The following is a 288,358-nucleotide window of genomic DNA, read 5'->3' as shown; positions in this document are numbered from 1 at the left end:
GCATTTCCAGTCTGTATCAAAATAACTTACGTAACAACCTGTCTCAGGTGGTGTGTTTCCTCTTTTTGATGAAAATAAGTCCCCATTCTATTGAGCTGCACACCAGGTTTCTTATTTATCACAACTTACGTATGATCTGCCTTACATTTCTTGCTTCTTTGGTGCCTCGGTCTGAAATGTGCCATCAGCAACATTTCCAGGATTATCTAAAAATATTACTTGATGACTTCTTCCTTTTCTATTCTCACAATGACTAGCCAAAAAAAGAAGACTCATGTTTGACTAAAAGCAGCAATAAAGGCTGACCAAAATTTTGCATGGAGGTCGTAAATCACTATCTTCGGCAGTCCTGTGATTAATTTGAGCCATCTCATTCTATATTGAAGACGCAATGGGTTTGCACCAGGCAGAGTTAAAGGGCTTCAAAATCCTATTGATTTAAAAATGTTGAAACCTATTTTGAACTGAAATCATCAGAGCAATCATCAGTACAATTCTACACATGCCCCCACAAATATAAGCCCCACTGAATTCAATGGCCATGACCTTCAGGAAAGGAGACTGAGGGTTACAACCCTTCAATGCATTTAAGAAAAAAAAACACAGAATAAAACAAAAGCAAAAAAAATGTGGCACTTTAAAGACTAACTACTAAAATATAGTGCATATATAACTACTTAAACATAATGTAGATTAACTACTAAAGCCCCAGGGCACCCTCAGAAGAAGGAAATGGTAAACCTTTTCTATGTATTCTCTACCTAAGGTAAAGGTAAAGGTTGCCCTTGACATTTAGTCCAGTCGTGTCCGACTCGAGGGCGCGGTGCTCATCCCCATTTCCAAGCCACAGAGCCAGCATTTGTCCAAAGACAGTTTCCGTTGTCACGTGGCCAGCGCGACCAGACACGAACACCATTACCTTCCCACCGAGGTGGTACCTATTTATTAACTTGCACTTTACATGTTTTCGAACTGCTAGGTTGGCAGGAGCTGGGACAAGCGACGGGAGCTCACTCCGTTGCATGGATTCGATCTTACGACTGCTTGGGTCACCCTAAGTTGAAATTGACTTGATGGCACACACACATACACAACTCAAATAGAGCGTGTGTGTGTTTAGTCGTTCAGTCGTGTCCGACTCTTCGTGACCCCATGGACCAGAGCACGCCAGGCCCTCCTATCTTCCACTGCCTCCCGTAGTTGTGTGAAATTCATGTTGGTTGCTTCGCAGACACTGTCCAGCCATCTCATCCTCTGTCGTCCCCTTCTCCTCTTGCCATCACACCTTCCTAACATCAAGGTTTTTTCCAAGGACTCTTTTCTTCTCATGAGATGGCCAAAGTACTGGAGCCTCAGCTTCAGGATCTGTCCTTCAAGTGAGCATTCAGGGTTGATTTCCTTTAGAACTGATAGGTTTGTTCTCCTTGCAGTCCAGGGGATTCTCAAGAGCCTCCTCCAGCACCACAATTCAAAGGCATCAATTCTTCGGCGGTCTGCTTTCTTTATGGTCCAGCTCTCACTTCCATACATCACGACAGGAAAAACCATAGCTTTGACTATTCGGACTTTTGTTGGCAAGGTGATGTCTCTGCTTTTCAAGATGCTGTCAAGATTTGTCATCGCTTTCCTCCCAAGAAGAAGGCGCCTTTTAATTTCAGGGCTGCTGTCTCCATCTGAAGTAATCATGGAGCCCAGGAAGATAAAATTAGACACTGCCTCCATATCTTCCCCTTCTATTTCCCAGGAGGTGATGGGACCAGTGGCCATGATCTTAGTTTTTTTGATGTTGAGTTTCAGACCGTTTTTTGCACTCTCCTCTTTCACTCTCATTACAAGGTTCTTTAATTCCTCCTCACTTTCTGCCATCAGAGTGGTATCATCTGCATATCGGAGGTTGTTGATATTTCTTCCGGCAATCTTAATTCCGGCTTGGGTTTCTTCCAGTCCAGCCTTCCGCATGATGTATTCTGCATATAAGTTAAATAAGCTGGGGGACAATATACAGCCTTGCCGTACTCCTTTCCCAATTTTGAACCACTCAGTTGTTCCATGACCAGTTCTAACTGTTGCTTCCTGTCCCACATATAGGTTTCTCAGGAGACAGATAAAGTGGTCAGGCACTCCCATTTCTTTAAGAACTTGCCATAGTTTGCTGTGGTCCACACAGTCAAAGGCTTTCGCATAGTCAATGAAGCAGAAGTAGATATTTTTCTGGAACTCTCTGGCTTTCTCCATAATCCAGCGCAAGTTAGCAATTTGGTCTCGAGTTCCTCTGCCTCTTCGGAATCCAGCTTGTACTTCTGGGAGTTCTCGGTCCATTTTTTGTTTTATGTTTTATTTTATGTTTCTTGTTGAAATGCTTGCACAGACGAACATGGCTGCCCCTTCAAAAACCTTTCCAGTGCTTAACTCCGGCTAGCTTGTGTTCTCCCTTGTCCAACCTCAACCTATTTCTTGTGTTATGTGAACACAAGAATCACGTACACCAAACCAGACGCTGGAAAATGTATTTTTTTCTCAACCAAACAAAACACATGTCACCGGCTCTCACAGACTATGGATGGGGTGCCTTGGAGTTTTGGGCGGCTGTTTTTGCTTTGCTTTGCTTTGCTTTGCTTTGCTTTGCTTGTTTGTTTGTTTGTTTGTTTGTTTGTTTGTTTGTTTGTTTGTTTGTTTGTTTTGAGGGGAAAGTACATTTTCCAGGGTCTGGTTTGGTGTACACGATTCTTCCGTGGTTTGGGATGAAAAATGATTAATGACGTCAACTAGAGCCAGTGACATTGCTAGCTGGCAGATTTTGGGAATCTTCACACACATCCACACCCAGAAGTAACTTCTCCAACCTTTATATTAGACAGAAGGCATCTCACAAGCTATGCTAGGGGAATAAATAAGAGAAATCCAGAGACAGAAAAGCATGGGGATGGTATTGTAGTGATCCTGTTGTCCGGACATGGTATGATCCTTGAAGGAACACGGGAACAATACATATAGGTACTCTGAAAGACAGCGAATGTCTTCCTCTTTTCTGTTTCTATTTTTCAAGCACCTGTAAGTCCTTCCTAGTACATTCTAGTCTCTAGCAGAAACCAAAGGAACATTCAAGTGGGCGTTTTTCAACATCTTCTTGACATGTTTTTCATAAGCTACTCAGGGATCTGCACGAGGAATGTCTCCCTGATGAGGCAGAAGTTGTCTGCACACCTGGTGAAAACTCATTTTTAAAACAGGTCACGCTGCCTGAGATATTTTGGAGGCGTGTAACTAACTGTCAGAGGAGAAGAGGGGAGAGATGCATCGAGTTACACCATTGTGAGAATCCCAGCTTCGGGGATTAAAAAAGAAAAGGCCGGTGCAGTTTTTCAAACGAGATGAAAGCTGCCTTTGCATGCCACATCCTGCTGCTTGATAACTTGACAGATTTGGAAAGTAAGGATGACTCTGATTTGAAATTATGAAGCAAGTGGGTGGTAACCTATGGCCCTCCAGGTGTTGTTACCATAAAACAACATTGCACTCATGGGGCAATATATAAATCAAATTAAATCATCAATCAATAAACCACATTTCCCATCATTCCTAGCCAGCACAGCCTATGCAGAGGAATGATGGGAGTTGTAGCCCAACACCATTTGAAACAGATTATATGTAACCGTTTTCCTTCTGTGAGGTTTACAGTTAACAGAATTCTCCCATTCCCATTGTCAGGAGCTATGGCACTTTGTGGCAGAATCCTTCCTTCCTTGTTTATCTGATCATCCTATCTCTCTATAGGTGTCATTCACACTCACATGCACGCCTACAGTTCTAGAATTCAATACGGGAGACAGCCGTGGAAGGGGACGAAAAGGAGAGCAGTGGCAGAGGCTTCAAGAGAAACATCAGATTTTTTTTGTAGAAAGAACTGACAAAGCTAATGGTTGTTCTGGGAGACACCTCTGAAAATAAGAGGACCAAAAGGTGATGGGATAATTTGAGAAACAATAATTATTTCTTTATGGCCCCTCCTGCCTCCTCTCTCCCTGGTGGTACCCAGGGTCTTCTGTAGCACAACTTGGAAAAGTTACTTTTTTGGTCCTCCTGTGGGTCCTCAACGTGGCAGTAGCTGGGAGGATTCAAGGGGTAGCAATCCAAAAAAGTAATTTTTCCAAGCTCGATCTGTATGAATAAATCTGTGAATGGGCATGTGTGTCTCCTACCACCGATGGAGTTTTGACAGTCTCGTTATTTCCATAGTGGCTGGATAGCTCAGTGGTTTAGGTATCTGGTTTTGGTTCCACAGAACATAGGCATCCTTCAGTCTTGAGAGACTATGGTAACATGCTCTGTATGGAGGACTTGGAGAGTGTCCTCTCCAGAGCATGAAGCCTGGGTAAAGTAATATGGAGGATAGGCTGTTACCCAAGCAGCAAATCCCCCCTCTCCACGTTGCTGAAATGGTCCAATGGAATGGCAAGAGCCAATACAACTGGTTCCAGCAACGTCGCAGGAGTTGGCAGAATGACACAAACTGCCTTCGAGACTCCAGCTCCGGATTTTGCCTCTACGTTAACTCCTGAAGCCTTTTCCATCAGTGGATCTAGCCACAAGGCAGTGGAGGTTTGAAATCGGAGTTTTCCTTCTCCTAGATGGGCTGCCTTCCAGGGCTGACGAGCCCCACCTACCCGGCCTGCTCTTTAATAGTGCGGAAGTATGATCCGACCCTTAAAACTTTCCTGCCTCCCAAGTGTACCCAAATCTAATTGGCTTTCCTATTTACCATATTAAGGTCAGAGATAGAATCAGAGAATTTGAAAATTTCGCGCACCATTAGGCGCGCGGTCCTGGGACACACTCATTTAAAGCAGAAAGCCCCACCTCCTAGGCCATGCAGTGTGGGAGACCAAAAGAAAGCCCAGAAAAAAAACTCCTCAGCAAAATGTCCATGCAAACATACATGGTTCACAGTGGATCCCAGAAGATCCACCCGGTGTGGCCTTGGGCAAGCTGCACAGCCTCAGGGTGTCCGCAGACAAAGGGAATGGCAAACCACTTCTGAAACCCTGGAAAAGAAGTCCATAAGTTGGAACTGACTTGATAGTACAGGGTTATTATTTGATTTTATTTCCATAATATGTTGTTTGTACAGATTTAAAATATCTTGTTTTCCTGCTGTATTTCGTATTTCCACATTGTTTTGCCATTGTTCTGTATTACTGTTGTAAGGCTGCCTGAGGCTGATTAAGGCAAGGCAGGGTGTGTTTTTTTAAAAAAAAACTTACCAGTATTTGCCGGCGTATAAGACGACCCTCCAACATTTCCACTCAAAATATTGTTATATACTCGCCATATAAGACTACCCCGTCTTTCTCACACCCTCCACACACCAAATAAAAGGTGCTATTCATTGTCACCATTTTACGGCCGCAGCGCGACCGCAGCGCCTCCGACCCACCCCTGCATCTCCCTGTGACCGGCACTAGTGCACATGTGTGAGCTCTGCGCAGACAAGGGGCGGGGCAAGGTGCCGCTGCTTCCCACCGAGCAGAACAGGCCGGTCACGTCGAAAAGGCTGGCACCCGTCTCGCTGCTGATGCTCACCGCGGCCGTGCTGGATATCGCGCGATACTGGACGATATGTAGAATGAGGTGGGCAGGCATCGGGAGGCTACCATGGGCAGCTATGTCTATCCCAACTGAAGTGCACCTGGCGTATAAGACGACCCGCCCACTTGGAGGCATGTTTTTCAGGGCAAAGAAGTAGTCTTATACACCAGCAAATACAGTAAATAAATGGAGCCATTTCCAAGTAGTAACAGGAATGTTAACATTCCCTGAGTGTGGATCCTTATTTATGCAAAACTGGCATCAACCATTCCCAGAAGCCACACTCAGAGGAAATGTAAGATGGGGATTTGAAAGTTTTTTCTCCCCCAGACGGCAAGTCCAGGGATCCCTCAGTCACCATGCTAGCTATGGGATCCTGGGACTGTTCTAATCTGCGCCTTACATTTTCAGAACAAACCTTCCCCACCAAAAAAAAAAAAAATCCAGTCAGAAGAAAAGAAAGGAAGATTGACCCCAAAGCAGAGCAATATAAATTAAGCATGCTGACTTCCTACTGGCTGAACAACACAGGAAAAACTAGAGAAAGTAGAATGGAATTTGCTGGAAAGGGTCTAGCAGGCTGGCGGGTTGGAAGTCTGAACAAGAACACTCTACACTGCAACATTTTGTTACAGGTACCACTTGTTTCCTTTAGTTCCATAGTGGTATACACCAATCTTATTCAACCAAGCATCCTTCGGACCTGCTTGACTACAATTCACATCAAGCTTAGCTCACAGGATTGGATTAGGCATCCTTCAGTCTCGAGAGACTATGGTAAAGTGCTCTGAATAGAAGACTTGGAACAGCGTCTAGTGTGGCTGAGAAGGCCAATTCAAGAGTGACCATCCCTTCCACACTGAAGACAAATAGAATCTGTCCCCTGTCCCGCTCCCTCATTTGGCTGGTTTCGGGACTGCCTCTTGGCCTTGGCCTGCTGGACAAGGGTCTCTTCAAATTGGGAGAGGCCGTGATGCAACGCCTGCCTCCAGGCTGAATGCTCAGATGTCAGGGTTTCCCCATCTGTTGAGGTCCATTCCTAAGGCCTTCAGATCCCATTTGCAGATATCCTTGTATCGCAGCTGTGGTCTCCCTCTGCGGCAATTTCCCTGCACTAATTCTCCATACAGGAGATCTTTTGGAATCCGACCATCAGCCATTCTCACGACATGCCCAAGCCCACACAATCATCTATTCTGCTGGTTACGGATAATGGGATTTGCAGTCCGGCACCCAATTGGGAAATGTTGCTATACCGATTTTTTGTTTGCACAGTTATCGTGATGCAATTCTTACTACTAAAGGACCAATCAAGTGTTTCAGTGGGTTAAAACCACATGGTTAACTTGCCTCGTAAACTGGCTGTTAGTAAAACTTGTCAGAGTATAGAAATTTTATAAGCCTGAACCTGTATATGTGTTTCATTAACGAGCTGCCATTGTGCACAGATGTGAGAGTGCTGAATCACTCTGGACATGATGTAATGACTTGAAACCAGGAGAAGACCAGGTGCAAAGCATGAAGTCATCTGTTTTCTGATTGGACAAAATATGCCATGTATATGTATATAAGTAGATTGTGTCTTTGTGTCTTTCTCTTCCTCCACTATCACTTGCTGCCACGCATGCTGTCCGTTTGTATAAAGAGTTCCTGCTGTGCTGTTAAGATACCTGCCTGTATATAACTGTAAATACGTGTAAATACAACTGTCTTGCAACAAAGAATTTGTAAGTGTCTTCAATAACTCTGCGTATTTCTACTGTTGCCAAAACCCTAACAAAACTGCACTGTCAGCCCAAAAAAGTATCACAGCTTCTATTTTCTTTAGATTTTGTGTGTGAAAATAATCTATACATAAAATCATCCTATACTAACAGTATATGTCTGATTTGTGCTAGAAAACAATCACCCACCAGGAAAAGCTAAAGAATTCCATTCTCGGTTCACAGTCACACTGTTGGTGTTCCAGTTTCAAAATGCAAGGATGGTTACAAAAAAAGCAAGAGAGAACATCCCCAGGATGTATTTTGAAAGGCGCCAAGAGATGTGTCATTCTTTCGAGGCTGGGTTTATCTGCGTTTTAGAAAAACCTACAGAGATTAGATTTTGGCTAATACTGCATAAGATGATTACAGCTGTTTGAAGCGCATTAATTCCTGCTCAAAATAAAAATGATGTCTTAAAGGGATGGTTTCACAGAAATGCACACACGCGCGCCCGCTCCTCCTTCCCCACCAGAGCAACCTAAGCTGAAACACCAGGCATTATTCTTAATGATAAATGGGCACAAGCCAAGAGGCAGCTGGGAAGTGGATGGACAGCGAGGCAGTCTGTAGCCCATATTATGCCAGACCGTACACCCTCCGAGACAGCTGGCGTGGCAGAAGGGCTTAGCATCTGCTCTGCAAATCAGGAAATCCTCCGTCTGACTCTCACCCCCAAATCCATTTGGGCATTACTGACGCCCATGTTGTGAATCTGCACGGAGGGAAGCCCCTAGCTGTGCTCCCTCCATCATCATTTGGTTTTCCTAAGCCATGAGTCTGTAGGAAGGGCATCTCCTGCTTTAAACACAAATAAAACCTCTAGATTTTTCCTTGTGTGTAGAGCAGTGGAAGCTGCGGACCAGCTTCTCATTCTTATCTACACTTTAAAGGAGCTATCTAACATGCTCAACCAGTTTAGGAATTAGGTCAGCTCTTTGAATACCTCATGTAGATTCGCCTCTCCCATGACTTTGGAGTCAACAGCCTCCACCAGTAGAAAGCCTATACATGGGCAGGAACCCTTCTCTTCGGTCTGGTTCATGAAAAAAGAAGACTTCTTCGGCTTTTATCACTTCCTGTTACTGAATTTTGTGGCACAAGAAAATAAAACACATTCACAAAGAAGATCCTTCTTTTCCCTGAGACATTAGTTTTCTACATGCAAGGAGGCATCTAGGGAGGCCTGTATGTCTGCCTGCACATAAAGTTATTGGCATACCACATGCATCTACCTCTTTCTCCCCAATCATCTACCATTAATCTTAAGCAAAATTATAAGAAATTAATCATAATAAAATCTGATTTCTTCAGTGTACCAGACATTCACTGTGAAACAGATCTAGGTTGGAGTGAGATGTTTTATTGAAAAACTGCTGGGCAAATGCAAATTTCCAACTTCTCATGGCATCTATCATGCATCATAGCAAAAGGTCTGCAGATGAACCATCAACCAATAACAGCCTTGCGAGCCTCTGAGCTGTTCATTTCAATTACTCATACATTTCTGCAAGCGAGACCTCATTCATCTTTATTGTACTTACAGCCATCCCAGTAATGAACTCTGATTCCTGGACAGGAGAAACGTAAAAGTTGACACAGCTTAGAAGCCAACGTACTGAAATAAAAGATCTTAGTTGCACAAGAATCCTGGGATCGCACACCATTGAGTGAATAGCATTCCTATGCCTCTGTGTGCATGCAGTTGATGCAAGAAGGATGGGACACTCCAAGCCCTTCTCTTTCACCAATACAAAAAGCTAAGCAGACTGCTAAAGAAGAGTCCCTCTCTGCCCACCTTACTGACACGTAACAGACACTTTGGGAACCTCTTCACCAGCCATGCTGGTGGAAGTCTGCTGGGCCAATAAGTTTTGCACACTTACTTACAACCTTAGAATAAATCGGCTTGCCCTGGAGCAATGGCACAGTCTTCCTTTAGAGGTGTGCAGATTAGAGTATTTGGACTGCGACTCCCAGAATTCTAGGCTGCCTAGGGGATTCTGGGAGTTGCAGTCCAAAAACACTAATCTGCACACTTCTAGTTACCTGGCTCCTTATTATAGGAGCCTCGTGGCATTGTGGGTAAAGTGCAGTCCTGACATCAAGATTCAGCTCACAACCTGTGTTCGATCCCAACAGGCTCAGGTAGCTGACTCAAGGATGACCCGGCCATCCATCCTTCCAAGGTCAGTATATTGAGCATCGAGCTTGCTGGGGGCAGGGACAACGTGTAAACCTGCATAATTAAACTGCACACTGCTCAGGGAGTGCATTAAGTGTTTTGGGCAACATATAAGCAGCACACTTTATACAGATAGGCCATTTCTCCCAACTAGTCAAGACCAAGCCATTTAAGGTCGCTTGAAAGAAGAACTTAAAGTCCAGCAAATTTAGGAAGTGACTTCTGTTGCCTTGTTCCTTTTTTCTTATGTTGTTTCTCAGAAACAGCAGAAGTTCCTTTTGGAGACTCCAACTAACGTTCCTCATCTCTGTTTTTTTGCTATTCTACTGTATTTGGTTTCAGAAAATGCTTGGCAGAGCGCTAGGCCATTCTTATCCTCTAATAATTATTTATTAGAGATGGGCACAAACCTCCATTCGGAGATTCGTGCGGGTTCATACGCAGGGTACCACAGATGCTGCGTGTTCCCTTCTCCCACCTCCCTGGCTGGATCCCCCACACACCAGTGTCTCAGAGCCACTCAGACAAAAAGGCAGGACAGGCAAACCCATGTTCCTGCTGGGTACTGGTAGAACAGCTGAAGAGGAGGAGGAGAGGAGGGTGCTCCGGCTGATGACTGGGGAGGCACTATTGGAAAACTCAACAGTGGCCAGAGGATTGGAAAAGATCAGTCTACATCCCAATCCCAAAGAAAGGCAGTGCCAAAGAATGCTCCAACTACCGTACAATTGCACTCATTTCACACACTAGCAAGGTTATGCTCAAAATCCTACAAGGTAGGCTTCAGCAGCATGTAGACCGAGAACTCCCAGAAGTACATGCTGGATTTCGAAGGGGCAGAAGAACTAGAGACCAAATTGCTAACATGTGCTGGATTATGAAGAAAGCCAAAGAGTTCCAGAAAAACATCTCCTCCTCATTCATTGAGTACACAAAACCCTTTGACCGTCTGGACGACAGCAAACTATTGCAAGTCCTTAAAGAAATGGGAGTGCCTGACCACTTTATCTACCTCCTGAGAAACCTATATGTGGGAGAGGAAGCAACAGTTAGAACTGGATATGGAACAACTGATTGGTTCAAAATTGGGAAAGGAGTATGACAAGGCTGTATATTGTCCCCCAGCTTATTTAACTTATATGCAGAATACATCATGCGGAAGGCTGGAATGGAGGAATCCCAAATTGGAATTAAGATTGCCGGAAGAAATATCAACAACCTCCAATATGCAGATGATACCACTCTGATGGCAGAAAGTGAGGAGGAATTAAAGGACCTTGTAATGAGGGTGAAAGAGGAGAGTGCAAAAAACAGTCTGAAACTCAACATAAAAAAAACTAAGATCATGGCCACTGGTCCCATCACCTCCTGGGAAATAGAAGGGGAAGATATGGACACAGTGACAGATTTTATTTTCTTGGGCTCCATGATCACTGCAGATGGAGACAGCAGCCACGAAATTAAAAGATTCCTGCTTCTTGGGAGGAAAGCGATGACAAACCTTGACAGCATCTTAAAAAGCAGAGACATCACCTTGCCAATAAAAGTCCAAATAGTCAAAGCTATGGTTTTTCCTATAGTGATGTATGGAAGTGAGAGCTGGACCATAAAGTAAGCAGACCGCCAAAGAATTGATGCCGTTGAATTGTGGTGCTGGAGGAGGCTCTTGAGAATCCCCTGGACTGCAAGGAGAACAAACCTATCAATTCTAAAGGAAATCAACCCTGAGTGCTCACTGGAAGGACAGATCCTGAAGCTGAGGCTCCAGTATTTTGGCCGTCTCATGAGAAGAGAAGACTCCTTGGAAAAGACCTCGATGTTAGGAAAGTGTGACGGCAAGAGGAGAACGGGACGACAGAGGATGAGATGGCTGGACAGTGTGTGCGAAGCAACCAACATGAATTTGACACAACTACGGGAGGCAGTGGAAGATAGGAGGGCCTGGCGTGCTCTGGTCCATGGGGTCACGAAGAGTCGGACACGACTAAACAACTAAACGAACGAACGAACGAAACCGCCATGTCCTTGCATATCAGAAAAATTAATATTTAAATTAGAGACTGTCATATTCTCGGAAGCCAATTGAAAGATGATGCTGATCGGTCTTTGAACTATAATTTAGCAAGATAGGAGGATTTACAAATATTCTACTCTGACAAAATTTGTAGAAGTTGCTGGGTGATTTTTATGCAAGTAAGGATATCTGCTATGAATTGTATGGAAAACTTTAAGAAAACAGACTGTTTTCCATCCACTGATCACTACTTCTGTACCTTTGACAGTACAGTAGCTTAATCTGTAAATACTTTTTGCTACGGCATTATTATTTGTACTGCATGTATAGCACATATAAAGTAACAGTGGCATAATAAAAGCTAAATTGCATATACCAAGAAAAAATACTACTAAATATTGCCATATGCGTCTGTCTAATCACAATTTAGATAAAAAAAATTACCATGTTCTCATGTTTTCCAAAAGGAACAGTTCTGCTAGATACTACCACCAAAAATATAATTTCACAAATTAATTTTTAAAGTTTTTTTTAGTCTGTTAAACTCTGTGTCTTTTCAATTCTACCATTTTTCTAGAGAGTTGTCAGCCATTCATCAAGTAAATGGTAGTGTGCACTTCTCCATATATGAGCCACTAAAATTCTTCCTATAGTTACTAAGTTCCAAATTTACTCTCTTTGATCCGAAATGAACTCGTCCAAATAAACTAATAAGATTAGTAAGGGATATAAGGGTATGGGCGACTGTCACACTAGTGAGATCGTATTACCTACGTCACTCCAAAAAGTCTTAATTCGTGGGCTGGCAGATAAGAAGGTTGATAGCGTTAGACTCCATGCTGATAAAAACAACACCATAATAATTTCGCTACTGGCTGAGCAAATAATTTCAGGAGGAAAATTACCTTTGAGGACACCCAAGCAATCAGACACACCAATATGATTTCTGGTGGGGCTCTCACGCTACATGGGCATACATGCCACACAATACATGAGGAATTGTTCCAACACTGATGCTTTGAAACTTGTGGAAAACCACTTCCTGCCACTTTCAATGGAAAAGTTATTTTTCTCTACTACAACTCAGAAAATCTCCAGCTGGCATGGCGGCAACAAAGGGGTTCTGGACATTGGAATAAAAAAAGACTTTTTCAAGTTCTGCCTATAGTTCATGGACCCTTCATGTGGATCATCAATGATGCTGGACAATACTACTTCCATCCCACAGGTCTTTGGGGGACCTATCTGCTTATGGGGAACAGCTCAACCTAAACAGTTTACTCATCAGCACCAACACATCTTGCAAAAGATAAGGCAAGCCCAGGTGCCAACTCTACCCTTATGACTATTTGGGCAATACTGTTACTATAGGAGCTAATCTTCAGATTGTTTGCAATGGTCCATTGCACTAGACACAGGACTAATCAGCCAGAAACAATGCAGAAGAACCAACAGACCCAAATGTGATCTGAGAAATGACAATATCCCTAAGGTAGTGAGAGAATGTTCTTAGGGCTATCCATCACTGATCCAAAGAGAGCCATTCTTGAAGAATGGAACATACAAGACAGATTGCAAAAATGGAACCACTGAATCCAGAGCTTCTTGATCTTCTGGGACAAAAAGTATCCGAGCTTTTGAATTGTTTGTCAGACTACAGCCAGTATCTTGCTCAATATGCAAAGATGGAGCATTAATTGTTGAAGCTGATAATGGAATTCCTTCGGGAGATGGTGAGCACTCCAATGTTGGAGGTGTTCAAGAGACAATTGGACAACCACCTGTCAAACCTGCTTTGAGTTGGATTCCTGCCTTGAGCCGGGGGGGTTGGACTCGATGGCCTTATAGGCCCCTCCCAACTCAATTATTCCAAGATTCCATGATTCTATGAGGTGTTGGTCATGTGCCCCTCACACATAATTAATGATGAACACCAGACACATGCCCTTGTTGGATCATTTCCTCAGTTCCACATCTGTAAATCCAATGTAGGATAATGCCCATATACAGTGGTGCCTCGCTTAGCAATGTTAATTGGTTCAAAAAAAAAACACATCGCTACAGGAAAACATCGCTAAGCGAAACACCATTTCCCATAGGAATGCATTGAAAACCAGATAATCTGTTCCAATGGGAACGGATTACCGTCCTTAAGCGAAAATCGCCATAGGAAACATCGCTAAGCGAAACACGGTTCCCCCATTGGAATGCATTGAATAGGTTTGACAGGTCCGTTTTTGCTATTTTTAAAGTGTCTTAAAATGTTCAAAAACTGTTTAAGATGCTTGGAATCGTTACTGCACCCTGTAAAACCTTTGCAAACTTAATTTGGCTTTGTTCTGAGTCTTCGTTAATTTTTGGTGAATTTTTTCACCACCCCCCCATTGAAATGCATTGAACTGTCATCGCTATATGAGGCATGGTCCCGAACATCGCTTAGTGAAATTCCTCCATTGGAAACATCGCTAAATGGAGTGCAAGATCGCTCCTAAAACCTCATCGCTAAGCGAATACATTGTTAAACAAAGCAATCGCTAACCGAGGCACCACTGTATATGTCAACCAGTTCATTGGGACAGGGATTCCTGTGTTCCTATTCAACTACTGTTTTGTTAGCAACCATTATAAAGGCCTTTATCACTGTGTGTAATTTTTGCATTACAATTATCCCTAAACCTACTGTTTAACGTTTCACCTAAGCATGCATATATCCATCTGTCAATCTGACTTAATGCCTCACCTCCGTGATGACTTCGGCAATATCCGCAAATATTTACTGTATGCCCTCATATATTTTCTCTGCTTTAAGGTGCCATTAGATTCATTAGTTCTTTTGTCTGCTGTTTATTATTTTGTCATCATGGCTATTGTGCACATATTTTATTGCCAGGGTTTAACTTTTCTTGTGTTTTTTCAACCGAATGCAAACTTTGTGAGGAGTCAGGACTTTTAAAAGGGCTGTACATAAACATTTGTATACGATCTACTACTCTATGGCAATCTAATTTGGATCAGTGCATACAATCTTGATGTAGAGACATTACAAGTCACCTTTCTGCATCCCATTTTGGATGTTCCCAACTGTGTAGGATACATAGCTATGTATCTGGAATCTGTAGTAGGCTGAATGGAAACTAGAGCATGGATCCAGACTATAACATTCTGGCTACATCGTCACTTTTTTAGCCAAGCACCCTGGCTATGTGCATTTTATGTTAATGAATTCCCATACTACTGTTCACTTTTGGTCCGGTGTAAAATTAGATCCATTGGCATTCTTCTTGACTCCAGTCTAATGCTTGTATGACAACAAGCATTTAGAGTACAGTATTGTCCCAGAGACTATATGGTACTCAGAGACAAACAGGACCTGCTCGCCTCTTGCAGATTGTGTGTTGCCAATATGTGGGTCATCTGCAACTTATTTAACAACACTTAGAACATCCTAAGCTTGTAGAGCATTTATGCTTGCTAGATTCAATGTTCCACCCACGACATTTTGGGAATTCCCTATCAAGAGAGATACTGCCCATGCATGGCTGGGGCTCAGGAAGTTTTGTCTCATGTCCTTCTACACTGTAAGTTCTATGAACAAATATATGGGATGGTTTAATTTGTTCCCATGTGCAAAGATTCCAAGGCTATCCAGATAAGTGGATAACATGTATTGTTTATCAGATGGAAATCCTTATGTTACTGCTCAAGTTGCTAACTTTTTCCTTGATGTAATAATAAGAAGGGCCTACTTACTGGAAAATGCTTAGTAAGGAAGAAACAATTATTTTCTGTGTTCTTTGCATTCTGTGTAGGTCGGCTAATATGCATCTAAAGAGGTTGTATGACTGTAATAAGCTTATTATATAGCAAACAATATATAAATAAACATTTATATAGAAAGTGAGAAAGTCCAAAAATCAATAAGCATGGGAAATGTGTGATGTTTTAATGTTGGCTTCTCTAAGCCAGGGCTCTCCAGATGTGTTGGCTTATGGCTGGCCGACTGTAGGCTGAGGGGGCCTGTGATCTGACACATCTGGAGTTACCAGGTCACAGAAGGCCATTTTAATACATAAAGATGCATGACACAGCCTACTAAAGGTGGTCCTAAGCAGATGTCAAACTCAGGATCATTTTTGAAAAATGAATTACGCAATGAAACCCGATTACGGATTATGCAACAGCATCATCTCATAATGATGAGTATGTGACGGACAGTCATTTTTTTGGATATCAGCTGATAGCAAGCCATCAACAGAGCAAAGCAATTTTCTAATGAGAGATTATGTACCTTTTACCATTCCAAAACCTCCTTAATAAAAATTTTTAAAAAGCACTCTGGGAATGAAGAAAAAATCATCCCAATAAAACTGCAGCGGGAATCAATGTGCTGTTATGTATGAAATGACTCTCCCACCCTCAAAGATACAGTTCAAGTTTGTTTATAGCAAAACAACAGGTGAAATCACCGTATATTGTTTTTAAAGAAGAAATATGATTATACATTTTCAATCTCCAAAGTGTCATTACAACAAGCAGTTCCTAATTGACCCTAGTGCAGAACCACACAGATGTACAGTATATCCTGAGTTAACGCAAATTTCTCTATATGGCACCTTGGCATTTAAATCGCTGTTGACATACACACACTGTTGTTGTTCCCCTCAGAGAGAAGATTGAGGTGCTTCAACGGACCCAGTGTAGCCTCTGCAATAAAGACTACATACCCCAGAATCCTCAGCAGGAAATGGACCCTTTACACATGATTTCCACCACAGAGAAACACCCCGATTCACACCAGTTATTCCAGAGCTTGGGGGGGGGGATTTTTTTAAAAAGACTACAACTTCCAGAATCATTAGGCAGCATTGCTACTGCCCCAAATAATTTGCTCAAGCTATGTTTGATTCTGTGAGTTTTCTCACCCATTCACTGTCTGGGAAACAGCACTCCCTCAAGTCTACAACAGCATCTATAACGTGTACCCATTCATTTCCCAAATTCAGTTATTTGACCTTAATGGAGGGTTGTTGTTGTTCCCCCCTCAGGGGCTTCATTTTTCAAAAATTCAAAGGGTTTTCAGGGCAAGCAAGAATGCTAGTTTACATCCATGCAGAGAATACCTTTTCCTATCTATGTAGAGGCCACATTGGATGATACAGTATCTCCCTCAGCCACCGTCACTACAGACCATTCGTTCAGCCTTCTTCTGGGAGAGGCAAGACAAGACACGGGAGACCAATGATAAGATGTCCCACCATGATAACAACTTGATAGACAACAGCAGTGGGGCACAACGCTGGATCAGGACTGAAAACAAACAGGGGAAATGACTCTCTCCCTTTTGCTGTTTTATAAGAAACATGTGCCCAAACATTTTCACCAACAAAAAAATTACCCCGTTAAGGAAATGGATGGCAACCTTTAACGAAGGAAAGAGCTGTTGATGAGGCACTTTCACAAGAAAAATAGCAAATCTTGGAATTACAGCCACCCCAGTTAGGACAGTTAGTAAATCAAATTTGGAACAATAATATTTAGCATGTTCATAAACATTCCCACTGGGGGTGCTGATCAGAGATGACGACGAAGCACTTTGTCACACTTCGTACGAAGCTGTCAGCGGGCCATTACAGGTGCCGTGCTCACCCACCTCCCATCCATTCACTGGCTGGCTGCCCCACTCACTATTCTTTGCGTGCTGCTGGGGCCCTTCTCCCCCAGTTGAGCTTTCAATCTGGGCAGGAGCTTGGCTGGCCTGTCCCTGCCTCCTCCAGCAGCCAACCATTCTGATAAGGAGGCAGGACAGATTCTCCCTGCACAACCAATGAGTGGTCGGCTGCCGAGGGGGCAGGGAAGGGCCATCTGAAGTCCTGCCCAGATTGGAGCACCGCTGGAGAAGAAGGACCCCAGTGGCATGCAAAGAATGGTGAGCGGGGGCAGCTGGCTGGTGGGGGTGGAAGATAGGCCAGCACAGCATCTGCGCATACGAAGCGCTTCATGCCCATCCCTAGTGTTGATTGAGCTTTCACAAAATCAGTCCATGAGCACAATCTAGGAATCATATGTTTTAGCATCCCAGTCATAGTAGCTATGAACAAACAGCATTTGCCAGACTTACATACCTAGGAGTGCCTGGAACAAGCTGCTTTTAAAGATGCCCATCACTTTCTTGATGGCCCTTTTCAGCTGTTGCTCCTCTGGCTTTTTTAGCTTCTTGCAGTAATCTTCCAGGAGTGCTAAAGCTCGGTCTGTATCTAAAAGAAACAGCATTATTTAAAGAAAATTGTTTATCATTTTGAAAAGTAGAGACACACAACAGGGAGGGCCACAGCACTGTAAACAGAGCAGGAGACATTAAAAAAGCAAAAAAGCTAGTACTATAACTAGGTTATCTAAAAGCAGACCTTGGAAATTGTATGTTAAAATTAACACATTAATGGTAAATTCATTGCTTTTGCATTAAATGAGGTCAAGCAAGATGATGCATTTAAAGAGTAATGTATTCGAAATGATTCCTTAAGCTCCTAACTTTACTTTCAAAATGATAGCGAGAATCCGGGGAAATATTTATGCCTGCAAAAGGGCACTGGCATAATTTAGAGAGTCAAACAGCCACTAATTAACAAATTCCCATTGAATTCCTAGTAGTTCACCAGTTGCCTTCCTGGGCCCATAAATAGGAATTGTGGTTGGGGATTTGTTAGGTAGCCACTGTTTGCTGCTGCTAGATAGGTTAATTCCTTTACACAGGCATAAATATTTATTTGGTTTTATAAGATTTGATACATGCCTCCTGCTTAATGCATGCATCATTATTTTAAATTTCACGTGCCATTCCCAAGTTGTGCCTAAGGAAAAGGATGATAGTGCAGGCCTGCAGCTGTTAAGACTTGCTGCTTTAATTGGATTCTTTCCCTCTTTCCTCTTCTTTTCTCCTCTGCTTTCCTCATCTCTCCTTCCTTTTGTGTTGTGTCTTTTCTGTTCTATGCCTGTTCATGATCTCACAGAAGACGTGCCGGAGCTGCTTTTGACTGAAGAAAAGTTTTTTTAAAATGTGTCACACAAATAATAAAGCATGTGAGTTGCTTGCAGAAATCCCTAACTTAAATCACCAGATAGAAAGATTTAGGAAACAAGGTTGAGAAAGAGTCGTAGCTAAGATTCCAGAAATCCATAACCCTAATAATAAGCCAATCGCCCAAAGGAGAGTAAGGTCTGTTTTACAGATACATGATTCCCCGACTAGATTATCACCTTTACTTAGCTTCATCTCTTATTCATTCAAATTCCAGCCTTTTTATTAGTCGGTTGAAAGTGGCTCGAGTAAGGTCTTTACAAAAGCAGCAGAAATGTGATCTAGCAATCTGTGTAATTATCAGCAGCATAAGACTGGGAAACAACACAGGCACATTTAAAACTATATACATTTAAATTTAAAGGCACTCTTTTATTGCCACATTTCGGTCTGGAAGTTGGAAGCATTAGTCCCAAAAGCATTTGCTGTCTTGTTTTTGAGGTGGGAAGAGAATTCTTAACAGATGGCCAAGACGGAAGAAGTTGACAAGAATTCCTCACCTCTCTGGGACAATTTCCAAAGGCCACTCACTGCAAGCGGCTGTCATCGCTCCACAGCATGACAAAGCAAATCTACTAGATTCCGCCAGGATTTTCCTTCACCCTTGCCCTGATCTCTGGACAGAAGGGCAGTGTTTTTCCAGTCCCATTTTAAACTGCATGCACCGTTTGCATTTTTCCCCCCCTTTAAAGCAATTTGATCCCCCCCCCCTTTCAGGCTTCTCCTTCATGACGGACTAGTAGCCAATGACTGGAATGTTGCCAGTGATTTCTAAAAGCCAGGATTTCAATGCCAAGTTGCGAAGCTGCAAAGTTGCAAACTGAAGAGAGATGAGCTATGGGTTCATCACCAAAGATCAGTCTGGAATTGAATCAATGGACTGAAGTCTTTTCGATAGACATGGCTATTTTAAGACAGCGGGCATTCAATAAATAAAGACTCCAAGGCACAATTAATGGCATAACTTGCATTAGCCATGTCACTAGACTAGCTGCATGAGATTTCACAGACCTGAATTATTATTATTATTATTTATTTAATTTATACCCCGCCTATCTGGTCGGTGAGGACCACTCTAGGCGGCTAACAACAAATTCTGAATTCTCTCCAGTATCATCAAACCCAACCTTATGTTCCATGGAGGGACACCCCCACAACTCCATATTTACTCTGCTTTAAATGAATGTATACCACCCACTTTAAGCACTTTTAAGATCTATATTATTTTTTAAAAAATTAAAAACCTGGAATTGTTGGTGGTGTGTGTTTTTTTGGTTTTGGTTTTTTTTACCTCTGAAGCATTAGCCCATAGTCCCAAATATTAAAATCTTTGACCTCACTAGAGTTTGGAAATAACATGTTACAAGTAACACCGTTACCTTCAAGAGGTTTGAATTCGGGAGAAAGTTGCCAAGGTGATTCGCTTTTAAAGAGAACACAACAACTAGTAACATTGCAAACATTTTACGTAAAAAGGCAATGTTTACCTGCCGTTCTGAACATGGCAGGGGCATTTTTATTTATTATTTTTTATTTCACTTATATGCCGCCCACACTACCCAAAGGTCTCTGGGCCGCTTACAACAATTAAAATACAATAAAAAAGATAAAACAATTAAAATACAATTAAAATATAAAATATTTTGAAAGTTGTGTTGTTGTGTTTTTTTTTTTGACATTTCTGTATTGTACAATTATTGTATTTCCATTGGTGATTAAAGGTCAATCCAGTATGAACTTCATAGTAACCATAACCATGTGTTGTCAAGCTAATTCTGATGACAATTTTTCAGGGTTTTCCAGAGAGTGGTTGACCATTCCCTTCCTCTGGGGTACCCTTGGACAGTGAGGCTCGCCCAGGATCATACAGGCTGGCTGTTCTCCCAGGAAGAACTATGCAGAACTATGTCAAGACACCTCTACAGTTGGAGATAACAACGTCAGCAGGTGGAGTGGGAAGCTTTATGGCACCTAGGCAAAAGATTTCCCGCATGTCCTCTATACGGTGGCTAGAATTTTAAAGTCTTGCCTCTGTAATTCTAGATTCGACATGCTAACAGGCAGGCGGCTTCAGTCAAAGCTGTCCATATTTTGGTGGCAATGGTCTTAAGACTGGACGCAAATTTGATCTCGAATTCTCAACCCCTGTTGGAGGACGGGGAAGTTAGGAGATCAAACAGGCTCTCAGCAGCAGTAAATGACCATCCAAGCTCATTTAAAACAATGATATGTTTTATTGCAAAGTCTGGCTTTCCATCCTATTTTTAACAATTTGATTGGATCCTGACTTTGACGTGCTTCGTCGTGCTTGTGTCATGCCAACTGAAATGACTCTGTTCCAAGCATAACAATCTCTAGATTCTACTCCTTACATTTAAATGTACAGGAACACTTCAGTATCCACGGGGGGATTGGTTCCAAGCCCCCTCCCTGCAGAAAAATGTGGCGGTATTGAACACTACACATTGCGTAGTCCCTGACTCCCTCTAGTGACCAGTTCTGGTAAATATTTCTGGGCAGTGGGTAAGTGAATCAGTGGATAGTGATTGGAAGGGCCTACTGTATAGGCTTTTTCCCCAGCCATCACTGCTGCTAGGGCTTAAGTAGACATAAGGACAGCCAGAATCAGAATGGCTATGTGTTTTATTTTACAGAGGAGAATACTCTGCTTGACATCCAGTCCAAACCAAGCATAAGGATTAAAGGATTAAGAGGCAGCAGAGAGCCCTTGGAGTTGCCCATCTACAGTCAACAGTTGGACAACAGACATTATGGTGAGAGGTACTGCATTGCTGCTGATATTATTTCCCACTTTTTTTACAACTTTTTACACACTGTACATTAGCACATGCAAATCTGCAGTCTCTTTTCTTTTTGGTGATGCATTCCCCTTTTGAGAAGAGTGGATTCCCTAAGCCATGATGGGAGATGATGCTGAAGGGTCAGAGCTTGAAAGACCTCTGGCTACTCCAGAAGGGGCCCAGCACAGAGCTGAGCAGATCGGAAGCAGAGCCAGAGCAGAAACTAATAAATTATTATGAGGGTCAAATTGTATATTACAGGTAAGTCCATCTTTAGAAGCTAAAATGCACTAATGTTCCAGAGACACTGTTCAAATGACTGAGCAACTGCACTACCAAAGATGCTTCGATCCAGAAAGATCAGTCACAACAAAGGTAGCTGCTTTGTGAACTGTGGGAGGTGTGAAAAACTCCCACTGTGACACCCCCAGATCTTCCAGCAATTCTCGGACCCTTTTTCTAATGACAGGTTATCTGTAAAGTTTTGCTTTATCCTGGAGTTTCCATTAGTTATTAAACTCAAATACTGATTACTAAACAGGATACTTATCGCACTGATCAGACCAGAACATGAGAAGAGGCCAGCTAGATCAAATCAAAGTGCTACGTAGTTAAATTCTACAATATAACTCAGTATTAGATGAAGAAATACTTCCCTTCCATTTGTCAGCATTTAGTTTCAGTGAATGAGCTCACTGGTTTCTAGAAATGGATGATGTCCATATTAGGCCCAACCAACACAGAGAGAAATGTGTCTCGTCACATTTTGATTATTCTTAATACAGTGGTGCCTCGCTAGACAATGATAATCCATTCCACTGAAATCGCTGTTTAGCAAAATCATTGTCTAGCGAAAAGCATTTCTCCATTGGAATGCATTGAAACCTCTGCTTCACAGAAGGCCCCGTGAGGGAATCACACTCCCAACCTCTGGCTCTTCAGTCAGAGACCTAAGCCACTGAGCTATCCGGCCAGCTGTGATGATGTAGAGGTCCATCTTAATAGAACGTGATGAGTCTGACTTCATAGGGCAGAGGATCCGCGCTAGGTTCTACTCTGAACCTTGCCAGAGCTCTCCAAATCGCTAACCCTATTCCTAGAATATGTCCCCCCTCCAGTTTCCTTACCTACCATGTTTTGAAGACAATACAGTAGCTCTGTTAAAGGCAGAAGACTCAGCCACACTGTTCTCTCTTTTTTTTCCCCTGGTTGATGACCCTGTTCGTCCAAGACTCACATTTCTTTTTCGGTGTTCGGGCTTTTGAGAATCCTACCCTATCATTTGGAGAGAATGGAGAAGCAGCTCATGTCCCCAGTTATTTTTAGGGCACAGCTGGCTACAAATCCAGCTATTCTTAGGACTCAGACCTCTTTGTCCAAGTGCGGAATGGGCTTCTCTGCTCTTCCGTCTAATTTAAAAGCAACCACGTCGATGGGCTGCTAGAGAGTGAAGCCCAAGCTGTAAAAAAAATAGTACATATGTATCATGTTTAAAGACCAGAAAATCTTGAAACTAAGAAGCAGAGGATGTAACAAGTGGGGGGACTAGATCAAATCAAGCCTGAAAATGTTGAAGCTGAGGCTGTCCTCCTTTGGGCACATCATGAGAAGACAGGATTCTCTGGAAAAGACAATAAGCCTGGGAGAGGTAGAAGACAGCAGGAAAAGAGGAAGGCCAAATACAAGATGGATTAACTTCCTAAAGGAAGCCACTGGCTTGAGTTTAACATTGATGAGCAGGGCAGCAGGGGTAAAAAAATCATTTAAATAAACATGTTGTGTTTTGGTCAATATCTCCCATGAGCCCCAAACAGCATGGGCAGAAGCAAGAGCTTTTAAGAGGCACATCCAAAATACCAAAAGATGAAATGTTCCTGGAGTCCACCCTGCAGGGGTATACAGAGCCATGGGTTTTATTCTGATGTTCCTCTAACCCTTTCCACCCACCTTCATAGAATCAGAGAATAATTGAGTTCCAAGGCCATTGGGTCCAACCCCCTGCTCAAGGTTGTCTTCCTAATTTTCCTAAAATGTTTATGAGTCCCATGGATTGAACACATGCACATACATATTACACATACATGTGCACAGGTTCCCACGTCTTGTTTAATTCTCCCTTCCTAGAACCAATCTAGGCCTGCCAATTTCTTTAAACAAACAAGAACAATGGCTGTGTTGTTGAGCCCTTAACAGCAGTACAAAACGAAGAACTTCAAGATGCAAAACTTTCCTGCTCTGCCTTATGGCCAGTCTCCCTGCTCCATGATAGAGCAAGAAGGTTCACTCCCTATGATGCTGCTTGTCTAGATGCTGTTGGAGCAGGGTTTCAGAAGTAGCAAAGAAGATGGCACATCTCAGCCAAGGAAAGGCAAAGAAGCCTAACAGCCTAATGGAGCCCGCACAAACTGTAACTCAGAACACGCCACGGCATTAGATCGTTTTAATCAGATTATTTAAAATTCAAGCTAATGAGGTGGAAATGCTGTCTGGGTTTTTGTGCAGATTAAGCGGCGATCCGGCTTAAACAGAAAGAAACGCGATGCATTATCAATATGAGTTTATTCATGTGTTGGGGTTTGCACACTTTTAATCATCCCTCTGCGATCTCACATTGAATTATCTGAATACACCAGTGTTTCAGTATCCTTAACAGGGGGAACATTTTGCTTTTCACACATGGACTTTTCCAAATTCAGTTCCCATCCTGTCCCACTGCGAGAAGCAGCAGGCACTGAGAAAGAGTTGGACCATCTGCTCTCAGACAAGGGCACAGAAGGCTGAACGGTACAGATTCCTGATCCGATGTGACAACGAGATGGAGTGTTTGATTTTCAAGGCAATTGCCACACCAGAGTTTGCAAACACCTAGATAGCTTCTGACTGGAGCAGAATAGAACCCTTTTCAAGTGTTTAATTCATGGATAAGCTCACCATGCTAAGAGGTGAGGTCTTGTTCCCTTCACTGCTTATATACATAAGGAAATAGATACAGCAGATAAGATTCCTGCTTGGATGTCAGCTCTCCATGTGAGCAAGAGACTTGATTTTCCTGACTTCTCCTGAAACCCAGTTTTTGCACCTGCAAAGATCCTGTACACAACCCTGAGCAGGACAACTCCTCAGCAGGACACGTTGCTTTAAGCATGTAGAACCGTAGAATCATGAACTTGGAAGGGGCCTATGAGGCCATCGAGACCAACCCCCAACTTCATCCCACCCTCCCCCTTTCATATTGTGTCTTCTTCGATAACAAAGAGCAACACAGGTATTACACATTGGTCAGTTGAGCTGCCCATCAATCAGCCTTGGATTTCTCTGAACTCAAATCTACTGTTCCAGATTTTCAACCTCCAAAGGATCAAAGGAAAATGTGGGACTTCAGAGAACTCCTGATCTGATTTGATTATTGCTTTGGGCATTCTCAATTCTCACAGGATTTGTTCAAAAATAGACCAAAAAAAACAAACATTTTCTGAATAAATTACAGATCCAAAGCACATCTCCAATATGTCATTTTAAAAAAACAACAATATTTTAAAACCGGGAAAGGCAATCTCAATCCCAAATTGGAATTTTTCTTCATTACTAGGTTTAGAGTGCTATTCAAGAAGGAGAACCTCTAAATATCATAAAATCTGTGAGCTCCTGAGAAAAAGCTTTTGTATATAAACATCTGCCTTATCGTATCAGTGGGCTATTTAACATATGCCATCATCCTGGATTGCAAAGCTGTAGACTGGTTTAGTGCTAGAAAAGAGATGGGGTCATCTACGAGGTGGTATCCCACCAAGATGATTAACCAACCAGAAATACCGAGGCGTCTTTAAATCTAGCAATGAAAGTCCTTTGTTCAGGCTCTGAGTGCACAGAACAAAAGGATTTGTGGCTAAGACCCATTGCAGCGAGTCTTCTTAGGAATCACTGTATTAATGCACCTAAAAGAATTAAATTTATTTTTCATTCATTTTGAGCTGATAACCGTAAAAATACTTGAATCTGATTTTTGTATTGCTGGGGCTACGTGCCATCAAACTCACTTAAGGTGACTCTATTAATTATTTCTTTTAAAATCCTATCATTTATAGTCCTGTTCATGTCTTATAGACTTAAGTTCCATGGCCAAGGGGTTCTCAAGTTATTCAAGAATAGATTACCACTGCCTTCTGCACAGTACTAACAAGAGTTAGACTGTCACTACCACCATCTATGAAATATCTTCTGCCATTGTCGCCGTCTACTACAGCTTTTGCCCGGTAGCTGCCCTTCAAGAGTTTCTCCAGCTCCATCATCAATGTTGGAACTATTGATCCTCTTTCTGCTGATGCAGCTGTTAGTTCCTGAGGAGACTGGATGCATTTTAGTCTGGTCTCTCAGCTTTGACCTTGGGTGACTCTGATAGAACTCCAGACTCGGCACAGAGTCCAGACTCCTGAAAGAATTGTGCTCTCCTTTCCTGACACACTCAGATACCCTTACTGCAGTAAGGTGTGCATCCAAGAAGGGGGATTTTGGCATAAGGACCAAAAAGTTAAAGCCCACGACCCTGATAGCTTGCGAGACACAGATGAGAAGGAATTGCATGCAAGCGGATGAACAATTTAGCAGAGTTGGGTAACAGTTTAAGTGTTTTAATTTTAATTGAAATGTAATCATATAATAAGCATAATTCTATTTTAATACTTGTAACCTACTGTATTTTCTGTTGGCGTTATTTCAACATTGTACAGTGGTGCATCGCAAGACGATTGCCTCGCGGGATGATTAATTCACAAGATGATTAGTTTTTTCGATCGCTGTTGCGCTTCTCAAGACGATGGTTTCCTATGGAAATAGATTTCAGTGCATTCCAATGGGAAACCGTGTTTCACAAGATGATGTTATCTATGGACGATTTTCGCAAAACAACTATTTTCCCATTGGAATGCATTAGATTTCAATGCATTCCAATGGGCAACTGCGTTTCGCAAGATGATGTTTTCACAAGACAGCGATTTTCACGGAACGAATTAACATCATCTTGCGAGGCACCACTGTATGCTGTTTCTGGTGGGTTTGCCTGGGAGGTATCCTTTCTGGGCTGGTATGACTATCAATTAATCCAGTAGTAACCAATTGTTCCTTCCCTGCCTCTGATTATCACACCTCTCTGCTTAAGAGTTTCCACCACCCCCTCTCTTTTAGTCTGCAGTTAGAATGTACTCTGCAGGAATCTGCTTCAAGCAGACTGTGAGTCTATTGAGGTCTGTTGTTGTAAGCAATTATTTTTGTACCGTATGCTGTTTTTGAGCTGTTCAACTGTGAGTAAATGGAACCTTTTATTCTTTCTTTTACCAATGCTTCCGAGTGAGTTATTGAGATGGTAAGTGCCAGTTGATTGGACAAGAAGGGGTTGTCTATTCTGGGGACACTTGAAGCTATTTCTGCTCTGTAAGTCCTGCATTTCTGCTGCACAGCTGGAGTTTAACCAAAATTCAAACTCTGCAATTCTTGTGAAGCCTTAGCTCTGATTCAGTATTTTTTTTGGGGGGGGGGAAATATCCTGGTGGATGAAGGTTAAGATACCATGGATGGCCACACCTTGTTCCTCCATGCTCTGGACTTCCTCTAGCATATTCTGAAATATTCTGTAGTCCACCAACATCCAAGAAGAGAGATGTACAGCCTCTGGACCTTCCTCCCATCAATATTTCATGGTCCGCTAGAGCACATGTTCAGTACTGGTGTTCCCAGTGCTGATGAAATTATTAAAATCTCCTTTAGATATATTGTGGAAAAGATACTTTTTTTAACCAAAAATCTATCTCCTAGCTGGCATGCAAACTGGAAGTTACCAAAAAAGCTTGATTTAAGGCTGCTTTTTCATACACACCTACTCGAGGATAAGTCTCTTTTTTTAATCAACAGATACGCTTCCAAGTACTGTAAAACTACACAGGGCCGTGCTACAAATTGTACACCCAGTTGTTTATGCTATCTACTTTGTAATCTCTCGCTGTCTCTCCAACAAAGGAGTTATTTTCATGTTGGATGAATTGTGTTGTTTTGAGCCACAGGCTCAGTCTAGTCTAAGTGAGATCACTGCTCTCTTAAGCAGCATCATTGTCATTAAGGGGACTTCCCCCGCCCCAGCCATCCAGTTATCCAACTAACCAAACTATAAGCCCCAGATTTTAGTGCAATTGTTTATCATCATGATCCCAATGGGAATTATACAACAATGGTAGATGCCACTGCCTCCGAGAGGCTCAGCCTTTCATGTGGCTTATGAAAAAAATCAAGAAATCATCAATAATGCTCAACTTCTGTAACATGAGCTTGTTAAATCTGCAAGAAGATACAAAAACCCATTATCAAGCAAGGGATAATGACCATGAAAATACATATAATGGAGCCCAAATGCATCATCTTTCAAAACGCCTTTGGACCACCTGATGGTTGCCCAGCTGGTATCCTTGTAAATATCTGCTTTGCAAGACCAGAAAAGGACAAAAGCAGACAAATCTAGGCAGCATTTGATTGCCCATAAAGCAAAATAAACTTCAACACATCTTCAGCCAGAGGAACTGTAAATTCAAAGTATTTTTTTCTATCCCAAACACACACTGCCCTTCCTTTTCTTGTTACAACAGAAACTACAGTTGTTTACCTGACTTGTCAACCTACTGGCATTAAAACCATAATTTTCTGGAGCATCCTGTTATTGAATATAAGCATACACTCATCACATATTTGTCTTTTTCTTTTAAAATTACTTTACGGGGCAGATGCCAAATTACAGAAGCTGTCCCACTTTCTCCTACACATTAAGTTTACATTATATAATTTAAAACAACATTTCTCATTAATTTAAAGTCCACATAAGGAGCAGGCTTGCCTTACTAAACTCTATTGACTTTGAATCAGAAAAGTTGCGGATTGAAACCAAAACTATTATCAGGGAAGAAGGCAAAAAGACAATTCTTGTAGTAAAAGGAAAAGAAAAAAAAACTGGGATAAATTATGGATGTTCAAGATGTTGCAATGAAACCTTTTATTTTATACGGAGCAAGTAATATCTGATGTTCGAGCTGAATTCCAAAACGGAGGAGGCACTTGAAATCATATTGCACGTATCTGCTGGCTACTGGAGCACACAAAAGAATTTCAGACCAATCCATGCCTTATGGATTATAGCAAAACCCTTGACTGTGCAGATCATGAGAAACTAGGGGGGGGGGGTGTTCTGAAAGAAATGGGTGTGCTTCAGCACTTCATGTGTGATCTCAGAGGGCAACAGATCGTATTTACGAATTATTCGGAACTTGAAGCAATTGCCCAACAAAAGCTATGCCATTTGGATTACACCAACAGAACTAGGCAAGAAGATTTTGGCCCTCGTGTTTCCCCAAAGCTTCCCTACCCCCACCTCCCACCCTGCCAGCTTTGCTCTAGGTATTATAGTCTTCAGCTAGGAAAACAAAACACAACTTCCTAATTCGTGTTCTCATACCATTTCCTGATATACATCTGGGGTGGGGAGAAGATTTAGATTTAGTTTGGCTTGTGAGGGTTAATGCAGTCACAAGAGTGAGCAGCTCACCTTACACGGGCTTTAGCTAGATCCTGACCACAGCAGCACAGTCCTTAAGAGGCCCACTCACCCACCCCATTTCAAGATACAGCTAGATTTCGCCAGTAGAAGTTCTGTTGTGGGCAGATCTCAGCCCCCCTCCAATGATCTTGAACCTCAGATGCCTTAATAGGCAGCCTTGCCCCATTTGTGCACCTTTTTCACTTGAATCACATGAAGTTATGGGTTGAGATGGATGACGAGCTCTATTCTGGAAGAACACGGTAACCTACAAAAAGTAACGGGGGGGGAACCAACCCAGTTTTCCTGCCCTTTCTTGACGTAATTCTGAGCCCTCAAGCATAGGCCTGATCTTATAGGTCTTGCAACGCTTTAGAGGGGCATTCATTTTTGGAACCTTAATATATCTGCAGTAGGTACACTTTGTGACGTTGGAGGGGGGGAAGGGAATGTTTTTAATATCCTGGATGATGGAACCTGATCCAGATGGTCGCACAGAAACCTCGAGGAATCGCCAAGAATATTATAGTTTACAAGGTAGGGTATTTAAAAGCTATGATGAACTATTTGCAGTTGGTTGGTCAGCTCAGTGGTTTTGGTACCTGGCTGAGGAGTCAGAGGTAAATTCCCCATTATACCTCCAGATACAAAAGGCAGCCTATGTGGCCTTGAGCAAGCTGCACCGTTCCAGGATGTACCAGAAGAAGGGAAGGGTAAATTCTGAAAAAGGTTGTCATCAGTCAGAATTTATTTGACGGCACATCATTATTATTATTATATTATCTATTTGCTACTTTATGCCCCACTTTTCTTCCCTTAAAATGGGACGGATGGCTAACCCTTTCCTCCCCATTTTATCCTCATGCAAACTGTGCTGAGTTGGGCTAAGAGTAGAGATGGGCACAGCCTGGCTTCCCTGCCCTGCCTCCTCTGGATACTACCTCTGAGTGGGCGCCCACCAGAGGAGGCAGAGCTTTGAATCGCGAAACACCTGTTTGGCCACTAAACGAACTGGCACGAACTGCCGAACTGGAGGTTCATGCCCATTTCTATCAGAGAGTATGACTTGCTGAAGGACAGGCAGTGAGATTCACAGTCAAGTGGAAATCAGAACCCAGGCTTTCCCCAGCCCTGGCTCTTAATGTTGTTGTTCTCACACTTGGAGGCTTCTATGTTGGGCCTAAAGTTCCTGAGAGTTCCTCTGACCCTTCAGTTGTGCCCTAAAGAGAATAAGAAGCCAGTGCAAATATCAGCATAATTTGTTCACAGTGCCCTCTTCCTGCCTCTTCCCCCACTTTATTTCTTTGAAGATCCGAACTGAATTTAAAATTTCCGGGAAAAGATATTTCAGCTCAAAAAGCCTCTTGTGTCATTTATGAGGACATTGGGGAAACTCTCCTATATTTTGAAGGACTGCCACATCCCAAACATTTTTAATTTTACAAAAATCTGGCCACTAGAGGACAACTCGCATGAGTGGGTGTAACCCTCCAAGGTTGAGGCATTGGTGTACACAGCCCCCATGGAGACCTCAGGAGATCACCCATCCTTGTATTAGATTATTACGGATAACAGTTATTTGCATCTCAAAACAAAGAATCATCATCATCAAGTCAATTCTGACACATGGCAACCCATTTCAGGTTTTTCTAGGTAGAAGAGTATTTAGAGGTAGTCTACCATTCCCGGCAGATCTTTTCCCTGGAGGCACAGTGAGTAATCGAACTCCTAGCCCCTGGCTCCATAGCCAAATACTTAACTCACTCAGCCATCTAGTCAGTTATAGACATATTAAGAACAGACACATTAAAACTCACAAGAGAGTCAAAACCTTACATGAGAGATGGAAACTGGCTTGTTTTGATATATACTAGAGATGGGGATATTTGTATTCGTATATGAATACCAATATCGCTGCACAGGTGGAAATAACGAGGGTCTGGCACATTGGGGCTGGACTGTCCGCTCACGATTTCACCACTAAGGCTTCCTATCACACTGTTCTCCACAATGGATTGGCCACTCTCCAACCTAGCAGAGAGGCTTGTCATCCCGCCTCCTGGCAGGAGTGGGCAATCAATTGCGGACGATAGGAAGGTCCAACAAGCTCGTGTCACTGGCGAAATTGTGAGTGGACAGTCCAGCCCCATGGGGCCAGGCCCTCGTTATTTCCACCTGTGCAGGGATATTCGCATACGAATACCCCCATTTCTAATATATACTAATGCCTTAGATACCAGATTCCCAATGCTTTTCAAAGTTACACTAATACTTCTTCAGGAAAAGCATATTCGGTGGCCAAAATCCTATTGTGCAACTACAAACATGCGACTTGAGATGGCAGGTACAGCAGCTGCCCTAGTGCCAAAGCACAAGTACAAACCTTGAAGCCCTCCCATCGGCACATTGCATGACTGGCCACAGTGAAGACACACGACTACCTGCACAATTCCCACATGTACACATTTTTAATTCTCACAAAATTAGGCAGCTAATTGCTCTCTCATGTTAAACTATTTGTCAGTGTTGTCAAGTCAGACAAATCTGCATGAGGACCCAAAGGTTCAGTGCTTGCACAAGCAAGAAGAAGTGTGTGTGACGGCCTCAGATCAGAGCTCCATCTGTGCCCTGCTATTCCTGCTGAGTTCTTGCTCAAACTGGCTGCCTAGTTCAGTTTGGTTCACTTCTCAGTTCATGTCAGCAGCTCCACATGTTGTTCCCTTCTAAATTTGGGCCAAACTCTCCTCTAATGAGTGAGTGGGAAAGGCTTTGCCCCCACATCATGACAGAACTGATATATTACAAAGCATAGCTAAAGCCTAGCATAAACACTGTTTCTGGCACCAATGTTAGAAATGTTAGCCTTGTAAGAATACTTATCCTGTGGTTTAATTCCAAGTAAAACAAGTCACAGACAACAGACACAGCACCAGTGTGTTCAAGCTCTACTGGACACATTTTCCCAAGCAGCCACAGAGCAATGATCAAAAGTACTAACTACTCTGCAGAGTGGACAAGGTCAATACCACCAGCAGGAAAAGCACAGCATATCCAGAAACAAAGGTGATCTGCTTTTGTGAGACACCTCCTCAGATCTTAGCTGCAACAACACAATATATCCATTGTTGCATCTCTAAACAGCAGTAAAAATGATCCATGGTTGCTTCCCTTTTTATGGGCCATATATAAATAATGACATGGAATGTGTGAAACAATCATATATGCCCAGGCTGGGAATGCCAGTCCACCAACTTAAGCCTGTCTTATCTGAGACATGGAAGGTCTCAAGAGTCTCTGAAAGGGATCGTTCCCAAACCTGATTCGTACAGTCTTGTAACTAGAGAGTCCAGGTATCAGACTTGGCCGAGAACTTCTACGTGCAACCTTGATATCTACTGCTGAGCCCTCCACCCTTTTCTCCAGTTCTGCTGTTCACTTGTAATGTCTGTGAGTTGCCATTTGGAAAGCCTAGCTATGAGCAGTGAAAAAGAGACAAAGGGTCTGCAGAATTTATCACAGCCACTATTAAGTGTTTCCTTCCCTCCTCCCTTTCTTTATTAGTATTTCCAAAACAAAATATTTCAGGTACAATGTAATTATTATTACATTGCAATATAATTATTAAGCAGAGTTTTAAAAAGGCCAAAACCTCAAGAGAGCATTGTTTCACATAAAAGACAGATTACCCAAATACTGTAATGTCACACCCTCAGGCATAGTTGGGAAATCTCTTGTCCTCCAGATGTTCTAGCATGGCAACTCCTATCCTCCTCCTCTGTTAGGTTGGCTGTGGCTCCTGAGAGCTGCAGCCCAACAATACTGGAAGGAACATAGGTTCCCCATTCCTGTTCTAATGTAACAACAACAAAATAACTCCTGTTCAAATAGGAACAGGCTAGATTCCCTACAGATGCTGTGAAAGGAGGCAGGGCTTAGGTTTAGGCTCAGAACCTAACATCAGTAGGCTATTGTTTCACTCTCTGACATCCAAGGGAAAGGCAGCCATTCATTCTTGGAAGTAAACTGTCAAGCACTGAGAATATTATCATGGGCTAGAGAGAAACTGCTCTCTGTGGCAAGAGTTGCTCTAAGAGAGGTAGGAGGACTTGTCTCATGCGCAGAACAAAAATGCATGACATGACAGGCACCCCATCAGATCCTTCCAATAGCCAAGTCATTCTTCCATAGGAAGACTTGGCCATGGACACAGTATCTGTAATAATAATATTATTAATAATAATAATAACCATAACATTGTATGCATACTTTTGTGAAGTGGAGCTGGTTCCAAAAAATACTGGTAACTTAGAGCAATACAAGCTGCGAATGCTTTTATAATACTATATAAAATGCGAAACATCATTTAAATCACATTGCTTTTATCAGCAGTTTTATTCAACATATGACTTGGGAAAGAGATCCTGAGTCGTCATCTTTCATTTTGTTTATCTACCAGATGACAGCTACTAGATAACAGAAATATGACTGTCCTTTTTAGAAGTACCCCTTTAAAATAATGGTAATATTTTGGAAAGGTTTTACTATCTCAGTATAAACTATTGGCTTTGACAATTACACATTGATTATTTTGTAAATTATGCTGCATACTTTGAAACCATTTCATAAACCCTAAATGTATAATAAATTACTGCAAAGAATTCTTGATTTTGTGAGGGTTTTTTAAAAAAATGTTTGCTGGGATTCTTAGAACTCTCCTTCCTATTCATCAGGTCCTGGCGCTACAAAAGCCAGCAAGGTTTTTAATAACCCCAAATCTGCATTAAAAATGTGTCCTAAGAGACTCTCAAACAATTTTGATTGATGGTGGAAAAAAGTCTGCTTGCATACAAATAAAAATGCATGAAATGCTTTTCTTTCACCTCTCAACAGAAAAAGAAACAACAATTTCATTCTCCCATTCAAATGCCTTTAATGGAAATTTGCCATGTATGTGAAATCCAGTTTATTTTAAAAACAAGACAAAAAAAATGAGATAGGAAGCTTCATAGCCCACCTTTCTTCTTGACCGGCATTCTCGTTGTTAATTCTGGCACTGGACACAAGCTCTTATTTACCGGTATCAACAGAGTCCCGCTGGGATTGTCTTGTGAGGTCAGAAATTTGCCATCCGCTTCAAAATGCTTACATAGTTCAGTTCAGAAAGAGTGCTCTATATTTTCATTTTCCACGTTGGCACTCACAGCTTTCCCCAGTTTAAAACTTCCAATACCACCCGTAAAACAGCAAGAGGGAGGGGGAAAGGTTAGAGTTTGCCAGAAGAGTTGTCAAAATCTGCAAAATACTTCCCGATCTATAAAAATATACAAGAGAAAACACCTGTCAGCCTACAAAAATGTATAAGAATCCCTTGTGACAGGAAAGGTTTTGTCTGTTATAGAAGTTAAGTGAATGTAGAAATATAATTAAGGCACAGTCCCAAGTGTTGGCAGTTCTAATAATCCAGTTCAACACACTCCAGCCCCACTGAAGCTGAACATCAGTTCTCAAATAATCCAAGCAAAACTTCTGAGGAAGACAAATCCAGTTCAAAGGGACTTTTTGTTGCAATCTCAGGTGACTTTTATCAGTTAGATTCAGCACAGGATGCTCACGGTGGTCTTCAGCGCATCTGAAGAAAAATGTTCCAGGTTTCACTCAGTTACTCAAACAGTAATCACTTTCATTTTTATTTTCTCCACCCAGCGTTCTAGCCTTTAATGTCTCTCTGATCCTCACTTGCATTAAGCCCAAGAGGATTGAAAGCAATCCCTTGACAAGGAATTATTAAAGTGACAGTGCTATTCACAGGGCAGACTGTTGTGCATTGGAATCACTTGACTTTTCCGCCGTTCACTCTCTGTTCAGGAGCAGCTATGTAATGAGAACGAGGCAAAGTTCAGAGAAAGATTCCCCAAACGTTTTTCAGAGAGGCTGGAATATTAATGAAACACAAAGAAAGCCATGAAGTCAATCCACAGTTTCCACACTCATTCGTGCAGCTGGTCGGCCTCAACATAACCTCATATTTGCCCCCTTTTTTCCTCCTGGGAAAAGAAAACAATACAATGACATAGTTTTCTTTCCTTTTCATAGCAGTGGAAATAAAAGAACAAGTGCAAATTTAGTCTCCAAATGTTTTGCTTTAGGCACATGATGTGAAGTCTCTGTACAAGTAACTCATAACCCTGAATTGCAAATATCTTTTTTAGTGGCCAATTGACCAGATGGGTGGGATATAAATACAATAAATAAAATTTTAAAGAGTAAAAACTGTTTAGGAGTTTTATTGCTCTCCTTGAACTGTTTGCAAACAGTCATATTTTCCTGTTCCAGACAAATGCATGTTTCTTTATAAAATCAAAGTATTATAATACATTGATAGTTTTATAGTTATTTCACAAAGGAAAGGGAGATTACTTTAGGACAGGGAACTGGTAACATTCCGGCTAATGAGGTACTGGGATTCTCATCAGTCCTAGGCAGCACTGCCAATAGTGAAGGATGATGGAGGTGTGTGCAATTTGATAACATTTGGAGAGCCCCAAGTTGCCGGCCTTCAGCTTCGTACAGAGGGACTGCAGGAAAAATATTTTTGTAAAGAACAAAGTATTGTGAGTGAAGAAGACAAGTGCAGACTGCACCTTTAAACGGCTCTGCTAAGCAAGGTAAGGAATGTGCTAAAGAGCAGCAGAGAGCCCTTGAAATACATATTCTGAGGAAACAGTGGTTAAGTCGAAGCACGAAGTCAGTGGGAAGGCCAGACCAAAATCCAGCACACAAGAATGGGAAAGTTTGGTGGAAGGGTTAGGAACAATGACTGGACTGCATGCATAAATACAAGAAATCTGATTTATGAAATGACTGATTGAGAGGGAGTGTCTTAAGGGAGTATAGTGGTCTCCAGAGGAGAAATTCTGGGTATAATTGAAAGGCTGTGCCATGGACTGGAATAGCTCTCCATCTTAACATTTGAGAAATGGGAAAACTTGAATGATAAAGGAGTTGAGAAAGCTGTCCAGTCAAACGGCAGGCAATTAAATTGGCTACAGGAAGCAGAGGAAGTACAGAACAAAGATGTACAAGGAGAAAACACACACATATACTGGGAGGCTGAATGAAGGATAGATTAGTCAAGATATTAGTAGATGGCATTCCAAAACACAAGGGGAGAGGGATGTGAAGAATAGAGCAGAGATGGATATGAAGGGTAGGAGAAGAGCTGCATCAATAGAAGGTTCACGGGACTAGCTAAACCTACAGGCTACTAGATATGGGATAACATTGGAACTCAAGTATAATACAGGAGGCTGATGGGCTCCTAGGCCATGTAAGGGAGGTGCTAGGGGTTAAACAAAAAACGGGCACCCCGTTTAACGACGAATCCGCATAGTGATGTTCCCCATACGCCCCATTTTCGCGCAGCTGATCGGTGGGGCTTCGGGATGATGGGAGAAAGCGCTTTCCCCCATCATCCCAAAGCCCCGCTGATCAGCTGGGCAAAAATGCCGGCAGGGGCTGTGGGAGGACCGCGGGGGAGCCCTCCCCCACGGTCCTCCCAAAGGCCCCATTTTCCCCCAGCTGATCAGCGGGGGCTTTGGAAGGACCGCGGGGGAGCCCTCCCCCACGTTCCTCCCAAAGGCCCCATTTTCCCCCAGCTGATCGGCGGGGGCTTTGGAAGGAACGTGGGGGAGGGCTCCCCCGCGGTCCTTCCAAAGCCCCCGCTGATCATCCCGAAGCCGGCATTTTTCCCAGCTGATCGGCGGGGCTTCGAGATGATGGGGGAAAGCCCTTCCCCCCATGATCCCGAAGCCCCGCCGATCAGCTGGGCGAAAATGCCGGCTGGGGCTTTGGGAGGACCGCGGGGGAGCCCTCCCCGCGGTCCTCCCAAAGCCCCAGCCGGCATTTTCGCCCAGCTGATCGGTGGGGCTTCGGGGTGATGGGGGGGAGCGCTCCCCCGCAGTCCTCCCAAAGGCCCCATTTTCACACAGCTGATCGGCGGTTCCAAAATGGCCGCCCGCTGTGTTGCCTCACTTTACAGGCACCGAAAATGGCCGCCCCTATGGAGGATTTTTGCATAAGGTGAGTTTTTAAGCCCATAGGAACTCATTAAACATCTTCTAATGCATTCCTATGGGCTTTTTTATTTCGCATAGAGACGAATCCGGATAGCGACGATTTTTCCGGAACGGCTTATCGTCGCTATGCGGGGCACCACTGTACTGTAAGAATTGTGTGTGTATATAAACAAGATCAAGATAAGTGCAGCACAGCAACTGCCAGCGATTGCCATGCTTGTATTCTTCAATCCTGTTCCCTGCTACATTCTCTTCCTTTCTTGGCAAAAAGTATCGTCTGGAAGGAGAAGGTGTAGCAACAAGTTGTGGGGGGGGGGGGAGGCAAGAATAAAGCACAGGTCCAAGAAAGATGACTGGCTCTATCTCTCTCTTTGCTAGGAAGAGTTTTTGAGGCTGACCAAGTGGACCGGTTAGAGAAGCTGGGGAGAAACCAAAGTCTTACAGAAAGGCATGAGGGTGGAGATCCATAACCAGGCAGGATTTCCAGACCGGAGGAGAAAACACCACTGAAGTGTAGGGGAGGGACGGGGGGGGGGGGGGACTGATGGTAGGCAAGGGGGAAACAAGAGAAGAAAAGAGATGGGTGAAAGGTCCATGGGGGTGGGAGGGAGAGGGGCAGGAAGGTCCACTTGATGCCCTAGCAATGGAGGGGGTGTGGGGAAAAATTCCCACAAAGGGGGGGCATCAATGGGGCAGACAGAAGAAGAGAGAGACCCAGTTTAAGATTAAGCTATACAACCCAATGGGGAATTTTCTGAAGCCAGAGTGAAAGGAAAACAGGCAGGGATGGAGGGAGGAACCAGCAGAGATGTGGGTGGGAAAGGCTAGCAGAAAAAGGACAGTAAACTGTACTTTCAATCTTTGGCTACCTATAAGCCCTGGGCTGTAGAGCCGGCTTGGGGACCGACAAAAGGAAGGGGTCCACCCCACCCATTAAAAAAAAAATTTAAAAGGGGGGGGGGAAGAGAGGCTCTCGAAGAGATGCGGGGCCCTGAGCGAGAGGCGAGCAGGCGCATAAATAAGGAAACCAAATAAATAAAGCAAGCAAGCCAATATAAAGCCATTCTGCTGCGAGGAGGTGCTCGTAGGGGGGTGGTGGTGTTGCCTAAAAGGCGATATATTTTGAGGTGACGGTCTCGGATGGGGGCCGCAGCGGGAAAGGGCCGGGCCGGCTGGCAAGAGATAGACGCGTGTCAGGGTCCGGCGTTCACACGAGCTGTGAGGGGCAGTTAAGCGGGGAGGGGAGGGGAAGAGGGGGTGAGGGTTCGACTCGACCCGTTCCCGAGCGGAGGGGCAGCAAGAGCCGAAAGCCTGGGTGGGGGGGAGAGAGAAGAGCTGAGGGGGGGGAGGCTACGGCCGACCCTGCCGAAATCCCGCCTGAGCCGCTTCCCACAGACCTCCTCCTCCGCCTCAGTCCGTCCCAGGGTCGGGAGTCGAGAGAGACGATTTACCCCGCGGGCTGTTGCGCCCCCATTGAGGGCCCGCCGCTGTCCGTGAGGGGGGCGAATCCGCTGGAGGGAGGGAGGGAACCAAGGCAGTCAAGTCAGCCCCCGAGACGGCCTGCTTCTTCCCGCCGCCGCCGCCGCCGCCTCAGCTCCTCCATCCCCGCGGAGGGGGCCGTCGCTCTCGCCTCCGCCCTCTGCCCCGCCCCGCCCCGCCTCCCCTTAGCAACGCTTGGCAACCACCGCGGCCCATCCCGTTTTCCCGATGACGGACGGTTCGGGCGGACCGGAAGTGCGGCGAGGAAGAGGCGCGCCCGCCCCGCCCCCTCCCTGCTCGGAGGGAGCCAACCAGCCACGCGCGTGCTGCGAGCGAGCGAGCGGAAAGGGCCAATCAGGAGCCGCGGTTCGGGGGGGCTCGTGCGCTGTCCGGCGAAGCAAAAATGGCGGGCCTGTAATCCTGGAGGAAGGTTGGGCGTCGGCGTGTGAAGGGAGAGACCGGGTCTCTTGGCGGGAAAGACGGCGGGTCTCTTGAGGGGAAGCGTCTTCGTAAGGGAGAGGCTGGGCCGAAATCGCAGGGGAAGGATAACCACCCGGTGAGCCTTCGTCGAAAGTGTGGAGGGGGAAAGGAGGGGACTCGGGGAGCGCCGGGATCGCGGGCTTTCAAGGTTATCGTTGAGCCGAGAAAATAAATGGCCAGGGAGGGAAATCTCGGGAAGGGAGGGGGTTTCCTCAAGGGAATGCTGCAATGGATTCTCTTTTTGAAATTTTTTAATTAAAGAAAAATAACTATTTTTCTTTTAAGTATTTTTTCTATTTCTATTTTTAAGTATTTTAAAAAGAAAAATAAGTATTTTCCTTTTTTGCTGTAATGTATTACTAGTATATGTTGTTTGAGGAGATGGACTTGATCCATGAAAGCGCCCATTATGTGTGTGTGTGTGTGTAATAGTTAATCTTTAAGGTGCCACCGCGTTTTTGTCTTTTCTGTTTGTTCACTTTTATTTCTATTAATTTTTTGGTTTTCATGTCGAGGCTTGCACAGACGAGCAAAGCTACAAGATACTCCCGTCTACAAAGGGCGCCTTCTGGCAGAGAAGCAAGGGAACCAGATTTCAGAAACTGACAACCACATCCATAGAAAGTGCCCTTGTGGAAGGAGTAGCCATGTTTTAAGTCTGAGGCTTAGAGCTGCCTTACAGTACCCCATCCTAGCTTAAAGCAGGTTACTTTCCCATGCCTTTAGCCTTTGCAAACAACAGAGAATTCAGTGTTTCTTAGCAGGTAGTAAATTATTTTTATTATGTCAAGGCAACACTGGTTAAGTTGTTGGTGTCTGTTCACACATGCATGCAAGCATCACATGTGCATGCAAATGTAAAAACTTACCTGTTTTGCATCATACAGAATAGAACATAAGCTGCCTTTTGCTCTGCCACCTAAAATGCTCAAATCTGTTTAATTTGTTTAAGATAGGTTTTAGCTAGGGACAGGGTTTTGTTCTGTTTTATGGTATTTATTGCTAGGTATTTGGTTTCATTTATTATAATGTGATTGTGAACCACCCAGAGTACATGACCTATGGAGTTGTATGCAAGCTAAAACAATGAATAAGATGGCCGTACTCCCTGGCATTGCCAGACAAAGGTTGATGAGCAGTCTTCTCTATGTGCATGTTGTTACACACTCCACCTGTGTTCAGAACTCTGTGCCCAGGGTTCACAATCTCTGGGACACCTATACCTTCACTTATAGGCCCTTGCCCCATGCCCTGTAATACATATAATTTTTGCTTATGCCCTTGAGAAGTAATCTCATTGACCAGTATTCTCTTGGATTTACCTGCAAGTCGTACTCTACCTTTTCAAGAGTGCCTGTCTCATGTTTGATTGTGTACTAATTATATAACCTATTTCACAGTGGCCATTTAGGGGTGGGGGGAAGAAAGCTGGCAGTTGGCATTCAGTACATAATGAATCAAACAGAATACTAGATGTTGTTTCTTATGCTGGCAGTGCTTATCAGGAGACATTTTATTTGTGGGAGGGCCTGTGTAAATGAACAATGTGTTGGACTATGTCTGAGGAGGTGTGGGTTCAAATCCTTGATTGGCCATGGAAACTTGCAGGGAGGTGGCATTGGTAAAAAAAAACTACTTAAATATCTTTCACACCTTTTTGCCCTAGAACAGAGGCTGGGAGCCTGTGGCTCTCCAGATGTGGTTTACAGTTTTCATAATTTCTGGCCATTGGCCATAATGGTTCAGGCTGATGAGAGTTGAGGTCACAATACATTGAGAGCTAGAAGAATTTATGTGTACGTAGGCATTTCTTTAACAGTATTTGTATACAGGTCAAGACACTAAGCACTGAGTTCATTGGCTTTTAGTCGGATCTACATTCTTCCTCTTGTTTTGATGAAATGTCTGGACCTTTACGCTTAACGTAGAACTACGCCTGGGAACGGAGAAATTAAAATATAAAATTTCGGGCTCAATTTTGTGTTGCCTTCATTAAAAACCATGGGCCGCAAATCTTTGTAGATGCTGTCATGGTATACTCTGGTGATCTGGCTAGTTTTAAAATAAAGTGTGACTGAATGTTAGGGAGTGGGGTGCACAAGCAGATGCACACAGGCATCTGATGAGCCACAGTATGCTGGATTAGACCTCTCGGCTGAATAAGCAAAACCCTTACTAAATTCTTGAGGAATTTTTTTCAGAAAAGAGCTATATTTCAGGACATAATTTAGGGGGACAAGACTTGTCATTCTTTGGCCAAACGTAATGTCCCATGATATTTCCAAGCTGGACCTCCTATTTTAGAGTGTAAATGTATAATGTACGTACCACCGTATTTTTCAATCTATAAGACACTATTTTTCCTAAAATCATTGCCCTAAAAATTGAGGGCCATCTTTTACACAGAAGTAAGCTGAGACAGCTGAGGAGAGAACAAAACAGCACATACCTTGCCTCTGTAAACAGGCTTCTTTCAGCAACGAGATTTAGTTTCCTACAGTCAGGAGACTTAGCTTCTTCCAGTCATGAGCCTTATGGAACTGAAATCAGCTGATACTGATGCTGAACAAACCAATTGAACACACCTCCTTGGAGGTGGAGCCTGTAGGCTGAAGATTCAAAAGGGACAAAATGTCCGACATTCTGAGCCCAGGGGCTGAATCCTCAAGGCTAGGTTTTCTTAATTTTTGGACTAGAAAATGGGGGGGGGGGGGAGGCGTCTTATAAATGGGGGCATGTTATAAATGGAAAAATACAGTTTTTAAGTGCTTACAAGTGGGTACTATTCAGCTCTGTATGACAGGGCCACCAGCATTCAGCTTGCAGGCAGAGTGCAGCCCTACCCATTTGAAAGTACTTTTTGGTATTTCAAAGGTGTTTGGGAACAGTAGTTTTCACTTTAAGGGGTCAGGGAAGCCAGATCCCCAAAACAACAGGAACTAAATAGCCAAACTCAACCATTTCTGGGCCAAGCCCCCTAAGATCAACCACTCTTTCTCATATATACATGAGAGAGAGAGCTCTCTACCTCTCAGAGAGTTGGATTCCCTACCTATAGCTTACCTATGGACTAGGGTGTTGGCAAGGAGGAGGAGGACGACGATGCCCTTGAGGCTGCAGGTGTCGCCATGGCAGGAATTAGATTTGAAGAGGGAGAGACAGGAAAGGCGTGCTGCTTGGATGCTGTGGATTGGGAAGAGTGTGACATTCAGGAAGTGCTGCCACCACTGGAGAAGTTAAAAGACTGGGTGGGAGATGGGCCGCAGACATGATCCTAAGGCTAGCTGCTCGTGCCATTAGAGGAAGCTGATGGATCTGTCGGTACCAGGCAAGCATTATGAGGCCTGATGGCTCCATAACCGGTGGCAGGCTCGCCATTGGTGGAGGAAGAACCCAGGGCAAGCTGCCTCACCAGAGAATCCCCAGTCAGCCCCCTTCCTGGTTCTGAGGTCGGCCTCCTGCTTCTCCCCACCTTGCTACATGGGTGACACCAGACAGGTCTTCATAAAGTTCTTCCTTCCATCTCGGGACAGCTATGAGGCAGGACTCCATTCCTACCAGTAAGAGACATTACAGAGGCACTGACCCAAACACTGATAGCGTGAAGTCAATTTCCCTGGCGTCCTGAATTACCCATTTTATGTTTGACTCCATTTTATGTTGGCCTTTTAAAAGTTCTGTTGTTTAATAAAAGAGCCTGTTTGAGCAATTACTCCCAGTGTTGTCATGACAGGGGTATATGTGGGAAAACTGAAATATGCAATATACTTACTTTCATAACAAACGTAAATTTGTTTTACCCTTTTGGCAATATGAGATTAATTTATTGTTTACCATTTAAAACTTTACTGTTTTGTCATATTTATGATGTACAAGACTATAAAAGCTTTGCACAAGCAAAAACTATGAATATGACCTATAAACTACCCTCCCTGATTATATAGTGGTACCTCGCAAGACGGTTACCCCTCAAAACCCCTTTCCTATGGCCAATCTTCGCTATACGACGATTCTTCCCCATTGGAACGCATTAAACAGGTTTCAGTGCATTCCAATGGGGAAATGCTTTTCGCTAGACGATGATTTTGCTAAACAGATTTCAGTGGAACTGATTATCATTGTCTAGCGAGGCACCACTGTACCCATTTCTCCTTTTCTTAGCCAAGAAACAGGAAAAAATCATTTTGTACTAAATTTGATACAATATTATTTGAACAGAAACAGTATTGACTACTGTGACTGCATCCATCAACCCAGAACAAAGATGAGTAGAATCGGCAATGCAGTGCCATTCACACACCTTATGTTGGTTTTTTTTTGAGTGGAAGGATCAGCTGGCAGGTGATATTGTCACTTAGGTGACAATCCAGAGGATGCTAATCTGCAGGTAAATTTAAGTACTTTTGCCCAGCTCTTCCTGGAAGAATTTTACTATATGTTATGCAGGATGGTCAAAACAAAGGCAGTGCAAAAGGATTCCCGTTTTCAAGCTGTCTTTTTGCCTGAGTGGCAGTGATAATCAGGGCATTTGATTTTAATGGCTTCACAAACTCTTGTGCCTGGGTCACTAACATTCCTGTTTCACTAAGTTATAATTGTTTCAAATTTATTCTGTCTAGTATTCTTTCCTGTGCATTCAACACATGCTTATCTGAAATAATAATTTCCACATTTTTCTTTCCCAATGATCCAGGGACTAAAAATGATAAGAGAAAGTTTTCAGGAATCTGGTTTTAAAAACATACTTAATGATGCAAGAAGACAGGATTTGGAGAAGAAGTTTGAGCAGCTTCCCAATGCAGATAAGTGAGTGACGCTTTGCAAAGATTTGAATTTCAGCATTATTTATTCTTCAGTTTCCATTTCTAAACCATTCATAAAATTGCAAAATGGGGCATGTTGTAAATAGTTTATCCACAAGGATAAGTATTAGAACTCTGAGACATATTCCATAGAAACACAGCAAACGTCTGCCCAAACTCAGTGTGGCTTTGAATACACACTTTTTTATCTCGGTTCATAAAAATGAGAGTGTTGTTGCTCAGAGAGGGGAATCCCAAAGCATTTTGTGTGGTAAGTGCTATTAAAATCTGCCAGTAAAATCTTAAAGTCACTATCCAGGTATGTTTAATACACTAAACCTGTAGTTGTTGTGCCCTTCACATAATACTTAAATCAGGGAGCAGGAGGGACTGCCAGAATGAGTTGAAGTACAGACTGCCTTCTTGTGAGAAAGAGGCGATTTCTGCAACCTTGGGAGGGACAATTGCATCTAGTATTTTTGAGGATCCTCTCAGAACTGGTCACTCCTGTCTTATTTTGGGCAAACTTAGTTTTGGCAGCTTGACTCTAGATGCTTTTGAGGAAGTAAATTATCAAGAACTATTTAAATCTAGCTTGGGCTTAAGTACGACACTGAAAATGCTTTGGTTGCTGTGATAGATAATATTTGTTTGGGGAAAGACAAGTGGCAACATTTAATTATTACTGGCACTGTTAGATCTCTGAGGTTTTTGATGCCACTGACCAATGGTCTTTTCTGGGTCAACTGTCAGATGTGTGTTGAAGGCATGGTGACATATGTTATGCTTGCACCCGATTGATTTCAGAGAGCTGCATTCGTGAATTTTTCTTGTCCCTTTCCCCCAATATTTACTTGAGCTGGGGAGGAATTCAAGAGCTACATGGAAAGCTACCTTATACTGAAACAGGCCATTAGTTATTTTAGCCGGTAATATCAGCTTTGACAGACAATACTTTTATTCATTGTCGAAGATTATTTTTTTGCCTCTAGCTGAAGTCTGAAATACAAGCCCAACCTTGCTCACTTTTAAAAATCAGATGAGGTTGGGAACATTCAGAGTGTTTAGTATAAGACTCACTAGGATCTGCTACCCTATATAGTTGTTAGCATTGAATGTGTGTGTGTGTGTGTGTGTGTGTGTGTGTGTGTGTGTGTGTGTGAGAGAGAGAGAGAGAGAGAGAGAGAGAGATAACAATGCTGAATGAGGTAATCAGGATAATGAAGTGACATTGATGACACGCATGTCAAATACCGTTTGTTAGACTAGCTGTGCTAGAGTTGGGAAGCATGGGATGAGGGCTAGTAAGCTGAATCCTGATTACAGTGGGGTCTTGACTTAAGAACGGCTCGAGTTAAGAACATTTTGACTTAAGAACCACTCTCATAGGAAAATATTGACTTGACTTACATACTTAGATTTGAGTTAAGAACTGAAAAAAACCACGTGGGAGGCAGGGAAAGTGCAAAATTTGAACTTTCTGTTAACTGTTGGCCAGTGAAAAGGGTGCCTGTCTGTTTCCTCACTCCTCCCAGCATTTAGAGAGTGGATTGGGAGACAGTCTTCGGACTGCCTGGTACTGTACTGCCTGGACTGTATTTTCCCTGCCTTCCCTGAACCTTTCTTGACCTAAGAAAAAAAGAAACAAAATATCTCCCTCTAGTGGTCGAAGGCGGAATAGCAGCTTCCCATTAGTTTCTATGGACGGAAAAGAGCAGATACGGATCAAATGGTTCTCAGTGCATTCCTATGGGAAATGCAGATTTGACCTGAGAACTTTTTGACTTGAGAACCGCCTTCCAATACGGATTAAGTTCTCAAGTCAAGACCCCACTGTATAGATCTTGAATGCAGGTGGATTTCACGTTACAGGCCTTGGATATGCAACCTGTCTTAAAGGACAATTGTGTATCTTGGGAGTACTCCTGGATCCACCATTGCTAATCAAATTTCAAATGGCTAGGAGTAGATCTTCTGATTCATTTGGCTTCAGAGGTACATAGGTCAGCCACAGTAGTTTATGTTCTGGTAACTTCTCAGTTAGATTTCTATAATGCATAAAATGTGTAACTGTCCTTAATGACAATACCAAGGCTTTGGCTAGCATTAATACCTGAGGCACATGTCAGTCAGAGCGCACATTAGTAAGTCTGATAACTAGGCAGAATCTTAAATGTCTTTTCTTTCCAACAGGTATGTATTTCAACATGGACCTGTCATCCTTTCAGTAAATTCGTCTTTCTGTGGCTTGCTATCAAATACTTTATTCAGGCGTGTCCTGCATGTTACCCAGGGTCGTTTTTCATCCACTTTACCAATGGTGTTTATACCACTCATCTCAACAATGGTAACATATGAAGCTGCCGTGCGGCAGCCTTTAATGGAAGGTATGTTTTTTTGCATCCATTCAAATCCTCTTTCAGATGTCTGTAATAATAATCCATCATGCTGTACTTGACAGTTCAGTGCCCGCAACCTGATGTGGTTTTGATTGCAACTCCCAATCCCCATTCAGCTATACTGGCATAGGGCTAATGCAAATCAGAGGCTAACACATGACACTTGAGTACCTACTCCTGAAGGATTAATAGAAGTATTAATATCAATACTTGTCCTAGTCCTTTTAGCATCCCAGGTCTACTTAGTTGCAGAACTGACACTGAAATTTTATGACACTATCCCTTGAAGAATTACAAACAACTGTGTTTTCAATCACTTGCAATGCAGTTTTTTAATAAGCCAAAAAAAAAAGCTGAGAAAAAATTGTCCAAAGATTTTGCATTTTCTCATTGCTATCCTTTATCTCAGGCACTGTGATGTGCTGTCATGTTTTGGTGAGCCACAACATGAAGAAATAGACGTAGCATATTCCTTTTGGCAACAACATGGCCCAAAAGGTCAGTGAAATTCTCAGTCAGTTCAGGACACACATTTTAATAGTACTGATAACTTGGAATATATAATTTCCATAGAGTCATAAAATATGACAGAATTCAGTTTTTGTCTGCCTAGATAGGAGCTGAAATGGCCACAGTAGCTTATCTCCAAACTAATGTCTTTATTCTAATTTGGTTAACTGAGTTATCATTACTACTATCTTTTTCAGTACTTCTTTCCAAGACAGCTGAAATTTTTGATGAATCAATATTTACAAAATAAAATCAGAGTACACCTTGTTCTGCTGCTCTTAAATACAGAACAGAACCTAAGGGCTTTCAAATACTCAACGTTGATGTTGGCCACTTTACCTACTAGAAGATGTTGTATGGACCATACTTTCTTTGCAAGGGTAACACTTTTGAAATTTTCCTGCCGGCCAAGGAACAATTAACTCCTCATATTTGAGGAGGAGCTATGCTACTTTGGTCCTCTGAATTCCAAAAAGCAGTAGATATGCCCAATCTATCAGCTTTATTTGTTGGCGCATTCCTGTCCTCGTAGGGCAGATTTAGTCATCTTTGGGGAAACACAAGAAACAATGGAAGTGATATGTATCATGGCAGTACTTCTACAGCATATACTTATTTTAACATTTTATCCATATTATGAAATTTAATTTTAAAATACTGTCATTTTAGCCTCCAATAATGAAGTTGCAGTTTAATTTTCATCATGCTATGGGTGGTTAAAGTTCCACTCGAAAATGATTTTAAGCCACAAATGCTTATCCTAACCCACTTCTGTCTATTTCTTTTTCTTTTACAGGTGACCTAAATTGTTCAATTTGTGCTTTTATCCGAGGCGGCTTAACTGGAGCTCTTGTCGGTTGTTTGCATCCTGTTCTTATAGCTTTACCACTGAATGCATGTCTTGCGGCAAGGTATGTTTTAATCCAGTACTTAGTGACCAATATTGCATCCTTGAACTACCTTAACTCAAATTGTTGAATTGTAATTGTTTCAGTTTATTCATAAAATCAGAGTAGAAAAGAGGCATGCTATAGCTACATCCTTCAGTGCAAAAAAAGCCTCCAGCTGTTTGAAAGCTTTTGGGGGGAGAGCAGAGTAATCAGGGGTGGGAACTGTTTATTTGTGACCATGAATTTACCAAAATAATCCATTGGCATGGCATGGCTGTGTGTAACTGAGGGCAAAGAGAACCTGAACAGACTTTACAGCATTACATAATCTTACTTGGTGTTACACCATCCACTTTCATATATGCATGCACATGTAATATTAAGAATTTAGGGGTCAGTACAGAAGTGCTATGGACAGTTGAATAATGTTTAACTATGCAAGAAAACAGACTGAAGGCGACAGATTTCCTGCTGCAGTTGAAAATAAATGGCTAATCTAAAACGCAAATGAAAGAGGTTTTGTTTGGGTTTTTTTTTTAAAGTATTACAGTAGGACTACAGTATCTGCAGGGTCAGAAAGACCAGCAGTCGTAAGACTGAATCCACGCAACAGAGTGAGCTCCCGTCGCTTTGTCCCAGCTCCTCACCAGCCTAGCAGTTCGAAAGCATGTAAATGCGAGTAGATAAATAGGTACCATCTCGGTGGGAAGGTAAACAGCATTCCAGGTCTGAGTTGTGCTGGCCACGTGACAACGGAAATTGCCTTCGGACAAACGCTGGCTCTACGGCTTGGAAACGGGGATGAGCACGGCGCCCTAGAGTCGAACACGACTGACTAAAATGTCAAGGGGAACCTTTACCTTTTTAGAGTATCTGAAGATTGGTTCCAGGCCCACCCCCATGGCAGAAAACACAGATATAGAAACTTATATATAGCATAGTTTGTGGTTACCTCTAGCAGGCAAAGAATTTTCTCTTCAAGCAAGCTTTCCCTGAATGAATGTCTGCTGAGTAGGATTTTTTAAATAGTTGTAGCTTACTGCATTGTACGGGCCCTTCAGTGTTGCTTACATTTTTTGGGTATTGTATTCATTGACCATTTTAGTATTTTATATATATTGTTGCTAACTTAAATATTGTATTTTATTTGTTGTAAGCCACCTTGGGTCTTTTTTTGAGAAAGGCAGGTTTAAAAATATTTTAAATAAATAAATAGTGGCCAGTTCTGGTAATACACACTGGAAACATATTTTGGGGGAGGTAGTTATTTAATATTTTCAGGAAGCAGATAAGTGAAATTGTGGGTACTGATCCTGCAGATACAACAGCCCTATTGTAAGTCAACTGTGGCGTTTTTATTTGCAAAAATCTACATCAGCCTGTAGAGTTAATCCAGTATATTCTGTTAAAAATCAGATCTCTAGATTATAGAACACAGAATACTCTTTTGCTTCTTGTCTTTTATCAAACAACTCAAATTAGTCCTCTTTTACCAATATTATGTTATGGTTACACTTATGCTTTAACTAACAACCATGCACCTAATTCTTCAGCTACAATATTAACGTCAACACTTCTTTACATAGCCTACGTCCATCTTCCAGCAGTCAGCACACTAACAGTTCAAGGTTTTTTTTGTAGTATACTACTATGCTAACTGCTCTATGCAGCAGAGCACAGCAGCCACAACTTTAAAATTGTAATATATTATACTACTTATTCTTCCTGCCTTTAGGTATAATACATCCCCCATGCCAAGTAAAGAAAACATGCTGAAATATTGGAAGGGAGTTTGTTATCCAGTTCTGAAAAAGATGAGATTCGCTATTCTTCTGCAGTTTGCACTTGGTGCATATCTGGGCTCACGACAACATGCAATATATCTGAAGATGCTGAAGATGCCTGGACTTAAAGATCCTGAAGAACTGGGCGATTAAAATGTCTGCTGTAATTTTTGTGGGTTTTTCTTTTCTTTTCCTCACTTGCCTTGTTTGTTGATGTCTTAACAATATTAGTCTATGCCATCTGCAACAATTTCAGGTCAGTTAGCTGACTACTTAACTAGACCTAGGAATGGTTGGCATATTCATTTGTGAATTTGGCTAACCAAAAGAACTACAGTGGGGTCTCGACTTACGAACGGCTCGACATACGAACGTTTCGACTGACGAACCACTCTCATAGGAGTATATGGACTCGACTTACAAACTTAGATTAGAGTTACGAACTCTTTTTTCCCTTTTTTTTTAAAGCTAAGTCATCTTACATTAAAAGGAAAAAAGAAAAATATCCCCCTCTAGTGGCATAAGGCGGAATAGCAGCTTCCCATTAGTTTCTATGGACGAAAAGAGCAGATATGGATTAAATGGTTTTCAATGCATTCCTATGGGAAATGCAGATTCGACTTAAGAACTTTTCGACCTGAGAACTGCCTTCCAATACGGATTAAGTTCGTAAGTCGAGACCCCACTGTACTGGATAGCTGTGCGATTTAGGTATCTGGCTGTGGTGCCAAAGTTTGGGCGTTTGATTCCTTCCTGTGCCTCGACAGGATTACAGGGGCTGCACTCAATGATCGATAGACTCCCTTTCTAGCTTTGCTGTTCTAAAAAGGATGATGAGACCAAAAACCATTGTTCCCATCTACCCACATACAGACAGGAATGAAGTTACTGGAGTCTCATGATGGACGTTTGAGTCAAATGTACCAGAATAACTAATGGCAAAAAGCAATGGCTGAAGTCCTCTTGCAGCAGCAAATTTCCATCAGTTAAAGGTGATTCTAGAGTGTACACAACCTGTACACATGCGATTAAGGTACCTCTAAACAAGGTTATCTAAATCAATCTCCAAAGATTTTCACAACCAGCAAGTTCCTTGCCTTTCACACCTTTGTTTTCCATTTATTCTTACTTCGAATGATTGGCTGTAAAAGTCTGTACTTATCACTTGTCATTAAATAACTGAAGTATTCTAAACATGCATTTCAGGCATTTTATGATTTCTTAATCTTTATCCATTTGCCTTAGTACTTCCAGGGTCACCCTTGTTATCCAAGAAATCGCTATCCTGCAATAAATCCACATTTCAAACAGTCCTATCTTTTTAAAAAGAGTATCATGTGTTAAAAGCAAGAGGAATAAAAATCTTTGAAATAAATTATTTTAAAATTTAGATTGGATTTTCTGTTTAGTTTTCTAAGTGATGTGGTGACGGTTTTAAATTAAAATGTGTTCTTCCGCAAAGATCTCATTAAGGAATAAGAGTTATAAATTATAATTCAGTGATTGAAATCCGGTTGCTTAAGTGTAAGTAGGCCCACTGAATCAATGGGGACTGTGTAAGTGAACTCCAGAAGTTCCATGAATTTGGTGAGCCTGCTCTAGTTATGACTTACCATGCCAAGCAACAGGATTTCAACCTTCATGTATTAAATTTCATCTGATTTTACAGCAAAGCCTAATGCAAGTTTTTAATGGCAGTTATGGCATGATAGATTTAAAGAGTGACATACTATTACTGCCTCCAGTGAGCTTCCACAATCAAGCAGAAATCCAAAGCCTTAATCCATCACTCTGTCTAATGTATCAAATTCCTTCTGAATCTATAGTTTTATATATAAGGTCTTTCTTGGATTGGGCCTCAATTTTACAGGGTGCCACAGGCTTCAAATGACTCCCCCCCCCCTTTCTCTCCAAGTACTCAGTGTAGTGATGGAATTTTTCAAGATTCCAGGACTCCCAATTATATAATTTGGTGGGAACTCCTCCAGGCTGAATTGTGGGACTGGGAGTCCTCAAACCAGCAGGAAGCACAATAGCCCCTCGTCTCTATGCCATTCCTACAGTGCTTTTTCAACTGTTCGGAAAAGTTCCCCACTGCACTGCTGGAGTTGTGAAGATTCAGTGCAACTTCTAAAGGTACAAGGGGCAACAAGTCCAGATGAGTGCACGGAGGCAATCTCCACTGGGACTCATTCACCCATATACCTCTGCAAATTGCAGGGAATCCTCACTGAATAGCAGGGCATTTTTCTAATGGTTCAAATAACTATTATGGGAACAGCATGGAGCTCACAGGGCTGCTCTCTTTTCTGCTGGTATGAATCAGTTCTTGAATTCCAAAAAACCCACCCCTGGTTCTCAAACCTAGTACTCAATCTAGAATACCATTAAATTGTAGTTTTCAAACTGGATTTGTGCCTGCATAGGGAAATAAGACCTAAAACTGCAATTTAGTTACGCTGCTTATGGCTGATGACATCATCAGCCATGGCAGTTTTGTTTGGAAATAAAACATTTCTGACACCACCGCTGCCAAGGCTCCCACAGAATCTCTTTCATCACTGGGGGCCATGCGATGGGATGACTATCAGTGGCAGTGATGTTAGGTCATTAACTGCTCCTCTCATCCTGTGGCCACCAATAGCTTTCCCAAAACCAAAAAGATTCCGCAGAGGCCCAAACTTTACTTGTTAATTCATTAACTTTGTAATTCAGAGAAGCTATGCCGTGCAGGGACACCCAAGATGGACAGGTCATAGTGGAGAGTTCTGACTAAACACTATCTACCTGGACCAGGTAGGTGGGGCTCGTCAGCCATGGAAGGCAGCCCATCTAGGAGAAGGAAAAATAAGATGGTTTAAAAATAAGATTTCAAACCTCCACTGCCTTGTGGCTATATCCACTGATGAAAAAGGCTTCAGGAGTAAACCTTGTGGCAAAATCTGGAGCCGGAGTCCCATGTCATTCTGGCAACTCCTGCGACATCGCTGGAACCAGTTGTATTGGCTCTTGCCTCTCCACTGGACTATTTCGGCTACATGGAGAGGGGGGATTTGCTACTTGGGTAACAGCCTATCCTCCATATTATTCTACCCAGGCTTCCTGCTCTGGAGAGGACATTGTATGAGCGTGTTACCATGGTCTTTCGAGACTGAAGGATGCCTAAGAAGTAGTGCTATATTTTATCTATTCTGCTTGTTAATTATAGCTCCATCAGCAGCAAGTGCTCTAAAAATGTTTTCGTTCTACAAACTATACATGGTTTTCTAGACATCATGAACTGCCTTACACAGTTACAGGAGTAATTTATAGAAGGCAAATTCAGTTGTAACTAATGATTTTCTCTGCAGTAAGTCTAACCTATCCCTCCCCCTCTATTTACACATGCACAACATTTAAAGCCCCACAATAAATACAGTGGGGTCTCTACTTAAGAACTTAATCCGTATTGGAAGGTGGTTCTCAAGTTGAAACGTTCTTATGTTGAATCTGCATTTCCCATAGGAATGCATTGAAAACCATTTAATCCGTATCTGCTCTTTTCCGTCCATAGAAACTACTGTGGAACCTCTACTTAAGAACTTAATCCGTTTTGGAATGGTGTTCTTAAATTGAAACATTCTTAAGTTGAAGCAAAATTTCCCATAGGAATGGACTGAAAACCAATTAATCCGTTCTGGCTGTTTTTTTGTTATGTAGAGGTGCGTTCGTACATTGAAGCATTAGTTCCCATAGGAACTAATGCAAAGCTGGTTAATACGTACTCTATCACTAGGGGAAGAATTTTTTTTTAAACCTAAGATGACCTAAGGTTAAAAAAAGAGCAGGAAAGTTTTTTTTCCTGTTCTTATCTTGGATTTCTGTTCTCAAGTAGAAGCAAAATTTAGCAAATGGAGCTGTTCTTAAGTTGGATTGTTCTTAAGTAGGGACGTTCTTAAGTAGAGACCCCACTGTACAGTGGTGCCCTGCTTGACGATTACCTCGTTAGACGAAATCGCTTGACTAGTTTTTTGCGATCGCAAAACGATGATTGAATGGGGTATTTTCGTTTGACGATCGGTTCCCTGCTTCGGGAACCGATTTTTACGCATAACGACGATCAAAACAGCTGATCCTCGGGTTTTCGAAATGGCCACCCACTGTGCAAAATGGCTCCCTGCTGTGTTTTAGGACAGATTCCTCGCATTACAGGCACCGGAAAATGGCCGCCCTATGGAGGATCCTCCCTGGACGCTGAGGTATTTCGCCCACTGGAATGCATTAACCGGGTTTTAATGCATTTCAATGGGCTTTTTACTTTCGCTTGACGATGATTTCATTCTACAGCGATTTTGCTGGAATGGATCATCCTCGTCAAGCGAGGCACCACTGTACTGGAAACTGAGCGTATCAAACAGAAACTTTACATGGCCTTTCCTCATGTCTCTCCTACTTAAAGAGTATTAACTGCTACAAACCAGTTTCTACAGAAGCAACAGTCACTCCTCAAACCAGTAAATCTATCAACTGAGTAGCATACAGCAAGATTTACATTATGCCTGATTATAAAGACAGTAGTCATAATTGTACTAAAAGGTGATTTCCTAGTTTGCAATGGGAAATAACTATAAACCTCTTCCAATGGAAGAAAATACATGTTATCCACTGGGATCAACAATATTGAGCAGACATTTGTCCACAACCACCTTCCAAAGCATCAGAATGGAAGCAAAATCCCCAAAACATGTCAGTAGGAACTGAACAAAGTGGGTGCAGAATGCTAATTTGTTCTTGCTAGGAGGAAGACTAAAAGGAATAAGATGGAGTTGGTGGAAGATTAAACAAACACTCCATGCTTTAAAATTTTATTTTGGAATTTGCCTCGGGAATAAAATAACTCCTCAGATCTTCTGGTCAAGTACCCTTTAAATTTACATCACAATCTTATGCATCTCAACTGAAGTATGGTATTTTCATTTCCTAAACAACAATGCAACTCAAAACTGATCCATTGTAAACAGGTCTCACAAACTCAAAGGATCTAGTTTTTCACAACAGAAAACAAACTCAAAGGATCTAGTTTTTCACAGCAGAAAAATTACAGTGGGGCCTCGCATACTGAACGCACCGTATAACAACGAATTCGCATAGCGATCCCTTCTCCGGGATCGCTAATGCGGAGGCATAGCGTCCGTCCATATGGAGAAAACTCGCTTACCAAAGGGTGCCAGGAAGGAGCCGCCGCCGCCGCGAGAGTGATGCGGGGCCACGCTGGCTGGGAAGAGGAAGGCAGGCTGCAAGGCAGGCAGGCGAAGGGAGGGAAGCCGCGCGTTCTCCCCCCCCCCACTTTCCCTCTTCCTCATCGTCCTTCTCCTGCTGCCCCCAGGGACGAAAGCAGGCTGCAAGGCAGGCAGGCGAAGGGAGGGAAGCCGCGCATTCGCGCGTCCTCCCCCCCACTTTCCCTCTTCTCCTCCTCTTGCTGCCGACCCCCCAAGCCTCCCACAGAGTTGGGCGATCAGCTGTTTGGCGGTTCTAAAATGGCCGCCTGACACCCGAAATGCCCGCATGCGTTTTCGCGCCCTCCCCTCGCTTACCGGGCGCGAAAATGGCTGCCGCTATGGAGGAAACTTCGCTGAACGGTAAGTTTAGGGCCAACTGGAACGCATTAAACGATGTTTAATGCGTTCCAATGGGCTTTTACATTCCGTTTAGCGACGATTTCACATAGCGAGGGTTAATCCGGAACGGATTAACCTCGCTATGCGGGGCACCACTGTATAAAGAATTGAATATGTTTCCCTATAAGCTGTATATTCATTTCATACAGCACACGGAGAAATGAAATTCTGCATACAATTGGTGAAGAACTGCTTTCCTATGACCTGCAGAAATCTACCCCAAATGTGCTTGCTGGACAACAGCACTTTATGATGGATGCCAAGCAGCTCCCATCCAATATCAACACTACACATTTCATGCTCAACAGCTCACATCCAAATATGTTAACAGATGTGGCTCTGGCAGACACGCTGAGTCACTGGCCATTGTAATGCTGTTAAGGATCTCAGTGACAACAGACGGCATACAGGAGTCCACTAAATTAGCAATGCCCAGCAACAAGACTTCCTCTTCTATGTGCTCTTCAGACATTTATACTGACCATCAACCTGATCTTAAGGGCCAAAGGAAAGAATATGATTGCAGACTCCTACAGGAAGATCTCTTCACCATCATCTAAGATAGTGGTGTCACACACCTCCAATAGCAGGAAAAAGGTTCTCATTTAAAATAAAAACCTTTCTGAAAAATGTGATGGGGAAGCCTTGGGAGGCTGTATTTTATACACACTGATTTTAAAAAGTTTTGTATAGTTATGGCCTTCTTATCACTCAAAATCAACTCAGCACCCTTAAGAAATTCCCCTATCCTTCCCAATGTGTAACAGAGGATCTCACCAAAATAATTCCGAATTCACAGCTGTGATAAGCAGAATTTACTGATATATACCTATATCCTCTCTTGCTTCTGGAGCACCCCTCACCACTGGCTATGCTGGGCAGAGCTACTGGAAGCTTCAGTACGACTATGAGTACCCAATACTGACTTAAAACATGACCTTACAAAATACCTAGAAAATGACAAGCAAAAAAAAATGAACTTTTTGGCAGCACCAGTCCACTGTTTTTCAGAGCAGTAAACTCAAGTTAATCTTACCTACAATTAATGCAAAATCTCTTTTTCCCCCTGCATTTGAAAACCAATTCACCAAAGTAAAAGAAAGACTTCTAGTTTTAGTTAAATAGTAGCAGACTGATAGTAACTCAGTATCCATTTTGTTGGGACGCCAATATGAGACATGGCTCTCCACAATTAGTTTGATACCATCTCTCCAGGCAGGTGTAAGATGCAGAGAAATGATTCCCCCCACGATACTACTAAGCTGTTTAAAAGGAAAATAAGAGAAAGAGATTAATTTTCAGTGTTACAGTGTACAGACATTTACACATTTGTGAAAGTGAAAAAGAAAGTAGAACAGAATATTCAATGGGTCTACTCTATCACTACCAACTGAATTCAAACCAATATGTGGGTGTAAAAAGAATATGAATGTATTTTAGAAGCTGAAGTATTTGAAATCCTACTATTAATATACTATTTTAAATCATGCTTGCCAAACTCTTGCTGGATCTGCACCTAAACATTTAAGTCAAGTTGAGTTGCGGCAAACATGTAGTTTTGTCCATTCATTCATTCCCCAATTCAACAGTCATAGAAAGATTAGAGATATTCTGGCCACAAGTGCATCCATGAGACTTATCTACAGGCTTTCCTATGAAGGCCACAATGATTAAGTCAGGTGCCAGACTACCAGAAATATGTATGACTATCTTTCAAAAGACAATATGACTTGGATTACCAAGCAATTGGTCTTGACAAGTAGGCTACACTGACTGAAATAGTCTGTAGTCTTCATCTTAGGACTCAGACCCCGATACTGCAAGAACTGATGAGAATTTTTTTGGATATTTTTCTTTCTGCAACACCCAACTTGAGATCACTGGACTCATCTATTTCTTATTTTTTAATGGTTCAATTCAAAGAGTGGTATTATCTACTCTTATATAGTCCATTTTGCTTCATCTGCATAAAACATACAATCAACCAAATGCAGAGCTTTGAAAAGACCCTGCAGGGGGAGAAATTGTGGAGTTGAACTGTATTACACATTCAACCAGAAAAATTACTTAGTGACCCTGGATATAATCTACATCACTGGATTTGTTGCAAGGAGAAATGTTTACCACAGGATAAGAAGAAACACATAGAAGTTAATGGTAGAGCGAGGTCACAGTGCTGCAAATAAAGAACAATAGTTTTATCAGAATCCTGTTTCTAATTGCTGGGTTTTTAAAAACAGCCAACCTAAGAAACACGTTGATATGATGTAAACAGGAAAAATACTCAGGTTGTTCAGTTCATAATCTGCTTACTTATCAAACTCAGCAACACATAAGATAATTTTAAACAACTAACAAGAACCAATGCCTTGTACAAAATACAGCTGTTGGCTTTTCCTTATTTTTATATGCCAAAATCATTTTCATGAAGGGATTATTCAAGTTGCTGTGATTAACTGCAGAGATGCCAGGCACATATTAGTTCAATGCCTAGTTACACACCTAATTACGCACTCTGACTCCATGTCAATTATCCACAGCAATTTGCAGAATCCCTCTGAAAGCAGCTGTAGGATTTTGGCCATCAATTATCAATTGGACTATCTCAATATTATTGCAGCATTTTAATTATTACTGTTCTGCATGCACAACTAAATGAGAACTGGTAACATCTTAATAGCCTAAAAAAAGATGGGGCAGGAACAGACAGCAATTTGTTTCATACATTGGAAGGCTGTGAATTTTTTCCTTGGTACTTGTTAAAATAACTATATGCACTGTGTAATTTTAACCTGGGTGACAAAAGGAGTTGTGTAAAAATGCTGTAAATCAAGGAATACCTAACACAGCCAAAATATTTCTGACCACATAATGCACTAATTCCTAAATCATAGAAAGAGCAAAGGGTGTATGGCAAGAAATTGCAAGTGGGTCAAAAGACAAGGATATTTTTTATTACAAATCACCTTTTTTGTTAAAATAGGTTTGGGGTGGTAAAGGAGAAATGGTGTAAAAGCTTCTCAAAAATTAAAAAGGGCATATCCTGAACTCTGAGAACTGCTATCATAAATAACACTATGAACAGCAGTATTATTCTATCCCCAACCAGAGCAAGATACCAGCATTTATAATGCTTCTAAACAAAGTCAGTCCTGCTTCAATACCGAATGAACCATTTTGCAAATAAGTCATAACTAACAGCTGTTTTTAAAATTAACATTCAAGTTAAGTGACTTAAGAAAAAAATCCTTTGAGTCTGTAAATTGAAGATAAATACATCTCTTTTTTATTAGGACATTGTGTTGTTTTAAGTATGACAGAACTAGTTACATAGAAACATTCATACATTTTTCAAGTACTGTTAAGATTATTCTGTTCAAGGCTTCCACTTCAAGAAATATTTAATAATATTCCACCAACTAGTAAGCAAGAAGGAGGGGAGGTTGCAATTCTATTTGGCTTTAAAATGTGCCAAAAGGCACTAAAATCCCTGCATTCAGATTTCTGGGTTTTTTTTTCTTAGCAGATGTGTCACTTGCCATGCTGAGCATATTAACAACTCTGTGTGTATTTAAATACAACAGTTTATTCTTCAGTGGGCACTGACACACAAGGTGGATAAAATACCCAGAATATTTTTATCCAATAAATTTGTTTCAAACATACAAAAGAAAAGGGGAGGAAATTTTCCACTTCCACAATAATGTCACGTCAACAAAATGCCTATGGTGAAAAGTAACTGTAAAAATGCACCAACTGCAGAAAATATGAAGCGTAGCAAACAATGATCAGTCTACTAAAGAAAAACTAGCAATATAAAGTAGTATAGGATAAGAGACAATAAGCTTTAGAAAGGCAGAGTTACTGGAGGGGCCATATAAAAAGAACCTATTCCAATTAAAAACTGAAAAACATAACACAGAGTAAGAGGAGAAACTCAAAATCCTTGGTATATATGTATGCACGTGTTATGTATCAGTTATATATAAAGACTGATAATTCAGAGAAGCAAGTATGTGTGTAACATTACAATGTAAACACCCATACTCAAGGAAAAAAACAGCGGATTAGGATTTACTTTTAATTGCACTCCTAAATGTATCACAGAAATCTTGTTACTGAGTTAAGACCAATGGTCTTTGATACCTCAAATGAATGTTGAAATGATAGCCAATCACACAAAAAAACAAGAGCCCACTGATTAACACAAAAGCAAGTGCTTTTTTAACACAGTTACTTTTCACATTACTACCATATTAACTTTCTTGACAGGTTAGATTAGTTATTCAACTGATTCACATTATTGTCTTGCTATTCTTTTAATATGAAATAGAGGAAATGCCCTGTTACCTTCCCCCCTTTTTCTCATACTACCTTTTAAAATAAAGCAGGAAGTGTGGCCAGCAGCTGGTCCCGTCTCTTCTGCCCCATGACAGCTGTATCCACTTTAGCATAAAGAAAAACAAGGATGCTAAATACACATATACTTTATCAAACAGCAAGATTTCACAAAGAATAGCATCATGTTGCAAATACATGAAGTCGAACTGATTCTGAGAAGAGATTACATATTTTTTTTACAGAGCAAAAGACTCTTCATTTACCTCTATTTCAAAACAAATCATAAGAGAAGAAAGGAAAAGCCTCCTTTAGAGGATACAATATATATTGCCAGATTCAACATTCTTTGTGAAACCTCACTTTACATTTGCTTTTGCAACCCTTGCTTCCCCAATTTACAGAAATTCAAATATTAAACAGTTCAACACAAAAGAAAATGCTGATGCAGGGAAATCATGGAACTGGTTCAAAACCAATTAAATAACAAACTTTTCTTAACGTTCAACATAGACAGTTGTATAAGCATTAAGAAGGATCATTAGCTCACTTCTATTTTATTCCATTTAATTGTGAAAAGTTAAAACTGGCGTTCCAATTTTCTTTTATTACAGTTTGGTTAAATGTAGTGACCAGTTTAAAAGACTTAGAGCAGATGTAACTGACAAAATTTTATTAGCTAAAATGTTCCAACCCCCTCCCCTTTTGGACAACAAATTTAATTAAAGTTTAATGTATTCTTTGAACTACCATCTTTAAGCTTCTTATAGCTGTGCAGTGAAAGAACTCCGACTTTGTCTCACTGACAAAATCTGTGTAAATACAGTTGGGAAACTCCTACTTCCACATTACACAATTCTTATTGTATAATTTATCCCAAACAGGTGAAACAGAAAGGACCCAACATTTTAAGTCAGGAACTTAGTATCCTTACTTAGCCATATGGCCCTCCCTCTTGCTAATCTGGGAAGCTAGTAGTTAACAAAAAATTTCTGTAAGTCCAAAAGCTTTATATCAATGGACAAAGCGAAATGTATAGGGGCTCATTTATGTCTTTAAACATAAATTCTCATTTAAAGAGCAGATTTTTGTTCTTTCTTTTTCCACAATATTGCCAAAATGTATATTTTGGTTTAAAAAAAGTTCTGAAATATGTACTCTCAATGTGTAGAGGGGCTACATTTAGCAGGTATTTTGAAGTTATTTTTCATGTTAGAAATAAAGAACGGCAAAGACTACAATGAGTAACCATTACTTGCAAATTGCTCAGGTAGGATTAAGTGATTCTAAAAACTTCAAAATGGCTCAGGGACTTCTGGACATTTCTAATGACTAGTCCAGGACAATTTTAAAAAACCCTCAGACTAAGCATCAAAGCAAAGTTGTCTGATACCATATTATGGGAATATGATGGATCCTTACCAGGTTGCGAAGTGGAAAACGACTTTTCTTTTAACCCCTACACAACGGAGCCTGGCAGGGCAAGCACCTAAAAGAGAAACTGTCAGAGAAGTTTAATAGTAATGTATAACAGATGTGTTATAATTTCACATGCACGTTTTAACTGCCTCCTGTGTGATACTACTGCTTTGTTCTTAAATCTGTCCAGTGAAGTTGTTGACATTTATGCATTTTCAATTTCCCAGGAAAGGACACTGGATTTTATTTGCTAGACAACATTATTTGTTCCCAGCTGTTCTTGCCAGTTTTTTTTTTAAACATACAGGTAGTCTCCAACTGTGCCGCCTGAATGTCATTTTCAGAGATGTTTCGACCTTTGTGCCTTAAAAGCAAGTTCTCATGTTACAACACTGTGTGGCATACTCTTTACAGCCCAAACTGGCAAATCATGGTGATCCTTTGTTCACAAGCATGTGAAAGTTTCCTTTTTCTTTTAACCCTCTGCTGGGAAAAGAAGGGCAGGAGCCATGTGCCAGTTTTCTGACTGACCCCATTTCAGCTTTTCCTCTCCCAACTACCTTTCCTTCCTTCCTTCCTTCCCCATCCTCTGACTGCCTTTTCCACTAGCACTCCCCTGGATGACCGCAGGCCAGCCACCCAGAGAATTACATTCTGTGTAGGAGCAGAAGAAGCGAAATACTTGACCCTACATTTTGGCGGCGAAGGAGGGAGAAGCAGCTGGAATGGCTGCCCAGGCGGAGCTTGCGGCCCGCCTGGCGCACACAGAGCAGAATTCGACCGAAACCTGGTCCCGATCCACGTGCAGGCAAATGCCACCGCCGCCGGCGGAGGATGAAGAAAGCGCCTTTTTCTCCTCTTCTTCCTCCTCTTCCTCTGGGGCGGGCAGGGCATAATCGTGGTCGCTGCTGCTGCTGCTGCATGAGGAACTGCTGCTCCTCTCCCAAGACAACCGGGGCTCCGCGGGGGCCGAATAAGTCCTCGAGGGGGCCCGCGGCGGATCCTCAAAGAGGCTGGTGCTGATCCTCAGCCCCACTCTCCCGGCCCGGTCGCCGGCCAAATGGCTCAGGAGGCGGCCCAGGGCGCTCTGGTTGGCCAGCACGGCGCGCAGGTAGCTGGTCTCCCGCTCCAGGTCGCGCAGGCGGCGGCAAAGGCCTCGGTTGCGGTCGCGCAGGTGGCGGTTCTCGGCGGCCAGGCCTTGCAGGCGGGTCTCCAGGCCCAGCACGTACTGCTTCTTCTTCTGGCGGTTCAGGCGAGCCGCGGCCGCCGCCTTCAGCCGGTTGCTTCCCGGACGCCGGGACGACTTGGAGCCCGGCAAGGGAGGAGGCGGCGGCGACTCCGAGGCGGCGGTGGGGCTCAGGCTCCCGCTTCCTTCTTCATTCCGGTCCCACTCCGGGCGGGTTTCGGCCACCGCCGCCTCCAGCCAGTCGTCCAACTCGAGGCCCGGCGGGAAAAGCAGCTCCTCGTCCGGCTCGTCGAGGAAACCGGCCTCCGCTGCTTCCTCATGGCGCGGCGCGGCCTCGTTGCCCGCCTCCCCGGGGCTGTCCCTGCCGGAGGGCGCCTCGCGAGGAAACGAGCAGGCCGCCGCCGCCGGCACCCGAGGGCTCCCCTCACTCGACGAGGTGGCCAGCAGCTGGGCCAGGCTGTGGCGCATAATGGCGGCCGGCTAGGAAGCAGGGCCCCGCCCGGCCCGCCAATGCCGCTTCACCACCTGGTCTCCCTCAGTCCCTCGCCAGTCCGAGCCGTGTCGACAATGAGGGGAAGGGGAGCCGACGCTTCGCCAAGCTCACCTCAGGTCGCTCCCTTCAGGCCCAGAGAGAAAGCCGCGGAGTCGCTGAGGTAAAAGAGAGAGAAAAACCACCACCGCCACCCTGCGCTTTAATGGCGGCCAGGCCGGTCCCCCGCCCTTCGGCGCCTGCGCACTGGCGCGGAGGCGGTCGTTTGAGGGACCAAAATGGCGGGCGCCTTCTACCTGAACCGCCTTCCTTCACGCCCTCCCTCCCAATCTGGGCAGAGGCCAAAGCGGGTCTTCTTACATTCAAAGGCGTGGGCGCCTCAGCTCTGCTTTGTTTATCATTCTTTCCCCGGCCCAGCTCAGTCCGGTCATGAGGGGTGCAGGCATGATGGGAGTTGTAATTCAAGACAGCAGTTTTTTTGGGGGAAGGGGGCAGTGGCTGTCCAGATATTGCTGGACTCTAACTCCCATCATCCCTCAACCTGGGCGGGGGCGGGGGTGGGGGTGGTAGGTGTTCCCAGTCTTAACAACAGGCAAAGAGTCACAAACTGCCCAGTAGCAGAGTAGATTTAAAAAAGGTTAACCCGGTTAATATAGTTAGAATTAAAAAGGAAATTGTTCAGTTTCAGGCATGTTGCCTTTTAAATACAACATATAATTCTTTTTAGCCAATGAAAAACAATATGCTGCAGTCTTGTAGACATTTGAAGGCTAAGATCTTCTGAACCCTCTTGGTATGACTTCAACCATTATTCCTTCAATTATGGAAGGAATTCTTAACTTTTCAGTAAGCATATTTATTAGGATTTCGTAATAATGTGCTGCACTTCTGATTGAAAGAGTGAGAGGTTTTAATAGAATTACAGCCCATCAGAGGCTCTTTGAATTCAAGGAATGTCTCTGGAATCTTCGTTGTAAAATGGTAGATTTAAATAAGTCCATCAGTTTTTATAATAAAATAAATCATCCATCCATTCATATAAAATGAGTTTTTAAAGAGTGCAATGTAAATTCTGGGATATTTTCTCACCCAGTTGGAATTCCAGTGTACTCAAAGTCAGCAATAGGGTTAGGATTGGATTACAGTTTTAGTTAAATTTATACTAGTACAGTACTTAATTTCAGTTCATAAGAGCATAAGAACGTAAGAAGAGCGCTGCTGGATCAGGCTAAGGGCCCCTTTTGTCCAGCTTCCTGTCTCTTAACTGTGGCCCCACCAGATGCCTCTGGGAGCACACAACTAGAGACCTGTCTCCTGATACCCCTCCCCTGCATCTGGCATTTGGAGGTTCCTTCCTTTTAAACCTGGAGATTATACATCCCCATCATGGCTTGTCACTTGCGATGGACTTATCCTCCAGAAATCTGTCCAATCCCCTTTTCAAGGCATCTAGGTCAGATGCTATCACCCCATCTTGTGGCAAGGAGTTCCACAGATTAACTACACACTGGGTAAAGAAATATTTTCTTTTGTTTCTTCTCATTCTCCCAACACTCAACTGGAGTGGATGTCCCCTAGTTCTGGTATTGCATGAGACGGAAAAGAGCTTCCCTCTGTCCACTTTATTCACCCCCTGCATAATTTTATACATCTCAATCATGTTCTCCCCTGCACCCAGCACCTTTTCTTAAGACTAAAGAGCCTCAAACACTGTAGTCCCATGATGCGTGTTGCACATCTTTGGATCAGTTCTTCTGCTGACATAATTTTTCTTTCCAAATTTTGTAGAAAGTCCTTGATGAAGTGGCACAAACTCATACACACATAAACATACACACTCATTTACGTGTCAGGTTTTAATGATGTCATTTGAAGAAGTTCATTCTGTTAAAAAAACCTTTAAAAAGCTAGAAAGAACTTCCTGCCCTACTTGAAATCATTTAAAAAAGTCATAATCAGGGTTTACCAATAGTAAGTACCACTCGTGTCATTAGGATTCCCTTCCAATTAAATGTGTGTGGGATTTCTGCCTTTATGTGCAAACCTCTTTTATAGCATTAACTTTCAATAAATCAGAGACAATTGATATTAAGAAGAATGAGTGCAATGGCATGCTGAAGCTTTCCATAACTAAGCAGTCGCTTGGTGGTGCTATGATTCATTGGCAAGCTCTGATCCTGACTGCAGCTTTGTGTGGTCAGAGAGCATTGATTTACTGTATATGTGACCACATTTGAAAACAATGATGTTGGCATGCTAACTACATTGCAAATGTTTGGCATCTGTTGGTCTTACCACATGTGGGAGCTGTAAGTTTTGATTGTTACTCTGTAAATGTTATTTGCAGGGGAAGCAATTTGATAGCCAGGGCAGGACCTTTCTGGATAAGTAAATGGACTACAACCTGGAATTTTATAGATAAAACAGGCCCCCACAGTAGTAATAGGCAATCTGTTTTTGGCCTACAACTCTCACAGTTCCTGATCTTGCTGTATGGGGCTGAGAAGAGTTCTAGGCCAAATATTTTCTCTTTCTGCTACAAGGTATGATGGATCTAGGCCTTACATATTTTTTTCAAAAATCAAAAGGAATTGCTTCACTTGTTCCTGGAAGCCAATAAACAGTCAGTGTAACTCCTTCAGAACAGATCTTTTTCTGTTTCACTGGACATTAATTAATTAATTAATTATGGTAATTAATACACTCATTCAATCATTCATTCATCATATTTATAGGCCACCTTTTTCCCAATAAGGTTACCTTGTTTTTGTTTTGATTTTCAGCCCGTTTTACCAGGAATACTTGCTATTTTGGTTGCTACAGGAGATATGCTAAACAATCTCAAGATGCCCTCAAAGAAATAAATATTGGAAATTACAACTTTTATTTTACAGTAATTTGTTTTAACTGTGCACTGTTTCTCTGAGCCAAGACATTAACCCAGGAAATCCTGTTGACAGAAGCACGGCTGCCTTTATAACACAGAACACAGGATGTGGGAATTGGTAGTTGCAATTAAAAATTACTGTATCTAGTAAACCATTTTATTTTCTTCTTTTGAAGGCTGTTAAACATTTCTGCTAACCCCAAAGCTCAGTAGATGGAAAAAACAGATTACGCCATAAAATGGCGTAGTTTGGCATTTAATTCTTTCTCTTTAGTAAGCAACTCCATGCTGTGCTTCTTGTAAGCTTCGAAATGCATCTGGAGCTCTGTGTATGCTAGCTCTGCTCCGTGCATCCGCCGTTGGAGGTCCCGAACCCGGAGGTTACTGTCCACGGCGGCAGCCTCTGTTTCAAAGCGCAGCTCAGCAGCCTGTTTGGCTTTCTCCATATCTTCTGCCTTCTTCTCTAGCTGCACTATCTCCCACTGCCTTTCCTGCAGGGCTTTGCCTCGATCCATGGCCAGGTTGAGCAACTCTTCTTTCTCCTTGGTCAGCTTCTCAAGCTTGGCTTGCAGGCTGCCGTCTGCTTCTTTCAGCTGCTTCTCTGCTTCTTCCAGTTGCTCAGTAACATGGGAGCATTTTTCTTGCAGGATATCCAGTTGGCTTCTCAGTGCTTTTGTCTCCTCAGCGTGAGCTTTGGCTTGCTTGCTTTGGGCTTCCAGAAGCTCCTTCTCCCGCTCTTGAACACGATGGCTATCTTGTTTGCAACGTTCCTTCAAGGCGACCATTTCCTTGGAAAGTTTCTTAAACTGTATCGCAAGCTGAGCCAGCTCTGCTTCTTTCTCTTTCAAAGGCCGACTGAAGAGACTTTGGTTCTCAAGACGCAGTTGCTGGTTCTCTTCTCTCAGCTGCATGTTCTGCCGCTTGTGCTCATCCTTGAAATGGATCATATCCTCATGGTTGGCCGCCAGGTCCATGAAGCGCTCTTCTAGCTGCTGGATACGCCGTGTCTGAGTCTCTAGTCTTAGAGCATCTGCCATCCTCATCTCCTCTAGCTCCACATTGAGCTGCTCCAGGGCCTTGCAACGCAAGAGATGATCATCTGCTCGCTTCTTCAGGATACAGATCAGTTGAGACTGCTCATGGATGCGTGAACGCAACAACGCCTTCTCCCCTTTTTCCCCTTCAGAGAGGCCCTGCAGCTTCTCCAGAGACTCAAAGGGTTCTCCCATGGTCCATTCTGTACTTCCTTCCCCATCTTTTGGGATTGGGTACGGAAAGGCCATCCCTGGATCCTTCTCATCCTGAGGCATATCAAGGATCTGTCCTTTCTTGATCCTCTCAACAAAGCTGATCACCTTTTGGTAACGTTCAAAAACTCCAAACTGCTCTACAGCTGATTCAGTGGCCAAAGTGACCGTTGACACGAATGTTCCAAGAATTCTGTGATATCACAAGCCAAGGAGGCGTGGACTTTCTACAACTAACCTACTCTCTTGAAACCATGCCACATCACTTTGGCACTAGATGTGAGAAATGTGGATATGTACTTGTCATTGAATTGATGCCAAACATCAATCTAGCCAAGAAGGGGGAAAACAAACAAACAGAATGTATTATTCATGCTTGCCAAATCAGTTCTGAGTTTGGATCAATTCTGAGTAACATTTCATTTGCAAAGTTGAGCATCTATTAATCTTCTTGCACTGGTGCTTTTAGAGACATTATTTGAAGGGAAGTAGTGATAGTCCTTTACCTCTTTTTTCTTTAACATATTCAAGGCCTAAATCTAATGATACTGTAATGTGGAATACATCTGAATAGGCACTTCAGAGCCATTTGTGCTGTAAAATACCTGCTCCTCCTCAGTTAATCCAGTTGCCTAAATTTCTGGACATTCCCTGAGAAGTGGGGTCAAGGTTGTTGGCGTGGGGGGGAGAGTTATGGTGAACACCTGTACTTCCAAATATACCACAACTCTACTGTGGATGGGTCATATTAAAATATTCAAGGGAGATCTCTCCTGATGTCTGAACCAACTTTATTGATTGCTAGGCAAAGCTACGCAACTGCTTCAGCTGGCAGAATATGCGATTCTGGCAAACCTTTGCTTCTGAGCAATCCCATTTGCAAAGAAAGCCTTTGATTCCCTTCTGGTGAAGAGAATCAAATCAGAAAATGAATCAAGTAAATCTGCAAACTGTAGGAGGTGTGAAGAACTCCCACTGTGACAATCAGATGTGCTTCAGCATATTAACTTCCTCTTCTAATTACATGCTATCTGTAGTGTAAAATATGGCCATGAGTTGTCCTAATAAATAGATACTGTATTCTAAAATGAGGTATTAATTTATTATTACAAGGATACTAAAGAAATGTCATCCAGTTTCAGATTAACTAATTCTGGACTGCTGTTTCACTTTTTCTCCATGGATTTTGCTAAAAAAATCCCCATAAAATTAATATGTATGTTTAGCAATAATGATGGATACACTCAGGCACAAACACACATGTCCCTAAAAGCCATAAAAAGTTTCCTTACCCGTTTTGTTCTTTGACTCCCTTGGTCTGACGCTGCTCTGGAGTTGCATCTCCATGGCAATAAGGACTAAAACAGACTCAAGCCATTCTCCTTCCAGGACACCAGCCTTTTGTCGCTCTTGCGTGGGAACCTGAAACCAACTGGAAAGGGACCAAACAGGGAAGGAGGCCTCTTTCAAAGTTTGCCAACCTGACAAGGATTCCACCCAAGCTAAGGAATTGGCGCTCTATAACAGGTTAGTTTGCTGTAATGGCTTAAAATGGCCTTTTTCCTTTGCTCCTCACCACCGGGAAGACTAAAAATAAGCAGTGAAGCCGGTGCTGACAACTCCAGAAGGCTATTTACTGTCCCAGATAGTGCATGAGAGCTTTAAGGTAAATGGCTAACCATGCAGCCCTGTAGAGGTTTCCTTGGGAGTAAGTCCCATCGTGTTCAGTGGGTGTTTTTCATTCATGGACAGGAAGGCTTGGAAGTCATGTCTCACACAAGTAATTTGATCTGTTGCTTTGTGGGTAACAAGGTTGCTAATGTCTTACACAGTGTGATTGGTGTTTCCAGCAATTTGTTTCAGCTTTTCCAATTACATCTGGAAAAGATACACCGTTCTGGGGAAGAGAATAGGGGGAAAACTTTTTTGCACACGCAGGGACATCGGTGCTTTTAATCCAGTGGTGAAACTTATATAAGTCCCACCATTTAAAAAACAGTCATTCTAAGCCACATCCGTAAATTGTATTCGTTGCAAACAATGTGCTATTGATGCATGTTTTCCTCTAGCTCTGTATTGATGAACCTGTGTTGATTTGTGCAGGCAGATTGTAATTTGATGCTGCACCGAATTGATCAGACTTCACTGACTTTATATGATGCATTGTTGTTCTGGTTGCAGTAGAGTAATACAGCTCATCTCACCCACTAAAATACGTACATGTATATGATGTGTGTGAACTAACCATGACAGGATTTAAAATATAATGGTCAGCATCTTACAGGTGTTTGCATAACTTGCTATGACTAATTGATGAGGAGCCACAATGTATCTCAGTCACCTGCCTGATCTGGCAGTTGAGATGTCTCTCAGCATCTCATCAATTATTGCAAATTAGCCACATGAAGTTACAAAAACCTTACCCAAATACTAACAGGATTCTTGCCAATGTGTACAGCTCTTGCAAAACGTCCTTACATGAACCTATCACCTGCACAGCTTTAGTATGATTGATCTCTTGGTTTTATTTTTTTTGCAATTATATCCATTTCTCCTGCAAGAAATTAATTTGAATATAGTCTCCCCCTGATTTTTTAATCTTATAGATTCCAGTCTGGTCAGTTACGAATGAATGGATGAATGATGATCCCAAGGCATTTGTCTTGGAATATGTAATTATACAGAAAACACCAAATTGGTAATTTAAAGTTGATAAAACGTTATCCCTCCAGAGACACATTTCTTCAAAGCTACCACACGTGTGCAGTCCATTTGCAAATGCAGTTTGCAATAAACAAACTAATCAGAAACTTGAAATCTGTGGTGACTTTTCTGCAAGACTAAACAAATGTCTAATACTTCTTAATGAAGCTCTGTTTTTAAGTACAAAGTTTGCATATAAATTAATAATAGTCATAATGTATCATCAAGTCAATTCTAGCTGATGGCAACCCTTTTTAGACCCTTGTCTTAGGAAGTGGTTTTGTCCAGGAAAGTTCACATTAAAATATAGCAGTTAGTCTTTAAGGTGCCACAACAATTTTCTTTATTTTTTCTTTTGTTCTATCCATAGTGTTATAAACAAAGGGATAATAGTGGGAGTAATCAGTGAAAACTTATGCTACTGTGTTTCCCCGAAAATAAGACAGGGTCTTATATTAATTTTTGCTCCAAAAAAACACATTAGGGCTTATTTTCAGGGGCTGTTTTATTTTTTTTAATGTAGAACAATCTACATTTATTCAATTACAATCATGTCATCTTCTTCTGGTTGCTGCATATAGAGCTTATATTTCGAGCATCCTAAAAAAATCATACTAGGGCTTAATTTAAGGTTAGCTCTTATTTTCAGGGAAACAGGGTAAATAGAGCTGTTTATTCTCCAAAGCAGCCACTTTCAACCTTTTTTGGCCACAGCCATAAATACGATATGAAAGAAATATAGGCCAAATCAAGAGTGTGTAAGTCCCATAAACAAATCTTATACAGTGGTGCCTTGCAAGACGAAAGTAATTCGTTCCGCGAGTAGCGCTGTCTTGCGAAAAGCGGTTTCCCATAGGAAACCTATGGGAAACTTCGCAAGATGAATGAATTATTTTCATCTTGCAAGGCATCGGTCTTGCGGAAAAAAAATCATCTTGTGAAGCACGGGCATAGAGAAAGCTGTCTTGCAAGTCACCAACACGATTACAAAACGCTTTCATTTTGTGAGTGTTTTGTCCGGCGAGGCATTCGTCTTGCGAGGCACCACTGTATATATAAAGTGGTGTGTGAAGAATTGTTTCCAGTATTCATGTGGCATCTTTGTCTTGATGAAAAGGACCCCTTTGTTTTTCCAGGTTCATCGCTTGTGGATAACTTCTAAATTCAGAAAGACTACTTGTGAATACTACACGTGAGAACACCCATGGATAAGAATGAATCATCATGTGAATCCTTGCCTCTGTGTATGATATTGAGCAAGCTGGTTGTGACCAGGGTGCTCATGGGAATATACAGTACTTCAAACGTCCCATTTTTAATCTGACTCCCCCTTTTCTGTGTGATCTGTTGCTGCTACCAGACTAGGGTGACCACAAAGGAATACCGTAGTTTATCTTAAGCAACTTTTATGTTGCCTTTAATTTTGAGCCTTTGACTCTTTCCCATGTTTAACAATGGACGAACGGCTAACATATGGACTAACATTTTATTTAGTGGCCCAGAAGACCAGCCGTAGCTCTTCTCTGAGACTTAACAGACCTCTGTCTGAATCCCAGCCTTCCTTCTCTTCTTCCACACCTCAATCAACCAGCGTGGTTGTTCTGTTCTTCCTCAACAACAACATCCACACTCCTAGCATCCTTTGACCCCATACTGGCTTATCTTGAGAGTAAAGAATTTTATTTTATGCAATCTTGTGCATTGCACTCATAAATAATCTCCCCTCATTCAGTGTGTCTTGTTTACATGGGAGTGTGTACAGAACTAGAGTCTTGAAATGCAATTATTTTTACTGCATGCTAAACAGCTTTTCCTCCTTTGCTTTTTTCCAGCTGTACTTGTCTACAGCCCAAATCCTTGTTCAAATAATTGTGTGCCTAAGTGGACAGTTGGGATGGCTTTGATGGCTGGTTCCACTGCTGATAAAATAAAGCGATGGGAAAACTTTCAGCAGGGCAGTAGCATCTCACTTTATTATCACCCTATTCCGTTTTAATGCAAGGGTGAGCCACTGTGGGCCACAGTGACTACAACTCCCATAATCTCTCATCATTGACTACGATGGCTGGGGCTGATGGAAACCAGAAGCACAAAACATCCAGCAGTCCTGCCTCTGCAATGGCCCCTCCACTCCCCCATCTTCCCAAATTGAGTGAAGTGTTCTATCATTAAAATGTAATCACCTTCAACTCAATACACTTCAACACTGCTCCACTGGATCGGAGCTCTCCTACAGGAGGTTCTAAGTGACATGGAGAAGGGCCAATGCAATCATCTGAATATGCTTTCCCTGTCAATGAGGGGAGAAGGGAGTAACAGGGCAAGAAGCCCATGCTTAGCTCCCTCTGCAGAGTCAAAACTGAATTCCTGAACAGGGCTTAGATGTGGTGAGGGCTCCAAAGCTGGGAACATTCAAGAGAACATTGGACAACCATCTATCAGACCTACTTTGATTTGGATACCTGCACTGAGCAGGCGGCGGGACTTAATGGCCTTATAGGGCTCTTTCTAACCCCATTATTCTATGATTCTATGTGTTGGGCCATAGTGAAGCAAGCAAGACGCAGAAATGGCTGGTTCTAGTTGCAGCTATTGTCTTTGCTATAGTGCCTAATCCCAGCCATGTACTGCTATAAACTCTCCCACGATGTGTCTGCTCATGTGTAGAATTCCACAGGTTTGCATTGATCATGGATTTTCCCAATCCCAAAGTATCAGAAATCTTTAAGAAGACATCGATACACACATCAATGATTTTCAGCTTCAAGTACACATAATTAGAGCTACAGAATAATGTTGTGTTGCCAATATACTCTGGTTTCTCTACAGATCGTATAAATCTTTCGCTGTGTTGCCAAGCATATTGTATGGGGACTGAAGGGGTAGTGGAAAAGTGAAGGAAGCTTAGCTTATTTAGTGAAATCATTTTCCTCTTTAATGTATTATCCCAGGGAGCCACACCAAGTCACTGAACATAATATTTTAAAATATATTTTATTTTAAGTTTTTTACTTGAATCTTTTGAGAAAGACTAAGGTGCTTAAATTAAACACAGTATCTATGAGGAGGAGAAAGTTAATGTGCCTTATTAAAGAGAACAGTGTTCACTATAAAATTGTATTACAGATACCCTTGCTGTTGAAATTACACAGGAAGAAATTTGCCCCTTAAAAGATCATCTCTGTATAGCTGTTTGGTAATTCTCTCCACTCAAAAAACACCCACAAGCAATAAAATCTGGAAGTGACCAATTGCAGTGATCCTATTTTGCCATTTTGACTATTGTCAGCATCCTGAGGGGCAGAGTGTCTTCCACCCACGTGTTTGGAGAATTGATCATCCTCTCCCACAAGTTAATTTCATCACACGTAGAGTCCATCCAGTCTACTGGTGTACCGTAGCTTTTACCTAAGAAAGTGTTTAAAGAAATAAAATGAATACCTTTTATTTTTTATGGTAGTAACTGCAAAGTACAGTAAAATCTCCTTTAAAGCAATTTGAGTGTATGTTATTCATTGCATGTCTTTAGAATAAGCATTCCATCTCTGTGTGTCTGTTATTGTTTATTTATTTAGCTTGTATACCACACTAATTAGGGATGTGGTGGCACTGCGGGTTAAACCACAGAAGCCTCTGTGCTGTGACGGGTGCTCACTCCGTCACATGGATTCGATCATATAGCTGAAGATCTACAGACCTTACAGCACAAAGGCTTCTGCGGTTTAACCCGCAGTGCCACCACGTGCCTCCGTTGGAAGATAACACAAGCTTAATTTGCAAGTCTGATTGTCAAGAGATTATCTCTGATGAATTCCCACTGCAGGTGGGAAAATGGGGCTGGTCTAAGAAAATATTCATTTCTCTTAATGGTTAAAATCCTGATTCAGAAGTTATTCCTGAGTCAGGGAGAGATTTTCAGTACTGTAAAGACTTCTTCCTTCTGTCCTGTGGGCTGTTCAATGTCCAAGTAATCAGTCTTATTGTGTGGAAACTGTGGGAGCCAGGGGACACAAGTGGGAAATTTTTAATTACTAAAAATCACCACTACCAGATGATATTGCTGTCAAGGAAGAGATTTTTGGTACATAAAAACTTCCTGCAGTTGTCACGGTTTCCACATGATGGAATGGATTACTAATGAGACAAGCAAGCCATCGTTCAAATGGAGGGAGTCTGTGATTTTCCCCCTCTGCCAGTCACGTCTTCAACATTCCATAAGTGTCATTCATGCAACAGGATTTTGGCCAAAGTTTTGTTCAAGCCAGTCTCTCTGTCTGCAAGTCTCAATTCCATCAGGAAATAACGTACAGTTTATATTACTTCAGCTTCCTGCTTTTGTTGTCCTCATTTGGCTCCATTGTTACAATAAACAAATCCACCACCACCCCCAACTGCTCCTGGAAATACCACTCAATTAAAAAAAAATAGTAAGCCATGTGTAAACCATATTTTGCATTTCTATATATTCCCTTTAGCTGTGCAAAGTTTTTTTTTAAAAAAATTAGAGTTCTTATTTGAAATTTGTAACGATTTCTTTATTGTTTTTGAACTAAAGTAGGTGGACTAGGATGGTAGCGAAAATCCACTCAGCAAAAAATACCTGTTCCAAGTCCTATCCTGAGTCCTCCCAGGAAGTGATTGGCCAGTTTGTTGTGATCCCACACAGTGAGTTCTACACACGCTTCTTTCAAATCTTCAGGCCTGAAGCCATCATAGACCATAGTGTGGTTGAATATCGGATTTGTGGTCTTTGCTACAGCTCTTGTTTTCTGACGGCTTTTCCTACTTGTATCTGGAAGAATGGTACTTAAGACAAAAAAGAAGAAAAGTATTGTGAAAATATCTTTGTATGTCATAGTTTGCAACAGCACAATGCAACGAAGCTCTTAAGTGTTAATCTTACTATCATTTTTGGTGAAAGTAAGCTGAGAAATTCTCAGGTCACAATAAGCCATGATTTGTGTTACCTATGGTTTGTTGCTTAAGCCATGAATTGCCTAGCAGGTCTAAACAATCTGGGTTGTGTTCCTCCTATCTTGTGTTTCTCTCCCACCCGCCTTTTCAGCTTCTGCTTCAGGATGGGCAGCTGAAGAAACAAACCAGAGGCAAACCAGAGTTATAAACTCAGAAATCATGACAAGCAAGTTTGAACAAATCAGAGTTCATTAGTTGAAAACAAACCATGGATTTCAACTGTGGTTTCTGGCTGGTGAACCAACCATGGCTTGTTAGCAGAGATGAATATGCACATCATAAACCAATATTCAGTAAACTACTCCATGGCTTATAATGACCTACAAACACAGTCATTGTCTCTGCGTCAAAGAAACACGCAGCACATAGCTGGAAGGCTGCAACACACACCTGGACCTGGGACATTCCTCCCTCTCATTATTGTGTAAGGCTTGTGCTCCATTCCTTACAGTGCAAGACAGCTTGAAGACTTGACAACATTGAGCAAAAAAAAATAAAAATGCAATCCCACAAGCACCAGCTCTCTGAGGCCACTAAGAACTGAGAATCAGGGGCACTCAACAAGAACAGAACTCGGGGAACAGATCTCCTTTGGGCTACAACCCTCAGCATCTTCTAGCCATCACAGCCAGTGGCTCTGTGAGAAAACTCAACAAAATAAGTTTTCCAAGCTCTGACGATGACTGCGGACCGTAACATTTCCCAGTTTGAACATCTGAAGTCCTTAAGATGAGTGGGCACATATACTAATCAGTTAGATTCAGCTTTAGATACACATGATCACAATCAACAAATACGCAAATAATACCTGTTAGGTGCATCACTAGTTGGCTTCGTGAAACAAGACCATTGGAATAATAAAGTGTTTTTATTTATTTATTTATTTATTTATTTATTTATTTATTTATTTATTTATTTATTTATTTATTTATTTATTCTTTTTCAATGCATTTATTTTCATGGGTTACTCAAAGGAGCTGCACAAAACAACTGTACATAAACTTTAAATATAATTTAAATTAAATAATTAACCGTAATTCGCATATGAGTTTATCTTGAACAATTCTAATTGAATGTGAAGGCACATCCAGCCAGAAAGATACCTCCGGATGTTGCATAGGTACAATTTAAGTGTTAAAGGATTTAGAACACACAAACACAGAGAGGCCATATTTCGCCTGCAAGATCAGTTCTCCGCTCTTACCATTTAACAAAGGAGTTGAGCTTGTTGCCTCTGAGAATGGGAAGGTCGTTGCATTCTTTCACCCAGATATGGACTTCTCCAGTAGCCGGGGTCTTTTTACCTTTGAAAAAGATTCCCCACCCACTCCCCATTAGGAGTATAGCATGGATGTTCTGTTCAAACATATATTGCAGTTCCTTTCCTGTTTTACCATCAATAAGATGTATGGTCCTAGCTAGATAGCTCAGTGGTTCGTGTTATCTGGCTGCAGAACCAGAGGTTAGGAGTTCAATCAGAAAGAAGGCAGGAGGATCAGCAACAAAAACACAGGGTAGTTGAAAATGGAGGAGGCTGATATCGGCATCTTTCTGAAATTCTGATAACGTGGCAAGGCAATTGCACAATAAAAGTCTTGCCTTGAAGCACTCAGAATGGTGGCCTTTAATGTGAATATCCCATTTTCTTCACTAGCCACAAACAGAAGGCTGCCTAGTTATCACAGCCCTATCTAAGGACCACAGCACTATCTTCAAAGGTCATTATCACATCTGACAGTAAAGTGTACCATGACAGAGAACTTTCTAATATCAGCTGCCTCCACTAGCTGGTACACGATAGAACTGCAGCAGTTAAATGGTATTCATGATTCTGTTTTGTGGATTTTCTCAAGAATAAGCTGGCAAGTTTGGAACCAAACCAACTTGGGGGTGTTCTAACACAATCTTGGCTCAGCCTGACAAGCATCGGCAACTTTTCCTGCTAATTTGGGCACTTGTATCAACTCCTCAGAAGACCTGTAGAAGCTTCTGTTCCTCATTTTCAACAAACCATGACCTAGGCCATTTCATCTGAATCCAGAATACTATGATTTGCCTACCAGCCACAACAGAAAACCCCAGCTTGGTCTTGATGGTTTTACGGGCAAACCTGTTTCTGTGAATCACAGCCTGCCATAACTGAACATGCCACAAACCAGGAAAAGAAATTTCTAATCTCTACAGGCAAAGTGAATGAGGAGGAAGCTCATGAGCATAAACTTTCTGCACTTGTGTTAAGACATGAGACTTAATCTTTAGAATTCATTCATTCATTCATTCATTCATTCATACTAAGGCAGAGATTAAATCAGGATGGGTGAGTAGAACACCATATAAGACCTACTGAATAGGTGGGTAACAGGAATACTTACCCCCAGTAGGCTGTGGGACATATTGGAGAGCTATCTTTATTTCCCCTCTGTTCTCTGCTTCGAGAGAAGCCAGCGGAGTCTAAACAAGTCATTAAAAAAATTACTGACTATGAGAAGGCTAATGCATGCAACTATTGATTGTATATTTCCACAAACAGCATGCCAGGAAAAAGCACAGGCAACGGATATTAATACTGTTTCACTAAAGAAATAATAACATATTTCAGATAAAAGCTGTACTATTAACACACCTACCTATGCCCTCCCATTCCAAAATAATCACCATTAAAGTCAATGGCTACTATAAAATAAAAGCATTTGAAATTTGACAAATTATATTTTGATTGATTGATTGATTGATTGACTACCATTATGAAGCTGCCTTTCTCTCAATGGGGGAACTCAAGGCAGCTCACAACATTAAAACAAGTAGAATAAAATACAATAAATTATACAATAAAAATGAAATTGAACACCATCTCAAGAAAACTATTTCTACCAGTGAGAAAGAAAAGGAGGCACGGTTCCCAAGAAAGCATCCACCAATTTTAAGAATTGTAAGGACTTAAACTGATATCCTCTTTTTATAAAAGAAAAATACTAATATCTGATTGACATTCAGCCCCCTTTTAAAGCATTTTTTGATGGAGCAAATATTGGAACCTGGGTGCACATTCCCGATGGTAAATTACCAATTCTTCACCCTGGGCAATGTTACTCATTTTAGTTCTAACCACTTGATGTATGGAAGCAAAGTTCATTAGTATAGGGATCATTTTTACTGTTCAAGGTATGACTCAGGGTTGGTGATCATCTTCTTGCAGTCCTTTGGGAAGGGAGACGGGAGGAGAACGGAACTCGGTCCCTTCTAAAAGGGCATCTTATCCAGCCAAAGCCATTCACTCACTCTTGGTTTAAGGGGGTACCAGATCATCTGTTTGTTCTGCTTGTCATTCCAGTCCCAGCTTCCCAAGTCAAGCTCCACTTCGCCCAAGAAACTGTTGCGCCCAAAAGTGTCGTTGTGCCAGACAGAAATATTCAGTCTCTGCGTTGCCAAGAGCTCCTTGTCAACTTTGTACTTAATGGCGGGAGTTGGGAGGAAAAAAGACAAATTAGCATTTAAGGACATTACCTACAATGCAAACATACAATCAGCTTTAAAGAAGGTTGTAAGTGTCCTTTGCTTCCCAAAGAGATGGTGAGCACCCTAAGTTGTAAAAGCTGTGTTCCTCCTGCTGGCTCCAACAGAGCAGGGAGGCAAGGGGACTGGATTCACTTTACCAGCTTCATTGCAGAACAATGAACTTCTACAATGTTTATAAAACTACAGTAGGAACCCCCCCATCTCTGCCAGGATCAGTAATGCTTTGTCCTTCAGTAAACCCTGAATTTTCCCCAAGTCTCCCAATAATTCTGCACCCTTATTTGTAGGGATGATGCTGTTTTAGTTGCATAGGTAAAGGTTAGGTAAATGTTCCCATTGACATTTGGCCCAGTCGTGTCCGACTCTAGCCAGCGTTTGTCGGAAGACAGTTTCTGTGGTCACATGGCCAGCGTGACTAGACACAGAACGCCATGACCTTCCCACTGAAGTGGTGCCTATTTATCTACTTGCATTTGTACATGCTTTCGAACTGTTAGGTTGGCAGGAGCTGGGACAAGCGATGGGAGCTCCCTCTGTTGTGTGGATTCGATCTTAGGACTGCTGGTCTTCTAACTTTGCAGCACCGAGGCTTCTGCGGTTTAACCTGCAGCGTCACCACATTCCTTACTTTGGTTGCATAGGCAACGTCCTATCCCAAGCTTTGAAAGCAGAGTCAATAGAGCAAATTACCCGCAAGATCTCATTAAAGACAGGATTCAATGTTTTCTTCTTCACAGATGTTTTTCTTTTGCCCAGTTTGTATTTCTCCGGTAACAAGTAACTCTTCACATACCTAAGGAAGGGAGGGAGGGACGGGACGGAGAAAGAAAGAAAAGGTTTAACTATCAACCTGGTAAGCTCAAGAATAAACCAGAGATCTTTACCTTTATTGGGACCTGAAATAGAATTTTGCTTCATAGAGAAACAGGACTTTGGGGACAAAATCCTATTGAACTTCCACCCAGCAGGAAGTGTCGCCAGCAGAGGGTAATTCCAAAAGGTTTCTAGCCAGCATTTGTTACACTGATACATTGGATTCCCACTTTTGAAATGTAACTCTATAACGCCTTCATTGCAAAAGCATAATTGGCAACCTTTTGGGCCTAAAAGAGGACCAAGAAGTGCAAAAATTCCAAGCCATGCTGCAAAAGAGGCTTGAGACTGTCGCCTCGAGAGGACCAACGTCAACTCCAACAGACATTTGCCACACATGTTTGGACTCTGGTGTACAATTTTCCTCTACTGTCTACAAAGGGGTTGTGTTCAGCCTGAAGATGTGGAATTTTCTCCACGAAAGCTTGCAAATTTGTTTGATTTTCCAGTGATCCAACAAAAGCAACACATCCTCTTACATTTTTCGTAATGTGCTTTTAATTGTAATGTATTGCACTGTATTCCTGTTTCTACTGCATTTTATGGTATTTTGTATTTTGTTCTGCATTTTTTAATTGATGGCTGTCATTTTATATTGTTATTTTATTGTTTGGTCTTTAAACCACCGAGAGTGGCCTTGGCTGCCAGATAGGTGGTATGTATGTATGTCTGTTAAATAAACAAATGAACAAATAAACAATGGTTGTTGTGGTTTTTTCGGGTTCTTTGGCTGTGTTTTGAAGGTTGTTCTTCCTAATGTTTTGCCAGTCTTTGTGGCCGGCATCTTCAGAGGACAGCACTCTGTGCTCCGGTGTAATTTGCTTGGGAGTGTAGTATTTATGGCTGTGAGATAGGCTTTTGTCCTTTTCAGGAGATGGGTGATTATGGTGAGCAATGTGTTTTAGGAAGAACAACCTTCAGAACATGGCCAAAGAGACTGAAAAGCCCACAACAACCATTAGATTTCGGCCGTGAAAGCCTTCGCAAAAACAAACAATATTGGGGAGCCACACGGTCTTTTCCTCCTTCCTTCTGGATTATATAAGATTGCAAAAGAAAGGTCAGGTATTCATTAGGCTAATTGTAATACTTTACTTCCAAACTCTGAGGAAACTACTACACTACTGGGTGACTTCTTGGTCCATCTGGAGAGCCATCACCAAAACTTAGCCCTCATCAGAACTGTAACCAAGGTGGGTTGACCAAGCCTTTTGCTGAAGGCACCAAAATTTAGAGACCACAATAATTTGCACCTGGGAGAGTGCCAGTTGCCTCCAGCAGCTCCTCCTTAGACAGAAGGGAACACAAAACAGGCAGAATCAAAATAGCTGTCATGTATCCACTTGAAGGCTTTCTTCATTGTTCCCCTATTGATTCCCACCTATTCCAATTTATTGTGTCACCCAAGTTCAACCAAGAGCACTCTGTAGTCCCAGGAGGCAAAATGGCTAATTAGGGCTCTGGCCTGGATGCAATATTATCAGATGTGTGTTCTGAAAGGTCACTTCCACTTTGTGAAGAGAACAACACAGCTGTTTTGGAACAGAAGTCTGAGGCACCTCCCCGCTACACTTACGGATCTGAGCGCTGCTTCTTCACATCTGCAACGGCCAAGTCCTTCCCCTGGGCAATAAAAATGTGGAGCTCTTTCAGCTGCTCCACGTAATCAATGGCAAACTGGATATTTCCCTTAACGTCTATGTTGCCAAAATCTCCACTGTAGACGCTCATCACGCTAGTGCTCACCTGTGGATGGGACCAAAAAGAAAGAAAGAGAGAGATTGAGAGAGAGCATAAAAATCTTTCTTGCTTCCTGAGAACTTCTTTTAAAGACTGAACATAGACTTCAGAAACAAAAATTCACCTTAAATTAAATTACTCATGCTTCTTTTCAAACCCCAGGAGGAAATCATTAACAGGATCACATGCAAGGAATGATTTCATGGAGTGGATTGAAAAGCAATATTTCCATCAATTAGCTCTCGATCTCTCAAGAGACCTACTAACAGGCTTCTGTACCAGTGGCCAGTGGCCTGACAAGGGGTTTCACATTGCCACTTTAGGCGGATATGTGGCATTCCACCCGCACACCTCACTTGGATTTCCCCAGGGCTTCCCCATGTACCTGTTGTTTGTATACAAAAACAACTTGGAAATTTGTCCAGAAACTGACTGGTATCATTTTGGAACCAAATGACTGGAATCCATCATTAGTATACTAGGACCCCCGTACCCATGGGATCGGTATCCATGGTTTCACTTATCCAAGGTCTGAAAATATTTAAAATATTAAAGAGAAAAACTCGGAAATAGGTATTTTAACTATGTAATTACCAGACCTGTCCACTAGAGGGAACCAGAAACAATGCAGTATATAGGGATTGCTATTATCTGGGGGTTTTGACATTTGCAGTGGGAGGAACTGATTCCCCGTGGATACCATGGGCCTATTGTATTACATTTAGCATTTTCCGTATACCTACTGCTTTACCGTGTCACCTCAATTGTCTTCAAACAATGCTATGAAAGATGTCACTATTGGCTCAAATTTACAGATTTTTATAAAAAGCAGTATGGAATCACAGCAGCTCATGTTCACACCTGCCTAGCAGGTTCATGTATGAGAAAGGAGTTAAACTCTGCTCTGTAAATATCAGCTGCTGGCTCTTATGGATGGATGGCATGAAGCCTGGACAAGACAAGAACTCTATACCAGAACAGAGGTATTCTTCTAATCTTATTTTTATAGGACACCCAGACTCTGGAGATCGAGAAAGAGCTAGTTTTGTGAATTATGGCACCCTGCAATAAACCATGGTTTCGAATATTGCTGTCAATCACAAGGTATGATTTTTTATTCTAGATAGCTATCAAAGGAAAGTTAAGACCAGTGTTGACACTGTGTCTGTATTAAGCAAAAAGAGAGAGCTCTGGGTATTATCAAACAATAATATTACATGGTTGTTGTGGGTTTTTTTGGGCTCTGGCCGTGTTCTGAAGGTTGTTCTTCCTAATGTTTCACCAGTTTCTGTGGCCTGCATCTTCAGAGGACATGAGTCAGAACTCTGTCTGCACTCTGGTACAGTTTGTTTGGATAGCTGAGTACAGTATTTATAGCTGAGGGATCAGCTTTTGTCCTTTTCAGGAGATGGGTGATTATGGTGATCAGAGTGTTTTTGTTGTGGATGCATTGTTGTGATAAGGGGGAGAGATGATCTGTCACTGTGATTGATGGGTGTCATTAACTGATCTTTTGTGTGCAGTGATCATTGGTCCTTGTGGCTGGGTAGAGTTTGTTGACCTTTTGCAGGCTGTATTTTTCAGTGCTGGGAGCCAGGCCTTGTTGAGTTTTAAACTTCCTTTTTTTTTTTTTTTTTTGCTGAAGCTCTGCTGGTGGTGTTGACCACTGTACCAGAGCACAGACAGAGTTCTGACTCTGTCCTCCTTCTGCGGTTTAACCCACAGCGCCACCACATCCCTCTGGTTTTACAAGGGTCGTGGCACTAATTAGCCTTGCTGGGATGCCATACTGCTGGTATTTCATATAGGCTGAAATCCTTTTGCATAGCGAAGTCTCAAAAGTTAAGAAACCACCCTTGACATAGTCTGTTGGTACTGAGTCACATACACATAACATATAATGTGTACGAAGGTTTCTCAACTTGAGGCACATCACCTCCAAAAGTTACTACACTGTTTGCATTGCACCCCAGCGTTAATTATGCCACAGGATTTGGGCCATAGAAGCTAAAACTTGGTTTTGCAAATTTGATGGCAGGGGGCGTTCAACTCCATGAGATGAAAAAAGAAGGAGCTTAACGTTATTTCTAAAACATGACATTTAGCATTTGCTGCTGGAAGGGTGCCAGTTGCCTCCAGCAGCTCCTCCCAATACAGAAGAAAACATGAAATGGGGGGGGGCTTAGCATGGAATCAATAATCACTGCCTTGTATTCACATCCAGGTTTGTCACATATTCATGTCGAGAGTAGCATCAGTAAATTTAACATGTTACTTCAGAGCTTTGCTCGTTCATTAAGGGGCCCAAGATTGGTTGCAACTTCTGGTTTAGAATACCTGCAGTGGAAAAGGCAGGCACATCATTTTACAGAAAACAATGCTTAGGAAATGTACTCAGAAATACCTGGTGCCCTAAAAATTCAGCAGAATAGAAAGGGTCAAATGAGACGTTAATTGAGACAGGAAAGGAGTAAGGTGCTTTAAAATACATGTGTATGCTGAAGTTTATTTACAGACATTTATAAATGGCACCATGCATCTAAATATCAAACAGAAGCTCTGTTACAAAGGTCTGCAGGGGTTTATAAGCACACGACTATTAGCAAAAGCAGCGTGATTAACTGAAGCTTTCATTTACATACAGAAGACAAGGAGGCCAAGCCAGAAGAGCCGCTAAGGTTGGTTAGGGAACTGGGGCTCTTCTTAATCCTGCCAAGTGGATAACTCTTGTCTGATGCTGAATCTGTCTCTCTGTCATCGCTCTACAAGATATTTCACAAACAGAAAAATAAAAGGCTGTGCAGGGGTTCAAAAAACAATGATAAAGTTTGCCATGCAGCACAGCTAATGAAAACCTTTAGTAGCATGCATAATTTACATGCGCATGTTTAGCTGTACTTAAAAAGGAGAGACACAAAGAAATTAAGTGATAAATGCTGAAGTTGCTTGTTTGGTTTTATGTTATTGGTTCTTGAAATAAGCTTCATCTGTTTCAATTCCACCTGAAACACTTCCGTTTCACCAAATATTTCAGGCAACAGACTAATAAATGACATTTTCAAAACCTTGGCCAGTATCCTGTTGAATAGCCCTGCCTGCCCAATGGCAATGTTACTGGCAGTAGTAGATTGCCAATAATTGAAGAGTTCCTTTTCAGGGTACACATGAATTCATTAACATTAGGCACAAGTTGAGGAGCCCAACACTGGATAAAGGAACTCTTTACTTGGCAACAACCTATCACCACTGGTAATTTAACTCCCAGTCTGCAGGCAGAGGTCTACAACAGGATTAGAGATGGAAATGAACCATGATTTGGAGGTTCAATGTGGTGCCTGCACAGGTGTTCTGTGGCACACACTTCCCTCTTGGCAGTCACCCACTCAGGAGCACATTTTCCTCTGCCTCCTCAGGCAGGGCAGGGAAGCCCATGTTGCTGCAAGTGAGTGAAGGATTGCCTGAAGGAGGTGGAGGAGGAAAGCATGCCCCTAAAGGTGAGCGGCTGATCCCCCAGAGGAGGTGAGGAAAGGAAGCAGGCAGTGCCAACGGAACACCTGTACGGGTGACACACCAAACCAGGCCGAACCATTGAACCACAGTTTATGCCCGTCTCTAAATAGGATACTAGTCCATGTGTTCTTTTTTTGGTCACCGTCTGGGCCTACATAAATAAATTTAGTTGCTGGTATTAAAAAAAAGGAATCTATATCACAAGGCTGACATTGAAAAATGAAAAAAAAAGTCCACATTTATTTTGTGTTTTTTTCCTCTCTCTCTCTCTAAATCCAACTATTAGCCCCAGTTAAGGTAGACTCACTGACACAATGCTAGGCCAGCACTTATATAGATCCCTTTCATTCAGTTAATGTACTTTCTTTTGGAATAGCCATTAGAGTGAGACTACAGCTTTTGGGAAGCCAAAAGAACAGTTATCAGTTATCTACAAGCCCCGAGTTATAAACTCTTTCTTTCAACATTCCAGGTCAGCTAAAAGCCAGTAAGCATTAACTTAGTCATGCAAAGTCCATTTGTGCTGGTCAGGTGTGTAAACTGCAGCTAGGGTCCATTTGCTCAGGGCAGCTAGACGGGCGCAACCTGATGCAATGAACTTTATGGAACAAGAACAACAAAGTTACTGGTAAGTTAAATTTTAGGGACATCTTATCGACCTACTATGTTCAATCCCTTCTTCATGGATTGCTGCCTTGTCGTGGCGAAGGGGCTTGAGTAACTCAGAGAAACTATGGGCTATGCCGTGCAGGGACACCCAAGACGGACAGGACATAGTGGAGAGTTCCGACTAAACGCAATCCACCTGGAGTAGGAAATGGCAAGCCACTCCAGTATCTTTGCCAAGAACGCCCCATGATCAGAAACAAAAGGCTAAAAGATATGACGCTGGAAGATGGGCCCCTCAGGTCGGAAGGCATCCAACATGCTACTGAGGAAGAGCGGAGGACAAGTACAAGTAGCTCCAGAGCTAATGAAGTGGTTGGGCCAAAGCCGAAAGGACACTCAGCTGTGGACGTGCCTGGAAGTGAAAGGAAAATCCAATGCTGCAAAGAAAAATACTGCATAGGAACCTGGAATGTAAGATCTATGAACATTGGGAAGCTGGAGGTGGTCAAACAAGAGATGGCAAGAATAAACATCGACATCCTGGGCATCAGTGAACTAAAATGGACAGGAATGGGCGAATTCAGCTCAGATGATTATCATATCTACTATTGTGGACAAGAATCCCGTAGAAGGAATGGAGTAGCCCTCATAGTCAACAAAAGAGTGGGAAAAGCTGTAATGGGATACAATCTCAAAAATGATAGAATGATGTCAATACGAATCCAAGGCAGACCATTCAACATCACAATAATCCAAGTTTATGCACCAACCAGCATTGCTGAGGAGACTGAAATTGAACAATTCTATGAAGATTTACAACACCTTCTAGAACTGACACCAAAGAAAGATGTTCTTCTCATTCTAGGGGACTGGAATGCTAAAGTAGGGAGCCAAGAGATAAAAGGAACAACAGGGAAGTTTGGCCTTGGAGTTCAGAACGAAGCAGGACAAAGGCTAATAGAGTTTTGTCAAGAATAAGCTGGTCATCACAAACACTCTTTTCCAACAACACAAGCGGCGACTCTATACATGGAAATCACCAGATGGGCAATATCGAAATCAGATTGATTATATTCTCTGCAGCCAAAGATGGAGAAGCTCTATACAGTCAGCAAAAACAAGACCTGGAGCTGACTGCGGTTCTGATCATCAGCTTCTCATAGCAAAATTCAAGCTTAGACTGAAGAGATTAGGAAAAACCACTGGGCCACTCAGGTATAATCTAAACCAAATCCCTTATGAATACACAGTGGAAGTAAAGAACAGATTTAAGGAACTAGATTTGGTGGACAGAGTGCCTGAAGAACTTTGGATAGAGGCTCGTAACATTGTCCAGGAGGCAGCAACGAAAACCATCCCAAAGAAAAGGAAATGCAAGAAAGCAAAGTGGCTGTCCAACGAGGCCTTAGAAATAGCAGAGAGGAGAAGGGAAGCAAAATGCAAGGGAGATAGGGAAAGTTACAGAAACTTGAATTCAGACTTCCAAAGAATAGCAAGGAGAGACAAGAGGGCCTTCTTAAATGAACAATGCAAAGAAATAGAGGAAGATAACAGAAAAGGAAAGACCAGAGATCTGTTCAGGAAAACTGGACATATTAGAGGAACATTTTGCGCAAAGATGAACATGATAAAAGACAAAAATGGGAGGGACCTAACAGAAGCAGAAGACGTCAAGAAGAGGTGGCAAGAATACACAGAGGAATTATATCAGAAAGATTTGGATATCCCGGACAACCCAGACAATGTAGTTGCTGACCTTGAGCCAGACATCCTGGAGAGCGAAGTCAAGTGGGCCTTAGAAAGCCTGGCTAACAACAAGGCCAGTGGAGGTGATGGCATTCCAGTTGAACTATTTAAAATCTTGAAAGATGATGCTGTTAAGGTGCTACATTCAATATGCCAGCAAGTTTGGAAAACTCAACAGTGGCCAGAGGATTGGAAAAGATCAGTCTACATCCCAATCCCAAAGAAAGGCAGTGCCAAAGAATGCTCCAACTACCGTACAATTGCACTCATTTCGCACGCTAGCAAGGTTATGCTCAAAATCCTCCAAGGTAGGCTTCAGCAGTATGTGGACCGAGAACTCCCAGAAGTACAAGCTGGATTCCGAAGAGGCAGAGGAACTCGAGACCAAATTGCTAACTTGCGCTGGATTATGGAGAAAGCCAGAGAGTTCCAGAAAAATATCTACTTCTGCTTCATTGACTATGTGAAAGCCTTTGACTGTGTGGACCACAGCAAACTATGGCAAGTTCTTAAAGAAATGGGAGTGCCTGACCACTTTATCTGTCTCCTGAGAAACCTATATGTGGGACAGGAAGCAACAGTTAGAACTGGTCATGGAACAACTGAGTGGTTCAAAATTGGGAAAGGAGTACGGCAAGGCTGTATATTGTCCCCCAGCTTATTTAACTTATATGCAGAATACATCATGCGGAAGGCTGGACTGGAAGAAACCCAAGCCGGAATTAAGATTGCCGGAAGAAATATCAACAACCTCCGATATGCAGATGATACCACTCTGATGGCAGAAAGTGAGGAGGAATTAAAGAACCTTGTAATGAGAGTGAAAGAGGAGAGTGCAAAAAACGGTCTGAAACTCAACATCAAAAAAACTAAGATCATGGCCACTGGTCCCATCACCTCCTGGGAAATAGAAGGGGAAGATATGGAGGCAGTGTCAAATTTTATCTTCCTGGGCTCCATGATCACTGCAGATGGAGACAGCAGCCCTGAAATTAAAAGGCGCCTTCTTCTTGGGAGGAAAGCGATGACAAATCTGGACAGCATCTTGAAAAGCAGAGACATCACCTTGCCAACAAAAGTCCGAATAGTCAAAGCTATGGTTTTTCCTGTCGTGATGTATGGAAGTGAGAGCTGGACCATAAAGAAAGCAGACCGCCGAAGAATTGATGCCTTTGAATTGTGGTGCTGGAGGAGGCTCTTGAGAATCCCCTGGACTGCAAGGAGAACAAACCTATCAGTTCTAAAGGAAATCAACCCTGAGTGCTCACTGGAAGGACAGATCCTGAAGCTGAGGCTCCAGTACTTTGGCCATCTAATGAGAAGAAAAGACTCCCTGGAAAAGACCCTGATGTTGGGAAAGTGTGATGGCAAGAGGCGAAGGGGGACGACCAAGGATGAGATGGCTGGACAGTGTCTGCGAAGCAACCAACATGAACCTGACACAACTCCGGGAGGCAGTAGAAGACAGGAGGGCCTGGCGTGCTCTGGTCCATGGGGTCACGAAGAGTCGGACACGACTAAACGACTAAACACATACACATGTTCAATCTAGCAACTGGCGAAAATGTCCTGAAAGGTCCTGAAGGTTTTCTAGAGATAATTTTGAAAAAAATGCCTCGATTCAGTGACCAAATTCATTGACAAAGAGTAGGCCATAGGATCAAAGGAACTTACATATGTGTTAACTTAACAAACCCTATTCATCCAATGGGTCTACTGTATCTGGGACCAACAACTGGATTTAGCCCAGTCTATTTTGCGTCAGAGAATGGCTTTCTAATACAATAGGACCCCCTATCCGCAGGACCTGTATCTGCTGATTCATTTATCCACAGTCTGAAAATATTAAAATAAAAATACTAGAAATACAGTGGTGCCTCGCTTAGCGAATGCTTCGTTTAACGATGAATTCGCATAGCGAGGGGGTTTCTGGGGGAAACTACTGCCTCGTATAGCGAGGCAGTCTATGGAGGAAACTCGCATAGCGATGTTTCCCCCATAGGCCCCCGGCGGGCGCTTCGGAGCGGCCGCGGGGAGACCTCTCCCGCAGCCGCTCCAAAGCGCCTGCCCTGAGAATGCCGGCCGGCTGGCCGGCGCTTCGGAGCAGCCGCGGGAGAGGTCTCCCCGCAGCCGCTCTGAATCGCCGGCCAGCCTGCAGGCATTCTCCGGGCGGGCGCTTTGGAGCGGCCGCGGGGAGACCTCTCCCGCGGCTGCTCCGAAGCGCCTGCCCTGAGAATGCCGGCCGGCTGGCCGGCGCTTCGTAGCAGCCGCGGGAGAGGTCTCCCCGCAGCCGCTCTGAATCGCCGGCCAGCCTGCAGGCATTCTCCGGGCGGGCGCTTTGGAGCGGCCGCGGGGAGACCTCTCCCGCGGCTGCTCCGAAGCGCCTGCCCTGAGAATGCCGGCCGGCCGGCCGGCGCTTCGTAGCAGCCGCGGGAGAGGTCTCCCCGCAGCCGCTCTGAATCGCCAGCCAGCCTGCAGGCATTCTCCGGGCGGGCGCTTTGGAGCGGCCGCGGGGAGACCTCTCCCGCGGCTGCTCCGAAGCGCCTGCCCAGAGAATGCCGGCCGGCCGGCCGGCGCTTCGTAGCAGCCGCGGGAGAGGTCTCCCCGCAGCCGCTCTGAATCGCCGGCCAGCCTGCAGGCATTCTCCGGGCGGGCGCTTTGGAGCGGCCGCGGGGAGACCTCTCCCGCGGCTGCTCCGAAGCGCCTGCCCTGAGAATGCCGGCCGGCCGGCCGGCGCTTCGTAGCAGCCGCGGGAGAGGTCTCCCCGCAGCCGCTCTGAATCGCCGGCCAGCCTGCAGGCATTCTCCGGGCGGGCGCTTTGGAGCGGCCGCGGGGAGACCTCTCCCGCGGCTGCTCCGAAGCGCCTGCCCCAAGAATGGCGGCCGGCTGGCCGGCGCTTCGTAGCAGCCGCGGGGAGGCCTCTCCCCGCGGCTCCTCCGAAGCGTCAGCCAGCCCCAGCTGGTAGCCTGCCCGGGCCGCCTACCCGAGCCGTTCTCGGACGCCTGGACGTCCGAGAACGGCTGGGGTAGGCGGCCCGGGCAGGCTACCAGCAGCGGGGACAGAGGGGGGGGGTATCCGGAAGGTTTCCAGGTGAAAGCCTGGAAACCTTCCGGACACCCCCCCCACCCTGCAGCCGCCGCTTGAAGCCTGCCCGGGCCGCCTACCCCAGCCGTTCTCGGACGCCTGGACGTCCGAGAATGGCTGGGGAAAGCAGCGCGGGGAGGCTTCAAGCGGCGGCTGCAGGGTGGGGGGGTGTCCGCTCCCAGCGACCCCCCACGGCTTGGATCCAAGCTGTGGGGGCAGGCTGAGAGGGTGGTGGGATTGGGATGCCTTTCAGGCATCCCGGGTTTGGATCCCACCCGCCGCCGGTTACCCTAACCGGCGGCGGGTGGGATCCAAGCCCGGGATGCCTGAAAGGCATTCCAATCCCACCACCCTCCCCCCGGGGCTTGGATCCGAGCCACGGGGGCTACCCCAGCCATGGCCGGACTCTAGGGAGTCAAGCCATGGCTGAGTTAGCCGCCGTGGGTCAGATCCAAGCCACGGGGGGAGGGAAAAAAACGGATAATCCATTCCTATTGGAACGGATTAACCGGTTTCCAATGCATTCCTATGGGAAATGGTGCTTCACATAACGATGTTTTCACATAACGATGTTTTGTTTGGAACCAATTAACATCGTTATGTGAGGCACCACTGTATATATTTCTAAAGATGAAGTTACCAAAACTGGTCACTAGAAGGAGCCAGAAACCATGCAATGTCTTTTAAAGTAGTGCTTGCTATAATCCATGGTTTTTCAGCAACTGGGGGGGGGGCTTGGAACCAATCCTCAACGGATATGTGGGTCCGACTGTATATGCCCTGTGTGGTCACTGCCAGCAGTTGCATCTAATAGCCCTTGAATACGGCATTCTTTCTTTCAATCCTTTGCATACATTTCTTTGGCTGTGTTAACCTGGGTTGATTATGTGATCAACAACTAATTAGATAGCCCATTCAGAATTCTGACTTCATTCATTCTTTGATTCAGGTTTCTGCAAGAGACCAATTTAAGGAAGGGGGGGAAATGACCCAGTAGCCAAGTTGTTTTAAAAGCTGTATAACATCAAACAAAGGAAAGCCGCAGAGGCCAGCACCAAGTATAAACAGAAAGGATCTCTTTTAGTTCAGCTGCCCTGGAGATCACACCTCTCAATCACAGACCTTCCCGTCATGCTTGCTTCATTGTTCAAGGTTGAACTGAGGTTTAGTTTTCATAGATAAACCAAGACAGCAAGAAGCAGGCCAAGGAGGATGATCTCGAACCCGGGTAAAATCAGATGCTGGATTGCATCAACCCAATCCATAATTTAACTGTATTACAATGTGAATGAGACATAACTCAAATTTGCAACAATATCCTGGATTCATGATCAAACAACTGCATGTTTGGTCACATGCTCAAGCAAGTGCTCCCTTATTCTCTCCCATTTTTCCAACAAACTGGAGATACTAGACGCATGCTTTAATATTTTTTTCAACAAAAATGTGTTTGTCGGGAAATTTTTATTCAAATGTTCTACCGGTGGCCAATACTGATGCTGCTGGGAGTTAAATACAGAGTTTCCATGATGTTAGATAGCCGGGAAGTTATTTACAAGCTCTGTTGGTGACCTTTGCTACTAACAATTCTCAACACCATAGCTGCTGCACAGGCCTTCTTAACATGCCCAGCTTGGGGAAGATATTATGATTGCTTGTCGTGCTCTGAAGATCTCTACTCACCCACCTGCAAAAATCTACAGGCTATTCATTTTAGATTCTACAACTCATCCCAAAGCTTGGCGAATAGGGGAGGGATGGAGAATGCTTGGTCCCATGGAGCGCCTTCAGATTAAAACTGAGAAGCTCCTTCCACAGCTTGGTTTCTCTCTCTTCTCACAGAGAGGATAAGGTCTTTTGGCCAGTAACCTCAGGGCTGTTGGCTTCTTGTCTGCTTCCCTGCCAGCTTCAAGGTGATGGTTCTACATATAAAGCCCTATATGGTTCGGGACCTGGCAGAACACCTTCTGCCAGTGAGAACTGCCCCTCCTTCTCACTCCTCCCAGGCTGCATGTCTGAGGATGCTGATCCTGAGAGAGGCCAGAAGGAGAAAACTAGGAACCCGGCTTTCTTGGCGGTCGCTCCCCAACTCTGGAATCAATGTCCTCCAGATATCTGCCTGGCACCTTCACTGGCAATTTTAAAAGAAGCTTTTAAAACCCGGGCTGTTTCGACAGGCATTTTATAGAGTCACCAATAGAACTTGGTGAAACTATTAGCTAATACGAGCGCAATGCCACCATTTTGCATGCTTAAATGTTTTAGTGTTGTTGCATTTTATTAATAATTTATTATGTTGCATTTGTTCTTAAACTAGTATCGATGCTTTATGGTTAGAGGTTTCATTTATTGTTTTGCCTTTTGTTTGGATGTAAACTGCCCAGGAGTGGCCTCTGGTTAGAAGGGTGGTACAATTAATTAATTAATTAATTAACATTTAGCAGGGGGGAAAACGGCTTGTTAATTTGCAAAGGTCAACCCACACGATGCACTGATGGCACTTCTTTCGCCATCAGGAAGTACGCAGAAGAACCACAGGCTGACAAGATGTGATGGACCAAGTCTCAATAGTTATCCCAAAAACCACAAACCAAAATCCCTGAGATTAACATCACCATCTCATTCTCCCGGAAGAAGTTTCCATATGTTCCGATTCTTGTATGTTGCTGAGTCGTCGTATGTTACAGCTTCTCTCTTGAGCAAGTCAGCCTTCTTTTAAAGCAAATCAACATTTTAACATTTTTTTTCTCTCTAAAGAAATGCAAAGCGAGAACTTGCCTCTTCCTGCACAAACACCGGGACTGATTTGCTCATCTGTTTGATTTTTTCTGGACGTGAGAACTGGCTATCAGGAAAAGAAGGTGCTGTGGAAACTGAAGAGCAGCAAATCATGTTTAAAGAACTAGTTAGGTTCTTGTATAGGAAGAAAAGGTTTTAAAATTACACACAGTTATTGGCATGCAGAAGAAACTTCAACATACAAGGTGCACTTACAGCAATGCACGCTACAGGAAAGCCGAAACCGGATTTGTCATAATGACCTGTCCATACTTTTTGAAAGTATTCTTTCCAGGAGACTATTCATCTCTCCAACATAAGGTGTGTGCTGTATGTTACTATTCCTGACAAAAGGCAGAGGTGGGAAGTTTTTGGACTACAGTTTGTAGAATCCTACAGTAGCATGGTCAGTTTCCCATCTCTGGATACAGATATAGATGAGGCTTGCAAAAGGTACCTTGTGTATACAATATCCACAAACAAAAGATATGAGGGTCTATAGCTGAAGAGCCTTTGTTATGCTCCAGGTGATATGTTTTCTAGACAAGTCATTAGAGTCATTAAACCTTGGGTCTCCAGATGTTCTTTGACTGCAACTCCCAGAAATCCTGGCCAGCACAACGAGTGGCGAAGGCTTCTGAGAATTTTAGTCCAAGAACATCTGGGGACCCAAGATTAGGAATCACTGGTCTAATGGCTCTAATGGATGAAAGTCCCTACAATCAATACCGTTAAGGAAGTTCGCATCCAGGATTAACACGCTGTCCAACATCTCACCGTCACCCCCTGAACATTTGACCCCATATTGGGACTTTCCAATAGTACCAGTTCTAGGAAATCTGTAGTGATGGGATTCACAATAGGCAACACCTTACAGTGCTAGCATTATTGCTTGTGTAGCACCTGTCTGAACTCGTTGGGCGCTAGCCCTCCTCAAAATGCACACGGCATTTATGTTTATACCCTTTTAAAAAAAATCTTATAATAAGGTGGAAAGAAAAGAGGGATCGTTTTCTCTTTAAATGGAATGTCGGGGGGGATGTCTCCAAGGACTAGCTGCAGGGCAGAGAAACACTGCATTCAGGGTGCGGCTAGAGGAGAAAGCAGACTGCCTTTTGGGCTGCTTACGACACCGACTGGTGCAAGCTATTTCAGGAGTGATTCCTTGTGGACAGAAGGGTTGCTTTAAGGGAGATTGCTTCTTTCATTACATCTGATCACACCCTAATCCAGATGGGTAGCAAAGGCAACTATTGCCACTGACTCCAAATTAATGAACCCAGCTTCTTCTGCAAACTCCCATGCATCTCTGTCCAAAGATCGAGAACTTTTAAAATGTTCCCTTGCAGATATAGGACTGCTTTCTCCACTCAGACGACTACGTTGCCACTCAGTATGAAGAGTCTCTTTCTTGATTTTCCAACGCCCTCCTTTGTATACTAGCTCCCCTGTCGTGGCCTGTACCACCTTTAAGGTTCACACTTCAGGAACCACAAAAAGGGGTTCCAAACTGGAGAACATTTGTGCACAATCCTTTTCCGTAATAGTTTGGTGCATCATGAATCTCGCTACAAATATCAAACAGAACCATACCCCTCACATGTAATATATAGAAGCTCTCAGCAATGCAAAGTTAGCAATAGTTTTTAGTATACAACAAACACTGTGTAGCAGACAAAGACTACAGCCCTCTTACTAGTTAGTCAATATTGTCAGCAGCAACAACAACAAATGAAGTGTGAAGCCACAAAACATTTTCAGCAGCTACATGCAGGAAGGGTCTTATTACTCACTTCCTGGAACATTCTCATTTGTCCCATCTGGGGGATCTGCTTTCTGGTCTGGTCAAAATTGCAACAGCAAAGAACAACACACTGTCACTCAACAGTGCAGATAACTGGGCATGTTTTAAGCACAGATGAATCAAATACTTTGCATGTGACATTCCAACCAGCTTCCCTCTCTCCCCTTCGGAATCCCTGCATATTTTGCTTCCGTAAAACTCTTGTCAATCCTTTTACTTTACATAGGCCAGAAGATTCTGTCAAAGACAGCAAAGACCGTTCAAACTCCAGCTTCAATCCCCCAATGGCAATGTTTGTACGTGGTGGGATCCTACATGGCTTATATTGGCACAGCTTTCCACTCAGCAGAAGCTCCACAGGATACTGGCCATAGATTTTAAGGGAAGGTGAGAAGGTCTGCCAAGGGCCATGCGGATCGCAGGACCTAATTTAACCCAGTTCAACATTTATTTGACTCTGGGAGTGAACCAAACCCAGTTTTGGGTGGGCACTCCCCTCTGCAGTCTGCCTGTCACATGTCTTTACAGTACAGTGGTGTGTCGCTTTACGATTGGCCTGCATTATGATGAATTTGCTTTACGATGATCTTTTTGCAATCGCAACTGCAATTGTCTAAATGGGGGAATTTCGCTTTGCGATGATCGGTTCCCTCCTTCGGGAACCGATTCTTCGCAAAACAATGTTTTTTAAACAGCTGATCGGCGGGTTCAAAATGGCCACTGGGTAATTAAAATGGCTCCCCACTGTGTTTAGGGACGGATTCCTCACTATACAGGCAGCGAAAATGGCCACCATATGGAGGATTTTCGCTGGACGGTGAGTTTTTACCCCACTGGAATGCATTGAATGGGTTTCAATGCATTTCAATGGGGTTTTTATTTCGCTTTACGATGTTTTCGCTTAACCGCGATTTTCCTGGAACGGATTATCATCGTTAAGCGAGGCACCACTGTAACTCCAATAGTGTTTCTTCTCATTGTGAAGTTAACTTGACTTATGACAGAGCACCTAGGCCATATTTTTCCTCCAAGGGTCCTACAATAAAAGAAAGGCTACTAGGAAAAAATCCAACTGCATAGTTATCAAACAGCAGAGGCCACACACTAAACAGGGCAGGCAGCTGGTCAATCTGTCATAGCCAAATATTTCATGTCAAGAATCTCACTGCCTGTGTCAGGAATGAGCAATCTCTGAGGGTCTTGGGATCACACGCCCCTTCCTTGGACCGTGGAGGGCAGAAGCACCCCCTCCTAACAGGACAGCCTTTCCCCTCCCCACCAGTGTTGCTTCAGAATCAGAGATCCTGTTTTCCAAAGGCCTGCATGGAAGAGAGGGCAAAACTTGCATTTAAACATAATTCCCACGGATGGCACTTGTAAAGGGTTCCTAGAAACAGGAAGTGAGCAGGGATTTGCAGTTTTGACATGAATTGACAGAGTGCCCTTTGTGATTTAACACAGTATGATTTCGGAACTTTTGTCCCTACAGTTTTGGGTGGCTGGAGCATGTGGTGGAGGGAGTATGGGACCCTGTGCCATATTTTGCCCTGCCTTTGGCATACATGTTCTCTATTTTTAATTTGATTGGCCAGAATCCTATTGCTGATTTACACTTGCATAAGACATGCCAGTCTTGGTGGCAAACCCCTGTTCATAAACCAGGCACTGGTCGGGCTCCCGCACAATTGTGTTAATTGAGCTCATATGCAAGATTGAAACCAGTGTCTCATGAATGAATGGCAATTTGCTGCAAGACTCCAGCAAACTCCCTTATGCAGATGTAAATCAACAATAGGATCCTGCCCATTATAAGATCATTTGATTGTTGTGGGTTTTTCGGGTTCTTTGGCCATGTTCTGAAGATTGTTCTTCCTATAGCATATAAGATCATTTAAGATGAGATAAGCATATAAGCATATATGCTTATAAGTATATAAGATCATTTGTTCGCTAAACGCTTTGCTGTTATTGATAACAAAAAACAGCTCTAATTTCTTGCATACATTCCTGGAAGCTTTAATCCTGCTGAAAACTGGACCAAGCACGCTTAACATGTGATGAGATTGCAACCAATATGGCTACCAAACTATCTTCATTTATAGCGCCATCAAAGAAAGACAGAGGGACATTATTGACAAGACTAAATCAGGCCATACTCAGTTACCTAAAAAGTTAAATGTTAGCTTTCATAGAACACAGAAGCCATTTGCTGGGAAGAATTCACACACATACACATACTACTAAAGCAGATGGTTACACTCATGCAGCCACAAATAAAATAGTTACCATCTTCAGCACTAAGCATATAGTCTTCCTTTGGAAGGTTTATTTTTCTTTTATCTGTGCAGGGGGGAAAACGGTGACATAATTAGACATTTCAGCTGTTGAAAAAGTTATTGTGGGTTCTCAAGAGGTGCCTCCAGGGGGAAAAAGAAGCAAAAGTTTGCAAGCAACACCAAGTTCAAATGATAATGTCTTTGCTATAAAACATTCTAGTGGGAGGTAATATAACCCTAAATAAATAAAAATAAAAGCAGTTATGTTTTAATTTCTAGTGTACAGTGGTGCCCCGTATAGCGAGGTTAATCCGTTCCGGATTAACCTTCGCTATACGAAAACATCGCTGTGCGGGGCAGGAAAACCTATTGGAACGCATTAAACTTAGTTTAATGCGTTCCAATAAGTGTGTAAACTTACCCCCTCCAGCGATGTTTTCGCTACGGCGGCCATTTTGGAGCCGCCAATCAGCTGTTCGGCGGCTCCAAAATGGCCGCCGGAGCCCCAATCGTCACAAAGCGAGTGCGGCGATTGGGGCTGATCCGTATAGCGATCCCCAAAAAGGGATCGCTATACGGATTTTTCGTTAAACGGTGCACTCGTTAAGCGAGGCACCACTGTAGTTTCTCCGGCAGCTTATCAAAATCATTAAGAACAGCAAGTTGTCTATAACCATCAAAGGTGTTTTTCATATAAAATATAAAATTCTATAAAATTTATAGTATTTAATATGCTTTTTGTCAAATTGTCGATATCAACATTTTCGTAAAATATTTGGTAAGACAAGAGACGTCTGGGTTATTTTAAAGAGTTAACTGAGTTAGCACAACCTCCCATTTAAAAAGTAGTAACAGTATTCAAAAAAGCAAAGTGAGCTGTCTATATACCTCATCATCGTACTTAAAGCACTATCTGGGAGGTTTACAATTTAATTATGCAGGCTACATAATTATGCAGGCTACATCAAACTGGTACTCATTTTACTGATACTGAATGGGTGGAAGGCTGAGTGAACCTTGAGCCAGCTACCTGGGATTGACTCGGGTCGGGAGCAGAGTTTTGGCTGCAGTACTGCGGTTTAATCACTGCGCCACAAGGCTTCTATATTTGATATTTAACATGTAATGTGTTACATGTTGTACAAACAACTCATTATTTTACAAGTAATATGAATTCCTATGCATTACTTTTTTCATTGAAAATCCTTAAAAATAAAAAATGGCCCCAACTCTTTCAAAAACAAGTTTGCCAAAATATTTCGGCAATGACAACTAGATGTTCCTTCGTACATTCAAAAAGGAGCAATATTACTTTGTGTTACACTATTTCTTAAAAAAGGAAAAGGGGAATATTATGCCTTCATTCGCCTGGAGGTAATATGTCACCGGCAATGTTGTTATGTTCAATGTGCAGTAAAATCTAAAGCAATAAGCAGAAGTAGCCGGATAAAGCTGTATTTAGTAGCTGTGCTCAACTCACCAATAGCTGGAGACAGACAATACACTGAACACTGAAAGAGAACCATCTTTTCTTACAGGACCCACTTACATGTCCACTTCTTTTGCCCCAGCATAGCCTCTGGTCAAACAGGTAAACCTGTTTGCCAGAGGCAAAAGTAAGACAAGCACATACGAACAGAGATTCATGTTTGAAACCATTTTCAAAATTCTGGAGGAAAAGAATTGGTTGTTGTGGGTTTTTTGGGCTCTTTGGCCGTGTCCTGAAGGTTGTTCTTCCTAACGTTTCGTCAGTCTCTGTGGCCGGCATTTTCAGATGATAGGAGTAGCACTCTGTGCTCTGGTGCAGTTTGTTTGGGAGTTGAGTATTTAACAAACTGCACCAGAGCACAGACTGCTACTCCTGTCCTCTGAAGACGCCAGCCACAGAGACTGGCGAAACGTTAGGAAGAACAACCTTCAGAACATGGCCAAAGAGCCCGAAAAACCCACAACAACCATTAGAAAAAATAATTATCTACCTCCAGCTATTGATACACAGCAAGTAGCTGTTACTTCCTAAAATATACCCCTTAGGTTAGTGGTTCCCAGCTTTGGTTCCCCAGATGTTCCTAGACTGCAACTCCCAGAAATCCTGGCCAGCATAGCTAGCGGTGAAGGCTTCTGGGAGTTGCAGTCCAAGAACGTCTAGGGACCCAAGGTTGGGAACCCCTGCTTTAGCTCTTTTCTATCTGAATCTCAGTCTCGGTATTACTAAAAGCCTAATTAATCCAAAACAGCTTATCAGGGCATTATCGCTTCACAGAGCACATGTTAAGGGAAATAAAACCTGAGACCCTAGAAGCATATCTCTCAGAATGCTCCAAGGCACAGGCAGATAGCAAGCCATTCCAGAAATCCATGAACAACTTTATATGAGTGGTTCAACCCAGAAATGTTCAATTTTTTTTTTAATGCAGTTTTGCGTGTTAAATTCTTCCAAGGGAGATTTTAAGTACTTCTTGATAATAGAGGGCAGTTGGGAGATGGTTTTTTTAAAAAAGAAAAAGAAACACCTTCAAGGACATAGAAAATGTCAGGCAAACTTTTTTCGCTCACTTGATGTGGCTGACGGAATGTCCTCTAGACTTTGGGAAGGAATTTGCCTATTTGAACTCCTTTTCAAAGCCTCCATAACTGGGCTTGGCTCTTCTTCTGAACCTGTTTGAAGACAAAACACATGAACACTGCACAACGCACCGACATATCTCTCATGCAAGTATAGGCTCATTATCTAATTCACCCAGCTTTTTGTTTTAAAAAAATACACCACCTAAACATTATGAGAAACATGGCAAAAATGACATTATGAGAAGTTGCTTCCAATACCACGATAATTCCTGCAATTTCAATGCCATGTCCTAAATATGCCATTATACTGAATGCTGTCATGCCTCACATCATTGTTCACTTTTAGTGAGGGCATGAGCCAGTTGAATAGCTCAGTGAATTAGGTATCTGGCTGTGGAGCCAGAGAGGTTGGGAGTTCAATTCCCCACTGTGCCAAAACACTGGGACAAAAGCCAGCCTGTGTAGCCTTGGGCAAGCTGCACAGCCCCAGGATGCCCCACAGAAGATTGGAATGGTAAGCCATTTTTTCCCTTACAAAATGTTTTTTTTTTAAATTGAAAAAGAAAACATTCAGTGGCCCAAAAAAAATCTTACAATTTTTTAAAACAATGCAGGGTATGGGGGTCCAAGGTTTCCGGGAGCCCCTCAAAACATGCAAAAACCTACACACCCTCATCTCTTAACACTGCAATTCCCAGAAGCCTTCACCACTAGGGGGTTCTGGGAGCTGCAGTCCAAGGACACCGGGGTTACCCAAAGTCGGGAACCACAGTCCTATAGGAAACAAGGAACGGTGTCAAGCAAACCTTTTCTTTCAAAAAAAATTTAAAAATATTTTTCTAACTTGTCAGGAGATGTGAGGCCCATGTTTGGGCCCGTGGGACCTCATGCAGCTCACAGGCCATTCCCACTGCTGTGTTAAAGCATGTGTTAAATAATTAAGCCACCGTGCACTATGCACCACGGCGTTACGCTCCTTGAGACGTCTGGCACAGCAGTGGTCCTGTCCCTCCCCAATATAAAGGCAGGAGAAGGCTCATTCCAGGTAAAGATGCTTAGAGGCAGGGAGACTCCAAAAGAATCTCCAGCCACCAGAAAAAATAATTTGTTCATAAGTCCTGGCCGAGGATACTTCTAAACTGTACATTTATCGCAGCTTGGGTATGCCCCATGCACTGAAGTTTATATGTATACACATATGCATAGACAAAGAGAGACAGTGAGTGAGATAACCAGGAAAGAATTCAAAATTGCTCACGTGTTCTGCTTCTTTGGAACCTCACAAAATAACTGCTGTTTTCATCGGAAAGATCTGATCCGAAACTCCTGCCATCTTCATCTTCTTTGTTTTTGCCATCAGGATTTTGGGTACCAAGACGTAGCTCCACTCTACTTACTCTAAGAGGGGTTTGCTTTTCTGCACGTGGACTGCTTGAGCTTTGAGATCTCTGGAGCACATCAGTAGCACTGGCTTCGTTTGCATCACCTAAGGATGCCGTCGCTACCTCTGCTCCCACCTCTCTTTCATATTCTCTCTCTCTCTCATCCATCTTAGAGCAACTAGGAGAATCCTTTCCTCTGCCTGGATGTGCAGCTTCAGCCGACAACGTGTTAACCTGAACAGTCTTTTGGAAAACCGTAATTCTTTCAGGAATCCCCTCTACAATTTGGTCATCTTGTTTAAAAGGCTTTCCCTTGAGCGGTATTTTAACTTCAGTACGAAACTCATTTGGTGCATTGGCAGCTGAAGCTAGCCTTTTTACAGAGGAGTTTTGCTTTTTTAATTGAGATGCTGAGTCATCCAGAACTTCTGGGTGGTCTTCCATGGACACTTGCAAGGAACCATCAGAGCTTTCCCTAATTAGCTTTCCTAAGTTAGAGCTGAATACTGCATCATCTTTTGCTGGGGCGGTCGATTTTATTACTGTTTCTTTTACTTCTTGAGGGAATTCCTTGATGCTTTCTGGACCATCTAAAGATGCCAGTTGAATAGACTGCATCCAGGTAGCATCTTCAAGTACTTTCTGCAAGCCAGAATTAAATTCTGTTTGCTTCTCGTTGGATGGAGAAGCAGTTTTGTTTACAGTTTCACTAATTTCTTGGCCTTCTTCCTGTTGGTCAAATAACTCTTCCCTCCAATTAGACTTACCCTCTATTTGCGTCCTGTTGTTATTAGCCCTGCTTTCCTGGTCGGTTGGCAGAATTTCAGACTCTTCCTGAAGCAGTTTTTGGAAGCTGGCTTTGAGTTCAGCCTGCCTCGGATTAGAAGGAAGAGTTGTCTTTTCTATCCTTTCAATTATCTCTGGAAGATGTGGTGCTACTTTTTCATAAATGGAGTTCACGTTCTGATCAGTCTGTAATTGTGTCTCTGTAACTCCAGAGTCCTCTTTTAGGAATTTGCTCAAACTTGCTTTAAATGCAGCAGGTTCATATGCATTTGCTTTAATAGCTTTCACCACTGTCTCTGCGACATCTTCAGGTTGCTCATCACCGGAAATTACACATCCTCCAGCTTTTAAATTGTTCTGGCTTTTAAATGGCAGTGTTACAGTCACCTCGTCACCTAGTTCATTTTCCACTGTAGACAATACAGGGCCACTGTCTTCACTTGCATTTGTGTTGCTCATGATCTCTCTCGAAGAACTGGCCCCTTGGAGAGAAGCAAGAACAGAAGATTCCTTGCAGTGCATTTTCAGAACATTTTCAGTTGTGGGCAAAACACACGGCATTGCGGAGGATGCATTCAGAAGGCAGGCTATTTTGGCATCCATATCACTACATTTCTTTTTGGACGGGACATTAACTTCTGTTACTGTCTCAAAAACTTCTGTGGCTGGAGAGTTTGCTTTGTTCTGAGCGGCAAAAACGGCACCAGGCAGCACTAGTTTTACAGATGGAATCTGGAAGACATCTCCCTGAGAAGCTGGGTCACCTAAATGTCTGTGGCCTTCCTCCATGTCTGGAGCTTTCCCAGGTCCTGAATGAGATTTTTCCATTGCTCTAGACAAAATCTCTGTACCTGTGTTAAATCCAGCATGAGGGTCTCTGGATGTGGTATGTTTGTTTATAATTTCTTCTGTTTCTTCAGGCTCCGCAGGGCCTTTCTGTCGACCGCTGGGATACGAATCATGGCTGCGCTTCATCACTTGGTCAAAGAAACGCCTTTGTTCTGACAGCGAAACTGCTTGTCCAGAAACATCCTCCACGACAGAATGTTTCGGAGAGTTTTTTGCATCTGAGGGTCCCTTCAGTTGATTCTCCGAGCCCACGTCAAGAGCTCTGGCGTCAGCTTTTGATGGGGCCAAAGTGCTGTCTGCAGCCTCTGTGACCTCACTGGCCGAAACTCCCACTTGTCTCTCTGCAGGAACCCCCTGATGATGATGCTGAGCTTGGTCATCCAAGGGCATTTGAGCCTGTGCTACTAACCCTTTCTCATCAGCTGGCGGGGTTGCTAGCAAGAACTCCTGAGATGCTTCCATCAATAGCTTCCGCAAGTCACTGCTAAATGAATTGAGTTGTCTTCGTGATGGGGCCTCTGTTTTCCCTATATACTCTTCCACTGGATGCACATTTCCCCCTTCTAAGTAGTGGTCTTTTGGTAGGACAAATTCTAAACTTCCCTTTGGAGCAGCATTCACTGACGGAGAGGGCACTGGTGGCCCTACTTCTTTTGAGTTGGTGCTGGTGGCTTCCAAGAGATTTTGAGTTGAAACCTTGGCATTTGGTTTGTCCACTTTTTCTTCTTGGGCAGTCTGTTTTTCCTGCTTGTCTTCCAAAACAGCCTGGCTAGTTCTCACTTCAACTTCTTTTAACATTTCTGGTTCTTCCTTATAATCCCTTGCTCTGCCTTTTCCACTCCTGGGAACTGTTACCATCACCTTGTTATATTCATCGGTCCTGCTCTGTGGTTTCACTCCCGCATCCCAAAAGCTTCTCAGACTTTGGAACTGTGATGGGCTGAGCATTTGAGCCTTGGCATCCTCATCTAATTTTTCCTTTAAAGAATGAATCTGAAAGTGGGAAATTTGTTTCTGAGCAGAGGTTGTCTTCTCTTTCTCTAAAACAATCGGTTGGAAGTATTCTCCCTCTTTTGTGCTGGGTCTCAGGCGAAGGTTCACTCCATCTGAATGTTCTGAAAATTCATTCTTTTGGTCACCTGGAAACATTTTGCCCGACGTGTCAATTGGATAGCTTTGTTTAGATCTGTCAATCAACCTTGGAGTACTTCTCCCTGAAGACAATTTACTGCCATCATCATCTGGTTCAGATTCATCCTCATTTAATATCACTTTTCTGAAAGTAACTACATTATATTTGCCTTGTTCGCTATCAGATTCAGCTGTAACATATCCTGAAGATCCCCCCACTGGTTTTACTCTGTGGGATTCCTTACTAGAATTCAGTATTGTGTTACTAGCTGAGGTGTTCTTATTTAATACATCCCCCTTACTTTCAAGCTTGGGGGTTTCCTCTCTTTCCCACAAAGCCCTGATGTCCTTGACTCTCTTCTTATTCTCTAGAGATGACTGCTTGATTTCTTGGTGCTGCAAGTTAGGATTTTCTCTGTCAGAAAATTGTGTATTTTCCTCAGATTCCGATGGTTTACCTCCAAGTACTTCAAAAGGTTTTCCAGACTGAGGTTCAAAGCTTCCTTCCTCCAAAAGCAACTTGACATCTCGCTCCCCATCAGTGTATGCCTGTGTACTCTTTTCCCTTTTCATTACTTTACCAAAAGAAGCATCAGTACTTTTAAAAACCAGGTTGGGTTTCTTATCTTCAAAAGCCTTCTGTTCCCCAACCAAAGGATTTTCACCACCCATTTGAGTATTGGCTCCCACTGCAGTTTCAGCTTTGGCGACACCTCGATGAACTACTTGCAGTTGCGTGTTCACACTGGCAGGAAAGGTCTGCCCATCATCTTCAGAGGCTCCAGCATCTTCTGTTCTTCTCTGATTGCTGACAGGTTGTTCCACTACCAACAAGTTGCTTGGACTTTCATTCTTTGCAAACAATGACAGTTCTGGTTCTTTGTGGAACAGAGATTCTTTGTTGGTTGGGTCTTTCCTTTCACGTGCAGGAGAATCCAGATTTAAACCATGTGTACCCAAGTCGCTATCTTCTCTTGCCTTGAGCATATCCGTCTCCGCCAAAGGGCTTACCAAAACTGGTTCTTTACCAGCAGTACTGGAAGTTCTCTTAAACCAGTCTAGTACTTTAGATATAGATTCATCGGCTGCCTTCTCGATCTCAGCAGCATGTTTATCAGGTTTGGAATTTGTTTTAGCCCTCTGACCCTCAACAAGAGCAGGCTTACCTTGTTCAAGGTCTGCAGAGCCAGCTTTTGTTGCCTGAGGCTCTTCCACTGTAACCAAAGGCAACTGTGGGCCTGTAAAAGACAGAGTCATTTTCCCCTCGTGAAACTCATGCTGTCACCCAATTCAAAAAGCTTAGTCTATCAAACCAGTTTTAATGAACTAAATCTGCACAGATTTGCAAACAACCATTTGAAGGGGAAATATATATATATATATATATATATATATATATATATATATATATATATATATATATATATATATATATATATATATATATATATATATATATATATATATATATATATATATATATATAGAGAGAGAGAGAGAGAGAGAGAGAGAGAGAGAGAGAGAGAGAGAGAGAGAGAGAGAGAGAGAGAGAGAGAGAGAGGAAGTGCATGAATGGCACAACAGCAGCTATCTCCATAGAGGTATTCTTTCCTGTACGGAAGCAAGTGGGGAATGTCTCTAAGAAAGGGGTTTCCAACTTTGGGTCTCCAGATGTTCTTGGACTGCAACTCCCAGAAATCCTGGCCAGCACAGCTAATGGTGAAGGCTTCTGGGAGTTGCAGTGCAAGAATGTCTGGGGACCCAAGTTTGGCAACCAATGCCCTACAACATCATCTTCTAGAGACCTTTTCCCACTTCATTATCATACGGAAGAGAATGCCTCTGTGCCTTTAGTACAGAAGTCACTTTTTAAAGGGACTGCCTGGTTGAAAATATTTTTTTTTCATCAACCAATTAAGGAGTTGGGACCTAGGGGAAATGTAAACTTTCCAAATAGCATGATCCAGAAGAAGAAGAAGAAGAAGAAGAAGAAGAACAGCAGCAACAACAACAACAACAACAACAACAACAACAACAACAACAACAACAACAACAACAACAACAACAACAACAACAACAACAACAACAACAGTGAACCAGTGGTGATGGATACACACCTTAAAGAAATAAGTTGGTAGTAGGAGGAAATGGACTGTTTGTGCTTTGAGCTGATGAACCAAAGGGAGAAACACTCCTTCTGTCCAGCATGTTTTGTCACATAGATAGAACCCATGTATGAAGGAGACAGGTCTCAAGATGCTGTAATGTTCATCATTAAAATAAGCATAAGCATCACTTCCCAGCAACTTGAGATAAGTGTCTTTTATATCTGGATTCTGGATTTTGTTTTGGTGCCCATGGAAAACTGCTGTGACAAATTTTTCTGTTTTAGGATAGTAAGCCTTGGTGGAGTCTGGCCAGCATTCAAGAAGCCACAAAATGTCATTGATAAGCTGTGTTCATCTTGGATCAAATACTATGAAGGCCTGGTCTAAACAGGAGACCAGGCAGACACCTGTTTTAAGACGCACTCCTGCCTGCCAACTTCTGACAGGTTTGCCATATGAAGGTCTAGAAAGACATCTATGAGACAAACTAGACCAAATGCCTACCATATTTTTAGAAGCAGGATATAATGAATTAGTAACAGGCCTCTATTTCTCATAACACAGAAAATTAGGAAAAGGTTGTGTAGTTGTTAGGATTACACAAACAGAAAGGTAGGGTGATACTTTTAGTGAACCAAAAAGGGGAAAAAGTCAAATAAATTGCAAGCTTTCGTGGAGAAAATTCCACATCATCAGGCTGGGCACCCCACCTTTATGGACAGCGCAGAAAAACTGTAGACTACAATCCTAACATTTCAGTCATTAGAAGGTAAAATTAATTGGCAAGTCTCATTTCGGAGGCATGTACCCCTAAGTTAAGCCCACGGCTGGAAGGAAAACTGGTTAGTTGGAGAAAATATGCATTCCTCTTAATGTCTAACTTGATCTTAATCATTCTCAGTCTTCAGACAAGAAGATGCTACTGCTTTCATGCATCGGTCTAAAAATGGATGTAAAGAAACCACCACAAAACCCAGTTTTTAAATAGAGTTGTTGGACAAGATCATCCTAGACACCATACATCTAATTAACTGCTTACTCTGATTAAAAAAAAAGAGAACTCTTCCTTCCATTTTTTGCTATTTTTACCCTCCTCATGACAATGGTCCTACAATTGCCTGTTCCGCTGCCATGCAACAAACCAGTCTTATAAAATAAGAACATAAGCACCAAGTCCATCTCCTCCTGCTCAAAAAATTAAAATTTAAAAAATCCAGGGTGGAGAATGCTCATCTGCTGGCAATCGATGTGTCAGAACTGAAACAGCCCAGAGCCATTTGGAAGTGGAATGAAGTATTGTAGGATTTCCTGCTAATAAAACCTTCTAATCTGGATTGGGAAACCTGAGACTGAAATGCTGATTTTGGCCTTTCTGCGGGGCCCAGATGGTTTTCCCATCTTTCCTCCTATATGGCATGAGACTACCAGTTAGTCTTTTCCAGGCTTCTGTATAGTCTTTCCTTCCCCCAGCTTCTAAATGGATAATATTCTTCAGGTTCCTTTACTGGCAATAAAAGATTTCAGTCAAAATATGCTGGTCGTTTTGGTCCTGCCCTTTGGGCTGTGGACCTGCCCACCACTGGAAATGCAGTCACCAGAACATCTCTACTTTTGTTTTAAGACAACAATATGTGATTGTGGGTCCGCATAAGAGATCTCAGCCACCCGGCCAGGTCTCGAAGAGGCTGCAGAGGACGCTATGGGTAAGCCTTGCGCCATGACAGCTGCCCTGTCTTAGTAACATTCAGTAGGACCATGATATATGCAGGGGGTTGGTTCCAAGCCACCTTGTGAAGGCTCAATCATATTTTCAAAACACAGATTAGTATTTCCCAACACAGAAGATGGCAAAGAGAAAGAACTCCAAAAAGCACCTCTATTTCTCTTACAGTGACTCAAAAAGAAAGGGAACAATATGGGTTCCTTTAGATGTTAATGGCCAACCCTTTCCAGTTCTGGTTTGGAAGCAAGCCCTCCCAAGATGCTATCGTAATATGGAAGAAGAAGCAAATCTTGGTTTACCCTGAACAAGGAACAAGGGAAAGAGTGGAACAGTATTTTCCATGTATAAGACTATACTTTTATCTAAAATCTTTAGACTAAAAATTGGGGGTCATCTTATACACAGAAGTAAGCTGAGAAGAGAACAAAAACAAGTGGAGGGAAAAGCAGGGATCAAAGTAATTCTGCAGTGCTTTTATCCCTTTCCCCCTGCACTTGCTAAGCCCCGCTTAGATTTCTTAATTTTGGATTAGAAAAGTGAGGGCGTCTTATACATGGGGACATCTTACACATGGAAAAATACGGTACTTTCAAGGAAATAAAATGGCATAAAGAAACTAAATAAATCAACTAGACCTTGGATGCTTCTTCAGCTATGGTTACTTACCAATTACACAAAATGCAAGTGGTGGAGGGGGAACACAGTTATATTGTATTTTGATTTGTGTATTTTATGTATATGTTTATATTTAGATAAATAAACAAATCTCAAAAAAATTGCAAGTTTTCCCTCAGTAAAGATTTAGCAGTTAATTATCCCAACGGCAATTTGATTCAAGTCATTTATAGCTCAAGAAGGAACAGAATTCAACCCTAAATGACAAATTAATCAGGAAATACGTAGGTGAGGTGGCGGTGAGGATGGCAGTGAGTTAGAAAAGAAACAAAAGCTTGACATCTGAAATAATCCAGGTTAAGGTGAGTAAAGCAACAGCCCTGGAAGCCCATGGAAGACTGATGGACGAGGCTACTTAAGACGCTCGATTTTTGCTAACTCTTAACTCATCGGACTACCTTTGGCTTCTTACCAGTTGTGTTTTCTGAGGCGGCCTCTGACTCAGGGCTCAACCGTTCTGCTTTAACCTGAGGGGGTTTCTCAGCAATCTGCTCTTCCCCAACATTGGGGGAGATCTTGATTGAAGCTTCATGTGAAGGCAGAGGTTCCACAAAGGGGCTTTTCACTGGCGGCAAGGTGTCCGACTGCACATCTGCTGTGCTGTTAGCCACCTCAGAGCTTGGCACTGTTTTGTCTTCTTGGGACACTCCTCTGTGTTCAGTATTACCATTTGGAGATAAAAGAGACTGAGGGTTTGCTGGCAGAGATTGCCCGTTCTGAGGGGCATCTGAGTCCCCCATGTGATTATCGTTGCTCTTACTATAATCAGAGTCTAACAGATTAAACTCTCCAGATTCCTTACCCTCATGCATCTCAAGGCTCGGTAGACGTCCTTTCCCACTTACGCTGGAGGAGAACCTGACCTGTTTGAGTCTTTCAAGTGAGTTTTGAGAAAGTCCCTCCAGATCCCCTGGAGGAGGGGAGTTTTTCTCCGCAACCCCTTCAAGGATGGTTGAAGTTGGCAACCCGCTTTTACTTGGTTGATCCAAGTTTTGGTTCAGACGGAGCACTTCGGAATCTGTGGAACTTGAGCTCGAACTGCGCTTCAGGATCCCCCTGGGTGGAGTCCCATAGCCGTTAGCCTGCTTTATCCTTCCAGGTGCTTTGGGGAAAGAATCATCGCTCTTCAGACTGACATCTGATGTCTTGTGGATGTTCTTCCTAGCTTTGGGTACAGGAGGCTTTCCTGCCTGTCTCTGCAACTCGTTCGGTTCTACAGGAGTCTGCTCTGACTTGGGTACCCTGTCGTGATTTGTTAAGGTTACCCTGGGCTGGTTTTCTATTGAAGACGAATGTGGGTCTGCAAGACAAGACGTGCATGTAAAGAGAAGGGTAAACACATACGAGACGCAAGGACTCACCAGATGCAAACAAACAAGCATGCAACTGAGCAAAAGCATAATGCAGCTTGGAGGAGGAATTGCACAAGCTTGCTTGTTAGGGATGCAACACAACCAAAAAGGTGTTAAGGTTCTTTGTGGCCCTTTTCTACCCATGCACCCTTTGTACTGTGTATTGGGAGTGTGTGCACATCTTCTGTTATACCTTGCCTATACCAAAACAACAACAAAAAAACAAAAAACAAAAACCCAAAAGCCCAGGAAACAGAAAGAGCTCAACCCACTCTGTGCTATGATAATTTTCTCTTCGAGTGTGTGGGAAATGTTACACAAGGAAGTGTTTAACCAGATGGGATTGCCCCAGTACATCATCTTTTTTTTTTTTTTGGACTTATATACCACCCCATAGCGCTACAAGCACTCTCCGGGCGGTTTACAATTTAATTGTACAGGCTACACATTGCCCCCCCAGCAAGCTGGGTACTCATTTTACCGACCTCGGAAGGATGGAAGGCTGAGTCAACCTTGAGCCGGCTACCTGGGATTTGAACCCCAGGTCATGAGCACAGTTTTAGCTGCAGTACAGTGTTTTAACCACTGCGCCATGAGGCTCCTACTTATGGGGTGGTATCTTAAATGGTACGATTCATTTCAACCCTAGTAGAACTCTACCCATCTCAGACATCTACATGCTTCGAATAAGGCGACTTAAAGCAGAGGGGATGTGATTTAAATCATGATTTAAATCAAAAACTTGTGTGTGTATTTTTTTTTTCATTTAAATCATGATTGAAATCGATTTTTTAAAAAAAAAAAAACTCCTTGATTTTTTTCCCCACACTGATTTAAAGTTACCTAAAGCAATTGCTTCAAAATACAGGAAAGCCAGATGCTTTCGAGCTGCACTGGAAACATTAAAGGCAGGTTTCTGAATAAGAGACTGCAGTTCTAGAAGTCAGCAGGAATTGTGATAGAGCAGAGTTGCCAGATGGTCCTTCGTCTCTATATTTCAATGGTTCCCAAACTAGGGTCCCCAAACGTTCTTGGACTGCAACTCCCAGAAGCCCTTGCCAGAATAGTTAGTAGTGAAGGCTTTTGGGAGTTGTAGTCCTAGAATACTTGGGGAGCCAAGGTTGGGAGCCACTACTATATTTCAACTATGGTTGCCCATTAGTTCTCCAACTTGGTTTGCAGGTCAGTTCAGGGCTTCCAAACATCCTGATTCAACCAGGGGTAGTTTGTGCCCCCATTTGATTTGATTTGTGCCCTAGGTCCAAACTGATTTGTGAAGTCAATGCATTAGAACATCAAAAAGACTACAGAGTTCTTCATTTGTTCGCTTTCCACCGATGTACATGAAGCTTGGGGGCATGATAGATCTCGAATAGAGGAATATGGCTCCCAAACTTCAGACAGCTAGATGTTTTGTATACTAGATTGAAAACTAACTTGAAATTAAAATTACAGTAGGCTGTGATTTATGCCCATTCCTATTTGATTTGTGCCCTGAAATCTGAACTAATTTGCCAATGTAGCTCACTTCACTCTGGAACCAAATCTGGAGATTCCATTTTGATGCACACAGTTCTTTTTTGAATCGCATCCAATTTGGTTCAAAATTTATGTTTTGGCCGAATCTGGCACACACCCCTAATTCAGGACTAAGAAGCATGTTATGACCTTTCGATCTGCTTTGATTTCCGCAAATCCTTCCATGTAGCTCAGTTGAACAAACAAAGCTGAACTTTGCCATCAATACTGTTAGTATTAAATGCCATCATCCTCATCACCATAAGGAGAGATCAATGTAGGAAAGATCCTCCAGTATGATGAAATTTTCATCATAGAGAAATACAACACACATTCCAAATCATGTCTTAATTCCATCATGATTAGTTGTGCTGCATTGTGTGTATGTTAGAATCCTGTTTCATTGCCATTCTAGACAGCACAATTATTGTTGCAGCTCATTTGCCACTTTTAGCATGCCAAAGGAAAAGATGATAACAGGGGGGGAAATGCAGCTCAGTGTTTCTGGGAAACTCCTTTGGACATGGATTTGTTGACATGTCATCAAAAATGGCAACTAAAAGAAGGGTTTATTGCATTTGTTCCAAGTTTGCAATGACTATGGAAAAGAACACAGAATATTTTGGAAACAGAAAATCTTCACCTTTTTCTCCTGATTGTGATAAATATGCCATTCCATATTCCGGCTGTTCACTTCTTGCTTTATCTTCTGAAACTGCTGAGTCATTAAATGGATTTTTTCTTTCCTGGAATAAATGATGTTAACTTATTAAAGCAATCAAACCACATGGAGAGAGAACAAAGGAAAAAACAGTACAGATAAAACTTGACAAGTTCCTCTCAAAATGCTTCTGCTAAAATACCCTTCAGAAGTAACGAGAAAGCATCTAGAAACTTATGATTCAATACACGATTATCAGCTGCTCATTGCTCTTTCAATAAACACTAGGTGCATGAGAGAAGGTATCCGGTCTCTCTCATTTCTATAAGATATGATATACTTTTATGGACTGGATGACTTCCTTGGATGAGAAACATGGATCACAAAGGCCATGTCGAAAATTCTGGAAATATATTTTATAAAATAATGCTACCGAAACAAACAAACCTTAGCGGGGACACAAAGAAAACTTGAAACTGAACCCAGTTTAATAACTTCAATTGATTGTTTTGACTTGTTTTTCATATTTTGTCTTACTCTTTGTATTTAATACTGCATTTAATGTTACTACTGTACAGTTTGAGGAATTAAAACCAATTTTTAAAAAGATATCCAAGCAATCCAGTCTAACCAGAATTTCTAGACTGCAATATCTCACAGGAGTTTAGCTTTCAGCTTTAAAAAAAGTTGTTTGCCTCCATATGCACATGTCAAAATACCTTTGTACTTTCAGCAAAGGTACAATTTTTTTTACCAAAATATATTTCTCTCCTATGATCCAAACCAACTCAATGCACAAGGATGGCCAAAAGTCAAATCTCTCTATTTGCTTAAAATCAGCAACCAAGTGTGGCACATGGATCTGTGAGTTCAGCCGAAGGCTCCATGGCAGCCAAATCGTAAGCAAAGTGCTTGGTGTTTAAAAAAAAAAGATGCAAGCCGGCTTCTTTGAACAGACCTAGGCACTATCTCAGCAAACATATAGTCTTCAATTCTTGCTTGCTGAGATAATACAGGGGAAAACGTTGCAGAAAACGGATGTGCTTGGCTGCTGCTGCAATCTGCACGGAGACTGTTCTTCCTTGGCTTTCCATTTTTTTACAGGGCCGGCCCTGCTGTTAGGAAAAGTGAAAAAGCCACCCCAACCAGCAAACTTCAAGGAGCAGATGAATTCAACCCAAACCCTGCATTCCAGAGTGCGCTTCCCATTGTTGGCAGTGTTACAGATGTTGGCTCTGAGGCACCCTTGTTATTTGGTTATTCCGGACACATCGCTGGTACTGCAGCTTAGGCTGTCCTATGAGAGCTCACCAACAATGCCTGGCTCTAAGGCAGACATTCCCAACCTTGGGTCCCCAGATGTTGAACAATCCCTCTGCTGGTCAAGATTTCTGGGAGTTGTAGTCATAGAGTTGGAAGAGACCACTGAGGCCATCCAGTCCAACCCCCTCGCCATGTGGGAACATCCATTAAAGTACACCCAACAGATGGCCATCCAGCCTCTGCTTAAAAAACTCCAAAGGAGGAGACTCCACTCCCCTTCGAGGCAGCCTATTCCACTGCCAGACAGCTCTGACCATCAGGAAGTTCTTCCTAATGTTCAGATGGAATCTCTTTTCCTGTAGTTTGAAACCACTGCTCCGTGTCCTAGTCTCTGGAGCCCTAGAAAACAAACCTGTCCCCTCTTCAACATGACATCCCTTTAAATATTTGAAGGGATGTCATGTTGAAGAGGGGACAGGTTTGGCTATCCTGTCCCCTCTCTCAACCTTCTTTTTGTAAGGCTAAACATTCCCAACTCCCAAAGCTGCCCCTCGCAGGACATGGCTTCCAGACCTTTGACCATTTTGGTCACCCTCCTCTGGACGCATTCCAGGTAGTCAACAAGAACATCTGGGGACCCTAAGCTGGGAACCACGGCTCTAAGAGCTACCCCTACAGTGGTGCCTTGCTTAACGAGCGCCCCTGTTAATGACGAAATCTCATAGTGATTTGATTTTTGTGATCGCAAAAGCGATCGGATTGCAATGTTTTAAATGGGAAAAAATCGCTTTGCGTTGATTTGTAAGCTGTTTCGCTTACCGATTTTCACATAGCGATGTTTTCCCAACAGCTGATCGGTGGTTCCAAAATGGCCGCCGGGTAGAAAACATGGCTGCCCACTGTGTTTTGGGACAGATTCCTCGCATACCGGGCAGCGAAAATGGCCGCCTTATGGAGGATTTTTGCTTAAAGGTAAGTTTTTTGGCCATAGGAACGCATTGAAGAGGTTTCAATGCATTCCTATGGGCTTTTAAAAATCGCTTAGTGATGTTTTCCGTTAGCGGCGATTTTTGCTGCACATCGCTAAGCGAGGCACCACTGTATTTTGAAAAGAACCAGTTCTGTGAAAAGCAGAGCATTCAGTCCTGCTGGTCTCTACAGAATGCTTCCATTGCCACCACTGAAGATGAGACAGCCATGAAGAGGAAGCAATGGGAAAGAAGTAGGAGTAGTGGGGGAATACATAGAGCAAGGAAGAAGTAGATGGAGGCAATGGCAGAATGAACATGGGAGAGAGGGCTTTGGGACTTCTTCTCCTGCCTCCAGCTGGCAGTGGGAGAATTTTGGCTGCTCTTGGTTTTGGAACACATTTGCCTTAGAAAGTATAGGGCATGACTGGTGTCGTGACGTTTCTTTCGTAACATGTCATTCCACAACTTAGAGAGTGTCCACACTGACATATAGATATGGTGTATCTTCCATCATATATTTGTGAAGATTCATCCAGGTGAGATTATCTGGAGGCTGAGTCATGGCAACTTGGACTTCTTTCTTGTTAGGTTGAAATGTTTCGTGACTCATCCAAGTAGCTTCTTCGTTTGGAGGAGAGCTGGTAGGAGACCCCCTCCACGTTGGTCTCTTTTCTAAATAACATGTGAATTCTACAATGAGGATTTGAACCTGTTGGAAAGATTCTAATTCTTGGGAGGAATCAATCTATGGTAGAGGGGAATGCATGCAAGAATTTTTTTTATGAATCCTAAGGAAATCCTGGTGCAGCATGCCTGCTTACAGTGGGCAAATACTTTTTTTGGCAGTGATGGCCTAGCCACACTGGCATAAAGATATGATATATGGATGACATGGTTTGGATTGGGGAAAGAAGATCACGTCCGCAAGTGTTCCTACTTAGAAGTCATCTTTAAGAACTGCCACACACCATTCTGGCCCAGCAGAGGTTTGTTGTTTATATCGGGAGATAGAAGTTTCCAGTAGCCTTAGCTTCCAACTGCCATCATGGCTGCAGATTCCGAGAGAGAGTGAGAGAGAAGGGGGGTTGGGGACAAGGAAGGGAATCAGGGAGCAGGGAAGGGAGAGAACAAAATGGCACCAACAGAGGGAGAGAGGAGTGACATAAAAATAATAATTTCACTTCCCCTGACCCTCCCCAGATGATCAGGACAAGTGCTAAAGGGACAGCTGATCAGGCTACAAGGGGTTGGTTGTTGTTTGGATGGAAGGAGCAGCCCAATGGCACATATGTTTCTCCCCTCCAACCTCACCAGATCCTTCACAGCTCAATCCACCCCACACCCAAAATGGCCAATCTGGATAGAGCCTGGCAAGCATGTGGATGCAAGTCCAGACAGGGATCAAGGGAGACAATGCGATCTTCTCTTCCTCTCTTGCCAAATGCTTCCATACATCATTTGATTTGATTTCACAGAGAATGAGCCTACCTTAGAAGGGGAGACAGACGGCTTCTGTGTATCTTCCTGCGGCTTTTCCAGGGTGTTAGAGTTTGTACTGAATATGACAGGGCTATAAAAGAAAAAAGAAAAAAAAGAACTTGTTTGTCCATTATTCGAAGCCTCTCTCTGTCTGTCAAACACCTAAACCCAGATGAAAGATCAAAGATTTGCAACAAGGAATTCTAAGTCTCTGAATTGTTGTGAAGTACTAAACCCAGTTCAGTAAGGGGGTGACTATTTCAGATTCAGCCATGATTCCCTTTAAAACACAGCACCTCTTCATCAATGACCTCTCCAGTCCCCTTGCTTCTTCAAATCATCGCTCACCCCCTCAGACATATTTTTAGAGAATACCTTTCAGGTATTCATCAGGAAGTGAACATATTTACCAGTAAATACTAACTAGTCTGCGGGCCCTGGTCAACGTGCTGGTGATAATCTGGGAAACCAGAAATGAGTTGGCACTCGAAAGATTGTTTCTTGCAATCCCATTTTAGCCCAATCCCAAAAATCCACATTGGGAAGTTCTCGTCTGCGTCTGATGTACGATGGAAGTGGAAGCAAGACCTTCTCAGTGACTGCCCCAGCATAATGTTACAGGACACACCGAGGGCCTTCTTTTTAACCGTCTTTCAGCAGTTTGTTAAGATATTTTTTTTTATCCTGACATGGTTTACATAAATGTTATCTTTTTCTCTGTGGGATCTGCCTGGATCAAATGTTGACTTTATTTCATACCGTTCCAATTCAAAATAATGGTAGGGCAGCCCGCTCCAATGTACAGGCACAAAAACGGTGAGCAAGAGATCTCTGTGGACGTCATCCTGTCGTTTTCTTTTCTGTGCATGGAAGCTAAATTGCAGGAGTCACCACGGATTATTTGAGGACACACTGAGCAGGCAACTGGCACCTTGACAATTAGCCTTAACGAGTTCCATAATTTCTCTTTCATGCAAGGGGAAAAAAAATCAGTAGAACTATGACCTGTATAAATTTATAAAAATAGCCCTTCACATTCTAGTTGTGTTTGAAAACAAGGGAACACACCTATTACAGGGGTGTGGTCTTGAATTATAGTCTACTTTTAGAAGATGCAAAATGACAGCATTGTAGATAAGGAGGAAATGGAAATTCAACAGGTCCGGCAGTCTTATCTATCGCTATCAGCTATAATAACATATTGTGGGGAAATTAATTTCTATCTGGAAGAACGACTGAAATATCTTTAATTATCCTTTCCACCAAGAGGAGTAAATTAGTCTTCTATCCTGTATTTACACCAGCAAGTGATTTTCGTGGCTGAAAGTGCACTTTAGCACAGCATAGGATTCCATATAAGGAGCACCATGGCTGAAAGGCAGAACTGGACATTATTTAAACATGCTTTTGCAATTTCCCAGCATAACTAATGCTCCTAAAAAGAGACAAACCCATTTGATATCTTAGTTATACTATGAGCAGGGAGGACTTACTGGAAAAGACAGAATTGCTATGAAAAGCTGAAGGCAACAGGAAAAGAGGAAGAACAATTATAAGAGGGGTTGACTCCAAAAATGAAGCCACAGGCTTGAGTTTGTAAGACTTGAACAGAGTTTTTGGAGCCACTGATTCCTAGGAACGCTGTACATTGGAAACAACACAGTGCGTAACAAAAGCAGAAAGGAAGGAGGGTTGCTTGCAGAGCTTGGAAAAGTTATTTTTCTTGTCTATAGGCCCCAACCAATAAGGGACGTGGTGGCACTAACGGTCAAACTGCAGAAGCCTCTGTGCTGCAAGGTTGGAAGACCCGCCGTCGTAAGATCGAATCCACGCAACAGAGTGAGCGCCCGTCACTTGTCCCAGCTCCTGCCAACCTAGCCATTTCAAAAGCATGTAAAAATGCAAGTAGATAAATAGGTACCACCTCGGTGGGAAGGTAACAGCGTTCTGTGTCTAGTCGTGCTGGCCACGTGACCATGGAAACTGTCTTTGGACAAACGCTGGCTCTACCGTTTGGAAACAGGGATGAGCACCGCGCCCTAGAGTCAGACACGACTGGACTAAATGTCAAGGGGAACCTTTACCTTTACCTATAGGCCCCATTATACTCAAGCTCTGGAAACGTTTCAAAACTCTTTCTGGCTAGGGGCCACTGCTCAACAACAAACAGCCCTAATCTGTCAGCTGCAAGTTATTATGGTGAAAACATGATGATAAAAGAGCGCATCAGAGACATATTCCTTGAAAAACAGTTTATCTTTCAGTCACATGGACTTCAGCATTCGGCTTGATGTAACATGACTTGCGAAATAGCCAGCATAGAAGTAAACCTCTTACTCTCCACCAAACCGTAGGTGAACACTACTTCAAGGAACTGCACAGTTCAAAAAAAGACCAACCCTTCCCTCCAGTTAAACAAGGGTGCTTCTCCTTTTATGTACATTGGGTTGTAATGTACATTCTTTCCAACCTGAAATATCTACAGATATGGGCGTAGCAACATATCCAGCTCCATAAACTTCCAAAGCTAACATTTGCTTTTTTTAAAAAATAAAGGAAAAAATGACTTCAGCATGAGTGACCTAACAAGGCAGTTAAGTTACCATTAAGAAAGAATAAAAATGGTATTATTTTCAGTCAAATTGTATGTTACAGATAACCTACCATTAGAGCTGAAATCATGTTTTTAATTGGGAAATGAGATTCAGGCAGACATTGGTGGGTTCGAGAAATCAGAGTAGCAAACACATCCCACAAGTAAATCCCAAAGACCAATCACAAAAGCAAGTGTATTTGAAAACTACAAAAGGCAAGAAAAAACTGCCACTATGGTAATAAGATGCTTTCAGTAGTTAAGGAATTCCATGCCCAATGACAGGTTATCTGTAATGTTTAACTTGGCCCCACAATAGTGATGTAATCTAGCTTGCAAAGGGGCTAAATCTCTCACCTCTCTTTAGCTAAGAGAAGAATCTCCCTTTTCCATAATGACTGCCGATATTCCCCTTCCCAGTCTCAGCGAGCACTTCTAGGAACCTAACTTCATCCAGACCACAGAAGGCTGCTGGGGAGAGCGGGATTCCCCCGGCAATGGTTTCCAACCCCAGTTTATATGATGTACCGAATGCTCTGTGACAACATTACTTTTTCCAAGGAAACTAACTTATAAAAACATTAGAAGTTAAACAGAATGCAATAAATCACAATTTTGTAGCAGATCACTTTCTTCATTTGATCAGCATATTTGTAAGAGAGAGACAGAGAGAGAGAGAGAGAAGGAGGGAGGGAGGAAGATTTATTAGCAAATTTGTTTGGATTTCAGACCTCTGGCTAGATTTCGACTCCCCTTCCCTCTCTTCCAATAATTCTGGTGGTGCAAGAACTTCCTTATTGACATTATTCACCCAGCTGTTCTTTCTCTTGTCTGACTTTCTTTGACTCAGCTCTGATAAAACAAAACAGAGATGATCACAAAACAGGGGAAAGGTTATCTTTCATTTTCTCGGTGCCTCCTGAAAACGCAGAGATGAAAATCATCAACATTGTAAACTTCCGTCTCTGTCCCGCAATGACGCCTGTAAGTCAGATCTGAAAACAGAGAGCCTGCTCCCACTGTCATGATAAACCAGCAGAGAGATAGAGTCTTTTGGATTCAGGCTAAAAGCACGAATCCAAAAGCTTTGTGTCAGCGTCATCTGTCCAACGAGGTCAATCACAGGTGGTGGGCGGGCAGTGGGGAGGCTGTCGGGAAAGTGATGGGGGGGTGATTGGGCCCGCAGTGGGGGACACAATTGGGCAAGCAATGGGAGGGACACACAATTGGGCAGGGGTCAGCTCTCTGCAAGCACAGTGCTTTCGTTTTTGAAAATTCCTGCTATCTGGTCTAGCGCTATATCAGATATCAGGGTTTTTTAAAAAGGGGGAGCAGGGATATACACACATCTAAGGCCAATTCCAATGAAAAACTCACTCCCCTGGCACAGTAGTCCGTGCATGCATGTGCCTTGTAGGTACACTAAAAACTAAACCTGAGTTGTTTTCAGCAGAAACCAGGTTTTATTGTCAGTGGGCTTGAGCTCAGAGACAGATAGCCCAGCCCGCTGAAAAATCCTAGAACTGAGATGCCACCACACATTCTGGCACCTTGCCCAAAAACAGAGTGCAGGAAGATCGGCAGGAAAAGACCCACCCCAGTGGGGTTTAAGAAAAGCATTCTCTCTTTAATTATTTTTTTAAGGCAAAATAGAATTGTTCCTTCTTTTGAAAAGGCATCCACCATTGCACCCTTCAGCTCCTCTCCCCATCTCCCAGCTGCTTTTATCAGGCAGGAAGGGCAAGGGCTTGCTACACAGATGATGGGTTACCCCATTCCACACGTGTGTGGTCCACCTATGGAAAAGTATCCCTTATAACCAATTAAGTGGGAGGTCAAAGTTTCATCTACTGGGCTTGTATCAACAAAACTCCCCAATTACTTGCTTTAGAGAAGTAATCGCAGCATACCTGCCGTTAAGGGCTTCCTCCTCATTGATGCTCTGATAATGTCGGCTCCATGGATTTTCTCTCGATGCCTCTTTGATTTGGCTTCATAAAACCATTGCCCACTCATGTTCTTTATCTGGATGTCATCTTTAACTTTTTCAGGTAAATGCCTAGAAAAAGCGGTGAGATTATTCTGCTTTTATGCAGCAAATAATACCTTGGAATACTGGCAGACAACATCTGGACAAAAAAGTTAAAGACCCGACAGAAAAGGAATATATCAAAAGATTGCGAAAAATCTTAAAATCAAATTTGAATGGTGGAAATACAGTCAAAGCCATAAACACAAGAACACACTGTTGCAGTCATTAGATACACAGCTGGAATAACAGAGTGGACCCAAAATAAATCAGCAGAATTGGATTGAAAACCACAGAAGTTAATGAAAATGCATCATACATCCAGAAAGCAATGTGGACAGATTATATTTACCACGAAAAATTGGAAGCCATGGATGACTGCAAATACAGCATGTAGTAGGGTTCGGGAAAAAGAAGCCTAAATGATTATATTAGTACAAGTAGAGAAAAACTACTTAAGGTGGTGAAAATGGAGAATATTTTGAAAACAACAGAAACAAAGGCTCAATATAAGAAACAACAATTTCAAAATAAATTAAACAATTGGAAAAATAAAGCCCTACATGAACAACATCTGAGAAACGTTGATGGAAGGCATGGCAATAACTCATCATGGGCATGGCTAAAACTGGGGACCGTTAAGAGAGAAACTGAAAGCTTTAATTTTCTTGCACAAGAACAAGCACTCCAAACAAATTTGTTGAAAAATCCAAGATAGTGCTAGCAGCAAATGTCAACTCTGCCAAGAAAAAGATGAAACTGTGTCACACGTCATCTATGAATGTCCAAAGATTGCACAAACAGATTACAAAATTAGACATGATGCAGTTGCAAACTTAGTTCACTGGTCACTGTGCAAAAAAATATAACCTGCTAGCCTCCAAAACTCCCTGGGAACATCTGAAAGAGAAGGTGTCAGAAACTGACGAAGTCAAGATCTTGTGAGATTTTCAGTTCAAACTGACAGACACTTCAAACACAACACACCAGACAGAGTAGTAACAGAATGAAGAAATGTCTGGGTCATTGATATTGCAATTCAAAGGAATGCCAGAATTGAAAATAAAAAATTGGAAAAACTGCAAAATACAGAGACCTGTCAATTAAAATTTCTTGCTTGTGAATATAACAGACCCCAGTGGTTCCCATCATCATCACCGTTTTGGAAACAATATCAAGAAATTTGACACAGTATTATAATCAGCTGCAGATATCAGAAATAACCCCCTCAGAGCTACAAAAAATGGCAATATTAGGAACAGCATACATGCTGTGACTATATTTAACAGATACCTTGGTATTTAGTTAAAACTTGTATCTGTTATATAATATTTTTATAATTTTGATTGACTGTGCCTGGTATTTTTAATCATCATGATCATCATCACCACCACCACCATCATCACCATTAGCCATCAAGTAAATTCTGACTTATGGCAACCCCTTTCAGGGTTTTTTTTTTCCAGGTAGAGAGTACTCAGAAGTGGTTTCTTCTGGGGGTGCCCTGGGATTGTGCAGCTTGCTCAAGGCCACACAGGCTGGCTCTTTTCCACAGTGGCAAATCGAACTCTTAATCTCTGGCTTCGCGGCCACTGAGAAACCGCTGAGCTATCCAGCCAGTTGCAAAGAAATATATCCTTATGAAACCATTCAGACCCAGAGTTGGTCCTCACACCTATTGCACTAATACTGCAATACTCCTCCACATGGTATCCACCAGATGTGTTACACTACAACTCCCATTACCCATGACCACTGGTGGGGTGTCTGTCTAGAAATACCCAAAACCTAAAATATTATTTTTTTAAAAAATACCAAGAGAGAAATGAACCGATGTGCCAACATTTTATAGTTGGGAATAGGGGGATAAAGACAGTAATACAAGGGGGAAAGGCAATAGGAAAAGAAGAAGTCTTAACATGAGATGGGTTGACTCAATAAAATAACCCACGATCTTAAGTTTGCAAGACCCAACCAAGACCTGAAAGGTCCTTTTGGAAGACACTAATTCACTGGGCTGCCATAAGTTGGAAGTGATTTGACAGCACATAGCAAAAGCGCAACACAGGGATGTAATGATAATAATCTTAGAACTTCAGAGCTGGAAGGAACCCAATGGTTCACTGAATCTAGCCTACTGTCAATGAGACACCGTAGGAGACATAGTGGAGAATCGAACTCTCAACCTCTGGCTCAGAGATCTAAACCACTGAGCTATCCACCGATTCTACTCCAGCTCTGTGTGAGCAAAAACAGGTCTCTCGCACGTTGCTGGAGGCCACTGACTTCCTTCTTTTTCCTAAAGCTTGAAATGCACTGCCATGGGAAGCACACAAACATACAATCTACAGACGTGTACATAAAACCAAACCCTCTTTTCACAATCCAGGAGAAATTGTTTCTTCTTGTAGTTCAGACCATTTAACCTCCCAACTCTTCTTCTGCCCAGCAGATGAAACTGCCATAACCTTGACTCTTTCCTTCTCAAGCTCCCTTGATTACCTACACAGGCCTCCTGAGAAAAGCAGAAGGACTTACAATTTTGCCCCCATGCCAAGCAAGGGAGTAAAGGGAGCAATGCCTAGAAAGAAACCAGACAGAAGGAATGGCTGCAGCACGCTCTTCCATTGTCATCATTTCCTTGGGTTGCTAAGTCCGCACACACAGCTCTTAGCTGAAGCCCCCCAAAGACTTGAGGGCTCAGAAGTCCTGGGTCAACAGAGGCTCTGGGAACAGAAGCACCACTTTTCTAAGTATTTACCTCTCAAAAAAATAAGTGCATTCTCCACCCATCAGACCCTCCCCACCTATAAGAGGGCAAGATCACTTGAATAATGTGACAGATCATAAGGGAGCCAGAATTCCAGCTGTAACACAATGCATGGCTTTGTCTTCCTCTACCCTGGTCCTTCAGCCCATCTCAAGAACAAAGAAGATTTGAAATATCATGCAATATCATCCCACACAAATAAATAAATAAAGCCTAAGCATTTAGTTCTGCCTTTTAAACCATCATATTTCCTTATTTTTAATCAATGGCTGCTTTATGAAGGACAATTTTGGCCCTAATCAAATGGAGTGTGGTGCCTTGTTGCTTCTGAATGTACTTTTGGTGTTGATTTTGTTTATCATGTGTAGTGTAGTATTTGTTTGATTCTTTTCCTAATATTTGTATACGTACTGTTTTTTCAGCTTTTAAATTTTGTTTTTTTTAATGGCGTAAGCCACCTTGGCTCCTTTTTTTAAGGAGATAGGTGGGGTAAAATTATTTCAAATAAAATAAAATAAATAAATGACACAGTAAACCAGGATTACTACAAATTGGCAAGTTTATATATTTCTTTTATCTTATTTTTCCATCTTTTACCCCGTCCATCTAGATTCAACGAATCTACTCTGCACAGCTTACAGTCCGGGCAATACAAAACAAAAATTAAAACAACAATATTAACAACATAGATACAGTGGTGCCTCGCTTAGCGATGTTAATCCGTGCAGCAAAAATCGCTGCTATGCGAAAGGCCATAGAAACGCATTGAATGTGTTTAATGCGTTCCTATGGGCTTAAAAACTCACCCTATGTGAAAATCCTCCATAGGGGCGCCCATTTTCGGTGCCTCTAAAGTGAGGCAAAACAGCAGGCGGCCATTTTGAAACCACCGATCAGCTGTGTGAAAATGGGGCCTTTGGGATGATCGCGGGGGAGGGCTCCCCCGCGATCATCCCAAAGGCCCCATTTTCGCACAGCTGATCGGTGGGGCCTTTGGGATGATCGTGGGGGAGTGCTCCCCCGCGATCATCGCAAAGCAAATTTTCCCCATGGGGGCCTTCGCAAAGCGATCGCTCTTGTGATGGCAAAAATTCCATCGCAAAGCGATTTCGTCGTAAAACGGAGCGATCGCTATGCAAGGCACCACTGTATAAGGCAAAGTTCAAGATGGGAAAACACAGGGAACTAAGTGATAGAAGTTGGGGAAGGCCTGCCTGAAGAACCAAGTCTTCAGCTTGTTCTTGAAGACTTCCAGCGAGGGTACCAGGCAAATCTCAGGTAACAAGATGTTCCAGAGGCGAGGGGCCACCACTGAGAAGGCCCGGTTTCTAGTTCTCTCCTTCCGGGCCTCTCTCAGGGTCAAGCCCCTCAGCCGCCCAGCCTGGCTAGATCGAGTGACATGAGTAGAGCTAGGTGGGAGCAGGCACTCTGTCAGGTACAGAGGTCCTAAACTGTTTAGGGCTTTATGTACACGTACGTTTGCTACTGAATGTTCTTCTGTGGCTCTTGCTTGGCTCAGCCTGCCCATGGTAGCAGTTAACCACACCAGAGAGCCCCCATCCATGGGATGCGTTTGCCCTTATGGCTGAACTGGGATTTCTATCTTGTTCCCAACCTATCTCACAGGGCAGAGGTCTAGTCTACAAACAACATGGCAAGCCAAGGAACCTCGTGTCTTCCTGTCCTTTTGTGCACATGAACCACATTGGCTCACGCTGGCCAAATAGTCTTGCATGAAAGGCACACAATCACTGTGCAGAAACTGAGCAATGAACAGCTCTAAGGAGGTCAGTTCTCCGACTGCTCAATGTTCTTGCTGTCCGGTGAACGGATAAGGCCAGTGACACCCGGGAACTCTAAGTCATTGCACTGCTGACCCCTTCCCCTGACTTAGTGATGCAGAAAGTTGTGAGGAAATCCTGCAACCATTCAAAGGCTCATGCGCGCTTCAAGATACTGTGGCGGCAGGGCTAAGCCCACTCTGACCCAAAACTCCGATGATCTGCCTGCCACTAATTCCTAGAGAACGTGGCACTGAAGCCAAGAAGATTTATTCGCCTTCATCTATCCTGATAGGGTTGCCAACCCACAGCCCAGAAACATCTTAAGAGGGTTGTTACTCTGACGAAAGAGCAACAGCAAACAACACATTGGGAAATACACAAGCTACATGTCGTAGCGCAGAAGGGGAAACCTCAAGTGGCACATCACAGATTTTGGAACCCAGATGGTCCACAGCAGCAATAGTTATAGATCAGAATCCAACCAACCTGAAATTCTGACAGAGAAGGTTCTAATCAGGATCCACAATAATGAACTAGACGGGCCAAGAGTCTGATTTCGAATTGATACCTTAGGTGAGCAGAACCCAGAAGAAAAGCTGAACTCTCCCAAGACACGGTAAACATTTCTGATCTCTTTCCCGAAAGTGCATCCTGGAATTTCCGTCCTGGCCCCTGCCAGAATTTTTATTTCTATGGTTGTCAGCTCTAGGGCCCCGAGAAGGTTTGAAATCCCAGTTTTTCTTGGCTTGCTATGGGAAAACGAAAACTTATTTAATAGAAATGGTACTGACTCAGATTATTACGCATCAGATTCAATGTGTTTCGTTCTAGGTACTTCCGAGCTGACTCACTGAAGGTGTGGTGCAGGTGGGCATATAAAAGCTGAGTCACTTAGGTACAAATTACAGGCATCATTACGGACATCTGCAGTGTTTCTATCATTCCCTGGCTGCCTATTAGTTCACAAGTCTAATGAAGTTTGTTAAGGATCACGAAGCACAGTGACAACAATTTGAGGTGTTACTTAAAGCAGTGATAAAAGCCTTCATCCTCTTTTGACAAAATGTGTGCTGCTTATATACCTCCCCACAGCGCTTAAAGTGCTCTCTGGCCAGTTTGTGATTTAATTATGCAGGCTACACATTGCCTTCCACCCCCACAGCAAGCTGGGTACTCAAATTACCGATCTCAGAAGGATGGAAAGCTGAGTGAACCTTGAGCCTAGCATTGAACCTGGGCCATGAACAGAGTTTTGTCTGCAGTACTGCAGCTTTATCACTGCCCCACGAGGCTCCCTACAAAGATACATGCATCTTTCATGCAGTCTAAATGGATAAAATTTGGAAACATTTAAAAATCTCATCTGACATTTGCATGCAGAAACAGGCATTCTACCTGGGAGGCACACATTCTATAACTATCACAGCTTGCTCGCATAATCATTTATTGCAACAGCCTTTTAAACAAACAGATGGCTGAAGTGACATGAAGTCAAATCCAAAAGACAAATATTGGCTTTAAATATAAGCCACACCCTATCAGGTAGACACAAAGCCACATGCACCACCCTCGAGGATATTAACTCCTTGTGGTGTGGGTGGTTTAACTGCTGTGCTGCAGTCAAAACTCTGCTCATGATCTGAGTTCAGTCCCCAGGTAGTGAGCTTGAGACTGACTCAGCCTTCCATCCTTCTTAGGTCAGTAAATTGAGTACCTAGCTTGCTGGTGGGGCAATTTGTAGCCTGCATAATTAAACTGTAAACTGTCCAGAGAGTGCTTTAAGTTCTATGGGGTGGTATGTAAGCAGTGCACTTTAACTTATGCTTTCCCCTTCTCATGATCCCATTGCAAGGGATACTCTATGGAAGACCATAGAGTCCATGGTCTTCCTGTTATGTTAGGTGGCAACATTATTGTAATCTTACAATGCTGTGTGGAGTAAGCACAGATGTGCCACACAAGTGCATTTTAGCTCTAAGAAAATATTACAAACAAAAATTGTAACTGCACAGGAGATCAGTGTGTGAGAGGTGGTAAATAAAACAGAAAGATAATAGCACGGCTAAAATTGCACATGTTCATAAAAGGCAAATGCACTGAGACCCATATCGGCCTCCATCTCCTAAAAGTGGGGAGTGAGAAGGGTTGACAAGATATTCTTTCATGTCAGTTGTAGGTTCAACTGAGAGATTAAGACTCAGAAGGAGATTCCCCCTTTCCGGGTTTCATTTTTCTTCGCATCTTTGGACAACGCTTTTGCATTGTCAGGAATTGTCAGGGTGACAAATCTAGATTTAACGGACACAGATTTGCTGTTAATCTGGATCTATCCCACAGGGTCACAAAGCTTTATTATGCAAAAGAAAGAAGAAGAAGAAGGAGAAGGAGGAGAAGGAGGAGAAGGAGGAGGAGGAAGAGGCAGACAAGAAGGAGAAGAAGGAGAAGATATTCAAATGAAACTTAGAATTGACAGATGTACAGCTCTGTCTGTACACTATGGCAAGATCCAAAACCTAGATGGAATAGGGTTTAAAATGGCAATATTATAAAATCTCTATCAAGCAATGAAAATTATAAATACCTTGGAATACTAGAAAAAGATAACATCCTGCACACAAAAGTTAAAAATGAAAGAGTATGCATCAAAAGACTCCAGAAAATATTAAAATCAAAATTAAATGGTGGAAATACAATCAAAGTCATAAACTTATGGGCAGTTCCAGTACAGTAATTAGATATCTAGCTGGAACAACAGATTGGACCAAAAATGAATTAGAAGAATGGGATCGAAAACATGGAAACTAATAAACATGCATCATGCACTACATCCAAAAAGTGATGTGGACAGATTATACTTATCATGAAAAATTGAACACAGACGGTTGTGGAGGAGGAAAAATAGAAGCCTAAATTATTATATCAGTACAAGCAGAGAAAAATTACTTAAAGCAGTGAAAATTGAGAATATTTTGAAAACAACAGAAACAAAGGTCCAGTATAAGACACAACAATTTGAAAATAAATGTAACAGTTGAAAAAGTAAAATATGAAAAATATTGATAGAAGGCATGATCATAATTCAACATTGGCTAAACTGGGGACCATAAGAAAGAAACTGAAAGCTTGATTTTGCTGCACAAGAACAAGTACTCCAAACAAATGTGATGAAAGCGAAGATCCAAGGAATCAATGCTAACACCAAATGTCAACTCTGCCAAGAAAAAGATGAAACTCTGTCATACCTCATCTGTGAATGTCCAAAGATAGCACATATTACAAAATTATACAGTTGCAAACTTAGTGCACTAGTCATTACGCAAAAAAATATAACTTGCCAGCCTCCAAAACCCCCTGGGAACATCATATACAGAAGGTGTCAGAAAGTGAGGAAGTCAAGATCTTGTGAGAGTTCCTGATCCAAACTGACAGGCACTTTAAACATAACACACCAGACATAGTAGTAATAGAGACCTTCGGGTAGTGTGGGCGGCATATAAGTTAAATAAATAAATAAATAAAATAAAAATAAATAGAATGAAGAAATGTCTTGATCATTAACATTGGAACTCTGGGGGATCCCGGAGTCGAAAATAAAGAATTGGAAAAACCACAAAATACAGAGACCTGACGAATATTAAACAGATACTTAGGTTTTTAGTTAAAAGTTTTTATCTGTTATATAACATTTTTATGTAACATGTTCATCATTCCCCCCCCCCCAAAAAAAACAATCCTCATTAGAGGGTCCTGGCTAAGGATAGGAACAAGTGGCTAAGGAAGATCTTAAGGCCAGCATTCATTTTCAATCTTGGCCCATGGTAGTGACATTCTAAACCGCTCAGAAAGGAAGGATGATGGGAGGCTATAATTAGAAGATAAAAATATTTCTTAAAGTAGTGGTTTTCAGTCTTTCACATCTGAAGTGTCGCCAACGGCTCTATTAATGCACCTGAGTCACTGCTATCATAATAGATCATATTTCCTCCAAAAAAAAAAAAATCCAGTTTGTGAGTGAAACCATACTTCTTGCTGCATTTGACTTGATGTGATGTCAGCCTTACCAGTAGATTCTTCAGGGCTTCTGTGTGTAGAGTGGGAGAGTACAAACCATGATTCCCTAACCAGGCCTCACCGGGGAGCCACAAAAAAGTCATCTAGGTGGGAACCAGAGTTCTCTTAACTAGAGATAGACACGAAGCCTAGGTTCAGCATCTCCTCCAGCGGGAACCCAATTAGAGGCAACAACGGATGGGCTGCTGTCACATGTATTGACACTGTTGTCGTTTACCTCAGAACCAACTACAATGGTGCCTCATTTGATGACGATAATCCGTTCCAGCAAAATCGCTGTAGAACGAAATCGTCATCAAGCGAAAGTAAAAAGCCCATTAGAATGCATTAAAAACTGGTTAATTTTTTCTAATGGGCGAAGTACCTCATTGTCCAGCAAAGATCCTCCATAGGGTGGCCATTTTCCGGTGCCTGTAAAGCGAGGAAACACAGCAGGGAGCCATTTTACACAGTTGGGAGCCATTTTGAAAGCCTGACAATCAGCTGTTTTGATCATTGTAAAGCGAAAAATCGGTTCCCAAAGCAGGGAACCAATCATCGTAAAGCATTTTTTTCCTATCTAAACATCATTTTGCGATTACAAAAGCGATCGCAAAAACCTAATAGTCATGGAGCGGTTTAATCGTTAAGCGAGGCACCACTGTATTGCTTTGCATTCAATCCCAATATTTTTGTATATTTCTGTATATTCATATATTTTAGATGTTTTATTTATGGCTGGTCTTTTGACCGTAATAAAAAAAATTATCTATCAGTGACTCATAACTCACTGCTCCTCAGTTTTCATGTTCCCTTGCTATTTCTTACTAATCTTACTGGAAAATATATTTAGAGCTTTTCAGTAGTAACATGTGGGCATTCAGTGTTTCTCCTCATTCCCTGTGTTCCCTCTGCCCACCATACTTACTGTAAGTGATAGATATAATAACAGAATGCCCATAAATATGTTCTTGAGGGAAAATGACTCTATACTCTGTTATTATCTGATTCATCTATACAGTATTACGGTGGGATTCTTTGACAGAGCTTTTGCTGTGGGATATAGGAATGAAAGATAAATAAAATTTAATATAAGCTGACTCCCCACAATTTGCTCTACAATTAGCATTCATCATCAGGATAACTGGGGGGGAAAAAAAAACACACACACACACACACAGAGTTTAAACTTAAGATATAGGAAAGAAGCGGTTTTGAGCCTCAGTGCAGGCCATGGACAGATCCAAGGAGCGACAGAACTTAAAGTCTCCTGATCTGAATGTTGTTTATGCACTACTAGACCACAGGAATGTGCAATAACTCCTTCTTGTGCCTGAGAAGATAAACTTTCATTCTGCCAGCTCTTATTTAGGAACCACCTGACAATTCCCCAGAATTTGTGATACACTGAAGTGACTGCGCTTATTTGTATTCTCCTCCACAACCCGGCCACTAATATAATATAATGGTGTCCCAGTCCAGTTAAGTATTTTTTAAAAAGTAATCTAAATAAGCATACATTGTTGGGGCAGTATTTAGGGTACACTGGAGGGCAGGAACGTCTGCCCCGCCCCCATGTTGAACTCCATCACCCACCATCCTTGGCAATCAGCTATTTGAGGAAGCCTAGCCCCCCCCCAATACTTAGCTTAGGGGACCACATGTAGCCCATGGACTTGCATGATGCTCACCTATATTATATAATGATGACCTGACCTGCAAAACAATTCAAGGTTAAGAACAGAAGAGCGAGGGTGTCTAGTATAGGACATTTTTAGGGATCACTCATTCATAGGGTTCCCATCAGGCAGAGTCAACTTGATGGGCCATAACAACAACCATTCTCTTCAGCCGGACTCCTACTGGGGGCACATCATGAGCAGGCAGGAGTCTCTGGCAAAGACATTAATGCTGGGAAAGGTTGAAGGCAGAAGGAAAAGAGGAAGACCCAATGTGAGATGGACTGACTCCCTAAAAGAAGCCACAGGCTTGAGTTTGCAAGAGCTGGACAGGGTTGTTGAGGACATGACATTTTGGAGGTCATTTGCTCATAGGGAAGACAAAACTGTTGCGGCACCCAACTGCTATACAGCATTTTATTGTGTGCTTGGATACGTCCACTTCCTCAGACTGCCTATGCTAGCACAGACTAACATGGCTACCTCTTCTAAAACTCATTCATGGGGTCAGCATAAGTCAGAGGCCACTTGATGGCTCAGAACTATAGCAGAAGAACAGCCGAAGGTTTAAGTCTCTCAGCTGAGCAAGAGACACTCACTGCATTCTTCCCAGATTCTCAGAAGCCTGACATAACTTTTAAAAGTTAACATCCCACCCTGAATCATCCCACAAGATTCTGGGAAGAGGTTTCCATCTCTGCTGGAACCTGAACACAAGGGCTTTCCAAAATTTGCAGACAGAGACACCTCCTGAATTTGACGACCATTATCAAAGGACCCAAAGTTGCTGCAAGTAGAATACAGTGGAGTCTCGACATGTACGGCTTCACTTACGTACTTTTCGACCTACGGACTTCTCCGGCCGCAAAATTTTACTTCGACTTCCGGCCGGAGAATCGACCTACGGACCAGAAGGGGGAGGCGGGGAAAGCGCCCAATTCAAAGTTGGTGCTTTCCCCGCCTCTTCCTTCCAGTCCGTAGGCCGTTCCTCTGGATGCCTTGCAGGGCTTCTCTGCCACCATGGGAGGCATCTCGGAGGTCCCCCCCCACTGCCGATAGTGCTTCGGAGCCACTATCGGCGGCGAGGGAGACCTACAAGATGCTTCCCATGGCGGCAGAAAAGCCCTGCAAGGCATCCGGAGGTCCCCTGCTGCCACCGCTGCTGCTGGAAACCAAGCCACGCTGGGCAACCCAAGCCATGCTTGGACTCCTTGAAGACTTCGAAAAGGTGAGGTGATTTTTAAATTTTTTATTTTTAATTTGGGGGGGGGGTTCTTGGGCCAAATACGGATTAATAGGTTTTCAATGCATTCCTATGGGGAATGTATTTTCAACCTACGGACTCCATTCCATTACGGATTAATTCTGTAGGTCGAGACCCCACTGTAGAAAGTCCCACTCATTCCATCCCACACTGACCACAAGAAGCAGGATTTCCGATCTGGCTGTGTCAGAAGAGGATGAATCAGAGAAGAAGAAAACAGGAGCAAGGGAAACCCTCTTTCACTATCTTGACTAATTATTGACTTCTACTATTAAACTCAGTGGGAGCCAATGCGGAATAATGAGCAGAGTAACCGATTAGGGCTCTGGAGACCAAGGTATGAATCCCCACTTGGCCATGGAAACTTACTGGAGGGAGTGGTGATGATAAAAATCACTCCTTAAGCATATCACATACCTCAAAAACCCTATCAGAGACACCCTAAGTTGGATGCAACGGGACAGCACAGAATAAAAACAGGACACAAGTGACTGGAATTCAGCATCAGTTACTTGACCCACATTAGGGACATGAATAGAAATGACAGCTGTAGGATAAATACCAGCTTTCTCAGTTTACAGGACCAAAGAATAAGAAGGAAGGAAGAGGGGCTTTTTTAAAAATAATGGCCTTGCTTGCTGTTTTAAGAAATTCTGCCAGAAAGGAAGGTCTGGAAGACCAGCGGACTCGTTTTCCTAATGTAAACATGACCACAACATTTGACTCCTACAGACTACATGGTGCCAGTGGCGAAGGCCCCACGGTGCCAGTTTATTTTTATCATGTGCTTTTTGTCTGTTAAGGGTCCCTGCACTGCAATTTCTTAGAACCACCTAACCAAAGCATGTTTCAACGTCTGGAAACTGAATCCACATCCAGTGCCCCACTGGCAAGCCACCACAACCAATCCAAACCAAAGATGAGATATTTTGCTACTATGTTTGAGAAGGGATTATATATGGGAATGTTTTTGCAAAAGCTGAAGTGTGGTCAGGACATAGGATGGTGACTCAGCATATATAAAGGTCTCAAGTCTTCTGAATGTTAAGAGATTTGAAAAACTTTAGTTTCGTATCCTACTTGGAGGAAGGGTGGAGAAAGCATTTCCCCTGCTTGGGCATTCTGATGAAACAGGCATCGGCCAGAATCCTGTTGTGACATTATGCCTGCATATCTGTTGCTGCACAAGCAGTTGCTCTTTCTTAGGCCCCACTGAAGAGTGGCATGCTAAACATAACTGTGTAACCGGTTGCAAAAGGTTGTGTGATAAAACAGCTTTCTATGAGTGAACGTAAGTGCAATCCCCAAAGGACAATAACTTGCTCAATAGTGGGGTTCCAGTGCAACTTCATGAGCAAAGATTCACACCTGCAAACATGGAATAAAATCTTGGCTAATGTTTCTAAATAAGCCAATGGCATTGGCCTGTTACCTATTGTCTAAATGTGGACCAGAAGGGAAGGCACTTATGTGCCCCAACAGCAATGGCAGGCTCCCTGTCATGTGACCAGCAACATGGCAGATCTCCTACCGTAGTACCTAAGTTTCTGTACGCCTCAGTTTATGTAATTTCCGGTTTACGAACGGAAATCCATTCAAAATGATACCTCGGTTTATGGGTCTTCCCCCCAGTTTCCTTTGGTTTGTGAAGGAAGTTTCCCCACGCCTGGGGGTTTGTAGCTCCGCTGCCATTGTAAGGCAATCCGCATTTTGGTTTACGAAATTTCCACATTACATAATGTTCTGGAGAATGTATTAATTTTGTAAATCAAGGTACTACTGTATAACCAATGGAGACTAGATAGGGGGGTTAGGGACCTGCCAGAGCACAGGAGACACCTAGGTAATTCCTACCTAGGGAAGGAACTGGTAAAATGGCTCCTTAAATATCTCATTTACTTTGAAAGCCCTATGAGGGTTGTTACATATCGGTTCTGACTTAGCACAAAACACATATGCAACAATAACAACAAGTAATGAATCACTTCTGGGAGTAAGGATGCCCCTTCATCCATATGTTAATGCTTACTTTAACAAATCTGCATTGGTGTTAAGTATTCTTTACTACCCCTTTATGGATTGCTGTCTTGTTGTGGCGAAGGGGCTTCAGTAATTCAGAGAAGCTATGGGCTATGCCATGCAGAGACACCCAATTTACAGGTTTCTCAGGATCCTTGGGAGATGGTTAATTACTTCCTTTTTATTCAAGGCCTTGTGAGAATACAAGACCCAGTGAGAATGACAACATTTCTCAGAAAAGCTGAAGACAGCAGGAAATGAGGAAGACCGAGTAAGAGAGGGCCTTCAGTCTTCCTAGATTTCATGAGACCTTCTCAAAGTTACTAATTTATAGGATCATCCTAAATCAGAAGCGACCTGTTAGTATACAAGAACATACACATCAATTTCAAGTACAGTGGTGCCCCGCATAGCGACGATAATCCGTTCTGGATAAATCATCGCTATCCGGAATCATCGCTATATGGAAAGGAAAACCCCATAGGAACGCATTAAACCCCGTTTAATGTGTTCCTATGGGGGATAAACTCACCGCTATGCGGAAATCCTCCATACGGTCGCCATTTTCGCCGCCTCGGTAAGCGAGGAAACTGTGCGAAAACGCTGCAGGTGGCCATTTTTTTCTTCCGGCGGCCATTTTGGAACTGCCAATCAGCTGTTGGGGAAACATCGCAATGTGAAAATCGGTAAGCGAAACAAACGCTTACCGATCATTGCAATGCGCTATGCGGATTCATCGTTAAACGGGGCGCTCGTTATGCGAGGCATCACTGTGCTGTGTTAACATGCCATTGTTTGTAAAAGAATGAGTGATAACAATAGTAACACTTTTTAAAAGTAATAATAAGGGTGATGGTGTTAGGATTTTGCCCAGCTTTCCAAACTCTGAATACATATGTACACAATGTGAAAGTTTATGTGTATCCATGGGGTGGGGTGGGGTGATGGGGAAAAGAACATGAAAGAACACACGTTTGTCCGGGTTACCTGTAGAACAGAACACTCTGTATCCTCACCTGACTCTCTCCTCTTCAGCTCTCTTAAGGTCTGCATCCCGCTGGAGCACCTTCAAGATCGCCTCTTGCTCCTCATCCGTAAGAAAGCTCAGGTCAATCATCTTGGTAGATCTCCTCAATCAAAAAAAAACCCAAAAGACCCTCAGAAGTCTTTATGAAGAATGCACGTGCACTGTGTGTGTATATATATTAAGCGTTACAGCGCAAACAGCATTTTTTCCCCCAAAAAGCTTTAAATTATGCCTTCTTGTTTCAACAAAGAGATGCACTTCTCTGGCCAAGTCTCTTGACAGGACTCTTCTGCATTCCTGGATCATTCACATCACATGCACCACTTTAATGGGGAGTCTTGCTTCATGCTTCGATAATTCATTGGATCAGCCCCATGTTCCAGTCTGGTGTACCACCCTAGAAGACAACCAAGAGGGGAGAAATATTGAGTTCTTGCCTTCTCAACGAAGGGAGCAAAGCTGGTTGGCGGTGGGGAAGGAAGAATAACAGGGTGCTAGAATATTGTCAGTTTTCAAAAACCCCACATCACATCAGCTTGAAAGTTTATTAATCTGATGTTCACTGACATGAGTGAGAAGGAGAGAACAGGAGCATTTAGCAACTCAGGTTGTGTTCCTCAAATGCTGGCTACATCTCAGTAGATTCTCGCAAGGAGACTGAAAAGAGGGATGGGCTGAAACAAAGGAAAATATATTCAATTTTTAAAGTCAGATGTATTAGACTAAATCCAACCTTTAGTCCCAAACAGAGCAGACTGTTTGAACCTATGGGACTGACAGATGGGTTGATTTATTAAATTCCATTGATTCAATGGATGTAGCCCATTATTATATTTATGGTGCTGAGTCCCATATTGGAAGTCTGTGTCCCTACTGAAAAGACTACCCCCCCCCGAAAAAAGAAAGCGTGGGTGCACTCCGATTTGTGAGTTGAGTTCAAGTCGTTGGGGGGAAAAAAACCCAAGTCGAGTCATGGGTGCGACTTAAGTCCAACTTGAAAGTGAGTCCCACGACTTGAGTCCCCATTACTTCCTTCCTGCCTAGGAATTCAAGGTGGCAAGAGCAGAATGTGCATGCTTTATTGTCTCAGCTGCGAGACAGGCTAGTCTGAAAGAGCATGAACAGCTACAGTCACCCACTAAGCTTCCACGTTAAGTGGGAATTGGAATATTTATGAATAGTCCATTCTTTCTAGAACAAAGTTTGGTGAACTCAAGGGGTTTTCTTAGGTAAAGGTTCCCCTTGACAATTTTTGTCCAGTCGTGTTCGACTCTAGGGGGCGGTGCTCATCCCTGTTTCCAAGCCATAGAGCCAGCGTTTTGTCCGAAGACAATCTTCCGTGGTCACATGGCCAGTGCGACTTAGACACGAAACACTGTTACCTTCCCACCGAGGTGGTCCCTATTTATCTACGTGCATTTGTGTGCTTTCGAACTGCTAAGTTGGCAGGAGCTGGGACAAGCGACGGGAGCTCACTCCGTCGCGTGGATTCGATCTTACGACTGCTTGGTCTTCTGACCCTGCAGCACAGGCTTCTGCGGTTTAGCCAGCAGCGCCACCACGTCCCAAGGGGTTTTCTTACCTACATTATTTTTTTTAACTTACTACAGAATTCCTCAGCCAGCATGGTTTCTAGATGGAATAGTTGAACAAAGCAAAACACAACAACAACAGTCTTCTCTGTTCAACTTTGCATCCCCAGATGTTCTTGGACTACAATTCCCAGAAATCCCGGCCAGCGCAGCTTGTGGCGAAGGCTTCTGGGGTTTTAATCTGCCAACCCAGGTTTGGGAATCACTGTTCTAGAGTGTTATAGGCGCTAAACCTCAAGGGAAAGATAGCAGTTTGCTTAGGATACTTTGTGGCACTGAGGTGAAGAACCAAACAGGGGGTTTTACAGTACCAGATAAGATCGTCATCATAATTTCAGAACTGCAGAGCTGGAAGGGGCCCTATGGATCATCAAGTCCAGCCCCTGCCTCATGCTAGGATGGCAGAACTTTAAGGTCATGTGGGACACCAGCGTTTTAGCAACAGCTGACAGAAAGAACATACATGCTCGCACGTCACTTTGTCTATTCTACATCACAGATCAAAGCCTTCAAAAGCAAGGAAGCCAAAAAAATAATGCTTCCTTTATAAATAAGCACACAATTAAGCACACCAAGTTAGTGGTCCTCACTTTCTTAATACACCACATCCTTATTGGTTTCAGCAGTGCCAACCAAAGAACCTGCCAACTTAAGCACTTGCTGTGAGGCATACTTGTTGACAGAACAGCAGACATCTGCCTCTGTGGTTTGATATATCCATCAGGGCCTCACCCTGCCTCTAAACCCATTTCCCGTTCCTACTCTTCCTTCCATGTAGGGAACAAAACAGCCCTACATCAGCTTCCCAGGGACTAAATGACTCTGCCACAGCTCAGAGCTTCAAAGCAACATGTTAAATATGCTATCGTAACCTGCTAATTTTGTTTTATTTTTTTACCCATAAGGAGGAACAACATTACACTTTTCCCTTCAATGCGTTTAGGGGTACCAGGCCCCCCCCATGCAGTTCAAAATCCATGTGTATCTCTTATGCCCCCCCAAAAAACACATCTACAAGGCATAAATAGTTGATAAACACACACATACAGAACAAAAGAGTTTACCGTACAGTGGTGTCACGCTAGACGATTACCTCACAAAACAGTTAATTCGCTAGAAGATGAGCTTTTGCGAACGCAATAGTGCTTCACAAAACGGTGTTACCTATGGGCGATTTTCGCTGGATGATGTTTTGGACCATGCTTCGCAAGACGGGGTTTTTTCTGGGACCGATTTTCTCAAGACAACGATTTTGACAGCTGAGTCAGTGACTCACAAAACGGGTGTTTTCAGGACTGATTTTCACAAGACAGTGATTTTTACAGCTGATCTGCGCTTCGCAAAATGGTTTCTCTATGGGCGATTTTCTCAAAACGGTGATGATTTTTCCCATTGGGACGCATTAAACGGATTTCAATGCATTCTAATGGGGAACTGCATTTCGCAAGACGATGTTTTCACAAGACAGCAATTTTCGCTGAACGAATTAACATCATCTTGCGGGGTACCACTGTACATCTATGCAGCATTCCCCAAACCCCCTCCCAGCCGGCAAATGGAAGAGTCACTGTGCCCAGAAAGGGGACTGGCGAGGCCACCACTATAGGACGAAGGTCTGCTTCATGGTCACCTGAGGTGGGTCTAAGACCCACCTTTCTCAGGCCAGTTCCTGGAGACAAACAGCAGCATAGTATTTATTTATTTGTTTATTTTTTAAAAAAATCCATGTATAACCAAAATCATTCTGCTCAAACACATGCAATTCAAAGGAGAAATCTATTGTACTCTTAACTCCTAATGGAATTGCTGCTCACATCATTATGTAAGAATAATGTTCACTTGGTACTGTGAAATGTTAGGAAGGGGTAATTTGAGGGACCTGGAAGTATTTCTGTATTTTAAAACTTTTTTAAAAACAAGATGTAAGATATTAGGGTGGTACTTGCAAATAAAATATTATGAGCAACAAATTACATCTTTCAAAAGTCAAGCTAATGTCTTAGCTTTCTCAACAAAGCTTCCATATTCTGCTATGTATATTTACACATTTCCCAGATATATTCGTTCACCATTCCGCCCCCTTTTTAGAGGACGTGGTGGCACTGTGGGCTAAACCGCAGAAGCCAGTGATACAGGGTCAGAAGACCAGCAGTTGTAAGATCGAATCCATGCAATGGAGTGAACTCCCGTCACTTTGTCCCAGCTCCTCGCCAACCTAGAAGTTCGAAAGCATGCAAATGCGAATAGATAAATAGGTACCACCTCGGTGGGAAGGTAAAATGGCATTCCCTAGTCATGCTGGCCATGTGGCAACGGAAACTGTCTTTGGACAAGGGCTGGTTCTACGTCTTGAAAATGGGATGAGCACCGCCCCCTAGTCGGACATGACTGGACTAAAAATGTCAAGGGGAACCTTTACCTTTACCAGATATATGACGTTTGCAGTTGATTTTAATTCTAGCTCACTTTAGGGAGCTCACAAGTTCAACTGTTTCCCCCCAAAAGGACTATGAGAAAAACCAAGACCCTTTTGACTTCAGGTAAACCAGAGACTTTGTGATTAACCAGAAATGATTGCTTTAGCAGGTTGATGAGCAATTGACTCCCATAACTGACCTCACCATCACGAGATTTATAGTAACAAGTACTTTGAAAAAACCTAGAAGTTCGAAAGCATGCAAATGCGAGTAGAAGACGCCTGCTTCTTGGGAGGGAAGCGATGACAAACCTTGACAGCATCTTAAAAAGCAGAGATATCACCTTGCCAACAAAAGTCCGAATAGTCAAAGCTATGGTTTTTCCTGTAGTGATGTATGGAAGTGAGAGCTGGACCATAAAGAAAGCTGACCGCCGAAGAATTGATGCCTTTGAATTGTGGTGCTGGAGGAGGCTCTTGAGAATCCCCTGGACTGCAAGGAGAACAAACCTATCAGTTCTAAAGGAAATCAACCCTGAGTGCTCACTGGAAGGACAGATCCTGAAGCTGAGGCTCCAATACTTTGGCCATCTCATGAGAAGAGGCCTAGAAAAGACCCTGATGTTGGGAAGGTGTGAAGGCAAGAGGAGAAGGGATGACAGAGGATGAGATGGTTGGACAGTGTCACCGAAGCTACCAACATGAATCTGACCCAACTCCGGGAGGCAGTGGAAGATAGGAGGGCCTGGCGTGCTCTGGTCCATGTGGTCACGAAGAGTCGGACATGACTAAATGAATAAACAACAACGACGACTTTGAAAATGTTATGAATTTACGAATAAATGAGGGGGAACATTTTTGAATAAGGGATCGGAACTCAGGTCTCCCGGGTCCTAAGTCAGATACTGCATATACAGTATAAGCCGATCCGAATATAAGCCAAGTCAACCAATTTTACCACAAAAAAATTGGGAAAACATATTGACTCGAGTATAAGCCAAGTGTGGGAAATGCAGCAGCTACTGGTAAATTTCAAAAATAAAAAATAGATACCAATAAAATCACATTAATTGAGGCATAAGTATGTTAAATATTTTTGAAGATACTACCCTTCTGAGCTCCGAGACACACTTAATTGCCTGCAGAGGGAGGACTCATACCGGATGCTGCACTTATCTACTGCTCTACTGTTGCGTAACAAAAGGGAGGGAGATGGAGGATGGAGGAGGAGGGTGGGAGGAAGAAGGTGGGTACATAGAATATGCAGGAGGAGGAGGAGAATGGGAGTGTCCTGGAAGCGGAAATGCAGTGTACTTAACCCGGGTCATCGGACCACCCACAGAGGCTGCAGGATGCCATAGATGAGTGGGGGCATCCAGAGAATACCTGCACTGCAGGGGGAAAACATGTAATTTTGACACTGACTCAAGTACAGTGGTGCCTCGCATAGCGAGGTTAATCCGTTCCGGATTAACCTTCGCTATAGCGAAACATCGCTGAACGGGACAGAGAAAGCCATTGGAACGCATTAAACATCGTTTAATGCGTTCCAAAAGGCTCCTTTACTCACCGTTCAGCAAAGTTTCCTATGGCCAGCAGCCATTTTCGCGCCCTTGTTAAGCGAGGGGAGGGCGCGAAAACGCTACGCGCGGCCATTTTGGGGCTTCCGGCGGCCATTTTGTCCGCCTAACAGCTGATCGTCGGAGCTTCGTTTTGCAAAGATCGGTAAGCGAAACGCTTACCGATCTTCGCAAAGCGAATTTCACCCTATCTAAAGCTCGTTGAGCGATCGTATTAGCGATCCCAAAAAAGGGATCGCTATGCGATTTCGTCGTTGTATGGTGCACTCGTTAAGCGAGGCACCACTGTATAAGCCGAGGGGGTGCTTTTTCAGCCAAAAATTTTTGCTGTAAAACTAGGCTTATACTTGAGTATATACAGTACTTTATCTACCACACTGCCTCTCCTTTATCATTATTTTTAACCTCTTAATACAGAGATAGTGATGATATATAATTGGCAGACAATACTTTCTTTAGGGTCATCTGCCCCATTGACAAAAGCCCTGACAAACTGGCCAGAATCCTCTTTAAGCAGTCATAAATATGCCGTTTTTTACGCCAGGCAATAAGGATTGTGCAACCTGATTATGCCATCAGTCATGCGGTTCCTGTCACAACTGACTGCACAATGCCCCTGAAGCGGCACTTCCATCTTGGTGTGATTAAGAGCTATCGCTCCAGTAGCGTCAAGTTATGCAAGTGTATAGCTACTCAACCGGTTGTCAAGTGTTTGGCCCCGGCTAGCTGACCCCACCTGCCTGATTTCCAGCCTTTATATCCTAGTTTTCCTCCGAAAAAGCTCTCTGCACATTTCCACCATCGAGACATACAGTGCAAGATGATCCATGTCCTCACATTTAGACCGGGGGAGAACAGATCTAAAAAGATGAAAGATAGGACAAAAAGAATGGGGGGGGGGGCTGGGTTAGGAAGGGAAACCAAGGCACATGCTGTCACAAGAAAATTAAGCATAAACCTCTTAATATTATGACCCTAAGCAGCCTGATAGTACATGGATGACAGACAGCTAGGAAGGGGCACAGCAGACGAAACTGTGGTAAAGGATCTGGGATTATCCTATATAAACTCTTTTCACAGCTTCTTTTCAAGCTGCAAAACAAGTCTGATGGTAGTTCAGTTGGTCCGCCTTCTTTCAACAGTGACGGATGATGGGAGTTGTAGTGCAAGAATGTCAGGAATGAACAGTATTCCCCTGCTTCTCATGTCAGGAGACAAGTGAGTTGAATAACATGGCTTTAAGAGTTGTTCTAGACAGGTACATTCTGCAGCAGCCAGAGTATCGTGCATCATGCGTTGATCCAAAATTCTGTGATGGGATCTTGTCGCCCGAAGGCAAAAGGCCCATAAAAAATATTGCATAACTAACTGAGACTGTGATCACATTATACGGTGATTAGTCAAAGAACTTAACAAGACTGTCCTCCTTTTTGTTGTTTCATTTGCTATGTTCCTCCTGGCTTATTATTTTTTCTGCATGACTTATTACAGAAGCTTGTTTCCAGACCAAAACAGGAAAAACCTCTGTCATAGCTACTAGAACATTTTATTAGAATGTCGTACTTACTTAATAAGAAGCCCCCCAAAAAAAACTGGCGTGCGTGTGCTCGCCTCACACGCAAATCCATTTATTCAGTTCAAAAGATAATGATTTTGAACCCATCCTGCAGTTTATCTCACACACCACAGAAAAGATGGAGCTGTCCGAGAAATCTCGTTTGTTCTGCGTCACAAAGAATTCCACATACTGTTCTGCATTAGAGCCCGAAAAAACATAAGCTACAGCTTATATGTAAACCAACCTGTTTTTAAAAAGCTTGAATTTTGGATTGGGTACCAGAACTGTGTTTGAATAAAGGTGTGTGCATGTCTGGAACAAAAAAAAAACTCAAGAGTGATCATAGGTGAAAATGCTGTTACTGTGTAGTGTAGAAGTGGGTAATTTTCAGGGGTCCATGTGCCACTGCCACCCTCCCACCCCACCATCCTATGGACCTATGAAAGCTGCACCTGTTTATTTGACCCCTCACCAAAGAAGTTTCTTTATTCATTTGATTTTACAGAATGAGGCTAATTTACCTTTTAAAAATCTTCCATGAGCCCTTTTGTGGCCAATTTCATTTCATTTCATTAAAATAAAAATGAGGGTGGAGGCAGGGATCCTAGGCAACCTCAAAAGATAACTTTTTTTTAAAAGACCAACAGCTAGTTTTCAAAAGGAAAAATAAATAAATTGGAGGTGAGGATTCTGGGGAAATCTATAAGGTCCTCTGGGGGCTTTGAGTTTGTTTTAGCATTTTTCCATTTTCTTAAAAAAGTTAAATATAGGAGAAGCTGAAACTAGCAGACTCGTTCACCAATGCCCATGGTTCTCAGTGCTCCACTCCTTAATATGTGGGTTTAAATCAATGTTTATTCAACCATGCTAGCGCTACATTGTGATTGCCAACTCCTTTTCTTTGTCAGGCTCCTCAGATACAACATGCAAGAACGCAATGGAATATGTTGTCTCAGAGGATGGTGGACTCTCTTTCAATGATGATTTTTATCCAGAGATCGGATAGCCACTTCTTAAGGATGTTTTTAGCTACAGACTACCTGCTTCAAGGGATCCCTTCCAGCTGTACAGTTTTATGACTCTAAGAATAACTTCATGAGGTCTAGTGTGATGCATGCAGGGGTCAGAATGCTGAGATAAGGCTCAGGAGACAAGGGTCTCTAAATCTCCACTCAGCCATTAATCTCACCGAGTGACTTCAGGTCACTCACTTGTGCAGGATTTTCTTAGTGAAGGGAGACAAGAGACCTAAAGACCAAGGACCAAACACACACACACACACACACGATGGGCAGCTTTGCAATTAGAAGCGGATCTGGCTTGAATGGTAAAGGATGTGTGATTATCTTGTAAAATCTTTTCATAGCTTCAGAAGCTGCAAAACAGCTTGATTTTGTTGGGTGACTGGTTATGGGGAGGGAACAACAGGATCTGTTTCTTTGCAAACATGACAGGTTTGAAGGTGCCCATCTGGAAGTCTAACATGAAGGGATCACCACCTCACTTTGAAGCTGCCCACCTGTTTTGACTTCAAAAGAAAGAGGTGTTGTTGGTAGTGGCAAAATGAGCATTACACAGACAACGGTGTGCAGTTTTTCTGTCCTGTCCCCAGACTACATCAGGCAATGCTTTCTAGGGCTTGCACCGGCATCATTAGTTTTGAAAACCATAATTTGGAGGGCAAGTGTCACTGCTGCAGATGTTCTTGGACTACACCTCCCATCGTGCCAGGCCGGCATAGCCAACGACATGGATAAATGGAAACCTCAGCCCAGTAACATGGTGGGGGGGCAGTTTGTACCTGTCCTCAATCGATAACTCAAGACACTTTTGCTACCCTGTTATGGCCCCCACAAAAAAAACTCCCCAAAACACACACCACTGCCCTGTTTGTCTTGGTTTTCGAAAAGCAAAAACCTTAACCTGTGTAGCAATGGGTTAAAAAAATGCAAAACTAAATATAGCAGGAGTAACCAGTAACCTCAGATAACATCAAGGGATTATTATGGGTAAGCTTTGTGAACAAGTGAGAAGGCCAATTTTGGGTCGAGAAACATCTAATAAGCATTTTGCATTCCACGTTCTGTGGTCACTGATTTTGACATCAACATTCCACGGGCGCCCCAGAGCGCAAGTAATCCAGACTGAAAACCTCACTGGAAATCCATGTTGCTGGGGATTTGCAGAGTGCTGGGAGTGTGTGCTAGCAAGCAGAAAAGCAAAAGAGGCTTTCAGAGTGCCTTCCCTAAAACAATCACAAAAGGGTTTTTTTTTGTCCCAGACTGTAATCTCTCCCTGTTGCAGCCTTTCACAAGCCAGAGGCAGGCCAGTCTACTTCCATGACTCCTGAGTCCTCCACACTTCCTTAAAAGAGGGTATAAAGGCTACCAATAAACCTTCTCTCTATTTTTCTTGTTGTTTAGTGTCCGACGCTTCGTGACCCCATGGACCAGAGCACGGCAGGCCCTCCTGTCTTCCACAGCCTCCCTGAGTTGGGTCAAATTCATGCTGGTCGCTTCAGTGACCCTGTCCAACCATCCCGTCCTCTGTCGTCCCCTTCTCCTCTTGCCTTCACTCTTTCCCAACATTCAGGGTCTTTTCCAGGGAGTCTTCTCTTCTCATGAGATAGCCAAAGTATTGGAGCCTCAGCTTCAGGATCTGTCCTTCCAGTGAGCACTCAGGGTTGATTTCCTTCAGAATGGATTTGTTTGATCTCCTTGCAGTCCAGGGGACGCTCAAGAGCCTCCTCCAGCACCACAATTCAAAAGCATCAATTCTTCAGCGGTCAGCCTTCTTTATGGTCCAGCTCTCACTTCTATACATAATAATAATAATAATAATAATAATAATAATAATAATAATAATAATAATAATAATAATAATAATAATAATATAATTTATTGTCATTGTAAGTATATACACAGTATACCATACAACGAAATTCACAGACACCCAGAGACCAGACACATGCACACACATAACATTCCCCAAACACTCCCCACCCACTAGAAGTCCCCCACATTAAAAATACAAACATCTACACCTCAGGCCAAGTAACACAGTCCAACTAATTATTCACTATTGGTGGTCTTTAAGCTCATTATTAATTGCAATTATAGCTCTAGGATAAAAACTATTTAGAAAACGTGTGGTCCGAGTCTTAATTGTTCTATATCTTCTGCCAGACGGTAACAGTTCAAAAAAGTTATAAGCAGGATGGGAAGAGTCTCTCAGGATGCTGTGTGACTTCCTCAGACAGCGGGATGTGAAGATGTCATCCAGGGTTGGTAGCTGGAGCCCGATGATATTCTGGGCAATTTTAATGGTTCTCTGTAGAGCTTTTTTGTCCGCTACAGAGCTACTCCCAAACCATGCCAGAATGCCATAAGTTAGGACACTCTCAATGGTGCTACGGTAGTAGGACAGAAGTAAATGCTGTGATAAATTTAACTTCCCGAGCATTCTCAGGAAATACAGCCTCTTCTGTGCCTTCTTTATTAGCATGTTGGCATTTATAGTCCATGAGAGGTCCTCTGAGATGTAAGTACCCAGAAATTTAAAACTACCAACTCTCTCCACTTCCTCACCGTTTATGCACAGTGGTAAATGTACATTTCTCTTCCTCCTAAAATCAATTATGAGTTCTTTAGTTTTTTTGATGTTAAGTGTGAGATGATTTTCTTTACACCATAGTATCAATCTTTGTACTTCCTTTCTATAAGCAGACTCATTGTTCTCATTTATGAGTCCCACCACTGTCGTATCATCCGCAAATTTAATAATTGCATTGGTGTTATATAGTGGGGTGCAATCATGTGTGTACAGGGAATAGAGGAAGGGACTCAGCACGCAGCCCTGGGGAGCTCCTGTACTTAGTACCAGGGTAGAAGAATGGTGGGATCCCATCCTTACTGACTGTGGCCTATCTGTCAGAAAATCCTTTATCCACATGCAGATCTCCTGAGGTAATCCCAGGTTGATCATTTTTAAAAACAACCTATTTGGTAGAATGGTGTTAAAAGCAGAGCTATAATCCACAAACAACAGCCTCGCATAAGTTCCCTGTTGTTCTAAGTGGCTCAATACAGTATGGAGTACGATGGACATAGCATCATCAGTAGATCTATTTCTCCTGTATGCAAATTGCCATGGATCCAAAGAAGGTGGAAGACTAGCCTTAATGTAATCCAGCACCAATCTCTCAAAACATTTCATAATAACAGATGTTAAAGCTACTGGTCTATAATCATTGGGAGATACCACAGCTGACTGCTTCGGGACTGGCACTATAATAGATGTCTTGAGGCAAGTGGGGACAGAACACTGCAACAAGGATAGATTGAAAATATCCGTAAAAACTCCAGCTAATTCTGCAGCACAGCCCCTAACAACTCGTCCCATGATTCCATCTGGTCCAGCTGCCTTTCGAATATTAATATTCTGGAAAGCGCGTCTCACATCTGAAATCTGCAGTACTAGTGGTTGTCTGTCGATGGTAGATTCTAGTGATGTATTATGGACAGTAGGTGCTGGAATAATGGTTGTTCCTGTTTCCACCTCAAAACGGCTGAAAAATTGATTTAACTGCTCAGCCAAAAAATCACTGCTGCTACACAGACTGTTTTTGTTACTCTGACCAGTGATTTGTCGTAGGCCGTGCCACACTCGGCGAGTGTCAGAACTTTCAAGGTGTTGTTCAATTCTCTGGCTGTACATAGCTTTGGCATCCCTAATGCCCCTTTTCAGTTTAGCTCTGGCCTCTCTATACTGTAGTTCATCACCAGAATGAAAAGCAGCATTTCTGGCTTTTAATAAAAAAATACATTGCTCCCATTTAATAAGCTTAAAAATGCTAAACTAAAAAGAACTCTATGGATCATCCAGTCCAGCCCCTGTCAAGGAGACCCAGTGGGGGAATCAAACTCCCAGCCTCTAGAGACCTAAACCACTGAGCTATCCAGGCAATTTTTGCTTCAACTCCACGCAGCCACTGCTGTACTGCCTGCCACATTCCTGCTTAACCTTTACAGAGCCTTCACAAGTTGAAAGCAACTTGACAGCACATAACAATATAAAAACCCAGGCTGTTTCCCACCTCTAGACGACCTCGGTTTCCCACTATTGGTACATGTCCCATTAATTAAGAATAGCAGCTGTAAAGCATACTCAACAAATGCAACAAATTTTTGCCTATTTATTTGCTTTCCACGGACGAAGACTGACTTTTGGTATATTCATCCTACAGTTTCATCACCTTAAGGGAGCATTATGTTTAGTGGGAAAGCAATCATTTAGATAAATAAATAAATGGCCATCAATACTTTGTTACTCCATCAACTGCTGGTTCAAAGGTTTGCCAAGGAAGAACGACGAAACTAGTGCAAAAATCTCAGAGAATTCTGCTCAAGAATTCTATGAAGGAGTCAGTAAAAAGTTAACATATTATTTGGTACTCTTCTTGTCATAAAGGAGAAAAGTTCATTTTAAAAACAAATGCTATTGCTTCTCCCTCGAGATGGTATGTTTTTTTTCCTCCCTGAAAAATCAATTTTAACAGTTTTTGCATAACGACAGCCCAAGAACAGAAGAGCCTACAGAGAAAATTCTGGCAAGGAAGGGGGGTTCTAGACAGCCAGAGGTCAGCTCTACCAGCTAAATGTCATTGCAGAACTACTCCTCTTTCCTTCTTCAATAGATCTTGCTGTGGCAGGGGACTGGGGGGGGGGACAAGATAGAAGAATGGGAATCAGGTGCCTGAATCACATGAAAGATGCTGGGAACGCAGCAGAGCAAGGGCACAAGGAAATGTGAACATCTTCAGGAATGTTCAGGCAAAGGAATGAATGAAAAAGCAAAGGAAAAGATGAAGCTGCAATGCTAAGCATACTTAATAAATAATAGAATAGAATATTCATGGGCCATCAACTCAAATCTGACTTATGGTGACCCTTTCCAGGGTTTTCCAGGTAGAGAAGATTCAGAAGTGGCTTACCATTCCCTTCTTCTTTGGGGGGTACCCTCGGGCTGTGCAGCTTGCCCAAGGCCACCCAGGGTGGCTCTTCTTATAGGAGGCCCAGTGGGGAATCAAACTCCCAACTTCTGGCTCCACAGCCAGATACCTAAACCACGGAGCTATCCAGCCAGTTTATAATAAAGAGTAAAACCCACTGGATTCCATATGACGATGCAAAAAGTAACTCAGGAATCGCAGTCCAAAAAAAGTAGATTCTCAAAACTCCACTGACTTATGCATGCTTCAGATAGCACTGTAAGAATGTGAGAGTTTGGCGTTCACAGGAACCTCATTTCTGAGTTGCTACCACAAGACGGCTTCATTGTGTGTCAAATACCTAGAAGTCAGGATGTTAACAGATTGTACACAAGAGTTAACGGATACCACGGGCCAGAAATAAGTGGGTTCCAGATTCAATGAAGCTTAAACTTTTGTAGTAAATAAGGCAAGCTTAACTAAAATAAGAGGGATGTGGTGGTGCTGCGGGCTAAACCGCAGAAGCCTGTGCTGCAGGGTCAGAAGACCAAGCAGTCGTAAGATCGAATCCACGCAACGGAGTGAGCTCCCATCGCTTGTCCCAGCTCCTGCCAACCTAGCGGTTCGAAAGCATGCAAATGCAAGTAGATAAATAGGGACCACTTCGGTGGGAAGGTAAGAGCGTTCCGTGTCTAAGTCGCACTGGCCATGTGACCACGGAAGATTGTATTCGGACAAAACGCTGGCTCTATGGCTTGGAAACGGGGATGAGCACTGCCCCCTAGAGTCGAACATGACTGGACAAAAATTGTCAAGGGGAACCTTTACCTTTACCTTTTTAACTAAATTAAACAGTTGCGGGCATCTTATGGAAAGACAAAACTCACTAAAAAATGAAGTAACATTGGGAGAAACAGAAAGTACAAGGAAACACTAAGACACAACATGAGATGGATTCACACAAAGGAAGCAATGACCTTCCGTTTGCGAGACTTGGGCAGGGCTGCGACTGACACAACCATTTGGAGATCAGCAACTCATGTTGTCACATGCCATCAAATCGTTCCAATGGATGATGATGACTTAACCAGTTATTGACTTCCAAAAGGCCCTACCATTAACAGCTCTGCTCAGGTCTTGTAAACAAAAAAGCTGCTTCCTTTTTTTAGTCAATCTCTCTCTTGTTAGCTCTTCCTCTTTCCCTACTTCCTTCCACTGTCTTTCTTTGTCAGCCTTGTCTTCTCATGGTATACCCGAATCATTAAGTCACAGGATCGTGATAAGCCACAAAAGACTTGCAGGCACATAAATACAAGACGATGAAGAGGGCTGCGCCTGAGCCTTGAGGAAAGAATGCTACTTCCTATTTTACATCCGATAGACTGAACAAAGGCAATCCTTTAAAATGAAAAGCCCGGCCTTTATTCTCATTGAGGTCATAGACTTGGACCCATCCCCTTGCCAGAAACTTCAAGCAGCCAAACACGCCTTGTGGTTTGGAAACTACTGTTGAAGTTGACTGACATTTCCTGTCCATGTGCAAAATGTCGCAGCTGAGTTCTAGAGATAAAGAAGGAGGAAGCTTAGAGCTGTGATAATAGGAATTTCTCTATAAGATGACGGGTTTATCATCTATGATAAAGTTTTTTTTAAAAAAGGTGGAGATTCTGTTTTCTCTTTCCCACCGTACTGTTATTTCTCAAAGAGCAACTGCAAGGCAAGCATTCAGAGAAATACAGATTTCCTGCTCACTCCCCAGAATCCTTGGGCCTGTCCAGACTGGTTGTTTTGGTGCAGACTGGACCAGACTACAAAGGGTCTGATGAGGTTGGAGACAGAAGCAATGTGCCATTTGGCATGCTCCTCCCACCCAACCAGCAAACAACCCCCCGCAGCCCAATCAGCTGTCCATTAAGTACTTCCCCTGATCCTCTGTGGAGGGTCAGGGGAAGTGAAATTCTTTTTTTACATCGCTCCTCTCAGTGATATTCAATTTTGTCCTTTCTCTCTCCCTGCTTCCCTTCCCTCATTCTCCCCTCACTTGATCTTTCTTCCCTCAGAATCTGCAGCCACAATGGTGCAAGGCTACTATCTCCAGGCTAAACAACAAGCATGCCAAAAAATATGTGTGCCCTACTACTGGACCAGAAAGGTACACAACAGCTCTTAAAGGGGAAAGATGGCTCATTTTAAGTAGAAAAATTTGCGGACAAAAAAAGCCACTTGTTTTCCAATCAACGCGTACCATCAATAATCCATACATCATATCTACCTGCCAGTGTGGACAGGCCCTCACTGCCAAAAAGGCATGTGAACACTGTAAATAGGCATGTTGACCAGGTTTTTCTTAGGACTCATGAAAGTTGTTGTTCTTGCATCCATTCCCCTTTCCCATAGATTCCTTTCTCCCAAGAATAAGAATCTTTCCAACAGGTTCAAAGCATCACTGTAGAATACGTATAAGCATGTTACTTACAGCCCCAGACAGGCTCCATCTGGGGAGATATGGTCTCTCCCACAGCACTGCATGATTTCTACGGCTCACCTAAGACTGTTTCTAAGGGGTCAGCCCAACTCACTCACCAAATCAGCTTTCACTGGAGTTTCTTTAGGCTATGCTGAAACAGACACGCCCACAGACAGCAAAGCCTGGTATTTGGCTATGTCATGGTTATAATAATATGGAGTCCCAACCTGTGGGTCACGATTCCCAAGGAGGTTGCAGAAGGTTCGGTGGGGGGTTCTTGTTGTCAAGGTCCATTACTGCAACCCTTCCTAAAGAAAGACAACCTGTGGAGGCGGTTATTGGAAACATTATGGTACTATCGTTTCAAATCTGGGTTCAAACCCCCACTTCAGCTATGGAGACTCACTGGAGTGGTGATGGTAAAGTCACTCCTTAAATATCTCACTGATCTTGAAAGCCCTATTAGGGTCGCTATGTCAGTTCCGACTCGACAGCACATAACAACACAACAACAACAACCTTGGCTATACGAATACCTCCGGACAGGTGGAGATAACAAGGGTAGTCCACTCACCAATGCATCAATGCTGTGGGGTCCACACTGCCATCCTATCGCTCCAGAGATCACGATAGCTGACCCACTCCTGGCAGAAGGCGGGATGATAAGCCTCTCTGCCAGGTCAAAGAGTGGCTCAGCGATAGCAATCTCCGAAGTGATAGGACGGCAGTGTGGACTCCACGGAATTAGCGCCATCGGTTGAGTGGACCGCCCTCGTTATCTCTACCTGTCCAGAGGTAGCCGTATGTGAATACCCCCATCTCTACTTGAAATCCTTATTAGGGTCAACATCATTTGGAAACCCGTAACAACTACCATCATCTTTGTGAAGCCTGAGCAGCTAGATAAATTAAAGTCAAGCTCTTTTCAAGGAGATTTGCAGAAGACACATAGTGAAGAATATACAAAACAAACAAACAAACAAAAAAACAGATATCCTGTTCCACCTCAAAGGCTGGAGCTATCAAGAACCTTTATATGGTAATAATACATACAAGTGTACCAACTCTTGTTTTTAAGTTTGCTTTCAGAATTGATTGAGCAGGAACAGAGCCTTAATTTGTGATCTTAATTTGCACCATTAAATTTACAAACACACATAGATTTTCAGAAATGAGCTACAGATAAGACTATAATTGACTAAGCATTTGGCTAGACTTGCAATTCACACCCCTGTTGCTACCTATAGCATTAACAGCAATATAGTGTTCTGTATAGACACATAATAATGGGCTCAAGCTACAGGGAGACAGATTTAGCTGAATATTGGGGGAAACTTCTTAACTGTTAGAGCAGTATGACAATGGAATCAATTACCTCAGGAGACAGTGAGCTCCAAGAAAAAAAATGGAAAACCTTCTGTCAGATCTGCTTCAATTTGGATTCCTGCATTGAGCAGAGGGTTGGACTTGATGACCTTATAGGCCCCTTCCAACTCAATTATTCTATGATTCTGTAATTCTAAACAGATCTCTTCTCTTCATCAATTCATTCTTTTTATTTTTAATTTCCTCTAGGATGGAGATATGCCTAAGAAAAGAAAGTGCTTCCAGCCTGCAGCAATTTAAAATATGCATTTCAAACCAATATCCCACAACTCAATATTTCTAGGCTTTCATCTAAGAACAAATAGCCCTATATTTTTCATGTTTTTTGACAAGGAAGTCTTGTCCCCATGGCTTTTTAGTGACTGCCAAGTTTCAGACTGGAACAAATTACTATCATGTTATTCCAAGTATATTATGTATGTGTCTTGTTGTATAAGACCAAAATTCAGCCTTATGATTTCCTTGCTGGTAGAAACCCTTCACATACTCACTTATCACAACTGCAACAATCTATGTTATGAAATGTCCCCGTACTTGTGAATTTCACAACACATAGTCCCAGGAAGAAAGGAATAGTAGACCATTTCTTAGTACTGTCTACGTAGAAAACCCTGGAAAGGTATACCGTAAATGGAAATGGACTTGATGGCAGAGAATTATACTTTTAGAGGCTTACTCTGTGTTTTTGAAGAACTTACTCACTAACCACTGTGCCATGTTTTCATCATAGTTTTGCAACTTCAGCAAATAAGGGATGACAATCACATCGTCCCAAGGCTGTTTTTTCACCAGCTAGCCTTCCTTCACACACATGTTTTCTGGTGCAAAAACAAGCTAGATGGTCACTCTTAGAGGGTGGAGTGGTGTTTTATCATGGAATAGGTCACAAGGTCTCCCCATCTTCCAGACTTTTCATATGGTTAAAATAGGATTTAAACAAAACAGAAGTAGACTTTTTCCTTTCCCTGGGCTTTTGCTCTGGAGCTTGGTACATTCTCCAAACTGCAGAAACTTGCCAATATAGTGAGAGAGATCAATACTATAAGCATCAAAGAAAGACATCAGTTGAAGAGGGATGTGTATGTATGTATAAGTACAGTATACCTGCAGAGACAGCACGAGAACTGACTACTCTGCCTCTGTTCCTGTGAAGTAGACAAACTTAGACAAACCCACAACACACACACACACCTCCAAAACCAATGAAACAAGGGGCCCAGCTTTGCAGCTGCACATAAACTCTGGAGTCGTTGTTGTGAGTCACCCTCATATCAACTAGGGAGTTTCTCATCCTCAGATGCTCTAGAATTCACTGGGCTCAAATCATGTTGCTTGTGGTGAAGGGGTTTGAGTATGTCAGCAGAACTGAGAGCAATGCCATTATGAGCCTGGACTCCTTGCAGTGTCACCCAAGGTGGAATGGTCACAGCTGAGACACTAGATTAAGATGTATCCACCTTCTTCAAGGTAGCTAATGCTGGAAGATGAGACTCCCAGGTCAGAAAGGGCTCAATCAGCAACTGGGGAAGAGCAAAGGACAAGTAAAAATAGCTCTGTATTCTCAAAGGCTTTCACGGCCGGCATCCGATGGTTGTTGTAGGTTTGTCGGACTGTTTGGCTGTTTTTCCCTTCCTAACATTTCACCAGTCTCTGTAGCCAGCATCTTCAGAGGACAGGAGTTAGACTGGCAAAACGTTAGGAAGAAAAACCACCAGAACATGGCCAAACAGCCCAAAAAACCTACAACAACCAAAAATAGCTCTTCTGCTAATGACACTACCAGAGGACAGCCAAAAGGATGTCTAGTGGCTCATGTGCACAGGAGTGAAAGGAAAATTTGAAGGTGAACAGCACACACAATTGGATGGTTTAAGGATACAGTGGTGCCCCGCATAGCGACGATAATCCATGCAGCAGAAATCGTCGCTATACAGATTCATTGCTATGCGGGGAAAAAAGGTGATAGGAATCCATTAAAACTCATTTAATGCATTCCTATGGGCAAAAAACTCACCTTAAAGCGAAAATCCTCCATACGGTGGCCATTTTCGCTGCCCGGTAAGCGAGGAATCTGGGCAAAAACACAGTGGGTGGCCATTTTATTTACCCGGTGGCAATTTTGGAACCGCCGATCAGCTGTTCTAAAAACATCGCTATGTGAAAATCGGTAAGTGAAACAGCTTACCGATCATCGCAAAGCGATTTTTACCATTTAAATCATCGCAATGCGATCGCTTTTGCGATCGCAAAAACCAAATCGCTATGCGGATTTGTCGTTAACCGGGGCGCTCGTTAAGCGAGGCACCACTGTAGTTTAAAGTGATTACACACACACACACACACACACACACACACACACAAGAGAGAGAGAGAGAGAGAACCAGTGTGTGTGGCCTTGGACAAGCTGCACAGTCCCAGGGCACACCCAGAAGAAAGGAATGGCTAAGCACATCTGAGTATTCTCTACCTAGAAAACCCTCTTTTACCTGGAAAACACCAGAAAACTCATCAGCATTGACTTGATGGCACATTATTATTATTTGAAGATGGCAGTAGTTCATATGTGCGTCCCAAACTTTGTAACTGAAGCCTCTGTAGGGAATTGCCTTAATTCCTCCCTCAGATGCTAAGGAAATATATTTATGACACGTATTACAAAAAGCCATTAAGACACCCAACAGTGATACATTTAAGAGATGCAAGGCCATTCAATATTTCAGGCCCTAAAGCAACCACGAGATGAATGAAGACTTACAACTGGGATATGCTGATTAATTTCCTGGCAGTTATACAGGCAGAAATTCTCCACCATGCATATAAGTATGAACCAGCAGTTAATGTGTGGCACCCAATCATTTCACCTGGGGAGAACCAAGCCATTTCTCCATGCGGCAACCTGTAATTTCTGCACACTAACTCAAGAAATACGCTATAACTGCTCCAGGATAGTATTTCTACATACTGTACAGGTTGATTCTTGCAGGGGGAAAAAAACAAGCTGAGAATAGTTGCTTCTAGCATTCCCCTTTCAGCCTGTTATTATGGCAAATTCTGAACTGTGACTCTTAACTCATCCTGTCCGCTGAAAAATAACTGGGTAGTCTGCTTCTGTGTGCTGTTTCATCTTGGCCAGTTCTTGGTGGACCAAACACTTACACAGACTCTGAGTTGGTGGCACTATGTTTCTACAGCTCTTATCGCTGCCTTGATAAACTCTCCAGTCTGTATCAATAACATTATAGCTTGAACTTTTCTGGATGAAAAAGTTCATGCTATAGTATGTGTATTTGTCTTCAAAGTGCCACAGAGCTCTTCGCTGTTTTGTGTGTTGTCCATTTTAGTCTTCTTCAGATGTACTAAACTACTGTACAACTTCCAAAATCTCCATGGTGGCTGAGGACGATGGGAGTTATAGTCTAGCACTCTCAAGGGCTCTACTTTAGAAAAAACAGCTGCCATGACTTTTGACAAAGCAAAGGAAGAGGCAAAGACACATACTCAATAATATACCCACCCTCACTTCAAAAACTGAGCTAGTTTTCTATTATCAGTTTCCAAGACAGACAGGTTTCTTCCTGGATATGTGAGGAACGCAAGCATATAAACACCAAGGCTTATATGTAATATATGTGTCAATCTAAGCACTATTAGAAGGTTCTTGTTTTTACAGTCAGCAGTGGTCTAAAGTTTATACTATGATATAGACTGTGTGGAAGCAGGCTGCAGAATCATCTTCTTGTTGTTCCGCCAGCATTGAGTGGTTTAAAACTTATTTTGATTGTTTTGAACATCCCATTTGTCCACTTTCTGCCAGTGTGATCTCCTGATTTGATGAAAGGGGTGTTCATGGGGAGGGGGTTCAGTTCCTATCAAACACACATCCCTAGTTTCCAAACCATTTCTTTTTCCTTAAAAAAAAAGTTTCAACTCAGCATTGGAAAAGATTCTCACTTGGGTATTTAAGGGAAGAGAAGGAGGGAAAGAGGGAGGGAGAGACAGCCTCTTAGCGCTTGTTAGGATTTGAAGGCAGCTCTTACTTTTACAGCTCTGTTTGCACTCAGATCTCTTTGCTTCTGCCCCTGCTGACTCCTGAAAATTGTCCTCTTCCCAAACTTGGTTCCCAAGATGTTCTGGTCAGGTTGGGAACCATGGGTCCAGACCATTACAACAATTTCACCTGGGCAAACCTGATTTCCATGGGTACGACTTATAGCGGATCAAACCATATTTTCCCACTGTGTAGTTCATACACTTTAGTTTAAATTTTTTTTCCAGTACATAAGATTCCACTACCTCACAGTGCTGACAGTTCCACAGTTCTTACCATTAGGAAGCTCCTCCTAATGTTTAGTCAGAATGTCCTTTCTCGTAACGTGAATCCATCTGTTCAGGCCCACTCTGGAGCTGCCGAAAACATGCTTGCTGCATACAATAGCCCTTCAGGTGTCTGAAAATGGTTATCGCCTCTCAGTCTTTGGTTCTACCAACTCCTTTAACTATTCCTTATAGGATGTGGTTTCCAGACTCTTTTCCTTCTTGGTCTCCCCTTGTTGGACACAATCCAGATTTTCTGCCACACTACAATGAAGCCACATTGCCTACCACAACAACATGCTATGAACTGCAGGAGAGCTTGGTGGTTTAGGTCCCTGGCTGCAGAGGTTGGGAGTTCGACGCCCTATGGTGCCTTCTTGACAGGGGCTTGACTCCATGACCTACAGCAGTGGTCCCCAACCTTTTTGACACAGCGGACCAGTTGGGGGGCGGGGCACCCCACACCCTCACGCACATGCACGAAGGGGTGGCACTCGCTCATGCAGGCACTTGAACGCATGAGCGAAGGGTGGTCACGGGGGGGCGCACTTGTGCGCATGCACAAATGGGCTGTGCAGGTGGGCATGTGGGGGGAGTGCATGCAGGGGGGCGGAAGATCTGTCTCTACAGCCCGGTCCGGCCAAGGCCGCGGAACGGGGGTTGAGGACCCCTGATCCATAGAGTCCCTTTCAGCCCTGCTATGATGATGATGATGATGATGATGATGATGATGATGATGATGATGATGATGATGAGCCTACAGGAAAAGGAAGAACTATCCCTCTCTTAGACTTTTTCTTTCTTTTACTACCTTTGGTGCAATTGGGAAATAATCAAAACCCATTTTTAAAACATACACTCATTATTACACTTATTTTATGAAAGGGTAAAATCCAACAGAGCAAGTTACCATGTCTGGGTGCAGCCAGATGACTCCTCGTTGAAGGAATGAAGAAGTCTGAGAACAGCTGGGTTACCCAAGGTTAGGAGCCACTGGTCTGGACGACAATTTGCAGGACTGAACAAGCTACTAAACTAATGGCACCAGCCATCAATCCTCTAAAACCTAGGTTCTTAACCTTTGTTACTCGTATGTTTTTGAACTGCAACTCCCAGAAACCCCAGCCAGCACAGTTGGTGGTGAAGGCTTCTGGGAGTTGCAGTCCAAAACTCCTGAGTAACTCAAGGTTAAGAACCAGTGCTCTAAAACATCTAGAAAAATTAGAGGGAGCGCTTGGAAAAGCATCAGCTTTTGGAAGCTGGAGAACATATTGCTTAAACAGCTTACAATGAAGCAGACGTATCTGATTAGCTAAGGAAGCTCATTAAAATGATTTGGTGCCAATGAGTCAAGTTTCTCAGCCCTAAAATAAGTAGATTAACTCCAGTCTTGCAAAAAGTGAACTCCTTCCACCGAATCAAGTCCTACGGGTCTTAATTACAGGTCTGAGAAACAAAGTTTCTTGCATTGTTCAAGCACTCCGTCACCTGAGCCTTGAAGGCCTGGGTTTGCCACAGGCATGATAAAATAGCCCAGTTGGTGGGGCTCCTGGATGAACAGACAGATCTCACAAGGTCACCCTCGTCTCATTGGCTTAAGTGGCAGTCAGAGTTTTGATTAGGTACCGCTCTGCACCACACCTAAATAGTGGCTTACAATCTGGTCATCTGGATAATGTCATCCTAGTCTTGTTCAGATCACATGTTTGGCACCCGCTTTTCACTTCTGCAAGCAGTGGGATCAGCACAGTCAGATCTCTCACGTGCAATGAGATCAGGAACGGAATTACATCGATCAATGAAATTTGACTCCGCAATCTATCCCCTATTTCAGGAGTTAAAATCACACGCCCCTCCTCTGACAGACATTTTTGCAACCCCTGTCCCCTCATAATTTTTTTAAAAAGGAAGAACTGCACCTCCAGAAGTTTCTGGGGGTGGCGTATGATTTCCCTCTAAAACGTGGGCACAGTGTGCTCACACCATATTCCAGTCCTCAAACCTGTATTCTAAAGAAACCTGTAGTAGCTGCTAGAGTCCTTGATGGATCTGAAAGTTGTATGTATAGTCATATGAAAAAGAAAGTATACCCTCTTTGAATGTTATGTTTTTACATATCAAGACATAATAAAAATCACCTGGTCTTTAGCAGGTCTGAAAATTAGTAAATACAACCTCAATGCTTGACAGCTGATATGAAGTATTTGTGCTGATATACTGTTTTGTTTTGTTTTTTGCCATACATGGCACTGTGCATCATGGCCAAACATCTCCACTTTTGTCTCGTCAGTCCAAAGGACAATGTTCCAAAAGTCTTGTGGTTTGCCCAGATGCAACCTAAGCAAACCTAAGCCATGATGTCATGTTCTTTTTTTAGAGCGAAGAGGCTTTCTCCTGACAACCCATCCAAATAAACCATATTTGTTCAGTCTTTTTCTAATTGTACTGCCATAAACTTTAACATTTCACATACTAACTGAGGCCTGTAGAATCTGAGACGTAACTTTTGGGGTTTATGCAATTTCTCTGAGCATTGTACAGTCTGGCCTTGGGGTGAATTTGCTTGGATGTCCACTACTGGGAAGATTGGCAAAGGTCTTGAATGTTTTCAACTTGTGAATAATTTCCCTCACTGTAGAATGTTGGACTAAATTGTTTGTAAATGGGCTTATAACCCTTCCCAGATTTATGGGTGGCAACAATTTCTTCTCTATGATAACTGCTGATGGATTTCCTCCTTAGCATTGTATTAACACACACCTGAATACTCCAGACCAGCAAACTGATGAAAATTAAATTTTTATAGAGGTGGTCACCCTTGCTGATCAATTAGTTAAGGGCATAAGAACTAGAATACTGAAAATAATCAATAACCACAATTACAGGTCTCACACATGAACCCAAAATGTTGCCAAAGGCCTCCTTAAAAAGGTCTGTCTTCAATAGTCTTCTAAAAATCTGGAGGGAGAAGGCCTGTCTAATTTCTAGTGAATGTTTGTTCCACAAAGACAGTTGAGAGTGGTAGGGAATGGCTCCTGGATTTTTTGGGGTTGCTCACTATTGCCCTCCCAGATTTGGATCCTACATCCAAATGAAGAAAGAATAGAGGAACTACATTTTATGCCTGGTGGGATTGTAGGCAGATTTCCACAAGCACAGGACATTCCTGATCTCATTGCACATACCAGATTTCAGTGCAGGAGGGGCTGCATCCTTCAAACAAGCCACAGCCATTTATTTATTGCCAGGAAGACCTAACCCAACGGCAAGTGGCTTCTTTGATTAGTACCATGTTGACATTGTCTTTCCCTTTGGACTGCACTATACTCAACAGCGGCGGCAGCAATAACAGGGCAATGTCAAGCCAATTCCATTTTATGACTATCCTTCCCAGGCTTTTTTAATGTATAAAGCACCAATTTACCTGTTGGTTCTTCTGGGGACACCCTGGGACAGCACTTTTTACCCACAGCCACACAGGCTGGCACTTTTCCCAAATGGGCAGTGAGGAACTGACCTCCTGACCCTTCGGTCCAGCAGCCAGGTCCTCAAGACTCAGCATTTAGGTTTCTTTCTGTGAGCCTGTTATTCATCTTTCCTCCAAGAAATGCAGTTCCCACCAATACATGAGGTTCAAGATGAGAAGAACCACTGCCAGAAAGACTCTTGGAAAGAGCCCCCAGCCAAACATGAAAGACTATGCTTATATACATGGACCGATGACCTGACAGGGGACTGGAGGCTAAATCCTATGAAGAAGGACTTAAAAAATGAGGTATGTTTAGCTTAACGAAGAGAAGACCTAGGGGAGACACGATAGCAGTCTTCTAAGATCTGAAGGGTTGCCACAGGGAAGAGGGCATCAATTTATTCTCCATTGCGCCTGAGAGTAGGACAAGAACCAATGGGTGGAAACCCATCAGATGGAGATCCAACCTGGAAATAAGGAGGAATTTCCTGACGGTGAGAATCATTAAGCAGTGGAACAGCTTTCCTCCTGATGTTGTGGGTGCCCCATTGCTGGAGGTTTTCAAGAAAAGACTGGACAGCCATCTGCCCGGAATGCTACGAGGTCTCCTGCCTTGGGCAGGGGGTTGGACTAGAAGACCTCCAAGGTCCCTTCCAAACCTACGACGATCCTATGACTTTTTATAAAGAGCTGCATATGCTAAGAAGTAATTAAACTTGCCACATTCAAATCCAATTGTATATTGGCCAAAGTGCTGCTTTTATTTTTACTAGTTTTCTGTGACTTAATAAGCTGCCTTTTGTCACAGTTCTGGAAGAAAGGTAGGATATAAATGGAATAAATGAAATTATTGACTTATATGGCCCTTAAGAACTTGGTTCTAGCCACCTGAAGGACTGCCTCTTCTAGTTATTAACCCGTCCGCTCACTGAAGTCTGCAGATCAAGGCTTCCTTTTCTGTCACCTGCACAGGGACAGCAAAAAGAACGATGGCACTTGCCTTTTGCAATTCCATCCCTGGTAAAGACCGGTAGGCACGAACCTTATTACAAATTTCCCAGCAGCTCTTAAAAGGATCATAATATTTAATCAATAATGTATTGATTATAAAAAAAAGAAGAGAGTCTAAAACTCAACAACGCCTGGCTCCCAGCACTGAAAAATACAGCCTGCAAAAGGTCAACGAACTCTACCCAGCCACAAGGACCAGGGATCATTGCACACAAAAGACCAGCTAAAGACACCCATCAACCACAGTGACAGATAATCTCTCCCCCTTATCACAACAATACATACACAACAAAAACACGCCCTATCGCCAAAAAAGGACAAAAACTGTTCCCACGGCTACAAAATACTCAGCTATCCAACAAACAGCAACGGAGCATGGACAGAGTTCAGTCCTCTGAAGATGTCGGCCACAGAGACTGGCGAAACGTTAGGAAAAGCAAACTTCAGAACACGCCCAAAAAGCCTGAAAAACCCACAACAACCATCGGATCCCGGCTGTGAAAGCCTTCGAGAACACAAGAATGTATTGATTGTTATCGTTTCGTTTCGTTTAGTCGTTTAGTCGTGTCTGACTCTTCGTGACCCTATGGACCAGAGCACGCCAGGCCCTCCTGTCTTCCACTGCCTCCTGGAGTTGGGTCAGATTCATGTTGGTTGCTTCGGTGACACTGTCCAACCATCTCATCCTCTGTCATCCCCTTCTCGTCTTGCCTTCACACTTTCCCAGCATTAAGGTCTTTTCCAGGGAGTCCTCTCTGGTTGTTATATCTAAGTGCAATTTTTGGATTTTATTCTGGAGGAGGCTAGGCTGGCTTCATCTTCGCTGTCCTTCAAGGAAGTGAAGACCTTTCTCTTCCCCCCACCCCCAGCGATTGGCTGCCTGAATGTGATCTTTTTAGATGGATTGTTCTGCATCACAACTTTGATTGTGTTTTCAGTACTGCTTGCGTTCCCCATTTCTCAGAGTGGCATTGGTTTGCTCCGTTTTAATATTTCTATACTTGTCATATTTAGCTTCAAATACTGTCTTTAATTATATATTCATTGCTTTTACCTTTAAATATCGTATTTCAATGATGTAAGCCGCCCTGGATCCTTTTTAAGGAGAAAGGAGGGTGTTATTTTAAATAAACTAAAAATAAAGCACTGTGTTTCCCTGAGAATAAGACAGGGTCTTATATTGATTTTTGCTCCAAAAAACGCATTAGGGATTATTTTCAGGGGATTTTTTTTCCATGTACAACCATCTACATTTATTCAAATACCGTCATGTCATCTTCTGGTTGCCGCACAATGGTGGAGGGCAGGGTTTCACTTAACTGGGGCTTATTTTGGGGGGTAGGGTTTATATTACGAGCATCTTGAAAAGTCATACTGGGGCTTATTTTCAGGTTAGGTCTTATTTTTGAGGAAACAGGGTACACCTTTGTATTAGCACTTTTCTTAATAAATGAACAACCTCCCAATTTTGTTAATGAAGTGCACTTTTGAAACATTTTAAGTCAATAAAAAGAAAAAACAGCATGAGCAACTGTTGATTCTGGGGGGAAAATTACACCCATAGAAGAAGAACACTATTTATTTCACTACCCAGTTTGCCTGAGGCTTGGATCATCGTGTACACACCATGCCACTCACATAAAACCAAGCTGTAGTGTATGCAATTTCATACTTTTGCCTACAGAATATGGAACTTTAGCCCCTGGGGCGACATTGCATGTCAGAAACAAACCAAGGCATGATTGCCTCAGTGGAACAGAAGGCAGATAGATTTCTGCTCTAATTGCCAAAAACCTAACAGGAGCCGGGGAACAATGGACTCTCTTGATTTCATTTTTATGACTGGTTTCTTGGTTAACGTCCCCTTTCTTTCTACAAATGTTAGTTGTGCCACAGTCCAATGCAGGAAAAGCTCTCTCCACGCCCATGCTTTTAAAAAGGACCAAGATTCCCATGTACTAGAAAGAGGAGAAAGAGACGAGAGAGATAAGAACAGCCACGAAAACAATCAGAAAAACAGATTAATCTTTCAGCTCATTGCCAGAAGGCTAAAATGAAGCTTGTCACCCTAGCTAGATCATGCCCTCTGAAGAATTTCTGGTATTGTTGCTTTCGACATCCGTACTTTTACTAGAATATGATGCAAACAGCACCAATTGTTTGGATTTTTTTAATAGGGCCTTTGAAACAGGTAAAAGGAGATAACTTTTATTGGAATGTTACGTTTCTCAGAACATGAAGGCATGTGACCTGCATAGATGGCAGGTGGAAGAGTTCCCAAGAGGGACACAAACACTGCCACATCACTAGCTGTGCAAATATCTCCCAAGCACCTCTATGCAGGGATACACCCTTGCAACCGGCAGGCAATCAATGCACAAAACACACAGACAGTGCAAGAACTTATCTCATCAAAAGAGGTGGCAAGACAGGAAGCGCAAGTTATGGGCTTCCAGGACTGAAAGTGAGATGCATATTTCTCTCTTTCAGATGGGCTCCAGAAGCAAAGAATCATTTTCATTTCCTCTTTTACCGTTTTTTCTGAACAACCAAAAGGAGCCGAAAGACCATCATTCTTTGGTACCACTATGGAAGTCAAAACCATGATTCTTGCATGAAATGCCCTCATTGCTCAAAGGACCTTCCCAAGTGTTCCAAAGCAACACTTAGCCTAAAAAGAGAAGTTCAATCTTTGGACGTATCATGAAAAAGACACAACACACGGGGAAAGACAATCATGTTGGGAAAAGCTGAAGACAGCAGGAAAAGAGGAGGGCCAAACATGAGATGGCCTGACTCAATCAAGGAATTCACAGCCTTTAGTTTGCAAGACCTGAGCAAGGCTGTTAACAACAGGCCTTTTGAGGATCATTGATGTATAGGTCAGAATCAAGTCAGAATTGTATTGAGAGCACATCATATCAACAGCAGTATTCAGAAGCATGCAATTCATTAAAACAGGGGCTGGACTGGATGATCTACAGGATCCCTTCCAGCTCTGCCATTCTAAGATCTAAGTGACAAAACATTCAACTTGTCTGTCTTTCTGTTGGCCAAACTCCACTTGCTTTCTCTTTGTTTAACTGTCTCTGTGCTGTTCTTGACCATGAATATCAGCAACAGCAGCTCCTGGAAGATTTAACTTTAAACATATTAGGCTCAAAGTCTGCTCTCTAATCCCCCTTTCTTTTCCAACAAGAAAAAACATAAGACGTTGGCTAGCAAAATAAACAAACAATTCCAAAAAGAGCAAAACATGTTAAAGTATCTTTTCCCAACCATGCAGAGTAGCAGATCTCAAAAAGACAAACATACAAACCCTGAATCAAGACTGGAAAGCTCTTGAATCAAGCTGCCGGGCACATGGAGATAATTCTGTATGAAAAGACACATTTGAAGGCAAATAGCAGCCAGGTAAGATAGGCGGGCAACTCAGGTGGATTTAGGGGCAATTTTCTGCCCCAGGGATCCTCTGGGGCCATGGGGATTTCCAAAAATGCAAACACCAAGCAAAGAGAAAACCTACAAGGGGCCATAAGTCCACTTCTAGTCTTAAAAATTGAATATTGGTGGGGTTTCTTTTTGTCTCCTCACCACATGGCCTGGGGGTGGGGCCTAGGGGGTGGGACTTTCTGCTTTAAAAGAGCGTGTCCCAGGACCGCGCGCCGTTCTCAAATTCTATCTCTGGCCTTAATATGGTAAATAGGAAATTCAATTAGATTTGCATAAGCCTGGGAGGCAGGAAAGTTTTAAGGGTCAGATCATACGTCCACATTATTAAAGAGCAGGCCGGGTAGGTGGGGCTCGTCAGCCATGGAAGGCAGCCCATCTAGGAGAAGGAAAACTCCGATTTCAAACCTCCACTGCCTTGTGGCTATATCCACTCATTGAAAAGGCTTCAGGAGTTAACCTCGAGGCAAAATCCGGAGCTGGAGTCGTTCTGCCAACTCCTGCGACGTTGCTGGAACCAGTTGTATTGGCTCTTGCCTTTCCATTGGACCATTTCAGCTATGTGGAGAGGGGGGATCTGCTGCTTGGGTAACAGCCTATCCTTCATATTACCATACCCGGGCTTCATGCTCTGGAGAGGACACTTCACGATTCAGAGCATGTTACCATAGTCTCTCGAGACTGAAGGATGCCTATGATGATGGTGGGGGTGTTTAAAAGCATGAGAAACAAGACCCCAAAAAGCTGTGGTCAACCACACTTTCCTGTGTATACACTAGTATTCAGAGTTTTTAATTCTGTAGATTATCTCTCTTTTTCTTTAATTCAAGCCAGTCACTGAAAAAGTGAAACATCTGCAAGTACAGGGAAAACAGGGAACATGTTTCCCAGATACAAGACTAGTGAGCTATGTAAAGGAGAGAGAGACAAGACATCATTAATAAAGAAGAGGGTGGATTTCCTCCCAGCCAATCATCCGGGCTGTACATAAGCTTTGAAAGAAAGGGGGGAAAAGACGACAATATATCAGACTATCTCCTTTGGATGAAATCTGGAAAACCACTATGGCGTACTGCTGAATTCCAGCCCTACCTGTGTTCCTCAAGGTGTCATTAACACCACAAGTATTACTGGACTAGACTCCGTGATGCATGATCCACAGTCATGCTAGCTGATGAGGCTGATGGAGCCCAGAGTCCCTCATCAAGGAGTATATGGGCTTCCCCACAGGTCTCCAAAAAAACCCTGAAAAGACCCAATTTCTAAATACAGCAAGAATAAGAAAGTACCTCATTACTCGCATCTCTACCATTCACGTACTACTGAGGGTGCTCGAGAGTGTACCTGAATCCATCCAGATCCTTCCAGAAAAAAATAATAATTTCCCCTCCTTGTTTCCTTAAGTTCCTTCCCATCAGATGAAATCACCAATGAAATATGCAGTGCAGAAAATTGCACCATAACAATGCACCTCTTGCTTATTCACTGGCCTGCCTTCATTTATAAAAGGCAAGCATTTCACCTGAATTAGTACCAATCTGCTTCCTCTTCTCTCCAACGTTGTCACCATTTCTTTACTGTAAGACAAGTTCTGTTTCGTTTTGTTCTGCATGAAAGATGCGACCCTACGGAAGTTTAATGCTGAAAAGGAGCCCAAAGGACACCACATAACTTTGGGTTCAAGGTTGGCGAGGATAAGGGTAGAGAGCTTTTCTGCTGCTGCTGCTCCCAGACTTTGGAACTCCCCCCCACAGGAGGCTAGCCCAGCCCCATTCTTGCTATCCACCCACAAACAGATGAAGACCTCTGTCTTCAGGCAAGCTTTCCATGAGTGACTGGCTGCCTAAGTGGGGTTGCACCTTACTGCTTTGAAAGTGAGTTGGTATGTATTGCTTTTGTTTACAGTTTTTTAGCATGATCTTTGTCTGATCCTCTTTTATTTATTCATTTATTTATTTATTTATTTATGCATGCATGCATGCATGCATGTTGCCATGTAGTCACAGTGGTTAGCTTCAAATATTGCAATAATATAAGTCACCTTGGGTCCTTTTTGAAGAGAAAGGCAGGGCAAAACACTTTAAATAAATAAAGGATCTAGAAGCCTTAGGAAGCTACCATAGTTAGATGCAAACCATCTCAGTTTCACTCTCCTCACCACTTACCTACCCCAAAACCCTCTCTGATGTCAAGTGACCTGCCTCCATCTGATGACTTGCCCTCTCTACATCCTTTCACCAGTGGTAATTTAATATTAAAAGTGTGTTGCCCTCCAGATGTTGCAACTTCCAACAGCACAAACCAGGAGAGCCAGTGACCATGGTTTAAAACATCTGGAGGGCAACAATTGTCCACCCTGGCCTAGAATGCAAAGTTAATAGATAATAATATAGGCTGAAGAAAATGTCATATGCACACTTACATAGAAGTACTTGAACTCAACGGGGTTGACTTTCAGGCAACACATGCCAAGGCTCAAACATAGTAAAACACGTAGAAGACCAAAGTAATCTTCCTCCTTCTGTTATAATCAGACACTTGTGAAGGAATCCCAAGATACAAAACACTTTAGTAGTTAGGGAATTTTAAGTAAACAGGGGCTTTCATCCCCAAAACAAGGAGGACGTCCATCAAAGCATATAAAACTCATTACTGCTACATTCATACTTCAAGCAGTGTGTAATTCTCTGCCACAGTCACAATCATTGCTGGCTAATTAATCCAGAATAAAATGTAAAGAGCAAATTTATGTCCATGTTTTACCAGAGGGGGCAAAAGGCAACCATCATCTCATCTGCCTCGTCTGTTTTTGAAATGCAAAAGAAGAATTGTGTGCCTTCAAGTCAATTCTGACTTACGGGGACCCTTTTTCAGGGTTTCCCAGGGAGAGAAGACTGGGAAGTGGTCTGCCATTCCCTTCTTCTGGAGGCTTCCCTTGGACTCTGCAGCTGGCCCAAGGCCACCCAGGTTCACAGGAAGGCCCAGTGGGGAATTGAACTGGCAACCTCTGGCTCCACAACGAGAGACCGAAACCACTACGCTAAAAGAAACAGAACCCAAATTGCACATTTATTTTCCACCAGCCATAAAATCCTCAGCAACACCCTCCAGGCAGTAGCAAAACAGACGTGTGTGTGTGTGTGTGTGTGTGTGTGTGTGTGTGTGTGTGTGTGTATAGAATATATATATATATACTGTATATAGAAGAGTCTTGGGAAAGGACTGGATTCGAGTCCTTCGATTTGTGGAGATGCCCCCGGACTCCACACGCGGACCAATCAGCACCTTCCAACCTACCTCACAGGGCTGCTGTGAAGATAATCCCTCTTGAGCAGGAACCCTTCCAGGTAGGAAAGGCAGGCGAGGAACATTCAAAAGGGAAAATTCTGGCGCCTGTGGTTCGGGGCCAAGCAGTCGCTTTGGGGCGACCCTGCCCGGTGAACTCGCTCCAAAAAGTCCCTCCATGAACCGCCCTCCTCAGGTCTCCACGGAATCACGTTAGAACAGAACCGCCTGCGGTTCGTTTTATGAGAGGCGCGCAAAGATCTTGAAGCCCGCCCTCCCCTCCAGATCGCCAGAGGCACAAAACGTTCCCAAGAGGACAGGGCAAAGATTCGAACCTGCAATCTCGCGGGCTGGCCGGGGGGTCCCCCTTTTCCCGAAGGAGCCCGCCGCTTCCACCCTACCACCACCGCGCCCTTTGCGGAACACACCTGGACGCTCCCTGAGGGCTGACGAGGGTGAGGCTGCTCCGCGCCCTTCGCCGTCTCCTGCCCGCCTGGAGCCGGTCCGGGCGAAGAGGAGAGAGAGAGAGAGAGAGAGAGAGAGAGAAAGCCCGAAAAGGAAGCCCCGGCAGCCCCTACCGCTTGCTTGCCTGCCTGCCTGCCTGCTCCTCCGCTCCCGCGCCCCAAAGGTCGGGAGGCGCTTCAAGCTTGAGGAAAGGAGACGCGACGTTACCTTCGGGCGCCTGAGCCTCCTCTGCCCCCGCCGCCCCTTCGCAGCCGCCGCCCTACAAGCGCCTGGAGGGGAGGAACGCCCAAGGTGCGCGCCCTGGCCGCCCCTCCGGGCTCCGCGCCGGTTCCGCTCCGCGCCAATAGGAAGGCAGCCGGGCTCGAAAGGGTTCCCCGCCGGGCTTTTCCTTTCCCCCCTCCCTCTCCCAACCCCCCCTTTTTTCTCCCGCCTTTCCTCTGTGCTGCCTCAGGATCCCACGTTTAGGGGTACCCCCCCACAAGGGGTGTGTGTGTGTCCGAGGTCCATCCCAGCCTCAGCTTTCTCTGGAGGCGGAAATGTTGAAGCCGAGGCGGTCCTCCTTTGGGGCGCATCGCTGAGAAGTCAGGATTCTCTGGAGAAGACAATAAGGCTGGGAAAAGTGGAAAGCGGCAGGAAAAGAGGGAGAACTGTGAGAGGGATCGACTCCTCCTGAAAGGAAGCCACGGGCTTCAGTTTGCAAGAGCGGAGCGGGACCGTTGAGGACAGGGCATTTTGAAGATCGCTGCTTCAGGAGGGCCAGGGCGACTTGGGGGCAGATAATAACAACAACTAGCTCAACCTGCAGGTTCTTTCACTGTAGTTTTCAAGGGAAGCATTTGTATTTTGTATTTGTATCTTAACCGACCAGATAGGCGGGATATAAATAAAATAAATAAATAAATAAATATTTTTATTTGTTGTTGTTTAGTCATTTAGTCGTGTCTGACTCTTCGTGACCCCAGGGACCAGAGCACGCCAGGCCCTCAATGTCTTCCACTGCCTCCCAGAGTTGGGTCAGATTCATGTTGGTCACTTCGATGACACAGTCCAACTATCTCATCCTCTGTCGTCTCCTTTTCCTCCTGCCTTCCCACTTTCCCAGCATCAGGGTCTTATTTACTTGTTCAAATTCCTGTTTCCCATCCATTAGACCAGTGGTGTTGAACTGTGGCCCTCCAGATGTTCTTGGCCTTCAACTCCCAGAAATCCTGGCCAGCAGAGGTGGTGGTGAAGGCTTCTGGGAGTTGAAGTCCAAGAACATCTGGAGGGCCACAGTTCGACACCACTGCATTAGACACTCAGCGTTGTCTGCTCACACTGTGACCACGTTCAGTCCCCTTACACTGGTTAGTTCGTCACCCCATTTCCTATTACTCTATTTCTATTCTGTTTAGTCCTGCCTTTCTCTTTTGTTTTGTTTCTTAAAGACAAGCCTTTCTGACTTGTTTTTGAGAGACCACAAAGTCCAAACACGTCAGAAAAGGGGGAAGTACTTTTGGATTGACAGACTGGCTACCTCAATTCCTTATGGCCCAGAAGACAACACTTTTATTTATTTACTTACAGTATTTAGGTTGTATCATTCGTAAGCCGCCTTTCTCCCGGGGAGGGGAGGGGACCCAAAGCGCCTCACCGTGTCAAAACGAGTAGCCCTAAAACCATAACACATTACAGATTAAAAAGCTACAATGATAATTAAAAACCCATTAAGTAATTAAAAGCATTTAAAACTTTAAGAACAAGCTTTGGAAAGCAAGCAAAAACCAACAGCAACAAAAACACACACACAGCATCCTGGGATTTAGCCATAATTATTAAAAGCCTACCTGAAAATGTGGGTGTTCAACTGCTGTTGGAAGGATAAAAGGGAAGAGACCAACTTAACACATGACATCATTCACCATTTATTTGGAATAACCGGTCCTCTAGGTTCTATAACTGCCATAACTGATCAGAGGAACAGAGGAAAGCAGAAGCTGAAATATTTTTGCTGAAATTTTTGTTAGTCACTCTTCTAAGTATTCATGATTCAAAATAATGAATTTGACCAAACTCCGGGAGGCGGTGGAAGACAGGAGGGCCTGGCGTGCTCTGGTCCATGGGGTCACGAAGAGTCGGACACGACTTAACGACTAAGCAACAGCAACTTCTAAGTATGCCAGCCAAACATAGAACATACCTCCATGTACAATACTTCTGTCTCCGTCATGGTTACCCAAGGATCCTAGTTGGTTTCGGCTCTTAATCTCTCTGCTCCTGCTCTATTTTTGTTGGCACTGAGTCTCCTATTAGAACTGCTCATTATTTAATTAGCCCATTAAAATAAGACACAACAGAATTACTTCAGGTCGTATATATATATACTTCTGTCACTGATTCAAGGAATTGTTTGTCTTTAATCACTTGTTCTCGCCAAGAAGGAATTGCTGAGGGGCTTGACCCCGAGGGAGGCCCAGAGAGAAAGAACAAGAAACTGGGCCTTTTCGGCAGTGGCCCCTTGCCTCTGGAACAATCTCCCCCCAGAAATTTGTCTGGCTCCCTCGTTGTGTGTTTTTAAGTGCAAACTTAATACCTGACTCTTTAGGAAGGCTTTTCCTCCTGTCCTCTCCTGATTACTTTTGCCGTCTTGAATTATATTATTACTCTTGTCTTTATTTTATTATATTGTTTTTACTTTTATCAATTATTGTTAGCCACCCAGAGTAGACTTCGGTCTAGATGGGCAGGGTATGTATAAATGAATAAATAATTACTTTTAGGGCTGGCAGAAATCTCATGGGACTGCATTCTTCATCACTGGGTGATGTTGTTCCCTGACTGATAAAATGCATAATTTGTAAATAGTTTCCTAACCCACGGCTGGTTCTGCTTGTGAAGAAGAAAGAGAACACAGAAAGAGAACACCATCAGTTCAACTGTCATTCCTTCCTATGATGTCAGGAACAGCATTTCATATGCAGAGGTAGCCAACTCTCTGGTGAAGTATGAACATCCAGATGTATGACCTTTTTGCAGAGTTTTTGAATAATCTGGGTATATGGAATAGCTCGCATGCTATAATTGGGTTTTCTCCCATGCAGCTGTTAAAAGCACAGGAGACTTGACAGAGAAAAAGTTGGCAGCCCACTTCACATATGTTGTTGTTTCGTTTAGTCGTGTCTGACTCTTGTGTTTCCTTCCTGAGCTCTGGCTTTTAGCATTTTATTTTATATGCGTTGGCAGCTGGCCTACATTTTCTAGGCGGTCCATCACAGCAAAGTGCCAAAGAGCAAAACTTCTTAATAAGTGCATTTAAGAACAAAGAGTCTAGTTAATTTCTATTTGTTTTAGACGAGATCTCCTGCATTTCTTTCTCTAGCTAGTTAATGCCATCATCATGGGACGGTGGAATGTGGTCATGCTAGTGTTATGGAGCGGAAAGACAGAGTTTGTAGATAGGACATATATGTGATGGTTTTGACCACGTGAGGACATTGTTAGTGAAGAGATAAGAAATGGCTGGCAGTTAAGTTTCTCCAGTCCTGAAGCATTTTAAAAAAATTTCTCTGGACAGAGGATGCCCATAAACTGTACTGTAATGGCTGTCTTGAGATGGTGAGAACGGCTGTGGCTTAGGTCTCTGGCTGTGTTGGGAGTTCGATCCCCCGCAGTGCCTCCTTGGCAAGGGCTGGACTCTTCCAGCTCTGCAGTTCTAAAATTATTATTACGAGAATCAAGGTGGCAGGTGGCAGATGGGGCCACACTGTGGAATTCTGGCATGCTCTTCCTTGTCAAAGTGGGATGGAGCATCATAGAAGGCACGTGCTTTCAAAAGGCAGGCAATGGAATTACTCTGGCTGTTCTTTCCCAGTTTTATTTAAATCAGAAAAAAGTGGAAGAAACTATTAAGAAATGCAGGAAAGATATATATACAGTGGTGCCTCGCTAGACGATGTTAATCCATTCCATTGAAATCGCTGTCTTGTGAAAACATCGTCTAGCGAAAAGCGTTTCCCTGTTGGAATGCATTGATATCCATTTAATGCATTCCAATGGAAATAAAATCTTCCACAACCATAGAAGCTTGGGTGTAAATACTATAGCAGAATCCCACAAGCCACTGCATAGTGTGTCATTAGAGTCATGGACCAGCTGAAATGAAACACAGGCTTTGATAGTGTCAGCATCTCAAAACATTTACTCAAAAGGCATAATCATCTCTAAATTATCCTTTTTTTGTTCTTTTGTTTCCTGGATTTTTTTTTTTTTTTGGAAGCTAGGAACACAAACATAAATGATGGGAAACCAAACATCTTTTTATTGAGAAAAAATTTAAAAAATCATAAATAAGTAAACAGTCAAGAGACACATAACACCTTACTCAATGTCCAAAGAAGACCAGCTTGTCCTCTCCAGTTCTAGCTAAGAAAACCGTAACTACTCAAAAAGGAGAAGCAGTTGCTATTTCACTCTGTATATAAAAAAGACAGGCCTTCTATATTACAAGGTGCTATTCATAAATCCATAAGGTGTTGTGTTTATGAAGTTTTCCCTCTCAATATACATGTTCACCAAAGGCTAGTCTTCGCCAAATGAAGAAAGTGGTTTAGAAAACCACAATTTCACCTCATAAGGCACAACTCTAAGGGTGGAGTAGTGATGAGAACACCAGATGATGAATATATGGACCTTATTGTATATCAAGAAAGACACCTGAGACAGAAAGTAATCATCAAGAGGTACAGATTGTAGTGACAATCTGGGAAACCCATTCTTGGGGGGGAGGGACCTAGAACAACAGCCAATTTGTAAGACTTATTCTTTAGCCATGGTAAAGGTACAAAAATTGCAGTGCAGATTACCTGACAGTTTTCAGTTTTCAGAACTTGTCATTATGCCACATATAGGAAACCTAGTAAGAGAGGAGCAAGCACCTTGCTAATAGACTATTTTGGTATATTTTCTCTCCTTATAGAGTAATTAGATTCTCTGTACTTATAAAACATGTACTGTATTTATAAGACCTCTTTTATGGTATCGTAAACCTATTAATCTTACCTAGTATTTAAGGAATCTTTATTTTAATTTGCATTCTTCTATATTCTAGTTGAAGTTTACTGCCTAATCATAAGTGATGACAGCGGCTGGAAGATTTGAATAAAACCTGATCTCAGCCTAGCTGAGAGGAATGCAGCAGCTTTATCTTGATGGGACCTGCTAGATAATTTGCTACTTCCTGTCTGTTATGTTTTGAGTCTATACACAAGGACTTTTTGCTCTTTTATTACCTGCATAGTGCTTATAACATTTCAGAAACAATAAGATTGTCAAATAATAGTGGTAATAAAAACTTAATCCACATAAACCCATATAAAATTGGGGTTGGGTTGCTGTTTTTTTCTTGCCTTTAAGAGTAGAAATGTACCATATGACACTTTCCTTCTTTGTTTTCTGTGGTGCGAATTTTTTTCCCCATTTCTGGATGCTGTGGATTTTTTTCTGCTGCGGTTTATATGGTGGCAGTGCCTCAGATAAACTGAGCAATGGGACAGTTTTGAAAACAGCACTTAAAGCGGTCACTTCTAGATCTGTGATTCCACCCCAAAATGAAGAAGGAGCCTTAAGAAGAAGAATGTGAAATGGCTAAATTTGTTACCACAACGGCCAGTGTATGTTTACAGATACAGTATTTTTCTGTGTATAAGATGCCCCTATGTATAAAACGCCCCTCACTTTTCTAACCCAAAATCAAGAAATCTAAGTGGGGCTTAGCAAGTGTAGGGGTGAAGGGATCAAAGTGCTGCAGGATCACTTTGATCCCTGCTTTCTCCCTTCATGCTAAGCCCCGCAGGTCTTAGCAAAAGGAGGGGGAAAGGGATCGAAGCAATCCTGCAACTGCACGATTGTTTTGATCCCTTTCCCCCTTATACAGCCATGGGATTGCTTTGATCCTTTCCCCCTCCTTTTGCTAAGCCCCATGGGACTTAGCAAGCATAGAGGAAAGCAGGAATCAAAGTGATCCTGCAGCGCTTTGATCCCTGCTTTCCTTTTGCTAAGGATTAGCAAGTGGAAGGGAAAGCAGGGATCAAAGCCCTGCAGGAACAATTTGATCCCTGCTTTCCCCTCCACTTGTTTTTGTACTTGCCTCACCTTACCTCCGTGTATAATACAACCCTCAACTTTTAGTCTAAAAATATTAGTCAAAAGTATAATCTTATACACAGAAAAAAATGGTACTTTTTTCCAGCTGTCTTGTTCTAACACATAAGTACGTGGCACTGCTGAAGCTTCTGCCACGGCTACCATAAAAATCCCAGAAGGTGTGCTGGAAAACCGGGCACACTGTGGTGCTCGTGATTTTGTTCACAGTGGAATTGTACTGTCAGGGGGGAGCGCAATTGGACAGCTCCCAACTCTTCGTTTAGTTCTCAAGCATGTGTTCAGACTCTATGGCAGAGCACGGCGGAAGCTTTTGGCCTTACAGATATTATTAGATGTCAGTTTCCATCTTCCCTAGCTATACAGATAAAAGGTGAGGGGTACTGAAAACATTAGTTTGTCAGTATCTGGAAGACTACACATTTCTCATCCCTATGCTATGACATCAGCATATGAATGGCAAACTCTTTTTTTTAAAAAAAGACCATATCTTGGTCAGAAAGAAAGCTTAAGAGCACAGGTAGACAGAGAAAGTTTGGGAGGATTTTTTAAGCCTCAGCTCTTACAGGCTTCCCATACTTATTTTGCCTTCAATGCACAACCTATTTAAGGTATTCATTTTCTAATAATGTGCCATCAAATCAATTCTGATGTATGGGTGACCCTTTTCAGGGGTTTCTAGATTGAGAACACGCAGAAGTGGTTCACCATTCCCTTCTTGTGGGGGTGCCCTGGGACTGTGCAGCTTGCCCAAGGCCACCCAGGCTGGTTCTGCTCACAAGAGGTCAGTCAAATGCTCAATCTCTGGCTCCACAACCAGAAAACTAAACTACCGAGCTATCTATTCAGTCTCTAATTGTCCTTAATTTCAGAAGATCTCCGTCCTACCGTTCAAAATTCAGAGACTGAGAGAAGCCACGAATATAGGGACTATTGTAGAGGAATGGATGGATCCTGATAAGAGTACCTTTAGAAATATGATATTCTTGCAATATTTTATTTCTTTGAGGTGCAACTTAGGGCTGGCCAGTCCTGCACAAACAAATTTCTTTTATGGCATATGTATTGGAATATTGGAGCTTCCTGGTAACTAAAATTCAGTGAAGTTTATTCTAACCAACTTGCCAGAAATGTGAGGGCTCGCATAGAACTCTCATTCTGTCTATCCATTCCCATTGCTTGGCGGATGTACCTTATAAAACTGTTTACTTTCATACAGTGAAGTTAAGCAGCTTACCTCAATAATAATACTGATCATATGCAATTAAAGTTAAATGGACCAAAACAAAAGTAAATACGTTCGCTTTCACATTAAGAGAAATAAATCAGAAAATAAACCAGAAGTTTTTCTGCTTCTTCTAATATGGAAAGCTGAGAGGCCAAGCATTGGGGTCTGTAATCAGCTTAAAAATTGAAGTGGTTATTTTAAGCCCCCAAATCTGTCCATTTTCCAGTTCTCTTCCTCCTTCATGAGTTGTATGTTATATCTGGTGCCTCATGCTTTGGTCAATAAATGTTGTAACCAGGTGTCTTGAACCAATTTGTTCTGAGTCATCTGTTTGCCAAGCTAAATCCAATCCATCTTTCACCTGGTTAAGAGGTGACAAACCCAGCCATGGCGTTGTGGTTCTCTCATTTGTGATGTGATAAGAAACTTTTTCTCATGTTTTATCTGTTGGGGGGCTCTGTGCATTGCAGATAATGATGTAAACAACTCTAACCCACCCATTCGTTTCAGGCAGAGCCCATCTTGTAAAGCTTCACTGTTGTTCCACACAAACTGGGTGTCGATGTGCATGGGTCAGGACCGGCCCTACCATTAGGCACAGTGAGACAACAGCAGATGCTGAGAGGCAACAGCAGTGGTCTCTTAGCCATTGCTGTTGAGCCCCTCTGCTATTCCTCTCACATGGAAGAAAGAGCAGAGTGTCCCACACAGCCTGTCCTGTACTTCCTTAACTAGTGCCTTTCCCTCCGGCATGTGGGAGGATTCAGCCCCATTGCCAGTACTGCTGGATTGTGTATGTGAAATAGAAAGGAAAGGGGTTGCTCTGCTGTTAATATTGAATAGTCACATCCCAGCTTATATTCAGAGGTTCTACGGTGGGGATGTTGTTGTTTAGTCGTTAAGTCATGTCCAACTCTTCATGACCCCATGGACCAGAGCAGGCCAGGGCCTCCAGTCTTCCACTACAGCTCCCAGAAATTCTGGCCAGAACACCTAGTGGTGAAGGCTTCTGGGAGTTTTAGTCCCAAGAACATCTGGGGGAGCCAAGGATGGGAATCATTGATCTAGCTCAATAATCATATACAAGTGGATTAGGATGATTGTTTTTCATGGGATTAGGGACCAAATAAAAGCTTCAGGTTAGCTGGAGTGAGTCCCAAATCACTCAGCTGCCTGCCTACCTATCTCAACTGCAGCATACGTCAAGTAAGTGACAATGAGATCCAGCATAAAAGCGCTCGCTTGCCTTTTCCACAAGATCCCACAGCTATTAGAAAGTGAGCAGTGTCAACAAGAGTACTCCTTCTTTAGCAAAGTGCTATTCACCTTTGGCAAATATTGATGTTGTAGGAGGGGATCCTTGTAGAGAATGTGGTAGCACCGGTCAACCTGCAAAGCATGATGAAAAAAAAGTAACAGACAGTTTAATGAATGACTCAGATTGTGTCACCTAGAATCTCTGCTATTTTTTGCCGAACCAAGGAGAATGATAATAAAGCATTTAAAAAATTGCTTGAGACTGCTTTGGGGCACACAAATATGCACTCTATTCCATCTAGATTCCTTTTCACAAACTACTGAAACCTAGTTTTATTGATCTATTGTTGTCTGTGTTTTAGTTTCTATGCATTGAAGTGTGTCTTAACAATTTTTGAGGTCTATGTGGAGGTTATGGGGGGACCATGTTTTGGGTTATAGAAGGGATATCGATCTATAAAGTGTTGTTCTGAATCACCTTGATGCAGAAGAACACCTTGAGGCTGCTTCACATGGCAACGTCTATAACAGCAGGGTAGGGGAGGAGAGGGCTAAACAGGGCCAAATCAAAGAATGTTGCTGTCTGAGGCAAAGCAGCCTCCCTCTCACCAAAATCAAGGGGCATAGTACCCATAGCCTACCAAGTTATTTTGCCTCGTGTGGCAATTCCCTCAGACACCCCATGTGATGAAATTTCAGTAATTATCAATTGATAATTGGGTTCGGTGCTCTTCGACATTTTTATTCATGATTTGGATGGGGAGTTGCAGGGAATACTTCCCAAGTTGGCAGATGACACAAAATTGGTTGGAATAGCTAGTACCCTGGAAAACAGAAACAAAATTCAGAAAGATCTTGATAGACTCAAGCACTGGGCTGAAAACCACAGAATGACATTTAACAGGCATCAATGCAAAATTCTACACCTGGGGGGGGGGAACCAAAGGCACAGTTATACGATGGGAGAGAGAATTCGTGGCTCAGTAATACTACATGTGAGAAGGATTCAGCACTGGTCTATTCACTGGTCTATTCAACACCTCATTATGGATATCACATTTTAAGAAATATGCAGATAAGCTGAAAGGCGTTCAGAGGAGAGCACCAAGGATGATCAGGGGACTGGAAACTAAGCTCTATGAGGAAAGACTGAGAGAGCTTGGCAGGTTAACCATGAGAAAAGAAGAGTGCAGGGGAGCTTTAATACTGTGCCACGTTTCCCCAAAATTAAGACAGGTTCTTATATTAATTTTTGCTCCAAAAATGCATTAGGGCTTTTTTAAGGGATTTGTTTTATTGTCATGTCATCTTCTGGTTGCTGCACAATGGTGGAGGGCGGGGTTTTGCTTAACTAGGGCTTATTTTGGGGGTAGGGCTTATGTTATGAGCATCCTGAAATATCATACTAGGGTTTATTTTCAGGTTAGGTCTTATTTTCAGGGAAACAGGGTAGCACTCCTCAAAGACTTGAAAGATGGTCAAACATAGGAGGGGCAGGATCTGTTCTCAATCATCCCAGAGTGCAAGACACATAGCAGAGGAAGCTAGATTTCAGTCGAATGTCAGGAAAAACTTTCTAAGTGTGTGATCAGTGCAACAACGAACCCAGTTACCTCAAGAGGTAGTTAGTACTCCAATGCTAGAAGCATTCATGGGAAAATTAGTCAACCATCTGTCACATATACTTTGATTTTGAATTCCTGCATTATGCAGGACTCAATGGCCTTATATGCCCCATTCCAACTTCATTATACTGTAATTCTATGATAAAAATGTGCACTTAAAAAGTGTTTTATTGTAGTATGCAGCTTTGGCCCTTGGTCTCACAGCTGCCATGTTTGTTCCGTGGTCGCTCGGTTGGCTTTCTTGCCCTTGGAAAGAAAGTATCTGTGAAGATTCTCTGTCATCCAAGTGAGGCTACCTGGAAGTTGAGCCAGTTGCCAACTGGAAGTCCAGCTGACAACTGGACTTCTTTCTTCAGTCTGAGGGATCTCCTGCCAACTCCCCTCAGACTGAAGAAGCTACTTGGATGAGTAGTGAAACGTTTCAACCTAATAAGAAAGACGTCCAGTTGCTTGGAAGGAAAGATTCTGCTGGCTTTCCTCCCAATTCCCCTTTCCCAACTGTCTTGAAAGATAAATAGGCATACTTGGAGGGAAGAATATAGCCCAAAGCCTTGATAAGCACAAGAGATACCAACAGTCTTGGAGCATCTCTAAGACTAAACACTTTTTATTTTTCATATATTTTTATGTGTTCTGTGCTTGGACACACAAAAACTTATGAAAAATAAAAGCGAATTAGTCTTACAAGTGCTACAAGCCTTCTGGTTTCTCCTGTGCTAAGACAGAGTAAGACCACCAGCCTGGATGTCAGTCCTCTTCTTATGGGCACTGAAAATGCAGGAATTATATTCTCATTAATCACAGGCTTAGCATGTACACTTCACTTGGTTTAATTAGCTGATTAACAGTGAGGATCAATTTCTGTTTATGCAGAAAAATTAGTTTTGGAGATTGACTTTTTAGGAAGCTGTTTTTGTGATAGTTTAACCAGGGGAATAAAATAAATTAATATCTGACAACCAAGGGCTATTATAAATGTTAAAATTTGTCACATTTTATTTAATACTTCCTTCAACATCTCAAAAGGAAATTGATTAGCCTGCCACTTAAAACTGTAACAACCCGTTCTTGCTCCTATCTTCCATCAGGGCTTGACATGTACCAACGGAATTTCAACCTCTTCCTTCTCTCCAACCAAATAAAATCTTTGTCTACATTATTGGCAAGACTACAGCCGGTAAGAAAGTGCTCTGATCATCCTTTGCTCTGGCTTTTACTGTGTGTTTACATTTGATCAACTGATTGTTGTAAGACTTTTGCTCCTCATAAGCTGCTTTAAATGCATTTCCCAACTAAAATAAATAAAAATTCAGATTATATACATATATAATCAAAAACCTTTTTTATTTGTTAGTAAACAACCCTATAATATATATTTATATTTCATCCTAACAGTGATTCTAAGAGCTCTTCTGCCTAAGTGCGCCTGCGATGAACAAAGATTTGCCTTTTATTTTGTTCATGAAGTTGCAGTAGTTCCCAAACTAAGACACAAGAGGGAGATCATCCCTCACGAAAGCTTGTTTAGTGCAACATTTTTTTTATTCATAGAGGGAAGGAAAATAGGAAGGATCAACTGTTCAGGGAAATGGGCAGTTTGTTTATGGTCGGCCATCTTGGTGTTGTTACCATAGTAACTGGGAGAATGTGCAGCTGGAACTGACCAGAAGGCAGCCACTGGTAGTTGGTTCTCATCCCCATATCCAAAACAGGACAAGGCTTTGGTAAGATGCTGTTATCCCCCAATGGGGTCCCCAGGAAGGGAGAAGTAGGGATGATATTAAGATTGGGACCATATTGGTGGAAAAGGACATTTTTTGAAACCGAGCGAACTAAAGGTTGGATTAATTAAAAGGTTGGAATTTTTTGCAAAAACAAAAAAACACAAACCAACAAATCTACTTTGTTTGCCTCTAAAATAATTGAAGACAAAACACTGCCCAGATTTGGGTCCCAAAAGACCAAATAAATCCGTATAATTAAATTTTGAAGGGAAATGATACCTTGAAATTGGCAGGCAGAGTTCTTAGACTTTTGTGGACCCTGTAAAAATGGAGAAGGACTTTGGTTTTCCTCTGATCTGGCTTTTCTCACCTCAGGTAACAAACTCAGATCATTTAAATACGTATTTTGTCTACCGAAATTCTGTCCGCTTGGTCAGAAGCAGACTCTACTTTTTAAAAAAAAGGGCTTTCAGAACTAGAAGGCTGGAAAACATAACTGATTTTGTGTCAACTACACTAAGTGCCAGAAAGTTTATCAAGGTTTCTTGAAAACAAGCTATTTAACATGAGTATAATAAGACTCATTTTGTTTACCACCTGAAATAAAACTAAGGGATAACTGCCCAAATAATAAGGATAGAATAGGAAATACTAGAGATATGGTATAGGATATACAGCTGGTTACAGTCTACATAGCTTATCAGATGTACAACCTTGTCTATTGTGATATCATTTTATTGTGCATTTTAATGTATATTTTAATGGTTTTAATGGCCAGTGACTATAATAAACTTTAACTTTACCTTACATAAGTAAATTCCAGCTGTTCTTAAGCATTCATGATTAAAATCTGTTAGATTTCCATGCATAAAAAGTAACACAATTTTGGCAGTACTTCCCACAATGGAAGCTGTAAGTAAGCAAAACTCGTACCTACAGGGTTGATTTCTTGGCTATGAAGATTGATTTTTTTTGGTATTTCTGTTTTTGTTTTTTTTTTGTTTTGGAAGGGTTAAGTACTGGCTTTAACTATTTTTGTTCACACAGGGACATTAAACAATAAAGAGTATTGTTTTATGACTGTGCTAGTTTTTAGATGGGCCAGATGCTGAATTTTATTCCTGTCTTGTCAACTAATTCTGTATTTGAATCAGTTGATTATTTGGCTGCCATTTCAAACCACTTGTCCAAATGGTTACAACAAAATTGACAGTGTTATGCGTTCATGGCCATTCCTTTTAAGATACTGTACTCTGTGCCTCACCTCTAATGTTCTGTGTTCTTTGTCCCAACAGCTGATCAAAATGGGTCCACTGAGTATGTGCTATCTCACATAATGGCACTCTGACACTCCTGTTCTATTTTGTTTTGTTTTGTTTTTTTCTCAACCCCATTTGTGTTACTGAGAAGACGAGGGGTAGTTTTGCCAAGTTTTGAGGGCTCTCGGCACCCACACATCCAAAACATATTTTAATTTATTAAAACATTTGGCCACTAGGAGGCATTTGTATAAGAAAAACAGGCGAAATGGATGTGGCTATTTCTCTTTTAGAAAAAGTGTAAGGTATTTTGGCAATTTAATAAACAGAAAAGAGATATTTCAGGAAAAGCTATCTTTAATAGTATTTTTTTTCAAAATGTCTTTAGTAATTGGATAACAGAGCAAGGTAAAGGTTCCCCTTGACAATTTTTGTCCACTCGTGTTCGACTCTAGGGGGCGGTGCTCATCCCCGTTTCCAAGCCATAGAGCCAGCGTTTGTCCGAAGACAATCTTCCGTGGTCACATGAGCAGTGCGACTTAGACACGGAACGCTGTTACCTTCCCACCGAGGTGTTTCCTATTTATCTACTTGCATTTGCATGCTTTCGAACTGCTAGGTTGGCGGGAGCTGGGACAAGCGACGGGAGCTCACTCTGTCGTGTGGATTCGCTCTTACGACTGCTGGTCTTCTGACCCTGCAGCACAGGCTTCTGCAGTTTAGCCCGCAGCGCCACCATGTCCCTCATAACAGAGCAAAGGAGCATAAAAATAAATGGCAGTGAGTTTAATTCTCAATCCCACAGATTAAGATTCATTATATCTATTTAAAAAATACTAAAGCCTGAACAATTGTAGTTGCACTTATTGGTTTGGGAAAATAAATCTCTTGGTATTACCATTCCATATGTATACTGTTTTACATTAAATTGTTTGTAATATTCTTTTATCGTTTCATTATATTTTTACAAGATTGTTGTTAATTTCTGATGTTTTTGTGTACTGCCCTGGTGTGTCTTAGAAAGGCAGGACAGAAATATTTTAAATGGATCATTCAGTAGAAGATGAGTGATCTCTGTGTTTGCTTCTAGGTCTTTCACTCGACAAAAATATAAACCATGGCGAAAGAAAAGAAGAAGAAAGATAAGAAGGAGAAGAAGAAGAAAAAGGGATCCTCGCAGTCCAAGGACCCTCGCACTTATTTTCCAGAAGCTCTGTTAGCTTATCAGTATGTATGACATAAAGTAAATTCAGAATCTCGTTGTAGGACTCTCTGGCAGTCTGCGGGCTCTTCTGTCCTATGATCATTTTTTTGCCCACAACACTTCTCCTCTATCCCATTGTTAATGAAAACCGACTAGAGATTTCATCATGTCACTCAGTATAGTGACAAACTGGCTACGATCCTATTGGTGTTCATTTAACGTTGGTGTAATTTGTCACAGCTAATTGCGTGGCTAATCAATGAGGTGCTGGAGAATATCTAGGCTGTGCAATCAGGCATGTGACTGGCAGGCAGTTGAAATGTGTGCTCGTACCTCATCAGTTAGTTGCAATTAGCCATGACAAGCAACTCAAACCTTATGCATAAACTAATAGGATTCTAGGCATAAATTAATAAACCGGATTAGATACAGATGGACGCAGAACTGTGTTAGGTCTAATGGCTTTTTTAGCCTTCTGTTCCTGAAGCGGGACCTGTCCTTTGATGTGATCTTTTTCCAAGTTCTAGATGACCAACTATGCCCTTCTCTGAGATATTCCACTCCCATCCATTTTCCGTTTGCCCTACTCTCCACAGTCAGAATTCCATGCCAAGGCACTATGCTTAATCCTCACTGAACTGTTCTTTATGACATGTGGCAATGTGGGGATCGTTTCTCTTCTTGATTTTTTAAAAAGGTGGTTTTGTGCTTCTGCATATGTAAGGTTCTCTTGTTCTGTGGATATGCCCCTTTTATATGAAGACAGTTCTGCATAAAGGTCTACACTTGGATAATGAATTTACCGGCAGCATATTAAATAGCCCTTGAAATATCCTCCTCCTCACGTCCATTTGTCAGTTTCGTAAAGCCTCCCTGATGGAATGACTTATGTTCCTTTATCTATTGATGTGCTAATTGAGAGTAATTATTATCTGGAGAGTAGGATAAAAAATAAATAAAGAGGTAAACAGAATCATATTTTCAAATCTGCTGTTCCTTTGAAGGACTGAGTATAGTTTCTCTTGGTAAACTATTCTCTGTCTTTAAATGATCTTCAGAATTCAGATAAAAGAAGAAGTAATTGATGAGCTTCTGCGTGAGATAAAGCAACTGGAAGTGAAAAATGACAGAAACAAAGAAAGAGTAAGCAGAATTTTTTTTTAACTTCTCTTTGGTTTAGGGAAGGTCCAGAGCTGAGGGTTAATGGATGCTACAGTTAGTTTATAATTATAAGAGGGAATTCCTAAAGTGCTAAGAGCATATGCCTGGAGCACAGGCCGAGTGTTCGGGCTGGAAGCAGGCGGTCCATCATGGCCTCTCCCAATTCGAAGGGACCCTTGTCCAGCAGGCTGAGGCAAAGAGGCAGTCCTGAAACCAGCAAAACCAGGGAGCTGGACAGGGGACAGATTGTATTTGTCTTCAGTGTGGAAGGGACTGTCACTCTCGAATTGGCCTTCTCAACCACACTAGACGCTGTTCCAAGTCCTCCATGCAGAACACGTTACCATTGTCCCGCTTGGTCTGTGCAGGATGGGCTGGTTCATTCCTTTGGCTGACAACCGGATGATATAAGTGCTGCCATGAACCATCCAGTCCCCAGAGCACTCCTATCAGCACCTTTCTCACTCTATTTCAGGGGCTACTGTTTTTGGGTGTTATTTTTTGGTGCAGTTAAGATCGCTCTGTTTTGGTTCAATTTCAGTATGTGTGATAGCTGGGATTGAACCAAAGTTGGCTCCCCTCCAACACATGTAGAAACAGGGGCCCTGCTTAAAAATATTGCATGGTAGGTGATGTTAGGACTTGTTTTGTGGGCCCTCACCCTCCTCACTGGCCTTCAGCGCTGTCTCTTCGTTTCTCCTCTCTTTGGGCACAATCCATACAGCTCTCCACAGGAGAGAGGAGAAGGGAAGACTATTGGGGGTGACCAGGTGCCCCCAGCCACGGCTGATGAAATGGGATGAGGGCACCATCCATCCTAGACAGAGGCCACCTTTGAATCCCAATCAGTTTGTGCCCAGGATGGGTGTCTTTGCATGAGGAGGTTGGAGAGAGACCTCCTCAGGTTTCCTAGACTCTTCCTTTACCTGTTCGGACCCAGGCTGACCTTCCTTTGACTTAAACCATTTCTTTTAGGATTCTCACGTTTTCTGTCTTGAGCATCTCTCAAAGAGGAGGCATTTTGTCTTTGTTCCCAAAAGACGGGGGGGGGGGTTAGCCATGGTTTCCTGCAACTCCACTTTAGTTAGCTAGGATTCCCATCATCTTTTCTAAATGGATTTCCTCTTTCAGAATCAGCACCTGAAGGAAGAACAGATTGGGCATATCCGGGCACTCTTCACCAGCCTGAAAGAACAGGAGAAGGAACTGGAGAAAATTGAAATAGTTACTCGGGACGATGTAGAGAAAGCAATGAAGGACAAATGGCAATATGTTAAAGACCAAGAGAAGCTTATTAAAGGTGAGTTGTAAAACCCAGACTAATTATGGTTGGCTGCTTTTACTGGATGTGGAATTTTCGCATAAAATGTGGGTGGTTTTAAAATGCTTTTAAGGGCTCGTTTCCACAGTATATCTCTCCTCTGTTTGAAAAGGCAGAGGGTTTTATTAAAATACGATATTTAAAAATAACAGCAATTCTTTAGGCAATTGATAACTTGCCTCGTTTTAATTGCTGTGTGTGGGAAGCAGTGCTAATCAGGACCTGGATTTATATAGAACTTAATATTCAAGAACGCTCCCTTTAGTGTGTCATTAAAACAAAAATTCTTATGGGCATTTTAGTCACCTTTTTCCTTGACCTGAAATCATCACACTAAAGGATATATTTTTTTCTTTTTCAGAAGAAACTTTATTCAGTAGTACAGTGGGGTCTCTACTTAAGAACTTAATCCGTATTGGAAGGTGGTTCTCAAGTTGAAAAGTTCTTATGTTGAATCTGCATTTCCCATAGGAATGCATTGAAAACCATTTAATCCGTATCTGCTCTTTTCCGTCCATAGAAACTACAGTGGAACCTCTACTTAAGAACTTAATCGGTTTTGGAATGGTGTTCTTAAGTTGAAACGTTCTTAAGTTGAAGCAAAATTTCCCATAGGAATGAACTGAAAACCAATTAATCCGTTCTGGCTGTTTTTTTGTTATGTAGAGGTGCGTTCGTACATTGAAGCATTAGTTCCCATAGGAACTAATGCAAAGCTGGTTAATACGTACTCTACCACTAGGGGGAGAATTTTTTTTAACCTAATATGACCTAAGGTTAAAAAAAGAGCAGGAAAGGTTTTTTTTCCTGTTCTTATCTTGGATTTCTGTTCTCAAGTAGAAGCAAAATTTAGCAAATGGAGCTGTTCTTAAGTTGGATTGTTCTTAAGTAGGAACGTTCTTAAGTAGAGATCCCACTGTAACTGTTTTAAAGCAAAGGGTATTACTGTACTAATAATATGATTTTACCACTCCCACCCTGGCTCCCCCCCCCCCAACAAGACATGCGCTCCCAGATACATTATATTGAGCAGAAACTTCTACTGAAGCAAGCCGAGGTGGATTATTGGCTGGCATACAAGAATGTAGGGAGTTCTGAGCATGCAAAACAGATTGAGTCCCTGGAACAAGACATCAAGAAGCTGAAAGAGGATCTGGAGGAGATGACAGGTGAGCTGTTATTCTTATTGCCACTTAAACTAGGGGCCTACTCAGTAAGGTAAAGGTAAAGGTTCCCCTTGATAGGCTACTCCTGTCCTCTGAAGATGCCAGCCACAGAGAGTGGCGAAACATTAGGAAGAACAACCTTCGGAACACGGCCAAAGAGCCCGAAAAACCCACAACAACCATTCCCCTTGACAATTTGTCCAGTCGTGTCCGATTCTAAGGGGCGGTGCTCATCCCCGTTTCCAAGCCATAGAGCCAGCATTTGTTCAAAGACAGTTTCCGTGGTCACGTGGCCAGCGCGACTAGACAAGGAACGCTGTGCCCTTCCCACTGTGGTGGTACCTATTTATCTACTCGCATTTATATGCTTTCAAACTGCTAGGTTGGCAGGAGCTGGGACAAACCACAGGAGCTCACTCCGTCACGTGGAATAGATCTTACAACAGTTGTTCTTCCAACCTTGCAGCTCAGAGGCTTCTGTGGTTTAACCCGCAGCTCCAACATGTCCCACCTACTCAGTAGTTACATCCTAAACTGCAAATAAGAAGGAGTGACTGACTCTTCGGTTACTACCCCTGCCAGTCTGGTTTATTATCAAATGCATGTAGGTGACCATCTTACCATATTTTTACTTCTCTCTTACAAACCTTAGCAAATAGTAGCTGGCAGTACCAACAGACACTGTGGTTGTCAAGGCCCCGTGGAGTCAATGCCAACTATTGTCTTGAGGCTTCAGATAAGAGCCATTCTGGTGTTCTATTCATTTTTTTCTTCTGAGCCTTGACTGGCCTTGATCAACATCTCTGTCTCGCTAGCTAAATGCTTCACTACAAGTTTAAGATGTATTCAATAATATTTAATTTGTTCTGTATTCCCTCTAGGCAGGATGGATAAGAACGCAAAATAGAAACTGTACAGAATTCAAAGAAAGAGAATAAAAGCATGAATTCCATTATTGTGTGACTTTTATAATTGGTGTTACTGTACATGTTAAGAACTTTAAAATCATGAACATTCACCATGCCTATATAAAGAATCTGTATTTAGATGCATCTGTACTTGTGAAATGCTTTGACATGTTCTGTTTTATTCCCTCCATTTCTCCCCCACTGAAGAATATTTTAGAGTTGCTCTTGAAGAAACAAAGGAAAAAATAGACAAATACACTCTGAAACAAATGGAACAAAAGAAGGAGTGGGCCACTGAGGTATTGTTTCTTCTCTTTTCTGTTTTTTGTTTTATTCTCCTCTTAGGCATGATCCAGCCAAAGTAGAGCTTGTAGCTTTAAATTTCCCTTCCACTTTACATTTCCCAGTATCATTAAGCGGCTTACAAAAACAACTGAGCCTCTTCATGATATTGGGAAATTAAATATGTTCTCTGCTCCTCCATGGAAAGGGGTGGCAGAGGAAGGAAGCAAAAGTTTTTTTTAAGTGTTAGGATAGTGCTGATGCACTATATCACGCAAAATCTTTTTTTAATTGAAAACTTCATCGTGGAAGGAGGAGGAGAGAGAAGGGGGCAAGGAAGGTTTTTGTTGTTGTTCTCTTAAGGGAGGTGGGCCAAATAGGGTTGCTTGAAGTATGTGTGCCATTTAGATGTAAGGATTGTATCAAATGACATACTGGACCTCTACTCAACCTTAAACAACGCTTTTTAGCCCAGTCCAGCTTGCTTCAGTTGAGCCATGTAGACAAGTCTCCCTTAATTCTTGGGGAAGGGGAATTTCTGGGTGAAGACAACCAATGGGCCTGGCACTCAAGTGTGAACAGGATTGTATCCCCAATCATGTACTTAATTCTTCAGATGGAACAAGTGAGTTTAAAAGCCTTGGCTAAATCATTCCCATATACTTATACATAAGTATATTTATGATATTCTCCCAGAAATGACTTCATTTGTTTTCTGATGTATTTTCCCATTTACTACACTGCCTTTTTATTTTGACATGGGCTTTTAAAAAACCAATAAACTGTTGTATAGTGATTAGAGAGTTAGATTGGAATTGGAGAGATCAAGATTTGTGTGTACTGTACTTGATTGTGTAACTCATTGGTTCCTGTTGGGTCAGTCCCTTTATTTCAGCCTGAACTGCTTCACAGGCTTGTTGATAGAAACTGAAACAGGAAAACCATTTACTCATGGGTGGAAATACAGTATATAAATGTAGCAAATTAAGAAGGAATAATGCAAATGTAGTTGTATGAACAACAGAGCTAATCAATAAAGGCATCATGGGAGAGAGAGGAAGTTGCTCAGCAATATACAGTACTCTAAAAATCTAGCTGCTTCCAAAAATAAATGTTTTAATCTGCTTCCTGATTCTTAGAAATGATCTTCATGTTCTCCTCAGAGAACTCTGCCTGACCCTTAGAACAGAGATAGGCCAAAGGTAGCCATTTTGAAAGAGGTAGCCTTGTTAGTCTTTTCTGTGATATGTAAGAAAAATAAGCAGAAAAGATTGGTGGCGCCTTGAAGACTAACAGATTTATTTCAGTGTGAGCTTTCGTGGATTACAATCCAGTGGCTGAAATCCTGTTACTCAGTGTAACAAGTTGCACAAAAGTCATCCCACTGAATCAATGGGGATTTGGTAAGTCAATGCCTCTGTAAGTTCACTTGATTCAAGAGGATCTTCTCTAGTTGTGACTTACTGCCCTAAAATAAATTGCAACTAGAGTAGGCCCATTTGAATCCATAGAACTTGTGGAAGAGTTGACTCAGCAATCCCCATTAATTCAATGGGCTACTCTAATGCAACTTACTACATGAAGCACTGGCCTTAGTAACACACAGCAGGTAGCATTATTTTAATACTATTAATACTGTCATTGTCATTTTGGGAAAGACATGATACCAATGTTGAAAACAAGTTCTTGGTCTGAGCCAAGGATCTTCTGTTCCTGAAATATAAACTCCCCTTGAGCCACTTTTGCACCTGATTCCAGTGGGAGGATGTAAGGGTTTAATAAGAAGCAAAGTTGATTGCAAAGCCTAGTATTTGCCCAGAGCTGAGATGCCTATAGGCCACTTAAGAGAGCTTTGGTAGGTCTGGGAATAGCATTTTGCATACGGTAGCCTTCACCATATTAAATATCTCAACAATTGAGATCTGTTTTAACCTCTCCCAAAGCCAAGTTGATGAGAAGCGATTGTGTGCCCTGGAGCCTGCACTCTGGTTGAAACCTAGAGATTCCATCCATAAGTGAGATATGAGTTAGTCCAGTTTATAGATCAAGGAAGGGGAATGTCCAGTTTGTACACTTGACTCAGGGCACAGAGATACCGAATATTTTTAGAACGCAAGAAGATTTTTGTGGTGAAACAAGCTTGAGTGTGTGTGTTTTTCTCCCCCTCCCCCCCCCAAAAATAAATCATATAATATTACTAGCGAAAAACATGCATAAAAGTTGTTACTGAATAAGAATGTGATGAGATGGACATTTAGCCAGCTGTTTTGACCACTGCAGAAATGGGCTGGTGGACTCTTAAAAGTGATCAGATGATGTCTCTGCTGGAGCGAACCAACCCACCACCAGAACATTCTTACCCACAATTTTCAAGGGGCACCTACTTTTTGGTGTGGGTAGGATTGCTCTACATTAGTTCATCTCCAGCATGGATGACTGCTGAGAACAGACCAAAGGATGCCTTCCTCTTTTAATTTGCCAGTATTGTGAAGCGGCTTAAGAAGCATTTCATGATACTGTACTATGTAGGCAAATTGAATACTTTCTCAGCTCCATAGAAGGAAAGGGATTGGTTTTGTTTTGTTTTTCTTGACTGGCTCTTTAAGAGAAAAGCAAACAAAAACCCACCTTATTCCACCCTCCTATCGTTTCCTGCTTCTGACAGTGGGCTGGTGGGGACCAAATACGTAGGGTCATTGGAACTCTGTATGGCATTTGAATGTGGAGGTTGCACCACTTTGGCCTCCCTCGAAATGGGTGTATAGACAAGCCCTGAGTCTTTCCATGAATCAGTATCTAATGTAGGAGAAGTGTCTTCTTCATTTGAGTTGACAAAGTCTAGACATGGGTACCAATTTTTGTAAAACATGCTATTATTACTTCCTCGTAAGATATGCATTTCAGCAGTTAGTTTTACCCCACAAATTTTACATATCAGATTTTGGCAATTTTCCTCTTGAGCCTGTGTTGGCAAGCCAAGGCAGGAAGCTAACTGGATATTTTTTAATTTGTTTTTTACCCCGTTAAATGAGTTTTAATTTGCATCCTTGGTAGATTTTACATAGAACAAGATTTCTGGTGTCCGTGGTTGAAAATTGTCTCACTGAGGCAAATTAGTAATAAGTGAGGCAGTGGAAGACAGGAGGGCCCGGCATGCTCTGGTCCATGAGGTCCCGAAGAGTCGGACACAACTAAACGACTAAACAATAACAACAACATGTAACTCCCCCCCCCCCACTCATTGCCCTTAGCTATGCCCAGTGCTGGAAAGTTCTCTGAGACTCTTCCCAAATTGGAATTCGGCCCTGCATGGAAAAGGGTTCTCCAGGCTGGTGGCCTGGATAGCAGCGGATTGTTGTCTTCGGACGGATATTCAACACAAGCCAAATGGGACACATTTTAGTCTAGTACTTCCATTGTTTTTTTAAAAGCATTTTTATGCGGCATGTCATTCTAAGCTGCTTTGGGTAGCTCCTGGAAAGCTGGTGGACATAAAATGTAAGTAAATAAATAAAAGGGAAGAATGGGAGTTTTTGTTCAGATTTTCCGATGTCCTCCTGTGGGTATCCTGTCTAGACTCCCGCCTCTCACTTCCTCCAACACATTGGCTCCAACTTGAACTGTAATGCAATTTGACTTTATTTGATTTTATTTCCTCAGAATGCCGTTAAGCACATTGACAAGATCAGCCGCCGAGAGATCAAAGAATACGAGTGGCTGAAAGATGAGGTAAGCGCAGCAGGAAGCCGTGATCTTGGCCTCGCCAGCGGCGTTCACCATGTATTGCATTCTTTGGAGAAAGCCCCAGTTCTGCTCGGAGACGATGATGCAAAATAACTTTCTTGCATAGATGTGGTGACAGCTAAACTGCTGGCGTTATGTAGTCTGATACGTGAGTGATTTGACGGCATAGGATCCTGGCCTAAGTTAATTAGTTTTAAAAGAGATCCCAGGATAAAATGGGCTCTAGTGTTCTGCTTGGCACTGTTCTTCCTGGTGGCATTTCATTGGCTTCCCCACCTGGCACTCTGCAGGTGTCTTGGCTTACAAATCCCACAGTTCAGTTCCTGTCCTTTGATGGTAGGATCTGCACACACATCGAAATGTGCCAGGCTGGAAAATCCTGCCCTAAAACATTTTTCTATTCTAAACTTTTCAGTTAAATGGTTGTTGTGGGTTTTTCGGGCTCTTTGGCCGTGTTCTGAAGGTTGTTCCTCCTAACGTTTCGCCAGTCTCTGTGGCCGGCATCTTCAGAGGACAGGAGTGGCACTCTGTGCTCTGGTGCAGTTTGTTTGGGAGTTATTTATGGCTGTGAGATCAGCTTTTGTCCTTTTCAGGAGATGGGTGATTATGGTGATCAGTGTGTTTTAGGAAGAACAACCTTCAGAACATGGCCAAAGAGCCCGAAAAACCCACAACAACCATTAGATCCCGGCCATGAAAGCCTTCGCGAATACATTTTCAGTTAAATTTTGTCACTGATCTGCATCTTGCTTCCCTCCTCTCAGCAACACTTGTATCATTCCTTTCTAACACTGTGGACACTTTGTCTGGGTTGAAAAAGAATAAAAGATTAATGAAGATTATTCTATTTAGAGGACTCTAATCCAGGGAAATATTGAAATGCACCAATAAGTGGCTACAGAAATCGGGGAGTAAATCAAGAGTGCAGAATCCTTAGTCAAATATTTTGAGCGGCTCTGAGCATATGCAAGACACTTTTTCTGTATGACAGAATAACTGCATCTTCTGCCTCGCCATCTACAAGAATCATTAGCTTCTCCTGACTTTGACTCAGGCTTCCCATGTCTTCACAGCTGTTTACATCGTCAGCAAAACAGATCGGATAAAGCTATTAAAGTTGTGGGTAAATGTGACATTGATTAGAACCTACTTAAACTCACAGTTTTAGTGTTGTCTGGCTGTCATAAGGGCAAGTGTAAATAGATCAGCTTCATCAGTTAAAGAAAGATTACATTTATACCATATTCTGCTGCCACCTGGGGAGTAACACCCCGTCTGGGCAGCTGTCATGTTTAGGATGGTAGATGGAGCCTGCAGGGTAGCAAAATGGTGGCTCACTTAGAAGAGCCCCAATGCTTTCTCCTTAGCTCATCCGAGGCCTTTCAGACCTCTGGGATAAGGTTGTTTCTTCTGGGTACCATCCTTTTCTGAAAAATGGGAAGCTCTCCTCCTTCTGGTTGTTGTGGGTTTTTCGGGCTCTCCTCCTTGCATGTTTCTAGGTGGATTTCAGTCTTGAGTTCCCTCTTTCATGGCAGGTGGCAGCTTACCGAAAGGAAGTGAACGATTTGGAAGCTTCTGTGCATAAACTGGAGGAGGAGAACATCTATCTCATCAACAAACTGTTTGAACGTAGACTACAGTTTCTCAATGTGCCAAGGTAAAGGGACTTCTACATGTGGGGTGTTTTGGAGCAGCTCCCTTTCAGCTCTGTCCAGAAATGTGGAGGATCTGGCCGTTTCTGCAATCCAGTTTCCTTGTAACAGCAAATCTGCAAGACCCTGGCCAAATACAAGAGTATCTGTTTCATCAACGGGAAAAAGACCTGTCTTCAGATTAGTGTTGCTGGAGACACAGACGTTTATAAAAATGAAGTGCATTGACATGAAATGTAGGGGTAGATAGAATTGGAGAAGGATAAGAAATATGGAAAAATATGAAAACATAATCAGGGTAAGGGAATACATGATGAGAAGAACCGAAGAAGAAGCAATAGAGCTAGGAGTGCAAAACACCTGGGAATTCAAACTTTTTAAAAAGCATGTTTCTAGGCCTTACGGAGGCAGAGATGTATTTGAGAATGTGTATGCAGAAACCTGGTGCATCAAAGAAAGCTCTTGCACCTTAAGTAGAATCAGGCTCATCATTACCATGTGCTGCCAAACCAGTTCTGACTTATAGCAACGTTTTTCAGGGCTTTCCAGGTAGAAAGTACTCAGAAGTGGTTTACCATTCCCTATTTCTAGGGTGCCCTGGGAACACTGTACAGCTTGCCCAAGGCCACCCAGGCTGGCTGTTCTCCCTGGAGGCACAGCGGGGAATCGAACTCCCAGCTCTGGCTCTGCTGCCAGATACCTGAACATCTAAAGTATATAAAACAGTAGACATCGTAGGATAAATTGGGAAAGATAATAAATGAAAAACTCACAAATGGTGCAATACCTCTTGTGTGCAAGTTCAGCCAGTAATTAAAGTGCATATGTGGACTTTTAGGTTTCATTGATGTTCTTCGGGCGTGAAGCTATTAAGAATCCACGAGATGTGGGGAAAGTAGAGGTTTTATTTTCTAGCATTGGCACAGAAGGGACAAAATTAGCAAATCAAGCTGTATTCTTTCTGATTAAAATGAAACAAATGCCCCGCTGAATCTGTTCTCATAATCATCCGTTTGGCTGAGAAGCTCTTGTGCTAAACTGTTTAGAATAGCTACTAATTGCTCTTGGCAAGAGAATAAAATTTTTAGACATCCACTATTGTATAACCATCCAATTGGGGAACAAGGAGTCAACCATCTGTTAAATTATCTGATAGACTGTTTTACTCGCTTCCTTGCCCTTTTAATCTGTGACAGATTTTTTAAAAAGATAAATAGTGCTTTTCTCTACTACTTTTCAAATGATTAGGGTGCTAGTTTTAGCAATGTTTTACCTAACACATTTAATATGTTATTAATTCATTTAATATTTGAATAATTAACTGTTTTCAGCTTTAATATCGTGTTTTAATGGTGTAAGCCACCTCGGGCCCTTTCTTAGGGAAAAGGTGGTGTAAAAATATTTTAAGTAACTAACTAACTACCGCATTTTTCGCTCCATAAGACGCACCAATTTTTTAGGAGAAGAAAACAGGAAAATATAATCTGTTTTCTTCGCTCCATAAGACGCACAGACTTTCCACCCCCCTGTTTGTGGGAAAAAAGTGCGTCTTATGGGGTGAAAAATATGGTATGTTTGACTCTCAGGCTAAACAAAAACTAAGTTGATTTTCTACCCAGCCCCAAAGCATGTGGCTGCAAGTAATCTAAATGAATAAATCATCTTGCTTTCATTTTTATATTCCTGTGGCCAGTTATACTTTTCTAAGTGGGAAACATTGTGATAACCATGATACAAAAGCACATTCTGGGTAGTTTATGTTTCAAGCTATTTTCTCAGAAAAATTCACTGGGATAAACTCCTCAAAAATGTGCCAAGGATTTAAGTGCAGGTTCACGTCTTGCCAGTGAAATTTGAAAGCGCTTGAGACTGAATGGATAGTGCACCGCATTATCATTTTAAGTTATTAAAATGTTTGCATTATTCCCCAGTTTCAAGGGGTCTAGATTTCTTCAGGGGGATTGGATGTTACTCATCCTCGTCTAAAGTGTTTAGCAAAAACCATATTGGTGGGAGTCAGGGAGACCAGCCTTGCATTTTGGTCTTATGCTACTTTGTAGAAAACAAAGGAACACCAGCCACCAGGGTGTTTCTGACATCCTGACAAACATGCCAGAGGTAAACTAAAAGTTCCCTTGTGTATTGTGTGTGTGAACACATGCTTTGCATTTAGCAGGTCCCACATTCAGCATCAAATATCTCTGAAAAGCACCAGGAGACATGATTTGCCCGAAAACCTAGTGTCAACAACTTAGGGATGAGGGGAAACAATGAATTTCCTATATGCTGGCTGAAATCTATTAGTAAGTCTCAACTAGAGTAGGCCCATTGAATCCATGGAACTTACAGAGAAGCTGGGTTGCCAGATGCCCAGATTCAGTGGGCCTACTGTTGTAACTTACTGCTGGATTTCGGCCATACTTCTGCTCCCATTGGCAAGGGAAGAGAGAGACATTAAGGCTCTCCCTGTTACCCATGTCTTGAATGAGGGAGCATGGAAAGAAGGTACAGGCTTTGGAATAGTTTTGCACGGGTGGAGGGTAGAACCCGTACATGCCTGAAACCATGCTTCTTGTAAGCATCCCAAGGAAAACAGTGGTGCATTTCCATTGGCTGGGAACCTAACAGACATGAGGGCAAGCTCAGGAATCATTCCAGTGGTAGGTCAGCGAGCACTGATTTGCCAATATAAACAGGCATTCTACAAAGAGGCCAGTCTTCGCAAGGGGAAATAACATTGCAAACCTTTTGATGTTACTTTTTCTTCTAATTTTTCCAGAAAATTATTTCTTACCCAGGGAGCTGGCCTACAGGTTTCTGGAAAAGATCTACCAATGCTGGGACTTAGTGACTACGAAGGTAATGATACTTCCCGCTAAGATCAGTATTAAAATAACCATGTTACTACAGTACTGGGGTAGACCAGGCTCCCGATGAGCCTTCTGCTAGTTTGTGTGCTCTAACCTTGAGTCAAGATTTTCTTCCAGGAAGTTTGAATCAGGCCCAAATTGAAGGGGAGACCCCAGCTCATATGTTGATGCTGGACTACAATTCCCATCAGCCCTGACCATTGATTGCAGTGGGTGCTGCTGAGGGGTATCACACAGCACCACATAGAGGGCCCCCAAGTCCTCCGTCTTTTGCCTTTTGTGACTAACTCAGTGCTGAACTGGAGTTTGGATTACCCTGTTTATTTGATGAACATATCTACAACGTCTGTGTTCTTTTGCATTATGTGATCATGGACATGTGATTGTGCAAAAAGATCATCATAAAGCAGATTTGTCGTAATGCGGGGCAATCGTTAAGCAAGGCACCACTGTAATACTGACCAATAGGCTCCCCCACAAGTGTTTAAACATATAAAAATGTGTAATTATTAATACAAGAGAACATCATTAAAGAACAGGGTTATAATCACTTATAGTTGAACCCCTGCATCCATAGAGAACGGTTTGAAACCCCCCCCGTGGATTCCAATAAAATGCAGTTTGTAGCAAACATTATACATAGCATGACACTGACTCTGCCTAGTGGCCAGTTCAGTTATGTTAACTTTATGTTTAGAAATACTTATTTCTGGGATTTTTCTTTTAATATTTTCAGGCTGTGGATAAGTAAATCAGCAGATACTGATCCAAAAGATAAGGGGGTCTTAGTGTATTTTTAAAGAAATTCAATGATATTCAATAAGAACTTTAAAGGCAGTCCTTGACATTACACATGTGGACATCCCAAGTTGTTATTTATGGAATTTTTATCCCATTTTTCCTCCAGTGAGCTCAAGGCAGCACACATGGCTCTCCTGGTCAAAAACAGTTCGATTGTCTTGAAATTTCGTTTTTTAATTTTGCCTATATTTCCTGTTTGCCAAGATTTTGAATAGTTCAATGCCCTGATACAAATAAAGAAAATAAATGGTTGTTGTGGGTTTTTCGGGCTGTTTCGCCGTGTTTTGGAGGATTTTCTTCCTAACATATCGTCAGGATAGGAGCTGGAATTCTGTCTGTGTTCTGGCATAGTGTGTGGGATCTTGAGTGTTTGTAGCTGTGAGATCATGGTTTTGTTCTTTTCAGGAGATGGGTGTTTTCTGTGATGGATGTTTTGTTGTGATGGGGGATAATCTGTCACTGTAATTGATGAGTGTCATTGGCTAGTCTTTTGCGTGCTGTGATCACCAGTCCTTGTGGCTGGGTAGAGTTCATTGAACTTTTTGCAGGCTGTATTTTTCACTGCTGGGAGCCAGGCTTTGTTGATTTTTAGACTTTCTTCTTTTTTGTTGAAGCTGTGCTAGTGTTTCTGGATTCCAGTGGTTTCCCTGTGTAGTCAAACATAATGATTGCTGGTGTTGTCCAGTACTTCAGTTTTTGTGAAACAGAATTTTATGTCTCGCTTGTTTCAGGTCGTGTTCAGCTACTGCTGATTTTTCCGGTTGTTTTAGTCTGCAGTGTTTCTCATGCTCTTTGATTCTGAAACTACAACCACCATTGGATGCTGGCTGTGAAAGCCTTCGAGAACACAAAATAAAGATTAGTTTCATTATTCTAAGGGAACACAGACAAGAGGAGCTAAACTCCCAAAGGCTTTTCATACCATCCACAGTTCTTCCCCTTTCCCAAAAAGAGATTGAAAAGAAGGTGCCTTTGGCAGCAGGTTGTGAGCTAGGCTGGGGGAAAACATGGCTTTCCCCACTCTTGTGGAGCCTTTGTTTTTTATGTGATAAACTAGGTGTCTTTGGATTTTAGAGGTGAACAGGGCAGATGCAAATTAAATGGCAGCAGCAATTATGTTTAGTGTGGCCCTCAGTTAACCCAGATTCCACAGATCACTAGAGAAGGTGCACGTTTGGAGAGAAGCCACGCTAGGAAATTTCAAGGCACTGAACAAAAGGTTGTCCATGGCCTTTGCTTGCTGAGACACTTGTTTGCAGATGTCCTGAGGCTCGCCCTGTTGTGTTCTACCTTACACCCTACCTGAAGTCAAGCAGACACAGATACAGGCCTTCTCCTTATTTCTCTCTTCCTGCTTCTGAGAATTGGCCAACATGGTCCACACATACTTTTTGAAGCCCACATATGCAATCATCGAGTTTCTGTTTCCAAGAAATGTAAAATTTTCAAATACAGTAACTCTGAACGTGGTCCTTTCCCTGTTCTGTCATTTCTAGAGATTGTATGGAAGGAAGGCTGTACAAACTCAATCAGTTGGCATGTCCCCGTGGAATTTAATCATATTTGTGCATGACTGGATCTTTGGCACTTTCTCAAGAGTCTCTTATTTCTTGGTTTAATTCAGTTTCCTTTGAAGACCACGATTTATAGCTTTAGAGCAGAGCTCTGTCATCTGTTCCATCAATCCTCTAAAGCGATTTGGTTCCCAAACTTGAGTCCCCAGGTATTCCTGAACTAGAACTCCCAGAGATCTTCATTACTAACTGTACTAGCTAGGATTTCTGTGAATTGTAGTCCAACATACATCTGGGGACCCAAGGTTAGGAACCATTGCTCTGAAGTCTGCGCAGTGCCTCCTTCATGGAAGCCAGCTTGCAATTTTAATTGTCTTCCACTGCTTGGTAAGGAGCAAGGTGGCAGGAAAGCCATGGAAGCTCCTTCTGCCATTTTGATTGGGTTCTGCTTCATCTACTGACTTCTTAACTCATCGCTCCTGTATTTTTATTTTCTTTACTGGTTTTAGATGCTCATGTCTGTTTTATTAGCTACTTTGGTATCTTTGACGCGTAAGCAGGGAAGTGATTTATAAACAATAAAGGAAATCCGTACAGTGCAATCCCTGTTGACGGTGCTTTTGGTTTATAGAATCGACGGGACAGGAAAGGGGAAATAACTCTCCATTTTGAATAAGCGTGGAGTCCAAAGGCATGAAGCAAAAGGAGGAAAAGCAGGACGAGACAGGGATGGATATAGATAAATATAGTTTGTAAACACAAGCAGAGAAAATTAGTCCAGCTGGCAGTGGAAATTAACGGGGTACATCCATGATCAAAGCTATGATGAATATTTTTCCAGTTAAGTAGCCAACTTCATTTAGGAAAGAGTGGTCCTGCACATCTGCATCTTCCCCCTTTGATTTTTTATTAATGAGGCAAGCTTGGACAGATAGACAAAAGAGGGGATTTCCAAGCAAGGGAGACCAGTTTGCCAAGAAGCACCCAGTATAATTTCCCAACAAACACAAAGTATTAATTTCCCTCTCAAGGCGGACAAGCAGAAGATGATAACCTCACCTCAGCATCTGAACTTGTCCTTACTGTGGAGGAGAAACAAAGCGAAGAAAGTAAGAAGAATTTGGGAGAGGAGGAAAGCAAAGATGATGTGGTCTACCTGCGAGGACATCCAGGCAAACCCTTTCTTCCCCCCATCTTGTATGAAGACACAAATTATTTCAAGGTGAATTACACTTTGTTTCATTTATTACCATGGGTTTTTTGGGGGGGGGATAACGGATAGAATAATATGTATATTATTTCTGCTGACCAAGGACACAGATGTTGCTCTGCCCCTTTTAATTTGCATACTATGATGTATTACATACCTACTTGTGGTCAGGAGTATATGGGAATTCTCAGAGAAATCTATTATTTCGCTCCCGCGCAAGAACAATGTTTGCTCCTGATAAGCAGAAGCCAAGAGATCAAAAAATTCAGGATAAATTAGTAGCTCCCCTGGAATGGAGAAAGTTCTCACTCAGATACATCTGCTTTATGTAGGCAGTTCCACTCTCAGACATTTGCAAAAGTGCGGCAATTACAAGGGCTATGGCCAAATTGGTTGTTAGGGCTATGACTTATTTCAGTTTATATAATAGCCTATTTTCCCTTTTTTGTGGGGTAACCTGCCTTTCAGCCAAGGAGGTCAAACTTCACCCGTCACATGATATCCTTACACCAAGATTAGGAAGCAGGTTAGACTAAGGGCAGGAATCGATATTATAGGAGGTCCAGCACTGGAGTTGAAAGCATATTACTGTTGAAGGTATTTCATTTGGGCAGACCTCCCACTAAACCCCAGTAGACTCTTGTCCTTCAATCTGGACAGCCAGTCACGGAATGAAAGAGAATGAATCTGCAGACTCAAGAGCGGTGTTGATAAACACAATCAGCTGGTAAGGATTTTATCTTCTAGTGAAAAGTTGTCTATAATGTCTGTTCTTGCCTTGTCACTGATTAGCTTAGAATCTATCAGGGTGAATGGAGAGGTGAATTAGAGTCCTCATTACTGGTTGAACAGACTTAACCATTGCAGTACTATGCAAGTTTTTTTTTTAAAATCTAACCTATACCGATATGCTAAGTTGTCTTCCATGAGGAAAGATTCCAACATTTGTAAAACATGAGCACAGGAAATGAATGGCAGCTTATCAAGAGCATTTGTTACTGAATACTACAATCATCCATTCCTGTGTTCAACTTCAGGAATACAAGGATCTGGGACCTTTGGAGGTGAAGTTAATGACTGTTGTGGGCCAGACCATGCCAGTTCATGAAGACATCAAAGAAATGCCAAGCAAAACCCAACTTGAAGAGAAATATGATCCTGGTAGGTCTGCCCACCACATCACCTATCGGATGATCAAATCTGTATTCCCTTAATAAGAAACAAAGACACAAGAGTTCTTAGAAGAAGAAAAGGTTGTAGTTTGTAGAGACTCTCTTTGCGTTTGTGACGTTTATAGTTGAATTACTTAATAAAAATATTTAAACCAACTGTGTTGGCAAGGATATGTACATTACATGTCCTGCATTCCCATGACTTATATGATGCATACGATTTTGCTGGGTGGAAGGGGAAAGACTGACGTTTCTCTTATCTCTCTTCATAAGTCACTCCACGGACATAGATATGAAAGAGGGTTTTTCAAGGAAGAAGAGGAAGCTGTACTACTAGAGGGGTCAAACGGTGTATGAAATGGGCAGCGATGGGGAACCGCGAATTGCAACTTGCTATCAAGTCTGACTTAGGGTGAACACTAGTAACTTGAATTGACCCAGGTATTTTGGTGGCAAGACCATTGTGGGACAGATGATACCCATTGACTCTCATTAGACATGGAAAAACAAATATCTCTAATGCTTTTGCTTCTGGCAGAACTGAATTGGGTGATCTTCAGTCACAAGTACTGTAACTCCTTCTGAGAAACTGTACCCTGCCAAATTGCAGACGGCTGCAGTTTTCATTTGATTTTTGTTTTCTCTCACAAAGAGGAGTAAGGAGGACACACAGTAAACATGCTCTTACAGAAACACCCTGAAAAAATCCAGAATGAGTTCAAGGTTTTTTGTGCTTTCAATATTTTTTTTTTTGCAGGCGGGGGTTGGACTAAAAACTCCACCTGTTCCTTCTTTTTTGAATGTGCATCCTGCCTTTCTACTAAAAAGGTGATGTAGGCTGACAGTAGTAATATCCAGTAAAAATTAAACCTTGATCAAAATTTAAGATAAAAGCAAATCCACAAAAAAGCACAACAAAACATAAGAGCCACCATGCAAGCATTTAAAGCTTTTTCAACAACAGACTGTGACCAAATCGCACTAGAGTGAGTGCATTTAATCAATGGGATTTGGTGAGCCAACCCCTCTATTTAGATTCATTTGATCTAAATAAGCCTACTTGGTGATTTACTACACTGATGTAAATTGCAATCAGAGTAGACCCATTTAAATTAACAAAACTTACACAGGAAATTCACCAGATCCCACGGATACTTTACTGTGATTTGGTACTTTAAGCAGTAAGATTTTGATTTTGACGGCCTGTCTGAAAAAAATTGTAGTTATTATGTGCTTCTAGCACAGAAATGCCAATATGGAAGAGACTTGCAAATCTCAGACAGATAAGCACAGTGGCTTTTGAGCACAGTCTTTACAGCCCACCCCCAAATAATATTTGCTTAGCACTCACCCAAAATTTTTTGTGTGAAGAAATTTGCTGTGCTATGCTTTATAAAGTTGCAGCCACTGCTGCAAGCTACCATCTGTAGAAGGAAAAATGAAAGTAGCTGAATTCAGGTGGTAGGGATTTGATGCAGCGCTACTTACCAGCTAGGAAGTGTGGGTCAGTAGCATCATCCACATATGTTGTGGGTCTCGTCACACCGTTGCAAAATGGACACAGGAAGAATTTGATAAATTCATTCTATACCTGCACCTCCACCCTTGAAAACCGGAAGTAAAAAAAGCTGGTAATGTTGTTGCCCTGAGAGCAGGGGTGTGCGATACACAGCCCCTCAGCTCTTTAACACTAAAAATAAAATAATTCGCCACTAGAGGGGGCAAAGGAAATTTTTCAGTAGAATAAAAAATTGTAAGGAAAAAAAAAACTGGGACAAGAATTGTGGTGAGGCGTTGGCCCTCTAAAATTGAAAGATGGGCGCCTGCAGCTCATTGACCTGTCCGTTTCTGAAGATACATTGGCTGAAATTAAGTAGTAAGCTCACTGTCAATGAAACTTAAGAGTTTGATGGCTGAAATCGCCACTATTTAATGGGCCTCCTCTTTTTGTAACTTACTACTGGATTCCAGGCATTATGTCCTTCAAATCCTCCAGGCAAAACTTCCAATGCGCAAATTTGTTTCGTTGGATTCAGGGGAACTCATGCTTCATTCTGGCCATCCCAAATCTTTCTCAATTGGACTGAAGCCATAATGGGTTGGGGCGTTGCTTGAGTATGTGCAGTATAGTTATTTGATACTTTGCCCCACGTTTCTCCTTTAAAAGGACCCAAGGGCAGCTTACATCATTGAAAGACAGGAGATTTCACCTGCTTCGGCCACTAGGCACTTGAGAAATATGATCTATCCTGTTCTGAAACTCCACATGGACCTGTTTTCTTTTCATGACCAAAAGCAGTCACACAATGAAGGAAATATATAACAGGTGTTAATTTTTCCTTGGGTTTCCTAGCTGGAAGACAAGTTACTAGAAGTTTAAACTGCACCTACGCACACCAGAAGTCAAACAGTTCATTTTGAAGGAATGCAGAAGGACCAGAGAGGTTTAAACCAGTGCTCAATGTATCCTATTCTTAAGAGCCCCTGAGTTCCTGCGTCCTAGGATTAAAAAAAGAATTGGTAGTTTTCAGCTCATCCCCCTTTTTTCTTATGCTAAGCATGAGAAAGCATATGAAGCCATATCAGATGTTAAGACAAATTAGGGGACATTGGTATGGATGGGATCAAGAGGAAAGAGAAGGAAGTCTTGTTTATAGTTTAGTTGTGTCCGACTCTTCATGACCCCATGGAGCAGAGCACGCCAGGCCCTCCTGTCTTCCACTGCCTCCCGGAGTTGGGTCAAATTCATCTTGGTTGCTTCGATGACACTGTCCAGCCATCTCATCCTCTGTCCTCCCCTTTTCCTCTTGCCTTCACACTTTCCTAACAACAGTGTCTTTTCCAGGGAGTCTTCTCTTAGGGAAGAGGGAAGTCTTAGCCAGAAGCAACAGACTAGTTTTAAGGAGCAACTGTTGTTGGGACGCTTGTGCATGATTTAAAACAGGACAGAGACGTGGGGTGTATACACCAAGTCAGAAACCTGGGGGGTGGTGGTGGTGTCCTTGCCATGTCCCAAAATTTCATCCTTTCTTAGCTCTCCAGTACGAGGAGGACTTTTTCTATCTAAAGTTCACCACAAAACCCTTGTAAACACCAGGCTGTGGCCTCCTTTACTGAATCACTCCATCTCTTACTTGGTCCTTCTGTTTTCTGCTGCCTTCAACTTTTCCCAGCATTATTTTCTTTTCCAATGAGTCTTCTCTTCTCATGATGTGCCTGAAGTACAGCAGCTATTTCAATAACTATGACACATTTTATTTTACAGCAATGTGAAAAATGGGGGGCCCACACCAGTTGACCACTGCAGATCATAACAAAAGTTCTGTGGAAGCTGCATTTTATTTGAAAATCCACCTTTTTTTTTTTTGCTAACGTACATTTTAAGATTTTAAACAAAAATAGAATCTGCGGAGACAATGCAGCAAGTATGCGTAATTCATTTACAGAATTGCTTTCATGCCTTTGACTATCCTTCTTAAGGCCCCAGATGCCACCCAAATTGGTTATGATGTATTTACACAAAGCACCGATCAACAGTGCTGCTTCAAATTCTGCAGAAAACTAAAAGGATTCCTACAAACTGAGAGACCTACACACTGGGAAGCTCTCCTGCATAAGCCCCCTTGAAATGAAGACTGTGCCTGAGAACCTCATGGTGGATTACGCTGTTAATAAAGATGCTACTTCCCTTCTAAAATTTTATTTTGTTTCATGGTACATGATTCATGGAGATGGCACTAGCCAAAATTAAGAGTAGGAGAGGAAAGGACAAGGCGTTTTTCACTTAGTATCTCAGACATTATACATGTATTTTGGGGGGGGGGGGAATTTACACAGACAAGAAGGAAAGTCTCAAAAGTGAAAGCAATTCCTCACATTCATTTTGGAAAGGCCGTATGTCAAGTGTAAGATAAATGACATGCCAAGCATAAAGCAAGGTAAGTTCTTTCCAGAAGCACTAACACCTGGTCCAGAAATACTGGGCTCCTCCCAATCAGTCAGCTGTCTCCTTCCCCCCCCCCTTGCCACAATTTTTAATGGAACAGATGGTTTAATATATTGACACCTCTACTTCCCGTGGAATGTTGACAACGGGTGCTTTCAGACCTTTGAACATACTTGGTGCTCCATGTGGATGGGTACGTAATGGGTGAAGATGCAGCTTGAATCAGCATCATTCTTGTGAATGAAAATGGGAAGGGGGGGAAAGAACCCCCAAAGGGAGAGATACCGTATATACTCACACTCCCTCCCTCCCAAAGGAGGCTTTCTGATACACTGTTACTTAAACTGATAATCATAAATAAATATGAACAATAATACATAAAGGAATGTCTATGCAAACGGAATATATAATTCTTTCTTTTAAAAAGTTAAACTTTTCCATTATTGAGTCTAACATTTGTGATGACTGAAGAGAGGGAACTGGAGAATAGTTAGGATAGTTAGGATTTGATCCCCCTAGATAAAGAGTCACTGGAGTTAATGGTAAAAGGACACCCTGCTCTTCATTCCAAACTGCAGTTCCAGGTACACGTTTCACCCTTCATAGGAAGAAGAAGAAAAAAAGGAGGCTTCTTTTTGTGTGTTTTCACAATCAAGGTTACGGTGAGAGTTACTGACATGTTAAGTCACTGGACGTGGGGAAGGGGAGAAATAAAAGACCCCACACCAGAACTGCGGCAATTCTTGGCTTTATACTGAGTGCAGGAGGGCGCTGAGCCTTCTCTTGGTTGGTGCTCGTACTGCAGTTGTGGGCCTTGTGCGATTTTAGTGGATCATTCTGATAAGGAAGAGTTCGAGATGTGTTGTTTCTGATGTGGCTGGAATGAAGGGTTGTTGAGCACGTATCTTTCTGAGATTCTTCTCACCACAAGCCATCTGGCACGGTTACATGAACTGTATCTGGGAGAGAGAGAAAAAAAGGGATCAGCATTATCCCAAGGAAAGTTCTGCTCCCCTCATGCCTCTAGGGAAACTATATTCTATTATCTATAAGCTGGAACTCAAAATAAAGCTGCAAGTGACTGACAAGAAACATAGTGACATCAGTACCCATTCAACAAAAAAGACAAGTTTTTCCAAACAATTTAGGTCATGCAAACTGTATAGGTGAAGGCCACACCGAGTGAATTACTTTGGCCCCAATTCAACACATTTGGAGGGCACAGTGTGGATGTGGCAGCTGCTGCATTTCTGCCATCCTCTACCCTGATGAGTGAATTCAAAACATCTGCTGTAACTCATGAAAACTGCAAACAAAATGGGAATTTATGATCACATGCAAAATGAAACTGGGCACAGGATCATAGAACAGTTCTGCTGACAACTGACTTTTGTGTGCAGAAAATATCCACGAGGAACCAACAGAAGGGTATTTTTGCTAGGGATTTTAACACTAAATTAAAGCCTCTGTCTTGAAATCTTGGGAGCTTTAAAACTACCAGACTGCAAGCAATATTACTCTCTGAGGGCACAAATGAAAGAAGAAAAGTGGTATTTCTGGAGAATGACAATTCTAATAAAATGAAATGATTTAGGTGACTATGGTCTCTTCTTGTATAATGTGCTCAGTCGCAAGACTATGAAGAATGTGCAGAACCTGCTATTTCATAGGGAAAAACACTTTGGGAGACATGGTATATTTAAGGTGGAAGGACAGCTCTGAAAAGGGGAGAATACAGAACCACAACAGTCAAATGCTCTTTTGGTTCCGATTCCTCATCTCTCTCTCTCACACACACACAAACACATAGACATACATGAACTGGTGCCTCTATCATTTTCAACAAGTATATATTTTCCAAATTTTTCTCTGTCATTATAAGGGCCAGAATCTTTCTTGAACACAGAAAAGAAAATCCCTGTATGTTCCTTAAGTGCCTGAGTTTTCACATTAAATTCCATCGTTTATATATGGCCAAAGAATCACAACATGCATATTTTATAGAGCCCCCCCCACTAAATGCATTATTATAATATCACAGTATTTCTAAAGAGGTGCTCATGTTTATCCAGAAGTGTTCAACACATTTTGAGGCAGGATCCAATTTGCCAAGGCCCCCGGCCGGAGTTCAACATGCAATACCTAAATAGTCCTACAAGAAATCCTGGAGGGAGAGCTCTCCAAAAGGATCCTTTCCTGAAGCTGCTCTGTGAGGACTCTGAGTGGATGGGCTGGATGCTGGAGACAGCTGGGAGAAATCATGGCAGAGAGGGAGAGAGAGAGAGAAAAAGAAGGCCTCAATGAGAGAAACATGAAGGCAGAAAATGCAATGGTAGAGGAGGCAGCTTGGAGGTAGGTTGTCAGGGCTGAAATGGACTGATTGAAAAAAAAAGGCTGTGTGCAAAGTTGAACCCTAATCCAATAACAGGGAAGATCCAGAAGTTGGAAAACTACCCACAGCAAAGGAGAATTCCAGGGTACGAACACAAGAGATACAGGTGATGAACCCCATGAGATACCACAAGACGTCTATCTGCAGACAGCAGAGGCCAGAACAGAGTCTTTTCAAATCTGGGCCTCACAGGTAATACTATTTACACTAAAAGGACTGCCAGCCTGTAGCACAAGGTGCCAGCTGTTGCATAAGCAGCAGACACTTGAACCCGGTTATGGCACAGAGCCATCATATATAATAATATAATTTATTGTCATTGTAAGTATATACACAGTATACCATACAACGAAATTCACAGACACCCAGAGACCAGACACATGCACACACATAACATTCCCCAAACACTCCCCACCCACTAGAAGTCCCCCACTAAAAATACAAACATGTACACCTCAGTTATATTCCTAACTGTAGGCCAGAAGGCAAATCTACCTCATGGCAATGGGAGAAAGAATGATTGGGATTCCAGCAAAACAACCTCTCACTGTGATTTTGGCCTGCCAAAACAGTTGATTTTGTTCTGGCGACTGAATTTTGTACCCTGCAGACATTTGCTGATGCCCTGATTTCAGGCCACATGGCACAGAATTATCTTGAATGCCACTGGAAACGGTTCCAGCTTCCTTCAACATGAACTGGCAAAAGAGCGGATGCCTCCAATACTCCTCGCAAGCTCTGCTTTCTGGGTCTTATTCTGAGAAAATCTTATTGCTGGTGACAAGGACTTATCCCAATCAGTGGTGTCCTCCAGTTAAAAAAAAAAAAGGTCAGATGGTACTTGGTGGAGAAGATGTCAGTTTTTGACCCCAACGAGCTGCCACTGGTCAGAATGGACAAGAACCCTCTTGATGGTTTACCCATCTGACCTGATATACAGCAGTTTTCTGTAAGGCAGAATTTTTGATACTTCCACCCTGGCCTAAACCTACCACTTTCCCTTCAAGTTTATTCAGAGATACCGTAGGTCTGAGATAGGGACAATAGGCAATCCCTGACCCATTTTTCGGCAGTCATCCAAGACCTCCCAGAAAAAAAAGGAAGGCAACAGACAATCGTCACCACAAACCACAGCTTCTCTGTTGCTGAAACAGAACACCTTCCAATCAGTTTGACTAGTTCTACAGTTCTCCGGTTCTAAAAGAGGTTACAACTTTTAATTCTCAGTATGCCAATGATCACAATTAAAGAAGGAAGTCTTCAATCTCTGTGCTTACTTCCTAAAATGGGTCTTCCAGAAATAACTCTCAGTCCAATCCACAAGCTACCAGATAAATATGGAGACTGTAGACTTCCTTGTTTCAATAAGATTCTTCAGGCAAACAACAGTTAACCCTGTGAGAACTTTATAAATAATACATGAATGCAACCAGTAATGAAATCACAGTAAATTAATCACTATAATTTATGAAAATTACTTAGCCACGGGCCTCACTTTGGCCACACCCCTATGGGGTCATGCCTCAGAGTAATAGCAAATGGGAAGAACGGCCATCAAGCCCCGCCCTGTCTTAGAGGCTTTTGTTTTGATAGTGCTTTAACCATCATGGATAGGTCCTCAGGGATCCTGAGATCTATAATTAGGTAACATCATCAGAAACCTACCCTAGAGAGGTTTAGTGCCTTGCACCGAGCTAAACTACAAGAGCATTCTAGCAGAAAATCCCAAATACCACACCAAATTACAAATCCTAGAAGACCATAACAATTAAACTGGTATCACACTGCTAGAACTGCGTAGTGCAGACACACTACTATTACTAGGAGCTTTGTGGTGCAGTAGTTAAACTGCAGTACTGCAGTTCGTGAGCTGAGTTCAGTCCCAATGGGCTCAGGTAGTATAAGCAACACATGTCACTGTGTTCAGCAGGGCTTACTCTAAAGTATATTCAGCCTTAAGGTTGGGAGTCCAAGGAACTTCCTAACTTAAAATCTCTCAAACTGAGTTGCTACATTTTTTGGCTTGTTTGTTTGACAACGTGGTGGCGCTGTGGGATAAACCGCAGAAGCCTGTGCTGCAGGGTCAGAAGACCAAGCAGTCGTAAGATCGAATCCACGTGACGGAGTGAGCACCCGTCACTTGTCCCAGCTCCCGCCAACCTAGTGGTTCGAAAGCATGCAAATGCAAGTAGATAAATAGGGACCACTTCGGTGGGAAGGTAACAGCATTCCGTGTCTAAGTCGCACTGGCCATGTGACCACGGAAGATTGTCTTCGGACAAAACGCTGGCTCTATGGCTAGGAAACGGGGATGAGCACCGCCCCCTAGAGTCGAACACGACTGGACAAAAATTGTCAAGGGGAACCTTTACCTTTACCTTTACCTTGTTTGATGAATTCACTGTTCCCAGAAGGATTTCCTTACCCATCACATGTCAAGAGAGCTGTTCTTCCTTCCCCTGGCCAACCACATATGGCATTGTGCAGCAGCCCCTCGAGAGGCAGGTTCGCTGTATACTTACAGATTTGAAAACATGCTGTCTGTTTATACCCCTATTAACATTAGACGTGAAAATTATCAAATTTATTCAGGGCTCAAGTTCTGATAAAATGTTCTTAGGTCTTCTAGTTTATTATTAAAAGAAAGAAGGTAGGAGAAGAAAATATTGAGGTGGAGTGAAGGAAACCCTTTGATGGTTTCTCTTGGAAACAACTGAATCTTGTTTGTAACTCCCCAGGAACAGGAGTATTAAAATGCCCCGTTTAAGCTGCATGCAAGTATTCTTTACTGCTCTGATGTCACCTCGCCCCTTTTGTATCTTGTTTCCTGTCTCCCAACACAGGAAGATTTCACTATGGTGCAAATACTGTGGTGAATTAATGTCGAATGTCTCCCACAGAGAATCCACAGGCACAAGGCACAACCCAGTGGCAAGGAGCTTCCAGGTGACTTACACCAGCTATGAGGTCTAACAACTACTGTAGCCAACCTGCCAGTCCTCTCTGTCATCTTTCCTGTAACAGCGTGCTGCCTCTTAAGACCAGGCAGCATCAACTACAGTCTGCTGGAGACCTCATGCAAACGAAAGCTTGTTCACAAGTTCCAATGCGATCGGGGCGCAAGAGTTTAATTCATGGGACGAAGAGGGCAACCTAAATCAAGAATCAAACGTTCTTTCTAGCATTCTGCGTTTGGAGATGAGCAAGTGGAATATGGAAGCAAAGAAGGAGGAGTTATTTGCATTAGAAGGTTATGAAGGGAGGGGACAGGGAGCCAGGGGCCATGAATAACCTCTTTCAATTCCATGGCAGTCACCCACCCTAGTTAGTTTTTGCAACACATTTGGTTCACGTTACGTGGAAAGCTCTCCCACTCACACAGCTTCACGAGCAAAGGACCTGCCCACACCAAGAAGTGATCAAGAAGGAGAGCCTCTTCCGGAACCCCACAGCAGGCACCGGGTGCACAATACATCCAGTGTGGAGGGACAGGGGAGGCTTAAAGGCCAAAGGCTGCCAATGCTCATGGCACCAAGTAAATCCCCACAACGGGCCTTTGTTCCCTTCCCAAGAAACACTAATAAATCTGACATCAGCAAAATAAAACTGAGCTCCAGGTGGAATAACAAATTGCTCCATCCAGCGGCAAACTCAACAAGCACTTGGGAGAAGGAGTGTGCTTCCAACAGCATGTGGTGACTCCCACAGGAAATCTCACCCTTTAAGTATACAGTACAGTCAAGATATATCCAGATATTCAGAAGCCACGAAGGGCTACACCAGAGGCTATGCTGACTGAATGCTTCCGGGCTATCATGAAGGATTCTTAGATTTTTTTTTTCGTCACGTGTGTTTAGATGCAGTGCTTCCAACGGCTTTAACACACTGAAGGCTCTCCAGCTGTACCTGTACCAATATAGCTGGCTAGAGCATGTGGGCTGGACAGCGGGGGGAGGGAAACTTTCTAGGCAAATGCATTTTGGAACATCCCAATTCCTCTGAGCAGACACGGGAAAACCCTTGTGTGTGAATTCACAGAGTACCACTTAAAGACTTACAATTACAGGCAAGCAACGGGTCCTTGTTGCATTAAGACAAGAAACATTTCCCAATCCTACTAGTATCCACCTGTGTTCTGAAGTGATACAGCACAGCAAAAATTGCTACGGCTGAATTCTGGGAGATCCAGATACCACCTAGCAAACATCCAAGCCCACATTCTTCACTACGATGCAAAGGCACCCAGGTTTCGCATGAAGCCATTTTTAGACTAAAAAATTGCACCTTTAACTGCACACATGACATCTTTAAGAAAACCAGCCTAAAAACACAGGCATAGAAAGATTTATCACGAGACAACCCAACTTAGTCCAGAAATGCCCCAAGAAAGCACAGTTCACACATTCTTAACAGGATGATAGAGCAAAATATTCCCAGATTCAGCGAAGCCACGGCAAAATTAGTGTGCATCAACTGCATTTGCCAAACAGGAAAATTCTACAAACATCCAAGGCAGAACACAAGAAAGCAGACTTTCTGTCTGGACAGAGGCGTCAATTTCTGTGCTGCTTTCCACCTAGAACGCCCTTTTCGGGAATATATTCTTCAGATGTTTGTACTAAATTAATGGCTCTCAGATGGTCTTACATAAATTGCCATTGAGCGCAGTTCACTATGAGGCCCATATGAAATGCAAGGATGTTAACGAAGAAATGTCTTCATACAAACAGTATGTTAAGTACACGTTTTGCAGTAAAACCAAGCGTATGGTGTTCGGTGAGCTATGAAACTCAATGAATGACTCCCAGCCTGGCCTATCTGACAGGAGCTTCAAGGTGCCGTGGCTAAATTGCAGTCCTGCAGTCAAGCTCACAACCTGAATTCAATCCTGATGGGCTCAGATAGCTGGCTCAAGATTAACTCAGCCTTTCATCCTTCTGAGGGTGGTAAACTGAGTACCCAGTTTGCTTTTTTTTGGGGGGGGGCAATGTATAGCCTCCATGATTAAATTATAAACCACCCAGAGAATGTTTTAAGAGCTATCAGGCAGCAAATAAGCAGCACACTTTGTTTTGCTATCTCTCTGGGTTGTTTTAAGGATCATGGGGAGAGGAGGAAAGCTATATATGATGACCTGACTGAAACATATGTATGTACGTACATAAATGAAATGTTTATGCCTGTTGTTTATGGGTTGATCTAAGTTCTGGATGTTTACATAACATTAAAGCAAAACAACAACACTGTACAATTGAAAAACAAGGGCTGCATTGTAGTTTTGCAAACTCCCAGGAATGTTCTCAGCAGAATTCTGGTGGGAACCACCACCACTAGCACACCTTAAATGTGTGCTGCATCTTGTTCATCCCTCTCAGTTCAAGTCCACCAAAGAACAAGAGGAGATGAGTTGACTGTATCACTACACTGATGTCCACTTAAAGAATGAGTTACAGATAAGCAGCCTTTCTTGTGGCCCTTGTGCAACATATAACTGGGTGACTGGAAAGCTTCTTTATCATAGGTGGAAAGGACAACTCTGGAGCAAGCACAGTAAGATTCATGTATGCGAATCACAGAGACCATGATGAAGAGCAAGGTGCTGAATGATATTTGCTTACTATCAAGTTTCTTATAATTGTAGCACATGAGGAGCAAATACCCCTAAACCGGTGCAACATATCCCACAAGACACTCAACTGTCTTCACTCCTGGCAAAGAACTTCAGTATCTGTAATGATGGATGGGTGCTGGGCATGGGCATTTGATTCTGTCGGATCTCTCAATGGCATGCAAGTGAAGGACTGGACGTGGGTGAACAAACCGAAAACAGTCCAGACAAGACAACAGGTCTCTTGGTTAGCAGAACATATTAACAAAACCAGGACTACAACTTGTTCTGGATGGATTTGGTCTCCATCTGAAGAAGCAAGTTCACAGCTTGAGGGTGGCTCTTGGGCCCTGCATGCCTCCCAGAACTTCAGAATCCTGCTTTTGTGAATCCTGCTTTTTGTCCATGTTCAGCTCGTCCATTACTGCCCCTTTTCCTAGGGAAGGCAAATTTAGCCACACCTTTTCATCACACCACTCTCGTAGGCTATAGGTGGGAATGTCCTACGAAAGCATTCAAAAGCTGAATGGACACTATGAGTTTGGGATCCGGTCTCTCTCTCTCTCTTACACACACACACACACACACACACACACACACACACACACACACACAAGGGATGACAGCTTGGTAAGTCTATGGAGACAAAACTTTAGCAAAACTTTGACTAGGCAACTCCCTCCAAATGAAACTATACTAGTTCCATCTTTATTGAGCTTCCAACAGACAGATCAAACAGTATTATTTTCTGAGGACTTTGGCTATCAAATTGCTTTTCATACGTTTATAGAGAACGTTTCATTCTGGGCTTTATAAAACACTTTCATTTTATATGACTCTGGAACTCTTGGTGGGCAAATCACAATTTACAAATAATTTTAATCCATTAAAGTAAAGAAACAATGGGAAAGCCAACATAAGAACTTATTAGAATAGAAACCCACTGAGTATCAACAGGACTCTGTCAGAAGTCTTATTGCAATCATCTGTTGCAAAAAAAAATGATCATGTTAACCCCTGATCTATCAAGGTTGTTATTCTATCAAAAACAAAATTAATTTGGTATGCCTTGTTTTTTTACACGCCCACTTTGGCTTTCTGTAATCACAGCCTTCTTCTCCAAGTGGTCACATATCAGCTGTTCAATTAGCTGTTCTAAACCCTCTCTTCAATCCATGCAGACCAATCAGTAATTGCCCAGTGCCTCTATTTTGCTCTTTTTGAAGATGATGATGACATTTGCCTGCCTCCTGGGGCTTCGCTTGTTCTCAAAAAAATCCACAAAGACAACAGCCAGAGGCTCTGAAATTGCATTACGATATTCTACAATGCACAAATGCACTGAGAAGCCACGAGTGCTCACTCCTTTTCAGCATTATACAAGCAACCAAACAGCTGCAGGAGCATCTGCAGTACCTATTACACAGCAATCCCGCATTTGTTTTAAAAAAACAAACCAACCTACAACTTAGCACACCTCTAAAAATCTTTATCCCAGACTCCATCATTCTTCAATCCCATCTCTCCTGTTTGATAAAATACGAGAACATGACCACTAGAACACAGCGTCACTACGACAGACTCACTGTTCTCAGCTATTTTCAATACAGCACATTAGCAACTACTGCCATTTCCTCTTTATGCTGCTATTCTCCCTCCCATGTATTTTGATTTCTGAACCATCAATTCCTCTATTAAAGGGCTTCCTTTCTCAAAATATGTTTCAAATATGTTTGGGATCACTTGCACCTCAATTCCTTGATGTTCTTTGACAGTTTGATGGGAGAACTGGGTTACTGGCTGCAGGGGAAAAAATAGGAATCTTATGGCACTCTAAAGAATAGCATAGTTTATCTGGCATAAAGTTTTGTGGATTGAAGTTCATTCTATCAAAAGAATCTGAAGTGAGCGGCAAGCCACAAAAATGCATGTGATATAGAACTCATTTGCCTTTAAGGTGTCACAAAAATCTTTTCGTTTTTTGATATTTTGTCAGTCCACATCTTTATTATTCCACCTTGACCTTTTTACTGGAATGGTAAGTTCCTGTGCAGGAGGATACTGTACTTAATGTTTTACACAGAATGAGGACACTACCAAACAGCACAATGAAATACACATTGTTTCTTAAAAATCCTGTAAAAGAAACATTATTCTTGTAGACAGTTTGTACCATCAGAAAATTGTGGCTTTATAGCACCGTTTGATACCTACTTGGGCTCCCGATACAGGACCGAAAGGATTTGGTGGTCTCATGACAGGTTGGCTGTATATTAAGGTTGGTTGTGTCATTACCGGTACTCCTCCCATTTGGGATGGCTAAAAATCCAAAAAAGGCACAAAGTTAATATCACATTCCTCTCTTTAAAGGACCACAGAGACAAAAAAAAATAGAACTGTCGCTGGAAAATATTTCTAAAAATCCTATTTCATTAGTGCAAGGACTGAAAAAAATTTAATAAACCATCGAAACAGCTTAAGATCTAAAACCACCTGCAAAAGAGCCCCATCTTGAGCTTGGTACCTCTTCCCATTTATTTTCCATTTCCAAAGTGAGGGTCTGCTCCATGCTGTCACAAAAAGTGAAGTGAAAAATGAATTATGCGACGTTCAGACACACAGGTGCCTTCACTTTATGCATTCTATCATCGGGTTAATAATTTCATGCAGGAGGCCCATCTAAATTAAAGTTATTAGTGCTGACCCCTGGAGATTATATTTCAAATCAATGCTGGTGCTACTTTCACATTCAAAGTAATTCTATTTTAAGAACACAACCGCAAGTATAGGAAATACCTTTATAGACCACTAAAAATATTGATTGATTGATTGATTGATTGATTGATTGATTGATTGATTGATTGATTGATTGCATTTATATGCCGCCCATCTAGACAGTCTACTCTAAAATATCACTATACAATCGACAGGCTTTTGTGGCTCAGGGTCACCCACTTTGTTTGGCATGTAGTACAGTGGGGTCTCGACTTACGAACTTAATCCGTATTGGAAGGCAGTTCTCAGGTCGAAAAGTTCTCAGGTCGAATCTGCATTTCCCATAGGAATGCATTGAAAACCATTTAATCCGTATCTGCTCTTTTCGTCCATAGAAACTAATGGGAAGCTGCTATTCCGCTTTCTGCCACTAGAGGGGGATTTTTTTCTTTTTTCCTTTTAACCTAAGATGACTTAGCTTTAAAAAAAGGGGGGGGGGAAGAGTTCGTAACTCGAATCTCAGTTCGTAAGTCGAGTCCATATATTCCTATGAGAGCGGTTCGTAAGTCGAAACGTTCGTAAGTCGAGACCCCACTGTAGTTTGAAGAATTTAAAGTCCAAAAGTTCTTGGCAAGGCGGATTTCACCAGAGATGCCCTTCTTAGATATAAATCAGGAAAGCTGCAAGGCTGCGCATTAGAACGGCTGTTTTAAAGTTAAAGCTGAGGCAGCTGTGAAATTGGAGATCGCACCTCAGTTCTTCAACAAAGAGGCACATTTGGCTTTTCTTTGAAACTCCCATGCTTCTGCTTGGCTAAGGAGGTGAGGGAATACAGAAAAAAACACAAACCCTCCGTCTGGAAATGGGAGCGATAACTTACGCTGGCTGCATTACAGCTTTTGTTTGAAAGTTACAGCTGAGGCAGCTGTGGATTGGATATCACACCTCAGTTCTTCAAACAAAGAAATTTAAAGAAAAATCTCACTTTGACAAAATCTACAATTTAGATTGTAAATACAGTACAAGTAAAATATTTTAATAAAGAAGCAATGACAATCTCGGTATATTCCACCTGGAAATTAACATCTTCATAAAATAGAAGGATTTGGATATCTTAGAACTGCAGAGCTGGGAGGGGCTCTCTGATCACTGAGTTCAGCCTCTGTCAAGGAGGCGCAATGGGGGAATCGAACTCCCAACCTCTGGCTCCACAGCCAGAGACCTATACCATTTTCATGCTTTTCACTATGTCAAAACTATCAAATAGTATCAAACTTCTACGCTGTGTACTGAAGGCAGTACAGTATGTGAAGCAAGCACTCCCCTGTAAGGTATTCCACATTCAGCCTGGAAAGGCAACATTCTACACTTCCACAATCACGTTTCCAATAGTTGTTCCTGCTAATTTAATTGGTTTTTAACTGCCACTGTTTTCCTTAACCTGTATTTATGATCTTAATCTGTGTTTATGATCTATTTTGTTTTCATATGATCCAAGCCACCTTAAGTGCACTTAGATCATAAATACAAATTACAGAACAAGAGAAGACTCCCTGGAAAAGACCCTGATGTTGGGAAAGAGTGAAGGCAAGAGGAGAAGGGGACTTCAGAGGACAAGATGGTTGGACAGGGTCATCTAAGCTACCAACATGACTTTGACCAAACTCCGGGAGGCAGTGGAAGACAGGAGGGCCTGGCGTGCTCTGGTCTAGGGGGTCACGAAGAGTCTGATATGACTAAATGACTAAACAACAGCAACAACAGAATAAGAGAGATAAAAAGCAATAAAAATAGCAGGAACAACCATTAGAGACCCAAGCAAACACATTTAAACCTTGTCCAAATAAAAAGGACCTAAACAGGTAGTGAAAAACAGCAGAGATGAGCCACACGAACTTCCTGAGGAAGGAAGCAGGTGGCCAAATGGCCTGCCTAGAAGGCAGTGGATCGTACTTGAGATGTGGCCACACAGGAGGTTCAGTCATAGAATCTCTGTCTCTCAGGTCTTTGGGAGTGGGTCAGGATGGGTATAAAGCAAACTAGCCTCCACAGAACACAGAGTAGTTCATCATTAGGCAAGGTAATAGATACCACCACGAAACCAGTAATGCCTTCACTAAATCTGAAACACAAGCCACCTTGCTCTGCACACTTTGAGTGGGGAAGAGAGCACATTTTCCAGAAAAGCTCATCTTGCCCTTCCCATTAAGTGAATCCAAGGGTTCCCGGAACACAGCTTAAAGGAAAATGTTAACAAAGGGTGAGGCAGTGGAAGAAACAATGGTGAAAAGCAGCAGCTTTCCCTTGGCAGTATGAATTCTGCAAAGGAGGAACAGGACAGGGCTGAAACTGTTCTCCTTTTCTCTGCCTTGTTAGGGAACTTCCTCTTCCCCGTATGCATCAAATGCAGAGACAGAGGTGATACTAGAAACCAAAGCAAACCACTCTGTTTATCATTTAAAATGAAGAAAAATGGCTACTGACCATTCCATACCCCATCATTCCTGTTGGCGTTGTAGCTGGATAGGCCATGACAGGTGGTGCCTAAGGGGAAAAGGGATGCTATTAAATTACATACAAGAAGAAAAGGTTACAAGAAATCTAACTGAGGGCCAATCTCTTAATTAGCAAGAGAGTTAGAAATTGGCCACCAAGCTATTTCTCAGAAAACTACCATTACTATCTTTGCAATTAAAGGTTATTAGCAATTAAGCTTAACTCAGATGAAAATGACTGACGTTGTAATGCTACAGCTACCGCCCAACTTGAGCCATAAAAAAATATATATGGTGACATATCCTCAAACCCAAAGCATGCTGCTTTGCTAGGTTCATCCTGCCACTCGTACAGTATTGTGCTGTATTAGCAACCTAAACCAGCTTCTGAACTCAAGTACTGTTAACTTTCTGCCAAGACTGTTTATAAATACTAAGCCTGATGTGAGGTAATTCACACATAGACAAAGATGAATGATCAAGAGCGGTCCACGCAACCGCATGAAGCTATACAGGTGCACATATGATTAGTGCCTGAATGGGAGACAAATGGGTATCCATGTATACGTCTCCATTTTTTTTAAAAGAAAGGGTAGAATCCTAGAATAACTGAGTTGGAACAAGGGGGTCTCTCAGGTCACCTAGTCCAACCTACTGAACAGGGAGGTTGATAATTTGTCTAGGTTGCTATGATAAATGTTAATTGCAATTTATGCACAATTAGGTTGATAATTTGTCTAGATTGTCTATGATAAATGTTAATGTCAATCAATGGGATGATTTCATTTCATAAAAGACTTCATTAATTTTAGAATGTCTTAACCAAGGTGGGGAATTTTACAATAAAATGCAGATTACAAATATTTACATAAATGTTAAGAATATAGTTAAATGAGAAAATGGCCAATTTAAAGTTGAAATCGCAATCTTCAAACAACTTTTGTGGTGACGAACTTTCTGACACCAGCAGATAAAAGTTAGGGTCTTGCAAGCTTCTCTTTGCTATATACTGCTTTACAGTAAGCAGGCAAGTTGTTGAGTATTATTCCCTCCTTCTCCATATGACTAAAACAATCAGCAGCTTCATCAAAAATCACACTTCTAATTTATGCATCTTACAAAAATACATCATTGGAAACTCCATCCAAAATTCTGGCTTTGATGCTCTCTTGCATCATATTATACAGGATTGCAGAAATCTCTACAAAATATGGCAACCCAGAGAAAAGCGTAACTGCACAACATACACTGAGAATATGTTCTATGTAAATCACAGCATTTCTTTGAAAGATGTGATCCTCTGAAAACTAAATTGCCCTATGTGGTAAACCTTTGGTACTCCAGATGTTCTAGGCTAATACTCTCAGAATCCCCAAACTATATTGCTGTTGTAGCCCAAAACATCTGGAGTGCCAAAAGTTCACCTTCTCTGCCCTAGAAAGAATAAAGGAGAAAAGAACCAGACAGCTTTACAAACATATTTGCTCCTGTGAATTGCAGTTATCTTCCACACAATGGAATCCAACTTGCCACTGGCTGCCATGGTTAATGAAATGATGCAGCAATTATTATTCAGACAGCTGAATAAGCAAATTATGCAAATAAGGCCATACAATTGCTTGGCTTTTAAGTGATTAAGGCTGGTTTAGGATTTTCCCCACAGTGAAACAAATACAGGGAAAGACCAACAGCAAAATGAAAGTTGAAATAAATTGACTTGAAGTCTTATAATAAGAAGAGCTAAAGAATTAAAATCTTCAAGACTGTTGATGCAAAGCTATTCAGTCACAATATTCATACTCAAAGCAGATTGGGTAGATCATGCGCAAGATAATGAACTGTAAAAAAGGAGGGGGGAAGGGACATCCCATCATCAGTTAAGAAACTTACCTTAAATATATATTTGGAATATATTAAACCCATTAGTGACTTCATTCTTTAGCTCTCATATTGCAATTAATGCACAGTTAGGTTTAACTGGCCATGTGCTGAGGGCTAAGTTATCTTTTTATCACTATTAACGTTGCTTCTTATAATGAATGAGACAGCATACTTTTTAGAATGGTAATTTAAATATTATGAATGTGATTCAGAACATAATCAAAGTCCATTTACCATTTGGGGACATATTGGTCTCTCCCTATTTGAAACCAAGTCTACAAGTAGCAGAGTGTGAAGTTGAACAGAAGCCTGTGAGGTTTCATGCAATTATTCACGCACAGAGATGCCTTTTTTATTTACTTTATTCAAATGTATTAAAAAAGGCAATAAAGACACACACATCAGCTAGCTGGCAGCAAATGGCAGAGGTAAAGCAAGAAAAAAATCAGTATTTTCCATGCCATCATTGGCATCAAGAAATCTGCAGGATCTGGATATGCTAGTAGTTGCTCAAGATTTCTATCATGCCTGAAGATCTTAACATAAGAAAAGGGTGGAGTAGCAGGATTATGAGATTCTGCTGTAGTTGTTAATATCAGCATGCCAGTTTCTTGCAAAAAAAGGCTACAGGTTTTGTTCACTTACGTATTGTGGAAAATGCATGCCATTCTGTTTTTCCCCGGAAGAACAATTACATAATGCAATAACACTGGATTAGAAACGATTACTTACACAACAGAATATACACAGAGCATTTTAGTCACAAGAGCATTTAACAATCCTGAAAATATAAATTCTTATAATCCAAAGCCATTTATACGATGCTTCTAGTAAAAAAGAACACAGCCAAGGTTGACGAGCTGACAATGCAACTTCTGCACTTCTTTTAGCATCTTTTGGGTGGGCAGGTTTTTCAGAAATACTAGAATTTCTCATTTAAAGGCAAAGCATTCACAAGGGAAACAGACAATAAACAGGGTTAGGGAGATGATGAAGAAAGTAAATTTAATGAATAAACCGCAGTTCATGAAAACCTTTCAGGAATTCTTTGATTTGGATACATGGGTGCATAGACTTTCTTTTCAGGCAGAGCTTTCCTCAAAGGTGGAAATATTCAATTCTCTCCACAAGGGTCTGGTTTTCAATGTACAGGGATTCGAGGAAGCATTTAAATGTACCATTCCCAAATTCCTAAAGTGAAGTAGTCCCATCCAAGAGGAGCTTTGTCACATGACTTAACTGGTTCTTAAGGGCAAAATGATTAAATATTTTATTTAGAAGTATTACTGTATTTTTCGCACTATAAGACACACTTTTTCCGCACAAAACAGGGGGGTGGAAAGTCTGTGCGTCTTATGGAGCGAAGAAAACAGATTATATTTTCCTGTTTTCTTCTCCTAAAAAATTGGTGCGTCTTATGGAAAGGTGCGTCTTATGGAGCGAAAAATACGGCAATCTTTGACAGGATAAATTAAAGCAGAACCAGACATGACCACGGGACTAAGATTCCCAATCATATTTTCCTCATAATTTGACACTGACATCTGGAGTCTTTATAGGAAGGAGCAAAATGTGGCAAGAGACGCTTAAACTCTTCCTCTCATCTGCCCCCTTTCCAAGCAGTGGTCAACCAATTTTTTTTAAAACAGGTAATTAAAACATTTTCCTCTAAAAGCTGAGGAGTGGGACTACAGGAAAGAATCAGCAAGCATAGGAAGAAGCTACCTCCCCTACTCTGTAGCCCTCCCTCCAAGAGTTCAGCAAATTTGCAGCTGGAGGTATGTTCAGTTCTGGTTTCAAAACACAAAATTAGCAACAAAAAGCAGACCACAATAGCCAGCAGTTAGCATAGTTAATTCACACAAATTTATAGGCACTTTGAGGAAGCTACCCCAGTCTTATTTCAAGTGAGAGGTTGATCATGTGCTGTAAGAGCCCGTGGATTGCTGGTTTTAATTAAAAAAAAAACCTGTCATACACTGACCAATAATTTTTAAAAGGAGTATAACTACTACTGCTACTAGGTTACTTTAGCCTCTAACAATGCATTCCCTGGTTCTCTGTTTTGCCCAACAAAATTCTTGAGGATCTCCCATTCTTTTACAAGGTACTTTAAACGGCTGGAATTATAACTTTGGGATCGACAGAACGGCTTACCATGGTCGGAGCATTCCACGCTGTCGTAGGGGCAACTTTGGGTTGCCAGTTGGAGCCTCCGGTTAGTTTCTTTTCTCCTGGCTGTGTCCAATTCACATCACTTCAAACAAACATTTAACACATTAGAACTCCACCATTCCCTTCTATGTGTTTTTTCTCTTGCAGACATATTAAAAAAGCATATTGGGCATAAAAAAAGGGTAACATCAAGTTTCCTCATCCTGTATTCCTGCAAGTCTCAACCACTTAAAGAAACCTGACAAAACCTTTCAAAAAGAGCCAGATTAAAAAAAAACGAAGCTGAAATAGGACAAATATCACTTCTGCACTGTCTCATCGCTAGCTCACCACTGGCTTAAGGCTCACAATAATGGAACAAAGTCTGAGCTACGGAAGCATGAAGAAGCAAAAAGAGGCAACAAGGGAGAAGTAGCATTTCCTACAAAAGAGGGACTTCCTTTTGCAGTGCACTGTTCATGACAAGATGGGGGTGATCAAGTATTTCCTTATTTACAACTTCATTCATTCAGAAAGCAAGTCGTCCCACATCCTGGGAGGCTTGCTATCACCCTCAGAAAAAGAAACTTTCAAGAAGCAGTCAGCATTTTCCTGCAGCTGCCACGCATTTAACCAAGGAACACGGCAACCTGCATCGCCATATAATATTGCTGTGCTACAGTCTACTGAACTGTGGAATACTCACTTTTTAGTTGTTCCATTTCCAATGCCCAAATCTGTCACAAAACAAGAAAATAATTAGAAGCCATCCATTTATTTTGGAAACAGCAGCATTTAAGGCAATCCCACAGTGTTCCCACAAAAAAAAAATACTTACTGCCCACAAGATTGGCTAAAGATGAATCCAGATCATCCAAGACCAACTTGTTAGGTGGTGCTTTGGAGGCTGGAAGACTCTGGTTTTGAGAAGCCACTGTTGGTTTTAGGAGTCCACCTAATTCATCAAAACCTTTAAAAACATAAGAAGCATAACACCCCAATTTCAGACATTTCAAGACATGTACTTTAAGATCTAAAACTGAGTGTTGCATAATTCTAAAATTAGTTGTGATCAAACAGCTAGTAGCTTAAGGGGGAAAATCATCCTGCTCTCCTTTTAGGTCAAAATGTGGGACAACATTGATTCTTCTGCAGTGCAAGGCATTGCCATGTATTTGGCATACAATAGAAAAAACATTAGTCTGCCGCAGTAAAACATCTTAGTCACTGCAGCATATGTACGTACGTACGTACGTACATATGCACCGTATTTTTCCGTGTATAAGACACTACTTTTTCCTAAAATCATTACACTAAAAATTGAGGGATTCCTTTTAAACAGAAGTAAGCTGAGAACATGGAGAGAACAAAACAGCTTGTACCTTGCCTCTGTAAACAGGCTTCCTTCAGTCATGAGGCTTAGCTGCCTCCGATCATGAGCCTCATGGAACTGATGTCATGGACAATGTATGGCCTGATAGTGCTCGAGCACTCTCTGTATGATATATAACATTATTACGCAAGGAACACTTCATCCCCAGTGAGCTGGGTACTCCTTTTATTTAACTCAGGAGGATGGAAGGCTGACTCATCCTTAAGCCAGCTACCTGAGCCTGTTGGAATCGAACTCGGGTCATGAGCAGAGGCTTGAAGTCTTGCAGTTTAACCCTGCACCACAGGGAACTGCTTTATCAAACATGCCAATTGTTTCTGGGATCCCTTAAAACAGTTCATAAAAACGTGTTCCAAAATGAATCTACAGAGTTACTTTAGGTATGCCTAGTGAGTGTTCCCCCTTTTTTGCATAGTATTAAACAATGGCTACTTAAAGGACTTACCCCCAGAATCCACTGGCACATTTGAAGTTTTGTTTCCAAACACAGACTCAAAGTCCACATTAAGGCCGGCTGGGGGCTGGGATGGAGCAACAGGAGATGGTGTAAACCCTACAGAGAGACATTAAAAGAATAAGCTTATTCATATGCAGTACATGAAGTCTCAGCTTTCGTTAAGAGTACTAGTTCTGTAGCTATGAAAGGATGATAGGCAGACAGGAGAGAGGTACACAAGAACTGCATGTCACGCTATCATGGAGGAAAGGTCCATGACACAGGAAGCAATGCATTCAGGTCTGCATGTTGCATATAGTAGTGGGTAGCATAGTACTGGGGGAGAGGGAATAGCAGGCCAAATGATGCAGTCTCCAAAACTAGAATTCTACAAGGCTATTTAGGGAATGGACTGGAAATGAGAGACTTAATGTACAAAGGCTAGAATCCTGCAAAACAAGACGGACTGCTCCAGAGAAATTCTATCACTGCTATACCACCTGGGAACTCATTCCTGGAGCAGCAGCATCTCCCTGAATTTCCAGTTTGGATTTGTGACCTGCCAAACTGCTAAACTCTGCTCCTGGGAAGTGTTCAAAATTCATCACACTCCAATTATAATTTTTCCACTACCACCCCAGCCCAGACTCTGTTTTTCTGCATTAAGTCCTCATAAAGACAAGTCAGCCAAGAGCCAAGCATATATTTTAAGTTCTATCTCCAACCAGCATCTGTGTTAATCATCCTTTCCCCCTTTTTGCAAAACATATTATTGCTAAAACCATACACTTTAAAGAAATAAAACATTCTAGCTGTAGTACTACATAAACAGTTATGGCCACTTTGGCCTCACAAATGAATAAGAAAAAATGGTCAATTGAAACATAATCACTACTCCCCCTTTGTTTTTACAGAGAATGCTAGAATTACACACACAGTGCCATGCAGATTATTGAAAACTACTGTGCTGCTAAAATGCAAAGCGCAGTGACTATTCCAGAAGGCCTTTCTTAATCAAATCAATTTGATGCAGCAATAAAAATTATACATATGAAGTCAACAAAGCATGAGAATGAAAGAAGGAGCAAATACAACTGCAGTACACAGATAGTGCTTCCTCGAATTATTAGTGTATGTATCTTTTCTTATGCACATGGCATAAGAAAGAATACTAAAATAACTTCAGGATGGAGCATTTTTTTTCCTCCAAAAAGAATATTTATAAAATATTGAGGCTTTTTAGCTTAAAAACACAACAGAAGCTCACGGCAATGAATAGGCAGGTCAAAAGAACATCAAAACCAAATACTGTACATTGTATCCTAGGAATTGATCAACGAAACATACTGGTGCTGATTCATAACAGAAAGAAGGACTTTACACAAAATGTAACAGAATTTACATTAACGGCCACTTGAACAGAGAGATTACTGGTAGGGAGTCAAACTGAAACATATTAAACTGTCAGAAACTAAATGTGGTGCTGACTATAAGGAAGTACAACACAAGCAAAGACGGGATGTATCTACTGTGCCTTGTTCGTGAGCTCTGCCACGTGCAGTGTATGAGACTCTGATCAGATTTAAATGGTTCCATTCTTAAGACGGATGTTAAACTGGTTAAACTAGTACTGGGGTGCAGCCTGTTGCAGCTAGGGCAATGCATACATTTTCAGGCCCACAAAGAAAAAGGTGATCTGGGAAGATCATCAAAATCATGCAGGCAGCTTCCCCTACAATTCAGTTTGGAAGCAGCAACAATCTGAACAAAGAAATCAAGTGACAACAAAATCAGAATCAGAAAGCATTATGCCACTCTGGAGACTGAGAAATTTATTTCACTGTCAGCGTTCATGGCTTATACACAATTTCTTCAATTAAAGGATTAATAGGCTAAAGGAGTTTCCTATCTATAAACTGCAAAAGAAACAGAACGGATGTGAAAGGTTTCCTACCAATGCATAATAGAGGTTATCTTAAATGGAGAACAAACATTGTTGCGCTTTTCTACTGAATTCTAAGAAATAAGACAAATGCAATGGCTTTACATTGCTTACAATGAAAGCTTCAAGTAAACTAATCGTGGCATTTTTGGCGCTTCAGAAGAGCATGACTAACGTTTGTGTTACAAAAAAGGAAAGGGCTAGTGTGGTCCCGAAAATTACACAAACGCAAGGGTAGGCAATATTTTTTATTAGACCACTAAAAACAAAACATCAGTTTCTGGACAATACATTTGCAGCAGCCATGAAGGGGGTGTGCTTTGAGCCTGAGGAAGTGGATTTCATCCATGAAAGCTTGCTATTTGTTTTACTTTTAGTGCTCCAAAAAAAGGTATCACCTACTCTTGCTCTGTGGCTAACATGACCAAAAGGTGAGGTGCAAAACAAGTTCATTTTAAAAAGTCAGCATCTGCAATCTTTGGGTAAGAAAATGCTAAGGTATTTCTGACAACTATTTAAAATGATTTGATGTTACAAACTGGGAACTCTCATAGCCAGCAGCATTTAGAGGGCCACAGGTTCTTCGCTCCTGGTTCTAGCACACTTGATTTTATTTTTAAAGTATCAACCAGTGATGGAAAATTCACACAACTAAACCACCTGCGTCCAGTCCCTTAGCTATGACTGAGAGATCAGCATTCTTTATTTCTGTGGGCATTTCAGCTGTACCCTGCTTTCTGAAGGTAATATCTGCCATTTAGGAGTTCTGAAATTGACATGACTACGTGTTTCTAACCAAGTCTGAAGTTTCTGGGCTCTGAAAAGGTTGTACCTACCTCCAAATAGACCAGCTACAGATGAGGGCTCACTGCAGAAATGGGAAGCATTAGGATAAGCTTGTGGACCACAAAAAGAATCTGATAAAGGCATACGAAGCAGAAGAGCAAAGAAGGAATGTTACAGAAAGAAAGAAATAAACATGACATGCTCTATTTGTTTAACCCAATATTTGGAAACTAAAGATGAAAGCTACTACACACACGTACATACACAGAGGCAATCTAGTGACAGCATCTAAGAAGGAGAAAAAATGTACTAAGGACAGGAGGGATCCAATGCCATGTTTTACACCTCTGAATGTGTGGATAAGTGTAAAACTCCAAGGCATTTATATTATACCTGACATAAAGTGACAGAGCTGCACAGCGGATGCATACTGAGTTGTCAGAAAGGGATTTGATTCAGTAAATGGGTTGAAGTGATCTAAAGAACCAGAAAGAGTTTGGCTGAAAGTCATATGCATGACATGGTAATCTCTGGGTCAGACTGCACTGCATCTAGTGTGGGATTAAATATGAACTTTCAGGAAATCAAGAGTACCTGTTTGCTACCCTACAAGCTGCATGTGATAACAGTTGATTGTAAAGCCTGTTGAAAGCTTCCCTAAAGTGGCTCATTTGGATTCCAAACACGGTATCTGACATGACTACAGAAAAGCCTTAAGCATTTTTAGGATGAGAAATTTCTTAGGTGTCTTAATTATTGGACTTCCTGATCTAGATACAGTAGGATTGCCATATTCATAAGTTCAGTATTGATCTGCTACCTGAAAAGATTAAATAAAAAAACAAGAAATAAAATTTTCCAAGGTGTATTACCAGAATTCACCACTAGAAGGAATCAGAGATTGTGTAATAGTATAGGGTTTGTTGTAGCCACTGTTTTGAGCATCTTGACAGGGGAGAAGTTGGAACTGACCCCCCCTCATGGATACCGCAGTCCTACTGTAAACCAATAACTATAAATTGGGGTAGGAAAGAATACAAAGCCCTCCCTCCATCCCACATTGCTCTCAGTAAGTGAGGCTAGGTAACCTTCAAAACCTGGACTGTAAATTTAAACTAGGCCATGCAATAAGATAAAAGCTCAGCATTTTTTTTCCTGTCCAAAATCCAAAATTTTTCCAAGGTAATCCAATTAATTTAGAGAAAGGGAAAAGCCAGTCAGATGGTACTTTACCAACAAACATCTCATGAGTTGGTGTCCTAGAAGTGAAAGTGGGGAGGACATCAGAGGAGACAGAGAGATGATCGCTAGATTTTGTGAGGAAAGGATTTAGGCTTGGAATGGCATCGTCAACAGCATCAGCGGTAGAATTGAAAGGATCTGTGTGGCCCAAGGTAAGGCAGAAAGCAGAAGGAGGAGGAACCAAGTTAGCTGGGCTTTATCAATTAGGAACAGCACAAGCAGGTCAAGAAGTTAATTTTAAGAATATCAGTTAGCATCCTAAATGCACAAAGTCGTCACTTTATTGGTCCTAGCAAATGTGACATCCTACTCTAAATGAAATGTTGTGTAGAACCAATAGGCATTCTTCTGTTCACAACATTACAGATATGGCCTGGGGAAAAAAGCTCTTCTCTTAATACTATAAGTGAGAACTAGACATTTGCTTACAACCTATTTCATAGCACCTCTTGACAGTTCTGTAGCTGCTGTGCCTCTAACTTGAGAATATCCTCCCCACACCCTACTTTCTTCAAAGCTTGTCTTTAACCACTTGTCATGACCATACAATTCCATGTGATATCTTTTCACCATCCAGGTTTTTCACTGCTACAGCATAACAGATTGATTTTTCTCACTATTGTTGAAAAACCTGCTGTGTGAATCTGCTAATTCTTAAAAAACAGAAAATTATCTCTGCCATGGTTGTTCACACACCACAAGGTACTGAATGAGAAAAGTGAGCATCAATAACTCAAGGACAGTAATCCCAGTAGTGCTGGAAGGGGGTGGCAACATTGCATTCACTCCCATGGACCTTAACGTCTCAGCTTTGATCCTGTTGGGTTCTGGTATGCTGTTGGATTAGAAACTGCAAACACGTGGAGTCATTTAGTGACTGTATTTTTACATGTCCAATGTACTACTAGAGAACATCTAACATTCACATAGTTTGTCAAAAAGCACACTCCATATAACTGCAAAGCTCCTTATGTCATGTGATTTTTTTAGGATTACTATCCACTTCATCAGATGCATAAAGTATTATCCAAGGTTGTCGATGAAATAAATGCATGGTACATTAAAGGTAAAGGTTCCCCTTGACAATTTGTCCAGTCGTGTTCGACTCTAGGGGGCAGTGCTCATCCCTGTTTCCAAGCCATAGAGCCAGCATTTTGTCTGAAGACACTCTTCTGTGGTCACATGGCCAATGCGACTTAGACACGGAACGCTGTTACCTTCCCACCGAGGTGGTCCCTATTTATCTACTTGCATTTGCATGCTTTCGAACCGCTAGGTTGGCAGGAGCTGGGACAAGCGACGGGCGCTCACTCCGTCACGTGGATTCGATCTTACGACTGCTTGGTCTTCTGACCCTGCAGCACAGGCTTCTGCGATTTAGCCCACAGCACCACCACATCCCTGGTGGCGCTGTGGTACAGTAGGAAATATTTAAAACCTCTCCTTTGTGGCTGCCTTAAAAAATACCTATGAGTCATGTTTTTGGCACTGCATCCTCCTAGGATTGTGTCCAAACATTTAAAGGCAGAAAGAGTCTTAGTTGCCCATAAACAATTGACACAAACACTATTATGCCTATAATTCCCTTGCCTACCCTGTGAACAGCCAACAAAGGTTTTTGGCAGCACTATTTCCTTACACATCTCAGCTCTTCACTTCTATGACAGGAAGGAAATGATTTTTAGTATTAACTGGAATTACTTCATCTATGCATTTCATTTATGAAACGCTTACGTGAATGAAGGAATTTCGTAACAGCCTCTTGTTATTTGCATTGAGCAATAGGGAAGGGTCCAACTGAAAGAAGACTCAATGGATGGACTCAATACTGCTGTCTGTGCTCAACATTGGTCACTGGATGTTATGGCCCCAGTTAAAAAACAACTGTCAATTACAGCTATCAGGGGAACATCTCACTAGTACAAAATTATCTGGTAGCAATGAGAGCAAAAGCCTAGAAGTAGTTTATTATCTTCTCAAAGAGAAATTCAGCAGGCCTTCATAATTCTACAGTCTAAATACATTTGCTATTAACAAACGGTCAAAATCTTAATACTTCTGCACCAACCACCAAACACACAAACACACACACACACACACACACACACACACACACACACACACACTAAAAGCGAACATAAGAACATGCCTGTCATCTTACTAAGACATAAGACATTTTGTGGTGTGAGAGAAAGAATGCTAGGTTCCTGTAACAACAGAGAAGATTCAATGATCCTGCTAGCTGCATTTTAACATCTAGTGAGCGACAGAGGGGGGGGGCAGATAATATCTCTAAGTTGTTGCCAGGCCCTCCAGTGAGTCCATCATTATCTTACATAAGCAGGGCAGTAATAACACTACATTTGGAGCTTGTACCTTTCATGCAAAGGCATGTGAAAGACTCTAGAAGTCATTGGTGAGACACAGAAATACAAATTTGATCACTTAGCTTTTCACCAAACCCTCCTCCATTTCAACTTTCTTGCTACTGCAGTACTGTATTTCTTAATATTTTATCACTAATGTTGCTTTAAGTGGACATACGCATGAAAAAAGTTTGCTAAGATTCTGAGTTCTTTTTTTAAGAACCAACTTTTCCAGCCTGTGATATCTTCTGCCAATTACATGATTCTGCATGAAGAACAATGGGGTTAATCCACCTGTTACTAGGCATGGAATTTTCAGAATTCATGGATTAAAATGCTCCAAAGCCTGCAGGAACTCCTCCAGCCAGACCTGGGGAGGTGGGGGCTTTAATCAAGAAATCAAAATCTTGACAGGTTTTCTAAAACTCTTAAGATAACTAATTCAGACTCCAGGAGTCATTTTTGTCCTATAGATAAGACAGGTGAAATGGGTGGGTGGAACTACAAGGATTATGGATCTGGCTGTTTTTTTATCCCCATGCTTTATTGATTGATTGATTGATTGATTGATTGATTGATTGATTGATTGATTGATTGATTGATTGATTGATTGATTGATTGATTTATACCCCGCCCCCCTAGACAGCGTCTACTCAGGGCAGCTTACAAAATGATAAAATATCATTAAATGACAATAAAAATATTACAGTCATAGTCAAAGACAATCATAATCATAAAAATTTATAGTATGATCAAGATGGTGAATGAAAGAACAGAAAAATAGAATTCAAGAATTGACAGGAGGGAAGTCCTGCCTGAAGAGCCAAGTTTTTAAGTGGCTTTAAAAACAACCAGCGAGGGAGCCAGGCGGATCTCTGATGGAAGTCTGTTCCATAGTCGAGGGGCCACTGCTGAGAAGGCCCGGTTTCTTGTTCTTTCTTTCCGGGCTGCTCTCGGCGTTAGGCCCCTCAACCGACGGTATCAAAGGCAGCTGAGATATTGAGGAGGACCAATAAGGACATATTGCCCCTGTCAGCCTCCCTCAACAGGTCATCTAACAGTGCGACTAGTGCCGTTTCTGTACTGTGGTGCGGCCTGAATCCCGACTGATATGAATCCAGAGCGTTAGTTTCATCCAAAAGTGCCTGAAGCTGATCAGCCACCACCCTCTCTACCACTTTGCTAAGGAAGGAAACATTGGCAACGGGCCTATAATTGCCAATTTCGTCCGCTGCCAAATTTGGTTTATTCCTAATGGGCCTAATGAGTGTCTCCTTGAGGGCAAAAAGAACTTTGCCCTCCTGGAGATACCCATTAATTATCGCTGTGGCCCATTCCGTTGTTATAGGCCTGGGTGCTTTGATTAGCCAGGCTGGGCAAGGGTCAAGAGAGGAAGTGGTGGCCCGAGGCTTCTAGTGCAGAGTTTAATAAACAGACTACCGCACCTGTTGTTGTTGTTTAGTTCTTAAGTAGTGTCCGACTCTTCATGACCCCATGGACCAGAGCACGCCAGGCCCTCCTGTCTTCCACTGCCTCCCGGAGTTTGGTCAAATTCATGTTGGTAGCTTAGATGACACTGTCCAACCATCTTGACCTCTGTCGTCCCCTTGTCTTGCCTTCACACTTTCCCAACATCAGGGTCTTTTCCAGGGAGTTTTCTCTTCTCATCAGATGGTCCAAGTATTGGAGCCTCAGCTTCAGGATCTGTCCTTCAGCAAGCACTCAGGGTTGATTTCTTTCAAAATGGATAGGTTTGTTCTCCTTGCAGTCCAGGGGACTCTCAAGAGTCTCCTCCAGCACCACAATTTAAAAGCATCAATTCTTCGGCGGTCAGCCTTCTTTATGGTCCAGCTCTCACTTCCATACATCGCTACTGGAAAAAATCATAGCTTTGACTACGCGGACCCTTTGTAGGCAAGGTGATGTCTCTGCTTTTTAAGCTGCTATCTAGGTTTGTCATTGCTTTCCTCCCAAGAAGCAGGTGTCTTTTAATTTCATGGCTGCTGTCACCATCTGCGGTGATCATGGAGCCCAAGAAAGTAAAATCTGTTACTGCCTCTATATCTTCTGCTATTTGCCAGGAGGTGATGGGACCAATGGCCATGATCTTAGTATGTTTTTTTTTTTTTTGGATGTTAAGTTAGACCATTTTTTGTGCTCTCCTCTTTCACCCTCATTAAGAGGTTCTTTAAGTCCTCCTCACTTTCTGCCATCAGAGTGGTGTCATCTGTATATCTGAGCATGCATAATCTCTTGCAAATCCCAGAGTTTAGCCCTGCCCATCCATTTCTGTTTTCTGCATAGGAAAAAAAAATGGCTGCCAGAGTCTAGCTGAAAGACATGAAGACGCCTCTCAGGACTTTGATTTCTTGATTAAAGCCTCCCAACTGTCTGGCTGAGGAATTCCTGCAGACTGCTGAGAGAAGTAGCCCACAAATCCCAAAAATCCCAGTCCTACCTGTTACTGCACAACAGGCTTGCAGAATTGTTAATGACAACAGCTAGTGATACTGAATGAGTGAATTTATGAAAAGATGGATCCACTATAGAAAATCATGACATGGGTCTTTAATAATCCTTGTGTGAGAACAATTTATGAAGTATGGATAAAAAGGAGAAACGTTTTTATCTCTATAGAGCTAAATTTTAATCTCTGTCCTTTAACCAGATAAATGAGAAACTGGACTCCTACAAGGCTAGGTGCTCTTTCAGAGATGCTATGAACACACTGTTGAAAAAATATATTACAATTTGTTCCTCAAGAAATATGTTTGTCAACAAAGTATATAGAATACTCATTGTATATTTTTTTCATTACAAGTGGGAGAAAGATCTGGAGGAAAATATACTGGATAGATATCCTGGGATTGGCCAGGAAAGAATACAGCAGAATAGCAAATATTCACACTGAGTTGCATTTTATATCGACAGTATTAACACCATGCAAAATTAAGGCAACACACTGATTACAAAATGATAGGACAATGATGTAGTTAATTAGGCACTGCTTTTTTTTTTTTTTTTTAAAGAAATGTAAGCAGATTCCTTCAATACCATCAAGGCTATAAAATCACCTACTGATTTTTTATTTTTAGGTTTTTGAAGATACTGCTGAAAACATATGACCGTGCAATGACTGCTAACTGCTACTACAACTCTTATTTGGAGTGGGGAAATCACTGCCTTTATGTATTAGTTCTTTCATATTTGGGATACAGCAACAGTTAACTGATTCTTGCGAATAAATGGCCAGAAATTCTATTACTTATGTCCATCAGTGCAAATCTTTGTAGCAAACTGCTGCACATTAATACGCCAGAGCTTATATTTCTTGCCACATGGCAAGTTGTGTGCACTAGAAAACAAAAGACTCAACTTCTTAGAGTAGCAGCAATTTCCCACAAGGATTTATGCTCCTTGACTTTCACCAGTGGGCAAAAGCAATAGATCAGTGTTGACCAGATCCGTTCATTTGGGACTGTGAAAAGATACCGCCTAAAAATTTTAAGACCACCTGAATCAAAGGACGTGATGAATTACAAATGCAGTTATCTCTCAGTTTGCTTCTTCATTAACATGGGTGGAAATTAAAGCTAAGGTTGTCTCACTACACTGACAGCAATAGTAGTTAGAAATAGATTTATCTGTTCACTTGCTAGGAAGTGTTGGTCATTAGATACTAATGGTAGGATTTCTTGTCTCTGCATACTGCAGAAAAACTGCCAGAAACACTTACTACTATTCTTCTGAAGCCATTGCCTCCAAAGCCTAAGCTGCTGGAGAGAGCAAGAGGAAACCATCTTACTTCATTCTAAACAAAGAATGAACACGTATGCAGAAACTGCTATTAAGACTGCCTCCTTATCCTTTAGATCATGTCATCTTTGCAACACTTTCCGATAAATTTCTTCTAGGCTGCATATCAAGGTGGCAGACAAAGATGGGGAAAAACATTGCAACTATGAAATGTACAGTATCAGTATTAATATTAGTAGTGGTTTTAAACAGAAGTTTTGAAGAATGGCAAAGAGCAAGTTCACATTTAAGAAGTTTTGTATTTTTCTTTCTAAGGGTATATTGCAGATTTTGTGGCAACATGGAGCCACATCCATTGCAGGAAGGGAGGGGTCAGGAGGACAAACATAACATATGGTCCCAGCTCCCATGCTGAAATTGCATCACACTTTTAAAAATGAAGTCTCTATTTAGTAAGATTTACTTCCTTCCTCCGTATCAACTCTTCTGAAATCACTGAACTAGAACTCATTGATACCTTGAAAAACATTTAGTTCAAACTCTAGCCAGGGCAAGAAATCTAGTGCTCTAGCAAGTCTGATAGGTAGCCACTCAGCCTTTGTTTAAAAGCCTTGATGTATGAGAGACCATTATATTCTAAAGCAGTCTGAACTACATTTCTAACCTGGTTCACATGAGACTTCACAGTGTGTTCTGAACCAGATTGTGTTCTAAACTAGAAAAAAGGTGTGGTCTTCATTCTCTCTCCTTTAACTATTATTATTTTTCTGTTTTCTACTTAGTGAAAAAAAATGCTGAAATCCTCTTCCATATTTTCTTGTTACTATTTAGGGCAGTGATTTCCAACCTTGAGTAACCCAAGTGTTCTTGAACTGCAACTCCCAGAAGTCTTCACCACTAGCTTGTATTGGCTGGGGTTTCTGGGTGTTGCAGGCGAAGAACATCTGGATTACCTAAGGTTGGGAACCATTGATTTAGATGAAAGAAGCAAATTTTAATTTGATAGTCTGGACACAACTTTTCTTTCTTTACAATAATTTTTGGCCATATAATGGTAATTGAAGCCTCACAAGAAAATAACATTATTATCGTAAAAATACCACTATGACTGGTGCTAAAAGGGTAAGTGAATATGAAGCTACAGAAAACATGATGACTTACTTCCGATCCTCCATTCTCTAGTTGGAATAATTATCTGGCTCTGGCATTTAGAAAAGTTTCATCAAGTAAAATAGCAAGGAAGCAGAGCTCAGAATGAAACCTTACAAAGCTGAGAAGCAGAACTCAGAAAGGGGATTTGAGTTTCTTACCTCCCCAGGTGCTTCCTACTTGTGGTGCAGAGGACATAGGATGCAAAGATGGATTAAAGGGTGGCTGCAAATCAAGAAGATCATTTGGCAGCTTTGATGTACTATAAAAAGAGATGAAAGCAATTATCAGAGATCCAAGTAATATTGACACACTTTCAATTCATTTATCTCATTCAAAATAGTCACCACAAATTGATCACAGAGACAGAGGCACTGAGTACAAAATACAGCTTTCTGCAAATTCAAGGAGGGACCTGAAGGAGCACTTTAGGCAAACCCAAAGACATATGTGGTAGGACATCATGCCTACATTTTAAACAGATACACCTATATTTTTATGTCTTTTGTTTTAGTTTGATATACATTTTAAGCAGTATCCAGAAATGTACCAGAGATTGTATTAAATGACAGAATGACTCGCAGATTGAATTAGTTTAACTCAAAGTGAGTCATGACACTCATTGGATAAACCTAAACCAATCACTCTATTTCCCATCCCCCACAACCCTGCGAGGCAGAAGAGTGACAGAAGTAGAAAGGGTTCTCATATACAGTGGTGCCTCGCTTAACGATTGCCTCGCTTAATGAGGAAATCGCTGTATGATTAAGTTTTTGCGATTGCTTTTGTGATCGCAAAACGATGGTTTAAATGGGTTTTTTTCATTTAACGATGATCAGTTCCCTGCTTCTGGAACCGATTTTCGCTTTACAACGATCAGCAAACAGCTGATCGTCGGATTTCACAATGGCCACGGGCTGAAGAAAACAGCCACCCACTGTTTTCTAGGACGGATTCCTCGCTTTACAGGCACCGAAAATGGCCACCGTATGGAGGATCTTCGCTGGACGAGCAGGTATTCAGCCCACTGGAAGGCACTAAACCATTTTCAATGTGTTTCAATGGGTTTTTAAAATTTCATTTGACGATGTTTTCGCTCTACAGCGATTTCGCTGGAACGAATTAACATCGTCAAGCGAGGCACCACTGTACTGAAAAAAAAATCCTACAGATTTGGAGGTAATAAGAATCATTCCTGCTAACTCATAAGTATTCTGAGCAGTTATGTGGTATATAAAGCACAGCTAACCCAATTACTAAACAATTATTTTTAAAAACCATTTTATAGTACAGTCTCAAATTCACAACACACAGTTGGCTAGAAGTACTATTTTCCAACCAGCAGCAATACTGAAAGGCATAGCCGTCTCTGTTTGCAGGGCCACATCAAAGTGTTGGTATTAACCCCTCAAGTCTTAAGGGGTTTCGAACCAAGTTAGCTGAAGCATTGTTTCTTCCCACTCTAACATCATCTAAACTGTCCCTTCTCCAGGCATCTTGATAAATAAGGTCCAGTAGCTAAAAGAGACAGGGCCTTTTAAGCACTGGCACCCTTGTTAAGGAACATCCTCCAAAGTGGTTTACATAGCATCTACACTGAAGTCTTTTCAGCAGCAAGCATCTCCTTACTCTTCTAGGCTTTTCTATCTTAAAATAATTTTACTACTTTTTTTGCATTTTATGCACTGATATTATTCTCTGCTCTCAATTTTAATCTGCTGTATTTTTTTTTTTCAGAGTTTATTCTCATATTGTATTTCACTTTTTTAACCACTTACAAGAACTTGGGATCAAGTGGTTATACACCTTGAAAATAAATGCTAAATTATACATAACTAACAATGACTACCTGTTTGAAGAACTAGGTGTGGAGAAAATGTCAATGGCTGGTGTAGTCATTATACTTCCTGCTGCATTAGACACAGGGGAGGAGGCGGTTGTTAAAGAGGACTGAGGTTTTTTTGCAAGTTCTTTTAGACGCTGTTCCTATTGGAATACAAGAAAGCAAGGAACAAAGTATTTTACATGGTTACTAAGGTTAAGTAGACAAAGCCTTCAAGCAAGTTTCAATATGATTTTTCAGTGATAAGAAATGCAACTGAACCTTACCAAATATTTGCACTTGGCAATTGTCAAGAAAAACTGATACATGCAAAAGAAAAAGAACACAGGAACTTACAGTAGGGAGCAATGTATTTCTTCATTTAGCTCAATATTTACAGTATTTTTATTTTAATTTTTAACAAAAACATTAACATATAATAAGCAATTAACAAAAATCTACTGAACAACTGCCCACTGGGATCAATTGAGAGGTGCATGGAGCCCCATTCCTCTTCCAAAATTGTAATGACTCTTGTGAAAGGGCTTTTCCCTTTCCTTTCATTGGTACAAAATCAATGAACTCTACCCACATGTCTGTACATTCATCCTTACTTAGCACCACCTTCTTAATTTTAACATTAAAATGCCTCCTTTGGCCGACAACCGTTTTGCGAGTGGCTCTGATCTGTGAAATTTTTCCCTCTGGCCAAATCATAGAAACAAAAATGAAAAACCAAAGTCGGTCATTCATGGCCCAGGGAACCCTTCTCTTCCCTCTCAGTAAAAGTTCTATTATTATGTCCCTTCAAAAGGGTGCAACAAATTACAAATGAATACGTATTGCTACAATTCTTGCATTACTTCACTAGGTCCTGTTAGTGTATCTTTCAGTTTCTAAAGCACACACACAAAAAAACCTCAAGACTACAAGTCTCAAAACTAAAAATGTTATTTTCCCCTAATTTTATATATACCCCAACTCCTGGGTGGTGAGAGATTTTTGTATTCCCAAATGATTTGCAACAAAGTGTGTAAATGAAGGAGAACAGCCCTATTAAGATGAATCTGTTCTCTTTTATGCCCAGCCCATCTTAAACACCCCAAACAGCAAAACATAGACACAGAATCCAATCTGAAAGAAGAAAATAAATTGTGCCCACCTTTAAAGCTTTTAAACGGGCTTGCTCTTCCTCTAGTGCTGCTTGCTTTTCTCTTTCATCTACTTTGGTGAGTGACAGGCCAGTGCTTGCCAGGGAGGAGACTGCGTTGGAAAGAGTAGTAGCCCTAGGAAAAGGTGACAGGACGAAACCTGGCCATTAGTTAGATGACATGCAAGAAGAAGATGCTCGGCACTGCTTTGCTTTTTATTCAAAGCTTTAAACACAGCAATATCACAACAATACACCCACCTCAAAAACACACCAATCACCATAATCGCCCATCTCCTGAAAAGGACAAAAGCTGATCTCAAAGCCATAAATATTCAACTCCCAAACAAACTGCACCAGAGCACAGAGTGCTGTCCTCTGAAGATGCCGGCCACAGAGACTGGCGAAACGTTAGGTAGAACAACCTTCAGAACACGGCCAAAGAGCCTGGAAAGCCCACAACAACCACATAAGATACACTTCTTCCATGGACTGTTGGGCATAAACAAAACACAGAGCTTCATACACCTTTGAAGAAATTTTCACTACCTTGCCGAGTACCTAAAAACTGGTTAACATTAGAGGGGATCTTTTGTTTAAAGCTATTGAGGGGTAAGGAGGAGAAGTAATTATTGCAGAATAAATGCTCCGACCCAAAACTGATAATTGTTTTCTATTACCATTTGTCTGTTTGGACACCAGCTGGAAACGGTAAGAATCCAACAATGCTGCACATGTTTCTGGCCACCTATGTTTAAGTTCAAGATCCTCCACACCACAACGAAATCATGCCCCTTTGGCATGACCTTCCCAAAGGAGCAACAGTCCTCTCACTGCAGGGCGATTATGGAGAATAATTCTGTAAAGGTGGGATCTCAATTTACTCACATTTAGAGACAATGTAATAATGACCAACACAACCTCCTTCAATTTCAGTGGGTTATTCCTGCATATGACAAAGTCTCGATCCAAATCTTAGACACTAGTCTAGCCTAGACAACATCATATGCTTTCCTTACTCTTCTTGTTGAATACTATTTAGTTTGGAAGTAGAGTCTTGAAGTTTGGACTCAAAGTCTAGAAATTCTTTCAAGATAAATATATCAACATCTTCTATTTCTGGCTCATTAGGTTGAGAAAGTCAGAACTGGAGACTATCACAGTCTTCAGCACTGCTCTAGGTTTGGTTTACATGGATAAGCCAGTGGCTTGTGTTTACACTGGAATGGAAAAAGAAAGAGCCAGGAGCTTGGAACAATGGCCACAGGAGCATAGGCAAGGGCTGGATATGTATTCACGAAGGCTTTCACGGCCGGGATCTGATGGTTGTTGTGGGTTTTTCAGCACTCTGTGCACTTCTCTGAAGATGTCAGCCACAGAGACTGGTGAAACATTAGGAAGAACAACCTTCAGAACACGGCCAAAGAGCCCGAAAAAACCCACAACAACCAAGGGCTGGATACTTGATAAGTAAACAAGAAGACAGCAGTACAGTCAGCACAGCTGCACCAGTCATTTTAGAATCACAAATCTTAGTGCAGACAAAAATCAGAATTATCTGTGTGTAAAGCATGACACTTTACGGAAACAGGCAAAGTGTGAGGACTTCTACGAATCCAATCAAAAACTGCCTCGTATCTCCCTTCACCAAAACCCAAGATGCCTATAATTCTTCAGTAACCTGCAAGGAAAGGCTAGAGTAGGAAGAAGAAAGTCCCTCTTTCAACCAGGGCTTTGCAAAAGCAGTTTATTTCTTGTCCAAATGTGTACCTACCACCAAGCTTTATTATGTACAGGGAATGCTGACCCGAAAGGAAGTGTCTAAATGTCAGTGTTCTACCAGATGTCCAAAGCAGTGCAGTCAAGGAAAGTAATCAAACTCAGTATTATTATTATCTGAACTCCCTAACTGAGATAGAGGAAACAAAGTCAGCAGGGCCAATTACAAACACAAGATTCAACACGTGCCTGCTTGCAGCAGTGGAGTCTTTGATTTTCTTTCCTTCCAGGGAGGCCAAGTGCTGCTCCAATGCATCAAGAAGGCTGCTTGGTGCCTACAAAACATGAGTAGCCCTTCAGAAATTCCGAACAAATAGTGTAACATCTTTTGTCCGCCCATTTCACCAACACAAGGACTTCTGAATCCAGTGATAAATGCTTAAATACAGTCAGCAGTTCTTAATAACACAACACTCAAATGTATTAATACTGAATGGATATGGTACAAGTATCTCTACTGTTTCAACAGACAAGACTGCTCATTTTAAAAGCCATCCTCCAAGAGAAAGGCACAAGGTAAAACGGCACATTTGTGAATGAATAATTACTACATTCCATGTTATGCATGACTTGACAACAGCTACCACTTTAAACCATATAAACATGTTAATGCACTATTCTTTGCCACTGTGGCCTGGTATTTTACAGCCATCTACGGAGATCTATTAGTATACTTAAAAATCAAAAGGATGTGAATGCTTACAGATATACGAACCTCTCTCACAGAATTTACATTAATTTAAATATGGAAATCTGCTGTATTGCTATACAGGGATAATTCTTAACAAGGATCCCCAGCTATGAATCAGAGTAAGTGAGAACTGTTTGCACTGAAATCAAGGACAATAATAGCAGATTCAAGACTATTTTATATTTAGAAACCCTCCACCCAATAACATGGTGACAACGAATTAAAGTATGAGTGATTTATATCAAAGCCTTCAGATTATAAAAGCTCGAAATAAACAAGCATGACAATGCATAAAACCATCTACCTGAGAAAGATCTGGTATGTCTCCTCTGTCTATCCCCACTTGCTGTAATAACAAATAGATTTAATAAGATATAGGCCTTAAACATGTTTGACTAAAGACATGATGAAGAAAGCACATTGAAGATAACATGAAAAATAAGACTGTAGAACCAGATGATTCATAGAATTCAGGCTATGTACAGATGTATGATAAGGAAAGTAATTACAGATTAAAGTATAAGTTATTATTTTAAGGGTTGAAGTGAACAATACATTTGTATTGCCCACGACAACCAGTGACAAGGTACAGCCAGTCAGGTCAGTTTCTTCAATGGCAGTGTCAAAACAGGTAGGGATTTCTCCAAATCTGCAGTCTTTCCCCTCCCCTTCTCGGCACAATTCATAAAAATAACCTGTAGATAAGAAAACCTTTTGAGGAATAAATATAATCAATTGTCACAACATTAACTAAAAATGGGCTGTGATTAATAAGATGGTTTACAGTATTTCAAGAGCCAGACCCTGAAAGCAGGGCTGTATTTTGGACTGGCAATCCTGGCAGAGTGACACAGTTCCGTGCCTTTAACAGCAACATGCAACGCTCAAGAGATTTGGCTTGTAGTGTCAACCAACATGTGAGTGGCACTTGGATTTCTCTTCTTTTGTGCTGCAGGCAAGGCGACGACTGAACTTAATCAGTGCCTAGGCACCCTAATAAACTGCATAAAAGTCAACAAGCTCAAATGCAGTCTGTACAAAATGGAGACACTTTCTCCCATATGTATCTCTCCAATCGTTAAGAACCTGTTAGGAGACGCCACTTGGAACTGCACTTATCCCGTGACGTGAACAGACGGCCGCTAGGAAGAGAGCCTTTTCAGGTGCATATCCCAATAATGGAAGAGCCTTTCTATGGATCTTTAGCCACATCCATTATCTTTTCAGTGTCAGGTAAAGACTGCTTAATTCATCCAGGTCTTTTAAATTACTGCAGGTTGGGGTTGGCCGGGGCCCGTCTTTTAAATTTGCATTTTGAGTGTTTTAATACTTGCCACTATTTTTGTGCTCTATTTTAATGTTCCATTTGTCTTCTCCATTCTCTTCGGAATAATGTGTCATGGGGAAGTAATGTAAACATGTTTCACGATAATACAATCTCTTCTGCAATTTGTGTCACAGCTGCTGGCAAGCAGCTGCCTTCGGGAAGCATTGCAACAACCTGCGTCTACACCAATACTTCGTTTTCCCCATGTGAATGGGCCTGTAAAGTATTGTAAAGTAACAAATTAAACTAGAATGTGTATTGTAAAGTAGCATACTTTAGAAGACACATTCTAGTTTAATAAGTTTAATCACTATTTTAATGTTTATTACTCATAAAAGTCTCATTAACAGTCAATAAAGGTAGTAGCAAAATTTTCAGTAAGACCACTGTGTTTTACCTCCGCAACTTTGAGAAACTCAGAAATCCTTGTCATTCTGGTGAGAAACTTCTTGTATATGTCAAGGCCTTCTTTACATTGATTCTTTTTCATATCGAAGTATTTTTCTAAGCAAGACAATTGGAAAAATGGCAGTAATCACAAAAGGTTTCTTTCCATTTAAGTATATAACAATAACACATGCTGAAGTAGTTAAGAGAGACTAAGGATGCCTGCAATTCTCCCCTAAGTCTTCTTTTCTCAAGGCTTCCAACAATTCTTTGCTACTTGTCTGTACTATTTTTTGTGGCCTCATCTTCCTTCCACTTCCTATATCTATATATCTATATCTATATCTATGTCTGTCTGTCTGTCTGTCTGTCTGTCTGTCTGTCTGTCTGTCTGTGTGTGTGTGTGTGTGTGTGTGTGCCTTTTTGTTTATTTATTTATTTTTGTTTTATTTTCAGGTCCTCACTGAGCTTTTTGTGATGCCATATTGGTCTTTTTTGCTTTCTTCCACTTTTTTAATTTTTTTTGGAATTGTTTACAATTGTGCCTTTAGAATTTCCTTCTTAAGAAACTCCCACCCATCTTGGACTCCTTTTCCTGTTAGAATCTCTTGCGTGAGACCTTATCTATCACTATTCTGAGTTTATTAAAATTAGCTTTCCTAAAGTAGGTAGACTGACATCCATTAGATCTCAGTCACATAAAACTTAACTCTCTTAGATTCCTGAACCAGAGTCACTTTGTCTTCTTGAAATCTGGATTCAATTCAACATATCTGGGTTGGGCCATATTCAACAAACAGGAATGTCTGGCTACAGTGTCCTATTCCAGAGGTTTGGAAGCTATCCAGAACCAAATGGAGAAAATCCCACAAATTTAGATTTATGACCACAATCGTGAAGACAGTTAAAGTTAAAGCTAAAAGTTATGTTATGTCTCTTCACAAAATTGTCACCTTTCTAAAAGAGAATATAAAAACAAAATTGTCAGCTTTGCAGTTGGTTGCGTGGTAATTGGACAGAGAAAATTATAGTTCAAAGAAGCCACTGTTCATACCAAAAATATTTTAGAAAAGTTCGTATTTATGTCTATTTTTGTTTATGTGTAAAGAGAAGCAGCTGTTTTAAAAGGCAGTATAAAATGTGTTTTGAAATGAAGATCAGTGCCATGCTTACTAAATACAAGGAAGAGATGTGAAAAAGGAAGTATTTACCCAATAGGTTAATAATTCCTTCATTATATGCTGCAAAGAGTCTAATGGCATCTTTGAAGAGAAGCATGAAGGCAGCATTAATTACGCCATTTGTAAGTTCATTGCTATTGACCTGCCAAGAACAAGAAAGGACGTTAAATGAACAAGAAGAATTCCACAGCTATCTTCTGTGATGGGACTCAGTATAAAGAGCTTTCTGGCTATCTGACATTGTATACTACATGTCTGTGACACTAAAGCCTGTCAAGAAAAAAGGAAAAACAATTCTTTGGCCAATGACACATACCTAAAAACAACCCCCCCATACACTCATACAAAATGCCAAGAAAGACACGCAAAGACTACTATAGTGCTTGAACATACAACTCCTGGGTAGGTTTTATAAACTTCCTTTATGTAATTAGCAGCTCTGTTAGATACTTTTCTCACTGAGCTGCAGCATTTTTTAAACAGGCCATGAAGAGAACACAGGATGTTTATAGGAAAGAGTGTAATCCACACAGAGAATAAACTAGCTCTTTTCTAGTGTTCCACGACTCTACTTCCAAAGGACGATACTCCACCATACCCTGCTGATGGGAGCTCTCAGTTCAGCTGGCAGTTGGAGAGGAGAGGCAAACCTCTCCTCCACCTATCTAAGTTATGCTGAACATCTGAAGAGTCAATGTCATCCTGGGGAAGATTTCTTTCCCACTTCGTCAAGATTCAAGACATCATGTGAAAGCACACTTAAGGAAACCTAAGCAGCTCTAATTCATAGTTTCCATGTTAACTTGGAAGCTCAAACCACTGGCAGGGGTTCTAAGCAATGGTTCCTGAAATCATGGCTTAATAAGATGTCTCAACTGAATCCAAACCACTGTCCTGACTCAATTAAAAATTTGCCTATACCCTCAACCCATACAGATAAAACTTACATTGAAATCAAGAAGTGCATCCATTTGATTTTGTATGATGGGTACAGTTTTTAAAAGTTTCTCTGTATTCATTGTCCTCATGACTCCATCAGCCCTAAGAGAAATAAGATTTTAAAAATATTTAGCAGACCAAACATATTTAATAACAGCTGCTAGTACAACAGACACAGAGCCTGAACAGAGATGATTTCCACACAAATTAATCAAGCACGTCCTGCTTTTACCCTCCTTTCCATTATCAACTTATCAGACCACTAGAGACCCATAAGAGCCTCATGCTCAGACCTCCTCCTTAAATTACTGTATTTTTTGCACCATAAGACTCACTTTTTTCCCACAAAACAGGGGTGTGGAAAGTCTGTGCGTCTTATGGAGCTAAGAAAACAGATTATATTTTCCTGTTTTCTTCTCCTAAAAAATTGGTGCGTCTTATGGAAAGGTGCGTCTTATGGAGCGAAAAATACGGTAGTTAAGTTAAATACAATGGGCAAAATCCTCTTGCATAAAGTTACACCAAGCAAGTCAGATGATGTCATAATCTAGATAGTAACATTTAATTTAAACAAACTGAAAGCTTCCTTTTTCCTCCTCCCCACTTCAGATTCCAGAGCTCTGTAAGGCTCCTTTCTGCCTTGGGGAAGCTTTTGGATGGGGTGGAAGCTTCTGATAAGCAAAATCACCATCAGATCACAGCCAATGGGAATCAGTACTGTCAGCAGTAATCTGACAGTGATTTTTTCACTATTGAAGGCACTCTCCTCAAAGCTCCCAAAGACTTCCCAAGGGCAAAAGGGAGCGCTGGAAACTCTGGAACCGGAAAAACGGGAGAGGAAGATTCCTATTCATTTAAATTAAAGCTGCCCTTTGCCAAATAATGACATAGTCTATCTAGGTTGTGAAGTGCAACTTTATGCCAACAGGACTTTGTCTCAATATCTGGAGAGAGATGGACAAGACTGTGTGCTCTTTTGTGTTTTTGGACTACAATTCCCAGAATTATTATTATTTTTTAAAGTTACTCTGGTGCTTCTTGGGAGTTCTTTGGAAGGCAGGTTCTACAGAGCTTAATGGGTGGCGAGACTATGATTCCCAGGAAGTGTGATGGCAGCTCTTTTTTAAAAAAAACCGATACAGCAATAGGAAACAAAGGCCCAATAAGCCAATGGTACAGGTAAATATCTCAAAAGACCCCTCTCTGGGAGAGGAGAGTGACACCCACAGGTGTGCAAATTTGGGCCTACGGGATGCAATTCCAGGAATTCTTGAACAATTCTAGGAATGGGCAGTCCAAAACTAGGAAAGAACACACTATTAGAGCTAGATAACGGTAGAGGTATATACAGGATTTTCACTACACTTAATTACCCATTACACTATTCGCGGGAAGCTGGAAGTGTGGAAAAAAATTATGGCTTACTGCAACTGTTAACAAGGTGAACGGGTGGAGCTCAGTGGCCAGACACATGTTTTATATGCAGAAAGCCCCAGGGTTAGTCCCCAGCATTTTCAGGCAGGACTGGAACAGAGCACATCTGAAAACTTCAGCATCATGCCCCTCAGAGTGTAGACAATACCGAAACAGACAGAAACATCTGCTGACTCAGTATGTTTCTGTGTGCAGGGACATTAGGCACACAGATCATACTCAATCACTGCAGTTTTAAGTTTCTGTTTGATAAAGACAAGGTGAATGAAACAAAACATGAACGCAACAATCTTGAGCTCAGCCAGCAACTCTAACAAATCTAAGCAGATATTCATGTGCCCAAAGAACATCAAATTTGGACTTCTGGAAGAATGGAGAGGCCTCTTATTAAAAAGTACAAAATGTAAACATTAATTGATCACCCACAACTATCTTTCAACAAAATCAAGAGCCACAACTGAAAGTTAAATGATATTCTCGGAAAATGAAATCATAAGAAAAGCACCTGCAAACTTAACTTGAGGAGAACCTAACATGTTTTACAAAGTTCCTAACTGTTTTGTAGAATTTAGAAGTGTGATATGACTGATTTAATACAATTTGTTTGTTTGTTTGTTTGTTTGTTTGTTTGTTTAATTAATTAATTAATTAATTAATTAATTAATTAATTAATTTGTATGCCACCCACACTACCCAAATGTCATTTTAGACTTATTTGGAGAATAATACACAGAAAACCAGGAAAATTCTATTGTTAATTTTGGTTTTCAATACAAGAGCTTTCAACTTTCTGTTCTCAAGAACACAGAAGTTAGAAACTAAGAAACAGATTGCTGTATGATATACATCCCGTCTTAAAGCAAATCACACAGAAATAATTTAATGTATGGAAATTCCCATTGTTAAAACATTTGTGGTGTGGCTGGCTAGCAACTTTTATACCAAAGGTCTTCAAGCTAGTTTATATTGTAATGGGAAGAACCTTTAACATAATCTACACATAGCATAGTCTTCTTGATTCAAACATTCAATGCTTTGTTTTATTTTACTTCCATTTGTATGCAGACTGCTGCCAGCCAGCCAGATCACCACCCTGACCAGTGTTTTACCACAGTAGCAATTCCCTTAGCCCTATCAAGTATGGGGAACTGTTTTCAGACCAACATTGTGGTCAAAATACAAAAACAGAAGTTAAGAAGACTGCCTTTAAGCTGAATGGAAAGGACATTTTCAGTTGTCTTGTGTACATCAAGTCATCATCTAAAAACTAGTTTAGCCATACTGTATTGCAAAGATAAGGGCATACCTTTCTTTTAAGTGACAGACCTCAATACCATAGTTGTGTCCATAGCTACTGGTGACAACGGCTATATTCAAAGGAAGTACACCACTGAAAATATGCTGCTACAAATCAACTACAGATATGCACAGTTGCACTCAAGTCCTGCTGGAAGATTTTCTGGGAACATCAGGTTAACCTTATTTTATTTTTAAGTGACATTTTTATTCTACCAGGAGTGTCATTATGACCTTGAGGCAGCACATATGGATTCCCCTCTTCTCCCACTTATCTTCACAACAACTTTGAAGCAGGATCAGTCTGAAACTGTGTAACTAACCTCAAGCCACCTGAGCAGTATCATTGCTCACTTGAACCTTAATATTCCATACATGCATGCACAATTACCCTTATTAAAGAGGACTGACTGAGTGATCATCTAGCATAAATAAAATGCAGTGGGATGTATATTTGAAAAGTATTTGTAAGCTGCATTTTAAAAAGTCCTCCTGCAAACTAGGTGCATGGGAATCAGGATGCAATCTTCGGCTCATAAATTTCAGTTGAATGTTATGTATTTTAAAATTTTTAGCATTTAGAACAGAAGCTATGAACAAACTATATTTCCAAAGTTATTGGTTTCAGGCAATGTAATCCTTACCCTCTTTTTACTTTAGTGAAGTCAAAAGCTACTTGTCTGTAAGAGACTGCTTTTTCATTCAAATATCTGCTATACCTCCTGATAAAGGTGGACATATCATACCCTAATAGAAGAAAATAGAAAAGCAGTTAATTTCCTTATTTTGCATTAAAGTGCATGACTTTATAAGAGGTACATATTATATTCAAAGAAAAACTGATTGGTTTCCAGTGCTGACATGTGGGTGTTAAGGGTTTTGCTGTTGTCCCACCACATCTCCTTTGTGAAGGTCATTTCCTGAGAGAACAAAAGTTCATGTGAAAGGACCTTGACTCTCGAGTTTTGGTATCTTACCTGCAATCCATGACTGAAATTCCATTGTTTTTAATAAGTCACACTGAGTAGGCCCACTGAATCAGTGGGGATTTGGTGAGTCAACTCCTCAATATGTTCCACTGATTCAAATGGGCCTACTCTAGTTGTCACTTACTACACTGAAGCTGCAACCAGATTAGCCCCCTCTGAATCAACGGATCTTACTGAGGAGTTATCACACCCACTCAGCACTGATTCAATGGGCTTACTTTACTGTGATTTACTATGCTAAGCAATATGAACTGAGCCCCTATGATGCATGGCTGGATCTGTTTGGTGCATTTCACCCTGCCTTTCTGGGCTCTGTTACACCGAGGAAGGTATGGTTTATCTTGTTCTGGGGCTTGTTTCACACACTGAGTTGCTTTCCACAGGAACTTTGACTGAGCTCTTTGGACATGAATTTTGTTAAGCCCCACCCCTCCTTCACAATAAATCACAACTAACTAGGATGGCATTTTTGTTCCTGGACTAGTCTTAAGTACGAAATGGCACAAATCTCCCTGTTGTAGAAAAAAACCCAGCAGGATCAGTTTCTATGGACTGGTTTAGCTAGGCTGGACATACACTAAAACAATACCTCTGCCCTCTCCAGATGTTAGTTACGTTACATTCGCATGGGTAGACAGAGCAATCTTACCACTCAAATGCAGCTTATTCCACAAAATGCCAATCACAGAGTTTGAAGCCAGTGGAGAACTGATGGATTTACATATCTAAAATTCTACTGACCTGCTTTATCTGATCCATAACCTCAAACTCTCTTTAGCCTTGACAGTAAACACTGCCAAATATCCTTTACTCATTTTTATAAAGGAGTTGTGGGCCTTGCACTGGTAAGAACAAATTTTAGGTTTTAATTGGGCTGCTGTCTTTTCACAATCGAGACTCAAAGTGTACCACTATCTATGGGCTCTTTTCCCCCAGGAAAACTAGGGGACTTTCAGGGTGAACCCAAACACCTGATAAGCTCTCTTACTCTCTCCACAACTTTCTTCCCTTCACATCTCATGACAGCATGCTCTACCATTAAGCTGCTCCTCCGCCTGCACAGTGCTTTCTGCAACATCATGCCTTACAAAGTTTATTTTTAAACCCTGAAACCTAGCACAGATATTTGTACCTTTTTTGGTGGTTTAAGCTAAAAGGCATCACCCCAGTGTAGATTTTGGAACTTCTTGGAATAATAACCTAAGGAAATGATGTTGCTGTAAAACACCTTGTACGATGTTATGATTTAGTTGGGGGGAAAAAAAGAAGTTTACCTTGCAACCCACTTTTGTCCAAGAAATTGCTCAAATTAAACAACGTGTTTCTGGAAGCCAGATACTGGATAAAACGCTAGAAGAGATAACATGGCAATTACTTGACTAGAGTTGTACATCTTCAAGTTTTTTAAAAATCACAAACAATGAAAAAGCTGCTTCATCAAGCCAAAGTGGAGAATCAAACTCCCAAACTTTTGCTCATCAGCCAGAGATCTAAACCTCATGGAGTCCAACATTCCTGTAATCTTCTAGCTGCTTGAAAAGCCCTCCATTCAGATCTGTTCATGAATTGCCACTTTTAAAGTCCATTCCCATCTCAAAAAGATAACAGAATGTACTATTTTGCTATGTGCTTCCCCACAGCCAGTTTCAGTAGTGTATTCTTTGTGCTTCTACTTAGCAGGAAATAAAAATCACTGTGGCTAAACCTGTGGACTCTACTTAGGTAGCTCAAGGATGTGGAATGATCCCTCTGCCAATGTTATCCTTCCATTTCCTTACTGACTTTTTAGAAGGCTCTCTATGGCTTTAATTTGACCTTACAGTTCATTTGGCATAATCTTCCTTGCTTGTTCTTAATGCAGTGTATTTGTTTTGATAGCTACTGTCCATTAACTTCAGCTGTGGAAAAGCAGCAGATAATATTTTTTGGGGGGGGGGACTGAAACATTATCTCAAACCCTAGTTATAGAACCTAGATAAAGACAGTGTGGAATCCAATTAGTGTGCATCTCAAAGTACAAGATGCTAATTAGATACATAATATTTGTATGCTTTATATGTACAGCTTTTTGTTTAAGATGGACCCAAAGTTTCTAACTGTTCAACATTCAGAGAGACTACAGGCAACTGAGAGTAAAATCTAACACCACTGTATCCCCTAATAAGACCTATTTCTTTCTCTGCAGCATCTCTTCCCCATTACATCCTAAAGCAACAAGGAGATTAAGACTCTTTGCCTTCCCCCCTTTTCCCTTTCCCACCATTTATTTTTAACAACTTGCTTGATGAAGAGATTGATTTCTTTAAAACTTACACAAATTTCACTGCCTTTTTCGGTTGGACTAATAAAGGTAATGTTTCAGTACTGATTTTTCCTGTTTACCTGGAGTAAGCCAAGATGCTATCCCTGCTTTGCTACTGTTAAGTGAATGTCTCTATGGCCAGAATCCTATTAACACTAGTACTTTATAAGTGTACCTGTGTAAACTACAGCAGTGAACTGCCAGCTGTTTGATTTGGCATAGAACCAGAAAGAAGAGCGTCAACCCGTTAGTTCCAATTCAACACTGCAGTTTACACAATTAAACAGGCACCAGCATAAATTCCCACTTGAATTCTGAACTACACATTTTCACAGGGGGAAAGAACTTTGTATGTTACTAGGGTCTTGTCTTAGAAGATCTCTATTTTGTTTAGCTCATGAACCATAACCTTTAAATTGATGTGTCATGGTAGCATTCATCAGAGAAACAACAAAAGCAAAACACACTTGTTGCCACAATGTCTGCATTTGCCCACTCCAAGGTTCTACTAAAATGAGTATGCTATACAGTATGTAGCTGAGAAAAATGAAAAAACAAACAAACCAGCTCCTATGACCATTACATAGTTTCAGCTTCTCAATGCTCAACCCATACTGTAGTTTAATCAAAATAAACAGAGGCTTGGTGATGATGCCTGAATGAAGCCAGTACTGCCCAACTTGTCATTTACATAACCTTCTTTATTAAACTGTTTAACTGGAAAGGTCCATGTACCTTATGCATGTATAGCACAATGAAGCAGGGAGGGTGTCCACAGGCTACTCCCTCTATTTCCTCAGACCTTCAGGGATGGAGGGTAGCTTAAATTGGGGCACTTGCCATGCCTACAAAATCCTCCTCAAAGACCTTTAGATAAATGCTATGATATCTTTTGGTGTGATCTAAAGTTTGTGAACAGTAAGAAATCTTGAAGGCTCAACTGGTCAACGCAGTAACAAGTGAACCTGACCATGAATACCAACATTGGCCAGGGGGAGGGGAGATAAATAAAGTTCTTGTTTTGTTTATTTTGGTCTAAACCTAACATAACACTGAAGGAAGTTATCAAGATTTGGACTGTTCCCTCCTGTAGCTGCCTGAAGTCCAAACAGGTTTTGTAGCCTTTCAGAACAGGGTTTTTTGTATGTGGATACTGTGGGGGGGGGGCTGTTACACCTTCCACGTCCACTGAACTCAGCTCTTGCAGAAGCTAAATAATGCTGTTGGATGCAACCCTTGTCTGGACAGTTGCCATTTCGACCTGAGATACAGAAGAATTACAAATGCTCAAGGCTGGTGAGTCAATAACAAACCTCTCGGATTACAAATGGCAGCAGATGGGTTGCTAACCCAACTTGTTCAGGTAATTCAACAGATAGGTATTTTAAGCTACAAATACTTTGACAGTGGATAAGAAACCAAAACCATATGAATGTTCCTGCCTGCTTTAAATCACCAATGTACTCAACAAGATTACACGTGCTGAAGGCAAGTCACTTTAGACACCTAACTACTCAACAATTTAATCATCTGTAAATGGTGCATCCTTCAAATGACCCATTCATTTAAAAGCCTCAGGCAGCCCACACCTTCCTTTTCCTCAGTGATCAAGTGCCATCAATACCAAAGACATGAAATGCTCGGTATAAATAAAACTTTCACGCTTAAGACAGCATGAAATAAGGAACAGTTTGAAGAATAGCATCCTGGGTATTTTTTAAATGAGGATGTGGCACTATTGTTCTATAATTATACTACACCATATCTCTCCTGCTCTTTCTCAAGCCTGAGCTCTCTTTACAGGTAAAATTGAGGCTGTTATACTTTGGGCACATTATGAGAACACGAGAAAAGAGAATAATGCTAGAAAAAGTTGAATGCAGTAGGAAAAGGGGAAGACCAAACATGAGAGGGTCTGGAGGAAGCAATAGGTTTGCAAGAGACAAAAGGACAGTTAATAATAGAACATTTTGGAGGTCACTGTAGTTTGGAGGTAGAGAACATAACAAACCACTCCTTTCTAACAGGGAAGATCGTGGTCCTGTAACATAACTTATTACAAAAAACATCAGACCAACAAAATAAAAAGGGGATTCTCCGGCTCCCAGAATATAGTCCTCCACGTGAATGAAAATAATTATATGCTATCAAATCAATTCCAACTTCTGGTGACCATTTCCAGGGTTTTCTAGGTATAGAATACTCAGAGGTAGTCTACCAATCACTTCTTCTGGGGGGATTTCTCTAGAACTGTGCAGCTTGTGCAAGGCTACACATGGTGGATCCTCTCACGGCACACACAATGGGGATTTGAACTCCGATCTCTAGCTGTGCAGCCAGATACTCAACTCACTGAACTACCAGCCAGCACATGCTCATTACAGCAGTGCATAATTCCACAGATTCATTAGTAGTATAATTTTAGTTATTGCAGCATTATAAACCACTCTGGAAGCATATTTTTTTCTTGAAGGGTGACACATAAATATTTAATCAACAGAACCCAGCTTTTATGGAAGCTGGAAGTCAAATTAGACTGTGGGAAAGGCAGAAAATAACATCATCTCTCAGAAGTAATTATAAATAGTTCCAATATGTAACATGGAAACGTAAAAGACTAGTGTACTTTACATGAGGCATGCAATTACAGTTTTGTTAGCACAAAGACATATTACAAGTGTAATCCACACCAACATTTTCACATAAAGTGAAAAACTGCTAACATCAGAACTGGGGGGCAAGGGGCAAAATAGAGTAAGAATTACATTGAGACTTACAGGCCAGAATCCTACTGGTGTTTGTGCGAGGAGTGTACAATTTGCTACTAGGGCTGGGACTTCAAGGTGAACCCAAAAGGGAGGGGGGGAAACCCAAGAAAGAGGCTCTTTCTTTTAGCCTCGGTCCAACAGAATACCTCTGAAACCCAATACTTTCGGTTTCCTGAAAGTGAGGATCCCAAAAATAATGGATTTTCATTGGATTTTCTCCATTTGACCCATTTATGTAAAATCATCTCCCATCAATACTCCTCAAATTAGCCTGCCCCTGTCTTTCCCTTCTCTCTCCTGGCCTTGCCTTACTGCCGTTGCTACCACACACCTCTTGGTTTAGCCAGTCCTAGTCGTTGACCCCTTCCCTTCTGCCTCAACACCACCAGCCTTCTGTCAGGCCTCCCTCCTTCCCCTCCCTCACTATTGCACATCTCTTGGCCCTACAAGCCCAGTACTTTCACTCCTTCTTTGCTTTGCTGCAGCACAAACCCCTAGCCTTCCAGCCCTGCTCTTTCCCTTTCCTCTCTTTTGTCTACCACTGCCAGGCTTTTTTAGTCTAATATCAGAACTCCAAACATGGGAAATCCTAATGGAAAGAACCAGAAGAGGTCGGATGCTTTGGAGTTTACTGAGAGGGCCAGTACCCAAGTAACACAAAAACTAAGCAGCACCCAGAAAACCCTAAACGAATGAAATATGTACATTTTCTCTATGTACATGCCTACTTCTGACAGCTAACTGCAGCTACCTGACAAGATATGCTTCTCTCTCTCAGTCATGTGCCTGAATACATGTCCAACTGTACAACTAAGATTGATCCCAGAACTGTCAATCAGGAGTGACAAGTTACACAAAACTTCACATGAATATCAATAGGACTGCATCCACTAAATGTTAAATAACAATTTCTTCAGAGTTTTAAATAATGAATAAAATTCTTCCCAAGGTCCACTGCATACTAAAGGAGCTGTCCTGCCCCTGAGTTTTCGTGCTCTAGTCCTCAGCCTGATGATCAGCTCCCCATAACTGAAAGCTTGTATCTGAAGGGTGTAAGTGCCTGCATGTGCATAACCAGCTTCCGTTCCTGACATATCCAATTTTAGGAAGGATCTCTGATAAAAGGGCTGGGAACTGTCTATTTTGAGATTCTGAAGAAAAGGTGCTGCCAGAGAAATTAAGTAACAAAAGTTAGAAGCTTCAGTTATCTGATCTGGTATGAGGCAGTTTTCTGCTTTCAGATATCTAACTTAAAGTCATGTTGGAAGAAGCCTCTGAAGTCAGGTGAGGAGCAACCAAAATAAAAGGAAGCGATAGTGGATAACGCAGAAGTCACTGGTCATGCAGGCAAGGTTCTGTAGCTCCTGTTCACAAACTTTAACTGAAGGTTTCTTTCTTTTTTTAAGGCAGCTGCCAAGTGGTTTATTTTCATTAGATTCAGAGAAAACATACTTTGCTAACAACTGTGCTGGCAGGGAACTGACAGTCGTATTCTACGGCAGTAGACAACAATGGGGGCCAGCAATAAAACTATTCCTGGATGAATTTAATCACCATACAAATTACTGTACTATTGCTATATTATATATGACATATCTTTGTCCCCATAAACCTTAATATTATTGTAATGATTTCTAACAGATTTCTTATTTCAGTTATTCTTCCAGTGACCTCTTTCTAATTTCTCCATACTTTAGTTCTGTAACTGCCAAAAATTGCTCAAGACAATTTTAACACAGAGCCCTAGCTGTTTAAATGCTAACCTGGGGTGGGCAACTAGGTCCCCAGGCATTGTTAGTCTGCTGGATCCTGAATTTGTGAAACTGGCTAGGGTTTATTCAGCACCCCATGGGTGGTTAAAGTTGCCCACTTACCCCTTAAATTTGTGGCATGTAAATGGTCTTAACTCTTATAGACAGGTATGCCCTGTGTTTTGTAACAGAACAAGTATTAGTTAGGTTTTCTCTTCAACCTTTGCATCCTCAACTTGTTGTTAAATACCACCCATTGTCCCTGATGAAGAACAACAAATGACAACAGGAAAGCTAATTCTCTAAAATATTAATGATCAATAACCAGTCCAGTAATCAGTTACCTCATTTCCGTACACCATTAGATGATGAGTTGTGATGAGTGACTTGAATACCACTACCCAGCTACTGTTCGTTGTCCTTTCAAACAAGCTATCCGCCAACTGTGGGATATTTACGTTCATCTCATTTGTGCACTGTATTAAATCTGTAACATAAAGAAATACTAATTGATATTTCAGACAACAACATTCAGTGGGGGAGGAACAATTTCTTCAGGCATTCTGTGAACTAGAGATTTCTATAGGACAAGTCATGATAGTCATTTATGAACAAGAAAGAGAGAACACTCTTTCCATCTCTTACATATACTTTCTGATAATGTAGGACAATTCTGAAGCCCAACATTAACTGTGTATTCAAGCTCAAATAAGATCCCCATTCCCAACATCAGGTGGTCACACATTCCTCTTCAGACAATATGCTGTAGAAATGGTTCCTATGGAAGGCAACTTGGGAGAGACCAAGAAGGTTTGTACAGTATTGAGTGTCAGAATGAGATAAGAATGGAAAAGTCTGAAATACCAAAGCTGTTTGGGGAACAGGGTTACTTCAGGAGATAAAGCAGGGAATGAAAAAGTAACATTTAAAAAAATTAAACATGAATTTCTAGTCATGCACAACATGCTAAAATGAAACTGATTAAGTAGTGAGTGCAGGTCCAACCAAAAGGACACAATTCTTATAGAGTCCATAATTATTTTATAGAAATCATTGACATCATTCTTAAAATAGTTTTTTAAACTTATGTTAAAAAATGCAAGACATTTATATTATAGATTATAATATATAATAAGACACTTATACTGGGACTTATATGTGATGCAAACTGAAAGTGATCATATTTCTGTGCAATAATCCACTAAGACCAAACAGAAGAGGCTTTTATCAATGTTCCAAACAAGACTGGGGATCTGTGGTTCTCTAGATCAGTGGTCCCCAACCTTGGGCCTCCAGATGTTCTTGGACTTCAACTCCCAGAAATCCTGGCTAACAGAGATGTAGTCCAAGAACATCTGGAGGCCCAAGGTTGGGGACCACTGCTCTAGATGACACCGGATTAATTTCCACTGGACAATGGTTAAGCATAATGGAAGCAGCTGTGTATTACTTTCGAAGGGGGGGGTGCAGGGCGGTCAGAGATTTCCAACCCTGTCATGAACTCTGCCAAGAACCTGCCAGGAAGAATGGCATCCTGTATGAACCTGTAAGTCAATTTTACGGGGATGCAGAACTTTGTGAAAGGATTCTTAAAACTTTAATCATCGAAAAGGTTCATATACATAATGATACTTATTAAAGCAAATACTCTGATTCCAATTTCCAAGCTAGTACCTGTGTTAATCTCAGTATGATGGGAAGAAAGGGGAGGGAGCAAAATATTGTGCCATTTTAGATTCATTTCAGTGTGAACCTTTGTGCATCAAAATCTCCTTCTTCGGGCATAGAGAATATAAATACATGTCTCCTATACTGTATTTATTACATGGTGATGAGACTTAAGTCCAGGTGAAGATAGAGATAATGTTCTTTTAACACAGGAATGGGACAATTACAGTATGTTGATAAGTAGCAAGTCCTAGCCAGGGTGACAAACTAGGAAGATTTGGCTGATTCTAGGCCAGTTAGATCTTTAAAATCAGCAACCTAGCTTTTCCCAATATGGGGCAGGTACAGCAGTTCGAGGATGAGATGGTTGGACAGTGTCATCGAAGCAACCAACATGAATTTGACACAACTCCGGGAGGCGGTGGAAGATAGGAGGGCCTGGCGTGCTCTGGTCCATGGGGTCACGAAGAGTCGGACACGACTAAACGACTGAACAACAACAACAGCAGTTCAGTCCCACTCATGTTCCATAATGCCATCCCCATTAAAGACACTGGGCACAATTTATTTTATTTTATTAGATTTCTACCCTGCCCATCTAGACCAAAGTCACAACACTGGCCAAGCTCTAGCAGCCCCAGAATTTTCTCAGAGTGCTTCTAGGGCTGCAAGGGATTCCACATGGCCTCCAAGGCATTTTGGCAAACATGGGGGGGGGGGAACGACTGAGGCTAGGCCCAGATTTGTGTCACAGCATATTTATTTATTTATTTATTTATTTATTTATTTATTTATTTATTTATTTATTTATTTATGCATGCATGCATGCATGCATGCATGCATGCATGCATGCATGCATGCAAGCTTTTACCCCGCCCATCTAAATTCAAACAAATCTACTCTGGGTGGCTTACAGTGCAAGCAATATAAAACAAGAATTAAAACAGACAACATCCAAACAAAAAAGAAAAGCAAGCAAAGTTCAAGATGAGAAAACACAGGGAACTAAGTGATAGAAGGGGGCAAGGCCTGCCTGAAGACCCAAGTCTTCAGCTTCTTCTTAAAAAGTCCCAGCGAGAGTGCCAGGCGAATCTCAGGGAGCAAGATGTTCCAGAGGTGAGGAGCAACTGCCAAGAAGGACCAATTTTTAATTCTCCTCTTCCGGGCCTCTCTCGGGGTCAAGCCCCTCAGCCACCCAGCCTAGCTAGATCGAGTGATACGAGTAGAGCATACCAAGCTGCTCCAGAAAAAACACAGAAACCCTTCCTTCAGGAAACTGGCATGCAACTGGAGAAAAGTCTGTGAACCAAACGAGGACACAGGCAGACTTATACTGTAACATGCAATGGAGCAATCAGAAAGCAGGAGAGGCATTTGTGTCAATGCATAATGGACAGCATACATATAGACAGCAGATGATCCGGGAGAGCGCTGACTGCCAGATAGCAAATGAGTAGATGGAGATTTGGGCTGGAATTAATTTGAATAACTTTTATTGATTTTAGGCCATCTCATTATTAATTCTTAAATTCAATTTATTTGAGAGGGAATTGTTTTAAAATGACTTGGGGAACTGACCTGCATTTATTCCAGCATGAGCTTTTGCGGATTAGAAACCTGCACTGAAATAAAGTTGTCAGTTTTCAAAGTGCCTCTTTTTGTTGCTTTTATTTTTATTATATAGACTGAAACAGACTGCTGTGGCCAGTTCTTTGAAAATTGGTCTCATTTTTTAATTTCACTTCAAAATTATGAATTTTGAGCCAGCAATTAAATATGAAGCTGGACACTGAAATTTTCAAATATTTCAATGGGTCCAAAAAAATCTAGGGATCCCCTCCTGTATCCAGACAATCAAAACAAAGCCAGTGTAACTGATTCTGTTATTTTTGTGAGAACAGTACTTTCTAACCTGATTTCAACTACAACCTCACTGCATGACATCACCAAGAGTTGAATGGTAACCAAAATTGCTGTCCTCCAGAAAAGAAAGCAGTTGTGTCAGACACAAAAGAAGCTGTATTTAAGAACATTTACATTCGTGCAACATCACAGAATACACAACGCATGAACACAGCGTCCCAAATCCTCTCACCTAGTTTTATTCTAGTGTAGCACAAGTGACTTAACTGTTATAATTGCTCCAAGAAATTACTGTAGAAATGATCAGTTGCATGTTGAGTGATATGACTCCACATGCAGCTGATCTCTATGAGTATTTCTTAACTTGGACTCCATTTCCTCCAAAAATTATACCACCTGCATATCTACACCAAAGAATTTGGCCAGTGCCAAAGCAAAATGTACTTTTTTGAACGCTGCTTTGTGGTAGTCCTTCACTACAGAAAACTTTCAGGCAGTGCTATATTAATACAACCACTAATTGCCATCATTCTGCAAAAAGATGAGAGAATAAAAAACAAATTTGAAGTTAATATTACGTGTCCTACTAGAGCTTAACTAGAAACTATTTTTCCAAATTTATTTTCTTTTTAAAGAATCCTTTCAGGAGACACAATTCTCACTTCATTTCAGGGACTTGATTCTTTTGAGACTAAGGAATATCTAGGCCAAATATTTTACGCAAGGAAAACTCCAAGTTAGGAGACAGTGCAGCTGAAGAAATATTTAGCCATTTTAGATGTATCTAATGAGAAACAAAAATATGTGGATTCAATGAGCTACTGAGACAGCATGCAAGCCATCTCCATGAAGCACCCATACTTTTGAGAGCCTCATTCAGCATGTTTATTTTCAGACAAATTGCACCAGCAGAAGACAAGCATGGATGGTGTCCAATTCTTATGCTCCTTGCCTCTAGTGGAGAAGCGTGAATAACCAAACTGGCACATCCTACAATTCTGAACACACACCCCTCTCCAATTCTGCAAAATGAAACATTCCTCTTGTAATACAAATCACATGAACCCAGTGACATATCCAACTTCACCTGATATACTGTCTTGCAAAGAAAATTAAAATCTTTGTGGGATCAGTATTTTTTTTTCAACTGTTTTCCAAACAGCAATTCATGTCTCAAAAATTACATAAAATGAAACTCATCCACATGCCCCCCCCCCCACACAGGTAATGGTAAAGGTTCCCCTTGACATTTAGTCCAGCTGTATCCGACTCTAGGGCACAATGCTCATCCCCATTTCCAAGACGTAGAGGCAGCATTTGTCCATAGACAGTTTCCATGGTCACGTGGCCAGTGTGACTAGACACGGAACGCCGTTACCTTCCCACCGTGGTGATGCCTACCCTGTCTCCCCGAAAATAAGATCTAACCTGAAAATAAACCCTAGTATGATTTTTCAGGATGCTCGTAATATAAGCCCTACCCCAAAAATAAGTCCCAGTTGTGAAACCCCGCCCTCTACTATTATGCAGCAACCAGAAGATGACATGACTGTAACTGAATAAATGCAGATTGCTGTACATGAAAAAAACTAGACATCCCCTGAAAATAAGCCCTAATGCATTTTTGGAGGAAAAATTAGGGTTATTTTCTTATTTTGGGGAAAACAGGGTATTTATCTACAGTGGTGCCTCGCATAGCAATGTTAATCGGTACGGCAAAAATCACCACTAACCGAAAACATCGCTTTGCGGTTTTAAAAACTTCATTGAAACACACTGAAACCCCTTCAATGCGTTCCAATGGGGGGAAAACTTACCTTTAAGTGAAAATCCTCCATACGGCAGCCATTTTCGCTGCCCGGTAAGCGAGGAATCCGTCCCAAAAAAGAGCGGGTGGCCATTTTTTTCTGGCGGCCATTCTGGAACCACCGATTAGCTGTCGGAAAAAAATTGCTATGCAAAAATTGGTAAGCGAAACAGCTTACCGATCATCGCAAAGTGATTTTTTACCATTCAAAACATTGTTATGCAATCGCTTTTGTGATCACAAAAACCTAATTGCTATCCGGATTTGTCGTTAAACGGGGCGCTCGTTAAGCGAGGCACCACTGTACTTGCATTTTTATGTACTTTTGAACTGCTAGGTTGGCAGCCACTGGGACAAGCAATGGGAGCTCACTCCGTTGCATGGATTTGATCTTACTACTGCTGGTCTTCTGACCTTGCAGCACAGAGGCTTCTGTGGTTTAACCTGCAGCGCTACCATGTCCCATATGAAATGGCTTTGTTCTACCTATAGCTGCTGAAAGCCACAAGAAGGAAAACTGTGATACAGAAAGAAAAGCCAGCGAAGGGCTTTGACCATTTGCAAGAATAACGCTCATCTATGCTAAGACTTTCTCAAAGTTGGAGAGTTCTGTTTGGCAGCCATAGAGATACTTAAGTGATTTAGCAGATTAAAAATGTTAATGCAGCATTACAGCCATATAAGCTATTCATATTGCCAAGTTTTATTTTAATGCTTTTAATGTTAGCCCAGGGAGAAGGAGGCAGCGAGGCAGAAATATACCAAATAGTCTAAAGAAAAAAGCCTTTCCTTTTATTTTTGCCCGATGCTTCTATAAATGGAGTCTTTTAGAAATAAAAGCCTTAGAAATGCTCGCTGGTGAGGTATTTTCACTATTTCCTTAACCAGCCCAAATAATGTCCTGTCTCCACCTTTCATGACTAAATGTTAGCTTCCAGTTGCTGTCAACTAAAGTAATCTGCAATAAATCCAACTAGTGTTTAGCTTAATAAAAGACATATTATAAGTTTTGCCCAGGAGGCTATGAGCACTTAGCTCCCAAAGATCTTTCAAATTTTGGTGGTACACAGTTTCACATATGTAGGTTTGAAATGAAGTTTTGTAAAACAGGTAAGCTAAAGTGAAACTCTGCGTTTATCTCAGTTTGCAGCTCATTCACCCTAACCAGAAGCATTCTGCAAATAAGACACACCAAAACTTTTAGATTTGTGCCCAGTCGTTGCATTTTTGTGGGTTTTTTTTTTTACAGAAGCCTTTATTTTAAACAGTCTCTAAGCAAACGGATTACATTTCAATAGTAAGGCTTGATGGACACTTTATGATTTCAACAAAAAGGAAAGAATTTCACACCTGTTCAGAAAACAGACTTCCAAACATGCAGACACTATGTACTACTAAAAACCAAATACATAAAATCTCAAGGTGATATTTCTATTGTGCTCAGCATGGCCCAGCCACCTAAACTGCCAGTCCTGTATAAAAAGCTCTTCTCCATCCATAACACGTAGTATATCATACTATACCTATGTTCCAACAGGTAAAGTGTTTACCTTTAGTCAAGGATACGGAAGCAGCTGGTCACAGAAGGGCAAAGTACAGTAACATTCTAATACAGTTACACATATATATTTTAGAGGATAAACTGAATTGGATGTATTTTTTGGAGGTAGTTGTCTCTCATCAGGTGCCATTTTGGCCTTGCTTCAAACATATTTTAATAAATGTAGTATCTATAAACTCCAGTAAAGCTTTCATGCAATAGTCAAAATGCTAAAATCAGGATTTGCTTTATTTCTTCACTAGGCTCTCAAAGCTGCACTATCAATATGTTATCAAGCATGAAGGAATGGGAATGTTCATTACGTGAACAAAGCCCATGCTGGCACCTACCAATTTAAGGTACACCAAAGCATTCTGGCAAGAATGACAGATAATACACATTGTCTTCTTAAACATAACAGAATTGGCATAAAGACCTGCAGTATTTTGTACAGACATATTTGCAATATGTTGTCACGTGTCATGTAGTTGCTTCTGATGGGCAGAAACTATGAATTAGTGACCTCCAGAAAATCCTATCATTACCAGTCCCACTCAGCTCTTGCAAACTAAAGTGATACCATAAGCTTTTAATCAACAAAGGTTCAACATGTCTAGAAAACACAATGTACTGCAACCTTTTGGGACAACTCCAGAGCTAGTGGTAACAAGGTTAGCACAGGTGCTGAAGGGAATAACCAAAAGCACAGTAATTGAGTGCTGCTTTCCCTCAAGTTGTTAGGTTTTTCATTCTAATTCCTCATTCATTCCGCCTGCCCACCAATGCTTTCCTTTAGAGATGGAGAAGAGGAATCAGATTGTGTAAGGAGCAACTGATAGTTAAGTTCAACAATAGCAAATACTCCTTGGAACAGCCCTTTAGCTGCTTACACCACACGTGTCTCACTCTCTTGGCAAGACGCAGCATCTCAAAGGTCCCTGGCCTAGCCTGACAGGAATTCTCCTGAATCACTGATGTGCTGTAATAGTAACGGACAGACATCACAGACCTGCCTTGGGCATTTCATTAGAAGTAATATGAAATGCATATCAACCTAATCTTGAGCATACTGTGGAAACATTAAAAATTAATCTGCAGATATGAAGCAAAATCAGAAAACTTTAGTTTCTTACTGATGGTAGACTGAAGCTAGAATTCACACTTCACAATTAGCTATAGCTCTCCTGTCTTGCAACTTTGGGTTTTACCAACATTCACCCCATTTGTGCAGCAATATTCTGCCTCTGTCAAATGCACTGTATTACCCCAGTAAAATCATAATCCTGCTCTTGATTCTCATTGAATGCCATGGAAAGACACATCAGCAATACTGTATTAGGAGCCATTTACGGATTAACAAGTAGGAGGCACAACTAGACTTTTCTCACGGGGACATGCCTAAGTGTACAAGCCATTCTTCTGAACTAAAAGAAATCCGAGTACTGTGAACCACTTCTATTTTTATCAGAAGCTTCTATGGCATCAAAACAAATAAAGAAAAACTTGATAAGTATGCATTATCTTCAGATAAAAAGTAATGTTGCAGTCAAATGTTTTATGTGCTATCAAGTTGAAATTGACTTACAGGGACCCTAACAGATCTTTCAAAGTATGTGAAAAACTTACAGAAAGGTTTTACAAGTTCCACTCCCCTGGTGAGTTTCCATAGCTGAGCAAGGATTGGAACCCTAGTCTGTCACTCTACCCATTACACCACAATGTGTACTCTGAATGTGTCTAGCTCAATCAAATGCATAGATTAGCAGAAGAGAGACAGAAAAGCCTGTTAAAAATACACAATATCCTAAACCCACTCGTCCCGTCTGGAGTAGACCCACTGAATCAGCTTCGCACAAGCGCTGCTTTTTTATTGTTGTTGTTATTGTTGTTATTATTATTAACAACAATGTGCCATCAAATCAATTCCAACTTATGGCAACTCTTCCCAGAATTTTCTAGGTCGTTCTCTTCTTATGGGGGTACTCTGGGACTATGAAGCTTGCCCAAGGGCACACAGACTGGCTCTTTTCCCAAGAGGCACAGTGGGAAATGGACTCCCAATCACTGGCTCCACAGCCAGATATCTAAGCCACTGAGCTCTCCAGCAACTGATTCAATGGATCAACTGTAGTGGACAGAATTCACTATATTTCGCATCCAAATTTAATCATGTCAAATTCTTCCGGCAATCTAACAAGTAGTAAGTACTACCAAAATCAACAAGGAAATCCTAGGCAGAAACCCAGTCACAGGTAATAGCTAGCTCCTCAACTTTGCACCGAAGCTGAAGTGCCTGCTGGGTGGAAACACCTGAAAAAACACCTTCAATTAGTGAAATTATTTTAAACCTTTAAAAAATTGATTTGGGCAAAACTATACTGGCAGAAAGCAAAGTGTATAATACAATTTAAAAAAGGGCAAGGAACCTTAGTCAGCCTTTCTCAGTCTACAATTGCCTTTCCATCTGGCCCTTTGAACTATATGGCCCCTGTTATTTGGTTTCACCTTGATTTTATCTGGACATTGCCTCAACTTTGTGGTGGATAATTAGCCAGCCAAAAAGCTTAAGGATATAACTAACTGTTCAAAGGGCAGCACATCAGAAATAATTACAAACATAATTACTAGATCCACCTACCAAGATGGTAGATATTGGAGGAGTGCTGTGCTTTAAACACTAAGCATATATTGGGTGCTATCTAATGGCACATAACAGATAGGTGTTAACAAGCTGGTCCCGTCTTTGCTATCCTTCTGCAAGCAGGCAAAGGTCTTTCTCTTCAGGCAAGCTTCACTTTAGTGTATGATTGCCTGAGTTATGTGTGGTCTTTTTTTAATGGATTGTTATGTGTTACGCTTTGAATGTGATTTTGGTCTTTCTTTTCTTTAGCATTTTTAAGAGTGGTACTTGCTTGATTCTTTTTATTATTTGTGTACTTACTGCTTTTAGCTTTAAATATTGTCTTTTAATGACATAAACTGCCTTAGGTCCTTTTAAAGGAGAAAAGTGTGGTTAACTGTTTCATACAAATAAGAGAAACAAGCAGATGTTAAACTGAGCAAGGTTATGCTCAAAATGTTTCAGCAGTATGTGGACCGAGAACTCCCAGAAGTACAAGCTGGATTTCGAAGGGGCAGAGGAACTAGAGACCAAATTGCTAACATGTGCTGGATTATGGAGAAAACCAGAGAGTTCCAGAAAAACATCTACTTCTGCTTCAATGACTATGCAAAAGCCTTTGACTGTGTGGACCACAGCAAACTATGGCAGGTACTTAAAGAAATGGGAGTGCCTGACCACCTTATCTACCTCCTGAGAAATCTATATGTGGGACAAGAAGCAACAGAACTAGATATAGAATAACTGACTGATTCAAAATTGGGAAAGGAGTACGACAAGGCTGAACTCAAGTCTCTAATGCCACCTCTGTGGAACACCCAACCTATCGGGTACATCTGCAGTTGACCTTATGGGGGAGGGTGGAAAAACCAAGCCCACCTGTGGTTCCCATACTTTCTTTCCTGGGTTTTGTCTCATTTTTGGTCGGAATGGGCTCATCCCACAGGATTACCCAGGACAGTCTGGACATGGCTTGTTTTTCCTCCTTTGTGACTCCCGCTGCTACCACACCCTGAACTTTCTCCTTTGTTCTCTCTCTCCCGTCTCGCCCCGTAAGGTGTCTTTCTATAGGTCATCCTCCTCCATTCCTTCTCACTATACTCCCTTGGAAATTTAACTCCATCCATTCCCCTGTTCAGGAGTCCTCCTGTACTCTCCCCACCAGTCTTTTTTCTCTGCTCCTCCTCTTCCTCCAACCAACATGCTTCTCCTTCAGTTTGCAACTGCCCCCTTTCCCCTTTCCTTTTCTCTCCTCTCCCTTTCCTGCCAAAATGACACCCTCTGGTGGTTCCTTCTCCTCTTGTCGTTTCTGCCCCTGTTCTTCCAAATACAGTCCCTTTAGAGTCTCCTCCAGGGTGGGCATCCGTCCCTCAAAGTCTTCAGCCGAGGAGGCACACGGTACACTCTGAGGAGTGTCCCTTGGGGTACTCGCAGCCGCACAGTATCCTAAAAGGATACACAGGCTGGCTCTTTCTGGGAAGTCCACTGGGGCACTGAACTCCCCACCCCTGGCTCTACAAGCCAGAAACCTAACTCAGTTCACATAGACAGGCATAATTACTACAATCAACAATCATTAAGTTTGTTTTGTTGTTGTTTAGTCGTTTGATCCTCATCATCAGGCCTGTAATGTCCCTGAAAAGGCAAAAAAAAGTTTTTGTAGATTTTCCTCTCAAATATCTCAGCATCTTTCACCAATAGTACTGAGATGTGAATATCAGTAGAGTGAGAAGGTTTAAGGAGCTTAAAAACACATGGAGAGCTGAAACAACCAGTGTGGACATAGGGCTTCTTGCAGTATACACAATGGTGTCTTTTTGAAAGTCCATAAATCCATAGTGACCCAAGACCAGCAGGTATTGTGAAAATTGTTAAACTGAACTTCCAACATTCAATTAAGTATGCCCTGAATACAAGTTGTTGATGGAGACTGTTGCCTTCCTACTGTGTTTGGTTCATGTACCACATGGTTCCCCAATTAAGGAAAGGGAAAGCCATTCATTAGGCTTAGAGTTCTTTTTGGTTTTTCTTTCATTTATTGCACTTCCCAGACTCACAGAAGGGGACAAGCCACAACGCAGAAGTCCTCCCATCTGTGGGATAAACAGGGGTTCCATTCATCTTAGATGAATGAGGGAGGGAGAGATGATGGTAGCTACTAATTCAAGGTAATATATAAGTAAGCTTCCTCCATCAGCTTTTCATAGAGGCTGGCCAGGGAATAAAATGTATTTAAGTTGTGTATGTAAGCTAATGTGATACAGTGGATAGAGTAATGGACTAAGACGCAAGAAAACTGGGCTCAAATCTTTGCTCGGGCATGGAAACTCGCTGGGAAAAAGGCACACACTATACACTTAGATTTCCCAGTATCGTGTCTATAAGCAACTGAAAGAAATAAATGGAAGTGATAACTTGAGCAGACATTCAATATCTCTTTCTCAAGAAAATGAGTCAAAGTTCATGCTACAGGATAGTATTACATCTGCGTGCCTGCCAACATGAATGTCTGATATTGTAAGTTTTAGCTCTACTCATAACAAAATAAAGTTCCAAGTACTGAAGATCTGCAGTACAAGTTTAATACTGCTATCACACAGCTACAGAAACCATGTGAGCTAGAAAGTCATGATTTCAAAATGTTTAAAATTTCGTAGTAGGGAGCTCCTTGTTAAAATAAGGAGAACGAGGACGCTACCAGCTGCCCAGAATGTATTATCATATTTCTTTATGTGAGTAAAGACAATACAGTGTAATGGCAGCTGCAGGAGCTGTGTAAGTCTGTGGGGATGCTGGTGCATTGTTATCAATCAAGATACAACTTCTCAAAATAACAGTTATAAATGCATTTGACACACACAAAAATGGCACATCACACAAGAATTTGCTGCATTCATTTTTGGTCCCACACTGAAAGCTGATCAAGTTTGACTTACTCAGTCATGACAATTATGCATATATGGTAAATTTTAGAGATTAACCAGTTATCAAAAGAACTCAAAGCAACACTTTCACGACAGATTATGAACCAATACTTTTTTAAAAAAAATAAAGAAACAAATACAGACTGCAGCTTATTATTTCCACAACTTCTGTGTAAGCAAGGGATACACAGACAATGGGACTTAAACCGTTTTTGCAGGTGGCTCACATCAAATTCAATATACATATGGTGCAAATGGAATTTTGGCATTTTGCTAACACAACTGAAGAACGGAAGTAACAGAGCTGTGCACGTTCCTAAAATGCTTGTACTTCTCAAATTACACTTGGGTAAATCCTTTCTAGATGGAAGAAAAACAACATTCCCAGGAGCTAAGTAGCAGAAGATATATAGACTTTGACATCAAAAGTCTTAAACCAAAATACCAGGAAGCTTTAAATGGCAGAACACGCAATTGATCAAAGTTTACTTCTCTTCCTGTTATTAAGAGAAAAGGAATACAAGTCTTAGTGTTAATTATAAGCCTTTGGTTGTTTAATCTTAGATCCTGCACAATTTCAGCAGGCAGATGTTATAAACACATGTTCATGAGAACATGAATTCAATGTTTGCCTTGAGAGTCTTCATTTCACTCACATTTCAAACACGTAAGTGTTTGTCCTTCTAGTGGCAATATTTCTGCTTCAGGTACAAAGGCTCCTGTGTTCATTCCCCAGATAAGCCCCATCTGGGGAAGCATAAAATACCAAGGAAAAGAGGGGACACATCTTTTGTAAAACAAAACTGGAAGACTGTACACAGACTATCTAAATAAGATACAGGAAGCTCATGATCCAATTCTCAGTTGGTCAGGGAAACTCACCAGGTGGCTGACACCCATTAGTTCATCTCTCAGACAAACTTGCCTTAGAAATCAGCGGAAGCAGGAAAAGAAAAGAACCAGGTAGACTACCTTGAGCTCTTTGGGTAGGAGGGTTTGTTTAAAAGTGGTACATCACACGGGTGTAATGAAGAACTGGCCATCACGAACCAATCTGTTTTTTAAATAAATGTTTGGAAGCGTCATCTTTCTATTTTCGTCTGCACAAATATAAAAGCTGCTAGTACAAAAGACTAAATGGCTCAGAACAGTCAACTGCAACATGACTTTTCAGCACTTGCTTTGAAACTGGCACAAATATCTAGCAATAGCTTTTGGAACTTTTGTATTTTTTCTGCACCACTGGCAGAAAGGTGGTGTCCCACCTCATGAAAGCCCATATGCTCCTTTTAATGATTTTTAGTGATCTAATAAATGTACCATGCTCATCTTTTTTTCAAGCCCAACAAATGGCTTTTATTTTCTGCTTAAATCACATTCTCCCCTGTACCCTCTTCTACAGTTTTGCTTCCACCACATTTTTGTACAGCACAGAAATCCACCTGCTCCCACAAAGCCCCCCTGGACTAAGGTAACAGCAGTCAGATTGATGCCTCTGGGTCTGTCTTCCCTGGTTAGTGCCCTCAAAGCATATTCCTGGCAAACTCCAACTGAAAGCATAGTGTGACTGTGATACATCCCACCACATCTGTCCTCAGCACCAGATATCCACAATGACTTCGAAAATAAGAGGTCGGCTTTAGCTACTGTGGCTGTGAATCATGAACAGACTATCCTCCATCTATTTGCACTAACTTTCATTTGTGTAACCAGAAGGGAAGCATAGCCATGATAACATAACAGCTCAATGCTCCTTACTCCTGCAAAATATAGACAAATTAAGCAGAAATCAAGATTGTCAGCTCATTACAACTTCTTCTTTGATTTTTTTCCTCAGGTCTGCAATTATCCAGAACAGAGGTGAAAAGAAATTCTCAAAACATACTTGTTGTTTCAACTTACATTTATATTCACATTTTACTAACTCAAAAGGGCTACATTGCTGTGATAAGCATATTTGTACCAAATTTTAACAATTTCTTTTTGCCTTATACTTCATTAGTTTCCCTTTTCTCTGTGTATCTTGTAAACTACCATAGATCTCTGAATGCAATCTAATTCTGTTTAATTGATGGAACGGGATCTGTCTGAGAACTTACTTCCCCATATCCTCCCCCCTGAAAATCTGCTCTGGTGAATTAAGGATGAAAGACAGGACAGGAAAGTTGTATTGTATGAGTAAGTCTTGTCATACAGTAACATTTCCACTTGCATCTATTCACTTACCATCCCTCTCCCAATGGACCTGGTTCTATCCAGGCTATAATGCAACCTCAATCTCAGCAGGCCTACACAGGTCTTTGCTGCATCCCCATCTGCTTGCCTGTCTTTCTTTGCCCTAACAGTGTCTTTCTCCATCCCCAATCATCATGTTACACTATCAGCAACCACACCAATTTTAGTTCATTATGAACATCCTAGCACCTTATTCCTCTTCTCCTTCCCAAACTCCATTAATATAAGACTGTCCACCTCAGCAGTTTAAATGTACAAAAGTGAGTCATATAGTATAACTGCAGCAGCTGGAGAGAACATAATCTACTACACATATATGAATGCAGAAAGGACAAGCAACCCTCAGTTTTCTTTCAGTGGTAAAAGGCCCACATGCATCACAATTACCATTAACAAGGGAGTAGATGGCCACAAGGGTTGTCTGGCATTTCCCCAGGAGATCACACATTGGTAGAATGGCAAGTGTTTTCTCATCAGCCTCTTGTTAGCTATGTCAGCTCTAAAGACCCATTTAAACTCAAGTACTGTATATTCTAGAGCTGTATAAAGAAAATATGCAATAAAGACTTTATAAGCCTTTTATAGCTGTTTTTCATCCTCTGAAAGGCTGCCCTGAAATTAAGTTAAGGGTATATGAAACATAGCCAAGTGTCTACAGATAATTCCACTGGAAGTTGGATGAGACTGTCTTCCAATCCTCAATAATTATAGAGACAGGCCAGTATGGAAAAATATTTAGTTTTTCAATTGCCAGAGCAGACACTGGATACATGCTTACTCTACTGAATAATTCCATCAGATTTTAACATTTTCCTTTCAGGCTGTGTTAGAAGACGGAAAATGCAATAACACTCTAAATGCTGCAATTAAGGCCTTAGATTCACCATATTAAGCCAAAATACATTTCTGTTTTAAGATTACCCTACTGATATTTTGAAGAAACATCACAAAATCTTACTGTAGTGACACTCCATGATGGCATAACATCAACCCTAGTTTGACGTCTCAGTGACTCAGGCACAAGATAGAATTATAGGAAATACTAAAGAAATATGTTCTATATACACTAACTTGGCATCTCTTCCAAATCTTTACAAGCCACATTTCTGAATTGCTTGGTTAAGCAAACAGTCAAACTTCATTTTCCATAGACTTGTTCTGAAAAAAAATATCTATCAATTCTCTTACATAAGGTCAGTGGGCCTAGTCCATGTTGTAGCTCCTTGCAGAGGGAAGCAAGAGCGGAAAATGGTCCCACCTACCCACAGAAATGCCACAAGTAATCTACAAGAAGCAGGATCAGGACTCTTCTAGTTGTCAGGTAGATTTGGATTTATTTATCATTTTCCAGTTATAAGGCAGATTTATAAATAGTTGTGAATGCTGTCGCTCTCACCCAAGATGAGGCTGGCAGGGAGCCCTTTGTCAAGGTCTCCATAAATTCCAAACTCCTGGAACTGCTTGGACTTGATTTTATTATATTTGAGGATTGGGGTACAGGAATTTCTGTTGACTGCATCAGGTCTTAAGTACAGTCCTGAGCCACACCACACCCTTCAATGAAGGTTTGTATTTTCCCCTGCTCAGTGTTGCTTGAATTTCCAAGGCATCTCCAGTGCTTCTGTTGGGTTGTAGTGCGTCCCAGGTGGCCCAGTGGTTGCTGAGGTTTCCACAGGGTGGAAGCTGGAGGTGCCAAACTGAACATCAGAATTCCACTGCTGCACCATCTTCCTTGAGCCATGGGGAACTCCACACAGACCCCTGCTCAGAGGACTGTATTAGCAAGTAGTCCACCTCTCCAAAGGTGCAGAAGATGGGGTCCAGCTCCTCCTCTGCTTCTTCACACAATTTCATTCCATCTGTAAATCTGGTGTTGGTGGTTCCCTCCTCCTCTCATTATCAGTGTTGACAGTTGGGGGGACTTATCATCTTGTGCTCCTTTCCACCCCTGGAGCCTGCCTTTCCCTGAATTCTTTTAGGACCAAGGTGCCATAGTCTCCATCGGGCCCTCCAGGAGGTGAGGGTGGATGGCCTGCTAGGGATGCAAGAAGCAACCACTTCACAATAATAGATTTCATGACGTACCTCCTCCTTTACAGCCTTCCACATGTAATACAATGTGCTACAGATTTCTGGGAAGTAGAGATGGGATATTCATAGAGATACAAATATCAGCGCCATTCGGTCCACTTACTCTTCACTATGCACAGCCGCCATCATTTGCACAGCACCAACCATAGAAGTAGCCTGGCCGGTGCCTCCCCAACAGCCAACCACTCTGGTAAGGAGACGGGATGATGAGTCTCTCCGCTCAGCCGCTGAGCGCTTGGCTGTGCGCGGAGGCACTGGCTGGGCTACTTTCGCAATTGGTGCAGTAAGTGGACCAGCCAGTTCTGGGGGGAGGGTCCAGTTTCCCCAGGCACCTGTGGAGCTGATATTCGTTTTTGTATCCTCAGGGATGTGAGCACAAATACGTCAACCCTCGACTTACAAACTTAATCCATTCCGGAAGAAAGTTTGTAAGTCGAAAAGTTCATTAGTCAAATCAGCATTTCCCATAGGAATGCAATGAAAACTAATTAATCCGTTCCGGCGGTTTTGGGTTCTTAGGTCAAGGGGCAGTTTGTAACTTGAATCATTAGTTCCCATAGGAACTAATGCAAAGACGGTTAATCCATTCCTACCACTGGGGCAGAATGACTTAGGTTTTTTAAAAAAGGAAACAAAAGAGGGAGGGGAGGAGGGAACGGACACCTTTTCAACAGGACAGCTTGAAAAGCACCTTTTCAGCCAAGACAAACCAAGACAAGCACCTTTGGAGGAAAATGGGGGGCAGCAAAGGAGGTAGGGAATACCTTTTAAAAATCCAAAAATCATTTTTTTTAAAAAAGTCTAAAAATAAAAATACAGTCTGTACAGCACTGTACCAGGCAATACCAGGCAGTCTGAAGACTATCTCCAAATCCACTCTCAAAATGCTGGGAAGAGGGAGGAAGTAGACAGGCACCCTCTTCACTGGCCAACAGTTAACTGAAAGTTCAAATTTTGCGCTTTCCCCACCTCCCGTGTGTTTTTTTCAGTTCGTAACTCAAATCTAAGTTTGCAAGTCAAGTCAATATTTTTCTATCACGGCGGTTTGTAAGTCAAAATGTTTGTAACTGGAGCCGTTTGTAAGTCGAGGGTTGACTGTGTCCTATCTCTACTGGGAAGGCCTTCAAAGCAGTTTTTCAGATGGCTGCAATAGGAAGCAGAGGAAATGAAAATCCCTGCACTGGCAATAATGTCACAACGGATCTGACCAACAGCTGTCAGCTTGGAACCACCGCACAACTGCCTTATCAGGTTTACGTGAAACAAAATTAAGCTGCTTTATACAGAGCTAGCTGTTTGGCCCATCTACTCAGTTGAGATTTGCTCTGGCTTTTTTAAAAAAAATTATTAGCCGATACACTTGCTAAACAGCAATTTAGGTCTTGGATCTAACAGTTGGCACAATAGCCATATCCCCACAAAATGGCTACCCGTTCCACCTACTCACTGCAGTCTTTTCTGCTAAAAATTGTGACACCTCAAGAGGCCAAAAGAGCTAATGCCAGGAACCATGTGCATGGCGCATTCCCTTTGGTATGTCCCATAGAGGTTAGCTGGGTTCCATCCCTATCAATCTCCAATAACTAAATTAAAACTGAAGTATAAAGTTAACTTTTACTAGTATTTTAACTAATTGACCTGGGATGTTCAAATTTCTTTAATTTATTTAAATGCAAGTTTGACTGATTCAGCTAGAGACAAACTTGTTTTATTTATTTATAACATTTTGTGAGTTTGTTTGTATGACTACAATTATGTTTTGATGGGATGTCAACCATCCAGAGAGTGTTTGCACTGATTGGGCAGTACAGAAGTTTTTAAAAATAATAAATAAATAAAATGTGCTGGTTTTTTTTAACTTCTTTAACAAAAATTAATGAAGTGGCTTGTACTATAAAGATTGCTACAATGGACTTTTATAAACTGAAAAAATGGTTTAATCAAAAAGGGGTTTTTTACATTGAAAAAACAAACCTCTGCCCTCTACTGGGTACTTAAAAAAAACCAAGGGTAATCAGTACCCTAGTGCTACAGGCTATTCAAAACATGATGCTAGAAAGCTCAAAAAATTTTTTAGTATTTTTATTTAAAGTCATAAATTGGGGGACGTTTGAGCAAGGGTTGTAAGAGGCCACAAAAGCTACTGTGCTGTAGAGGCACAGACCAACAGCTGGCATTTATCAACCAAGCTTTCACTGAAGAATTTCTTGCAGCAGCTAAATAGTGTGGGGTGAATGGCCTCTTCCTAATGAAAAACTCTGCAAGAATTCAAATGCTACGTACACTCCCAGGAAAAGCTCTCAGAAATAATATCAAGGGTACATCTTGGTAATGTGAATGCTAAACTGATAGAAAAATATGCCAATTACTCCCAGTGTTCAGTACCAGTCTGGACACTGAGTATCCATACCTTACTATTTTGTGTTATCTATACTAATTCAGCAAGACTGTAATCTTGTACACACATCTCAGAGGAAGTTCTCATTTAACTCAACAAGATTTAACCCGAGGTAAATATGTAAAGAAAATATGCTATATAGCACGTAACTACTAACCTTGCAAAATAAAATTGTTCAATCACTGGGACTAACATCCCTTATTCATGATCCTGCTTTCCCCTTGTAGTAAGCAACCCTTGCTAATACACATTTGGCCTTCTAAAAATCACAAGGCAGCTTGACATGGACACCAAACAATACATTGTACCTTACTTCAATTTATCTTTTGCAGCAAGCATTGTTTACCAGATAGCAGGCAATGTCTTAGAAACCCCAAATTAGTTGTACTGAAGAATTTCCTTTGGCTCTTTTTTTTTTCATTATGTGTTAAGTATAGACACACAGAAATGCAGAGGCCTATTTTTCAAACTGTGCAGGAAGCTTACCAGATTAACAGCAAACTAAAGGTCACCAAAGCAATGTCATTTGAAAACGAAAACATTCCCTATTTATCTCAATTCAACAAGGCAATGAAGACACTGCATTTGTGGAAAATTGCATTAGAACCTACCAGTTAGTTACTCAAGGACCTGGGAGTTACTAAGCCATATCATTTAATCAGGAACACTACAATGATATCTATCTAGATATCTGTGGGTTTGAAGAGCATCCCAGAAAACAAACTTGCCATTTAAACAACACTTTCCAAATCTGGCAATTTAACTCTCAAGTATATTTTACTAGGAGTCCTTCCCACCCAGCTGAACAACATCCACTGCAGATTTTAAGGGCAGATGGGTCTTCACAGCAGGTTGCCTGCACAACGGGTTCATAATTTCCTTTACTTATATCTATAAATACTGATTGCCTCATCTGTAGAGGTCAGATGTAGCTTCCTGTATAAGCAGGATTTTTTTGTTTGCACACCATACTTTTTATTTCATAGCTAAATTCAAAACAAAGACAGACTTCAGAATTTAGAATCACTTATATTGTTCATGTTAAAAGCAAGACACTGAGTGTTAAGAGAAAGCATGTTTGTACAGGCAGTATCTAGCACTGCACACAGGTAGTGCACAATGAATGGGTTGGGAAATGCTGTGGGTGACAAATAAAGCTTTGAATTTCATATAGTGGGTCTGTGTATAATATTCCATGAATTATATCAAACCACAAGTGTTTCAAATGACAACGTAAACCTTACAGTGCCACTATGTATTGCTGTTTATATTTCACTCCTTTCTGAATAAACTACAAATAGCTTCTTTTAAGCCAATGGCATAGGTATAGTTGAAAACAGAGATACAACAAAAGAAGTTTACTCTTTTAATTAATGTGAAGATAAACTTCAATATATGATGTTATCTTGTGAAAGATACAATTTATTGTTCAGGTTTCTAGAAAATATCATCTTTAGTAAAAGATGACACAATCCTGTAAATCCTCCTATTGTTGTCACAAGCATATGGAAGCTCTTCTACACTGATTATTGGTCAACATTGATTTCGCCAAGGTATTTAGAAGAACCACAAACCTTTGTATAGTTTTCTAGAAAAATATTTTGATTTGCTTCTGAAAAAGGAGATCTCATCACTTCCAACAATAGTATGGCAGTGACTCTGCCTATCAAGATTCAGCAAGTCATTCAATGTGTCATAGCTGGCATAGTCACATTTCAGGGACTTGGTACATAGACGCTTAAGTGAAGAAAATGTTTTACAGCCAGAACACTTCTTATGAACCAGTGATTACTGGCAAGGCTTTTCTCAGTTGGCTGCAAAGCACAAACAGCAGCTTATGGTCACTTAAACTTCCACTCTGGCATCATCTTGAAACAAAATTCTGGCAATGTAATTAGGCTAAGCATACTGCAAAAGTACTGTGTACCAAAATACTAGCATTTGGGATAGCACTCGACAGGTAAAACTCCAAGCTTAGGCAACAATTAAATACATAAAAAAAAAATCAAACTATAATTTCAAGGAAGAATTGTACTAGTAAGCTTACAAAACAGCATGCCTTGCTCCACAGCAGCATCTTAATCATATCCAGGTAGCCGTAAGAACTATGCTAAACTCAAATCATCTGCTAATTCACCAAACAGAACAACCAGGAAACCACAATAAGCATTAAGAATTTATCACATTGCACATTGAAGGAGCTTTGCTATCATGAAACAAATATTATTATTATTATTTATTTTATTTATATCCCGCCCATCTAGCCAACTCAGGACCACTCTAGGCGGCTAATATCAGGTAATAAAAGTATACATACATACAATAACGTAAATAATAAAAACTTTACAAAAATAGAAACCAAGTGCAGTGGAAAAGAAAAGAAACATCAGGAATATGTGTCACAAGTCACAAAGTTGCCTCATCTATTTGAACAGGGTTATATTAGTTCATGAAATACTGTGCTTTGGTATTTTTTGTTTTCCTAACCATAGAAGGATTACTATTCAATCTTAGGCAAGGGCATCATTGATGGGATGGCACAATCTGAAAACTCTGCTCTAGAAGACCCCAAGCAATCAGTAACCTATTTAACTAAAAATCCATAGGCTTCAGTCTAAAAGGTCATGTATTCATGTACCCGTTCTAGTTAATGCTTAACTTTAATTTTACAAAAGTGACTACAGAAGACAAAGCTACCAACCTGCTCATTCAAGTGATCCACTCTTTTAGGAGCTAATTTATACTTTTGTTGTTGCTTAGTTGTTGAGTTGTGTCCAACTCTTCGTGACGCCATGGACCAGAGCATGCCAGGCCCTCCTGTCTTCCACTGTCTTCCAGAATTGGGTCAAATTCATGTTGGTCGCTTCGGTGACACTGTCCAACCATCTCATCCTCTGTCATCCCCCTCTCCTCTTGCCTTCACACTTTCTCAACATCAGGGTCTTTTCCAGGGAGTCTTCTCTTCTCATGAGATGGCCGAAGTATTGGAGCCTCAGCTTCAGGATCTGTCCTTCCAGTGAGCCCTCGAGGTTGATCTCCTTCAAAATGGATAGGTTTGTACTCTTTGCAATCCAGAGGACGCTCAAGAGTCTCCTCCAGCACCACAACTCAAAAGCATCAATTCTTCAGCAGTCAGCCTTCTTTATGGTCCAGCTCTCACTTCCATACATCGCTACTGGAAAAACCATAGCTTTGACTATGCGCACCTTTGTCAGCAAGGTGATGTCTCTGCTTTTTAATATGCTGTCTAGGTTTGTCATCGCTTTCTTCCCAAGAAGCTGGCGTCTTTCAATTTCACGGCTGCCGTCACCATCTATAGTGATCAAGGATCTCAAGAAAGTAAAATCTGTCACTGCCTTCATATCTTCCCCTTCTATTTGCCAGGAGGTGATGAGACCAGTGGCCATTATTTCATAACAAGACATGACAAAACTCTACACTGTTGTGATTATTTTTATTTTATATACTGCGCATGTTGCATGGCATCTAAATTTTTATGAACAGTAAACTTGTACTATTTGGGGTCTCATGCACGAAGGAGAATACTTTAAATAAAATGACCACCACAGAAAAAATATCTGGTTTTGACATTATGTGTTTTAAAACTGAGATGCTTTTCCAGGAACTAGTTACCTACAAACAGACATGGGCATTTTATATTTGTATTCTGGGGATATGAATGTAAACCAGTCTCATACCTTCCCCCAGAACTAGCCAGGTCCACTTACTGGGCTTGGCGCAGGGCTCCTCAGTGTGCCAATCACGAAAGAAGACCAGCTTGTTCTTCCCTGCCTTCTTGCACAGCCAATCAACAGAATGACAAGGTTACTTGCCCTCCCTGCTGCAGTGGTACACTGTGCAGGGAGGTAGAGAAACACCAGCCATGGTCCTCCTACAACAGAAACAACAGCAGCAGCAGCAGCAGCAGCAACAACAACAACAACAACAGAGGAGCACTGTGCCACGCAGAGCCTGGAGAGTGGACCTGGCAGGTTTGGGGAGAGGGAGCTGGGCCTGTGGTGTTACAGTTGATATCCCCATGATACGAATAAAAAGTGCCCATTTCTATGTACATTCAGATTGGGGATGGGGAATGTGCAACTGTTCAGATATTACTGGATGAAAGCTCCTAATATTTCTTGCTGCTGGGTAGGGCTGATGAGAGCTACATTAGCAATGGCAAAAGCTCTACCTGAAGTCTCCATATTTGACAGTGAGCTCTAGGTTCTAGTACTCAAGTTTCCTTTTTACTGAAGAAAACTAGGTTGAGACTAGATGAAAATGACTTAAGGAGTCACCAGTGAAGTACACATGCTTTCATCATGATTCTATATAACATATGCCACATACTCACATTTCAGTGCTACAGTATCCACTACAATCACCTTCAACACATAACAAAGCTGCAAAAAGGATTGCCTACAATCTTATTTGACCAGGAATGACCTGAATACATAGTTGCATGGTTCAATAGTTGCGAACAACTAAGTATTCCTTGTCCCTCGAGTTGCAGACTAAATACCTATGCATCTCAAATTAGAATTAAAGCACAAATCCTCTGAAATATAAGAAATAAGCATCTCTGGATGCGAAAGTTAGTATGATTCTAAAGTAACAAAGGGTAATCTTGTTTAATTTAGAACACTTAGTGAGCTTCATCACGGACCGTAAAACCACCTTTTCCTTGCCCCCAGCCCCAAGCAGGGTGAATAAAGATCAATAATGTTTTAAAATCAAATTGATTTAAATTATGATTTACATTTTAAAATTTGATTTAAATAATCAAATATATGATTTTTAAAAAATTTAAATCATGATTTAAATCAATTTGATTTAAGTCAAATCCACCCTGCAAGCTAAGCAGCTATTAATCCTAACATATGTATGGGAATTAGAAAATCTAAGCAAAAATACTTTAACTCTAAACTACTTAAAAGACATAAAGCAATACATAATTTCATTTTCGATGCCCTTATATAATGCATAAAATCTCAATGCCTTCACATATGGTAGGGATCAGATAATTTACAGTGAAAGTGGCAAAAAATATGAATATATAAAATTCAAAAATAAATCTTTGAGAGTTTTGGATCCACTTGTCCTGGTTCATCATGATGCCTACAATTAAGAAAGATGCATTCTGCTCTGCCCTGATCTTATGACTTTAGTTAGTTGCATGCTCTCAAATTGGAACTGACCTATTAGATATTTCAGATACCAACCAACATTGGAATGAAGGTCGACTGTCTTCTAAATAGTACTTTCTCGAAAAAGAAAAAACCTAAGCATAGGAAATTGACATATTTAGGCACCATGAAAGAAGGATCTGCAGAATTATGGCTTATCATTGGCAACTAGCCATTGGATAACAAATCTCCTCTCTTTTTCCAGGTACAAATGATTATCATATGAAAAGCCAGAGAAGTGCAATTCAGCCAGAAATAGGGTGGGGTGGGGTAGGGAGTTTAAACATGCCTTGTTAACCCAAAAGGGTGCATTTTGGATACTAGAAAAACAAAGCAAGAAATTTCATCTGCTGTCATGGAATTATAGTTTCTGAGATGATCCAGGTTAAAATTAATATCTCAGCCATGTATCTATTATATGCATGTAAATACTTGTCAGAACAGTACTAAGTAGCTTAAACAGGTTCTAAAACTAGAAAAATCACACTGCACAAATGCCTTTGTCACTGACATATGTGCACTTACAAGGCTCAGGTTTGATTATTATGTATTAGAGGATGTTAACTGATCAATAAAGAACAGAACAAGATTTGTACTGCTAGAATATTAAGAGCCACCAAATATTGATTACAGAAATTTCCAGACATAACAGTTTTTGCTAAGCATGACACTGGAAATCTACTTCTATTCTAGCTACAGCCTTTTTACTTGAACTATTTTAAAATAATATATGAGGGAAGTATGCCAATTCCCATCAGCACACTCTCCTCCTTGCATTTTTACAGTAAGCACAGTGCAAAATGTCTTAATTGAGCATAATAAACAGGGTTAAATTGCATGTTGCAAAATCTTAACATATAAGATTTGCAAAAGAAATAATCTAGTACTGGAAGTGAATACTGTAGAGTAATTTTCTAATTAGAATGCACACTGAGGTTCTTTTCATCATTAACAAAGTATCAAATGTTTAGAACACAGGTCTCCAAACTATGGCCCACTTCGCCCTTTTATCCAGCCTGTTTCCTTCAGCCCATACACACAGGGTGCGTGTGTCAGGAATGTGGGTGGGGTATGGGCATGCATGCATGCAGGCGTGACGGCAGGTGCGTGTGTACGTTCCTGTTCCTTTGGCCCTCAAAGATGTGGGAAATATCCAGTGTAGCCCTCAAGGTCAAAAGTTTGGAAACCCCAGTTTAGAACAACACAAAGCAGTGATTTACAGAATTTATTAGTCTCAAAATTGCTAGCTGACCTGAAGAAATATTGTCAACATATCAGAATGATACAAGAAAGTTAGTTCTCTACATGCTGCAAGCACCAAACTTAAAGAGCATTCATAGGAAATTTCCTATAAGGCAAAGCTACATAACAGCACATTATCATAATCTGTGTGTGCACTATAACAACAAAGTAGATTTGTCTGTATACATTTAGGCAATAAACAGAGATAGGATTCTAGGGGTGCACCCTTTGCCTTGTCAGACATCCATGACCATACAACCTCACAGTTCTTTTATTAACCGTGAACCTCTACATGCCTGGTAAAAGCGGGTAACTTGTGGCCCACTGTACCATACTAAAGTAATACTAAAGGCATGCCTCACAGTCTACCAAGAACAAGCCATGGTGACTTTTGGGCTCAAGCACCCCAATTCTAGCAATGCATGGAATTTGCAGTTAGCATGTGCAATTTAGGTGTACTTCTCAATTCATCTCTGAATCTACCGTAGATGTTCAGGTTTCAGTAGTGTTCAGAAGTGTCTTTACACAGTTAAAACTAGTACACCAGCTGTACCTGTTCCTGGAGAGGTCCGACCTGGGTAAAGTAACATGTGCCTTAGTTAGATCTCAGCTGGATTACTGTAACATGGTCTATGTGGGACTTCCTTTGGAAAGTGCTTGGAAACATCAGCCGGTCCAAAATGCTGCAGCTGGGTGTTAACTGGGGTTTGTCACAGGGATAACATAAACCCCCCCCCCATTATAGCACTGACTGCCAATCCATTTCTGGGCACAATTCAAGGTGTTGGTTCTATCTTATAAAGCCCTATGTGGTTTGGTCCAAGCATCTTGATGACGATATCTCCCTCTATGAGCCTGACTAGGTATATCAGAAGAGGAGCTTCTGTCCCACAATCCTCATGGGTGCATTTGGTAGAGAAAGGGGAGAGAGCCTTCTCTGTTGCTGCTCCTAAACTCTGGAACTTACTCCCATGGAAGGCCAGGTTAGCTCCATCTTTGCTGTCACTTTGCTCTTCAGACAGACTTTTCCTTAGCTGACTGTCTATGAGAGGCTTTAAAACAACATGGTTTGCATTTTGTTGCCTCTAAATCTGTTTTTGTAATGTTTTACTTAACATTCTTAATGTAATGTTATTAATTTGTTTAATATTTTAATAATTCACTGCTTTTAGCTTTAATAGTGTGTTTTAATTATGTAACCTGCCTTAGGTCCTTTCTTAGGAAAAAGGTGAGGTAAAATATTTTACCTAAATTAAAAATGCCCCCCCTCCTCAGCCCTTCACCAAACTGTACCCTCCAGATGTAAATTCCATGATTCAATGGGCCTACTCTACTTGCAACTTACCACTGGGTTTTAGCCACTATGTACTAATGAAGCAATGAGATTATAGCACAGAAATCTTGTTGCCAGAGCCTACACAAATCAGTGCACCAAATCTGCAGAACAATTTAGTTATGTGCATTCTTGGAAACATCGAGCTTTATTCAAACAGGAAACTGATTCGCACAGTAACCTGTCAGGTATCAATAAATCCACTACTCAAATGGATTTCCCTTGGGTGGCAAACAGGAATGGTTTGGAATCACACCAATAGCAGGCTATATTTGTACATGTATTATATGCAGATTGCTTCATAGCTTGCAAAAGATTCAAAGTGACAGATAAGGAACATGCTTAAGTTTGGTGTCAAAGTTACAATTACATAACATGTTTGCCACTACAAGCAAGAGATACATATTATTTCAGGTTTCCCCATAGTATTGACACCCATGAAAGCATCCTGCCAAACCTATATTGTCACAACAGACTTTTAATCCGGGATAATAATTCAGGAACTTTCTTCCTAACACAGTACTCTCCACCAAGTCATACTGAGCCCAATACCAAAGCTACCTTAATTATATTACCAAGAATATAAGATTTTACATGATGCTATGTTTTCATGAAACAGTACATTCCCCCCATAATGCTTCTGCCTTAATATAAACTGCCATGTATTAATCAACTGAGAAACAGTTCAGCTGTTGGAATACATCCCCTCACTCACACTTCACATTCTATTTCAGCTGTATCTCTCTGTATGTTGCTTTCAAAGTACTGCTTTGTTCTAGACAGCAAAGTACTGTCCTTCTGCATTGGCACTGGCAATTCAGCCTAGAAACTGATTAAGCGTAGGTTCTACTGTGAGAAAGACCTAACAATTATCACCTGGCAAGAACATCAATCAGAAATGGAATATTTAAGACATCTTTCAGCATGAGGTCTGTGCAGACTGATTCTCAGGCATACGTGGTCATACCAAATATTGAAACACTATGATTGAAATCCTATAGCTTATCATAGTAAGTCACATAAGAGTCCACTGAGTCAGTGGGAATTTGGTGAGTTAACTCTTTCATAAATTCCATTCATTCAAAAGGGCCTATTTTAATGGTGACTTCGCCACAATAAATCACAACTAGAGTAAGTCCATTTGAATCAATGGAGCTTTCAGAGGCATTGATTCATCACATTCCCACTGATTCTATGGGCCTAACCAAGTGACTAACCAAGCTAAAAAACAGTCCCAGAGTTCTAAAATCCCTTCAGACAGAATATCTAAACTCATTCTATATTAGAGGCTTAATATTAGCATTTACAATTCTGCATAAGAAATATCAGATCCAGCACATAAAAAAGACCTTTAAAAGCTTCAGATCAAGTATTTGTAGCAATGTTAGTGTCAAAGTTTGTGAGGTCTGAAGTTATACAAGCCCTCTACATTTCAGCAACAGTATCCAAATTATACAATTCAAATCTAGGCCAAGCAGTACATAGTCCTGCAGAAGCAGTACCATCATGTCAGAGTGACTGCCTCTGCCAGAACCCTCTCTCAGCAAAAGCTTTTCTTCCTTCCAGAATGAGATCCTCTTTTCCACTCTAACTCATAAAACAATTATAACTGAGACATAGATAAATTAAGCATATATTGTGCATGCATTCTACATTTTTATTCCATTATCTATTAACAATGTATTGAACTGGAGAAAGAAAAATAAGGTGCTTAGTATTACGAAAGATTGAAATAGAGGAATGTTTCCATCCCACAATTCCAGAGGCAGCAGAACATATGGTAAAAGGCATTACAGGAAAGCTGCACTACCGCTGGTACCAAATGACTGTTGTCAATTTAGGGATTAGCCATTCAGTATCCACATTCTGCCAACAGAAAGGAAGTAGATCAATCACAGGAAATAACATTGTTTGGTAGTTTTTGAAGCCTACAGCATTCTAATCCCAGATGTTTCTCCTTCAACTTCATGATCTCAGCACTCTTGGAAAAAAATGCTAAAGTTTATTATCTGGGTGCAAGAAAAGCTTGCAAGATCCAACTTGCTCATCCAAGTCAAGGTGGGCTTCGAATTCCACGCTAAAGATCTAGAGTTTTCCCTGATGTGAAAGAAATACATGCATAGCTGTAAGATAGAGAACTGCAAACACTGTCTCTTTTTACTGAATGAACAATGGAGTCTAGGAGTTCATCCAGCCTAATTCTAGCATAAGACCGACCCAATAAAACTAATTCCTGCCCTGAAGTGCATCAGCAATGGACATAGGAATATTTAGGACACCCTTCAGTACATGAACCAACTACCAGAGACACCATAAGACAGACACCAAGAAGTGAACTCAGAATCCAAGTTCACTTCGCTTATGTAACAAATAGCCTAGGAGTCCTTTTTACCAATGCTATTTATGAATGGAATATTTTTTTTAAAGGCTTTTGGGGGGAAGTTGAAGGGCAACCAAAAAGCCATTCACTTAAATTCCCTACTGGAAGTTAGATATATTTCACCAGCCTGCCACATATCACCCTAAACAAATCAGGCCACAGTGTACCAGAAGCAAAGTACAACTGCATCATATTCATGAGTCAGCAGCATGAAAGAGCTCCCAAGTACTCAAGCTAGCCAAGCCACATGCTTCACTCATCAAGTCACTGAATGATCACATCTTCCTGAAAATTCCTACCTGACACTACATATGGTGGTCAGGTCTTCCATAGAAATAAGATCCATCTGCTACGCCCTCTCAATAGGAATATTCTGCCATGCAACACAAGGTCATTATTCCAATGGTAAGTGAGTTCTTCAGTAGCTCCAGTGGGTATTGCAAACACACAAGAGTAAACAACCATTTATCCTCTACCGCCACATCACAAGGGATCAAATAAGCTAACTCCTTGCAGTGCAGAAGTACAGACCAGCTCTAGAAATATGTCTATAATGCAATCAAGTTGGAATTCTCTCTGGCTGCAAAAGAGCAGTGTTCAAAACGAATGAAAAGACCTATGCTTTCTTCTCTTACAAATCACAGAAAAGGTTCCCAGAGGAATTTTTCAAAACACATTTCCTGCACCTGCTATTTAGATATATGTGAAATAGTATTGTCAAGCCAAGTATCAAATACTGTATTAGCAAGTCAGTTTGCCTGAAACTCCCAGTACTAGTCCAGCAGACTCTACTGTTGATAGCAAATTCAGCTGTGTGTTCTATAAATATTCTAGAACTGTGCCAAGGATATCTAAATATTGTACCTAGAATATCAGAACAAAATAGTCCATTTCATAACAATCTGTTTCAGACTCACTTGTTACAATTTTTGGAAGAAATAGGAAATTAAAAGGAAATTGATGAAGGAAGGAAACAACATACAAGTTGCAGTCAATTCCAAATTTGAGCTTTAACTTGAATGTTAAAAGTTACTTGTTGCATTTTTGAGAATTAAAGCTAAGTTTCTCAGAATGCTAAGCTCTACAAAATACTGTATTGGATTCCAACCGAAAGATAAAACATATTCAGTCCTGACTATCAGAATTAAAAGCTACTGCCCTTTGATGCTCCTCAAAGTCACTCATTAAAACTTATACAGTACCTTTAAGACTACAGTATTAGGAACTCCCTACTATTAAGATTCCCTTCCAACCCTTTTATTTCTGTACTGGTTACAGTACCAGAAGTCCTCATAGCTACTTTCACCATGCACACATTACTGGTTTCTGCACTGAATTACAATCCAGCATCATTATAAGAAGAACACAGTACCTCAAAGCAGCAGCTTATTATAAGGGATGGGAAGCAAAGGAGGATGAAAAAGATGCTCGCAGGGCAGCCCTTAAAAACTTTTTATAGATAAGCTTTTTTTCTTCAAGCCCCACTGCACAATAAATGTTATCAAATATTAATGCCGATATAGTCCCAAATTAGTAGATTCCCCAAGGACGGAAAACTAAACCCAAGCTAAAGTTCCACTGCTTCCACAATGGGTGACAGATCTAAAACAGACACATTACTGGACCCACAAATATTCAAGACTCATATGGTAGCCAATTATTAGACTAACAATTCCAGATTTTAACAAGAGATGCCAAGATGAGCATCTTGATGTTTCACATTCTGAAATAATCATTTTCCAAGTCCCACAAAAAGAGCACAGCAATTTAGATTTATAACTACAGACAAGGTCATTCATGTAGATATCAACACCCAAAAGAAAGGTGGGCTTAAGCTAACAGATATATGCTACACAAAACAGACAAATGAATGCTGATAAACTTTTGTGATGGTGGGGGTAAATGAGAAAAGGACCTTTACCTTCCAAAACATTATTTAATATTCTTTATTACATAACTGTCTCAAAGATATAACTGTGTTTTAAATCTACCTTAATATCTCAAAATCTTTTTGCAATTACAGAAGCCTGACTCAAGGGATGCAGAGTTCAAAGCCTTCCATGCTTTGCTAAAGGCAACATCAATAAACAGTGTCAACCTCTTTTCTTGAGTAACATTTGCTGAAGATGAGTAGCCAAGTTCAAGACACAGCAAAAAAAGAGTGGTAAATTATTGTCACTGGCGCCATAAACCAAATAGCAGACAAGGATTAATTTCAGCAGGAAGCTAACTTTATTTAAAAAGTACAAAATCAGGAGCAAGAGGCCAATGTTATGGAACAGATGCAGATTACAAATAGTGAAGCTGCCATTCAGAAATAAATGGTAATGGACAATTTGGTGTCACTCTCAAAAATTATACCTGTGGCTATTGGTACTGCAACCTTGAGTTGACTTTATTAATAAGCTAGTGAGCAATTTCAAAGAGCACACTTCATTTTTGAAACTATTTTGTTTCTTGTGTACTAATGAAGCTGGGAAGACAAAACACTCGGTTTGATATAACAGTAGTCCACTTCAATCAAACGGTAGTCTTTACTAACTACTATAAACCATTGAGTTTTTTTTCAACGTGTCAAAAAGAGTACCAGTTCCCCTTGTTAAACATCTGGAATTTAAGAACATCTGGGAACTACAAAAGTAAACATTAGATAGCCAGCATACAGAAATCAAAGGAGCAGTGAGATAGCCAGCAAAAGATCAGGGGGATATTTAGGCGAGTAAGGAAAGAAGGAGTATAAATTCTTTTGGAATAGAATATTGTCTTAAAACTGGAAATATTTTTTTTTCACAAAGAGGCCCTGGTTCAGAACAAAGGTTCAGGATCCTATGAGAAGGCCACCTATTCCTTGGCCAACCCCCAAAGGCCAATGTTCTCCACCCTGATTTAAAAAAAAAAACCTTTCGACAGGCATTTAAAGCGAGGGAACACCAAAGTTTTGAGTGTATAGGAGATGATGGAGGAAGAGAACTGGAGGAAAAGAAGTTTCACAGGAAGAGAGGCAATGAAAACGAAAATAGAGTTGGGGAGAGAAAGAAAATAAGAAAAGGAGAGAGTCAAGTAGAATTGTATTTTAAAAAAAAACAAGAACGGGAAAACCTGAAGGGTATGCCAAAGCAAGAACACATTTTAAAGAAACAGTTACTAATGTAGTTACCAAAGGAGTTGGAAGAGAAACGGGGAGAGAGAAAAAGGAATTCCGGACATGGGAAAACACCCAGTTTTCTGTATTAAGAGGTTTGGAATTAAAGGACCTCATAGATAAAACGGTGCGGGGGGGGGGGAAGAAAGATTACAGAATGGGGTTGTATTTGGGGGGGGGGAGAAGAGGAGGAGGAGGGAATAACGGGCAAGGGGGGGTTCTGCCCTGACTCACAGTCGAGATGCTTCTTCTTGGGGCCCATCACCTCGTGCGTGGTGGCCTTGCAGACCGTCTTGGACACGGCCGAGCCGGTCACGCTGTGCTGCGCCGCCGTGATGCGGTCGGTCAGGCTCTGGCCAGACATGGTGCCCAGACACGCCGAGCCCTCACGACGGAGACGACGACGGCGGCGGCCGCTGGTGGTGGTGGTTCCCGGGCGCTGGGGCCGGGAGAGGAGGAGGAAGGAGAGGAGGAGGAGGAGGAGGAGGGGAGAAGGGAAGGAAGGAGGGAAGGAAGGAGAGAAAGAGAGGGAGGGCGGTCCCGGCGCTGGACCCGACAACGCCGCCACCGAGGCTGAGAGACGCCCAGCGCTCTGCGCTCCGCCTTCCCGGAAGGGCCGGGCCTGTCACCCGGGAAAGGGGCGGCCTCCTTCAGCCTCCTTCCCCGCCCAGTAACTGCCGGGGCCTCCTGGCTCGCATCCGCCACTCGGGAGCCGCCGCCGCCGACACCACCAGAGCGTCCCCCTCTCTTCCTTCCGTCCTTCTTTCCACCCTCTGCCTCTCCCTCACAAACACACACACATTCACACCCTGGGTCACTGCAGGAAAATGGCGGCCGGCGAAGCCTCTCAGAGCCAGGGTCACGTGACGGGTGCCATCTTTTCCCCCCTCCTCCTCTCTTAAACTCTCCTTTCGTTCCCAGCCCCCACCCACGTGACCTGCCGTGTCCCGCCCCGCCCCTTAGGACCACGCCCTTCCCCTCCCCTCCGCCACGTGACGTGACGTCGCCGCCAATCTTCTTCTCCGGCCCTCGCTTGGCTTTGCCCCGCCCTTCCTCCCTTTCCTCCCCCCCCCCAGCTCTCCCTCCCTCCCTTCACGTAACAAGGAGGACGGGCGGTGATGACATCGACTGGGAGTGGCCACGTGACTTTGGTCCTTTCGCCTCTACCCGACGTATGTCTCCACCCCCCCCCGGCGCCTTCCTGGGGCCGCGTTACGTCATCGCCACGCCCTCCTCCACCTCCCTGGGTGGGAAAGAAGGACTTTCGGGAAATCTCACCTGACCTGTCTCGTCGCCTCAGAGTCGACGTGGTGGAGATGATACCTGCTTGGCTTCAGTAGCCCATTAAACAAACAAACAAACAAACAAATTTTATTTCAAATAATAAACACAATGTCCAGCCTGGCCCATGAGGGAACTCAAAAATAAAAGCGGGAGTCATCGAATAACGTGTATTTTCATCGACCAAAATGCCTTCAAACATGTGAAAATAAGTACTGTATTCTGCAAATGTGTTCCTTCAATTGATGACGTCGGGCGAAGCGCTTGGAGAAACTGCTCACTGTGGCACATTCTGTGTATTTGCACAAATTACAGACCTGTGAGAAATCAAGACCAAAAAAAGTTTTGGGACAATATGGCATTGCTTTTATATACTTGTATATATATCCTGTCACTGCCAGACTGCATACTGAGTTTCAAAAATAACACTTGTAAAGACTGGGTTTTGCACCACACAGAGCAAGGCTTTAAGTGGCTAGATAGAAAAACGTCTCTCTTCTTGACCTCAAGCTTCACAAAGTTATTTCAAAGAAGAATTGTTATGTTGAACTGTTCCTCTTACATATATCTTTCACAAAGCCAATGAAAAGGAAGTGGTAAAACCTTGGAGATGAAATGAATAATGTTTTTTAATGAAACAGTCAATATGGCCAATGCAGTTCAATATGAGCTTCTTTAGCAGAATGAGAACAGAGATTTCCTATTAAGATTAACTATTGTTAACAGATTGGCCACCTATTCTAATTCTTCAAATTCTATCCTAACAGCATGCTCTTGTCATTGTTGTTTTTTTACTTGTATACCGCCCCATATTGCTAGAACACCCTCTGGATGGAATACAACATAATTATACAATTAACACTTTGGACCCCCTCAGAGCTGGATACACTTTTTACAGACTTGAGAAGGATGGAAGGCTGAAACAACCTTGAACAGGCTACCTGAACCGTTCAAGACTGAACTCAGGTTGTGAGCAGAGGCGTGACCGTAGTACTGCAGTTTAATCACAACTCCACAGGGCTCTGAAGGTCGAGATTACACAAAGCCCCTACAATGTTGGGGTGGGGTGCCTTGCCTCTGGAGAGAGAATAGGCATTATTGCTTTTGTTAGTACAATACAAAAAGGGGGGGGGGAATAGAGATGGGTATGAACCTCAGTTTGGAGGTTCGTGCCAGTTCGTCAGACTAGCACCACAGGGCACCACACTTTCCCTTCCACCGCTGGGATTCCCCACTCACCAGCTGGTGCACACTGCTCTTCTCCTCCTCTTTGGGCATTCAACCCAAACCAGCAGGAGTGCAGGCTTCCCTCCTCTGCCTCCTCCAGCAACCACCCACTTAGATAAAGAGGCAGGGCAGGGATTCCTGCACCACTGCCTTTGAGGATAATTTTTGACTACTGCATAAAGTAAAAGATGAGTG

General features: G+C 41.9%; 7 protein-coding genes across 33 annotated transcripts in view; 2 read left to right on the top strand and 5 right to left on the bottom strand.

Annotated features, from left to right (window-relative positions):
- Positions 1-38,659, bottom strand: part of DLG2 (discs large MAGUK scaffold protein 2) — a 1,097,443-nt gene extending 1,058,784 nt beyond the window's left edge. For 8 of the 9 annotated variants that reach the window (XM_078390148.1, XM_078390151.1, XM_078390152.1 and 5 more), the window contains exons 1-3: positions 38,521-38,659; positions 34,009-35,038; positions 17,671-17,802 (exon numbers count right to left, since the gene is read on the bottom strand). In XM_078390148.1, the coding sequence (XP_078246274.1) occupies positions 17,671-17,802; positions 34,009-34,027 (151 nt within the window). In that variant the 5' untranslated portion in view covers positions 34,028-35,038; positions 38,521-38,659. Of the gene's footprint in view, positions 1-17,670; positions 17,803-34,008; positions 35,039-38,466 lie in introns of all 9 variants that reach the window. The other variant, XM_078390149.1, reaches the window with a different exon arrangement.
- A 259-nt stretch (positions 38,660-38,918) lies between these two features.
- Positions 38,919-49,580, top strand: LOC110088933 (transmembrane protein 126A). The gene is made up of 5 exons (XM_020811576.3): positions 38,919-39,104; positions 43,722-43,834; positions 46,024-46,217; positions 47,536-47,650; positions 49,365-49,580. Exons 2-5 carry the CDS (start codon positions 43,731-43,733, stop codon positions 49,564-49,566), a joined length of 615 nt encoding a protein of 204 aa, XP_020667235.2. The 5' UTR covers positions 38,919-39,104; positions 43,722-43,730; the 3' UTR covers positions 49,567-49,580.
- An 8,753-nt stretch (positions 49,581-58,333) lies between these two features.
- On the bottom strand, positions 58,334-62,715 carry CREBZF (CREB/ATF bZIP transcription factor). Its single transcript, XM_020811574.3, has 3 exons — positions 61,520-62,715; positions 60,831-60,909; positions 58,334-59,515 (listed from the first exon to the last, which is right to left on the bottom strand). The coding sequence occupies exons 1-2, from the start codon at positions 62,479-62,481 to the stop codon at positions 60,861-60,863; spliced, it is 1,011 nt and encodes a 336-aa protein (XP_020667233.3). The 5' UTR covers positions 62,482-62,715; the 3' UTR covers positions 58,334-59,515; positions 60,831-60,860.
- A 2,653-nt stretch (positions 62,716-65,368) lies between these two features.
- Positions 65,369-68,071, bottom strand: CCDC89 (coiled-coil domain containing 89). Its single transcript, XM_020811572.3, has 2 exons — positions 67,930-68,071; positions 65,369-66,966 (listed from the first exon to the last, which is right to left on the bottom strand). The coding sequence occupies exon 2, from the start codon at positions 66,698-66,700 to the stop codon at positions 65,618-65,620; it is 1,083 nt and encodes a 360-aa protein (XP_020667231.3). The 5' UTR covers positions 66,701-66,966; positions 67,930-68,071; the 3' UTR covers positions 65,369-65,617.
- Positions 68,003-199,305, top strand: CCDC83 (coiled-coil domain containing 83). Of its 4 annotated transcripts, XM_072993545.2 has the most exons (13): positions 68,003-68,164; positions 81,453-81,547; positions 178,250-178,338; positions 181,235-181,371; positions 182,407-182,491; positions 183,641-183,809; positions 184,832-184,999; positions 186,112-186,203; positions 189,847-189,915; positions 191,466-191,587; positions 194,362-194,441; positions 197,799-197,989; positions 199,015-199,305. In XM_072993545.2, exons 4-13 carry the CDS (start codon positions 181,262-181,264, stop codon positions 199,189-199,191), a joined length of 1,263 nt encoding a protein of 420 aa, XP_072849646.2. In that variant the 5' UTR covers positions 68,003-68,164; positions 81,453-81,547; positions 178,250-178,338; positions 181,235-181,261; the 3' UTR covers positions 199,192-199,305. The 4 variants fall into 4 exon arrangements, with proteins under 4 accessions (XP_072849646.2, XP_072849645.2, XP_020665092.3 ...); XM_072993544.2 differs by lacking the exons at positions 68,003-68,164; positions 81,453-81,547 and adding an exon at positions 167,181-167,204; XM_020809433.3 differs by lacking the exons at positions 68,003-68,164; positions 81,453-81,547; positions 178,250-178,338 and adding an exon at positions 178,744-178,885.
- SYTL2 (synaptotagmin like 2) lies at positions 72,316-167,252 on the bottom strand. 6 transcript variants are annotated; one of them, XM_072993531.2, is made up of 20 exons: positions 167,121-167,252; positions 133,921-134,328; positions 119,220-119,368; positions 118,041-118,161; positions 114,726-114,807; positions 110,986-111,088; positions 107,885-108,772; positions 104,133-104,204; positions 98,807-98,908; positions 96,261-96,314; positions 93,964-94,011; positions 92,171-92,265; positions 83,086-83,205; positions 80,280-80,449; positions 78,521-78,623; positions 77,594-77,764; positions 76,687-76,765; positions 75,519-75,618; positions 73,941-74,146; positions 72,316-72,748 (listed from the first exon to the last, which is right to left on the bottom strand). In XM_072993531.2, exons 2-20 carry the CDS (start codon positions 134,019-134,021, stop codon positions 72,603-72,605), a joined length of 2,910 nt encoding a protein of 969 aa, XP_072849632.2. In that variant the 5' UTR covers positions 134,022-134,328; positions 167,121-167,252; the 3' UTR covers positions 72,316-72,602. The 6 variants fall into 6 exon arrangements, with proteins under 6 accessions (XP_072849632.2, XP_078246273.1, XP_072849628.2 ...); XM_078390147.1 differs by lacking the exons at positions 107,885-108,772; positions 167,121-167,252; XM_072993527.2 differs by lacking the exons at positions 104,133-104,204; positions 107,885-108,772; positions 110,986-111,088; ... (3 more) ...; positions 133,921-134,328; positions 167,121-167,252 and adding an exon at positions 100,077-104,078.
- A 3,164-nt stretch (positions 199,306-202,469) lies between the features above and the next one.
- On the bottom strand, positions 202,470-286,271 carry PICALM (phosphatidylinositol binding clathrin assembly protein). 11 transcript variants are annotated; one of them, XM_072993537.2, is made up of 24 exons: positions 285,890-286,271; positions 253,571-253,713; positions 247,680-247,755; positions 246,061-246,163; positions 242,695-242,788; positions 241,778-241,889; positions 240,577-240,683; positions 239,157-239,198; positions 238,351-238,436; positions 236,395-236,518; positions 235,260-235,396; positions 233,572-233,672; positions 226,131-226,277; positions 225,291-225,374; positions 224,948-225,028; positions 222,179-222,286; positions 221,179-221,310; positions 221,047-221,077; positions 220,344-220,443; positions 218,832-218,855; positions 216,295-216,354; positions 213,310-213,414; positions 205,238-205,343; positions 202,470-204,054 (listed from the first exon to the last, which is right to left on the bottom strand). In XM_072993537.2, exons 1-23 carry the CDS (start codon positions 286,017-286,019, stop codon positions 205,248-205,250), a joined length of 2,223 nt encoding a protein of 740 aa, XP_072849638.2. In that variant the 5' UTR covers positions 286,020-286,271; the 3' UTR covers positions 202,470-204,054; positions 205,238-205,247. The 11 variants fall into 11 exon arrangements, with proteins under 11 accessions (XP_072849638.2, XP_072849640.2, XP_072849639.2 ...); XM_072993539.2 differs by lacking the exon at positions 205,238-205,343 and having other exon boundaries at positions 285,890-286,242; XM_072993538.2 differs by lacking the exon at positions 218,832-218,855 and having other exon boundaries at positions 285,890-286,242.
- Positions 286,272-288,358: the final 2,087 nt, after the last annotated feature.

Source organism: Pogona vitticeps, chromosome 3, assembly GCF_051106095.1.
Source record: "Pogona vitticeps strain Pit_001003342236 chromosome 3, PviZW2.1, whole genome shotgun sequence".
Lineage (NCBI taxonomy): Eukaryota > Metazoa > Chordata > Lepidosauria > Squamata > Agamidae > Pogona > Pogona vitticeps.
Note: the sequence above shows the minus strand (reverse complement) of the source record. Positions and strands in the feature narration are given on the sequence as shown.

Bases quoted from the DNA above. Each gene is read 5' to 3' on its own strand.
- SYTL2 (XM_072993527.2), bottom strand. From the start codon at position 103,953: ATGCTCAAGGCAAGAGAAGATAGCGACTTGGGTACACATGGTTTAAAT. The intron at 92,266-93,963 runs GTGAGTAATAAG...GCTGCTCTTCAG, and splicing joins AAATGAGAATGTTCCAGGAA to TTTCCACAGCACCTTCTTTT. The intron at 75,619-76,686 runs GTAAGTATTCCT...TCTTTTTCAAAG, and splicing joins TGTCCCACAGCCTACTGGGG to GTAAAAAGACCCCGGCTACT.
- CCDC83 (XM_072993545.2), top strand. From the start codon at position 181,262: ATGGCGAAAGAAAAGAAGAAGAAAGATAAGAAGGAGAAGAAGAAGAAA. The intron at 181,372-182,406 runs GTATGTATGACA...AATGATCTTCAG, and splicing joins GAAGCTCTGTTAGCTTATCA to AATTCAGATAAAAGAAGAAG. The intron at 186,204-189,846 runs GTATTGTTTCTT...TTATTTCCTCAG, and splicing joins AGAAGGAGTGGGCCACTGAG to AATGCCGTTAAGCACATTGA.
- CCDC89 (XM_020811572.3), bottom strand. From the start codon at position 66,700: ATGCCTCAGGATGAGAAGGATCCAGGGATGGCCTTTCCGTACCCAATC.
- CREBZF (XM_020811574.3), bottom strand. From the start codon at position 62,481: ATGCGCCACAGCCTGGCCCAGCTGCTGGCCACCTCGTCGAGTGAGGGG. The intron at 60,910-61,519 runs GTAGGGTCAAGT...CTTCTCTGACAG, and splicing joins CCCTCCTTCGCCGCCAAAAT to TTTCTCTTTTAGGTGCTTGC.
- PICALM (XM_072993537.2), bottom strand. From the start codon at position 286,019: ATGTCTGGCCAGAGCCTGACCGACCGCATCACGGCGGCGCAGCACAGC. The intron at 242,789-246,060 runs GTAAGGATTACA...TATTTCTCTTAG, and splicing joins TTCACTAAAGTAAAAAGAGG to GGCTGATGGAGTCATGAGGA. The intron at 225,375-226,130 runs GTAAAGTACCAT...CTGGTTCTTTAG, and splicing joins AACTCATGAGATGTTTGTTG to ATCACTTCAACCCATTTACT.
- LOC110088933 (XM_020811576.3), top strand. From the start codon at position 43,731: ATGATAAGAGAAAGTTTTCAGGAATCTGGTTTTAAAAACATACTTAAT. The intron at 46,218-47,535 runs GTATGTTTTTTT...TTTCTTTTACAG, and splicing joins GCGGCAGCCTTTAATGGAAG to GTGACCTAAATTGTTCAATT. The intron at 47,651-49,364 runs GTATGTTTTAAT...TCCTGCCTTTAG, and splicing joins AATGCATGTCTTGCGGCAAG to GTATAATACATCCCCCATGC.